At 32.0% G+C, this 288,358-nt stretch overlaps 1 protein-coding gene across 1 annotated transcript; it reads left to right on the forward strand.

Moving 5' to 3' along the window:
- The first annotated feature begins 3,770 nt into the window (after nucleotides 1–3,770).
- Nucleotides 3,771–222,098, forward strand: LOC113397070 (hemicentin-2). The gene is made up of 16 exons (XM_026635220.2): nucleotides 3,771–4,071; nucleotides 191,786–191,918; nucleotides 195,597–195,805; nucleotides 203,275–203,385; nucleotides 206,654–206,857; nucleotides 208,264–208,415; nucleotides 212,410–212,557; nucleotides 212,860–212,990; nucleotides 213,649–213,808; nucleotides 213,944–214,047; nucleotides 215,915–216,104; nucleotides 218,498–218,631; nucleotides 218,914–219,094; nucleotides 219,181–219,428; nucleotides 220,072–220,203; nucleotides 221,703–222,098. Exons 1-16 carry the CDS (start codon nucleotides 3,981–3,983, stop codon nucleotides 221,901–221,903), a joined length of 2,529 nt encoding a protein of 842 aa, XP_026491005.1. The 5' UTR covers nucleotides 3,771–3,980; the 3' UTR covers nucleotides 221,904–222,098.
- Nucleotides 222,099–288,358: the final 66,260 nt, after the last annotated feature.

Consider the following 288,358-nt stretch of genomic DNA (forward strand, 5'->3'; position numbering starts at 1 on the left):
ACGTGTTTGCTGTGTTTGTTAATTGAGATTGTTTCTGTTTGATTTAATTAGTGGTCGTTTATTTTTTCCTGAAATCATTGGCGATTATTTATATAATAAAACGAACGAATGAAATACATAAAAAATTCGTATACTTTACAAATTAAATAATACTTACTAAAAATGTTAATATTAAGTCGTATATAAGTATTTTTGTTTTATTTTGGTCCGTAGAAATTAATTAATATTCCTTTCCGTGAATTTATTTATTAATAATAATTTTTATATGTTTAATGCATTCCAAATTTGAATTGTTTTATGGCATTTACAGCATCTGTTCTTAGGCATTTACGGTGGTCATAACTTGAATCCTCTGTCCCGACCTCAGAGATTCATTAAAACTGTACCGTTGTTATGATACTCGTTGATGCCATTATAAGAGGCTCGGTATTGTTGTTAAGTTATGTTTTCATTTATTAACAACCTTTGTCAATATATCCCAGTGATGTTACATGTAAATGGCATTAAAGATTGCAGATATTAATTACTCTGGTGACATGGAACAATCTGGAACATTGAGTTTCGACGTGCCGGCTTTTTTACTATGTTTATAAATTATAAAGGCAGTGTACACACTTGGTGGTGAAGATTATTGGTAATGAAAACAGCTCATAGTTTCCTTTTATTATTTAACTACATATGTATATCGAGACGTTTTAATGACCTACATAAATAATACAATAAAATCAGTTGCAATTTGAACTCTGGCAGTCCATTGCAGTGATTAATGTACTACATATATGACGTCACTTAAATATAATGCCAGTAAAAACGATGAGTAACCCATTACCACACAAGCGACCAATTGTATACTGATCCGTATTATATGTTACTAGCGAACTGCCCTAGCTTTGCACGGGTTTTGTATATTAATAAAGTTTATTGTTAAGTTTAGTGTTATAATATAAATATAATTTATACCCCAGAGCTTTGGGTGCTTTGGTAATGTATGTAGATTTACAGCAGTGAAAAAGAATTAGATTATTAGTTGTAGTTTCACCCCCCCCCCCCTACATACAAACAAACAAATTTTTCCTCTTTGTAACATTAGTATAAATGACGTGACACATATACACACACACATATGTACACTGTACACACAACGTTTTCTTAAGAATTTATTTAAGAATTAGAACAATAAACGTAAAAATAAAAATGACTAAGAAAACGGATGTACCGTTTATTTACTACTAACGCTATTCGAATATACTACAAAAGATTTCATGAAACACATTAAATACTTCTTAACAATATCAACATTGCTGGATCAAACTAAAAAAAGGTAGATTAAAAAAAGGTTTTACTGATATTAAGTTGCGGACTTCCCGTTTTATCACGGATCGGAGTTTTTCCCGTGATCAAGTTTTTTATGTTTTACTACAGTTTCTCGACAACTATGTCATTAATACCTTTTACTTTGTTTTCCTTTAAAGTTTATTTACTTGTAAAGATTACAATTTAATATACTCGTAAATTGGTCATTTACGACGGCAATAATATCGTTTCAGGGTGGAATAACAGGTCGGTAAAAATCGTATTTCGTCAAGAAATTGACGTTTGTTGTCTGCTGTGAATTACAAAGCCATGGTCCACCATATTTTCGAATTCCCATCACATGTTGAGAGACGAATACGATAACTATAATTACTAATCTAAGCTTCGTATGTTTGTCTTAAATATCTATTCGCCCCGAGTTCAAACGGGTGCAATATATTAATGTATTATTTTGCATATTTTAGGCATAGGTTGACGGTCGAACATGTGGGCCACTTGACGGTAAGTGGTCACCACTCCCCATAGACAATGGCGCTGTAAGATATATTAACCATACCTTACATCACCGATGCGCCACCAACCCTGGGAACTAAGATGTTATGTCCTTGTGCCTGTAGTTACTTCAAACTGGAACACAACAATACTGAGTATTGTTGTTTAGCGGTAGAATATCTGATGAGTGGATGGTATCTACCCAGACGGGTTTTCACAAAGCCCTACCACCAAGCAAAAATGTGATATTAATATAATTTATACACGGGTATAATATTGATATAATAAATGTATCATTAGCATTGAAGATTACCTCTACATACAAACAAACAAATTTCACCTCTTAATAATATAAATGTTTACACTAAGCTAAGCGTTCGCGGCGTTTTGAAATACGAACACAATCGTTATTCCAAATTTGAGGAATTAATTTATAGAAAAAGTAGATATACTTTTTATTGGTAACTGTAAAACTCGTCATATAACACAAGAAATGTCAGTTGAGAAATAGAAGTAAGAAAAAGGTACCGAACTGTTTTGTATTTGTCAATTTTTATATAGAAATGATGTAGACGAATATTACAAATGCGTAAAGTAACCCTGTTTGTTACACTTTCGTGGCCAAACCACTGTATCGAATTTGATGATATTGGATATGAAGCAAGCTTGAACCCTAAGGAAGCCCACTTAAGGAAGTCCACTTAGTCAAATGTATTTTTCTTTATAATAGACAAATTTACTTTCAAGCATTAGAACAACAGCAATATTTATTCGAAATTTGAAATCAATTCGATACATTATATTTTTTTCGAATTACCCTCTTATGAGTATGTTAAATATATACAAGAGTAAATTTGATCTTAAACTATTAATTCTTTTGAATATAATTGAACATACCAGGATCGCAGAAATCACAGTGTGTGTATTTCAATGAGCCGAGATGGTCCAGTGAGCCGAGATGGCCCAGTGATTAGAACGCGTGCATCTTAACCGATGATTTCGGGTTCAAACCCAGGCAGGCACCACTGATTTTCATGTGCTTAATTTGTATTTGTAATTCATCCTGAGCTAGGCGGTGAAGGAAAACATCGTGAGGAAACCTGCATGTGTCTAATTTCAAAGAAATTCTGCCATATGTGTATTCCACTATACCGCATTGGAGCAGCGTGGAGAAATAGGCTCCAAACCTTCTCCTCAAAGGGAGAGGAGGCCTTTAGCCCAGCAGTGGGAAATTTACAGGCTGCTAATGCTAAAAAAATCACATTTTCCAGCTTTTCTGCGATCCTGGTAATCACATTACTAGGATCGCAGAAAACACAGTATGTTTAGATAAAACGGTGATTTATAATATTCACTTTTTCACAATAAGCGTATAAAACGGGTTTTTAACCCTTATTAATTTATTGAATTAGTATCGACAAAAAGCAAATCCGTTCAGTTAACGTTATTGTCTGTTTATAGTCAAAACATTTGATATTCCTATTTCGAATTTTCAAATCGCAATTCTATCAGAACGCTTTTCATTTGACGCGTACGTTGCACGTTCGTTCAGAATTGAAATTCGAATTTTGCCCGTCTGACGTCGACAATGCACTATTTACATTCGCGCCATGTCAAATACGGAAATTCGTTGCGTAATAAATTAGGTTTATAATTACGTTTCGATGTTGCATATTCGATATTATATTTGTTTCTTCTGTACTATTTTCTTTAAATTTATTGATTTGACATTTGACGTTGCCTGAATACTCTTCAGCCGGTTATTCTTTTAAAGAGATTGCAAAGAGGATGTATAAAATGGGTGTTTTTTTTTCATTTGTCCCGTGAATGATAAAATGTATCGTACGTATAACAATTATTATGTTTTATTATATTAATTTTCTCATTTTCTTTTGTTCCAGATGCCTTGAAGTGTGAAATGACTTCTTATTAGAGATAACAGAATGAATAACAATAAATAAGAACCTTACGATATAAATTGACAAGCGTTACATAACCTGTGACGCGGGATAATAAAATCAGTGTTGGAAAACTGTAATGGCGACCGCGCTTCGAACATTACAGTGATGGCGATTTTGCTCTAACCCACGAAACACTGGCAAAATATTATGTGTGATTCTGGCACACGTGATAGCCATAAATCGAGATAGTGGTAGTGTATGTGATGTGATGTGATGATTGAGATCATCATGCCGCTGGCGTTGTGTCGGTTTATCGCGTCTGCTGCGATCCTCGGTGTTGCCGTCGCGACGACTGCTAGGAACGGTAAGATGAATTATTCATTTAATAGTTTTTAGTCTAGTGAATGAGATAATGATGATTTTCTTTTGTTTATTTTTTAGACATGCAAACAAGATTAAACCTAATTTACAAAGAAAGGCAGGCTTATTAAATATATGATAAACGTCCGTACATATAATAAGTAAGAAACATTTGAAAAAGATAGTTCATTGAAGGAACACATATATAATGTAATAATATATTAATACTAAAATTACGTTGAAAAACTTGCTGAAAAGCATCCGAAAAAGCCGTCATTCGTGACATCAAGTTAATGTCGCCGACGGCCTAAGATAAACGGGCGAAACACACTAACCCGATGTTTTGTGAGTCATTACCCACAGATCGTTCCAAGCATAAGACATTGCAAACCAAAATGGTACCAATTGCAAGTGGCTAAGTATCAAAAGTGAGAAAATTTCGCATCAATGAACCGGACTTTATTGTAAATCTCACCCGAGACAGTCACCATAAAATCTCGTAGCTTCCTTTCTAATTCAACTCATGGCTTGTGAAGTTCCACGGTCGAATCGTTATGGCTAAATGAAAATGTTTCCTTTATAAAATCCCGATAACGTTGGCTTATATGAATGTAGAGCGAATTTAACTTGGTCTTATTTTTGTATACTATTAACATAACATTTATTTCGTTCAACGATTTATTTATTTTAAATAATTTATTTTCGTAACCTATACTGAAATATATATGCAAAAGTAATTTTGTCTGTCTGTTACGCCTTCACGATCAAACCGCTGAACCGATGAAGCGCTCGATGAAATTTGGTATGCAAGAACTCCAAGGAACGACAAAGGACTTTTTTATTCCCAACACCTGACAATCGATCCCTAAAATGCGAAGCTGCGGTTAACAACTATTATTATATGTATGACTACTAAAATTTTTTGTCAATAATAGTAGCTTCGAAACGAAATACTGTTGATACTATAGAATAAATCCGTATCATAAATCTCTGTCCTCGATTCTTGATAATTCTCAGAACCACGACTTTCTACGCTGTTTAGAAAAATACTGCATCCATTAAACCTCCTTTATTCCACTTTTTGCCTCATTATTTTAATTTACTGTATAAAAAAAAACATATGAGTGTGTTTGTTTAAATTAAGAATTACGGTACAATATAATTTATTTTTACAGTTCGTTCAGAACTAGGTAAGACTATAAATCTTAAGTTACCTAATTTATTTTTATTACTTAACATAAAATGTTCCGTAAAAGGTGAATTCAAGGTCTAAGTGAAATCCACTGTTAGTTAACCTTAGGCCTACAATAAATACGCTATTGCCTAAAACCTTATTGAAGATGATGAGGGCAATGTGCTAGTTTTTTTTTTTAACTTTTGACATAAATATAGCATTTTCCTTACAATTTCAGAAGTTTGTCAAACATTTTTCTATATTTGAATTTGGTGACTTAATTTTTATAATGAAAAGACATTTACACACTTTATATTATTTTTTTTCATTTATTGGCACCGGTAACCGAGAAGCCTTCTGGAAACCGGCTGTCTTGGTATGGGCATGTTATGCGGAGGAATGAGGACCATGTTGTGAGAAAAGTTTTGAGAATGGATGTGGATGGATATAGAGGTAGGGGAAGACCCAAGAAACGATGGATGGATTGTGTGAAAGACGATATGGTTAGAAAGAATGTTACTTGTGAGATGACGTCCGACAGAGAAGTATGGAAGAAGAAGACATGCTGCGCCGACCCCAAATAAAATTGGGATAAGGGTAGCAGGATGATGATATTTATTTTGACCAACGTTTGAGATATTACGTTATGAAATTGGTGATTTATGTCGTATGTATAGTTGCAATTTTTTATAATCAATAAACCCGTCTTTGACTTGAAAATACTTTGATAGAAATTACATATAGAAACGGTGTACGAAAACTTGACCTTGAATTTTCACTCAGGGCGCCTATACAAGACATGTCCTTTGAATTAAATATTTTAGTATTATCTTATCATTCCTTGCTCAAATAGCTTTTAAGCTTCTTTAAGACAGCAATTAATTATTGTAAAATAAAAAACTTTAAATGAATACTATGAAAACGAACTTTATTCATAATGTGATTAGACGTTAATTAAATTGACTCAGTCGACGTAATCACTTGTTTTATTTCTTAAAACAATTGAATTTTGTAAACGTTAATCCATGTCTGAATATTTTAATGGTGAAAAATCAAGTAATGAAATTCCCTAAGTATGCTTGAGAACCAACTGTCCCTAAAGAAAGTACCTGGATACCAATAAACTGATCACAAGCAATCCTTGGAGACGCCAATGATTTATACAAATATTCTCAACCGAAACCACCAACAAATGTTTTACTACATCTAATTTCTTCATCTCTGAATTTAAATCTATCTTCCAATTTTAAAAAGCAAAGCGTTCCCAAGAGCGCCGTGTCGCTGATGAGCGCTTGAATCGCTGTTTTGCATGCTGCCGTCCCAGGCGACGCGCTTTCATCTCTTACGCTGATACGGTGTTGTTCCATTTGCATTGTAAATTATACGCTGTATCGAATGAAATATAATCAAGATCAAAGCGAGACTAATGAGAAATTAAAACACATTTTCTTTCTTTACAAACAAACTTTTGTTTGATTTCGTTTATCTAACGTCGAGGACTTATACTGATAAAATAAAATAAATAAATAAGTGCCTTACCATCTAGTCGGTCTTCATACAATGTCTAAAGAAAATAAACACATAATTTTCATTTATTACACTAAAGGGTATTTTTTTTTTTTTTTAAATCATAATTATATTGAAGTAGGTTCAAATATCTTACTCGTAATATTTTATAATAAGTCAAGTCGAAGTGACTTATTGAATAAATCAAGACGAAGTGTTTTTATTAATCAAAATAAAGCACTTTTGAATCGTCATTTTACAAAACTATATTAAGTGAATATACCACCGGTTTGGAATGTAGATTCTACCGAGAAAAATTGACAAGAAGCACGGTAGTTACTCTTTTCCATCATTTAAAATACAAAGTTACGTCAGTTACATACCGACTACGATTATTCACTCCAAAATTAATTTTAATTAACCAACTACTACTGTAAGTTTAAATTCTCGTTTTATTATTAAAATTCGTCAAGTAATCCTGAGCTTAATAATTTTTTTAATGAATATTAAGCGCGAAATGTTCTGATAACGTACCTTATGTGAGACAGAGAATAATGAAAAGTTATTTTACAAATACAGACGTCGTGCATTAATGACAAGCTCGGATTAAAAGTGTTCAAGCCGTCATTAATAAGACAGTATTAAATAACGTTCAATAATTGCAAGACTTTATGAATGCAGGATTTTATTTGAAATTCGAAATATCATTTATAATATAAAATTTTAATCCGCTGCATAAAAAGTTTTAAATATATGTATACGTTGAAATGTATTGTGTTTTTATATATTATATAATATTGTTTTTACTTTGTATTAAGATCATAAGTCAGATATGGTTTCGGTGACATTGAGTGGATCCTCATCCTAAGATCGCAGGTTGAAATCTGAGAAATCTTACTGAATTGAAATATACATTTAAGTTTATAATTCATCTCGCTGGGGCGATGAAAGATTGAATCGAGTATTTACAGTACTCACTTGGTGGTAGGACTTTGTGCAAGCCCGTCTGAGTGGGTACCATCCGTTTATCAGATATTCTGCCGCTAAGCAGCGATACTTGGTATTGTTGTGTTTCAGTCTGAAGGGTGAGTGAGCCAGTGTAACTATAGGCACAAAGAACATAACATCTTAGTTCCAAAGGTTGGTGGCACATTGGCGAATTAAGGGATGGAAAATATTTCTAACAGCGCTAATGTATTTGGCGGTGGTGACCACTTAACATCAAGTGGCCCATTTGCCGGTACGCCTACCTATTACATTAAAAAAAAAAATCGTTATTTGAGCGCAGACTTTAAATATGTACATATATCGATTACCACCTGAGATCAATTTAAATTTGAAATGGCAGTTGTTCTGACAGTTTACATTGTCATTTTGTAATTAGGCAATTGTTTTTTTGTTTATTATTATTTCGCAAAAAATAAATATATCTGAAGATATCGGTAAGACAGCTTCAGTCAATAACGATATGGAGGATATTAAGGTTGATTAGCGTGGATGAAAGTCATATGTGTAAATTAACGAATATTTGGTTGGGTAGAAACCGGATGTAACCGGTTATATTTCATCCTTTGTCGATTTAAGTATATTTCTGATTCATTAATCCCAGGAATCACATAACAAATATACGTATATACGCCAATATAAATATTGTAAAATCTTTAGTCTAGGTGATTTTTATTCTATTTTCTTGTCAGCGTTTGTTTATAACTGGCGTGAAATGTGCATTGATTGAACTGTAACTGTGTTCTATATTTCAAATTGACGTGATATGTATTCAACATTTCTTTAACTTGATAGGTCAGGTGTTGAGTTATTTAATATCAAGAACTTACCTTATACTGTACTGGTTAGACAACAAAAAACACTCAGGCTAAAAGAAACTCACTGATATGCATTATCTGTACTAATATTATAAATACGAAAGTATCTCGGTCTGTCTGTTGGTCTTTCAAAGCCAAAACACTGAACCGAATTAGATAATATTTTTTGGTATGAAGCTTGCACGTCATGCCTAACTACTGAAGACTAACTCCTCAAACGCAAACGAAGCTGCGGGCGACGATTATATTTTTTATAAACAATCGTTTTATTTCTTTTTATATGACTTGAACGTGATCGTTTCAACAAATATACTTAAAAGCGTAAACTTTTATAGTAACTTTTAGTATCCAATCGTTTCTTAATAACGTATTGAATTTTAAAATGAATATGTGTTTAACCTTAATGTTATAAAGATGTATGTTATAATAATAATAATAATGAATTAAGGAATAAGCGTATCTAAATAAAAAACTACTATTTTTATATTAATAAATAAAATAAAATAAAAAACGAATTAAATATTAATAATAAAAAAATAACAATTAAAAAAAAGGAAAACACAATCATAATATAGAAACTAGGTATATAAACTAGGTACCGTTGGTTGCCTGGAAGAGATCGCTATGTAGCGATAAGGTCGCCAAAATTGTACGCCTCTTTTATTAAGGCTGGATCTGTGTTGTATATATTTATTTTCTCTGTGTAGTGTACAATAAAAGATTAAAATAAATTAAAGTAAAGTAAAGTACATAAAATATGTAGATGCGAGAATACCAAGTAGCTGGAACGTGTGAAATTTCCGGGAGTGTGGACATCCTGAGGAAAAATGCATTTTTCTGCTTATAAATAGAGTGGAGTCATAGCCCATCACACATTTACAGACTCACCTTACTACAAACATTATATATCAAATAAAGTATATTTAAAGGCAGTTTTCTTTAAATTTTATTGCTCGTTATATATTTACACTGCAAGATACTGTTAAAACTGGAGTTAGTATAATCTCAAAGTAGCTTAATGTGCAGTCGGAGTTAGTTTAATGTTTTAAATTAATTTATTCATGGTACGTAAAATATTGTTTAATTTTCACTAGCTTCAATGTATTCACTATGCACATATTACACGATCAACAACTTTAACTAAGGGAAAGTCCATTAAAAATTTTAATGAGTTTTCAATCACAGTGACAGATTTCGTATCTCCGGATAAGTTTTGGAGCTTATATAACGTGACTCGTAGATATAACATATCAACTCAGTCGCCAGTGGCTTCGTCGCGTTTTTGGGGGCGATCGTCAGGTACTAGGCAAAAAAAGTAGCCTTTGGCCTCCATTGGAGTTTAAGCTTGCTTTATACCGAATGACGACCTCCGTGGTCGAGTTTTCATGGGTACGCCACTCCAAGGTCCCGGTTCGATTCCCGGCCGAGTCGATGTAGAAAAAGTTCATTAGTTTTCTATGTTGTCTTGGGTCTGGGTGTTTGTGGTACCGTTTTTCGGATTTTCCATAACACATCTGCTTTAGCTACTTACATTGGGATCAGAGTAATGTATGTGATGTTGTCCAATGTTTATTTATTTATTATTTATTAAATTGAATTTCGTTAAACTCTTTAGAGTATGCGTTACTATCGAACAATTTATTGTACATTTTATAAGTATAGCTTGTTTAGGGGTAGAAAATATGACGAGTGGGTAGTACCTACATTTTTTTATTATTTATTCTACAGCAAACCTGTACTATCTAGTAATTTTGTATTTTGGTTTAAAGGTTGAGTGAGGCATTATAACTACAGGAATTAGGAACATAACTTCTAAGCTCCTAAGGTTTGTTAAGGACACGATGTAAGACGGTGCAATGATTAATATTTTTTACAGCGCCAATTATATTGGACAGAATGTGGTCATCACATACTATCTGGTGTTGTTTTTCAATCCTTTTACTAATCTAAACTGTGAAAGTAACTCGGTCTGCCTGTCTGTTTATCTATTGCTCTTTCACGGCTTAACCACAAAACTAAATTTGACGAAATTAGATATGAAGCAATTTGCTTAATCCCTAAAATGTGAGCGATATCATCAAGTATGACCAATACATCAAATTAAAAAAAAAATTAATCATCCAATTTACTTCTAAGGTAAGAAAAATATACCAATACAGCAAAAATAAGATATGCAAAAGGGTCCGTTTTTATTTCACAAATTATAACGGATAAATGACGGGATGAAATGAAAACAACGATCGGGCTGAATTGCTATTCTGGGACCTTGGAAGCCTTCGTATATTTAATGTGAGTTCGTATTGCTATCTTATGTAATATAATATACGTTCGAGTTCTTCATTTAGCGTAATTTTTTTTTTGTGAATATAACAATCCGTGAATATTCCACAATTGGGCAGAGGCCTCTTTTTATCGGGGTTAAGACATGGAGCTTTTTCCATAACGTTGCTCCAGTTCAGCTTACGTACATTACTCGTGTAAGCCCGTCTGGTTACCACACATTCGACATATATTCTACCACCAAACAGCAATACTCATAGCAGCCAGCATAACGGGTACAAGGAATATAACATCTTATTTCCCAAGGGTGGTGGGGTTTTGGTAATATGAGGAAACAATTTCAATGAGCAGTGGTGGCAAATATGCCAGTTCGCCTACCTGAATTATATAAAAAAAAATAGTTATATTATAAAAGCGAATGTTTAAATGCTTGAAACGAATGTCCGAATTCTAATTAAACGAGGCATAGAAATCGATTATTTTGTTCAAAACAACAATGTATTTATTTTATTAATGTTCAATTGTTTTTTATTCTAAAACTGAATTTCATTGGATAGAATACGTGCATGTTAAAATCACCAAGTATAATATAAGTGAGTATGTTTCATTTTACATACAAAATGTTTCTTCTTTCCGTGAAGAAAAACATCGTGAGGAAACCTGTCTGTCGGATGAAATTCTGTCACTTGTGTTGAACAAATCATAATAAAGATTATTATATTATCGTGATATCTAAAGATAATGAATATGAATAGATATGCATTTAAAATTTCTTTCTATTTTGTATGTATTTGTCAAATTTATAATATTTATAATTGAACGCAATTAAGTTATTTTTTTTTATCTCTCTAATTTGGCCAAAAAATTACGTTATGTTGGTTCCAAAACAGCCAACACGTTTAATTCAAATACAGCAAAAACGTTGATCATATCATGGAATATTGAATACTTTTTTGGGCGAGTTATAACTAATATTATTTTGAATACGTAAATGTGTTTCATTGTTTATATCGCCAATGTTTCAATTGATTATTGCGAGCACTAATGCCGTACGGATATATTTATTTATTAAATAATAATAAGCTGGATATGTATATTTAAATATATGTACCTATGAGTTAACTCTTACGTGATTTTGAAAAATCGAAGCATATGCAACGTCACTTATAAAGCTACGGTCACACTTATGCTAATAAATAACTGTCTATTAATAATAAAGTTTTGTTTTATTATATAGGTAGGAGAATGAGCAAATGGCCATATGATGGTTAGTGGACCCACCGCCTATAGACAATGGCGCTGTAAGAAATATTTACCATTGCTTACATCACCAATGCGCCACCAACTTTGGGAACTAAGATGTTATGTCCCTTGTGCCTGTAATTACACTGACTCACTCACCCTTCAAGCTGGAACACACCAATATTGAGTGTTTAGCTGTAGAATATCTGATGTGTGGGTGGTACCTACTCAGACGGGCTTGCACAAAGCCCTATCACAAAGAACTTACTTTAACTTACTTTTCTGTTGTTAATAGTTCTGTTTTCTGTTAAACTACGGTAATATTTATTTAAGAAATCTTTAAATATTTTAAGACGTCGTCAGTTTAAATTTAGAACAACCATAATATTCAAAACATGATCGTGACGATGTAAAGTGTGGATTGTAATTATTTCACTTTTTTGTCGTTAATTCTCTCGCGTGTTCAGCTTGAAATTTCTTTACCTTAGCATGTCGCGTAAGTTTATGGTAAAGTAATTAATTCTTGCACATTTGCATTCAGACAAACGAAACGTTAGCTTAAAGAGAAATATAACGAAATGCGCTTAGTGATTAAGGTTTTTATTTGTTAATCGTAAACTTGATGGTACGGTTTTGTGCAAGTGCAATAGACCAGTAGTAATTATAAACATAAGGAATGCTTAGGATTCGTTCCAAAATCATTGGCTTCGTAACATATGGTTATTTCTTACAGTAAACCAAGCCTTTAATTCACAAAACAGGTAGTTCATTTACCTGTATGACTTTTTTTACCTAAAGAAAAAAATATTTTTATCACGTTTGCCATAATGGTTGAAAATTTTCCTTTATAAAATTCCGCTTAAAATAAAATGTTACTAATAACGGAATTTCTTCGCTACATTCAGCGTTGAATTCTAGGAAAATAGGTATGCCGTTAGACCCTAGAATAAGTCAAAGTCATTATTTAAGCGAATATCAAGACAATAACACTTTAGATAAAACAGTTTGTTTGTTTAAAACATTTCCATCGTTGGTACCTAAATACGTAATTGTGGTTATTTCTGAACGTTAAATCTAAATTAGTTTTAGTGTAAAGTAATGGGCGGTACAGGGGAATCTTGTAAATGCTCGCCTGAAAATATATTAGGGAAATGGCAATATTACTGTTAGGCGTTCTGGAACTAGAATTGTTTCATTAATTCTTTAGAATTACGTTTGTACGCCCGATTCGTAAAGCGATAATTCATTTATTAACATTTATGTTAATAATTAAAAGAAGGAGATCAATTATTAGTTAGAAATTTATTTAATTCAATAATACAACTTACAAAGCATTCATTATGAATTCAAGGTCAAATCGTTTTTATCAAATCGATTGATCTGACATGGAGACTGTCAATATAATCTATGTAGTTATACATCCAATATTGATAAGTTTATTTATTTTAAGGAAGGTGATAATTATGTGCCATGTAGATATTTACAGGTAAGTCTTAACATTACTAGTGACAAAATTATGTTTGGACTAGTGTTTTTTAACAAAACGCACCGTTACATTATTTTATAGAATTTCATGTACGTTCTATACGTATGGTTACTAGACTATCACCTAAAATCTGATCTTTTGTCTGTACGTAAGTTTATATCACCTTTTATTGTTTCGTTCAAATTATTAAATTTTAATTAATGTAGGAAAAACCATTAATGAGGAAAAATAATCATAATAACATAAAAAATAATACAGGTTTCACCTTCATAAATAGAAGATTGAAAATTTAATTCAAAGTTTGATACCGAAGTTCTTATATGAAGACAAATTGCCTACGTAGCAGTAACGACAAAAGTTTATCGCGTATCTTTGAACTGTATTCATTTCTCCATGCATGCGAGAATTCATTCAAGTGTTCCATGCACCCAAGAGACTTCGTGACTTGTTCTAACGTTGGTTTCCAATAGCCGAAGTGTCGAAATTTTATCTTGAATTGGAATTGTATTTGTGGATTTCATTTTTCGATGATCTTTTTGTAAAGTAAATCCCAATGCTTAACAGATACCTCTTTGCCCTTTGATGAGAAATTTTGGATGTTATACCACGCTGGTCAAGGTTTCGTTGTGAAGCTGCATTGCTTGATAATACAAGTAACGGAACTTCATGTTGGTCTTTTCTTCAATGCCTAGCTCAAGATCAAGTAGCCAACAATTATTTAAACGCAACTAGCTCTGTGTTATTTGCCATGGCTTGCAATTACACCGTAAACATATTACACGTAGTTTTTAGTCTCGTGGAATCCCATTTGTGAGAGCATCTTTTGAACCGTCAAACATCGAAACTACAAGTATTAGCATATTTCTGGTTCTGGTGAGCCTTTATAATCAGACGCAAAGGACAAATCATATCAGTTTCCAAGGTTACCAGCCCAATAACAGTGTTAAAAATGGTTTTTTTTCTGAATTGTGTATTAGTGTTGGTCCCATTCTATTTGACAGCACCATAGCCGGTAAAAGGGGGTTTCCCATGTTCGGCTCAGTGGGATGAGTATCCCAAGCATGAACGTCAAGAAAGAACCTTAGGTTAATATTTTATTGGAATGGTAGTTAATTATGATCACTACACATTAGCAGGAAGCAATTTTCGGTCTGGAACTGATTTGGCCGCCTACCATGTTTAAACAAATAAAAAATCGTCATAAAAAATATTTATTCTAAATAATTTATGGCGCAAAAAATTATATGTTTTTGCAGGTAACAAATAAAAGCATAATATCTCATTTATAAGATCAAAAATAGTAGCAACGCAAACAGTACTATCGTTTTTGCTAGGATAGATTTTAAAGAATCAACTTTTTTGGTCTCAGATCTTAATGATCCTTCTTAGTTTTCGATAAAATATCGGACTCGACAATGGACAAAGTCTCAGCTCAGTAAAAACGTCTTTCTCACTTTGTTCGCTTACAACTTTATACTTTAGAAGTTGAGATAGATAAGTCGGATTGCGCTTCTATTTATATATGAAAATAATTTATACCATAAGGTATAATATTTCCAATGATTAAATATAATACATAAATTTTAAATACATATATTAAACTTATGTAAATACTTTATTTTCTTCTGTACACTTAATTCTGGAAAAAAAGAACTTCGAATTATTATCTACGTATTTTCACTGTTAAACGAGTGTGGTAATTTAATAGGTTAAGACCTCATATTCAGGTCCCTATTTTCCCAACGGCCTTCTTATTTGAAATTATAAAAAATATATATATATATTTTTATCTTAAACCTAGATTGACTGGCAACAAACACGATAAAGCAGTCATTATAAGAAGGTATGACTTGGAAAACAATTTTCATTACAGTTGTGTAGGTAACTCACGCAGCTCCAACGACTCCTTTATCCTGATTCATAAATATGCAATTTCCGAAGGTAGATTCAGAAGCACCAAGTTTTATAGAAGCGATAGATTTATAAAACAGCGTATAAATCACCATCTAGAGAGTACGGCTTGATTTATCTGCAGTTTTGAAAGAAGGGACCGGGGAAGCCTATTGCAACGCAATTTTGTGGTATAAATCATGGAAGAACTGGCGTAGCTGATAATCTCGAGGCCGCGTCTCTCGCGAAAAAGACAAATTTTCGCTTGGTTGATGTAAAAACTTTTCGAGATTAGAATGATTGTTTACCTTATATATTCGAGAAGTGAGATTGGCCGATGCCTCGTGACTGTATCTATAAATATATATTCCATTATATACTTTTCTCGGGAACACCGTTCTTGTTTTTAGTTTATTACGTGATCTTGTTTATGTTGCGTTTATAGCTGTACAGAAACCTCTATGTTACCGTGTTCCGAAGTTACGATGTTCGCTTTACTGTTTCAATAATAGATGCGGTTTTCTGACGTTACTATGCTAGTAGCTCTGTCTTTGCTTCTTGATTGTTTGAATTAGGTATATTGTAATTAATGTCTTTATATATATAAATTAATCTATACATAATATCATGAAATTGGAGTGTCTGTTTGTAATATTAAAATAACCCATTTTTACTAAATGCATATGTACTCGTACGTATACACGGTACATATACCAAAATAACACGTTTTACAATTTTTGTCTGTCTGTCTGTTTGTTCGGGCTAATCTCTGGAACGGCTGAACCGATTTCGACAGGACTTTTACTAGCAGATAGCGGATGTAATAAGGAGTAACTTAGGCTACTTTTATTTTAGAATTATATATAGAATCAAAATAAAATCACGCTACAGTATCCAAATAACTTAAATTCAAACAACGCGCACGAAGACGTGGGCACAACTATTTTCTTTATATAATATATAAAGGGCGTATAGCCCTTTTCGTCTATTTTTAGGTAGTCAGCAAATATTATATGAATTTTTTACTTTTTATTCGGTTCACCGAAAATTTTATTTTAATATCACGAGATCACCCTTAAATTCAAATGATGATTCTTAAATATTTTACTCCCAAATATTTATGTACATACATTTTGTACTTTAATCATATTTTGATGAGTTACTTTTTTTTTTTAATGTTAGAGGTGGCAAACGAGCAGGAGGCATATATATGCATTACCCGATGAAATGATTTCTCCTCAAGCAGTTATGTCGTATAACAATACCTTAAAATATATCAAAGAAACATTATATGGAATTATTGTTTGTACCAGACTCATAACTGACTTTTAAAATCAAATCTAAGAGTCAGGTAAAACAGTAATTTTTCTTGAAAAATTGCACGGTTTCAAGAGAATAAAATTGGATGCCACCAGGGATGTAGCTCCGAGCGTTTTCCAGAAACAAGTTATATTAATGAAACTTCAAGTTCTTTCATAGTCACTCATAAGATATATTTAAGAGTACTTATATTGTAATACTGTTTTTATAATTACATTAAATTTATAATAAATGAAAACATATATTTTTTCATAGATTCACTTCGTTCGTATTTCATATTCGATTTTAATAACATTCACCGAATTATTTTCAACAGTAAGTCTTAATGTGAAATAAAATATTTTAAATAAAATTAATCCCTTAAAAGTACTTTTCATCATCGGCTTTCCCGTTATTTATTACAAGAAAAATTCATGAAATGCAAATTGTAAATATGAATCATTCATCAAACATTATATATAATTTCATAAAATACGATTTACACAGATAATACCATGTATAATTTTAAAATAATACTAGCAATGCCCCATATTAATTAAGAGATTACTAAGGTTCCTATTTACCCCTCCCTTTAAGCTTATCACTTGTGTTAGGAGTGAGTACGACAATAGCCCAACGGGTCAGGATCGATCCTGCGACTTCTACATCGCTAGGCGACCCGTAAACCATTGCACTATTCACGCTCTATGTATATAATGTCAATCTTAATAAAAAAATCAAATATATGTCAATTCGATTCTATAACAATGATATATGATATATTTTATAAAGTCTAATAATAAGACATATTTAAAAGCAATAGCAGTAAGGTAATGGTAGGGCTTTGTGCAAAGCCCGTTTGGGTACCACGCAGTCATCATACATTCTTCCGACAAACAGCAGAACCTGTTGGTGTTTGATAGATGAGTGAGTCGTCGTAACTCATGCACTAGGTACATTACATCGAAGAGATTGGTTATGTAAAACCAGAATATATTGAAAACGTTACTGTGCCTTATGTCGCTTAGGTACTTGAGACCTTTCAAAATCAGTCAGGGCGACATTATCAAAGTAATTATTACATTTTGTATAAATATGGTAATTATTCGAGCCGTGCCGCTTTTCTTCATTAAACCCGTCGATTAAAAATATAACAGTGCAAAACAAGCTTTTATAATTTGCTTACAGCTCAGAGACGTCAGTTAACTTTAACGCCAATTAAATATTTTTGCAAAACGATTTTTGAAACGAGATCAATCTTATTTAGACTCTTAAGCTCTAGTCCGATCTCGAGATGTCAGATTTCGAGCTTCGTTAATAATACGAGTCCGAATGACATATTTGTTTTTTTATTGATCTACACAAACTTGTGCATTTGATGATTATGATATGTTCGTTCCATATAATTTATCAAGAGTCTAGTCTAGTCTAAGTATCCATCGAAGTTTGAGTCTCAGTAACGCTCTGCATTTCAAAGAAATGCTCTATAAACAATGTCAAAGCTGGTAAGTCATTATTATATAAGTTTGGTTTAAAAATATAATAATGAAATCATTCTGACATTTGGTCATAAATTTGATCTGAATAAAGATGGTCGACATCTTTATGAGCGAAGTTTTCAGCTGACTCTTACCAACTCGATGCATGAAAATATCGGATGAATCTATATCCGACTTGGCAAATACTTGGCAAACACTCGGCAAACAGATTCCGTATTAGGTTTGAATCGAGAAAATAAAAAGGCATACCTTCTTAATGTACGAAAAATAAAGTTTTTTTATTACATTTTTGTTTCCAATGTTTAAGATTACCGTTTGTAACCCTTCCGAAGAAAAACTTTACATGTTTGTAAATATGTCTCGACTATTCATTGGTTTTTAAATTGTATCACAGAGCCAGTGTTCTATCACGCATGCATCTTAACCGATGATTGAATTTCATATGCTTAATTTGTGTAAATAATTCATCTCGTATTCTCCGGTGTAGGAAAACATCTCGAGAAAACCTGAACGTGTCTAATTTAAATCAAAGACAACCCACAAATTAATAAGGATTTAACAAATATCCATGAAATATAAGTAATTCTATCCCAATCATAGTAGGATTAAAGACAAATAAATAACTTTAGTTCAAGTGGTTTTCTTTAAAATATCGTTAAGTTGTTTTCAGAGCTTTGGAATTAACATTGAACTGCTTAAATGTATTAAGTCGTTTAGTGGAAAAGTGTGAAAATCATATGGAATATATAATTGTATGGTTTGTTCACCTTTAGTAATTATTCCATCGGGATAAGTTATCATATAACGATATGAAGTACAATAGTACTGTATTTATTGCGACAAACATCTATAATATAAGGGTATTGTTTTACTGGATATTATTCAGTAATAATCAGTGATATATTATGCTGGCCGTAACTGACTTGGAGGCAAAAACACGACCAATAAACTTTGAATCCATTTATTATTTACCATTTCCGGAAACTATATAGCGTTCCTTATTCAAATATTGCTATCTAATTGGTGTAGTGGATAGCTTATCCATATTATAACGGATTCGGGTTTGAATCTTGAGTCAAACAAATAAAATATATTTACTAAACATCAGCAGATTTTCGCTGGAATTGGAGCTCGTGACCGACGTGACCCATTCTGACTTAATTCATTTTTTTTTGTTTCATATAAGAAATTTTCAAAAACAGTACTACACTCTCGTTCTTCAGAAAGAACAGGATTTTGTGCCCTATAAAATATTTTGCGTAGGTTGTCTTCGTTAGGAGTCGGTTAGTAGGATATCACAGTCGTCGTCAAACATATTTACTATAGATATTAAACATTTATTATTGTTGATTTTTTTTTAATTTAGCATAAAGTATGATCCTTTACAATAATCCTACTAAAATCCTATTTCCTTATTTTATTAATTCTTAAGATCACGGAACAGAAATCACAATAATAAAATAACAAAGATACATAATATCAACATCATAATAATTGTATTTTTTTTATAAGTGATTACAACGAGTATCAAATATTAAATTATTTTAAATGTAAAATTATTTGAAAGGAAAAGTTTGTATGTTTGGGAAGTTTGTTATTCAATTACGCTAAAACAACTCGATGTTTTTGATGAAAAATGAAACAGAGATAGCTTATACCCTCACTAAACACATAGGTTACTAACAATCCGCACACACAAGGGCGAAGCCGCTGACGGAAGCTAGAAATAAAATACTCATAACACGCGAACGAAATCGTGGCTAAGTGCTCCTATTATTTTAATTGCATATGTTTAAAGAAATATTATAACAGGTTGCGACGATATTTCCCGTGTTCAATTACTATGATTTAATTTCTCAACCAATCTCTAACCTAACCGCACTAGCTACGTTTTTCTAAGTACATTAGCTATTAAAATCAAATAAACATTAATCAAGGAGGCTTTTGCTCTTTAACAATTAAGAAGATTAAATGAAATCAAAATATACTTTACTGAAGTAGTTCTTACGAGCTCTTGCGCAAAGATCATACTAAACGGATAGACGGTTTCGTAATATTAATTCGCCAAAGCAGAACCAGTAATAGTCATAACTCAGTCTCAGTCCTTCGACAATCAAACTTATTATTATATGAGCTATATATAATTAAATATTTATATATGTTACCGTAAAGTTGTAAATAAATCTATATTAAAATATATCTCAAGACATTGTGACCGAAGAATTGTTAATAATAATAAGGTTTTAGTTTATTTAGATAAGTGGTTTTACGATTTATATACGAACACAAATACAAACTGTTATTGACAATTCTTCGTCAGAATTTCGACTAAATTTTTATCAGCCCGCCCTGAGGTTTGAATCCAGAACCTTGGGATCTCGGACCTCATATCTAGCCACTAAATCAACGAAGCAGTCATTTGAGATAAGGCACTTTTGAGATAAGCATTAATGAAGCATGCAAATTTGTCTTGACATTTTCCTAAGGGAATGTCGTATTGTGTCTGATTGAGATCGTTAATATTATGGCCTCGTTTGTTATGGGAAGTATCTGATAAAATATATATACAGCGATGTAATTTTAATCAAACGTGTAGCTAGTTTGACTGGTATATTAGGAGCGTAAATAGCGTTATGTGTAAGCTTTAAATAAATGTACCGTCAGCTTTATAAAAAAAAAAAAGAAAAATATACATCGCTTGAAACTATTATTTGTATGTGTGTGTGTCACGCACACAGCGTGGTGTATGTGTTATTTTAAAGCTTACTATAGCTACTATTGTGTTAAGAAATTCAAGTTTAAGCTTAAATATATTGTGATAAGATAAAAGATATTTTAAAAATGCACAGACTACTGAGGGTACATTTGCCTTGAAACATTTTTACTGCTATAAATATAAACCACCTTTTATTCATCATCAAGGTACCGCCCACCATATGTAATATACCTCTACATATATGCCTATAATTACACTACCCCACACACAATACACTATGAGATAATTGGTGTGTGGGTAGTTCATACCCGCATAGATTTGCATATAGTCACCAGTACTACAATTATCCATTACACTTCAGTTTCCCTTTATGAAATATACTCATGTTGAATCTAATGAACTTCTTAGTTGCCAATGTTGGTGACGTATTGGCGATATAAGAAATAGTTAAAATTACTTTGATAATTTCTTTGAACAGTGGCGACCAATGACCAATACCTTGTAGCCAATATACCAGTCCTTCTAATGATTTTAATAAAGTTTGATGCAGTAAATATTATCATCAAAGTATACGTAATGTAACAACTTAAAGGTATTGTATTGTTATTTACAAGACTTGCCGTCTCACCTTCTCAATCTATTAACGTGGAGCCAATACACTTAAACAGAAAAACTATTCCACGCGATAAATAGATTTTAGATAAATGTAAAACATTTTACACTTGTGTACGCGAACATACTTGTGTCTTAATAAATATTGCAGAAATAAAATGCAGATTTATTATTTTAGAAATAATAACTAAATGCATTTTAATATAATGTATTAAATAAAACAAAACAATACTAAATCAAAATAAAGACTTATGTTTGTATTGAAATATCAGATATAGTAGTTTATTATAAAAAAGTTTTAAGTTACATTAAATGATCCTTGGTGATGGTGAATGATGGTGTATCAATATTATAAGAAAACATTTACGAGTAGTAAGTAGTATTAATTTGAGTGTGTAAACAAATAATATTAAGTAACATATTTCTATAAAAACAATGGAATTCCCAAAAAAAATTAAAACATTTATGAATCCAATTTCTTATACATATTTTATTGGAGATTTAATATTTTATAGTTATTTTAATCAATTTAATCGTAAAATTAGGTTTTTTTTATATTCTTTGTTTCAAATAATAGATAATAATTTAAAAAATACATAGTTTATAAAAAAGATTATTATTTTTATTATAATTTAATACCTATTATAAAAAGTCGAATAACAGATAATAACTATCTTCATTTAAGTTATTCTTATTGTTTGAGATAAATAATTAATAAACAAATCTCCAACAATACAAGTACTAAGGCTTTATTTCTTACTTTGTGTGTACTTAATACAAGCCTTTAATAAACCGAACGAGCTTTATTTTAAAAAAAGAACAATTTATCTTCTTAATTATTCAAGAAAAAAATAAAAATCCTTCTGAACGAGCTAGTAATTTATAAAACGAAATAACTAACAGACAAAGAATCAGCGTCTCTCAGAATTTTTGAATCTTTATAACTCTAAGACGGTCGCCTTTAAACACAGTTATTTATTTTTTTCAACGGACAAGTTTCCTAATGAATGCGTACATTGTATTTAATAATTCTCACTTAATGGCGTTACATTGAATAATTAATTTTAATTTAAATAAGAATTATAAATGGTTAAAATATGTAGATCGTGATGAAAATAATTGAAATCGATGGATTGTGTGACTATTCCCTGCCTATCTTAGTTAAAATATAATTTTACGTTTATATTTCTAATATTTAAATATCGGTTTGGCTCGTGATTTCGTCTAGTTAGTTAGGATCCATATAACGTTGACTTTGTGTAATAACCGTGTTCTTTTAGAGCGTCAGAGATTATAAGTTCAATTGACTATAGAGGAGTCAAATAAAACCAGGTTTCTTTTAAATGCTTTTTATAATATAAATATTTTGTTTAATTATTTTAATAATAATAACCGAATGTATGAGATACCGGTTCCATTTCCTTTAATACCTCTTACGAGTAGCTGAAGGATGTCGCTCCTACCCGTCTTTATATATTTAACTGTTTTGAAAAATATAAAAGGGGGACAAAGTTGAATTGGCCCCGCGCCCGCAATCAACTGTAGATTCCAACCATAGATCGGCGAACCTTCCTCGAACATGCGAAGTGCAATTTTATAGTGTGCCAACACTTTGTTAAATAATTTATGAACTAGAACTAAAGTCCAGCAGGTATCACAGCCGTAGCTGAGGTGTATAAAAGACTAATAGTCTTATTAATAAACTAGACCGTAGTCCAGCGGATAGCACAGTAATAACTGCGTTATTAAAATCGACGATTAGACTTATAAATAAATCAACAAACTAGGCCGTGGTCCGGTGATATAGTTAAACTTAAAACTTACGATTTTGATGTCCTTATTGTCTGAAGTTTCGACAATTTTAACATTTTCCCTAGTATCCCTGTAATGCACGATACTCTTTTATTTCAGTCAATGTTGGATCACGATATTAATATAAGTAGCGCATCACTTAATAACAATTTTTATTAGTATATTATATTCCTAATAAAACATTAGTCAAACAATAAATGATAAGATACAATTTACATACTATGATAATATTTTTGTAAGAGAAAAAAAATATTTATTATTTACAAAGAAAGTTAATAAATATTGTAATTGTCACGGATGAATAACAAATGCTCCAATTCGTAGCAGAGCTACGACAGCGTAGCAAATGTCTACGACTGCTACGACATTAATAAACGACATTTCTAAAAATTGTAAGGATATTTGCATGCATATAAAAATGATGACAAAACAATATACAGTCGTATTATATATAATATATATGTAATGTTTGATAACATTACGTTATGCAATTTCAAACCAATTGTAAAATTTTTGTTATATACTAAGTTTAAACATATATTTTCAAAATATAAATACCTGATACACGGCCAAAGTATACAACAATATAATTTTGCAATACTAGTTTTTGCCCGCGGTTTTACCTGTGTATACATTCGGCTTCAACCTTACTTCTTAATAATCTAATATTCTTCGTTTTATTTTAAGAGATATTTGTATATATGTATGTATGTCATATAGGTAGGAGGACTGGACTTGGGAACTAAGATGTTATGTCCTCACTGTAGTAACTGGCTCACTCACCCTTCAAAACTTGAACACAACAATGAGAAGTATTTCTGTTTGTTTTCTAACCTAACCTACTCAGACGGGCTTGCACAAAGCCCTAACACCAAGTTATATGATTCAATGTTTCTGTTTCATTTATTATTATAAATTAAACTATGTGCTTAACAATATTTTATTTAATATTTTATTTAAATATTAATATTAATAACATGATCAATATTAATAGTTTCCCTATTAAAATGGTCGTCAAAAAGAATGGATAATATTAATAAAGTGTGACATATTTGGTCCACGGATTATTATTACTCATTATAATTATAATACAAATATTAATGAGTAATTATTCAGCTTTAAATTTTAATATAGAACAGTACAATAGTTTTTGGAATATATTCTAATCAACATAGAAAATTTTATTTAAATATAATACTTTCAGTTCAAAAGCAACGATACACAGCTAAAAAGTAATATATCACATTTATGGTCAAAATGGTCTTTATTTTCTTCGTCGTAAAATATATAAGTATGTATGTTCGATTGTAGGCCATTACTAGGGTAAGTTATGCGAATCCTTGCTCCCATGCTCTGGCCGGACGCGTTCCAATAAATTTATAGTCGTAAATTGTCGGGTTCTATCGGAATCGCTTCTACATAACGCATTTGATTTATAAAGATGTTCGTTTAGTGCAGTGGTTAATGCAAATGAAACTGGTCTTAGATATCGAAGAATTGCTAAATATCTTGTAGTTTTATTTTGTCAATGAGAACAAGATGAACTCAATGATAAAAAAGCTGACTGTTCCGACTTTATACGGATAAAATAAGGATTCTAAAATTTCAATATGTTTTCAATATGATCGTCTACCTCCGTGGTCGAGTAGTTGGTACAACGGTTTTCATGGGTATGCCACTCTGAGGTCCCGGGTTCGATTCCCGGCCGAGTCGATGTAGAAAAAGTTCATTAGTTTTCTATGTTGTCTTGGATCTGGGTGTATGTTGTTTCCATAACATAAATGCTTTAGCTACTTACATTGGGATCAGAGTAATGTATGTGATGTTGTCCAATATTTATATTTATTTATTATAATATGTTGCGCACTTTAAAGCATTTTCATACAAAATTACCCCTTCCATGACTTAAAATTGAAATTGCCAAAAATATTTTCTTAGCGAATCTTTATAATGTAAAATAAACGTAAGTTATAAATTTCTACTAAACTCAAGACTCAGTAGTAAAGACTGTCCGTTGAAAGTCTAACGATTTTATACTTACAGGATTTTTTGATTATAGTATATCAGGCAGTACTTAACTACTCTCTTCGTATTTAATTATAATACTATTTTTATTTATTTATTTATTTGGGAAAAAAAAACAATTATAATTACAATTAATAGTAAAAAACAAATATAAAAAAAAAAGCATAAATCAATTAAGTTTCCACTTAAAACTAATGTGTCTGCATTAGTTTTAAGTGGAAACTTAGATTTTTTTTTATGGCATTGGTTGGCGGACGTGCATATGGGTCACCTGATGGTAAGTGGTCATCGCCGCCCATAGACAAAGGCGCTGTAAGGAACATTAACCATTCCTTACATCACCTATGCGCCACCAACCTTGGGAACCAAGATGTTATGTTCCTTGTGGTACCTACCCAGACGGGCTTGCACAAAGCCCTACCAAGATTAAAAATAAAAACTAAAACAGAAAGTATAAAAACTAGTACAGTTACAATTTAATAATATGACGTAAATTTAAATTCACTATGATATACAACATACAGTCTTGCTATATTGATGCGACTTGTGAATTTATAAATAGACAACATAAGTGATTGCAGATCGATATTTATTACAATACTCACCAGGGGCACTCACTCACTCACTCACTCACTCACTCACTGTTGCTAATACAATATTCAAAGGAAAATAGTCAGTTTTGAAAATGTGCACACGCGTTACATTTTTATTAGTACATTTATCGATATGCTTTCATAATATGAGTTTCTTGAATTTAAATATACAAAGAATTATCATATCAACATACCATTCCAATGTTAAACTTAAACACAGTATAGAGAGTGGAGTTTTAAGTATATACCGTGATATGAAATGGTATTCCATTTATTTGGTATAGCAGTATTTCATTAGACATAAATAATTTTATATTTATTTTATTTTGACTTACTTAAATTTTACATTTTCATAAAACTCAAATTCCTTTATTTAATATAGAAGCATTACACTTACTTATTGATAGTCAAATTAAACACTGCCACCGGTTCGGAAAAGGAAACATCCTGACCTGAGAAGAACCGATGAAAGAAACTCAGCGGGTCTTTTTTTTTTTTTGTCAAACTAATTAAATACCTATTTATATTGAATATGAAATATTCTTTTTTGTATTGTAATTCATTTATAAAAATATTAGTCAGCTATTTCCAAGAGAGGTTTACTATCTCCTCAGGACATATTTATGTGCGCATATACAAGAGCACTCTAAAATACTATATATGAAGTTATATATATATATAACTTCTGAGAACTGAGAATTTCTCAATAACATTATTTTATTGATCTGACCCTCTGAGTCTAGGACTTCAGTAATTGCGGCCAAACGGTACTAATAATAACAAAGGAGCAAAGGTTTCAATCATAGACGACCTCCGTGGTCGAGAAGTGTGTACAGCGGTTTTCATGGGTTCGCCACTCCGAGGTCCCGGGTTCGATTCCCGGCCGAGTCGACGTAGAAAAAGTTCTTTAGTGTTCTATGTTGTCTTGGGTCTAGGTGTTTGTGTTATCGTCGCTACTTCCGATAACACAAGTGATTTAGCTACTTACATTGGGAACAGAGTAATGTATGTGATGTTGTCCAATATTTATTTATTTATATACTCATAATATACTAGTTACCGCCCGCGGCTTAGCTCGCATTTTAGGGGTCATTCGACCGTTATTCGGCATAAAAGAATAGTCTTTAACCTTTCTTGGAGTTCAAGCTTGCCAATAAAATTTTATCAAGTTCGATTTAGTGGTTTTTCTGTGACAGAGCAACAGACACACGGACAGAGTTACATTCGGTTTTATAATATCAGTATACATTTCAACTTAAAATATAAGTGCGCCAAGTTACAAGAATAGCATTCACGCATGGTCGGAGTCTTACATTGCAAGTGTCTGCTGTCAGCTGATATGAACACTCGAAATTTTCAATGAAACCGAATATAAAAAATAAAAAAGCGGAGATTTGAATGCGATGCGATTTTCAAAAACTTTATAATAATATACATATACCCAAGTATATCCCAATTTTACTTGGTGTCGGCGCAGCGTGTCTTCTTCTTCCATACTTCTCTGTCGGACATCATCTCACAAGTAACATTCTTTCAGTCCATATCGTCTTTCACACAATAAGCATGAATCACAATATGTCATACACAGGACAGGAAAAGGGTTATGAAAAGTTTTTTGTTTATTTATACCAATTGTAAGCCTATAAATTATTTTATATAAAATATTTATAAATAATCATTTAAGGTTGCATAGCTTTTAGCTATTGAGTTATATTCAATCACAGAATTATATAAATGTGATGAATACTTTTTGGTTTGACATTTTTATAATAAAAGTAGAGGAAGAATATTTTTGGATTTGACATGGGATTGTTAATCTGGATTGAAAAGCGGAAATAATGGATGATTGTAACAAAAACTGGAAAAATAAATATTGTAAACTATATTAAATATTGTTAATTATTTGACGTTCCTATTTACTTGAAGCTGGGTCTTCACAATATACACAAAAGTCTAATCAAATAAATACATTTCAAAAACAATGAATGTTAAAATAAACAAAAATATCTAAAACATATATATATATATATATATATATTGTTAATTTTGACAAATGGCGCTATCTATTCTATTGTACTCGTGCAAACAACACTAGTTTCACGATATTTCATAATTTTTGTTTCATTTTTATGTACTAGTATATTGAAATATATTATTTAGTATTGTGAAATGACTGTTACAGTTGAAATTTTTATAAAATTTCACTTGTATTTTTAATTTTTCAAATATGGTATACAGCTCTAATTAACTTTTATTATGTTATTTGTTCGGTAATGGTCGGTGGTGTTGTTGATAAATTAGTTTATGTATCTTTAACAAGCGTTACAGACTAACATCACTACTAAATATGTATATCTATATATACATTGAATTATGTAGAATAAGTATTCAGTGAAACCTAAACTGATATTTACTATACGAAAGAATTCCTCATATTATTCAAAGACGATTATCCTAAAGTATTTCTAAAATCTTTATTCAAAAGATACTTGAAGTGTGTTAGCTCTTTCGTTGACTTTATTGTCTAAGAATTGGGAAGCATTGCTGTATTTTTAAATCCACCAACTGTCGCTTCTTCGTATCATACGACTAAAACTTTTTCTTTTCAAAACTTACTGCGTGACACTTTTAGAGGAGTAAGCCGAATTTACGGCCAAACTTGCCTTTTACTATCTGTCACCCTAAGTTTGGGGACCGAACAAAATAGATCAGGCGAGTTTGAGAAGTTTGGGAACTTTTGTCCATCCTTGGGACAATCGTTTTAAACGATGAATTGGAAGCTGGTTCCAATTGATATTATAATGAGCACGTCCTTTAAGATGAACTTCAGTTTTCTGGATATAGGAATAATCTGTTCTATTTGACATTACGACATCAATTTATATACGAGTATGTACACGAGTCTTATCGAATTTTCTAGAATATTTTACAAAATTTCGATAATTATTGATTACATTATTTTCATTACCGTTTCATGTTTTAATCATTAAAACTAATTGTCGACATATAAATTGGTGTATTGTACGCAATTGGCTGCAAATACAAATCGACATATCGTCCCTCATGTCGCAATCTACACTTGATTAAATTTCGTCCTTTATGTGCCTGAGAGCACGCAACTTCCTCTACAATAGGGTTGCGTGAATACAAAATTTTTCACAAACAATTTACTTCAAACTTTAAGTAATAAAAAAATATATTCCCACTTCATTGTATAATGCTCGAGAGTAATTCAATTCAAATGTGTTCTCTGGGAAACGAAACAGGTAGTTGACAACCCTATCATGTAATTGTAAGGTGCGCCCTTTTTATACGGCACGACAAAAAGTAATTTGTTCCTGACAAGGGGTATTCGTGATGGAATTTTTATCTGTTATTGGTGGCTGTAAAATTTATTGTTTACACGGGATGTCGTTTCACTCAAATTGATTAGAATAAACATGAGTGACATACATTGTTTTTTTTTTTTTGACTGTATTATAATTAAAAAAAAAAGACAAGTTATCGTTTTTGTTACCGAACTGTTAGAGTATTGCTATAAAGATATCTATCAAATCAAATCAAAATATACTTTATTCAAGTAGACTTTTACAAGCACTTTTGAATTGTCATTTAACAAACTACATTAAGTTAAGTTCCCACCGGTTCGGAATGTAGATTCTACCGAAACGAACTGGAAAGAAACTCAGTAGTTACTCTTTTTAAACATCTAAAAATACAGTCATGTTAGTTAAATACAATTATATATGTATGTAGCGTATTCTGCCTGGAAGTCAACAATCTGTACTAAGGAATATATAGACTTTTTGTAATGTCTAAGTGAAAAAAACTACTAAATGAATTGGTTTAGTGTTAATAATTTAATGTTAAATAGTAAAAAGACAAAATGTATTAAATTCACTACTCCCAATGTAAGATGTGTCAAAACGAGTGTACTTTTAAACGGGGAAGCATTAGATATTTTAGAATCAACAGAGTTCCTTGGTATGACAATATACTCTAAGCTCCAACGGGGCCCCCATATAAATAAATTGGCGAATAGAATCAGCTCTGCAGCCTATGCGGTAAAAAAAATTAGACTTTTGACTGATGTGGATACGGCTCGCCTTGTGTATTTCAGTTATTTCCACAGTATAATTTCGTATGGCATCCTACTCTGGGGTAATGCAGCTGACATTAATACCATTTTTGTACTGCAGAAGAGGGCTATTCGTGCAATTTATAACCTGGGCTCAAAAGATTCGTTAAGAGGTAAATTTAAAGAAATTAAAATAATGACTGTCGCTTCTCAATTTGTTTTTGATAATGTTATATATGTACGCAAAAACATAAATGATTTTCCCAGAAATTGTCACGTACATTCTATTAATACTAGGAACAAGAATAAACTTGTTAGTCCAAGTACCCGATTTAATAGATAGATAACCCGACATAGGGTTAGTAACTCTTTTTTGGGGCAATGTATACGTTTTTACAACAGGATCCCAGAAAACGTTCAAAATTATTCAATTATAAAATTCAAAAGAATCGTTAAAGAGTGTTTGTGTGCTAAAGGATATTACAACACTAATGACTAATGGGAATGACTAATGGGAATGAAATGATCGCCTCCAGGCTGTTTCAAATAAATAAATTTAATTATTACTGTACATGCAAAATGGAAAAAAAAAATATCCCGCTGAGTTTCTTTCGCCGGTTCTTCTCAGGTCCGAGGTGTTAAATTCCGAACTGGTGGTCGATTTTTAACTATCAATAAGCAAGTGTAAACACTTCTATATTGAATAAAGATTTTTGACTTTGACTTTGATGCGCAGTTTCAATGACATGGGTGAATGTTTAACAAAAGAGAAAAGCTAGTAAAATAAACAATGGTTTTATGTTAGCTGTTTACGAGTATAGAAAATTTATAGTGCTATATTATATTTCGTGTTACATAAAAACTTATCGACAACTCAAAACATGTATTTATAAATGCTAAATGGGAAAATTGTAGAAAAATTACTTTGTAATTTTTTTTTTTTTTTGTATATTTATTTATGAATACTACGCTTAAAATAATTTTGGATTAAGAATTAATTTTACTCATACGTTTACCAAATAAATCGTATATGCAAATTACAAAATTTCAGCCTGATTTTTTTTGTTTACAATGAATTAAAATAAGTTCTATTAAAATTTTGATCTATTTTTCATTGTAAAAAATATTTCCAAGTAAGTATCATCTAACCTAACGTAACCAAGTTTAAGCTTAATTTTCAAATACGTATATTTTTCCGGAGTAGTAGTAAAAAAAATATTTGAAACAAAAACATTATCTGCGACTCTCATTTTCACGCCCATTACAAAGTTACCTCTTGAATTTCATCACCCATTGAAATATACCCAAAATAAAACGACGCCCAGTGTTTCTCAAACTCTAAAGGATACACCGTTCTTGAGTGCTTCGAACCTTTATGAGCATGCTTATGTCATGACGACCTTTTATTGATCGTTTGCTTAAAAAGAACTTCGCGTCTCCCCTTTCATACATCCCTTTAGATAAGTTCAAACGTTCCTATCCTAAACGTAATAAGGTAGATATTTCAACAAAGACATGTTTAAGAAAGCAAAATGGCACCATTTTCAAGATGTTTCATGTTTTTTTCCTCGTCAAGTACTCTGTATAGGAAAAGAATGATGTTATACGTACTTAATCTAAGAGCGTTCGGCTGCCATAAATATTTCTTCATAAAACATGGTTTATATGATGCCAATTTTTATCATAATAAATGTATTATTTTTGTAGGACTATCTCGGTATAATTAATAATGGTTTAATCTGTGTAGGAAATATAATATTATCATGTGCAATATTCAAATAGATTCACTTTGTCTTCAATGACATGTCGAAATGTCAATTAATAAATGGACTTAATTTGTATCACTTAAAAAAAAATGCAGTTTCTAATATATAAGAAGAGCAGAATTTCAGAAGAATTTGGGCAGATTACTGTTTATTCTGGATCGATAGAACGTTAAATATTAGCGCCATGTAAACTCCGTTTTTGTATAAATTTTTAATATGCCACCAGTTTACGGTTTATGAGGGAAGGTGTTTTGTATATGCTACGTGAAGGGAACCTTCAAATCTTTATGGCTATTGTTAAAAGAAGAGAGTGATTCAGGATTGGATAGCGATGGGATAGGGAATATTAAACGCATTTACGTCAGTATTTTCATGTCGATGTTACTTGCAGAGTTTTATTCAGACATTTTATAAAACTTCTAGTTTACATTTCATTTATGTTATTCACGAATTTATATGGATTTTGTATTATTTTTTATTTTTGTACGTTTGAGTTGTATGCTATTAGCTAATAGGGAGAGATAAATTACTTGGTGGTAGGGCTTCGTGCAAGACCATCTGGGGGTAACTATAACTCACTCTTCAGATGTTCTACCGCCAATAAATAGCAAAGTTAAATATTGTTTTGCTATGTGTAACTAGACGCAAAAAGGACGTGACATCTTAGTTCCCAAGGTTGGTGGTGCATTGGCGATGTAAGGAATGGTTAGTTATAACTTACAGCGCCGATGTCTATAGATAGTGGTGACCACTTACCAACAGATGCACATTTTTTTACAGATTACTTAAAATAGTCTGTTTCGAGTAATTTTTGTCACAAAAGGTAAAACAAAATCGACTGATTTTTTTTAATTGTTAATGTTCACTTTTTTTTCTAATTGTATACCATCAAAGCACAGAGTAAACAATAAATCTAATTTGGCGGATTTATCGCTACAGAAATCTATTCACATACACGTCACATATTTGACTATAAAAAAAATAAATGCAAAGTTAGACAAAAACGAAATCAATCATAAGAAACTAACGAAACGTAAAATAGAAATGAAAATAAAATATAAATATTAAATCGATACTAAAGTTTATAAGAAAATCAGTAAAATAGTTGCAATACCGTGAAATACAATTTTTCCATCGCTTCATAAAACCAATAAAGCTATATCTTTAAAGACGATTGCTTCGAGCTCGATTAAACAGTACGTTGCGGTATCCCGCATCGTGGTTGCACAGTAACAATGTATAAAGCCCTTGTAACAGTGGATTTAATAGAACTGGCATCGAAATAGATTTCAATGAGATACTAATTAATATAAAATTCAGTTTCATTTTAGTTTAAAATTCGAACATGTTTATTTCCAGCATACTTTTATATGCCTTTTTGTATAAATTAAATTATCGTTGTTATTAAAAGTAAGTTATTATGCCAGAACTTTTCCAGGAAATAAAAATAAAAATGTACAACGTATGAGAAATACATTTACAAATTTAGATTTGGTATCTGAGTCGATATATGAAACGTTTTTCGAACAAAGTAGCTTATCGCAAATTATGAGAAATAAGCTGAAATTAGTGTAAGATTCCATAATGATATGAAATCTTGCACTAATTTCATTGACAAATTCAATTTAGTATTTGTCTCTGTGTCTTAAAAGCTTTTATGTATTTTATTATGTATGATATTTGGTCAAAATAGGACTGTAGTCGTCTTTGAACGACATCGTGTGGGCGTTCGTAGATGTCGTGTAAAATGATATTCAAATAATCACAAAACATTGCAGACCACAGAGAGAACAGTGAGAACAGTGCCTAAGCATGTGTGTCGTGGTCAAATTTCAATAAGCAAATGAACTGAAGGCATGCCGAATACACGCCACACAAAGTCTGCAAAGCGCCACCAGGTGGCGTCTGTGTTTGTCCGTATTAATGGCATTACGACATATATTTACTCGTTGTTAATTTATTCAATTGCGCCTGTTATTTAATATATAATATACTGTGAAAGGAATTTTGTCCCAATCGGTTACAGTGTGAGATCTCTCTAATTTTTAAACTAGTATATCCAGTACACCTACCTACCTACCTACCTTCTCCTCAACGGGAGAGGAGGCCTTAGCCCAGCAGTGGGAAATTTACAGGCTGATTATGTTATGTTATGTATCCAGTATACTCCAGGCCCACCCGAACAGAATCGCGGGCACTCCCAGTGAAAATTAAAGCAAGTTTTACATATCACGCAAAATCCTAACTGTTTCGTTTGTTGGTAAATTGTTCGGGCACTTAGTTTATTCCGAGTTCTATATGAAAGTCGAGAACCGCATAACCTCCGAAAATTTCAAAACTTATTAATATATTAATATTTCATATGCTTCTAATATTAGACATGAGTATTGAATTAACGGTTGTTTTTAACTTTGATGGATTTTTATTACAATATCGGGATAGTTTGTAAAGTGACTGAAATCGAGACTGCTTAGTGATTTGGGCGAGAATTTCTGAATTCTTAAGTATTTTGTTTGGATTTTTTATTAATCTTTTACCATTTTAAGGAAAATATCGGTTGGAAACGTGGACGATACTCAATTATGCATATCCAAAAACCCAGAACGATCACAAAGAACAACTCGTGTTTGGTGGAGGGGTGTGATTTAAATATTCGCCTTAAAAGGATGATTATTTTATCAATAAAAATTCTCTTGGCAGTTTCTGAGATTTGTGTGAATTACATAACGCTACAGATGACTTTAAATTTTAATATATTGAAGTTAGTATATATTTAATGGAACCTATGGTTAACTGGTTAAACTTATATAATGATGGTGATCAAAGCAGTGTTATAATTAATTACTATCTCAAAGCCCTGGAAAATGTATGTCATTTTTGAGCGCTATTTTTTTTACGGCCTTACGCATACTATTATCGAATTTTTAGTTTTACATTTATCTCTTTCTGTTATCATAGATTTGATACAGGCGAGAAGAAGACAGCACTATTTATAGGTAATGTCGTTAGCTAGCGAAGATAATAGACGGTAGTTTCAATAGACGCGTATTTTTATTAATATAGAAATTTGGATTAGCCTTTGTTGCTTCATAAATGTTCCATGCGCCCCATCTGCCTTTTGTTATATAATCTGAGATTAACGGCGTTACCCAGAAGAAGTGTTTAGGTGGTTAAATAATATTCTTGTCTTCTTCTCACGAATGTCACATTTATGATGACAAAAAGAGATAAATGTTTAGATAAAAACTCGGTAAATAACGTAGTGAGTCCGTAAATCAATAAATTATCGTTTATAAATTTCGTATATATGCCAGAGCTTTTCAAACGTTCGCCTAAAAAGCGGTATGATCGACGATTTCCTTGTCAACAGATTAATAGGGTTAGCTGTAACTCAATAAATATACTTTTTTGAGCCATCACAAAAAAAAAAATAAACGTAAATTTATTTAGCAGTTACGTTAAGCAACGATAAGGGCGCTTAGTAGTCTAAATATATATGCCATTATTTTACTATAAATTTACACCAATATTTGTAAGATGAGAACATATTATATCGTTAATGCGCCACCAAACTTGGTAGCTAAGATTTTATGCCCAGTTACACTTCAAACCTAAAATGTAATGTTGGATTTTTTTTAATGCTTAGGTAAGCACACGGCCAATAGGGTTACCTGGTGGTGAGTTGTCACCATTATCATAATTAACCATTCCTTACATCGCCAATGCATCATCAACCTTGGGAACTAAGATATTATGGTCTTTGCGTAGCCAGTTCGACAGAGTAACTCGTCCTTCAAACTGGAACACAATAATACTAAGTATTGCTATTTGCCAGTAGAAAAGGTGATTGGGTTACCTACCCAGACCAAGAAACGATGACCTCACTTATTTCTAAAACTCTTGGTCCAAATTGAATAATTATTTTTTCAGATAATCTTTAAATCGTGAAAGGTTCAAAGGGACCGATCAATAATCCTAACCAATATGTTAAACGTGCCCTGTATTTCGCTAATGAAATCATCTTGTTTGACAGAACAGAACCTACATTAATTATTTTCTTGGTGGTACGACTATGTGCAAGCCCGTCTGAGTAGGTACCACCCACTTATCAGATATGTATGTATTCCGGTTCAAATTGAGTCAGTATACACACACAGTATAAGATCTCGGTGGCTATTGCCCATGTAGGGAATGGTTAACATTTCTTATAGCACCAATGTCTATGGATAGTGGTGGCTTAATTGTCCGTACACCTACCTACAATTAAAAAAAAAAAAAAATTTCTCCAATAAACTAAATACATTTTTTATATTCAACATTTCGATTCTTATTTTTTACTCTTTTTTATTTTGTTTGCATCCAACCGTTCTTAATATAAAATAGGAGTACCGAATAATAGTATTTATTATCATTTGGACATTAATTAAATTATATTGTGCGCTTTATTTCCAGTATGACACAGACTTAGTATCAAATAAATGCATAATGCCTTATAAAATATTAATTTGATGATTCCAATGCAAAGATAAATGAAGGCTACGAATGCGGTCATCTTATTTTTTTGTTCAAGTTTTTATCGAGCTCAGTTTTTATGTGAATGGAGATGCAGCAAAGTGCAATTTTGTTTCCGAACTTTCCTCTATAAAACTGCCAACTTTAATTAAAATCTTATTAAATATTTTTCTCGCTCCACGAAACAGAATTCAAAATATAAAACAATTTTTTACTTTTGAAATATTTTTTAACAATGTTTTGAAATATATATATTTTTTCAGTTAATTATCGTTCGACATAAAAAGGTTTTAACTACAATAGCTTATTAATTAACTTGGTCATTAATTAGCGAATTCAGATAACAATCATAGCTAAATTTATTACACAACAATAATAAATAATATATTCATTTCATGTTTATGAAAAAATAATAATTGTTATATTAAATATATTTTACTTTAGCAAAGCTTGTGGCTCATGTTGCTACGCTATTGTTATTTTATTTGACGGTAAAAGTTTTATGTCGAAAAATTAGCCCGAAGTCTGGAAATCGGAAGTGTGTGCAATACCGTATCTCGGATCACGTGAACACCAAAGGACCTGACTTTGAACTCCTTCCGGTAGTGGAGGATTTTCCAGTTCGAGTAGGAAAATATAGTACATGTGTATTTGCGCACACAATGGTGCACTATAATATGACCTACGAAGTTTCCTGGTCTCTCTTAAGATTGATCGCCGTGCCCTTAATCCGACAGGATGACATCATCATTCTTATTTTACTTCTTGAAACATTAATTTAGAGCAAAATAAATTCGTTTCCGGAAAAATATCTTCCTCTAGAAAATCCTGAATCACAGAATAACCGGTTCTAATCCAGTACCACGCAGGTACAATCAAACACAAATTAAATATGCGAAAAGGAAAATCCGGCGCGGAAATAATTTCACGAGTGACAAGTTAATCCATTGGACTTGATTTCACGAATGTACCTAGCAAAATGAAGCGAAACTCCACCTCTGAACAAGCGTCGACGAACTTCGAATTACTTTTCCTCGTCGAAAGACGAATAATGAATTGAGTCCGCTCTATATATTTGTTCCCGAACTCGACGACGAAATTTTCTAGAAAGAACGAAAGTTCGACGAAAATGATTTTCGGAGATCGGCGGTAAACAGCAGTTTGTAGTTACAGTTCGTACGCCGTTTTGATCACGAATCGTGATTGGTGTTCTATGACGCGATGTTCCGATTCGAGATTGTGCTTTCGATTATAGAGATATTACGCTGATGAGTTACGAGAAATCATAGATGAAAAGAGTTTATAATCGACTTTTTTAAAATAACGATGGAATATAAATATGTATATTCGCGCGGAAATGGCCGATTAACCGATGATTGCGGGTTCAAACCCGGGCAAGCACCACTGAATTTTCATGTACTTAATTTGTATTTTTAATTCATCTCGTGCTCGGCGGTGAAGGAAAACATTGTGAGTGAAAACCTGCCTGTGTCTTATTTCTGAAACGAAATTCTGACACATGTTTATTCCACCAACCCGCATTGGAGCAGCGTGGTGGAATATGCTCCAAACCATATCCTCAAAGGGAGAGGAGGCCTTTACCCAGCAGTGGGAAATTTAGAGGCTGTTAATGTTGTTGTTGTATGATGGTATATAATGGTAATAAATAAGTTAAGAAGTTCAATCAATAGCACCCCATCTCGTCTTCCAACGCGTGTTATTTAAACAAAAGAAAACATAGAAAATTATAATATGAATATGATATAAATATGATTTATACTCATTTGAAATTGGATCATTGGTTCCAGAGTATAACCCTCACATACAAAGAGAATAATTTTACCTCTTTATAATATTACCATACATATAGAACTGACTGCCATACGCTTTTTTTTTTAATAAGTAATATAAATACACTGGCTGTTCAGTTTAAGTGATATGGGCGAAGCTATCACCGGGCACCTGGTACGTGATACTTATGTTATTGTAATATTCTTTTTGTATATTTAGTATATTGTTCCGGTTAAAATGAATGACTTGATGGTAGGTCACCACTGTCCGTAGACATTGATACTCTAAGAAATATTAATCATTCCTCAGAAAAATACTTAAATTTGCTTTTTGTCTGTGGGTGGTACCCACATAGAGCCTTGTAGGGGCTTACTACTCATTAATTGTTCAGAGTAGTATCTGTTGCCGTACCTTAGGTACTTGGATAATATATATATGATGATGATTAATTGAGTGTGAACATTATTTATGGATTATATTATATGATACCGATGATTCAGAGTTCATACCAAAGCAAGCACCACTGAATTTTAATAGGCTTTATTTTTGTTTATAATTCATATCGTGACGGTGATGGATACCATCGTGAGGAAACCTGCATTTGTTGGGTTAAAATCAACCCGCATTGAAGAAGAGTGTTGAGCTAAGTCCAAATCTTCTTTTCAAAAAATTCCCTTAACAGTGGGATATTAACAGACTGTTGGACATTTAATTTAAGTAAGTTTTATATTTTCGATAGATACATACATAATGTAGTAATTCATAACTTGATTAAATATTTAATTGAATACAATTCAATATCTGAAATTAATAAGGCACACTTAATAAGCGTTCGAAATTAGGTCGGGAATAATAGCATCCAAGCGATTTTAATACTGCGAAGGAACTACGTAATACGACCTCTGTAAGCTGAGAAATGTATAATACCTTAATACTTAGACATAAGGACCAATTTCCAACTACCGCTGTGTCGTCGACGTTAAACATCCTATCTTCGGTATCCTGATTTCGATTTTAGTGATTAACCTTTTAACATGATTCTCAAATTCGCTTGAAAATTGATACGGTTTAATTTAATTAAAACTAAATTAATATAACCCGTTTAACGAAATTTAATAGAAATTTTATACTTTTTAATTTGCTACAACTCATTTTTTAATAAATTTTCGGTGGCAGCGGAGATGTATACACTGCCATTTTTTGGAAAGATAGTACCTCCGATGGTTCTGAACTTGAAGTCTTACCGGTCGTGTCGTATTTACCATCTTATTGGATTACGAAAGTGAGGGAATTGAGAGGTCAACTGTGTTCATACACACACTTGCGCATACTTTCCTGCGAAGTTGGTTAATCCTATTAAGCAGAGGATTAGGAGGATATTATCATCATATACTTGGTTTTGGTGGTAAGGCTTTGTGCCAGCCCGTATGGGTAGGTACTACCCACTCATCAGATATTCTACTGCCGAACAGCAGTACTTAGTATTGTTGTGTTCCTGTTTGGAAGGTGAGCGAGCCAGTGTAACTACAGGCACAAGGGAAATAACATCTTAGTTCCCAAGGTCACTAAAACCATCATAAAAAAACATTATTATCATGCTGATGTCCGTTAATGGTTAAATAATATATAATGGTTAAATATATATATATATATATGAAAATCAAAGAATGCTGTAATTAACGTCTTTTGACATATTATTTCATGTCCTATTCCTGAAAATTAACCAAGATTTCTTAGCACTAGGATTGTATACCGTTGACTACCCTGGATTTATAGGATATAATTACGCGTGTTTTCTTTGAACTTAATTTACTATGAAATTGTGTTACATAAGCACCATTTATGGAGGCATAATTAAGGAGAATTTGCGAACATTTTGTATAATTTATGAAAATTCGACTACATAATACAAGTCTGTTTTCAACGTGGCCCTCTGGGGGGAGACGCAAAACTCTGCGATATAGGCCCCTTGCAATAAATTTAGCAACTTCCAGCTTTCTAGGTCAATGAAGGGATGGAAAAAATGTGTATAAATAAACATATAAGCTCTTATGAAATTATAGAAAAACTTTTTGTCGATTCTTTGTAATATTTAGGTTTTTGCTTGTTTTGGAGAAAACATAAGTTACGTTACTATTTTGTCTTGGCATCGTGCTTGGGTCATTCACCCGTTCACATATTCCATGAATCTTTCGTATATAATATATTATATTTTCATGACAAATTATTGGAAAATATTTTACGTCACCGGCGTTTTTGTCAACTTCGTAAATATTGTTCGTCCGTCTACGTTTGTTTATGCAACATTATAAAAAACAGGGCGAAACGATCATAACGTAAATTGCGTTGCATCACCAACATACACCAACAGTAGTTAATCAATTTCGACAACATATTTACATATGTATGTTATTTCCATTTTTTTTATTCAAAGACTTGACCTTTATTTGGCTAGCTAAGCAATCTAAGTAACGCTTTAATCTAGGCTTCAAAGCTTAGATCACAAAATAAGATCACTAGATCCCAGAGACCGGCAACAGTTAACCGCTAATCCGTGAAACCTTAAGTTTAAACTAAGTTCAACTTGTCTGAGATTACGTTTGAGTCTGTAACTTAACTCTCTTAATACACTGTTACAGTACTCGTATTAAGAAGCTCGAGGATAAATGAAATATAACATGAGGTATAAAGATTATTAATAGTAATTCTATAAGATGTGGATTTTTTTTTCCATATGCGGGGTTTGTTTATATTAATGATAGAATATATAAATATAGATAGAATAAGATTTTTTTTTAAATTTTTATATTTGTATAAATCTGTTCACTCATGAAGGCGCACCCCTCCACGCTAAGTAATCGGTGTGCATTAGTGTGAGTAACGCTCGTGCTTATTTAGTCTCGTCCACGTGATGTCTTAGTGTGCGTTAGAATAATGTAAGAATATGATTAGCGAAATCAAAATACAAATTAGAATATGTATTTTGATGCACGTCGATAATTTAACAAGCGTATATATTGAGTATATGCTTTATTTAGTTACTACTAACTTGCCAGCTATTACGGTAGAATCTACATCCTGAATTCGTATTAGTTATATTTAATATAATTACAAGAAAACGTGTGTGCGTGTGTGGTATGGTATGTATGTGTTTGTTTATCTGAAGATAATAATGTATATCATGTTTGAACTTGTTTAATTTCGTAAGAAAACGTCACACAGGCGTTGACACACATGATTGAATTATTTTAGCAGTTGAGACTATTTTCTTAACTCTTTAAGTGAGCTCTAATAAAATTCGTTCAGAAAGTTTGTCTTTCTTTGAAATGTAAGACATATTATTTGAAACTCGTTGTGATAAGTACAAGATAAGTCTTAAATTGTTTTCACTAAGCAAACCAATTAAATTAAAATTAGAATTATTAAAGTTATTTTACTTATATAATTTCATAATTCTGTAAATTCGTTCAATATACACAAGACGCAAATATTTGTAAGAAGTCTTTATATAATTAGTCAGCAAATGTGTAGAGCTAGCATTAGACTTACCATTCACCTTAGTTCCCGCCTGCAAAACGAAACACCTTATGATTAAATAATAAAAATGTTAAAAGCAAAACATTTCTCAATAACGTTCTGTTTTATATTTTATAGGCGAGATCTCTGTCTTTGGTGTTACTTTGAATCGTGCCTTAGCGGGCTGTTAACATCAGCTATTTAAGTTAAGCAACCACTTCATATATAGCACGATATATTTTCATTTAAAATAGATGGATCTAACTAGAGTGGTTACCACCATCAGCATTGTGCCACTAAACTTGGGAACTGAGATGGTAACTATACGCTTAGTTCATGCCCGTCTTAGTAAATACCAACCACTCATCATATTTCCTACTGCAATATAGCAATTCTTAGTATTGGTGTTATTGGTAGTAAGTGAGTCAGTGTAATAACTCAAATTTAAAACAGCGAAAATGTCTATGGGCATGGGGACCGCTTGCTCAGAGGTCCATTTGCCAGTCCGCCTACTTACGTAATAAAAATAAGTTATCGTATTCAGTGGACGTTAGAGCTTACTTATAAGATATACAGCCCCCACTAGACTTTTTATACGGCAGTGTAGCTTTTTATCTCCGTTAAATGCTGTCTTCGAGGTATTTTACCGAATATATGAACTATCCGAGCAAATTCCAGACTCGTTCAATTTTTCATGCGGCCTCCTTGTGGGATTGCTTTTTGAATAATAATATTATTTTGTTTAAAAAAAAAATTTGGAATATCGTTTTCGATATTCTCTACTTTGCTTTAGAAAATTGATATATCTCTATCGTGAGAGAGCCGTTTGACATTTTAATTCTTTTAACATAATATATATGTAGGATTTCTTTGCTTCAATTATAATATGAATTTTAAATTGTTTTTAATGACTATTGAATCACTATTTTTTTTTTAAGAAATTAATTTCGTTTGTTTCAAAACGCCACGTCTACTTCTTGTAACGAACAGATATGTCAATTTTAATTAAACTATCCGTACCTAAATAGATCTGTATGTCGACGATATTTTCTAACGTATGATCGCAATTTAAAAATGATATGAGTTTTTAATAAAAAACCTAGCCATAATGAACGTGATATGTTCTTCATTGAAGTGAAGAATTTACGCCTAACGTTATTGGTCTCATCATAAACAGAGCAGTAAAGGCGCTGCTTTTATCGATATGTTTCGGAGTAAAACATTTTACGGTTACTACGTAAGTCGAGATGAAATGGAACACCGACTTTAATCCCCGGTGCCAGTTAAAGATATTTAGAGAGCTGGTTTTATTCGAGTGAAAGAGATGACGCACCTACAATTTAATTGGTTTTACTATGTGTTTAGGTGTTTTAGAATTCGTTGATAGTACTTTAGAAGGAGCTTTGAGGAGTGTTGTTTTAAATAATAACGATTGAAAAGCAATTTCCTTATCTAATTTCCGTATTCAATTTTTTTAGATAAATCCCTTTTACTTTAAAAGTAATTAAATTTAAAAATATTAACGTGAATTTTCTAGAATATCGCGTAGTCAAATATTCGTAGTTAAAAATCCCATGAATAGTAATAACAATTTATTAGAAAGACGGTACAGATAAAATTCTCCAACGGAAGCGACCACGGTCTTACAACTACATTACAATAAAGATTTTTGGACATTTCGTAGCTATCCAGGAAATCCTCTTTGCATACTAAAAGGTTAACGTTGTCGGGTTCGTTGAACAGGTGAAAAGAAAAAAAAAAATGGTAACAGAACAGAATAAAAAGAATAGCTAGAAACGAAACGTGCTCTAAAAACAGACATCAGTCTACGTTCTTTTTCATTTGTCGAGACATTGAATAGATTACTGGGATGTGAGGACAATTCGAAAAGTATTTTCGCACCAACATAATTGATCATTTTGACGTAAATATTACATAAATAGCAATTATAATTATTATTACGTTATAAATATTTATACTTAGTTTTAGAAACAGATTTTTTGACGACTTCAGAGATTGTAATTAGCCTTATTTTTTATATGTATTTTTGTTTTTAGTATTCACTAATATATTCAATAGTCGTTCATTGATTTTGTGAATATATTTGAAAACAATATTATCACAGCGTTGTCCCAACTTAATTAAAATAAAACTTACTAAAGGTGGAATACCTATAACCTATTTATTTAAATAGCACATCATCTTTAGATGTTTAATTTTATTATCAAAAATCTAATTTGATTTATTACACGTATTGATATAATATTTATTAAATAAAGTTCGTAACAAAACTTTCAGATCGGCGTAATGTTTAATAACACTGGAAGTTAGTAACATATCTTCCCATCATAAAATAACTAACTAATCAAATGTTTACGACGTATATAAAGTAAGAAACATTTCAGTATGAGGATAATGGATTTTGTGGAGATTTCAGAAAAGGAACGTATATATAGCTGACTTCAATGACAGGAGGCGTCATTATTAATGAACAATTTTGACCTTGAATTTATCATGATTTATAATATCTACGTTTCATAGTGTTGTATTATAAATAAAGTAATGTTAATCCAGAACTGTTTGCAGTTCATAATGAAGCAGAATCACATGGAATATTTAAATCTAAGGTTTGTTTATCTTTATCCTTCCTGTTATTCGAATACAGTATAATATATTAATATATACTACTAAACTGAAAATAGATTTTAAAATGCGTTTCCAAGCGTGCTTTGTTTTTGAAGTTTTTAAAATAAAAATAATATATTTTATGTATAAATGAATATTTCGTTCATTCATTCAACCGATTGTCTGAAATTTGTTGTTTATATTTCCGTGAAGATATATTAGACATCAAGTTGCATTGGTTATTTTTTTTATAATATTAATGTAAATTAGACGAATGGCGTTTATGAACTAGTTATTAATGTGTAATAATTTAGGTATATCTGGGTGATTGAATATATAATCATAATACAATACTAGTTACGTCGTATTTATTTTAGTTAGTTTATGATATTATTATAAACATTTGTACTACTTCCTGCTAATTACCTTCCTTGGAAATGAAACATTTCCACAGTATTTGACAAAACATATTTGTATCGTACTTAATTACGTTATAAATCAATCGCTGGGCTGAACAACATTGTTAGTTAATTAAGTTTATAACATTATGAGGTTTTTCATGCAACTAACAAAACTCCACAGAAGATTTGTTTGTGCTTTTTGTCTATCCATAAATCGTTCTGATTAAAGTTTTAAAAAAGGAATCATGTAAGAAAAATATTCTTAATTACGATAAAGCAGTTTATAAATTCAAAGCTATCGATACCTAAGTATTTAGTACTTGGTGGTAGAGCTTTGTGCAAGCCCGTCTGGGTAGGTACCACCCACTCATCAAATATTCTACCGCCAAATAACAGTACTCTGTATTGTTGTGTTCCGGTTAGAAGGGTGAGTGAGCCAGTGTAATCACAGGCACAAGGGACATAACATCTTAATTCCCAAGGTCAGTGGCGCATAGGTGATGTAAGGAATGGTTAATATTTCTTACAGCGCCTTTGTCTATGGGCAGTGGTGACCACTTACCATCAGGTGGCCCATACGCCCGTCCGCCAACCAATGCCATAAAAAAAAAATCAACGAAACACATTTGATTGTAGCAATTGAGATTTCCGATGGTAATAATTTACGTTTTTTCGTGTGTATGTAACAAATTAAATCAATGGATAATATTTCGTGTTCGACAATTACCCAGGACCAATTTTACGATCTAAAATAAAACTCGTTTCAATGTAAGTTTTTTTTTTATTCAGAATGGCCGATGGAATCATTTGATCGCACAAAAGCATGCAATGCAGTCTTTTATTCATTTGCAATTTAATTCGAAAATATCGAGTTGGATTTAATTTGGGCTGAAAAAGTGCATCCTACACTGCATTTATGATGAAGAATGCACTTTGAAGTGTCAGTCAGTGTTGAAAAGAATTAATGTTTGTATAGTAAAATTCCCGATACTAACATCTTGATTTTTTGAACCAAAAAATATTTCACATAATATAACGTTAGCTAAATATCGCGGGTTATATACTAGTATTAAAATCGTTCAAAGTAAAAATCCAATATGAAAATCTGAATACAAAAATTTGACTGATTAATTTTATACGCTTCAATTAAAAAATTAACGTCCAATACCAATTATGATTCAACACATTGAACCTATATTCAAATGAACGCAATAATAATTATCGAAATTGTTTAATAGATAAAAATATATAACTCTGTCTGCCTGTGCCTCTATGCTTTCACGGCCGATACTGTACCGAATATAATAAAATTTGGTATCAAGCTTTCTACTTTTTTTTACCTAATATATGACGACCCCAAAAGTATGATGACAATTTAAAAATATACATTTTATATTATAAAAATTCTCACATGTACATGAAGGTTGTTATCCTCAAGTTATATCAAAACAATGACATCGATTAAAATTGTGGAAAGTATATCACAAAGGCACGAAAAGTTTATGGAAAATATGAGAATTTGGAGAAAAGTCTTGTCAACATTTTCAAGTTTTTTTTTGAATGCGTGGAGATAAAATATCCTTCATTTTGAGATCATCACGTATTTTCCCGTTTATGGCCAGTATTCGGTTGAGTCTGTTAGAACATGCGATCTTATATTTTATTTCTTGGGTTCGGGAACAAAGGCCGTAAGGGTAATCTTTATACCCGGCCCTTCGAAGCACGTATATTGTTGTATAGGTACGTAATTAAGCCACTGAATCTATTTATTCGTAGTTTAGTTTTTAGATAGAAAATAATGTTTTGGCTTCTGCAGTATTTCAAAAAATATGAATCTTAGGGTTAATTGTTTTTATGCCAGCCAAATATAACATCGATTACAGTATACAAGTTTATAATATAATTAACAAACACACTTTCACATACAAAATTGTTGCCATATAAATTTACAATTTAATTTTTTCGACTGAAATTAAAACCTTTTTATAGTCTTTTATTTTTTAAATTACATTTACATTTCGCCATGCTTCCTTATACAAAACAAAAACACTTACATTACGACCAACTTTCTTATGACGAATTTAAGGATCGAAATACTTGCGAACAGTTTTAAACAGCGTTCCTCATTAGAGCCATTCCTTGTTTTAACGTCTCGAGGGTACAGTCAACTCAGCTAAATATCATTTTACGTGAAAATAGAAATTATTTGTTCCCTACGGTGAAGTTTACTGTGAAACGGTCCTTATAATTAATGACAATTCGTTGTTACTAAGCAAAAAGTACTAGTCACAGTGCTCCGGTTCTTGTATAGAGTAAGTTATATAAAGGACACATAACTTAAAACAATTTAAATGAAAAGTAATTAAAGATATCTTGTTATTATAGTAGTGTATAACGTATGTTGTTCGTTTGGATGCCGAAATCTGTCCGATCCATTTTGATGACGGATTTTGTGGAGATTCTAGTGGGTAAGAATCCCACGTAATCCGGCTCCCCACGGATCCGTACCCGGGCATCATTAGGAGATGTCCCTTGCGGTAGCTTGTACAGCTACATCATTTGAGATTTTGAATATTTGGTCGAGTTAATAATATTATTATTTTTAAATATACATTTAATTCTGAACAAAGAAAATCCGAATTTGTTGATTATAGTTTTGGGTGCATTATCGTTGTTTTTGTAACTTAGTGTTTTTTTTTTAATTTTCAAATATTTTGTTGGTTTTTACCTAAATATGGTAACTTAATAAATATGAAAAGCTTGAAATTTTACCTAAAAGTTCTAAACATGATGAGTGCGCGAGTGCGTAATTTTGAATGTATCCCCTAAGGGATCCTAATGGAGGTTTATAGTTTTAATGAAAGAAAAAATATTTTCAGTTACCCTATAAATTCAAAACTTCGTTGAAGTAAGTTTCTACTTTGCCGACATATTTATATATAAAACTTAATTATTAACCACATTGAAAATTGATTTCTATTTTGATTTATAATTGAGTTTATTATCATATTATATATTTAAAAACAAAAGTAAGTAATGTATTAGTCTATAAAGATCCCACTACTGGATTAAGACATATTCTCCCTTCAGGGAGAAGGTTCGAAGCTTATTCCACCACGCTTCTCCAATGCGGTTTGATGGTTTTTTCTTCCCCGCCACGCACGACATCATTATAAACATACATTAATCACATGAAAAGTTCAGTGGTGGAACGGCTTGAACCCGTCATCATCGGTTAAGACAATTATATCGAGAGTGAATTTTTAATTTTAATGAGCTTTATTATATCAATGTATATATTATGATTCTTTTAATCTGGTATCATTTAATATGAAAATAATTTTGTATTTATTATTAGACTTTGATGGTTGCTATTCAGCTCTTGTGTCTGTCAATACTGGTGTTTTTCAGGGATTAATTCTCAATGCAATTTTGTTCTCAGTGCATATAAATAATGCCTGGTAATCTAGAATTTAAATATGATTGAATAATACGTTACCTTGAATAATAAATATTAAATATACTTTATATAGTACGAATGAATATTTTAGAAGATGTCGCCGATTCCAAATTATATATTGTTATATCATCGACCAAAATGAAAATGTTAGGAAAGAACTGACCTAATAACAATAATTTTTAACCTCGGCAATTAAATTAACCCGAATTTGAACATATAAACCGTGGACAAATTCCGATCTATGTTTCTTAATGAAAAACGACTTAAACCAATTTTAACATTATTCATTTTTCTCATTTATGACATACCCACCTACCTACCTGTATATACCTACCTATATAAACTAATAACTAAATTAATGCTATAAAATAAATAATATATAAAATAATATAAGTCTTCTTCGTTGTATTAGTTTTTTAGCCCTTATACATAATCGATGTACCAACCGTTGAAATAAAGCTTTATTTGTACACACAGATAATATGTCTTCCTATGTTTGTGTTTCCTGTATATTGAAATATTTTAGGTAAGCGCAGTTCATATTATACTGCACCATACCTTGCTATCGTTCATCTGTAATCGTAATTTACTTGGTGGTAGGGCTTTGTGCAAGCCCGTCTGGGTAGGTACCACCCACTCATCAGATATTCTACCGCCAAATAACAGTACTCTGTATTGTTGTGTTCCGGTTAGAAGGGTGAGTGAGCCAGTGTAATCACAGGCACAAGGGACATAACATCTTAGTTCCCGAGGTTGGTGGCGCATAGGTGATGTAAGGAATGGTTAATATTTCTTACAGCGCCTTTGTCTATGGGCCGTGGTGACCACTTACCATCAGGTGGCCCATATGCTCGTCCGCCAATCAATGCCATAAAAAAAAAATTACAGTACAAAAATATATCAACATAAAAAATTATATCCATATTATTTAACTCAACACAAAATTCAAAACACAAATCGAAACGATATCAATTAAAAATCGTTAATAGGAGTTTCTTCACCGCTGTTCATACTGTATGGCATCATCGAGATAATATTGCCAACAATAAATAAATTCATTTCCAGGACGTAATCCAAACCTATTAATTAAATAGATTTAAAACATTTAAGGGGATACATTTCCATGTTTGAAGCTTTAATGGAATCGATTTCATTGTTTAAATGTTATCTTCATCAGTTTGGGCACTTTAATTGTACTGTAATTGATATAAGTTACAGATTAACGAAAATTCTATAGTTCTCTGATAAATTAATTGAATCCCTGGTGGGTGATCAAAGTTACCAGAGTATTTGTAACTCCGCTTTCTACCGATACTTATACTCCTGAGTAAAATATTGTCATTAAAAAAGTTTTTAACTATAAAACTTTATATTAAACGAGGAAATATTTAAACGGATAGAACATTTGAATTTGAGATTTAAATCTAGAATTACAGAGTTATCGCGTACTATATTTGTATGTTTAACAAATTTCGTGATTCAAAATGAGTGAATAGGTGAATGAGAATCAGAAAGAAACTGCTCATAGGGTTGAAAAAAATCTGATAGCACCTGTAAGAATAATCTTTAATCATTATCCTTAATAGGATAAGAGTTCGTTGTCCAGTAGGAAGTAATTGTAGTGCCATTAAAAGGATGGTAATCATGATAACATTATACATGAGAAAGTTTGGATAGATGGATGTTACTCAATCACGCAAGAACGGCTACACAGATCCGAATGGTAATTAGTACGGAAATATAAATGGAGTATGTTTTGTAAATTGTCCTAGATAATAAAAATAAAAATAAATTTATGGAAATAAATATAAATATATGTATATTATTGTATAGGTAGGTGAACAGGCTAAATGGGTTACGGGATGGCCAGTCATCACCGCCCTTAGACATTCTCGATGTTAGAAATATTAACCTTTCCTTACATCTGAAATGCGTTACCGATATTGGGAGCTAAGATGTTATGTCCCTTCTGCTTGTAATTACACGGGCTCACACACCCTTCAAACTGAAACACAGCAATACTCAATATTTCGGTAGAATATCTGATGAGCGGTGGTACTCAGAAGGACACAAAAACCCTACCAATAAAGTTGTAAATATAATTTACATACTGTATTCGTGATATTAGTATTTATAATTTGAAACGTTTGCAATTCTAAGATAAAATATTTGTGACTAACAATATATGGACATACTATATCAGAAATAAATTATTAAAAAATAAAATGAAACAAGAAAAGAAGAAATACCGAAGAAAGAAAAATAATTATTATTCTGTTCGTCGTTAATTTTCAAATTAAAGTTTTAACTACGCTTAAATATCACGTGACTATACGAGCAAATAAACGTGCGAAGACGTAATTTCGTTGAAAATCATATTTGCCTTGACAACTTAAATTACTCGATGTAATTATTTTACTGTTTACTGAATTCATTTCATTTGATTTAAGTATCTGATTATTTTTATTTTAAATTAAGTTTAGACTTTTAATTACATTTTAATTAGTTTATTAGATATAGGTAATTATTTAACGTATTCACCGATTACATTACTGACGTGCCCTGCTAACAAACTTTGTCTACCTGATGTTTAGTTAAACAGAGATCTACAGATTTCCGTCATCATTGAGTTTATATTCCAGAGAAAAAATATTAATAAGTCCCCAAAACAACATTGTACGTAAAAAAATACAATGTATGCTTGATTATATCAACGCACAGCCTAAATTATATAACGATATTAAATAATTGCAATTACGATATCTTATATATATATCGACGACCTCCGTGGTCGAGTAGTGTGTACACCGGTTTTCAAGGGTACGCCACTCCGAGGTCCCGGGTTCGATCCCCGGCCGAGTCGATGTAGAAAAAGTTCATTAGTTTTCTATGTTGTCTTGGGTCTGGGTGTTTGTGGTACCGTCGTTACTTCTGATTTCCATAACACAAGTGCTTTAGCTACTTACATAGGGATCCAGAGTAATGTATGTGATGTTGTCCAATATTTATATTTATTTATATTTATTTATGATCACTTAGCACTTGTTTTTTTATTTTTTATTAATTTCATTTGTTAATTTGTAGACGCCCCGTCCAAGCATTTATGAATTTTGTTTTAAAAAAGGTTTTACTAGGTTGACCGGTTTGTATCTGTGTGAAGGGAACTTTCAACGTTAATTTTGACATATTCACGATAGTACACAATGGCACACATTATAATGACCGGTATCCTGGCCAGAACTTCCAGGATAACAAAATCCTGGTATTACTGGACGTAACGTACCTACGTAAAATATTCATAGTTTCGATAAATGTTATTAATTCCAGTGAATTTTTTATACCATTAAAATTTTTTTTTTTTGAAAATTTGTTTAGAAGATTTGCGAAATATCTTACTATATGAGATTTGATAACTTTTTCATAGGACGAGTCATATAGATATATATCGTCTTGGCATAATTTTATATGAAAATGTTTTTGTGGGTATATATCATTTATGAAACAATTATTACAAGTACCCGACTCTTAACAGTATTTTTATGACATAGAATTTTTCACAAATATATAAATGTCAAACCTTCATTAATGGCCATTAGGAAGAAGGAATACTCACACATATCATATTTGAACGACGAGCGTACTTAATTTTTAAAGTTATTAAAATTAAAATAAATAAAAAGTCGAATTCAAATAAAATCATCGTCGTCAAAACGTATCAAAAATAAAAACAAAGAAAAAGAATAAACAAGGAAAATATTGAGGAATTCCTACGATTTGTATAAAAGTATTCCATTATAACGCGAGCCAAGACGACTTTTTACTTTTTACGTATGTCGAAATACCACAAGACCGAAATCCAAGCCAAGACAACATCAAGACGTCCAACAACTTCGTTTGTACCTACGCTTAGTAAAATGAAAATAAATCAATCCCTACAAACGTGTCCATACGACCTGACAAAGTTGTCTCAAAGAAAACTGCTCGCGTGTGCTCAGAAACTTCAGTCGAAGTCACAAATTCCGATTCGGCCAATGCTCGAGCAATTGAAACTGCAACTGAATTTATAGCGACACATTTGAGTTATTTTGGCAAGCTCTGCGATATTTCAACGGTAAGACGAGCTGGTATAATTGAGAGGAAAAGTTGCAATGGTACGCTAGCTGTTTGACGGAACTGAACGGAGCGAAGCGGATTTGGACTGTATTTTGCTTAACATTGACCATACTCATTTTATATTCATTTTATAAATTGAAAAGGCAGGCGTACGAAGTAGTATACTATATAGTAGTATTTATATTAAATAAAAATGAATAGTGAGTCACGTTGTTTTTATAGATAATATATTATGTATTGTTATAAATGAAAAACTTACATCGACAGCAAGGCTTTGTGCCCGTGCTGGTAGATACCACCCACTCATCAGATGTTCTACTGCCAAACAGCAATACTTAGTATTGTTGTGTTCCGGTTTGAAGGGTGACTGAGCCAGTGTAACTACAGGCACAAGGGACATCAGAGCGTCCAAGGTTGGTGTCGCATTGGTGTAATGTAAGGAATGGTTATTATTTCTTACAGCGTCAATGTTTATGGACGGTGGTGACCACTTTCCATCAGCTGGCTTACCTACCTACCTATTACACAAATAAAATAGAACTTTAACAAATCCCTTTTTTAGTAAATTTATGCGAATTACTTACAAAATAGTGTATAGTATAACTCACCATAAACTAAACAGTCACAGCATATTGTATGGTAAGTTAATGTATGATTTAATCACACAAGTAGGAAGAGATAACAAAAATAAACTAAGGTCGCTAACCGCAAAACGACCGAAACTCAGCGCGGCCTACGTTCTGTTTTGTAATGCGAGGTTCTGGACTAGGTCATAAAAGATAGCGAGTAATAAAAAACATAAGTATGCAGTACGAAATTTATGTAGAAAACGGCCTGAAAACATAACGGCTAAGTTTTACCATAAATTATAAATATAACGATAATCTTTTAGATAACATTTTTTAAGATGTTCGTATTTTATAAATTAATATCATGATTCGATTAAAAATAAAGTAGCAACACTGCCAACTGCTGCGTTTTTTCTTTAGAGAAGTATTATTCCGGCACGTTGCTCCAATTTGCTGTTGCAGAAATTTTGGATACACATGTGGCAATTTTTCATCTGTTGTAATTTAAGTTTTATCGCGACGTTTTTCTTCATTGCCGAGTACGAGATACATTATAAACACATATTGGGCACATAAAAATTGGTCATAGGGTCGTGACTTCGTTTTCGTGCGACGTCTCTATCACCTTTAGTTGGAACTTTAGTTACTAATTATTTGCACATTTCATCATTCACGAACTTCATCATCTTCTTTGGTATTCTTATAAAAAATGGTTCCTAATGGTTAAGCTTTTTTGATTCAGATTAACATTAATTTCAATTAATTTATCTTTGTCTTATAAGAAACTGTCTGTCTGTGATATCCATCGCGTGCAATTTATTTTCCCATGAATCTCGTATCTCATCACATGTCCTTATCCAGGACCCAGGATACCTCTATGGATAATTTAATTACGACCAGTTCAGTGGTTCAGTCATGATGAGATAACAAAGAGACTCACCTCAACGAAGTCACTCAAAGAACTCAGTCTCATTTATAAGTATTAAAAAAAATTACTAAAATATGCATTACTTATAAAATTACATTTGATTTGTCTGTCAAAATTTATTTCATTACTTCGAGTAACGAGTAAATGAAAACAAACAAAAAAATTAAAAATAGGAAATTACAAACTTTTTTTAAATCTCTTTTCTTCAACCTTAATAGTACTGACACTAAAAAATATTAACGAAATGAAATGTATATTTCGACGTTGCGAGCTCAGTTTTATATAAAATCATTTTTTCAACACGAATGCACCAAACACCATGTATATAGGTCACAGGGTGTTCTCTAAATGAGCGCTGACTAATGAACGCGAATCTTAGAGTGGCCTCTTTCTACATGGCGTGCTTCGTGTTGCCAGTTTAATTGCTTTTTCCAGAGCTGTTGGAAAACGCTGTAAAAGTTTGCCTTGCTCATCACTTTGATTAACCGCGCTCTATTGTGTACAACGTTTGTTAAAATTTTGCGTTTTTTTTATTCAAACATTGCCGAAAAGATGATACATACGTGTCCTTTTGAAAGTAAATGTTCATATAACTTATGGTTTAATGAGAACAGGTATCCATATCTATTCGTTTTTCTTTAAGCAAATTATTTGGGCCGAGAACCTAACTACAAGCCCCCCGGTATTGCAGATATCCATGGGCGGTGGTAGTCACTTTTCATCCCGTGAGTCTCTTCGTTTGCCACCTATATCGTAAGAAAGTGCACATTTACAGTGACACGTTGGTAGTTCCAAAACTGTGTTCCAAAACAAAATTTACTTGCCTTGATGTGCAGAAATTCTTTATTTCTGATGTCCTTGGATTTCTTTCGTATAGTTTATAGTTGTCGTTGATTACTCAGTATATATTTTTCTATTGATGTAGGCATAAAACGTATCGCTACCCAGAGTTTTAATATTATATTATATTATATATATTTTGACGAGTTTTAATTCCCAAACGTTATCCTGCAGTGAAAAATATATAAACGTCATATTTTTTTACACTTTTCATTGCAGCACCAGAGACATATTAAAGATTTTTCACTTTGCTTTCCTTTTCCAGCCCCACCCCCTCCTCCTTTCTGACTACCGCAGGACTGTAATAAGAGGTACAGATAAGATAAAACTAGTTAAATAACCAGCAGTGGGTAAAGTCTATTATTATAATAATGAGGTTTACCGTCACAACATACAAGTCAGACATACCCCCAAAGCGCGCAAAACGATTTGCATTGCAGGTCAAAAAATATCTGTACACCAAGGAAAGCTTAAATTCTTCACGATAACGATATTATCTCAATAGCTGCACGTGTTTCTTTTTCAACGTTTAATTTTTCCCCATTCGTGATATATTGGCGTTGCTAAGCGCCTTTTAGAGGGAAGATGAGGTTGGCCCGCGGCCAGTGTTACGAACACAAACTTGAAATAGCAAGGAATATTATATTTCAAATATTCTTTTTATTTTTTAAAGTAAGTATAGTCTGTAAATTAAATTTTAAAAATGTTTTATTAAAATAATTTGCTTAATTGAAGTAAAACGTGTGATATTTTAAAGTATAAGTATATTTTTATTATATATTTTTTCTTTTATATGCGTTTTTATGCTTTTAAATGAAGTATGATATTTATTTTGTCATCGAAATAAACAAACAAACATAAACAGAGACAGCAATAAAGAAAATACAAATACGTTACATCGAAACGTCCTACACTACGTTTGCCGAGACGCGGTCTCCACTCATGTGGCAGTGGGCTGGCCACATTTGTCGTAGAACGGATAACCGTTGGGGAAAATGATGGAATGGCTAATTCAAATTAGAATTCATTTTTTTTTACTTATTTTTCTAAAAAGAGTTATACTAGCTAAAGAGACCCCAACCACTAACCAAAGAGACCTCAACCAAAAGGACCCCCGTTCGTAAGAATTGCTTAACAATGATCTTTAATAAGGATTTTTGTAATGGATATTTGTAGCAGTTACTCCCTGTTATTCGCGTCCCTACCGTCCGACCGATGTAACATTATACAAGCGTCTATTATTTTCAGTGTTTCTATTTAAATTTTACTTTGAAGCAATAATATATAATAGAAAATGTCTTAATATTATCGGATAACGCTTGAATCTTTAGGAACTATTGTATTATATGTATTTTTTTAAATATTTTTACAATTTTTAAAATCATTTAATTAAGAAAATAATATGTTCGTCATTGCAAAGTTATGTCGATCAGAAAAAATTACATCTGTCAAAAAGATCAAGCTATCTTGTATAGTGACGAAGTATATATTTTATGCGTTACGAACACAAGGGAGTGGAAACCGTCGGTGGAGAGGAGGCATAACGGAATGCCGTTTACCGTGACGGCCTACGAGACGGTTTTACGGAGTGTAAGAATAGATGTATTACATAAATGTTTATTTGTGTCACTTCGTTTTATTTCTAACGGAAAATTTGATAGAGGGACGGATTCAAATGGTCTTGTCTTATAGTATAAATTTTGTAAATAATTCGTTCGATGCTCTACCAGGTACTATGAATGTCCATGTGCAATAACAGTAAGGTTGTATAAGACTTTCTCGCTCACCTTTTCAAACTGGATCCCAACTTTTAAGAGGATAGATGAATTAGGTCGCGCACACGACAATTCCTACACAACAAAGGTCCATGTTAAATTAGAGTATATTTATCCTTTTAGTGCCAACATGGTGCAGTCGTTAAAATTAGAGACATTTTGTGTGTTCCAGTCTTAGTTGCTAAGTTTACAAAGGAAGTTAGAGAGTTACAGTCAAGATCTACATAGAAATTGGTATTTCAAAACAAAAGCTGAATAAGATATTAATTTCAAAATTTCAGCCACGACACAGGGTAACTATAAAATACGTAATCATTTTAAACTACAATTATTTTTTATTCTGTAATATTTATTTATTTCCTTTATTATATAACTAATTCTATAGTGTTTTTGTAGATGACGCTGTAGGCCCGTTCAATCACGATAACAAGTTTACTTAATTACATTTTATAAATGTTTAAATAATGTGTTGAGGGTTCTACATTATTTGTTTAAACTAAGCTATTTAAAATATCCTTTACTCTTACTTGAGATCATATTGATCCTATGATCTCAATGTTGTTTACACACTTAAAGACGTATCACTTTGAATGTTACCCACATCATTTCTTATTTTAAGTGCTTAATGATAAGTTGACGGTGTTACTTTATCAACAAGTAAATCAATAAAACCCCATCATTTTGAGCAATTATTTTTACTGCAAGGGTGTACATTGAACTATTGAGTGTAATTCTTGTTATTCTCTCGAAAATAGGACCACAATTAGGCTCTATCGACTTAAAGTTTTCTGAATTTCTCCTGGTCCATCCTAGGGCTTAAATCCAAGATCTCAGAATCTACTTACTACTAGCAACATGATTAGCGAGGTAGTTAAAAAACATAATATTTGGTATAAATAGTTCTACGAATTTGCCAATCATTGGGTGACTTTGGCAATAAATGTCGGTGCCAACGTAATTGAATCACCCATAAAAATAAACTCTTTTACGATTAATCAACCAATTTCTTTCCCCCCCAAAATCATATCTATCCCTACTACAAACGACCTTGGATGTCTTACAAATTCTTCTCACCGTTGGTGCGACTATGTATCCCCGAATTTTACAAGCGATTTATACGAAGCTTGTAGGCGATGTTACACAATCTAAGGCTTAGTCCGTTACTTTTTAAAAGAAATAAAAAAAAAACACATTTAACGGCAATTGCCATCGTCTTCAATAAGAAGTCAAACATAAACTTTCGATCTAACATCCCGAAGCTAAACTGTATGTCCGTCTTATTTCCGGACAGTAAATTCAGAGGCTATTACCTTTTATAGCTCCGTTTGCTGACCGAATGCAAGACCCCGTTTACATTGCTACACGCTGACATTTAAAAAAGTATTTTATTGAGCAATCATGTTTTTATTTAGAACGAGGTCGTATGGAAATGATGTACTTTTAAGTGTCACTATTATTTTTTAATTGCGTTATTTTATGAATATTGTATTTATTTTAAGTCAACATACTGCTAGTGTATATGGTCCTTAAAAATTTTTTTTTTCATTTTGGTTTATTTGACAAGGAAATAAAATTGTTCAGCTTTAAACTAGCAGTAGATGGTTAATAATGTTTTGTTGTTATATTTATTATGACCTTAGTACAATTAAATAATAATAATAATAATGAATATTTAAAAGCGATTTTTATACATAAATGTCCAGAGCAGGAACGGGGTGAAATGCTCGATAAGAATAAACTGAAAAGCTATTATTTTGGCTTTAACTACTTAATGTATCTTATGGACAATCTAAGCGAACCACTTCTTGATAGCTTTCAGCTATTATCAGCGAAGACCACATCATCAACTCGAAACAATAAAATTCAAGCGTCCTCGGCTACCCTTGAGCTCATTTGTATGTAGCGTTGAAATATCTCATCATAATCTGGAATGGGATCTTAAGACGAACGCTAGCAGTTGTTACATAATCATACCAGTTATTTCCAATGTATGTAAAATAACTTTAAAAAAAAGTTGCAAAATATAATAAAAAAAAACTGCAAACAAAATTGAAACAGTAGTATTTAAGCCTCGGACATTGCATCCTACGCTATGTGTCACGTGAGCTATGCAGCTAAGCTTACGCAGTTTCACGTCTTGTTGTGATGAATCTATTTAATCTGAACAGTTTGGATTCTCTTTGATAGATAGGTTTTCTCAAAACTTCTTCAACAGTGAAAACGAAGATGAATTTTCAAAAGCAAGTTTGTCTTATAGAAACAAAACAGCGTTTGCCCGAAATTGAACCAGCATGTAACTAATTTAAAATTAAGTCAATCTCCGCGCAAATTATACCTTCCTCTCTAGTATGCCGAGTATGACTATGCTGCAAAACTATGTTAAAATAAATGCGTATATAATATAGCAGAATTAACATAATTAAATGTCGGCATTGGGGATAAAAATATTAACCTTTATTTGCGAAGACAATTATGTTATCTAAATGGAACTTATGTAAAAAAGTACGCAGGTTATCAAGTACATATGCTTTTTTTTTAAATTAAAGATAGTAATGCTATAAAAAACAATAAACAAATTACAATAACAAAATGAAACATGAATTGTATTAATCGCGACAAAATTATACCTCACGAAGAAATATCGAACAAACTAAACATAATTATAGTATTTCTTCGTCGATACAATTGTCCTAAGTGCCAACAAGTAAGTACCCCAAATTACTGATGAATTGATGTTTTTTAGATTGATGAGATTATAGGTTATGGTGCCTTTTACCGTTGTTGTTTGTCATTGGCTCAGAATTTTTTATTTGTGTCTGAAACTAATTTAAAAATGGAATATGGATTTAATTAACTTAAAAGAAATAGAAATAATTTTATCGATATGTAAAGTCGTAGTCGATTTATGTTTATATGTAAGTTATATAAGATAAAAACTTCAATATAATGACGCATTGCAGATATATGTAATTGCAGATATATATTGTCTTTATATGATCATTATTAAATAATAACTGATTTGATTCTTGGTGTTAGTGCTTTGTGCAAGCCCGTCTGGGTAGCTACCACCCAATCATCAGATATTCTACCGCCAAACAACAATACTCAGTATTGTTGTGTTCCGGTTTAAAAGGTGAGTGAGCCAGTGTAGCTACAGGCACTAGGGACGTAACATCTTAGTTCCCAAGGTTGGTGGCGAATTGGTGATATAAGGAATGGTTAATATTTCTTACAACGCCATTGTCTACGGGCTGTGGTGACCACTTACCATAAGTTGGCCCAATTGCTAGTTAGCCTACGATATCATAAAAAAAAAAAATTGAGAAAGTGTAAACAATATATCGGAAACCTTTGCTTAAACTCATATACTGTTAATTGTTCTTCATTTTTCTATTGAATAGACTGTAGGGCTGCAGACTGAAGACCTAGCTAGACTGTTCTAGGTTTAAAATACGAGTTGGACCAGTTAAAAGCTAAAAGTCTTCTCAATTAAGACGATTTGCAAAATCATAGAAAGAGATTTTTTTTTAGAATTGTAATCCTCGGAATATAGTATATATAATTATTGATTGGAGTACGGGCAAATGAGACACCTGATCTGGTCCCAACTATTTCTTACGTCTCCAATGCCCCTTGTGCCTGTAGTTATACTAGCTTACTTAGCATTCAAACCGGAAAATAACAATGCTCGTTATTAATACTTGGTAGATTATGTAGGGGTGCGATGAGTGGGTTGTACTTATCTAGATAGGCAATCAAGTTAGGTGAAATCAAATTTAGTAATAAGTTCAAAGTACGAAATATAATGTATCATATCATCAATCATCAAACTATATATAAACTTAAGTTCGTAATCATATATAATGAAGTTTTAATTCATACAATCAAAAGTAAATAACCAAGATTTGAGATTGAGAGCAAACAATGAATTTCCCTTTATACGCGTTATACGTCCCTCAACGTCGATAAAAAAAGTCATTGATACTTCCAAGAGTCCCGTTAGACGAAAGAAGACATCAGTTGGTTGTTTTAATTCGGAAAGCCATTTTCGTCGAAATACAAATTGTTGCCGGAATAAATTTTGGAGAAATGGATCTGTGAATGGATCATGTAGGAATAAAAAGTGAATTACTGAAACCAGATACACGGTTGGAAACTATACCGACAAATAGTCATATTTAATGCCAGAGTTGAAGTCAGAAAAAGATTACTCAGTATTCAGAAGACGGGGAATTAAATTAAATCTTAGATTTTAGGTTCAAGCCCGGACAAAAAGATTTCACAATATATTTTTCATGATTAGTAATAAAATAAATATGCAAGTGAGAGATGAAATTCGGGTATATGCTGCAAGCCTTTGTCCATATGATATTCAAAGATCTAGACTGCCTCAATGGGCTGGTTGCATATTTCTTACTCAAGTAAAGCAAGTTATAAGTTATATAAAATTCGAATAAAAATTGTAATTAATAAGAATTACAAATTAAAAATTTTGCAGAAATTAATTTCGTATCAATCATTATTATTATTTATTTTAATTTCAGCAACGAAACTGTTATAATGTACGAAAGAGTTTCAATTATCTTGACTAAATAATATGCATTTTTTTCATTAAAAATTGTATCCATTTCTTGCTTTACTCGTATTCCTGAAATTTCAACTACCAAAATTCCAGTTGAAATTAGGGCTTCACATCAAGCGCTCTTCAGTCGAGTAATATGTGGAACGCTAATGAGTCTCTTCACTGCTAATAGTGAAAATTATTATTTCTGATTAGTCTTTCATTATGACCTCTTTGTAAAATTAAACTTTATATTCTAGTCTCTTAAATAGTGGGATATAATTCTAATAACAATGTGTAAAAGGATCTTTATAAATATATTTAGTTAAGATTGTGTTGGCTAATTTTCATACATGATATAGAGAGACTACAGAGTTTCTCGCCAGTTTTTCCCTGCAGAATATTCATTCCGAACTGGTGAAAATGAGGATTCAAAATTATTTCTAAGAGTCAACTTATTATATATAAGTAGATGTAGTATAAGATAATTATTATTCTATACTACAGGATCAATACAGTCGGGCAGAGATAAAGTCAATATAAATATCCATAGTGATCGAATTTCAATCATTGATAACAACGCGGTAAATATTTCGTTTTTTATTAACAGAAATCATTTTATCATAAGAAATCAGAAAACGTTCATAGAGAGTAATTTTGACGATTAGTTCAATAAGTTCCTTTAATATATTGTAACGTCAACGATTTAGATAATTCGCTTTCAAAATTTCGAAATATCAAACGTGAAATTAGGGCATCGTATCTAGTTCTCGCAAGCCGAGTCACGTAGTATGTGGGGCACTAATGAGTCACTTCACTGTTCGGAGTGAGCGTGATTGTCTCTGATTGGCCTCTCATTGTGATGGACTTGATATGATTCCACTCCCGTTACTTGCATGATTTCTTGTTGATCACATTGTTCGGAATATGACATTTTTGAAGGGATATTAATATATATTATTTAGGTATTGTTTTATAATGAGTTAATAATTCTACTTGTATTTATGATTCTGATCTCTTCCTTCTCTAAGTTCATAAGAGGAAGTTTGAAAGTGGCACCGGTAACCGAGAAGCTATGTGGAAACCGGCTGCCATGGTATGGGCATGTTATGCGGAGGAATGAGGGCCATGTTGTGAGGAAGGTCGGAGCATGGAGAAAGACGATATGGTTAGAAAGAATGTTACTTGTGAGATAACGTTCGACAGAGAAGTATGGAAGAAGAATAAATGCTGCGCCGACCTCAAGTAAAATTGGAATAAGGGCAGGGGGATGATGATGATGTCTTCCTTCTCTATCTAGTACCAAAGTTTCTACTAAGACCCAAGAGACGTGCAAGCTTGTTTTGGGTAAGTAGTTATGATGCGCAGTACACAGTTTCTGCCGACTAAGGAAACTCTGGCAACCAGACCTCCCGTGAGTTTCCAGTAAACTTGCTGATACCTTCAAAATGAATATTGTATAATTTTAAGCTTAATCATTCATTGTATTATTGGCATTTAATTCTGCCACATGTCTTAATTTTAGAATTAAATTATGGTTTTTGTTTAATTGAATTAAATTTTCAAGAAATTATATTATTTTTAAAAAAGTATATTTGAAGCTCCCGAATCTTGACTAAGTACCTATAGCTTGCTAATATCGTGTGTCGGAATAAAACTCTTAACGAACTATATAATTATTATATATTCTTCAAGTTAAACAATATTAATTGAAAAAGAAAGTCGCGAATAAGAAATAAGAAGTTGGTACACGAGAAAAATAGAAGAGAAGATATTGAAAGCGTAAGAAAGTTTAAAGAAATACTATAAGGCGAAATAAAAGCGTATTAAGCGGGCACGATAACAGCGGACACAGGTTCGACGCGGGGAAGCAATAGCGGTCTTCTGTGGCGGCCGTGGATCGACTGGTGCTCCGCGGTCCGTTGGCTCTGCCCACTTTTGCGCGTCACAAACTGGATATAATACTGGGATCGAGACGGCCAGTTTGCATCGCTCGCAGCCCGTCGATAGTGGTCACCACATACCAAACAGTGACTGAGCCATTATATAAATTTTATTATGCTTATGCTTTTTGGTAAACTGCTAACTTCAAATAAAAGATCGTCTCAATTAAATTAACGTTATTCTATTTTATGTTTTATTTTATTTAGGGACAGAACATAAAGCAAAACTCCAACGTAACTTGTACTATTTGCCGTACACACCAAAAAAATAAAAAAATACGCACGCGATACTCGCTACAAAACCTAAATTATTTCTGTTCATAACTGTTACATTTCTAAAATATCACCAATAAAAAAATTGTACCGAAATCACGTGATAAATTGACCAATTGTAAATACTCAAGATCGTTAATAATAATTGACGTCTTCTCATATAAATTTAGTAACAATTTAATTTAGTAACTTAATTTACATTTGAATGCGTTGTAGCGGAAGAGGTCACGTACGAATGCACACGTGGCTTTCATAAAGATAATATATAATAGTGATAAGACCTATATAACTCTGTAACCAAAGATTTAGATTCCATTCACGAAGATAAACTGTACTTCCATTTAATATTTACATATAATTATTAACAGCTAGACAAAAGCCTGTCGAGGAAAATGATTGACACTTACCACCAGTTTATCACATCGGATTGGACGTTATACATTGATGAGTTTATTAGATTACATGTTTGACTGATCTCCTTAATGGAACGAGATAAATTACAAACACTTATTAAGCACGTGAAAGCGTAATAAGTAATCTAGTATCTTGGAAGTTTTTTTTCAATTATATTGACTATGTTAACTTTGAGTATTAACTCTATATAACTCCTTTGGATAGAACCCCAGATCTACTGGGAGGAAAATTTATGGATCTTTTATACAGTTATTTTTAATGAAGAATACTGTTTATTTGCAAATTTATAACTATGTTGTCGGTCATCAATCCTCCTTATAAATAAAGCGTGCTTTAATAATAAGAATAGAAATACTCATCCATTTAAACTTTTGGGTCCCTAATGATTCGGGGACTTATTTTATCAATGAAGATGTTAGTTAATTAGCAGAGAAATTTATTAAACAATGAATAAGTTAAAACTTTAGATTCTATGATTTATATTAATCAAAATGTAATTAATTATGAATTAAGTTCAGCCTAAGACTGTATAAACAAAACATTTGTAAACCATTTATCTGACACTTCAATCTGAATCCAAAACGATTTCACAGTAGAAAAAGACGAATTGAGGCATTGGAAATCACTCCATAGGATCGGAGTTTGAAATCCCCTGGCGTTGAACACGAAAAAAAAAAAAATGGAAAAGTTTCTCCCATCCATCACAGATTCAAAGAGTTTTTTGGGACAACGAGTGATTTTAATAGGCGTCGGCCGTTTATCAAGTTAGAGAGATTTAAATGTTGATGATTTAATGGGTGCCAATCAAGAAATGGATCGGATGGCAGGTGCTCTTTTGTTCGTGTATTGTGGCCATCAATCCAGATGATTAAGAATGACAGCTTTCGTATGATGGATATGAAACGATGTTTTTGAACGATGGTTACAAAAGCCAGAATTGAGTGCGTAAACAACAACAATTTCTAAAAATAAATCCATTTTTTTAAAAATGAGATTTGACTGATTTCCCCAAAACTTATTTAAAGTTCAGTTAGTTAATATGCGTTTACAGTTTTTCAATCTAATGGTCTTAGCGGTGATTCCTCTAAATATCGGTTGATGAGTTTTGCCTTTCACTAGAATTGAAATACACGAAAATATCTTTGTAAAAAAACCAGGTGTAATACTAGAAAAAAAAACACGTAATAATTCATTGATTTGTGTGGACTTTGACATAATTATTAAGTTGTATGAGAAGATAGTATGACTGCTGGCACTCAGCTTATGATTTCAACTCAAAGTATTCTACTAGAAGTAAAATAAAATTTGCTTTATAATTCTCGAGAACTATCAACTTTGTTTCATTAAAAATAATTTCGAAATGCAAATTTTAAAAGTAGTCACGAAACTAAGAACTCTGTAGACAATCTGTGAGATCTCATTACAGTCTTTTACAAAATGTACTCAACAAGTTCATAATTAAATTTTTACATATAAATTGCGCTCTATAATATAACTAGTATAATACTTCTTATCACAAAAATTTCAATACATTTGGTTGTAAAACAAATTCAATCCTCGATTCATACATACATATATAACTATATATAAACTGAGTACGAAATATCAAATAATTTTTCTCAAACAACTTACGAACATGCCTTTGATAAATGCGCAGTACATCGAGGCGTAATGTCTATAAGGCGCTCGTTGATTTGTTGCGACGTCGCCCCAGAATTGATTGAAAACCGACTCGACGCTTCACTCGGGCGTGTCGAGGATGGTATTCGAACCGTTCACACGGCACAGGATCAAAATTATTGACGCAGCGTTTTATTAAAAATTAATTGAATTATAAAAGTTTCACTTAATAATTTATATTTAAAAAATAAATTGTTAAACGTTTATATAGCCGAAAACAATGTTGTTTTTTTTTTTTTAGTTGAATGATAAGTGGATATATACAGTGCTAAATACATAAGTATGAAGTGTCTTATAAATTTTATAAAATAATCAATTTGAAAAAAAAAAACACTCACCAACGAAATCATTTATGTCATTCTTTTCTATTCGTACTTTACAAGTCGCTCTCTACGAGTCATTTAATGGGATAGATAAGTAAAAAAAGTTTCATTTTATCTTTCAAGTAATACCACATTATGTGACGTTACAAGATACGATTTGGGAATAAAACGATCGCCTCCTAGCTATTTCTTTGTTATATGATACAAAATGACGAAAAAACGAAAAAAAAAACCGCTGAGTTTCTTTATCTGGATTTTTCATTTCCGAACCGGTGTTTACTTTGACAATATATAAGTAAGTGCTATGCTACTATATTGATTAAAGGATTTGGATTTGATTTGATTAAAGATAAAATTAATATGAAATCTACGTACGTGCAATGAACACGTATTTCGTATTATCCATACTCAGAGCAGTAATTATCTATAACGTATACATAATCGGACAGCGAAATATATTTGCATCGCTGCGTTTTATGTATGCAATTTGGTATCGCCTTTAGAACTCTTACTTCCGGTATAGTACAGCACCGCGGTAAAAGCAATTCTAAGCTCCTATCCGAGATGGACTGCGAAATTGACGGATCGTGCCGAGATGGCGCCAGAGTTTGTTTTAGAATCGAGTCAAATGAATTCAATTTGGTCCTCTCCGGTTCCTGAATTCGAAATTTGAATGCCGTTCGAATTTCGTATTTTTGATTTCATGAGTTCATGAAGGTTATATTTTTAAATTTGTAAGCCAATTGTTTAATTTAATTTAGTACTAGGTTTTTCACTTTGTTCTAAATATAACTTTTTAGTTTATATCTGTCAAAAATTGAAACGTTTACCGGAGTTAATACTATTTTACGCTAGTTTAGTTCAAATAGCATAAACAGAATAGGACCATTATCTGTTTTGTTTTGTGTAATACAGTTTACACAAGTTACGTTAAATACGAGCTGTGACTAAGTTTAAATAAACAGAGAATTTATAAATACGATTGTCATCCCTCTCTGAGAAACTATTCAGCTTCTCATTCCGCGAGCTCGACAATTTCAAAATCATAATATTTTTCTATGTAATATATTTATCGTATAATATATTTTATTAATTAATACATTTTAGAAAATCCACAAGTAACTATAACGATGGAAGCATTGTTAAATTATTTTGAATTTAAATTCAAATAGCACGAGTTATTTCAAAACGAAAACCCGCTAAGTTCGGAGCAAAAACTTTTCAGTTTATGAGCGCGCAGCTGTAATATAGGGATCAACTTTAAGACATTATAGGTAAGAATTCATAATTGGCAATTTTGATGAAAATAAAACATGAACAATTTTAGGCACCAAATAGCAATAGATAATATACAAAAACTCAAACTAGAAGTGTATGTAGTCATTGAACAGTTCCGTAATGGATTTATTCGCACACTAAAGCGTGTCCTCCAACGGTAAATTATCGTCGTGCTTTAAAAAAAAATTGTATTTTTTGTTGTCTTTGTTCTAACATTATACTATAACACTAAGCGTGACTCTAAGACAACTTGTCAGCGTGAGCGTCACTCACACTAACGCACACCTATAATTTAGAGGGGGGGGGGGGATGCTTCAATAGCTATGAACACATCTATTTTAAGAATTTTGTATGTATTTACAAGTCCAATACAAACCCAACAAATTAGTATTTTTCAATGTAGGTAGGCAGCAACTGACGGTAAGTGGTCACCACCGCCCATAGACAATTGCACTGTAACAAATATTAACCATTCTTTACATCAACCTTGGGAGTATTTTATGTCCCGTGTGCCTTTAGTTACACTGGTTCACTCACCCTTCAAACCCTTCAATCACGGCAATACTGAGTTTTGCTGTTTCACATGGAATATCTGATGAGAGACGGGCTTACACAAAGCCCTACCGCCAATTGAATTTTATTATTATAAAGTTTTTCTATACGTTATAAAGTATATGTGTATGTAGTCTAATCTATGTAATTTGTATTTATTAGTTTTCTATTTGACTTGAAAATGTCACTTGGAGGTCACTCGTTTGAGCTCCTCTGAATTTCATTTACCTGAAGGGCACGAACACCCTAATCCAATATACAATTTAAATTTCAAATACTTTATAAATATAGAGTTTAGTATCGAGTCAATTAATTCTAATTTGTTTCAAAATAGGTTTTATTAGATTATCGATGTATAGGTTATTTTTTATTAAATTTTCATCTGTTACTTAAACTTCGATGATTCAACAATTTCTATAACAAATATGCCAACGGCCACCGGTCTTACGACTTTGGTAAATGTATTTTCATCAAACTAATTTAACTAAGTAATTTCCAATAAATTCGATTCAATAGATTCTTTTTAGAAAATGCAAAAAGCGATGTGTATTGGCGCCCCACCACGACATATGTGGTACGATACTCTCGGATTAAGATATTATACTCTAATTATTGGATTTCGCTTTGCACCATGGAGCTGGTTGTCCGAATTGTTCAATATCTTTGCATTATGTAGCATATTTATTATAAATATTTATAGACGATATAAAATCTAGAGTATATTTCCCGAGGTTCTCAACTCAAACACCAGGTCGGACTGACAAACAGGAGTCTAGAAGTTGGAAGTGTGTAAAGCCGTTGTTCCTGCGTATGAACTCTCCGGTCGTGTCGTGTTTGCCGTCTCATGCCGAGAGTGTGGGAATAGAAAGTGTATTTGCGCACACGCTTGTGGAGAAGAATATGTCCTTCATAGTTCTCTGGTCTTGCTTGAAATTAGACGCATTGACCGGAAACAGTTCTGGTGAGATCATTAACATTACACTACATACATCAGGGTTGGAGCATTAACGTTCAACGCGAGTAAAACTGCGCTGAACATTCTTAAAAAGCTTTTTAATATAATAAATCTTATCTTATATATTAGTAGCGTAAGCCGATTTTTGTCCCAGTGATTATGAGACGATAGCTGCACATTCAAAATCGGTTATGGTCTCATTTCGAAGATCTCCAGTCGAACATGTGCAGAAAAATAAAAAGGTTTTTGATTGTGATATATTAAATTGTTACATATAGTAGAAAAAAAAATACTAGCCGGTTATAGAGTCCAATGTATTTGACATTAAAAATGTCATTTAAAAAGGTTTCATCAGTTTACGATGAAATGAAATCAAAACAAAACCCGTCATATGTTTTGAAATACCTAAAAAATCTTTTGAATAAACGCGAAGTTTCCCGGGCGACTCACTATTTATTAATTGACTACTACAATAAAATATATCATATTTATGTTCCGTATATTTTATTTCGAAATACATTTTATATATCTGGGATGTCATGTTCTAATAAAACTTAATCACGATAACAAGACACGGTACTTTATAGTAACAGTATCAGTAACAAAGCTGGTATTATACATTTGTGAACAATTTCACTAAATCCTGTTTCCAGTATACAATCGGATTTATTTCAAGAACTAATAGCTCTTACGGACTGTCAAGTTGCACAATATGTTATGGACGTCGTTGAACACGAACGAAACAAATTGAAAGAGTATATAGTAATGTAGAATTATAGATATAAATTATATAATTTGTGTTTGCTTAATAGTTATAAAAACGAATGTTTTTAAATTCGATTTCAAATGATTAAGTTAATAATAAAAAGTAGTTCTCTATTTACAAATATTTGTTTTATTTTTCAAATATTTATGTACTGTAATTTTTGGAGTTCTCTTTTTAAATGATATCATTTTATTGAAAATTTTATTGTTATCTATATTCTTATTGTCATATTAAATCTATAGAGTCTTATATGTACCTATATAGTCCAGTCATTAGAGCCAAATTCACCGAGAAGGCTGATTTTTGGATTGATTTGATGTTCTAGAAGGGGGGGGGGGGACTTAGAAAAGCCTAACTTGATATTGCCGCCGTTTTGAATAAAGGGTTGAATTTATTTTTTTGCGTTAGCTCGGCTGTGCGTCGTGATACAAATATTATGTTAAAAAGCTTTTTGTTGCTTCATTTGCGTTCTACAATTTAGGTCCTAACATTTCTCGCCCTGTTTTTTGTATATAATGACTGGACTTATAGTGTAATGACTGATACGGGTGACATAAAATCTAAGATCCCAAAGTTGGTAGTGCGTTGGCGATGTAAGGAGTTGTTTTATTTTTTACGGCGCCAATGTCTGTAAGTAGTGCTGGCACTAATCATTAGGTGGCCTACATACTCGTCCGCCTAATTATGCCTTAACAATATATGTAACTATATCTAAAAATTAATGTCGCTTTGTTCGGTCGTATCAGATTCGAAGCTATTCATACGATTATATTGGAACTTTCTACTGTATTGTCGGCACTTTCGTGAAGGTTTTTGATTTGTTACTACCGACGAACAATAACAAGCACGCGAGGGAGTATCGGATAATTGCTTACAAAAAATTCAAAAGGAATACCAGGAATTCGTTTATTAGCTGCTTCGTATTTATTATATATACACACACATATAAAAATTATGAAAGTTATTATCTATACTAATAATATTATAAACGCGAAAGTAACTCTGTATGTTGTTTTCATTGTCATACCACTGAACCGAATTTGATGAACTTTGGTATGACGCAAACTTGAACTTCAAGGACATGGGTTACTTTTTTATATCTAACATATAAACGAAGCCGCAGTCATCTAGATCACATATGTAAAAAAAAAAACGTAACTGATACTCTTATAATTTAATAGGCAAAGGCGTACCGTAATATCTCTCGAATTCTCTGTGTGTCTGTGTGCGGTGTCCGTGTTTTGTATAACAACTCCAAACGCAACAACACTATGTACAATTTAACGAATATAATTAAAAAAATAAAAAAGTTCCATTTTTAAAATATATATTAAAAAAGTAAAACTATTCACATAATTATAACTGAAAATATAACAATAGCGGAAAAACTCTTTCCAGAACAAACTGGATAAAGGGAAAACTAAACGAAACTTTTTATAATAGCAATGTGCTCTCAAAGAACTAGTTAGGCAGTAATTAATCGAAGAGGGCTGAACTTTTTTAAAAACATCTCTGAATCTAACCGTGGTTATTATTTTTATACATCCCTTTGTACGGTTTCTTTATTGACATATGAATTGAATAAAGATGGCGCACGTTGCGTTGTATAATGTTATGTTTGCCGGAGCTCTGTTTATCCGGTGCATTACTGGTAACAAAGTTTATTTAGAATGCTGTGTTCACATGATGGAATATAAAAGAGTCGTGAATTTATTATTAATAAAAAGGATTACAGTATAGTGTTACTTCTAGTAAGAATTGTATGCATTTCTCTTTTAGAATGTATGATATAGATAAAGATGAACTTTGGTGTTGTGGCTTATTTAGGAAAAAGCGGATCTCGATGTTTTGTGTTCAAACCCCTGTGGGGACCAAAGAGTACAAAAGAGAGTGGACTTTTTGAATATACGTTTTAAATAACCGCCCGGAATTTGGTTATTATTCCGAAATATAAGTAAAGTCGTTAACCTTAACCCCACTATGAGAAAGTTTATAGAAGATACACCTGCGTTTACGCATATACTGATGTACTACTTATTCGGTTGTACACAGTGACGAAAAGGGTTAACAGATTTTTTTTTATGGCATTGGTTGGCGGACGATCATATGGGCAACCTGATGGTAAGTGGTCACCGCCGCCCATAGACAAAGGCGCTGTAAGAAATATTAACCTTTCCATACATCACCTATGCGCCACCAACCTCGGTAACTAAGATGTTACGTCCCTTGTGCCTGTGATTACACTGGCTCACTCACCCTTCTAACCGGAACACAACAATACAGTGTATTGTTATTTGGCGGTAGAATATCTGATGAGTGGGTGGTACCTACCCAGACGGGCTTGCACAAAGCCCTACCACCAAGTTAACACTTATATATTTCTGTCACTATGGTCTATAAATCTTTTGGTATTAATTTATTCCCAAAACCTTTATCAACGACGTACGAATACATGTTTCGTTTTAACCTTTTTGGCACTGGATCCGAAAATGTAATTAATTAAGAAAGTCGTATAGAGAGAGCCGGTCGACGTGTGGGGAGAAGCTGATGAATGAGACGCATGTTCCGAAAGATAAAAACGCTATTTATTTCACAAAGATTAATATTATTTCTACGTCGCTTATAACTGACAAGCATATCTTGATCCGAGTTACCCAAAAACATTCAGAGTTTAGAAAAAGTTTTATTTGTGAATTGTAGACGGAAAGTTATATAGCTAGTGTTAGAGACTAGCCCTAGCCTCCATACGGTGCTACGTCATAGGATATCATGATTAATTATATCATTAATAATATCACATTATTATTGTTATTACATATTATAAATATATACAATTATTATTGTAATTAATTGATCAATAATTTGTACAACTTTACTTAATATTATTTTATGGGATTATTGACATTTAATACTGGCATGTAACACTATTTCTTATTTTAAAAATGATTGAGCTGTCATAAGGAAAACAATTGGATGATTGTGAGGGATTGTAAAGAAATATAGAGATTGGAGCATCAATGTAAAACATAATTTTATTTTGCCATCCCGAACTACTGAAATTCCAATTAGCTAAGCTGTGGAATATCAATCATTTACTTGGTGATAGGACTTTGTACAAGACTATCTAGGCTAGAGACACTCACTCATCAGATATTCTACCGCCAAACAGAAATACTTAGAAATAACATAATCATAAACATAATCAGCCTGTAAATTTCCCACTGCTGGGCTAAGGCCTCCTCTCCCGTTGAGGAGAAGGTATGGAGCATATTCCACCACGCTGCTCCAATGCGGGTTGGTGGAATACACATGTGGCAGAATTTCGTTGAAATTAGACACATGCAGGATTCCTCACGATGTTTTCCTTCACCGCCGAGCACGAGATGAATTATAAACACAAATTAAGCACATGAAAATTCAGTGGTGCCTGCCTGGGTTTGAACCCGAGATCATCGGTTAAGATGCACGCGTTCTAACCACTGGGCCATCTCGGCTCTCGAAATACTTAATGTTATTGGCTTCTGGGCACAATGGGCATTCACCACTCTCCAACGTTTGTGGTGCATTGGCAATATGTAAGTACTACACGTACCTAATTGTTTTATGTAATTAAAAATAGTCCTTTTGACGTCTGTATATCTCGAGCATTAAAATCAAGTACCTTCTATTATAATAGGAAATATCAAGCTCGTTTCATCTGTTTCACTCCTTACCATCAGATATAATTGTGGTCAAACGTCTACACAAATATACTCAATATTTTCTTTATTACTCAGTTATTTCATGAGCCAAACTGAACATTAATAATAATTCTGTAACCTAGTGCTAAAAGGACCAAAGTAGTTTTTGGCGTAAAACGTAAACCACATTTTTTCATACGTCAAAATTGCGAATTCAATACCGATAAGAACCAATGCTTACACTTATTTTATATTTATAATTGTGTTAGACGATGAAGGTAAATATAGAGAAAACATGAATGATACCAAATATTCCCACTAAACCGCATTGGATCAACTTAGCGAAATAATCTCTTAACATTGTCAAAGTGAGATCCCAGTTCACCAGTGGAACATTAAACGGCTAATAACTTAACTTTTTTATTAAAATAAAATAGCTGTCATTATTATCATTTCGGTTATATAAGTAAACAAATATTTTCCGCTCTCATCGCAGTTCGTAGTTCGCAAGTAGGACGAGAGACATCATTTCGCAGCCTCTTGCACGGCTCTTTGTTTCCTAGGACTATGTCTTTATGTTCATATCTATTGTGCAGTTGGTTATATCCGAACATTTTGCCTTAAAATACAGAAGCAGCGTATTATCTTTCGCACATAAGACGTTAAGACAGTAAATATTCATCACACGTATAGTTTTTGTTTGATTCGTATCTCATTCTAGTGTTCACGTAACTTTCCTATCTTTAGTGCTCAATCATTGATTGCTAGCAACGATTTTGGTGACGTTTGTGAATTTTATGTTTTTCTTTTTTTAAATTATAATAACATGTGAACAAAAAGTTTCATGATTACAGATCTTATGTTTTGAGTACTATTCTTTATTTGTTAAATAGTACTTTTTAATTTATTCAAAGAGCCGAGATGGCCCAGTGGTTAGAACGCGTAAATCTTAACCGATGATTTCAGGTTCAAACCCAGGCAAGCACCACTGAATTTTCATGTACTTAATTTGTGTTTATAATTCATCTCGTGCTCGACGGTGAAGGAAAACATCGTGAGGAAACCTGCATGTGTCTAATTTCAAGATAATTTTGCCACATGTTTATTCCACCAACTATGAATATGCTCCAAACCTTCTCGTCAAAGGGAGAGAAGGAGGCTTTAGCCCAGCAGTGGAAAATTTAAAGACTGCTAATGTAAAGGAAATAAAAAAAAAATTAAAATATTAAATACGACGTAGTTTCTTATTTGAGTTAGAGCTGATGTGAACGGGCTTTAAGCGAGTCCGTCTGAGTGAGTACCAATATGAATACTAGTTAGTATTTTTTGTGTTTTCTTTTGAAGGGTGAGTGTTCACTGAATGTCCAGAGTGACTACAGGAACGTCAAATCTTAGTTCCCAAGGTTAGTGTCGCAATTATAATTAACTGGCATAAACTATACTATACTTTATACATTATGTCGGCTGATATTTTCGATCGCAGTATAAAATTATATTTGTGTTAATTATGAGCAACATTTAAAAATATTATATTTAATCCTACTAAGTCTAGGTCAGCTATATGAATGTTAAGGCCCTCTTTCCTTTTGAGGAGAAGGTATGGATCTATCACCATCACGCATCTCCAATACGGATTGGTAGATAAACACGTGGCTGAATTTCATTGCGATTAGACAGATGCATGTTTCAAATAAAAACAAAAAATTATGCATATGGAAATTCAGTAAGGCTTAGACCCGCAATCATCGGTTCAGATGCACGCGTTCTTACTAAAGTAAATAAAGTCATTAACGTAGATCAAAAAGTAATTAAAAAAGTAGGTAATCATCTTTCATTTTTAGTTCATTAATACTACAATATGACTTAAGTTCGATTGTACATAGAAAATTTGAACCGAATCAGAAACAGTGATTTCACTAAAGAGTTTGAAAGTTAATTACTCAAATTCTCTTTAGTTATTATTTCAATATAAACAATTTATTGAAATTATCTTAATTATTCTCGGCTTATAAAATTATTCTTAATCAAAAATATATATTTTATACATTATAATTTATAAAACATAATTCACCATTCGCGATTCATCCATCGAAATTTATTCCAATAGTCCAGAAACTGAAGGTGAAGAGCTATAAAATCTTAAAACGGAAAAGATGTTTCAAATCAGCTGTTACCGGCAGCGTCCGTTCGGGTGTTTCCGCCACGAACCGACTAACGTCCGGAACTCGCACAGGCGAAGATTGGTCAGATTTTCTTGGCGATAGTCGTGATTCGTGGCCTGAAAGTCAAAGCCAAATTTTTAAAATATGAACATTGTTCGGAATTCAAAATTTCCTTTTGATAACATTTTTATTGAGACGCTGAGTGTGGAATTTGAAATTATATTGTGTTCCATTTTTGAAATGAAGTCTCTTTAATAGGCCAAGAATATTTGTTGTACTTAGGAATTCATTTAAATAAAACAACCGTAAATTTGAATTAAGGATTAATTATAAAATATGTACAAAATTAAGCTTTCATATATCTGTTCTGATTGTTACATTTTTTTTAAAAATTATTCGAATGTGTATATTTTCAAAAAACGAATAAATCGTCCAATAAACCGTTAGGTCCGACTTTGTACTGTTTAAATTATTCCTGTTTCGTGTATTAAATATTTTCACGTAACACGCACACATTACGCGAATATAAAATATTTTTTATTATGTTTATATTTCGAATGCAGAACTCGGGATTCATTCGATACGTATTAAACAAAAAAGTAATATTGTTTTAGTAGTACATAATACCTATGTATATACGTAAATACATATAATTATTATTACAATAAATATCAATAAGTCTTGTATTACCTGTGACAATATACTACGAGAAAAAACTAAATTATATTGAATTAAATATAAATTAACTTTTAATAATTATTTTATGTAAACAGACATAATGAGAGCTACCGTTAGGAATGTAGATTATATTAAGATGAAAATCTTGTGTTTGTTACCTTTTGTTTCCTTTGATCGTTTAAGAAGTGAACTGTTTTCAAAACGATTACTTATTGATATAGCTTCGTCCTTGCACGAAAGATTGAATAATAATTTTGTCTGGTAAGACACCATCCACTCATCATATAGTCAACCGCCTAGCAATGAGGTGAGCGAGCCAGTGAACTATACGCATAAAGAAAATTAAGTTTCACTGGATGGTGGCGCATAGGCGATGTAACGATCTATGGACAGTGGTGACCACTTACCACTAGAGGGCCCATTTTCTCGTCCACATATTCAGGATAGTCAGAGTTCTAAGAATGTAATATTTGATATATGTCTTCCGCAGTTAATTTAATGAGCAATAAATATTAATATAAAAACTGAAAAAATATTGTATTGGTACAAATGAACCAACCAATCAAAGTCACACACACATCCAAAGCATAAAGTATAGTTTAGCTGGAAATCAGTGATTTACGAGTGTACAAATTTCTCACATCGACAGGCGAATAGCTTCGTTAAGCTACGATTGGTTTAATGTCTGACCTAGACAGTATTACGCTAGATAGTGCTTACTTAAATGGATTTTCATTACCAGACAATTTGTAGCTTTGAAATTCACTGAAACATAGTAATAGTAGATTGGAAGTATATATGTTTATTATTTGTTTTGACTTGTATCTTCAACTTATTATTAATTATTTTTCCGCTGTACTTGTGATTATTCGCATAAAACATTGATAGATTATTTTATATATATGGGCCACGGTTTTTTTTTCACATTAAATCTCGAAATTAATTTGACAAAGATTAACACATAAAATCTCGAAATCTAACTACTGTTTTTTTTTTATTATTGAAATAACGATTTGTTGCTATTCATGATGTTCCTTGAATTATCGTTAAACAATATCGCAATTTTTTCATCACAGATATAATATCTAAAATAATTATATAATATAAATATATAATTTTGGTATTTAATGTAAATGATTACACTTGTATTAAATAATAAAAAGCTTTATTAAATTCCTTTAGATGTGAAGTATGTCTTATTACAGTATGTCTTAATACGTAGTGTGTCACAGAAGTGTGTCCTTTAATACAGCTTAATGGAAGGGGAAAATAAGGGGTGACGGAAAACAAATGCTCCGGCGGAATATGGGCTGGTTATGTGTGGTATCAAAAAATGCGTTATTTCTTAAGATATAGTTTTTGTGGATATTTGAAATTCGAACGAAATAAATTTAAGAAGGAAGTTTTTGAAGTGTTGCTGGTTTGGCTAAAGTTTGATAAAATAAATGAATTCCGATTTATTTAAGTTAACTTTTAGATATTTTATATGAAATCTATTTTTTATAATTAAATGATCTTGCGGTTGATATTTAAAATGTCATAACTATAATTATGTCTGCCGATTGAATTCGTTTTTATAGTTCATCCTGGACTAAAAATAGTCTCACATACTCACGTCACTTCCCAATCTATTCACTATATCTATGAAAGATAATATTACAATATCGCATTGTTATTAAATTCAAAAATAGAACACGAGAAATGGTTATTGGATATTAACAGCAGTAAATTTAGTGGCCACAAGCGTGGAACAATATTATACCCTCGACGCTCCTAGATCGCTAGATCTGCTTGAAATATCTCTCAGTGGCGTAGACCATTCTTGTCCCTTTATATCGTGTCGTCTTTATTTTTGCAATATTGTTAGAGAGAGACAAATACAACGTAGCGCTTGCTTCATATAACTTCTTTATAGACGTTAGAAATAGCAGCAATTTGTTAGTTTTAAGTGCACGTTGAAGTTTGAACTTTACGAGACAACAAAATTATGACTTTAATAACATAAAAAAAGAAACTTTGCTCGCTGTCTCTATTCGTTATTTAAGACAAAGCAAATGTAATTATTGAAAATATTAAATATCTCCACGATAAATACAATTTTAGGGCTAAGTAATAGAAGATTACGTTCAAAAACACTTGTGATTCTTTTGTCTTAATTGTATCGCAGGTTTTTTTTTTCAAAATTATTATGTAGCAGTTAAAAAAGTTGAAACAGTTTGTTTAAGATATAAATCAAAATACTTCATACTTGTAAGCGTTTTTTTATTAATTTTTAAACACAAAAAATAATTTAGAACAATTAACATACCTAATTAAAAATAAACAAATTACGAAATCTATTTATGCTGCAATTCTGGCAACCTTGACGTGTCACCAATATGGGTAGCATACAGTATCAGTTGGGTTAAACTAATACTCTCTATAGAGCTGTAATTTCAGTTTTTCTTGTGAATACAGTTCAGCAAAAAGCCTATATTTATTTAAAACGTCTTAAGTCTCAAAGTCAATCGGTATGAAAATAGAATCGCATTTAAAAATACTTGAGCCTTTTTTATCATCAATAGACCGAAATTCACGCTTACAAGCGTCAAATCAATGGTCTACATCTTAAGCGGGCAAAACTGCGAAGCGCACTTATTTATATTAAATCCGTTGTGTCTGGTATAAAATGTATGAACATATATTTGGGTAGTATTTGATTCCGATAGACATTATATGAAATTTGTCTATACAGATAATGTGATACTATTTTATGATGTGAGCAATTATTTTCCTAGGAAACAACAATTATGAGCTTTGAAAATAGTATTTAGTCGTTCCATAATCGTGGATTAGACTTGTGTATAAATCGTAACCCAAATACCGCCAGTCAAATTGAGAAAATTATTATTAATGTTTTCCTTTATCAAGTAGGATATGTTGGAATATATATCTATGTCCTATTTTGAAGATTAAAATATAAAATTCACTGTAAACATTCGTTATAAATTGTTCATTATTAGGTATACCTTTAAAAACAATAAAGAAAATCCACAGTTGTACCACCGCAAGGGGTTGCGCGCGCCCCCTCATTAAAATGGAGTAATCTATTGTTCGTTGAAACATAGGTAGGGAATACTTTACAACGGAGCAGTTTGTGTGTTACTAGAAGCGTATGATCTTAAAGAACGTAGAATATACAAAGGTTATGCGTATCATCAAGCCTTTTTCTTCATGTCTTTGAACATATCGTAATTAACCGTTGGAGAATAATAATATTATATATATTGGATAACATCACATACATTACTCTGATCCCAATGTAAGTAGCTAATGCACTTGTAATTTACTTGGTGGTAGGGCTTTGTGCAAGCCCGTCTGGGTAGGTACCACCCACTCATCAGATATTCTACCGCCAAATAACAGTACTCTGTATTGTTGTGTTCCGGTTAGAAGGGTGAGTGAGCCAGTGTAATCACAGGCACAAGGGACATAACATCTTAGTTCCCAATGTTGGTGGCGCATAGGTGATGTAAGGAATGGTTAATATTTCTTACAGCGCCTTTGTGTATGGGTGGTGGTGACCACTTACCATCAGGTGGCCCATATGCTCGTCCGCCAATCAATGCCATAAAAAAAAAACTTGTGTTATGGAAAATCAGAAGTAACGACGGTACCACAAACATCGTACAAGAGCGTACTCATTCCTTAAAGGCCGGCAACGCACCTGCAAGCCCCCGGGTGTTGCAGATGTCCGTGGGCGGTAGTAGTCACTTTCCATCAGATGAGCCTTCTGTTCGTTTCCACCTATGACATAAAAAAAAACCCAGACCCAAGACAACATGGAAAACTAATGAACTTTTTCTGCATCGATTCGGCCAGGAATCAAACCCGGGACCTCGGAGTGGCGTACCCATGAAAACCGGTGTACACACTACTCGATCACGGAGGTCTTCAAAGAATAATGGTTATTAATAAGTGGCTTAGCTATTGTTTCGCTTCAAGCATAATGATCACATAATTGAAGCAGAGAAGGAAGTTTTTATTTAATACTTGTATGCACTCGTGATTAATTTATGACCAACTTAAATTGCATGTGTTATACACACATACACAAATATATGCAATTATTATGTCGTATTAATTTGAACTCAAGTAACCTTAATGATACTCGCTTACTAATGACCGTTGAAATCATTTTAAATTACACGTTTAGCTCTCTGGTTACATTTATTTGTCGTTTCTTTATTATATAAGGTTATTGACCTTAATTATTGAATATAGGCGAGGCAATACGGAATAAAAACGCCCAGTTACACCGAGATTAATCAATCATATATCAGCTGTAATAAATGTATCTCTACACACATCATAATTTTCTCACTGGGGAACTAATTTCGGAGCTATTCGGGCAAAATTGTTAGGAATACAAGACTTATTTGGTAACTCATCGTCCGGTCAAAGTTTACAAGTACTTTGTGGAAACTGTTATATAAAACTTTGTATGGTATGTATTGTATATACATACAAGTAATTTTGTTGCTTGGTTAAATATTTAAGACTTAATAAATAAAAACATATCGAAGAAAAAAGACTTGAAAGTGTTACGGGTAGTTTAGTCCGTGACGAAATTCTTTAAGTATTCGACAATAACACTATTCGATATTCGAATTTTAAATTCCTTTTTTTATATATATATTTTTCGATTTTTTTCGAGCATAGGAAAACTCTGATTTAAGTAAAAGGGCAAAAAAAAAATATTATTTTAAACATGGGAAATCTAAAAGTAATGATATTATTTTTAATTCACTTATATATTATAATATTATGTAATTCCATTCGATATATTTTTAATTATTTTTTCAAATTTAATTAAGTAGCTTCATATTAATAGCGAAATAAAATGCTTATGCTGATTTAAAAAGAGACGATCAATAATGTATTTTTAAAATTACGTAATGTACTATAAATCACGTCTGTTCAATGTGTATTGATCGGTTGTCGTTGAGTTCACCACAATGTTTAGAGGGAAATGTGGACTGATTTATGATATTATTTGCTTAGAGGGTAAGTGATTAAATATTTAAAACAAATCGTTAATTTCATAAATTTAATATGATGCTCGTCTACCCAAATGACTTAGATAGAACACGTGTCTCGTAACTGAAGATTGCAGGTTCATTTTATTATTAATAATTTGGATAAAAATTTACCACGTCTGGTGGAACAGTGTGGTGAAATATACAGACTGTTATTGGAACGAATAATTCTCGAATATCGATTATTTAATACAATATTATATATAGCGAGAGTAACTTCGTTCTAAGGGTGTTACACATCTTTCGTTAGGAGCGATAACTGCTTATGGGAGGGTAAACCGCTTCGTTACGTAACGCGTTACAGCGCCAGGTTAGGCTTCCCTTTCCCTTATGCATTCTTAGTTATAATTCTTGAATATGTACATACACAATATTCTAATGTAACTCCATATTCAAGAATTGTATCTAAGAATAAAATATATTTTATAATCAATGAAATATTTTATTATTAAATAATCATTCCTTACATTATCATATTAATATACGTCAAATTTAAGTAATAACCTATTAAATTAGTTACTTACAAATATTGAATAGTTTAACTTATATTAAGTTATCAAATTAGTTTAAGTTATCACTTCTGTCTGGCGTCCCGAGATGAACACGTATTCTTTTCAAATTTGTTGAATTATTATGATTTTGTTTTATGAAATATGGATTTTTTCTCGACAATGTGGTTAATTATCAAGGGACTAAGATTATTAAATGTTGACTCACTGCAGATTTAAAGCAAGAATTACCAAAAACACTGATGAGTATAGTAAATTCCAGAAGTTAGTTGCACACATTATGAAACTGTTTACAAATAGCTTGGTCCTGGTTTTAGGGATTTGCACTAAATGTGAATAATATCCTGCAGTACTACTTGTATTAAGATTATAGAACGGAGATGGCGGGATTAGCTCATAGAGCTCTTATGCATACTATCCGAAGAACAACCTGTATTCCGACCGACAAACAGGCAACTGTGCGTCTATGGGCTAAGCTTTGTAGCTTAGATTTAATTAACAATCTGTTGTCTATTGAGCTCTCAACGTAGAGTTGAATAGAAACGATCTTAATTGAATTATAAAGCAATGTTGAAAAAAAAAAAATTAATCTCGTATCCGTGTATCATGATTTTCATCTCTAATACAAAGATAGTCGTATACATATTAAGGTGGACAATTCTAGTCGTAACTCATTTACTTCCTGGAATATATTAATAAAATTACAAAAAAGTTGCCTGACCAGCTAATGGAAATGCTTAAGTTTGTTTTTATTTTTATAGCTGAATCGGCCAAATGATCGTTAGTGGTCACCACTACTCATAGACTTTATTGCCGTAAATTTCACCATTCTTTATATCAGTTTACATTAGTAACTGAGATGTTATGTCCCTTGGGTCTATGGTTACACTGGCTGATTCACCATTTAAGCTAGAAAACAACAATACTAAGTGTTGCTGCTTGGCGGTAGCATATATGATAAGTAGATGGTACCCAGAACGGCCACCACTAATGCAAAAAAAATCCTTAAATCTTTACGATATGTTGTTGACTGGTGAAAATAATTGTATTTTTTTCCTTTGTCAAGAACTAGATAGACGAGTATGAATTATATTTATAATTCCTATTTTAAAGATCAAAATATAACATACACAGTAAACATTAGTAATAAATAGTTTATTATTAAGTATACTTAAAAATAAGGAATATCATTTGTTGTACTACCGTCAGTACCATCGTACTAATTACAAGCAAGTTACACTATACATTGCGATTACTATTCAAATAAAAATAACAGTCCTCTTACACAAGAAACCATGCTAGAACGTATTATAAAATAAATAACAAAAGTCATGTTTTTTCATTTTGAAAACTTCTGAAGTCATTATTATTATGACCGATGTAGTTAACGTAGATGTCAGCTTGGATCAGCTAATTCATTTAAGTATTAGCGTATTATAAACAAATACTTTATTTTTAATGTTGTAGAAAAATGGACCAAAAAAAAAACAAAAGCATTGTTACCCTTTCTTTAACCTATACGTATTTCAATGTTCGAATATCTGTTATTAGTTGTGCACGGAAGTTGTGGGTGACGAAATTGATGCCGTTAGGGGCTGAATAATAGATTAGATTACACGAACGTTTGTATGTGTGAATTTAATTAATGTAACTTGGTTTCGATACTATTTGTCATTAGATATAGATATATAAAACTTAGTTATACACTGTATTTGGTTATACTGGATAACATTTACGGTTGTATCCTTGTTTTGAAAAGAAAAAGCTTATCGATTGTCTGAACATTTTGAATATATAATGAGTCACGTCACATATTAAATGAGGTCGTCTAATTTAAATAGAGCTCCTTTAAAAGCTTACGAATTTTATTCATTAAGCAAGTTATACATACGTATATCCAGAAAGCTTTCGAAATGCTTATCTTGACAAGAAAACTTGTGTGCGAAAAATGTTTATATAATTAGTGACTTCATCGGACATACCTTGGAAATGAAACGATTGCTTACTGGCTTTTTCTTTTTGATGTTAAATATATGTACATAATCACAAACTATCAAAATAAAGTCGCCGCTTCTTCTCAGGTGAAGGTATTTTCTTTTCCAAACCGCTGTGTTAGAAGTTAAATGCTTCTTTAAATGAAGGAATTAACTATACTTAATAACTTACTTAGTATTTCCTTATTTAATAAACAACGACAGTTTAAAGTTAAAATTCATCTTTTATGTTAAAAACAAAAATAAAAAATTTCAAAATGACCTGATTTCTGATATCAATTGAATGCCTTTCTAAGAAAAATAATTTACAATAATAATAATCAATACTTTTTTTGTTACAGGTATGTCAAGAGTTATGCAATTCGAAAAACATTCAGTGAATTTGGTAATAATTACTTTACTTGATGACTACTCATCACTACCACCTAACATCAATCATATATTTGTATTGTTGTATTCTGGTTTTGAAGGGTTCAATTAAGCCAGTGAAACAACAAAACACACTATCTCATGTCCCGAGGACAGTGATGATGCGAGGGTTAGTTATCATTTGTTGAGGTATCAACGTCTATGGATAACGGGCGCCTACCGTCTGGTGACGCATTTATCAGTTTAATTATATGAATAAAAAAAATGATATGGCTTTATTATTTTAATTTTGGATGGATTGTGTCCATGAAAATACCATTTAAATATATTTTCAAGCATAACAAGTGACGATAAGTGTGATGACTTGGAAGATCACTGAGAAAAAAATCACAGTAGAAACACGATCGTTTAATCGGATCGCATGAACAGTTAGTGTTATTATGAAATTATTTATTTATTTATCGATATGAGTTTATAACATTTTTGGGACTGATTACCGTTAAGTTAGACTAGAATATTCGTTTGTTCGGATATTGCACATTCCTCTTAAATAATTACAACTTTAGTTAGAACAGAGTACGAATAAATTAATTAAATATATCGAATTGTGTAAGCATTTAACGATGAGTCTATCTGGTGAGTTTAAATTATGTTATATACTTATAGGTTTATTTTGAGCTTAGAACAATTATTTGTCAGCAAAACAAGTATAAATTTTCATGCTTTCCACACATGTCCTTTATGGCAGGAGCTTACATCGTAAAAGAAAGTTCCCATCTATATTTCACACCCCTAACTTCAGCAGTTATGGTTCGGCGATGATGTTTCAGTCAATATGATATAATATGTTATTGGGTAATTTTAAACACAGAAAGTTGACAATAATCTCAAATTATGGAGCTTAATGTTGTTTTTAATATAACATACCTAAACAACCTGTAACATTGTCAACTTGTCAATTGTAACAAAATAATAACTGTATGCGTTTTATTGGAAATCAAATTCTCCACACACTATTTTCACAGTCGACAGTTGTTAATCTGTCTAGATTTATTATAAATTAACTGTTTTAAATATTGCACGGTGACATACCTATATGTAGTTTAGAAATTCTAACTATAATTATTTATTATATGTAATGTCAGATTACGAACCGTTAGATATATTATATTATATTATATTATATTATATTATATTATATTATATTATATTATATTATATTATATTATATTATATTATATTATATTATATTATATTATATTATATTATATTATATTATATTATATTATATTATATTATATTATATTATATTATATTATATTATATTATATTATATTATATTATATTATATTATATTATATGAGAGAGGGAATATTGAGAGTTAGAAGTTAACTCTATGCTTGTGAACACAATTACACTATCACCTATGTAGATAGTTCTTTGAAAGAAAATTATAAAATCAAACATAGAAAGTACATTAATTGGTTGCTCAATAAGATTATTAATCAATCTTGTTCAAACAAACCTTTCTTAAATGACACAAATACCTGAAACCGCTCTAAAGGGTTCGAAACTTAAAACGATTTTCAACATTGTGATCGTTACAAAATGTAATCTTGTAGAATTACGAAGTTTCTTTTAGTGACGGATGAGGGTCTCACGAAGTGTTTGGCGAGAGAGAATATAATCCATTTATAACTTTAATCTTGAATAAACTAAATATATGTTGTTATTGTTCAGGTTCTAGGCTTAAGCGATTTGTATTTGATAAATATATGGACAGAATTTAGTACAAAGGATTGTTATTCTTGGCGTATTTAGAGCTTGTTGTAGCTTCTTTAATATACAGTTAACATTTCGAATAAAATGTTTTTTTTTTTATTGAAATATGTAGGGAAACCTGACCTAAGAGTCACTGTTATTGGCGTCGTCAATTTTAACTATTCCTTACATCGCCAATACGCCACAAACCTTGGGAATTAAGATGTTAAGGAGGCCCTTGTAACTGTACTTACACTGGTTCACTCACCCTTTAAACTGAAACATAATGTTTGGCGTTAGAATATATGTGAAAAAGGTGTTAACTACCATGACGGGCTTGCAGAAAGCCCTTCCACTATGTAAATATTTTGTTTTATTTGATACTTAATTAAATGTTACGGAAAAAAAAAACATGATATATATCTCTCTATCTCTGATATAAGTTCTTTACCGCAGATAAAACACATATAAAAACAAAATCTATGAAAATGTTATTGATTAGGTATGTGTTTGTTAATTTTAAGGGATGATAAAAACTATTCAATAAAAATATTCTGAAACCGACGATAAAAAAACGAAGATAACCTTAGCTGTCAATTATATTTAATTTAAAGGAAATATTTATTCAAGACTGGCAACCCTCATCCGTATAGCATGTGAACAAAGTGGATGCTTAATTAATTCATAACATATATCAGAAGCTCGTGACTGATATATATCTACGAAATAATATTATGAAGGAATGCTTCGCCGTCTCTGGGCATTAGCATGAGAATATGAGATCGCGTCATTTTTCTCGCGGTTTCTTAGAATAATCATTCAATGTCTGAGAGATGGGAGAATATCAAGCGAATCCATACTTAATGTTCGTATCTAAGTAGTTTGTTTGGAGCTTGTTCAAGAATTTATTTTATGCATTAGTAATTTTCAATGTATTATTACAGACAATATATACGAATATGTAGACACGATTATACATATATAAACTGTATTTTAGGTTATACACGTTTTGTGAAATTAGTGTTCTTAGTATCCAGGTCCGTTTAAATTGTTTCCAGCTGTTCATTCGTTACACTAATGGTAGGGTCACTCCTTACTTCTTGCAGTGCACCTTAAAGTACAAATGTATACTTTTCCATAAAGCTTGATAATATGCCTACTCAAAAGAAAAAAATCATACAATGTTTTGAAATACATTACAATGACCTCAGAATCTGATGACTTTAAGAATTAATCCATTGTTACTAATGAACGTTAAAACATTCTATTTTTTAGAATAAAACTAAGATTAATTTTTGAAATATAATATAAATATCAGACACTTTTAACAATTAAAACAAAGGAACTAGTAAAGATTCCGCTGCGGAGCAAAATTCTCCTGTTAATGAGAGGATATGGGTCTTATTTCATCACTCTGCTCAACTGAGGAACATATTATTTAATTAGATTTATTTCATCACGGGTCTTCACAATGTTTTCATTCAGTATCAAGCATGAGATGAAAAATATAAAATACTAATAAAATATAAAAATATAATATACAATATTTCTTAAACTGAAGACTGTGGAGTTTAAACATGGGCAGACAACACATAATTTTTAACTGCTTAATTTATGCGTATGGTTCATCTCATGCTCCGCCTTGAAGGAAACCTAAATATGTCAGAAAATTTGCCTTTAGAACCATTGGAATATTTAGAGGCTGATCATCTGGTCCTCTGAACAAGCTGCCCGTTCCGACTTTGTTCGGGTCGAATTGATATAAAGCTAAATTCTTCTCCCATTAACAATAGTACAACACAAAAACATTATGAGATTTAATTGCTATGCCCTTTGTTTCAAGACGTGAGTTGTGTGAAAAGAATACATTCATAAGTATAATATTGATTTGTGTTTAAAATTCCACATCAAAGAGATATTTGAGTGACTGTATGAATAGAACATATCAGTTGTATCATTTTATATTAACATATTTCTAAAAACAGAACCAAAGAGTTTTTATGTTTTTTTTTTTTGTGTAAATTCTTCTTTATTGCTTTTATTAAATGTATCTTTCTTTTATTCTTTATTTACGAGATTTTAATTTATTGTCTTGTAAACTTTTATTTAATTTTTAATATGAATAAAATAAAACGTAATAGTATTTGTTGTGGTTTTTTATGATATAGGTGGGGGAGGACGGGTGACCACTACCCATTGTCCATATTAACCATTCCTTACATTGTCAGTGCCCCACGAACTTTGGGAACAAGGCCTCACCAGAAACACAATAATATTAAGTATTGCTGTTTGGTGGTAGACTATATGATAAGTTGCTGGTACCTACCCAGACGAGTTTGCCAGTCAAGCCAAACGCTTCCACCAAGTTTTGTCTTCGGTTAAGTTTTTATTTCAATATATCTTTTGTTACCTTAATGTTTCTGGTACCTTAATTTGTACTTTCCGATGGCAATTAGGAATCTATCATTATTAATATAACGTCTATCGTATAAAGGTTCCTAATTCTTTACGGGAATAATTCGTTTTAAATTAAATCTATTAGCTAATTTGACAGACTCGAATTATATTTAATGATCTGACTTATCTCGACTTAATACAATATATGTATATATTAGTATATTTCATTTATTTACAAAAAATAATGTACGAGATTATTTTAAAAAACTATGTTTATAAAACTAAAATGTCCAAATAAAACAAAATTGAAATTGATGTAAGTATACTTTCAAAACGCCATTCGTTTTAGTTACGCTGAGATTAACGCCATGCAACGCTTTTGTTTGACCAGGAATATCCCGAGCAAGTCCATTAAGCCAGCACTTGGCTGACATAATCGCTTTAGTCAACCGAGTGGGTCCACTAATTATAATTCGCCAGTCGACATCATTGATTGATAGCAATGACCGATATTCGAATTCGAATTACGTTACTTAAAAATCAAACGAACTTTCTTAAATACTACGCTAGAAAACTTTATTATTGTAATCAGTTCGTTAGTTCATTAGAGTGGCACTTGATGAAGATGTTCGTATACAGAGCAGAAGAGCTCTTTTGCCGATAATTTCTAAGCCTATTGATATCACTTGGTTTATCATTTCAAACACCGCGTTCATTATGCTCATAATAGTAAAAAACAATGAAGATGATCTAGAAAGCACTTGAGCTCATTTTGTAACAATCTCTAAACCAATTACGACTTCTTCTATGTTATATGTAATAAATATTGGACAACATCAAATACATCACTCTGATCTCAATGTAAGTAGCTCAAGCACTTGTGTTATGGAAAATCAGAAGTAACGACGGTACCACAAACACCCAGACCCAAGACAACATAGAAAACTAATATACTTTTTCTACATCGACTCGGCCGGGAATCGAACCCGGGACCTCGGAGTAGCGTACCCATGAAAACCGGTGTACACACTACTCAAACACGGAAGTCGTCATGATGATTGATTTTGAGAATTATTGCATATTTAATAAATCAACCAATACGTTTAATAGCACAAGATGAAAACTCGAAAGGACATACGCTCTTTTTCCACACGTCTTAACCCATCGATGTCAATGTCTTAATAATTTCAAATGTAATAAAACAATACATCACTTCTTGATCCTTTCACCAGTTTAATAATAATAAATAAAATAAATAAAAGTATTTATTATTCATAATTTTTGGATACCTTATACTCTGACATTACATAGTTCAATACATAGTTCAATTCCTTTAATAATAATAATATAATATAATATGTAGGTGGTACAATGCTATACATTATTGAGTCAGAGTGAACGTCTGTGTCCGTGCTACTATAAACTGTGTTACAGACACAGGCGCCTTCCTCTTACAGTTCATTCACAATTCTCAGCACCATGTAAAGGTTTTGGTAAGTATCAAAACTTAATTTACCATAGGTACTTATCACTAATTATAATTTATATTTGCATGAAATGGGTACGTGTTGTGTGAGTGTGTGTGTGAGTGTGTGTGTAAGTGTGTGTGTGAGTGTGTGAGGTGTGTGCGAGAATGCGTGTAGTGCGGAGCCTTTAAATTTAATTAAAGCCTTATTAACCCTTCAGACGTTCAATAGCCCATAAGTGTGAAACACTATAAAGATATCGTAAAGAGTATGAGCTCTTTCTTCGACAGCCTCTAAAGCCTCCGATGTCGAGTTTCCATTCTCCGTACAGTTTTTAGGTCAATTCGTTGAGTTACTTTTGACCCACAAAGCGATGCCTTGCTAATGACGCGCTCGTCATATATTTTAAAGTCACAAAGTGAGTTGAAATGATTCTGTTACGAATATTTATGTACATGAATACGATGATTTTATATAAAGTACGTTTTAAATAAAATCTGTTTAGACCTGAATGTTTTCTATGATATTTATGAAAAGCGTAATTAATTTTAATGTTAATGAGCTAGTTTTGAAAGATAATTGCGTTGGTAGGCGCTTTTTAAATGAATATAAATTTAAATTGGATAGAAGTTTACAATTTTATTACGTAAGTACATTGGATATTTTGTATTGAAAATTTAATTTTTCATATTTGTACAATATGGATAACCAAAATAATTAATATTAAAATATTTACCTAAATTTATCTAGACTGTATACAACCTTTTGACTCAGTATATCTAAAATGAAACTAAAGAGAATAAATAATTATATAAATCTTAAGCTTCGTCGAAGCCTTTATCGACATAAATTTGTTAGAGATAGCGTGTAGCTGAGTTCTTCGTACGCTCTTGTTTAATAATTCCCTCTGAAATGTTTTTAAATGGACTGTAAACCATCTGACATTTAAGGTAATAGTATTTTAATATAAAGACAATTTTGAATATGTAAGAACTCCGATATAAAAAGCACTGTTATAATATCATCTGCCTTGATGATATGGCTGTGCCAGCCCGCCTAGGTAGGTAGCCCACTCATCACATATTCTACATCCAAACAGTAATATTTATTGTTTTTGTGTTCCAGCTTAAAACAGCTAATCTATAAGCACAAGTCATAGAATCTTAGTTGCCGAGATTGATAGTATATTGACGATGTAAGGGCTGGTTAATACATCTTACTGTTCTAATGTCTACGTACGGTGATAACTACTTGCCAGTCCAGGTGGTACATTTGTCATTCTGATAACTTAAGTTTTATACTATATAGGACATATTTAGGCGGACGGGTAAATGTACCATTGATGGTAAGTCTTCATAGACACATGAAATTTTGATCACTTCTTACATAGCCAATGCGACACCTACCTTAGGAACGTGAATGTGATGTTATGTCCCCTGTGCTCACTCTCCCTTCAAATCGGAATACCTGATGAGTTCTTGGTATACACCCAGACGAGCTTGCGCAAAGCCCTACCATTAAGTAATATATGAAATAAATATCCTGTGATATCGAATACAAAGTCTCAATCATTGTCGAAATAAGAACATGTCCAATTTCTTCGTGTTCACCAAAATATACCCCAGAAGTTTAATAGGGGCTGACGGATACGAAACGCACTTTACCAAGATTGATGATGCGAGGCGCTACCCCATCCATTAGTTACATTCGGTATGTAAACCCGCCGAACTTTTATACTAAACAATTAATATTACATTTCATCGAGTCATCATACTGTGATTTCTTTATCAGCTACTCATCGACTGGCTGCACACTGTGAATTTAATGTGCGTCATACATATCCATGTGTCCGTGTATATGTATGTGAGATATGCATGTGTGTGAGATCGATTGATTTGCATCAATTTAATTGCATTTCAATATGCGATTATTGCTGCTTTGGTGGTAGTGATTGGTTGTATTTATATATTTTTTTCTTTTAGGACTTGTATTGACTAGGATTTTTATATAGAAGTTTTATATGAGATTTGTTTGACAGATTGTACGATAGAAAAAATAGGTAACCTAAAAATGCATCATCAGAATTTCATATTTTGACAAATTTAGAACTAATTTTTTATTCGCAAAATTACTAAACCAAATGAGTTATATTCATCTCTTTTAATTGCTTACTGAATTGAGCTATTCAAAGGTCCAATATACCGGTCAGTTGCCCGCGATGCTTTGTCAAAAACACACCTCGCATTCGATCAGAGACTATATTGCTATACTTTTATATTTGTGTTGAATATAAGTAAACAGTTTCAGTAAAATTATATTTTTTTATGAAATAATTAGATAGACCAACAGATAGGGCCTGATGGTAAAAGGTCATAGCACCGCATTAACATTGACGCTGTAAGAAATTTTAATCATTCCTTACATCTCCAATGCGCCACCAACCTTGGGAACTAAGTTGTTATGTCCCTTGTGTCTATAGTTAGACTAGCTCACTCATCAAACCGGAACACAACAAGACAAAGTATTGCTGCTTGGCGGTAGAGTATATGATGAGTGGCTGGTATCTACTACGACGGGTTTGCACAATGCCCTACCACAAAGTACCATTCATTTTTCTTTTGAACTTCTACAAATATATTTCCGGAACTTCGCAAGGTTACCTAGTAAAGAATTCTGTATATTTCGTTTAATGCTTTTGCCGCAAAACAAAAAATAAACACACGGACGTAATTCCACAGTGCAACAGTTGGAAGAAATAAACCTAAAATATTTAATAGCATAACATTAGCTTAACAGTGGAACATTTACGAACTATAACAATACTGTTTTCTAGACAAGGATCTGTCTATCAGACATTTTCAACTAAACGACTTAAAGTAGTAATAAAGTTTTAAAGGCGATCGAAAAATATCTAGAACATGGTTACATGGTTGATAAAAGAACTCCGGGTGCATTTAACTGGTTACGTTTTAACCGACAAGTGATAAGGTGTAACGACTCCTAGTTTTACGAGATTGGATGGTTTCTATCGTCGTAAAACGGTACATTATGTCTTGTTACTTAGTGAGGAGATTATTTATTTTTTGTTAACGATTTTCTTGAAACGTGCTTCGAAGATAGCAGACTGGTTAAAATGTTATATTTTACTAATGAACGCAATGTCTATAATTCTCAATTCCTAGAGTTGGTGGTGAATTGGCGATTCAGATTAATATTTCTTACATTGCCTATGTCTATGGGCGGTGGTGACCACTTATCATCGGATGGCCCATTTGCTCATCCACCTTTTTATATTACAAAAAAAAAACCGTAAAACTCGCGTAGGATTTTCCTTGTAAATACATCAATAATCATCTTAGGAAGCAACAATTTTTATCAACACGTTCAATAATAGATAACAGTACACTGCTACACACACACACATATTAAATATTTACAGATTGGTTAAATAGCAATAATTAAAAAGAAATATGGTAATATACTATGTAGATATTTGTATGTGTGCGTATTGTACACTTATTCGAAAATCGAATATCAATCAATTGATTAAAATAAATTCCATAACAAAGATAAATTCAGAATATTCAAGTCGAAATAAACAGAGTGGAAATTTGTTCGTTACTTTAAACATTAAAATAAAGAGCATTTCATTCACAGATTTTAAAAATTAAAGAAAACGTTTACTCTACGTTGCGGCTAACGAACGAAATTATTACAAATTACGGCCAACAAAGCAAGAACAAGACGGCAAAAACTCGCCCCGTTAAATACAAAGTTTTGCTGAACAACAAAATAGCGTTGTTTGCGTAACCCGAATTTGTTTAAGTGATTGCCTTAAAAAACAAAGCCTCCAGATTTGCATAGAAATGTTCATATCATAAAACTGAGTACTTGCACCCAGAGACAGATTCGAGGCTCGAAGGTTAATCATTTATATCGTGTCGTTTCATTTTCGACCTTATCTTTATTGATATAAGTACTAGACCAACCTTGGTATAGTTTGTTATCAAGTCGGTTCAGCCTCTCTCAAATTTGACATTACGAATGTAATTTTCAAACAGAAAATTTAATTTCCTTTTTATTTACAATATTATAATTAATACATAAATTAACTTTTTACAGTAGAAACTAGATTAATTTTTAACATTGGTCATACTTCGAATCAAATCAAATCTAAAAATCAACTCATTATTCTATTTGCAATATTTATAAGACATTATACTACATTCATAAGTTATCGTTTATTTATTTGTCAATTGTATTGATCTTTATTAAATGCACAATGTATTTAAGGTACTTAACTGGATAAGGAGTAATGCTGTTTTGCTTAAAATCGCTTCTAATAAGCCATTATTTCGTAAAAAGTAAAGAATAAAAATATTTATTGTGAGTTATCCCTAAGAGATAGACATATACCATCGCGGAATTTTTGAAGACCTTTTAGGGTGTACAATACTGTATATTTTGATCTACCTCGTAGGGTTCAGCCAGCGTTTGCAATGTAAGCGCAAAAAATGTGTTTATTTACGACATGGGAAATCTCTCAAATTATCAGTGTTTGTTTACCATATTGTGCATGTATTATACATAAACCTTCCTCTTAAATCAATCTATCTATTAAAAAAAACACATCAAAATCCGTTATGTAATTTTTGATTTTAAAGATCTAAGCATACACAGGGACAGACAGCGGTAAGCGACTTTGTTTTATACTATGTTATAATGTTAATGCACTGCATTCAAAATGGATAAATAATTATGCATTTTAAATGATTCAAATATATTTCTAATTCGAGAAATGGCGTTTTCATCTCATTCCATTTATAAAATAGCAATTTCATTTAATTGAATTGAAATTAAAACTTTGATATACATAATAACATTATGATTTTTAATGGAGGCTTAAATTAAGAAAATTAAATTTTCTGTTTGATAACTACGTTCGTTATGACGAATTTGATTATTTGAAAAATAGGCCATTTTGTAAGGCGTTTCACCATAAGTGGCAATAGCATAGAATCCAATATCACATTGAATCCACAAAGGAAAATATGTTCACGTTATTTGCTAAATGGCAACAATTCTAAATGATATATTTAGATTATTGTTAGTACGTGAGGTCTAATACAAGTACAGTCCGAGTGAGAAAACCTTCGTCAGTTTTCAAATTCATTCCTTTATGAAGTCGTAGACTCTTAGTACCTTTTGAATCTAAAGCAATAAACAGACAACTGCATATAAAATTAAACCAACATAGTATGATAACTTGGTTCAAAATAGTGTAACATCTTTGGGTTAAGTCTAGTGTCATATCAACATAAAAACTTTTTTATGGCCTAATTAGTCATTACAAGATTTAAATTAGATTTGATATCTTCTACTGAATTGTCAAAGTCTGTCAGTGTCATATATTTTCTTGCAATTTCTTGCAATCTTAGAATAAAAACGCTTGTAATATTATTCGGTCGTTATTTTAAGTGACGGTTGATGTAATGACGTGACGTGTGAGGAGTGGTTCCATCGGCACCGGGAAGTGGTGGTGATTCCTTGGCCTGCAAAAGCGGCGGGTATACCCTATCGAAAATCTATGGGGTTTGATGGTGCAGCGGTGGATAAATAATAACGATAGAACCAAAGCAGCTGTCGCAGAACACTGCCGAAATGTCTGCAGAGGAGCCGTCATATGGTCTCGCCTTGTTGGATCAATTCAATTCAAAACCTTCTCCTCAAAGGGAGAGGAGGCCTTAGCCCAGCAGTGGGAAATTTACAGGCTGCTAATGTAATGTATGATGTATATTGATCAAAAACACGTACTTTGTAGATTTGATCTGTTCTTTATTGATGTGTAACCTCTTTTCTCTTGATTTTTTGCAATATTTGGGAGTTATTTCGTGAAATAAGCAGATGTGTATAACAGCAAAATTAGTTAAGCGCGCGTGACTTGACCAATGAGCGAGTGCGGTGCTGGAGTTGCTGTAAAATAACACCGGCACCTTTTTCTGACAGAACATAATGTTAATGTTGCTTATTTACAATAACATAGGCGCTGTAACGTTCGCTCGTTTTATTAATTAATTCTCAAAAGTCATATTTCAACTTATCCTATATACGTTTGTTTTTATTTATTTATTTATTTTTTATGGCATTGGTTGGCGGACGAGCTTATGGGCCACCTGATAGTAAGTGGTCACCACCGCCAATAGACAAAGGCGCTGTAAGAAATATTAACCATTCCTTACATGCAACAATGCGCCACCAACCTTGGGAACTAAGATGTTATGTCCCTTGTGCCTGTGATTACACTGGCTCACTCACCCTTCTAACCGGAACACAACAATACAGACTACTGTTATTTGGCGGTAGAATATCTGATGAGTGGGTGGTACCTACCCAGGCGGGCTTGCACAAAAAATATAAATATAAATCGTTTTTGACAAAGGTGTATTATTTCAATTAGTAGAATTGTATTAAAGTAACATATTGAAAAACTTATCAGTTAAATCTTACTCTTCCATTAAATATACGAAATATGGCTGAGTTTATTTACGACTGAGTCGATCTAACTAGTAGACTAACTAAACTAGTGTTACAGCAAGGAATGTACGTCATGCATCTCATGGTTGGCAAACCATAGATAATACAAAACGTGATTAATACTTCTTGCACTACCAACGTCTGTGGGCAGAGGCACTTATCGTCAGGGGGTCCATATTCTCGTCTATCTATCGAAAATTAATGTAGAAAAATCTCATATTGAAAGCAATAAGATAATGTTAAGAACTAAATGGTAGTTCCACTTCAATCACACAATCACATTTTTCTAAATAAAGTATCGATAGATTTGGTGACTTATTACTAATTGCTACAGGAATTTATTAGTAATTTTTGGGTTTGTAAAATAAAAATATAAAGTAACAGCCTGTATATGCGCAACTACTACTGGGCTTACGCGCTTAAGATAGATATATACTTGGTGGTAGGGCTTTGTGCAAGACTGTCTAGGTAGGTACCAACCACTCATTAGATATTCTACCGCCAAACAGCAGTATTCAGTATTGTTGTGTTTCGGTTTGAAAGGTGAGTGAGTAATTAATTACAGGCATAAGGGACGAAACATCTTAGTTGCCAAGGTTGGAGGCGTATTCGCGATGTAAGGAATGATTAATATTTCTCAAAATGCTATTGTCTATAGGTAATAGTGACCACTTACCATCAGGAGGCCCATTTGATAGATCGCCTACCTGTATCATAAAAAGATAGATATGCTTAAGAAAATTCCCTGGTGATTTTTCGGATTCGAATACAAAATTTTAGGTAAGTCTGACCTGTTCTAACTCCTGCATCGTCTTACTTCTTTGATATATTTAATATATCACAATAATATTTTGATTGAACAACAAAATTGGGTGTAAAATGCGAAGCGACGCGGGAAAATTACAAATTGTGACGCTTTACAACAACCAGATCAAGAGCGATGAAAAACAAACAAGTGACGGCCGAAACTAATTTCAAACAACCCGAAAAGAAATACGAGATTCCAACGAAAGTAGATGTAAAACGATTCAACCCTCTCCACAATAAATTCTGAATTAATTAAACCGGTCAACATCTTGCGATGACGAATTGATGCGTCGTAACTTTTGTCTTACTATTGAGAATATCGAAACCAATATCTGTACCTCGTCAATATAAAATGTATTGCAAATTATGAATCACGAGGTTTTAAATGGGTAACGGGAGAACCAAAAATGTAATTATCGTAAATATGGAATATTTATGTTTGCGTTGAAAACGTACAACTGTGGATGAAGATGAGGATGAAGATGGGATGATAGTTGATTATATAATGATAACATAATAATTAAAGTATCGTTACGAGCATGTGATAAATGCCGTACGTAATTTGTTTACGCAAAATACCAAATGGCAATATACTAAATCGCTCGAGTCGCAGGTATCTTCCCAATTCTTATCGCATGGATGTATTCAGTGTCGCTTCCGAAAGTAAACTGACTACTCCGCTACGGATCGCGCTATTCGATATCGCTACTGGACGAACATACCTGGAACACGTCGAAACGTGAGGCATATATCAATAAAACAAAATAAATAGCAATGACCTTCTGCGATTTCGAAGTATATAACGCCCTTTTTGTAAACAACTTAATAAAACAAACAGACCACGACTTTATGATTTGCGAAACAAGGCTTATTTTAGTTTGAATATCCAACGGTCATTGATCTTTCTCGAACTACCTAATTTTGATTATTTGAGATTTATCCTAGACCTTTCTTGATCGATCGATAGAACACAAACTTAACTATTTATTCGTATTTATAAAATAACGTGGTCGTAATTGTATGTTTTTATTTATTAAATTAAATAACACCAACAGATTGAAAAATACGAACAACATTGACTGCCTGCTGCAGATACTAAATATATTCAAATAAATTGACCTATACCCTGTACAAGATAGCTTGATCTTTTTGACAGATGTAAATTTTTCTGATCTACATAACTTTGCAATGACGAACATATCATTTTCTTAATTTATTGATTTAAAAAATTGTAAAAATATTTTAAAAAATACATATAATACAAAAGTTCCTAAATATAATAGACGCTTGTACAATGTTACATCGGTCGGACAGTAGGGACGCTAATAACAGGCAGTAACTACTACAAATATCGATTAGAAAAATCCTTATAAAAGATCATTGTTAAGTTATTGTTACGAACGGGGGTCCTTTTGGTTGGAGTCTCTTCGGCTAGTGGTTGGGGTCTCTTTAGCTGGTATAACACTTTTTAGAAAAATAAGTAAAAAAAAAAAATTGAATTCTAGTTTGAATTATGCATTCCATCGACTGTTATATACGTTATATTTTCTGTTTCTCATCACTAGCCCGTCTGTCAAAAAGATCAAGCTAATTTGAACAGGGTATAATAAAATGTTACTGGATTTGTATGTAAAAGAACACGACCAATAAAAATATAAAGGCACTAAAACTACATCAGAATACGGGAATCAATTTTCGACTATTTTATAACCAGTATCGTCTATAATACAAATCGCAATAGCCTCAACGATGATAGCATCCCAACAATTAGTTTTGACTCGCCAATGTAGCGTTTGTCAAAGTCGAGGCGCTGATTAAATTTGAAACCAAGTCGTTACGCACTGTCTGCCTAGTTATATTATAGGTTGTGATTTAAAGGAATAGGGTTACAAGTAAACTCGTAACTGTATTCCATTGTAGATTTAAGACGTTTGCGTTTAAACTATTACATATACAAAATGATTTACATATTTATTGCAGAACAAAATGATATTACATAAAAAGTTAGCTTAAACGTTATTTATAAATTATCTACGAAACTTTCAAAATGTCGAAATATCGAGCTCCACCAAGTAAAAATAGAAAACATAAAAATAACCATGTTCATTTAAAATTAATATATTTTATCATGTTCAAACTTAAAATCTTAGTTAACGTATAATCCCACAATTCTCTTCTAGAGTGTAATTCTTTCTTATCAAAATTACTTCTGACAGGCAATACGGTTAAAAGTATTTTCGACATACATTCATATTTATCTTCCAACTAAGAGCTAGGCTAGGAGTCAAAATACTCAAAGAGGTAAGGATTGAAGCTATGACGTAATCCATCAACCCAGTGTGCGATTCAATATCAAAATAAAATTAATGCTTTCAAGATATTCAAATTATTTAATTAGATTTATATTCGATTGCAAAAATTCTCGTTTAAATATCCGTTTAATCTGCAAAAAGCCGATTACGCTACGCTACGTGGTTTCACGTGACTTTATTCATATGAGGTTTTGATCCGACAATAATTGTGAAGTGCATTCGAATGTCATGGAGTCAGCGCATTCGAGTTGTAAATTGGTTCGCAAATAGGGAAATGTCTGATGTAATTATTAATGAATATTATCATAACGAAGCATTAATTAGTTTGCATGAAATTTTTAATTCCGATGATGACGTCAAATGATTATGTGGCCATATTATTTTATTATTATTGATAATTAATTGAATCACGAATATTTTTTAACAATTTTTATTTTATAATTCTTAATTTAAATTTGATTTAAGCGATTACAATATGCTTGCTCATAATTCAGTAGGTATTAAGAATGCCATAAATAACCATAACCTAAATGATAGTACATATGAACGTGTCAAGTATTAGGATTAACTTGAAACATTTATACTGAAACACAACGGAACGCCTATTATAAAACATCACACCAAGAAATCATAACGCGGTTTGAATTGCGAAGCGCCAAACATTCCCAAGCCGTAGGCTTTACAATGGGGATAAATCCGACCGCCTTCCGCTTTTTTTCTTTAAGCATTATGCGGAGAACATTACTCATGTCGGCTGTTAATTGGCCTCATCATATATGACTCTCGTGCTTTGAATCTGGAGCTTTGCTTGGATTTTCTTTCACAATTTTTATGGTCTTTGCTGGTTTTGGTAATTACCACGTTATGAATTCTGCTTTTTCTTTTTGTAGTTTTTCGATTTATATACATAATATGTTCTTATTTTGAAATTTATTGTAATACTAGCGACCCGCCCCGGCTTCGCACGGGTGCAATGCTGATACTTAATATACTACAGAATGTCTTTATATACAACGTTCAGAGCCTTTTCAGTCAAATTTAGGACCATATTGATCTATATTAATGCACACTTAAGGTACTTAATTGGATAAGGATTAAAGCTGTATTGCTCAAAATCGCTTTGTGAATAAGCCATTATTTCTCGTGAAAAGTAATGGATAAAAAATGGTTAGTGTAGGTTATCTCTAAGAGATAGACATATATTATCGTGGAGTTTTTGTAAGTCTTTTTAATGTGTACAATACTGTAGTCCATTATTTTGATCTGTCATGTAGGGTTCAGTAAGCGTTTGCAATGTAAGCGCAAAAAAGGTATTTATTTACGAAATCACATTAGGAACCTCTAAAATGATCAGTGTTTCTTTAGTATATTAGACATGTATTATAAATATAAACCTTCCTCTTGAATCATTCTATCTATTAAATAAAACCGGATCAAAATCCGTTGTGGGGTTTTAAAGATCTAAGCATACATACGGACAGACAGGGTATTTAGTTGTATACTATGTAGTGATAATGCTAATATATTTACATTCAATATATGTTGCCATAAAATCAATTATTTTTACAAGAAATCGTTGCATTGTACGATGTTTGGATATTTTATCTTCGCTGAATTCTTAGTGCTTAATTTTCATAAAATATATTCGTCTTTATAATATCTATATTCTAATAAAACAAAGCATATTTAAAAAATGTTGTGTTCATTTTAATTTAAAAGGAACCGTAAAAGAATAACTTGTATTACGCTCGAGGAATTAAAACACATTTTCGCTTAATTTATGCTCAGGGTGCTTCCTTCGGTACGGACCAAACTTTATAATAACATCAGTTGAATACAGTACAATGCAAATGTGTGTATTTAATTAGGGAGCGTGGAGTTCCAAACAATTTATGGGGCCACGTTAAAAGTTCCATAAGCGTGACGTTTTATGCCTTATGAAAGTAAAATGAGCGAATCCTCGGGAAGTGCTAAACGGACGCTGGAGGGAGAACGCCGAGTCTGAAACGCCTGTTTAGGCTTTTACTTAAGCCCTGTATAATTTCGTTTTCTCCCAACCGTAAACGCTATGTAAAGGGTTACGGGTGTTCTTTATCTTCAAGCCGACCGGATTTATTTTGCAGAAACAAATTTTCTATGCAGATAAGGAGATTTTGATGTAACGGCTGGATAAATTTGTGGCGTCTTATTTAAAATTTCATATTTTCTCTTTACAAAATTTAATCCTGTCGCTCTTTGGTGACGCAGTCTTGATAAAATAAACATTATAAAAATACCTATCTGTAAGTCGAATTTGAATTTCGTACGTTCATCACTGTATGTATATTTTGTCAAGTCCAACGATTACATTATTAAGTTGGTTCAAAGGCTAGAGTAATAAATGCTCCGTACAGCTATTTGAATCCACAAAGCTTTCGGCTTTCGCGAGAACCGCCGTCGCATATTCATTAGTTCATTATTATTGCTGGCCAGCGCCCTTGCCCAGCTTGAAATATTCAATGCGGTGAATGATTTTGTTTATTAGATTAACGAACGGACGGAACCAAAAAATACGATGTTATATTTATAGCATATTTACTCTTCGTTAAGTAAGTTCATTATTGTTTCATCAATTTAACAAGGACGACTTTTTAATTAACGTTATTGTAAATACGGAAGGTCTAAAATAAGAAAGGGGTTTTCATCCATCCGGCTTATAAAAAAAAAACGTATATTTTTCAAATAAATGTTACATACACACACTGAAACGAGAAACCAATATCAAAGCTATTCTATAAAACTCTAAATTGCAATTATTGGTTCCTTATACTAATAAAAAATAATAAAGATGTTGGTCAGTATACACAGTAATGATTTTATTGTGGATTTGAGTCGTGCAATATTTATCTATTGGCCTTATTTATTGAGTTCAGTACTAATTTCTAATGTAAAGTCATCGATTCAATGATCGAACTCATGATCTTGAATTTATTAATCTATAATGAAACCATTGTATAAGCCCGTCTGGGTAGATACCACCTACTCATCACATATTCTACTGCCAAACTATAATTCAGTAGTGTTGTGTTCCGGTTTGTTGTGATTGAGTGAGCCTGCCGTCTGGCTAGGTTACCTACTCAACATACTACTTTGAAGAGCGAATGTGTCTGTGTAACCAGAGGCACAAGGGACATAAACCCCCTCTTCCCATGGTTGGTGGCGCATTAATGCTGTAAGGAATAGTTAATTATTCTTATCAGGTAATGTCTATGGTTGATTGTGACCACTTGCCGTCAGATAACTGATTTGCTCGTCTATCCTATCTATTTTATCTAATCTAAAAAATAACCATCTCTCTTTGACTCTCATTTGTTGTGGTTGACACAATTCAATGTTAGATTTTGATATTTTATTGACATATATATTTAAAAATCAAACATCGGATAAGTAAAGTATATGAGTTCCATTCAATATGGTCCTAATGGTTTTGTAGAGAGAGAAATATTTTGCCACCTTTTTGTATCAGCGAAAAATCATCCGTAAAATCAAAAAGACTTTACATCTTTTGCATGCAACGTCATTAACAAATATCGCCCAGAGCGTAGAATCGTCAAGAGAAAACAACTTGCAAACAAATGTTTAAGCAAATCAAACTTCCACGCTTCGCGAGCATATGTATGTCCCGAAGTTATGCTTAATTTATGCATATTGAATATGCTAGACGCCTTGAGGGCACGTAATCTCCTTGTAGCAAGGTAGTCACGTGACACCTTCGAACGCTTTGAAGTAATAAAATAATTGTCTTGGATGGATTTATGAATACACAAACGAACGACAATTATACTACAAACTGATATGATATAATAATTTAAGGAAACGCTTCCTTTACATTTTAATAAAAATAAGAGCTAATATCTCAGAGTTGTTAAACAAGATCTGATGTGACTTTCACTAAACTTTGAATTGGAATATGAAATGTTTATGTCAAAATGTCAACTTGGAAATTTGCTAAGTTGAAGACATTAAGATTTAGAGAGTGGTCAAAGGATAACAATGAAGTGGAAGTCGGAGTAACGGGGCAAGAGGAAGACCTTTGAAACTAGAACTATTTTGCGAGGTAATTTGTGTAATTACAGCACAATTTCTCCTTCGGGGATTCTCTGAGAACAATGACTAATTTGGCAAGATATTGTCCTCAACTTACAAGTCTATTATTTTATTAAATGTAGAATAATTTAAGATTAATTAACCTAAGAACGATAAATGTTAATGTAAATAAAAGTTAATTTTTATATGATGGTTATGATGAGTTTCTCCTGTCCAATTCAGGTAACAGTGGCTTTTTCTCCTGGAAGAATAACCAACTGTGCATTGAATATGATAATACTGATCTGTGTGCACATATACAGATGCTCTCTCTTTTAATTCACTCTCATAATCTGACAAAACGGTAACCCTTTATAATGGGAGAGTTCAGTTTGACTTTAGGTCAAGCCATATGAAGCAAGGAGTCTTAATACTGACCACTTTTAAACTTCGAAAGTAAATCTTAAAATCCAATGAATTTTTACTTTTAGCCCGGATCGAGGTCTAAGCCCTGAACCTCGGGTGCTGCAGTAACTTCCAGCCTCAACACTTCCCGCCTCCTCCCACCTAACGCGCAGACTAGTAGATGTAGGCGAGACTAGTTTGATTATACAGATATTCGTTTACGTGATCAAATCGTTTTTCTTAATACAAATATCTCTATTCATTAGCAGCCTGTAAATTTTCCACTGCTGGGCTAAGGCCTCCTCTCCCTTTGAGGAGAAGGTTTGGAGCATATTCCACCACGCTGCTCCAATGCGGGTTGGTGGAATACACATGTGGCAGAATTTCGTTGAAATTAGACACGTGCTCACGATGTTTTTCTTCACCGCCGAGCACGAGATGAATTATAAATACAAATTAAGCACATGAAAGTTCAGTGGTGCTTGGGTTTGAACCCGAAATCATCGGTTAAGATGCACGTGTTCTAACCACTGGGCCATCTCGGCTCATACATCATACTTACGTTTGCGAATTTACCTACCAACGTAGAAAAGCACGTAAATGTACTTGTTTTAGACAATACAAGATAGTACAATATTCCCTTTTTTAATCTAATATATTACTTGTTCACCCATAAAATATTGTAAATTATATTACGACGACCTCCGTGGTCGAGTAGTGTGTACACCGGTTTTCATGGGTACGCCACTCCGAGGTCCCGGGTTCGATTCCCGGTCGAGTCGATGTAGAAAAAGTTCATTAGTTTTCTATGTTGTCTCGGGTCTGGATGTTTGTGGTACCGTCGTTACTTCTGATTTTCCATAACACAAGTGCTTTAGCTACTTACATTGGGATCAGAGTAATGTATGTGATGTTGTCCAATATTTATAAATATTTGTTTAGTTTTGTATAGTTTTAAAATAATTATCTGGATTACAGAAATCCCCTCGGTATAATGAGAAGAAGGTATTATAGATTAGGAGCAATTAATATCTTGTTTTATATTCGATACCTAATTGGGTTTTATTAAAAATGAACTTAATGAATGTTTCGTTAACATGGAAATTGCAATCAATTTCCAGAAAATAATAATAATAAGAAGGACCTTACGATCAGTAAAGTTAAACCAGTAACTGTATTAGTGCCTTCGTATGTATTCATATAGTTATATTGTTTCGTTGGTTTAGTGACTGGCATTAATAGACTCTAAATTCGAATCCAAAATCGCAGCAATAAAATGTTTTCGGTTGCTACTATCGCGAAATTTTTTGGCAGTGTCACTTATATAATAAAGCATGTTTAGTCGTTTGTCTTGATCACTGTCTGTGTGTGAGTGACCTGTATTTGTACACACAATGCACTTTAATATATCCTGCACTGAACTTGCAGTGATAGGCAACCGTGTAGTCGTGCAAGTCGTGGTAGATAATCGGCTAGCGAGTTCATCACTATCATAGTATATTAAGCACGATCCCCTTCATGTTTTATTTAACTGAAATAATGTACACTGTTAAGTTTTGTTAAAGTATACACTGAGAAGGTAAGATGTGAATCTTATCTAAGTTTTAATGCAAAAACTTTTAATGTTTACCGACATAATAAATTTAAGGATGTACCGTGCCTACATTAAGGGTTTTTGTAAGACTATTTCTGGGTCGGGTTAACAAGGTAACGACATTAGGATTGTTAATCATGCATTTGTATAATTTAAATCATTAACACAATCCAACAACACATATTTGACAGGCGAGGCAGAACACGTTTTAAATCTTATTTTTAAAAGGAGAGGAGACCTTTGCCTGAGCCGAGATGACCCAGTGGTTAGAACGCGTGCACCTTAACCGATGATTTCGGGTTCAAACCCAGGCAGACACTACTGAATTTTCATGTACTTAATTTGTGTTTATAATTCATCTCGTGCTCGGCGGTGAAGGAAAACATCGTGAGGAAACCTGCATGTGTCTAATTTCAACAAAATTCTGCCACATGTGTATTCCACCAACCCGCATTGGAGCAGCGTGGTGGAATATGCTCCAAACCTTCTCCTCAAAGGGAGAGGAGGCCTTAGCCCAGCAGTGGGAAACTCCTTTTTTATGTTTTGATTATACTCTGTATTTGCCTATTATTTGAAAAGTTTCAGAGAACAACGGCTACATATTTTTTACCACTAAATAACCAACCCACATTTGAGCAGCGTGATGGAGTGAACTCCATGAATTCCATTCCACTCCTCAAAAGAAAGCCTTAATACACCGGGACATAACAGGCTCTTACTTTAGTTGTAAACCAGTAAAAGATCACAACATACGATTTTTTATCTTTTCATAGTCACTAATGGTGAAATATAAAATTATTTTTGTTTATGAGTATAAACACAATCCTTTAATGCAACTGTGCAAATTAAATAAATATTACTCCCAGAGAGTTTTAAACTGGTAGTTGTCTATTATAAAAACTGTTTTATTTCCACTGCAGCAAACTGTCATCGAGTTTGTTTTAAAAATATATTGATGTTTACAAATTATGAGAAATTGAAAAATTTTAAATTTGAGGTTTCCATCTATCGGGGGCATTATTCAGTCTTGTGGTTACTGAGTTATAAATTGTTTAAGATAATTTTGTTTTATTAGCTTGTGTGTTGTTGACTCCATAATTCTATAAATGTCCTATTGTTGGGAACATGTCTTTTGCCCTATTCAGGTCAGAAGGAGAAGTTTTAGAAATTATTTATACACATACTATAGGTTGGTTTCTCGGTAGACTAGTCGATAGACTGCAGATCTCGAGAACCTGGGTTCAAACCCCTGATCAAACCAATAAAACGTTATTGGTTTTTTTGTCGAAAAATTCTTAGTACCAGCCAGGAGTATCAAAGTGTTTACACTCCAGAGCCGCGTGAAATACGATAAGTTATGGATTTTGTGCCTGACCTCTTTCCGACAGCGCCGGATTTGACATATGTGCATGTGTGCTTGAACACACACTTGTTCAATATACTATCCAGCACAGATGTTCTCCCATTAGAGTATTTTGCCCTCCGTGACAGATATTGGTCAGGACCATAACATTTGTTGGTGAATGTTACAGATATATCATTTTTTCCCGGATAAAATAAGGTTTGAATCGCCAGCGGGCACATGATGACTTATAATACATTTAGCAAATAAAAATTCCTATTTTTTTAATATTATTGATTGAAATATTATTTTGTTTTTAGTATGGTGATAAAGAAGAAGTGTAATTTTGTTAGTTTCTTTTTTTTGCGATAACTTTTAAACGACTGAACAGTTTTGAGGTGTCATCATTACACCGTCCCGAGTGACTCTGGCTATTTATTCATTTGTTTATTTTTATTCCAGTCGTGTTTATTATTTTTGAAGGAAAAAATTGATAATTTTAATATGTTCGTTTTATCAGCCTGTTAATGTATTGAGTTTAAAAGTTTACTTCAAAGAAAAGTTTTCGTATAAGATTTCTCTTTAGATTAGGATTAGAAAAATATTTACTTTACATTGTATTTTTAATTTCATTTAAATTAATATTCAAATGGGCCACTTGAATAAATAAAATTAAAAAAATACTAGAAAACCTTAACTTAAAATTAACGACATAAAAAACAACATATTGTCAAACTTATTAACATTAATTAATCACAAGCACTCTAATACCGAACAGAACAAAAAAGCAACCTCGGGAAATTAGTTACAGAAAAAACGTAAATGACGTTAATACGACACGAAAATACACGTAATAGCATTATTCAAACTAGCATTCTGTATCACAAAAGTGAAATCGTAAATGAAGTACTAGATATTTTATCACAAGCACTTATCAAAGTTTTTTTTTATAATAATTGTTATTAGGCACGATACGTTCTGTTAGAACGAATTGATAGCGAACACGCGATACGCGAGCTCGTTGTAAATAGCTCAAAAATTATACGTCTAAAATTACAATATGTAAGTTAGCATTGTTTGATATTGGACTGTTTTTTTTTTTTTTTGAAATTTTGCGCCACCATCTTTGGGTAATTTTGTGTTCCTATTTTTATAGAGAAAATTTGTTTTCTAGAATTAGAAATGTGTTCCTTTGTTTGTGTTTTGTGTAGTTCTAACCCATTCATCCTGTGAGTTGAAACTATATTTTTTTTTTATTACACAACTTTCTCTCTTGCTTGATGTTAGGACTATGTCCAATTCGTCTGGATAGATACCAACCACTGTTCGTATATAATATATACACCACCAAGCGTCCATGATTAGCCCGTTTGAAAGGATAAGCCTATGAAACATTCACAAGAGAAGTAACGTCTTAATTCTCAGATTTGGTGACGCAATAATGATATTAGGAATGGACAATATATTTCACAGCGCCAATGTCCAGGGCGGTGGTGACAACTCGTCAACAGGTGACCTATCTGGCCCTCCAACTACCATATACACTACACATATGTTATACAACTATAATTATTATGAAGTAACAATATATTTAATCATTGTCGTTTCGGAGTAGAGCGGTAAGCAGTTAATAAGTGATGTCACTCTACAGGGAATAAAGCTAATTCCGAACAATTGAAGCCTTAAAAATAACGACTCATTTATAAATTGTCAAACCATTTTCCTCCTCTCTGTCTTATTTGATACCAAATACGGTATTTATGTCTCCTTGTCCACAATGAGAATTTAATGAATAATATTCATCAAACATTACTTTAGTTTTAATGAAATGACATTAAGCGTCATCATCATGTCGATGACCTAATCGTAATGTTGCGATTTTTGACGTGTATCATCTTTCCTCTTGATTACTTGCAATATCCCAAATTTTGTGTGGTTTCGTGAATAGAGACGGAAATGTGAAGCAGGCAGTCGGAAGCGCGCGTTTTTTAATTGACTAGAGTTGCTAAAGTTGGTCGTCAGATGGTATCAACTCACTTTCCGAGAGGATAAAATAATTTTAATATTACTTATTGTTAAATTTTAGAAATGATAAAGGTGTGTTAAATATTAATGATAAAAATTTGAACATGCTCATGTATATTTATATTAATTATCAATTCAAATCAAAATATACTTTATTCAAGTAGGCTTTTACTAGCACTTTTGAATCGTCATTTAACAAACTATTTAAAGTAAAGCTACCACCGGTTCGGAATGTAGATTCTACCGAGAAGAGCCGGCAAGCAACTCAGTAGTACTCTTTTTCAACATATAAAAATACAGTAATGTTAAATTCAGAAGATGTATCTGTCCGTATATATGTGTATGTTACTCTTTCAAAGACAAACCACTGAATCGAATTTGATGAAATTTGGTACGAAACGAGCATGAACTGTTATTTTTTTAGGCCTACACCAGACGATTAATCTCTAACACGCGAGTGAAGACCCGGGACACATCTAGTAACTAATATATTGTATCTCAAAGAGGTAACACATACATCTATATATTGTACAGGTTGCCCTAAAATTCACTATGAAATCTAGCACGCGGATCCTTTGCATTTGTTAAAAATATAATAAAGTTAGTTGATAAAACAATAAACATTTAAAAATATATGTATATATTTTAGGACTTTATCTCAATAATTCTTAAGTTAATAAAAGTTTTAAAAAAAATGTATTAAGTGCATATAAAAAAATAAAATCACATGTTTGTATTAAAACAGTTATGTTTTTATTCGTCATGATATTCCATTCGAAAAAACAAAAGATCACGTTATATCTCCAATCTTAAGATACGTAATTTGACTAGCTTTTCATCATCAAGATAAATTTACAATGCCATAACTCCCGGCATTATAATAAAAAGAAATGAAAGCATTAAATTATAATATCAAAGAAGCGAAATTTCATTTTAAATAAACAACAGGAATAAGGCGAACAATGTTCCATTCAGTTTTATGCAAATACAAACATTACAAATCTGCTACGTTTCTTTGAGTGAAAGCGAATAGATGTCCTTTAAAAATCTCATGTAACACAAATCAAGCGAACGCATTTACAATTCAAGTATATACGACTAATACGAAATTTTCCCTATTTAATGTGTGCATTTAAAACTCGTGTAAAATGTCTCATTGACCGAATCCCAGCTTTGATTCGTAGATCTTCCCGTCTGTTATTAAATGATTGTAAAGTTAAATTATTATGAAGGTTCCGGAAATTCAAGCAAAAAGGAATGCGGAGTGTTTCAAATATTTTTAAATTAAATTCTTGATCTCAATGTGCTACAAATTATTCGACTCTGTATATTATCAACCTTTCTAAATCTGTCACATTACTGTCGATTTAATTTTGTTTCTTTATGTTTTCATTTTAATTTGTACAATTTCTATAAATCCAGCTTCAAGTCGCTACGGACTTAAATGTGCGTCATAAGTGTGCTTAATATGCGTGAACTGTAACAGCTTATTTATGTGGAATTTGAAATAAATATAATGTCACTACAGAATTACAATTTATCCGAACATACAGTAAAATTCAAGACGGATTAAAAATGTACGGTACGATTAATCGAACTAAAATTATATGATTTTTTTATAATTGGGGAGCTTACAATATAGTTGACGAAATTTGATAAATGTGTATCCACCGACCTGCATTGAAGCAGTGTGATGGAATAAGCTAATTTCTTCTCATAAGGGAGAGGAAGCCTGAGCTCAGCAATGGGCCGTTACTGGCCGTTACTTTACTTTTTACTTTACGTATATTTATAAATTGTTTAAAATGAAGTCTTTCTTATTCTGTGTGTATCTCCGCTTACTTCTTCTAAACTACTCAACGGATGTTGATACGGTTTTGACTAATAAAAAGAGCGTTAAACGAGGAACCTTTATATATATTATTACACTGAACGATGACAATGTTTCAGCTAAAAACTGTTTTCGTACGCTTACATGGCGAACGCTAGCTGTAATATACGAAATACATCAAAACAATGTACTAAAAAACTTTAGGTCTTAAGAAGGCTTAAAGCAAAATCTATGATAGCATGTTTCTATCTTCCAACGGGTAATAACTATTTTATCTATTACAATATATTCAAACTCGAGATTTGTATATATTTGTATATATAGGCGGTATTTGTATATGTTTAATGTGGTAGTTACCGTGGGTATTTAATACATTTACACACAAAAAAAAATAGTGAAAAGACACAACAGTTATGTTCAGAACAAACATTTATTAATGAGCAAAGAAATAAATTATATTTCTCACAATGCCAAAACAGGAAAAACAGAAAATTACAAAACAAAAAAATGTAAAAAGTTTTTAAACTCTACGCTTACTTATAAATATACGTGTAGAAATTTTAAGTTCAGTTCATCCTCAATAAATAATTCAGAATCAGTGTCAGTGATCAAAATTATTACATAGAATTGTATAATAATATTTTTGTATATTTTTAATATTGCCCTGACCGATATAGTGGAAACCGTGCATCAGAAGTCAGTCCTTTAACATATAAACATAATTTGATTTTTTTTTTGTGTTTGTATGAGTGTGCGTAACATTGTTGTATAATATCTATGTGTAGGTTATTTTTAAGATCTAATATCCGAAGCAGAATGACTCATACAATTTACACAGAAGCGATATCAATACCACGTGATTCATATTAATTGCTAGAAAATTATATAAATATTGTCGTAACAAGGAATGTATTATTTTGTAAGTTGATGTTATATAATTATATTATTATTTCTTAGACAGAACTCCTCTCATCAAATCTCTTTGAAAGATATTCTTGGAAGTAATAAGATCGCTTTTGATCTGACTTATTGACTTATTTATAATATACCCTAATTTTAAGCTGAATTCTGTAATATAAATTTAAAAGAACTCGTCAAATAAATGTTTCCTTTTCTATTTTATTACGTTAAGATATATATCATGTCCACATACTTCCAATAGACACATGGAACGGTTTAAATACATATCAATAATAGCCACAGACCAAACTTCGTTGGCACTTTAAGTGGCTAAGCTCCGCCTGTTCCTTGTTCTCGGCCGTAGGGAAATTGGACTTGAAACATTTGAGCACGGCATGCGTGACACGGCCGGCTACTTAGCGCTACTGCTTTTTGGGCAGTTTCAACGGTTTTATCGGGTAAATTAATTTAAAATTAATGACATTTTTAAATTTTTTAATGTCTAAATCCATAGGGTTGATCCGCCCGATAAGATTACGGGTTTTAAGTAAGTATAAGTAAGTATTATAAAAAGTATGATATAGTTAATTGTTGACATGCAAACTCTAACTTAATTTACAAAATAATTTATGCGTTTGGTGAACAGTAGTATTTAAAAATGATTGAGCGTTTATGGTTTCTTTTTACACATTTCATTTATTCTATTCGTTTAGTTGAATTATTTTTTTAATAGGAAAATAAAAAAGTGATTAGCGAAACAGAAGGATCAATAAGTAACAGCTAGAGAGTAATAAACAAAGTATTTGTTTCTGCTGGTCTTGCTTTTTTTTACATTTGTACAATATACTACACATATATACAGGCTTATTGGTAATTCGACGTATTCCCGTTAGGAGGTGACAGGAGTGATTATTTGCGATAATTTTAATTCCCATATGCATGATGCAAAAGTTAACCATTTTTGAGTTATCACGTTTTTTAGATTTTTTCAAAATAAGTCAAAAATGCAACTTCATAAATTTATTTAAAAAAAAGTATCAATTAAAATATTTTTTTTTATTCTGATTTATAAAAATGAATAAACACTGGTTATTTGTCAATATTAAAACAATAATTATCGGTTCAAATTTAAAAATTCGAGACGGATAAAGATATTATTTTGATTTTTTTTTAATTTTTTTTCCACAAGAATGCCTTAAAAACAAAAAAAAATCGTTATGAAACTTGTCCTGCAGATTATTTTAAAAACATAACCGTTTTATCAGCTCTCAAAAATGTATAACAACTAGGAACTTATTTCAAAATAACCGAAATAAAATTACCACAAAAGACGCTGGCAGAAATTTGTATTCGAACATGAACGAATTCGAGTCGTTTTGGAGTGTTTACATACATAAGTACATACATATATAGAGTCATAAAAACATGCATTCATATATATATATAGAAACATAAAAACATACATACAAATAAATTCATGAGATTGCATAGTAAATGTATACATACACATGGAATAATAAAGGATATTAAAAGGAATGACATTATATTAAACATACTTTTTTTTCATACGATTTTGGTGAAATCGTTCGAATTCAAGGATATGTTCATGTATTGGCGAAGAAAATGACGTGCCACTTTTTGAGGAAAAATCTCGGCGCCAGCTTTTTTCCATACAAAATTCTATAGATTTTAGGTTGACCCGTGCCGAATGTCATACTCTCAGCGAAGCATATATAGGGGCATGTTGCTTGACAGCTCGGTTCAAATTGGACGCGAGGAGCGATGCGCTCGCCACACCGGCCCCGTGCAATAATGCATATCAAATTACATAATTAGAAATGATACTAGGCGGTGCAGCTCTGCGGGTTATACTGCGAGGCTGCTAGCTATGGTTGATTATTCTGAAATATGGGAGTGGCGCAGATCCGTGTGTCGGGGTAGTGCCTACTCATATATCAATGGTGGATGCATGGCAAAATATAATTATAATGAGAATGTGCTTCGTGCCCTTTACCTATAAATAATACAAATTATTATTACAAATGACGGTATGGCAGGCCGTCATATGAATGAGTGTTCTCAATGAGACATCATATTTATTATATAAAAGTGATATAAAGAAGGCTATATATGTATATCTCTTTGAATTTGATTATCACATGCAAATAATGATCTGAGTTCTAAGCTGGTTTAGGTAATCGACTATCGGGTGTGTGCCTGTTGTAGGCTAGAGTTAAGTATATCCACTGTATAGTTATAGATTTAAGTAAAACGTAATACGCGAAGCGTTTATAAGGTTTATAAGCTAATTAAGAAGACTTTCGATTTAGTTATAAGTCTTAGTTATAAGAAGAATACGATTATACGTTTATAATATATATTCATACTTTATAACCTACTACGGTAGAAAATATAACAAATTATGTTAAATCCACTTAAATGATTCCTACGCGGTAATCTATGAGTTTCATTGAATATTATTCCACTATGGTTGAAATTATTACTTATTATCTTACGATAAAACGACACTCTGCGACAGTCGATATAGCAACGAAAAACGTTTTGCTTGCATTAAGCCGCCTGACGGTCGTGCACTTGAACTGGTATGAGAAACAGTGATTTAATGCAATGACAATCCAGGGTTTAACACATTTACTACAGATTTCCTCAGTTATGACAGATGGACTATTTATGGGACTTTGATTCTTATTTTTATTATTATTGTTGTGGCATTGGTTACTTTATAAACACAGTTATGACTGTGAAACCCACTGGACCACGGTCTAGTTTATTAATCGTCGATTAAAATAACGTAGTTATTACTGTGCTATCCGCTGGACTCCAGTCTAGTTTAATTATAAGACTATTAGTCTTTTATACACCTTAGCTACGGCTGTGATACCTGCTGGACTTTAGTTGTAGTTCATATATTATTTAACAAAGTGTTGGCACACTATAAAATTGCACTTCCCATGTTCGAGGAAGGTTCGCCGATCTATGGTTGGAATCTACAGTTGATGGCGGGCGTGGGGCCATTTCAACCTCCTCCCCCTTTTATATTTTTCAAAACAGTTAAATATATTAAGAAGGGTAGGAGCGACATCCTTCAGCTACTCGTAAGAGGTGTTAAAGGAAATGGGACCGGTATCTCATACATTCGATTATTATTATTCAAATTAATTAAACAAAATATTTATATTAATAACGCATTTAAAGGATAACCCTGGTTTTATTTGACTCCTCTATAATCGATTGAACTTATAATCTCTGTCGCTCTAAAAGAACACGTTTATTACACAAAGTCAACGTTATATGGATCCTAATTAACTAGACGAAATCACGTGCCAAACCGATATTTAAATATAAGAAATATAAAAGTAAAATTATATTTTAACTAAGATAGGCAGGGAATAGTCACAAGTTAATTAAAATTAATTAGCTAATTCTACGGAACAAAATAAGGAATGGAAAAATATGTAATTACAGCAATAATAAAGGAAAAAAATAACCATGTCCGAGGGCTATTATGAAATAAATTGATAACGGCTGTGGGAGGCAATTTTTCTCTATCTATTGTGCGAATGATAGGAGACAAAGGTACTGAGAACAAAGCCTTTATAAGCACAATGCAGACCGAATGAAATGCTTTGAATGTTATTTTAACTGCTCTTTTGGATAATCGCTTCAATGCACATGTTTATACAACACGCGTCTTTCATATTTAATATTTAAGACTGAGATTTCCGTAATGCATTTGACACAAATGTCATTTTAATGAAATCGCAATAATCAACATGAGAAATCAATTGGAGCCAATTCTAGGTTTCATTTTTCAATATAAAATACCATGTTCGTTTACTGAATGATTTTAGCTAGCCTTTGTTTCAGGACAGTTTATTATGGTTCCTACAAGCATCAGTACAGTAGTAGTAGCAATTCATATTGCCGTATTCTACTTGATAAAGGATAAGATTTTAGATCTTGTGTTTGGTTATATTTACAATACAAGGAATTGTTTACATGTCTTACTGTGAATTAGCATTGTAAGACGAGTGTAACGTGTATGTCTGTAAGCAAAGACATGTTTGTAAGCAAAGGTTACGATATAGCCATTTCCATAGTAGCTATACCTAAAGGGGTCTTAGTTTTATTATAAATTTTTCCCTCAGAGGAAAAGAAGACCTTAGCCCTACAGTTGGACATTTAAAGGCTGTTGAACTTTACTTTTATTCAGTCAATATTTTAAATAATTAAATTATTCAGTTCTACACACTATGGAAATATACAATAATGTTACTTATGCTAGATATGTATAAAGTCACTTAAGTATAACAGAAAAAATGGGGGCAATAACAATTATTACGTATGAAATGGCTACCCCTTAACATTTACAGTGCCATTTGTCAACGTCAACAGAACGAGAAATATAAACCGGTACGCTTAATTCCTATACCACAACGTATAGAGGTGAAAATGCAATAAGGTGCACGGAACACTAGCATATAAAAATTTCAGCTTTCAGCTTGACCCAGAAAATACGTAAATAATTCGCAAAACGAGGAGGTTACAGGTAGGCATTATTCGAGCTAACATTGCCTTGAAATATGTGTCGGCTTCATTAGTTTTTTATAATAACTGGCATGGCTTCATTTTTAATAGTAAAAATAATTTAAAGGTTGTCGTTAAGTAAAAAGATGTAATATATATTTTAATTTCAATGTCGATTGGTGAAAACATCAGAGGCAAGTTTTTATGAAACATGTATGCCGTAGGAGATGAATTATAAACACAAATTAAGCACTGCATAGTAACTCAGTGCTGCTTTTCGGGTTTCATTATGGAAAGTTCAGACAGAAATCTAAAAATGTAACATATTTAAATGATGACCATGTATATTGATAATGTGATCATAGCCTTATATAACGAAAAAATAAAACTTTTTAAAAACATTAATGTAGTTCTGTAGTTGAGTAAAATTTTATATCCACCATTCAACAGAAATAAAATGTCTATTTTAATTTTATTTTCTAGTCGGTTGTAGGAAATCGCAAATGGATGTTTGGAAAAAAAATTGTATCTCTGTCTATTGTTAGCGGACACAGTTGTCTGGCTCCCGGCGGTGTGGTCGTCAATGCCCATAATAATCGAAACATTTTATAACCAGATACTCAATTTTTCTTGCATGTTTCGTATCGAAATTTTAAGCGATTTTCGACGTACTGAAACGGAATAAAACATTTAGTTTACCTTATATTATTGACGTGTGCGAATCCTTCCTCAAAGGCCGGAAACGCATCTGTAAGCCCCCGGTGTTGCAAATCTTCATGGGCGGTGGTATTCACTTTACATCAGGTGAGCCTCCTGCTCGTTTGCCACCTCATATGCCACATCATATAAAATAAAAACAATAGAATGGCAAATAGTTCTGGAAAGAGTTTTCTTTCTTGTTGGTAGTCTTATTGTTAGTGATTTTTAGTTGCCTAGAAAAATAAAAAGTAATTTGCCAGTCTGTAGATGTCCCACGTCTGGGTTGGAGCTTATCCCATCACGCTATTCCAATTCGGGTTGGTGAAATACTCATGTGGCAGATTTTCATCCGACACTTTTGCATGTTCGGTGGTCACGATGTTTTTACAACCAAGCACACAATTAATAATTATAAATACTCATGAAGGTAAAGTGATGCTTGCCTGCGTTTAAACCCATAATCTTCGATTGAGATTCAAGTGTTCTAACCCTTAGGTCATCTGAGCCATCAACCTCTACTAAGCATACTAACATTTGATATACGAAACGATGCGTATTTGAATCTTCAAAACGTTATGAGTGCCTAGTGAAGGAGGTACATTTCTAGGTCCTAGATTCAGACTCAAGGTTCGTATGTCAAATAATCCTAGTAGAAGCCAGAAATTTGGTAGTGGTCAGTGCTTACATAACCAGTTGGTTGGTCTTCATTAAGATTGTCCACTGTGACCAAAATCATTGGCGAGATATCATCATTAATCAATCACGACCAAACGTTAACAGAATCTATTAAGGTCATTGAATAAAATATGGGTTATGATTTTATCTTTCTATGTATTTTAAAAATGAATTGTTTTATTTTTAATTAAAATATTTTGGAATCTAACTTGGATGCTGAATGTTATACTTATTTATTTCCACTGGTGACAGGACGGTCGGTTCGTTTTTAGCCCAGAGGATCGGAATTGCGATTCAACGGAGAAACGCTGCAAGCATTCTTGCACGCGGTCAAGATTTATACAGTAACTAACCTATTAAATTCATGTTTGTATATATTTAAGCACTTAATGTTATTAATTCTTATGTTAATAAATAATATTGTTCTCTAAATAGTGATATATACAGTTTAAATTTGTACAATTGACCTTATATTTCAATAAAGAAGGACTTTCCTAGCCCACCAGGGGAGGTACCTCTAGAAACAGCAATAGTCGGTATATTCGTATTCCGTTTTAAAGGATGAATAAGTCAGTGTAACAAAATGGACGTAAAATCTTAGTTCCTGTTGTTGGATTCGCATTGACGTTATAAAAATTGGTTAATGTGTCTCATAGTGTCGCTGTTGATGGATGTGAACACTTATCAGCAGATGTTCTAACTACCTATTCTAAAAATAATAATCGAAACACTCAAATTGTACTGTACTAAGATTGTAAATGTTTGGATTCGTCATCGACCCAAGTTTGTTACAATCACACAGAACGGCTGAACAGATATAAATGAAATTCGTCACATATATATAGATTGGAATAGCATATAGGTTCCCTTTATACCAGAAAAAGTGCCTAACACCTGCATCCCCCACCCTCCTCAGACTCGAATGAAACCGTGGGCAAGAATTAGCCCAAAATACTTTCACCGAATTATTTTGGCAAACATTTCCCAAAATAAATACGTTAGCCGCGATACAGAATTTTGTTAATTCAACGAGGAACAGCAAATTGCTTTACTATCCATCAATTTGTCAATTATTCTGGACTTTTTATACCTTTCTTTGTTTTACGACACTATGTTTTTTGTTTTAATTTACTATAAGGAAGACAGATGAGCGAACGGACCATTAGATGGTAAATGGTCAACTTCTCTCATAAACTTAAGTAATTTGTTCCCCATTTCTCATATTAGACGCTACCAATTTTTTAGTACGTAGTAGTATTTGCTTGGTGGTAGGTCTCTGTGCAAGCCCCTCTGGGTAGGTACCACTCGCTCATTATATATTCTACGGCCAAATAGCAATACTTATTATTCTTGTAATCCAGCTCGAAGGAACCAGTGATACGATAAGGTATATAAAACCTTAGTTTTCAAGGTTAGTGACGCAAGGGTGATGTAAAGAATCGTTAAAATTGTTGCGGCACCAATGTCTATGGGTATAAATGATATAAAAAATCACGTGTACTTGAAATTTAGTCTACTTGTTAAAATGATGAAAGAATAAATGTTTAATATTCAAAGAACAATAATTATTAGTTAGCGTTATATATTCAAGAAACGTTATATAACATAACGAATGTTACATTGTGTACATTTTAAAAAGATTATCCATATATTTTATGACGTCACACATTTTTCCAAATACATTCAATAGAATTTTTCCATTACGACGTTTCTATGTGTTAATCGAGCAAAGTTAACATCAACAATTGTTGAAAATATGCAGCCGTCACGGGACGCTCGCCAGACGTAAAATATCAAAATGTAAGGGTAAAGAACGAATTTATAATTAACTAGCTACGCGTCCCGGCTTCACACGGGTACAATTAGGAGCTATATACAACTTTTATATTTAATAACAAACATAAAAAAAAAAATTAAACTTTTTTTTCCGGCTGGGAAAGTTGAGATTTTCGTGCTCTTAAATACACGTATTATACATGTAATCCTTCCTTTTTAATCGCTCTGTTTGATGATGAAATCCGCATTAAAATGCTTCGCGTTGTTTAAAAGATATAAACGACGGCGGGAATCGACTTTGTTTTCTATACTAATATTATAAAGAGGAAAACTTTGTTCGTTTGGTTGTAATGAATAGGCTCAAAAACTACTGGACCGATTTAAAAAAATCTTTCACCATTCGAAAGCTACATTATTCACGAGGAACATAGGCTAAATTTTATTTTGAAAAAAAATAGGGTCCCGTATCATATTTGGGTTTTTCGGATTCAAGGTGTAAAAAATCAACCAAAAAAGTTACTTATTTTTCGTACGCTGCCTAAACTATAAAAGATAGAACCATAAAATGTTCAAATTAATTGTAGATCTTATAAATATCTACAAAAAAGTCCGCGACACACATATACCTATCTTTGTCGAGTGAAGCACAACAACCATTTTTTTATTTAAAAATCTTGAATATTTTTGGACTACATTTAAATGCATTTATTTTACTAATGCTATTAATCCTTATCAAAATAATTTCTCCCAGAAACAGTCAACGAAATAAACAATTTAATTATGCAGAAAGTACCGGGTGAAGTTAAGTGCCATAAATCCATAGACACCGTCACTAACATCGAGAACACAGTGCACCATCCCCAGGAATTTTTAAATTCTCTTAACCCCGCTAGGCTGCCACCTCATGAACTGTCGTTAAAAGTTGGCACGCCGATAATGCTTCTCAGAAATTTAAGCCCCCCCAACATGTGTAGTACAACACGAGACTTCTTATAAAGGAGCTAAAAGATAATTTAATAGTAGCGAAGATTATTATCACCGGCCCTGCAGCTGGTGAATTAGCTCATATACCAAGAATACCCATGATTCCTACTGATTTGCCTACCCTTCAAAAGGCTCCAATTTCCAGTAAAAATTTCTTTCACACTAACGATAAAATCCCAGGGCCAAACATTCAAATTCTTACTTTTATTTATTTAAAAAATATATATTTTGTATCTTTATGGGTTATTTTGATTTCCGTTTGAGATACGCAATCCTGTCACAAATCCGAAATCTACGCGGACGAAGGGCAGAAGCTAGTATATTATATGGAGAAGACAACCAATAAACAAATATAGTAAAATAAATACATTTTCTAATTATTATGTTATAATAATCCTATTATTATTTTATATTTATTTAATGTATTAATATTATATTGTTATTTTATGTTAATTATGAGTGTTTATATTAAATATTAACATATACATTGTCACAGTGCGTCAGCTCACATAATGGTACCCACCATTGAAAATACAGCGTTGGGTTTTGGAAACCAACTTGGATGTTGAATTACACTTATTTAGGATACGATTACTAACATTTTTTATAAAATTTCGTTTCTCTTTGTTTTGTTTTTTATTTTAGTTGACAGGATTTTCTTTTTATATACTTTTTTTAATCGTGCCAAGTCCTGAATAAACATTTTCTTTCTTTCTTATTATTATATTATATAACAATAATAAATAAACTCAGTTTATTCAGTCAAGAATCCAGAAAAGAAATGACGAAAATGTTGCACCAGATGTAATAAAAATAGAACACAAATTGTAAAAAAACGTCACCGTCCCACGAGGCAGACACTTTCTAACCTATTGGCTCTCAATCTATGTTAGTCTTCCTAGCAGTATTATATTTTGTGTATTTATACTGGGTAATTAAATAATAGTGATTTATTTCTGATATTCCGCCATTATCACGCCCACCATGGAGGATAACAGCCAAGAACATTTTAAAGGCCCTTCTGATGATGCGACACATAAAATTTAGTGTTTGGTAGTAAAATAATTGTGTACACAAGAGTACCGAGTAATAACCTAAAAATATGTTTGCTTATAACAATTTTATAATAAAAATAAAAGCAATTTATAATTATATCTATATCATATTACGTATACCTACGATTGTAATCACGAGGAAAATGTATAAACGCAACATAATTAAAAATAATCCATCCTCTACTTTATCCTATCATATTCCAGCTCGCTTTGAAACATACTAAACATATGCCCTTTAGTAATTGAATAGCTATAATTGGCAACATTAACGAACAACACATTTTGATACCACCCTTTCGACGTAATGGAAACCATTATTTTTAACTTAGCCGCTATTCTCTTAACTCGTTTTTTACGTAACGACCTATTTTTTTGTTTTGAATTAACTGCTATTTGTTATTTTCGTACTCAGAATGATGAATTGCGGTAAGTTCTTTAAGGCCATAATTCCTAATAGTGAAGTAATGAAGATGCTCACATTAATTATATCGACGCTAGTTGATTTAATAGATGTGAAATGACAATTTAATTATAATTTAAATGTGATTTTAAATTTAGAACGTAATTATTTTTCTCGTTTAGTTCTTAGCGATATCTAAAAACATGAAACAGCTGAGTTCATTTGGTTGATAGTACGTGTGAATCTCACCTGAAGATCCCACGATCTGGATCCGTATAAAATCCGGAAGAGCACCACTTAATGAGTATAATCGCATTTTCTTTTTTTTTCTGATAAATGTAGGCGGACAGGCAAATGGCTGTTGGTAAGTTGTCACCGCCGGTCTAGACATTGGAACTGTAAGAAATATTAACCATTCCTTGCATCACCAATACGTCACCAATATTGGGAACTAAGAAGTCCCTTGTGCCTGTAGTTACACTAGCTCAATCATCCTTCAAATTGGAACACAACCCCACTAAGTATCCTTTGGTGTTTGTCGGCATAGTATCTGATGATAGGTTGATACCCAACCAGAAGGGCTTGCACAAAGCCCTTCGAGTTTTTTTCGCCGGTGCTTTCAGCTCCGACGTGTTTGATTCCAAACTATTAGTGATGTTTGAAAATGCATAAGCGAATGTAATACTTCTATATTAAATAAAAATTATGACTTTGATTTTCATTCTGCTCCATTTCCGATATCCCATACAAGTGAGCAAACAAATATAGCCAATGAATTAATATCACAGTCACATTTTGCGACAAAAACATATCTTTGTAAAACTGTATAAAACGAAATTCAGCTTTATTAATATTTACTAACTCGTTGTAATAAAAATAACTCCATATAATTATTAATTTAACCAAATTCAATTCGTTCTGTCTGAGTAGCGTCGTAAGATGGCGAGGTGCTTCAGATTGTTTAATTTCCGGCTTGCTGCCTCGAAACGTCGGTTTGCTTTAATCTCAAGAGACGCCATCTTGAAAATTACATTTGTTTATATTGTAACTATAGGGTGTGTAGAGAAAGCTCGAATAATCTGAATCGAATGATATTTAAAATGGATTTGCCAAAAAATTGCATTTCGAACGTCGACGAACCTATTATCGGAAATTTGGAAGTATAATGAAAATTGATACAAGTACATAAGTGAAATTATATATAAAGACGACCTCCGTAGTCGAGTAGTGTGTACACCGGTTTTCATGGGTACGCCACTCCGAGGTCCCGGGTTCGATCCCGAGTCGATGTAGAAAAAGTTCATTAATTTTCTACATTGTCTTGGGTCTGGGTGTTTGTGGTACCGTCGTTATTTCTGATTTTTAATAACACAAGTGCTTTAGCTACTTACATTGAGATCAGAGTAATGTATGTGATGTTGTCCAATATTTATTTATTATTATTATTATATTAAAGATACATATATTAATACAGCATAGTTAGTAGTGTATAATAAATCAAAGAAACGATGGATGGATTGTGTGAAAGTCGATATGGTTAGAAAGAATGTTACTTGTGAGATGACGTCCGACAGAGAAGCATGGAAGAAGAAGACATGCTGCGCCGACCCCAAGTAAAATTGGGATAAGGGCAGGAGGATGATGGTTCGTAGTGTATTATTATACATAGCTGAGCTATTAACAAATTGCATTAAATACATACATCTAAGGTTTGTTTATCTTTATCGTTGCTTCGATTGAAATAGGCAACGCACCTGCAAGCCCCCCGGTGTTGCAGATGTCCATGGGCGGTGATAGTCACTTTCCATCAGGTGAGCCTCCTACTCGTTCAAACTCAAACTCAAACTCAAATTCCTTTATTCAACATAGAAGCATTACACTTTCTTATTGATGGTCAAATTAAACACTACCACCGGTTCGGAAAAAGGAACACCCTGACCTGAGAAGAACCGGCGAAAGAAATTCAGCGGGTAAAATTGTAAGTGTTGTTGTAAAACGTTTGTCACCTATAACATAAAAAAGGCTATTTATAGATATAGATACTATTACATAAGCTGAAGTATGGTTAATTTTTTATATACATTCATAAGATAGATTCAAAATTACTAATGCTAAGTCATTTACTTAAATTAGTTAATCTTAGAATTACAAATAACTCAGTATGGAAGTCTACCAAATAACAACGATTTATAAAAAATAGAGAGACAATTATTTTTTACAATTTTAATATAATAAATGATTGTAAAAAACAAGACCAGAAATTTAATGTAAAATATAATAAACATAGTAATATAATGTTTAAGAAATCAGTAAAACAAGGTCGAGTTGTTAAAATAAACGATTATACAATATTTGAAATAATCCACCAAGGACTCCCGAATAATTCAAGCTCGTAATATCTAAATAATTCGATTAATTTCATCAACCTAAATAAATTACATCTACATTTCTGAAGTAGAAATATTTGCCGTAAAATAACTGAGTCTAATATAATTATGGAAATAAAACATTGAAAGATTCTAACTCGCAATCCTTGCTCTATCGCAAAAACTCATGATATAGCTGAGGACTATTTTAATTAACTTTCAAGTCACCATCTTACCGCTGCAAACGTTATACAAACTGTGAAATGAGTGCAATGGTCAACTGAAAAAGCAATCTATTCTTTGGATTGCATCTCTGTTACCAACTGGCAATCGTACAGCAAATACATTACGGCTTGTACAGACTATTAATAAAGAGTCACAAACGGAGGGACAAGTTCTCCTGCCTCGTCTCATTACATTATTTGTACTGTCAGATCGTTTGGATGCATTCTCGTCAATTGATTCACTATGAGATTATATATTGAAGGTCTCTTTACTAGTGGATAGTTTATACGGGTGCAGATCTCAAGATAAAGGATTGCAATTCAGGTCTGGACATTTAATTTGACTTAAGATATTTTCCAACACAGCAAGCATTTAGCAAGTAGGTCGTATACTTTCTTGCCAGTTTTTTTATTGGCAAATAGCAATAATTGGAATACTTTGTATTGTTTTGAATATTGAATATCTAGTAGAATTAATTTTAATAATAAGAAATATTAATATCTTCATAGCATCAATGGTTACGGGTCGACTAGCGATGTAAGAAGTCACAGGATCGATTCTGACCCTTTAGCACTGGAACAAGCTTTAAGTTTAATTGGAGGGGTAAATAGGAATATTAGTAATTCCTTAACTTGAAGTATTGCTACTATTATTAAAAAAATAAAATAATGAAAGAACCAATGACACCATTTACACCAGTCACAGGCGACAATGGATGTAATAACTTTGGTTTCATGCTTGGTAGCGCAGTGATGGCAATTTTGAGGGTAGAAGCTAAATATATTTTGCCATAACGTGATTAATTTGCGAGTCTCATGATATACTACAGATAATTCTTCAGAGAGGTTGGGAATTAGATGATTTAACATTTTCTTCACCATTTTATCTTCGGAGTGCCAGATGTCACGAGGCTGTGTCATTGACATCAAATTTATCGGCACAAGGCGCTTTTATTCCTCATTCCTGATATGAATAGCCAAGGTGCAAGTAATATTCTTGCATATTTTACGCGATTGATATAAAATAGGTAACCTAGAAAAGGGCATACGATTCGAAACAAAGCAATTTTTATCGTCTTATTTTCGTACAAATTTGGTTAGCTGTCATAACAAAAGTAATTAATAAAAAATTAAAAGACTTGTCTTTTTTAACATATTTTGTACAAGCAAAATCGTCTAGTCTAGGTCTACCATTATCTCTAAGCTAAGAGTAGATAGGCTCCCTTTGAGTAATCCTCATTTCTCAATAGACGACCATTCTATTCTTTTTGTTTTTATCTATTCGATGTTGATACAAAAAAAAACTTAAACTGTGTCGTAAAGTTTTGGGGAGAAACTGACTCAAGGCGAACAGCTAACGCTTGTTTGGGATTCAGGGCTACTATAAAATTGTGATTACTGGTTATTTCAATAAAACATTTATTTTATTAAATACTATAGACTACTCTATCATTTTTCATCAGGATTAATTGCGATCAAGTTACACAATGAAAATACATTTGTTAAAATCCTTCGTACAATCAATAACTAAGGAAATTTTGCACTTGACGCTAAAGTTTCCATTGGAAGAGTTAAAATGTGCATCTTCAGAAAATAACGAAGACAACTACGTCGGAATGGCGATTTTTTTAACGTTGTATAATTTGAAAGTTTCAACGAAGTCAAGTGAAGCGTCACCTTTTTCAATAAACTTTTATATCTACCTTTTTATGTCGCATCTCAAAAACTATTCCAATTTTTCTACATTGACTTCAAGTTTATCGTACTTTTCATTGATATTAAACGAAGTTTCAGTATCGTTGAATTCATATTTGCTACTGCTCTTACCTAATTTTGTTATTGTATGTTCAACAATTCAATAATTTAAAAAAAATGAATCTATAAAACTTGTAGTATCATAAAGCACCAAATTATTTGATTATGTCTGTCTATTTGTCTATATGTAACGCTTTATGGGCCAAACCACTGAACTGAACTGAACTTTTATAGGCTAGTTTTTATCTGTTGACCAACCCCTAAAGAATAAGCGAAGCCGCGGCCGACAAGTACTTATATACGAATATAATAAATTACATAGTTAGATAATAGATGGCATTACTAGGAAATTTAATCGCGTTTTGTTTCATAAAATATTTTAAGCTTAACAAGAAAGTATATATAAATCCACTAAAAAAATCAAGACTGTGTTTATTTATATTCAAAGTAATACGGCTTGCAATAAGTGAATATTAAAGTTCTAGAATAATACAATCTAGAATATTTTTCCTCCTAGGTCTTTCTCTTTTGTCAAAAGCAATTCCTTTGCTACATATTTTTTACATTTATTTTGGAAATAAACTATTATTGAAATGAGAAATATTAATAAAACTCAACAATAAAAGTTTTCTAATATTACGTTAATAAATGATTATAAAAATAATCGAAGTTTAAATACAGTGTACCCTCCAGAATAGAAGTGCATTGCTTTGAAATTAAAACGAACCCTACAGAGGAGCCACATGCAATACTGGAGGTTACTATAAAAGCAAGTGGCACGGTAGGCAAGCTATGTGGACGTACAGACATAGCTATATTTGCGTCAAAATTCAAAGGCTTCACATGTAAAATTAGCTAGCCGGATTTTTAATTAAACACGCGACTAACTCGCCGCCTTATGAAGGTTTAATTAAAGTAAAATTCCTCTTCACAAGACCAGAGATTTATAATGTCGTTCATATTTGAATCTGCGTTCGTACTGAGATGAAAATTCTGCAGCGTTTGATGTAACGATTATAAAAATTCGTTTAAAATTTTTCATATATTTCCATACCAATCTGTACACAGCTTCATAATATTTTTAGTTGACGTCAAAAAATAAAGGTTTCGTACCAGTTACAGTTCTTATTAATTGTGTGTCATGTTCGTTTAATATAATAACATATACGAACGAAGAACTGTTGATGTAATAAAGAAAAAAATAATCTCGAGAAATTCCATTTCAATAAGCGTGTCGTGTTAATTGTTAATAAACTTTGTTTGTGCACTACAAATAAAAATACAGAAATCTTAGGAATAAACACAAAAAAAAAATAGAACTAATGGTCAAAACAAAAATATAAACAATTATTTTTTGTTGTACAATGGGTGGACTTATGGCTAATTAGCCATTTCTCTCAGACAACTCAATCTGAGTGAGATTTTTTAAAACCATCGCGGTAGGCCGTGCATTTATAAACTTACATACAAATATTTACAAACAAATGCTTATACTTAATCGGTTGTGCTTCAAAATGTTTTAAATTAAAAATGACGGACTTTCATACAAATTTTTAGACCCTATGAAGTAGGGTCTAAAAATTACCCCCCTACCTACTACCCCCTTAGGGGTAGCCGAAATTCCTTCCTTAGTGGGTGTCTACTCAATAAAACGATCCTACTCGGCGCGTCATTATTACTTTTAAGTATAGATATAATACATTTATATACGAACATTTTAGGTAATTATTACTTATGTACTTTGTACGCCAGGTAGTCTTAGCATTTATTACAGTGCTTCTTGAATAGGTTCAGTGTTCCAGAGCGCTATAAAGGTCTATTTTCGCTATTAAGATAAATCGTTTCACGAATTAGGCCGGTTGAGAACGCTACGAGCGTTCAAATGAGGTGATTTTAACGTTAATAAACTTCGCCATTTTTATAAGTATAACGAAGAAGTATTCTTAAAAGAATTCGATTCGAAAATCGAAATAAATGAATTCGTGTTTGAAAGTTATGGCGATCCGTTCCATTTTTTAATTCCAACCTTAAATATCCGCTTTAGAAACTCTAGAGTTCACATATATTCTATTGTACAAACAGCAGGATTTATCACATATATAGATATAATATATATGTACTAGTGGCACTTTATAACCTTAACTAACTGATCCCAGTTGACACACTAAGCTGTTTTATGTATTTTCCCGCTAAAGCTAATACCTCATAAACGTTACGCCACCATAAAGGGTCCAGCCACGGTTTAAGCCATTAATTAATATAATATGATTTTATAATGGTATCCGAATATTATGTTCGAAATTTACTTTTTATCTTAATTAACTTTTAAGATATTAATGTTGTTACTTAGCACGAGAGGAATTATTACAAGTTACATAAAAGAAAAAAAAAATTAAAAACGTAATGTTTTTATTGAGAATAGATAGGCACGCTCCCAAATAATCAGATCAGATTATAAGTGGTCACCATCATCCTTAAGCATTGGCACTGTAAGAAGTGTTCACCATCCATCCAATCATCAGTACTTTACCGATCTTGTGAATTAAGAAGCTTATCATTTGTGCATGTTACACCGGCTCACTCACACTCCAAACCAAAACACAACATTGTTACGTATATTTGTTGCTCCTTACCAGACGGGCAATCAAACGAAGTTAGAAGCAAGGTTCATTAGCACCTTATGTAGTCTTCACGGTGCATTAAACACGAACACCGAAATTCCCGGACCAGTCGTAAAAGTGACGTGGGAATTTTTAATTAAAATTAAATGCGTGCTATTTAAAACGAGGCTTAAGATGGAATTAAAGGCGGATTAACTTCATCGTCTTTGTACTTAATTAGTTCCAACAAACGTCCAGTCAATGTTTTTCGGCATATATACGTCATAATTAAACCGTTGTTACCGTAATTGTAATCAGAGTTATGAAAAATGTTTTCAAGAACATTAAGATTGACACTGTAAAAATATTTGCCTGCTTTTTTAAATTGTAGATATTTCATATGATTGTCTTTACATAGCCACAAATATATATCTATTCATATATAATAAACATTACACTGAGGACTGAAAGCAATTGCTGGAGTTAGTTGAAACACATTTCCAAACCGCTGTTAGTTTTGTAATTATTCACTTTGGCTTTAAATTTTGAAAAGATAGATTTAATATATCTAATAAATTTCAAACACATATAAATAATGTTTTCATATTAACAAAGTCTTCTATAAACTTAGGTTGATCAATAGTTTTTAATCAATATTGCATAATACTAAACTTAGATTACAGACTTTTAAGAAGAGTTCAACGTGAGTTTTGACTGTTGTTACAGAATACCTTTTTTAATATAAGCATAGATTTATCGTCAAATAAGCGTAAAAATAATGATCAAACTTATCATTAGATACCTATTTTGCCAGAGCTATTAATAGATATAAAAATAGCCCACAAAATAAAAAAATATTTTTTGGAATTGTTTCTTTTATTTTTTTACTAATTATTTCTTTATTTTGTTTCAGGTATGTCAAACTGAAATACTGGTAACATTCGTCCTAGAATGGATCTGGTTTAAAATGTTGTCACCTGGCTGCCGAGAGTTCACAACGAGCTAAATACGAACCAATGGCGATGCGCATATGTGTGGATTTTGACTAGTCACTCACTTACGTGACCACAGGATTGATATATAAAAGGATTTTTCAAATATTTTTCAAACTAAAATGAAGTTAAATCAATTGAACGAAAAATATGACATAAAAGTTATTAAGTTAGTTATAATTGTTTTTTTTTTTTATAATTTAATCCTACTGGCTTTAATAATTAAAAACAAAATCGTCGACAGGACTTCGTAACAAAGTTGGTTACGTTCCATCAGCTCGAGTCCTCTATGGCAGACATTTTGTGTGATTAAAAAAGTTTTGTTTTTATTTCTCGCAATAATTCGCTCGAAGCGCTGTGGATTTTTTCTGTAATTATGTTTAATGGATCGCTAAATCGCTGTTTTATTAATGTTAGAACTTGTGAAGATATTTCGTGTGTAAAGTTAAAAAAGATTTATGATTTAAGAACTCAAAGCGGGTTTTTTTCATCACGAAATCGAATAACCATTTTTCCTTATTTTTTTGTTTGATATTATATGATTAAACATGATACCGTCGAATCGTTTTTCAAAGCGAGAAGAATAAAATTAAATGCTGCCTTTTGTTTAATTAAACATGAACATATTGTTTATATTATATGTTCTTCGTTTATGTTTTAGACATTATAGAATTATTGCGTTTAATCATACACAAGGAAACTTCACCAAAGCGTAAATGCTAAAATGCTTTCAATTGATACTAATGATAAAATGTAAAAAAGAACAATTGAGCAATTCATTACACGTGGTCCTTATATATTTGTAAACTCACGAAGCAGCGAGCTTTCATGTTAATTTATCGACTTTCATTAATGACGCTCGTGCTTACAAAATATGTTAGTGTGCGTGAGATGAACAATGAAAATCGTATTATGTTTGTTAATGCATGCCGATGATAATTTAACGTGAAACCTCGCGATTTGTAAGTAAACAGATGTAATATATGTATGTCGCAGAGAAAGCAACCGTAGCATGTTTTTTTCATTACACTCAAAAGAAATTTTCTTATTGGATTTAGGTCTTTGTAAACACTTGAGAATACTACAATACTATTGTGGCGGTTAAACATGACGATACCATCGCTTAGAAACTGAAATTCCATTTAGAAGAACTGATTTTTTAATAGAAATAGTAATTGAAAAACCTTCTCCATTCTAAACTGGTCTATTCTAAACTATATATAGCTCCAAAACATAGCTTACACAATACACGCAAAATCCAAGTTCAGATATAAAATATTAAAGTTAGTGCCTTGCATCTGTGACTCAATCCTCAACAGCTAGGTTGTGAACATCCCATCTGATGTTCACAAACTAGCTATACAATGAACTAAAAATATCACAATGAAACTAGCTATAAGCTCTTCTCAAATCAAAGATAAGCTCGGAAAACAGTGAACTAAGTTTTAAATAACTTGGAAACAAACTCGCTAAAGACAAACGAGTTTAAATCTTAAAACAGCAACAACTTTGTAAATCACGGACTGAATGATTTTTAGGTTATTATTACCACTTCTATAATTTATTAAGATAATATTTAGCTTCTAAAATACATTGTAAGTATTGCATATGGACTTGAAATTACAAATACTGCTGGGACTACTGATTCGAAGACTTAAACATTCTGTTATTAAAGCTCACTTGCGAGAATGTCGTATTGCTTTTTATTACATAACATAACATTGACAGCCTGAAAATTTTCCGCTGCTGGGATAAGACCTCCTCACCCTTTGAGGAGAAGGTTTTGGAGCATATTTCACCACGCTGCTCTAATGCGGGTTGGTGAAATACACATGTGGCAGAATTTCGTTTGGAATGACACATGCAGGTTTCCTCACGAAGTTTTCCTTCCGCCGAGTACGAGGTGAATTATAAACACAAATTAAGCACATGAAAATTCAGTGGGTTGCCTGGGTTTGAACCCGATATCATCGGCTTAGATGCATGCATACAAACCACTGGGCCATCTCGGCTCGACTTTTTATTAAACCACCTCAAATTTACTAATTGTATGATTTTGATACGATGATGTTAATAAACTTAATATCAAAACAACTGTTCAGGAATCAAAATCAGTTGTTCAGGATAATGTCAAATTTGGTGAAGTTAAGATGACAACCTTGTTATCGAAATTGTTTCATTAATTTTTTTCTATTTGGAAACAAGTAAAAGTCGCTCGAGGTTAAATCTGGACTAGGTAGGTGAATAGGCAATTCGAACTTTTACTTGTCTTGAGCAAACATGGAAACATTACAAAGGCCTTTTAATAATAATAATTTTCCTCCTGCTTTTATCCTTGATCTTTTTTTAGTCTTCCCGCTTCTTTGAAACTCGCTTATATGGAAGCGTAGCATTCTCCGCCTACGGCATGGCGCGCATGAGGGAGGGGGAGATGTTTGTGTTTATATGACGTATGATTGTGTTTGTTGATAAAAAATAACACGTATGCTATTCCAGACTTTAACCCATCTATGTGCTAAATTTCATGCAGACCGGTCAAGCTGTTTTGGCGTGATCGAGTCATAAACATTCATCTAGAAAAAAATGTGTGGAAATCTGCAAAAGTTAGATAACATTTTGGTAAACTTTGCTTAGTAAAAAGATACGATGATGCTCAACAATGCTACACAGGTTTTTATTACATTTTTTAAAATATAATCGGATTTTGTTTTTTTATCAATTTCGATGCAATGTTGCTACAATTAGTTAAATTTATTCATACTAATAACATGAGCCTAATTTAACTAATTCCTACAAATACCGAGCCAATACCGATTACGGTACTAATAAAGGTTATTCGAGTGTCAGCTGTTGAAAATTGCTGAAATGCAATAATTTAGTATTATAATTAGATATAGGTCAACCAATCAAACAAATTACAGTTTTATGTAAACAGTAAAAAAGGTTTTATTACAAATTAAAATATACTTTATTCAAGTAGGCTCTTGCAATCAATTTTGAATAATTATTTTACAAGAAGATTTTACTTTATTTTAATTTTGATTCGTATTAAGAACTGGCAAGACGCTCAGTGGTTTTTTCCGAGATTTTTTTTTTATGTGATATTTGGCAAACGTGCAGGAGGCTCACCCGATGGAAAGCGACTACCACATCTGCAAAAACGGGGGGTTTGCAGATGCGTTGCCGGTCTTTAAGGAAGGACTCTTTTCTTGAAGCTTCCCAAATCTTACGATTCGGAAAAACCGCATCCGCCAACCAATTCTTGGCGCGAACACGTCTTATACAGTCTTATATAATGATCGTTTGTGTTTATAATTCATCTCGGAAACCTGCCTGTGTCTAATTGCAATGATATTCCGCCACATATGTATCCACCAATCAATCGGCCGCGTGGTGAAATAATCTCCATACTTTCTCCACAAAGGGAGGCATTAGACCAGCAGTGCGACATTTACAACCTGTTAGAAAGACCTTGCCTGTGCGATGCGATAACTCGACATTTTCCTTAGCTCCATCTATTATTACTGGGTTGTAACATATTATACTCTTTAATACGGCGATACATTTATCTCTTATAAATATTATATTTGCAGATTTTAATATATTTTTTACAACGTTTCGACAGAGTTGCACCTGTTGTATATCAACTGACTACTGAATAGCAATAAAGTTTTTATATTTTCCCGTAACAAAGATTTTTAATTAAAAAAGTGTCTTAAGATCAAATGCGTAGCGTTTTTTGGGATACACCTTAAATAAATAAAGAAACCAGAAATAAATACAGAAATAATAATATCAACAAAATTATATAATATGATTCCACTGTTATTTTTAACTTAGTCTATTAAAAAATTTAAAGCGTATGACAAAAAACAATGATACATAAGACATAGTACTCAATACAAGCTTGTATTATTGATAAAATACTTCGGCTTAGTATTTGTTGATTTCCTGGCCAGAATATAACTATATAAATTAATTATACATTATTGACGTAGTACGTTATTAAAATGGTGGAAAATACTACTTTTCTTCTTCTTTTGTTCTTCCCAGTAGAATCTACTTTCCGACCCGGTGGTGGCTTTCCATTTAATTCTACTGTAACATAACTATTCAAAAGTGATTTATGAGCCTACTTGAATAAAAAATATTTTGTTTTTTTTTAAAAAAAAAAGGTATCGAAACACGTAGAATATCAGGGAAAAACGATATCTTTGTCGATGTCCAGCATTGGATTGCCATTGGCTCATGAATTTAACAATAATTATTAAAAAAAATGTCTTCTTAATTTTCTGATAAGATTGTTCTGTAATGGTAAATTATATCAATTTCAGTACATGGCAAGTATTGTTCAATAAATCCAAAAAATGTTATAGCAAATATATATAGTGACTTCATGTCCCAATAAAATTGCCAATCACTGTTCAAGTAACTAATTTATAGAAATCCTTGGAGCTTGCCGGGAATCATTACAAATATATTCCTTGTTCCTAGATTTTGAACGGGGAAATATTATTTTTCTTACTTATTTTTATGATATCAATAAAATATAATAGCTATCACAAATAGCCCAGTGTTCATCTAGTGCTTAAGGACTCTGCATAATTTGCGGATAGTTTAAATTGAGTTATATTTGTTAAAAACACTTTTACTTATTTTGAATAGTTTTTTTTCACAATTAATGTAATTTAAATGAAAATTAATACTACTTATCATGAATAAACATTGTATTCACAAATCAAGTGATCAATTTAAATTCGTCGCATTATACCTCACTAAAAGTAACAGTAGGGCATGGGGAGATTGCATAAAATGATAATAAAATTATACAACAATTTTGGAGAGTAGCCTAATTGCCTCGGCACGGTCAATATTAATATTATCATCATCATCATCATCGATCGATATTTTAATTAGTGTCTTTTATAATATTCGTACACTAGAATATATACAGATTTACTAATAAGAAATAATATACATATATAATAATATACAGGGATTGTGCTAGCCCGTCTGGGTAGGTACCACCGACTCATCAGATATTCTAACGCCAAACAACAGTACTCAGTATTATTGTGTTCCGGTTTGAAGGGTGACTGAGCCAGTGTAACTACAGGCACAAGGGACATAATATCTTAGTTCCTAAGGTTGGTAGCGCATTGGCGATGTAAGGAATGGTTAATATTTCTTACAGCACCATTGTCTATGGGCAGTGGTGACCGCTTACCTATATCATAAAAAAAGGTTAAAATTTTAGTTTAATAGCGTTTCATATAAATGTTCAGTCGAAGGAATCTAGTAAAAATTACCTAGTACGTAATTGCTCATATGTTATACATATTTCCACTAAACCTGAAATTATTCACACTTGACATTTGCCATTCCAAGCACAGGCAACATTTAAGAAGTAAATGACTTAACTAAAATTATCAAATAGTATGTTTCGTTTCGTATATGTATTTCATTTTCATATTGAAAATATTGAAGAGATTTTTTTTTTAACAATAGTTTAAAACTGGAGGATAAGCCGTTACACGTTTGAAGTGATCTTTTTTTTTTTCGACGATTACTCGATAACGATCGGTTTGGATGTTTTGAGCTTTATTTTACTGAAGAACATGATCCTCATATAGTCTATACTAATATTATAAATGCGAAAGTAACTCTGCCTGTCTGTCTATTGCTTAACACCACTGAAACGAATAAAATGAAATTTGATATCAGGCAAGTTTGACATAGGTTACTTTTTACGCCTGATACCTAAAACTCAAGCGAAACCGCGAGCGACAACTCGTCCTATATATGTTATATATATCTTTCTATATATTAAACTTACTGTTTTTCAGAAGTATAGCATTAAAATCACGTTCACAGCCAATGTATGATTTTTGTGCATTTAGTTCCAGCAATGACAATACCAATTTTTATTATAACCCTTAATCGGTCAGAAGCAAAAATCTATTTTTCATTTTTTTTTTTTTGGCATTAGCAGCCTGTATATTTCCCACTGCTGGGCTAAAGGCCTCCTCTCCCTTTGAGGAGAAGGTTTTGAAGCATATTCCACCACGCTGCTCCAATGCGGGTTGGCGGAATACACATGTGGCTGAATTTCGTTGAAATTAGACACATGCAGGTTTCCTCACGATGTTTTCCTTCACCGCCGAGCACGAGATGAATTATAAACACAAATTAAGCACATGAAAATTCAGTGGTTTTTCATTGCTTACCAATATATACTTGGGTGATGTTGGATATCAGTGTATATAAAATCATATATAAACTATTGACATTGAAAGTAATGAAATGTATTTATATGAGATTATCTTTGTGTAAAAAATACAACGACAAATGTTGCCATTTCTAAAACATTTGGTAATTCAGCTAGCTTGGGAGGGTGGGAAAATAGTTCCCTGTGCGTTAAGGGATAACGATGGAGATTTGGATAAAATCACGTATTTTTGTAAAGGAAATTATTTATTTATATATAATAATATACTTTACATAACAACACTTACCTTAGTTACGTAATCAAATCGGATCACAAGCATTTGAGAATCATATAATTGAACTCAATACACACATAAAATAATACACACGCTTGCTCTTGAGCCCTTATATTAGTATTAAGTGGATATCGTACATTCATTTAACGCAGATGTTTCCGCAATAGATTTTGTTTTCCAAAATATGTAATGATAAATTAAATATTGATTATTAATAATATGTTTGCGATTGGCCTTTGAATGTACTGTTTCGATTCAAGCTCTTATGTCTTGTTTACCTAAATAATTTTCGATAAAATCGTATTTGAATTTTGTATGAATAGTTAAAGTGTCAATCAAACCGGGAGGATCGTCAAAATCATATAAGAACCCATTTTTGGAAGGTTATTGATCTTAATGATTACTGGTAGCTGTGTATTCCTTTTGGAATGAAGATCTTTTACGGTTTACAGAAGAATAAACTGGCAGATATCATCACCTAAGGAGAAAGCGTTATGCCTCACCACGCGATCTTTCGCTCTCCTTCCTTCGTGTCTTTATTTCAGTAGGACAACCAACAGTAGATACAATAACAAATAAAAAAAAAACATTTCAAAATTATATTGGCAAATGCTGTACTATTTACATGCAGTCTCATCATACACTATAAATAAATAAATAAATATTGGACAACATCACATACATTACTCTGATCCCAATGTAAGTAGCTAAAGCACTTGTGTTATGGAAAATCAGAAGTAACGACGGTACCACATTCACCATACCATACCAGACCCAAGACAATATAGAAAATGAATGAACTTTTTTTCTACATCGACTCGGCCAGGAATCGAACCCGGGACCTCGGAGTGGCGTACCCATGAAAACCGTACACGCTACTCGACCACGCAGGTCGTCATCACACTATCACATTACACAATATGTATTAAAGATATAAATTAAACACAATGAATGATCACAGCTGAGAATTATTATACATTTTTTAACTATAACAAATAATAATTAATAAAACCAATAAGATATACCATGAAATTAGAATAGAAATAAAATTCTTTATTATTCGATTGAACTGAGGGCTATTGTGACATATGTCTAAATCTGTTACTTTATTACTAAAGGTGAAGTATAACAATCATAATAATGATGGTATTTTTTTCATAATTGCGTTCTATATAATCTGGTATAAAAGAAAATTACTCGTATTACGGGAATGAATACGAGGGAAAATTCCGGACAGTGAATGTTATTGTTAAATAATTTTTATTTATTTTTTTATTGTTTTTATTTTTTATCCACTGTGTCTTAATTATTCGTGCCTACAACGTATATCTCTCTCTCCATGACAACTCTCTTTTGTTCTGCTTCCGTCTTCAAATTTCTGCTTGAATGGTTCTAATAAGTAATTTATAAAGTTTATTTGGTGCTATTATATCTGATATTATGATGCTATTGCGCAAACGTCGTATAAATAATTCATTTGCCTCTTATAGCAGAGAATCTATGAGCCACATGGAAAAACTGGGAGCTTCTCGAAAAATTGACAATATTAATTTTGAACACGTCAAACGCTTATTTGCTTTTTGTACTAGCATAATTTCAAGCTGATATGCCCTTACATTGGACAGTTTCTCTTTTGTTGGAAATATAGTATGTAAATATATGTAGTCATAATATGTTGTCGTAATCATTACTTCTTGTAAACATTTCGCAGTTAAAAATGTCGATTAACTTCTGTCTCTCTGTCTATCTAACGTATCTGGTCAATTTAACATAAGGGAGTCATATAACCCATTGTGTGTACGAATCTGATACAAAACATATCGGTCGTATAATTTTTTTTAAACCTCTGGTTCACAATCCTTATTTTCATAAAATTGCCCTATCACCATTTATTAAAGATGCTAAGTGCATTGTATCTGAAATTAAACTAACCGACTCCTGAAACCGCAAAATATTGTATTCCATTCTGATCTCTTTCAAAACAAAAGATTTCATAAATAGAATATTCTAATAAGTTGACTATATTAATCATTCTTGAGCCTTTAATTACATTAATAATGAAAATGATATAAAATCTCCGAAGATTTGAAATTCTGTATTATTATTCTACATATTCTATAAATCCTATGTTCCACATTATTCATATAAAAATCAATGGAATGGACGAAGCTGAGGGCATGTTTAGTAATAAATAAGAAATATGACTATAGCCACATTATTCAATTTTACTAGCGGCAGTAAAGGTGGCTCGTATATTTACTTTAAACCAACCATCTGATTCCATACACTTAAGCAGTATCCATAAAACAGCAATAAAATTATACATTGGCATCGCAATCTTGCCTTCCTGCCTTTTGAAATCGCTACGTGGCTAAGTTACTATGGATCTGGTTATTATGTAGGTGATATACGCTTCTCACGTCAAACGCTATATTTCTTTGTAAATAATATATTTATAATACTATACATTTAATGGAATAACAATGTTACTGTATGAGGTACGTCTATGATGTCATCGTTAAGTTTTAGACTTTACGTTCTTAGAAATAAAGATCAAAATAATAGTTTTCTCAAGTCGATAGTTTCAAGGGGTTGTGTAGAAATTTTCTATTTTATTAAAGTTCTACGTTTATTTACTTTTTCGATCAAAGCAACTTTTCAAGTTTTCTTTTAATAATAATAACACACTGACTTTTCGTCTGTTTTTCATGCAATAAATACGGTTGTAAAAATATTACGACCGTAACATTCTCGCCCTTCCGGACCCATTTTGGCAAGGGCACCGTAAAATGTCCTAGTCATATGTTTACATAATTCCAAAACAACGAACATAGGTTACTTTAGAAATAAACGAGGGACGCTCGATTTTGGTTCAGACAACATTATTAATAAAAACACAGACATAGAGACGATACTACACGAATCTGAAAATGAGGTTACGGCTAAAATCTGGGCAAGCGTTATCATAATAAATGTATTTTTTCTAGATTCCATGATGAATAAAACTGCCAGAGCATACACCATGCTTAACTTAAATCACGAGTACAATATATATATATAAATATATTCGTTTTTATTATTAAAAAGTAAAATTATAAGAATCCAAACAGGCCTTATTATTTCTGATTGTCAAAACTTTGCCGATCGTTCGTTTAGTCTGTAACTTCATTCACCATTTACATAGACACTTATATGCGAATGGACCCAGAAAGGCCTGCAGTAAGCCCTACTACTTAATATCTATCTATTAACATACAAATGAAATCAAATTCTAGAATATATTATTTTATATAGCAATTCGTTAGCTGATTTTGACGGTCTTTAATTAACCGTTGTTTGTGCAAAGTTAATCAAAGCCGTGTTGATTTAAATAGTTGGTGGTTTGTTTCGATGCAATTATTATGCTCTTAATTTCGTAGATGTTATAAATATTCATAGAATCACAAACGAATGCCCTATAGTTGTTTAACTTAATAAGCATTAATTTCAAGCAAAGGCCGCGTTTGTTAAGACTTGGTACAAAAAAAATTTTTGAATGTTATTTTTGTTTTTGAATTTTAATTCTAATGAGGTTGGGTTTCTAGTTAGAGACACAGATATTTCTTATTCTTATCTTTGTTTTTATTTTCTTTTTCCTTTGTTACTAATTATGATTGATAATTAATTTATTTATTTTAACTGAACGCTGAACTATTTGTTTTATGAACTTGTATTTTGTTATGTGATATAGATATTCAATAAACTTAAATATATATATATAATTAAAGCAGAATTCTCACAAGATACTGTAACATATTTTATGTCAATAAATCTATACTAATACTAACTATTACTTTATAAAGAGGTAAAATATGTTTGTTGTCTATGGGCGGTGGTGACCCCTTACCATCAGGTGGCTCATATGCTCGTCCGCCAACCTATACCATTAAATAAAGAAAAACAACGTAGGGTCCAAACCACTAGACAATCACGGTCAGAGCCGAGATGGCCTAGTGGTTAGAACGCGTGCATCTTAACCGATGATTGCGGGTTCAAAACCAAGCAAACACCACTGAATTTTCATATGCTTAATTTGTATTCATAATTCATCTCGTATTCGGCGGTGAAGAAAAACATCGTAAGGAAACCTGCATGTGCCTAATTTCAATTAAATTCTGCCACATGTGTATCCACCAACCCGCATTCAAGCAGCGTGTTGGAATATGCTACAAACCTTCTCCCTAAGGGGAAAAGAGGCCTTAGCCCAGCTGTGGGAAATTTACTGGCTGGTACTGTTGCTTACTGTTAATTAAACACACTTCTGTACATATTACGTATATATTTTTTCTATTACACTAATAAGACAGAATACAATAAAATACAGACAGATTATATAGTGTTTATATATGTTGTCTACTTTGTAAATGCATTTTCTGGCAAAATATACATTGAACATATTATTAAGTGATGTGGTTCCTTTATACGGTTAACAAAAAAAAAAAACTTTCAGAGTAGCCTCAGCTTTATAACCGTTTACATACGAAAATGCATTTAACCCTGGAAAGTTTTACGACGGTTTGAATGTGACGAAAAGCATTACTCTAAAATTGTATGTGTAAATTTACTTAAATAAACTTTGTAAAAACGTGTCGGGCGCACTTTTACGTGAAGAGAAACGGTTATATCAAATGGCCTTCGAATCGGAGTTGTATTCAGAACGTTTCGCTTTGTTGAAGGATTCTTTTTAACGCGGATTTTTACTATTTTTTTCCTTTCGACCTTTCAGAATTACTTCATGGCAGTTCGACACGGGCAAAATAATAGAATGTAAATGTCACACTACTGGGCAAACGGTTTTACTCCTTTTGACGAGTAATTGGAACTCTATTGTCGTAATTTATATTATTTTTAACTATACACATTATTTATAACTTTTTACTTCGTAGTAGGGCTTTGTGCTATCTGGGTAGGTACACCCGACTTATCAGATATTCTCCCACCAAACAACAGTACCCAATACTGTTGTGTGTGTTTGAACTACAGGCACAAAATTTCATCTTAGTTCCCAAGGTTGGTGGCACTTTGGCGATGTAGGGAATTATTATTTCCTACAGCACTATTGTCTATGGGCGGTGGTCACCACTTACCTTCAGATGGCCCGCCTCCACCTTAAATAAATATATATATTTATATATAGTAATGATCATATTTTTTTACATTCGTTCATAACTGACATTACAAAAAAATTGAGTTTGTCCTTAATGCTATGATAGTCATCCTTCTTGTTACTAATATTAGCAGGAAGAAAAGTGTACAACTATGAATCATTCATGTTTTAGTTACTCATTTTTCTTCTTATCACTATACGAATACGAAATAGGAACAGCATAAATCAAAACGAATTAATATACGACTTTTTTTAAATTGGATTATTTGTTTCAGAGATTATAAACAGAGACATACAAACAAATTTTGCCCCTGTATAATATTAGTAAAGATTTATGTCAATGATTTTTCGTTGTATTATTTTTTAAATATAAGTAGATAGTAAACCCATTTAAACCTTCATATTTTGATCTGAATATAAACCAGCTTCAATGCTAAAATGTTATTTTAACACTCATTTCTCGATCAACAAATATTACGTAGAAAATATTTCAATAAAAAGAAACCTACAGAAAATAATATGAAATCGTACACGTATCTAAAAGGTTCTCGTATTTTGAAAACATTTCGAAATTCTGACGTTAATTTTTAAACAATTTTTCTTTTTCTCACAAAGTGTTCGGTAAAAAAGAAATTCTATATTCTAAAGCCGTCTCCGAATCAAATTTCAGAGGGGAGACGACATTCGACGGAAAAACTAACAAAAATATTTTCGTTCCATTTACAGGCCTCTAGAAGGTTCTAACGTTGAAGCAAGTTGCGTAATCAGTCGATTCCTCGACCAAATCGACTGATAAACGTATATTTGATCATTGACCCTGCCATCTTTCACTTTATTACTACAAAAAATGGATGGGCAACGTCTTGGATTACATTTGTGCATGTGCACACACATTAGAGGACTTTAAAATAAAGTTCATAAACCCGATTTTTTTTTGTGTATGTTCCGTGAATTCGTAGCCTATTGTGTGCATATTTTAATGAATACTTTTTCATTCAACGGGTTATATTTCGAGATATCTTTTAAAGTTAAACAAGGATAGAAAACTTGTGGCTTTGTAAATCATTTTATTGTGATTATATTTCGATAGTCTCTACAACTGTTTTCTTAGAGGCACTATTTCATTCACAAAATTCCGCAGACATTTAACTTTGCCGTTTCATAAATTCAAATCATTTGTAAAAAATACATCGGTAAAGAAGGCATATTATTCGATACAATATTATATAATAATAATAATATTATATGATGATAAAAAATCGTGGAATTAATGCTTGTTGACTTCCAGGCAGGATATATAACATAAATATATAATTGTATTTAACTAACATGACTGTATTTTTTGATGTTGAAAGAGAGTAACTACTGATAATTCAGCCTGTAAATTTCCCACTGCTGGGCTAAGGTCTCCTCTCCCTTGAGGAGAAGGTTTTGGAGCATATTCCACCACGCTGCTCCAATGCGGGTTGGTGGAATACACATGTGGCAGAATTTCGTTGAAATTAGACACATGCAGGTTTCCTCACGATGTTTTCCTTCACCGCCGAGCACGAAAAGAATTATAAACACAAATTAAGCACATGAAAATTCAGTGGTGCCTGCCTGGGTTTGAACCCGAAATCATCGGTTAAGATGCACGCGTTCTGACCACTGGGCCATCTCGGCTCTAAAAAAAAAGTACTTATAAGAGTATATTTTAGTATATTACAATACATTAATGGAATCGGTGGCCGAGCCAACACAGCTTGCTTGCTTGCAGCTTTTTAACTTTGCTTTGTCCAAGACTGACTTGGTAGTGTCGTAAGCGTGCTCGCAATTTGCAGCAAAACTAACCTTTTTACGCTTATAATACGATTTTTACATAATCGTATAAGCCCATTTTAATAATAACTTGAAAGCATTTCATTAAATCTTAACTAAATTCGTAAAGGTTTCCTTAAAAGCCTAACTCTGATTACTTTAAAATGCTTTTTGATATTAGGAATTTAATAAGCAAAGGTTGAAGAAAAAAACATTTTTTCTTAAAAACATTTTAAGAGTCTGTCCGTCCTTTTTCAGGAGGAAATATTGAGTATGTTTCATTAAAACGCGCTTTACTTAAATGTCGCTTGAAGTCGACTTATGGTCATTACTGCATTATATTTATTAGACATTTACTTAGTGGTAGTGCTTTGAAAGTCAGTCTGGGTAAGTAGGACCTACTCATCAGATATTTCGCTGCCGAACATCAATACATTTGAGGGGGGGCAAATAATCATCTAATTCATCACCAATACGCCAATTAGGAAATAAGACGTTATGTTCTCTATTTAAACTGGCTCACTAGCCCTTCCAGCCCTAGAACAGTACAACACTATATATTACTGCTTGGCGGTAGACAACAAGAAAGTATAATTTATCATCATCCTCCTGCCCTTATCCCAATTTTACTTGAGGTCGGCATAGCACGTCTTCTTCTTCCATACTTCTCTAGAAAGTATAATTTATACTCGTACTAAATATATTTTAAAATAAAAAAAAAACATAAATCATTTTGTAAGAAGAAGATACGAGCATCAAGTTATCTCTTAGACATTTTCAGTACCTTAAATCACAATACTCGTTCAGATCAAAGATAAAACTTTGATATAGACACAGAAAAAGATTTCTTTTTCAAAAGTTCGCTCTCTGCTTTGATTATAAAACAAAATAAGCAAAGAATTGGAATCGCTTTCGTTTCTCTGTGCCCGGACAATCCAATCGGCGTAAAACTCACGAACTGCCCAGGGGACGTTGCTATGACAGGCTGTCCAGCTTACCGCACTAACAGAAGTCTGAAAAGATATAACTAATACTGACTGTAGTTGACGCTTTGAATACATTATATTATTATTATATTATTTATAAAGCTTTTGAATAATGTAGTACATTAATTATTCAAAATATAACAATCTATACTAATATTATAAAGGCAAAAGTAACTCTATCTGTCTGGTGTGCACGGTCAAGCCTCTAAAACGAAATTGATGAAATTTAGTGAGAACCAAGCTTGAACCCTACACCCACCCTAATGACATCTACTCTACTCTAATGACATATGTGTGGTACTTTTTAACTGAAAACCTAGCGCCCCCCAAAAACGCGGATCTGGACCTAAATAGATCTACGAGATTATTTTATTAAAATGACAAATATAAATATATATTAAAAAAAAAAACAAAAACAAGTTAGGTTCTTTTTTATCGATATTGATATTTGCATAAAAAAACATTTAGAAAAAATTATCTACAAATTTGACGACGCGATACAGTATCGAACACACATCGCAACGCGCTGGTTATATATCATTTATAAATAAAACGTTACAAATAAAAACCATGTGACATATCACATAAAACAAAACTGCCCGATCGATATCTCGCTTGACAACCCTACGCTACGAAGCCTATCGTATTTTTTTTATCAAATCGTTTTGCAAGTGTCAAAGGCAGATTAAACAAGCTTTGTTTATCTGCAAATGACGTATGTATTACGTTAAATATTTTCACGAGTAAAGTAAAACCTAGCATGACAAAAAAAAGTATGTCACTAGCGACCTGACCGGCTTCGCACGTGCGCAATTTATTAATAAGGAAAATGAGATGATATAATATGATTCACTCAGGAATAATGTAGCTTTATACCAGCGATACATTTCAGATTTAGATCTTCAGTTCCGGAGATTACACCAATATACAAACAAACAAAAAAAGAAAATGTGACAGACAGACAGATTCTCCTATCTCTTTCTTTAAAATTATAATCTAGACCTACTATGATACGAGCTATTCATGTACCAAAACGAATAGTCCAATGAGTTGATACCCGACCAAAACAAATAGTTATTTTTCAAAAAAAGAATAAGCCATTTACATTAACCCTCCAGTTCACATTACGACTTAAAAATAAATTCTCGAATATGTGCAGCATCCGTTTCCGCTCAGCACTTCATAGGAACTCAGCTCCGAGAGCCCGAGTTATGATTTTGTTATTAAATACAGTTCTATAGAGAAAGGAACAGAAGTTCCTTTGTCTGGAATCACATGTTTCTTGTTTTTATACGAAAATAAACTCTTTACTTCGCTGGCTATATTTGCGATGAAAATAATTGAACACTACAGTTAAGTCTAGAATTAAGTGCCTTTTATCAAAATGAAGACGGAACAATGAAAATGAATTATTTTGAACTAAATGTTACTTACCCTTTGTAGTTCCTCGTACTACGTAGTGACGTAAATGATATTTTTATTTGCTAAAATAGGTCCTTTTCCTTTATTACAGTTGAGTTTTAGTTGTTACTGTTTATAATTCGTAATATATCTTAAATTAATAATTTATTTTAAATAACGTTTACGAGCAATGTTAAACTTAAAGGTTCGATTTTAATCCCCTGAGCTAGTGTCGTCCCCATTCCTAGCACAAGCTTTAAGCTTATTTAGAGGGGTAAATGGGGCTAATAGTATTTTTTGTAATATTATATTTATATAACATTTAATATATATATAAAATTAAAACTATAAAATAATTTAATAACTATTTAAATCTCTTAAGCAGAAATGAGCGTTTCTTATTTCGTATCGTATGAGTTCGTAAGCTTTTCATACGATTGAGAAGAAACCTTATACGGTTATTGATGAATTGCGTAAAGGTTTCTAACATTTTTATAATCCAGTTGAATTTATTATAGTTTATAATCCAATTAATAAGTACCAGGTGGTAAGGGAGTCATTTGAATTCAGTGACCAGTTCTAGCCGATGAGTCATCTCGACTTTTCACTTGGGTGCCTTTAACTCATATCTCCGACAAAAATAATTAATTTTTATCGTTTTGAAGCTAATTTTTACATAAAAAGAGAAATTTAAAAAAAAATGAAAAATAATAGACGCAATGAAATAAAATTGTTAAAAATCCGTGTAAATTAAAACAATACCAAAAAAATTAAATTATATAAGATTAGTAAGGTAGCTTAGCATAATGTTTTATCCTCACTTTGTGACAGTTCACTCTAATGTAAGCTGCGTAAAAGTACTTCGTACCTAAAAAGATTTTAGTACAGTTTATAATTTCACAGTTTTCCATTTTCTCGGTTTATAATTGTGGTAGACGTCGTTGAGTGAGGACACCCTTTGGCTATACCCTTTCCCTAGAACTCGATATTAGAATCCTGGTTATTCAGGCAGGTGATTCGAAGATAAGGACAGATATTGAAACACATAATTGACTGGAGATATACAGACCATTTAGACGTAGAGACGTTTGATGATCGATTCGTTACATCTTGCATGAAAGCCAACGCTAATATTACGCAGAACCAAATATTAGTGCGATTGTAAATTTGCTTATTCATGCAAAATTTTGTACGAAACTAAAAAGTCGCAGACATTTTTAACTTTGCCGTTTCATAGATTCAAGTCATTTGTAAAAAAAACATTGGTAGAGAAGGTATATTATTCGATACAAGATTATATATTTGATAAAAAAGCGCGGAGTTAATGCATGTTGACTTCCAGGCAGGAGATATAATATACATATATAATTGTATTTAACTAACATGACTGTATTTTTAGATGTTGAAAAAGAGTAACTATTGAGTTTCTTGCCGGTTCTTCTCGGTAGAATCTACATTCCGAACCGATGGTAGCTTTTGTTTTAATAGTTTGTTAAATAACGATTCAAAATTGCTTGTAAAAGCCTACTTGAATAAAGTAGATTTTGATTTCATATTCATTTTTTTTATATTCAAACATTTTCTTTTTTTATGATATAATTGGGCGAGCCACCTGATGGTAAGATCACCACCGCCCATTGGCAATGGTGCTGTAGCAAATAGTAACCACTCCTTACATCGCATTGCAATACCAATGAAGTCCCTTGTGCTTGTACACTAACTCTCATCCTTCAAACCGAAAAACAATCATATTCATTTTAAATGTTTCTGTTTGCCCTACCACTTCTTTAAATATTACTGGGGTTTAGGGTAATATTTCAGGGACCTCTCTTAAATATGATTATGAAAATGTATGTGTATTTTTCTTGAAATCTTTCTACATTTAGCTAGATATACTAATTCGGATCCAAATTACGATCTACTGAACCAAGAAACGAGGATCATATATAACTGGCCTTCATATTTTGATTTCGATTTTACTAAACGAAACCTGGAACATGTATTTTAGTACTTTATTAACAATTATTTCTAAGCAGACTTTAACGCTTTGAGACTAAAATCAAGGTTCTCGAGTGTCACGAACAATGGCCCGTATTTTTTTTTTTTTATGACATAGATAGGCGGACAGACAAACGAGCCATCCGATAGGAAGTGGTCACCACTGCCCGCGTGATATATGTTTGGTCGTAAAAAACTATTCCTTACATTGTTATATAATATTTGTATTTATATTTTGCTTATAATACTGTTTATTACAATTATACGTCTTTAATAAGTTTATAGTTATATTAAATTTAGTTACAGTGGTTAATTCGTTCTATAACTAAAAAATTATGCCAGCTAGACTCAGCGTCACTTGGAATAAAAGTGATTCACGTCCAGGGTCCAATGCCCTAACAACCTCAGGAACTGAGATACTGTGTCCCTGGTTATACTGACTCACCTATAACACAACAATACTAAGTATTGCTGTTTAACAGTAGAACACAAAATGTGTGTTTGTACCTACTCAACTGGTTTGCACAAAGCCCTGCCACCAAGTAAATTTAATTTTTATTTCGTAATTGTAATTTTTACGTTACTATTAATCCAATAAGACTTAATGTATGGGCATATTAAAAATATTGTTCACATATTATTTTACTTAATATAATATGAACAAATATAATACAATCTCGATCTAGCTTGAAAGCAATATTGTCATCCTAAATGACTTGGCTGTAAATCAACAACATTTCGTCAAAATATTTGATTCACTTATGTAACGCTATATGCTAAGCCGAGCCGAGCCAAGCCAAGCCAAGCCAAGCCAAGCCAAGCCTTGGAATTGAATAGCCGACCCATTCTTTTCCGAATGTTACTCATTAGTTATTCAAAAGAGACTGTCGCCCATGGCAACCGATGTAACAAAGAGAAAGAAAAGACGGAGTCGCAATAGCAACAAGACGGTAAAATATAACGGAGTTGAAAAGATATAAAATATATACAACATAGTTGTTGTTATTGCCTTTCGTTTCACTTATCCTGCGAAAGAAATAACCAGAAATATGATAAAAACTGCCTCAAAATGTATATAGCATATGTATTAATGGAAATCGAACAGTAATGAAATTAATTTGTATTAATTTCAAAAGAGAACTAGTAGTTTGATATCGTATCTAGTGGAAACTGTAGCTGATGTTTGTACATTTTTTTTCGATTTAAATAACGTGGTGGGAAAATTTTGATTAAAAGGTGGATACGTCGTTGACCTTGCTCGATTGGACCTGAGCGATCGATATGCCGCACGGAACTCTCGCACACCCTGTGTCCTCTGATAGGTATTTACGGAGCAAATTGTCACAGGTCCGTCCCGCACAACGTCGCGTTCCGATCTGATTTATTAGGCGATCGAGAGGTTGCACCACGATTACGTAAAAAATATTCAAAAATATATTCTGTAAAAATAAGGCAATGGTTCGTTTAGAATTAGGTCACTTATTATTTAAACGTAAAAAACTCTTGTGTTAGACAGTTTTGGACAAATGGACTTTTCATATTTATTTCTTTTAATACTAATTTATAATAACAATTCTATGCATTATTTTCATATAATCGTATCGATTTATACGTAGCATACACCATCCTTTGTAAATCGAGAGGATAATTTAGATGCTCTCAGGAGGCATGATTATACCGTCTCAAAATAGATAACATAATAGCGCTAACAATTTGTTCAATATATTCAGAAAATAACTATACCTACACTTTAATCTATTCGTGAAAACAGAACGAAAATCTACGCAGGATTTTTTGAGATGTGCACAAATATTCTGACAGATGGACAGGCTTTAATATATCATAAGTAAACGATTAGTTGAAATTTGCTTTATAATACCTCCATTACAATTTCAATTTAAGTTTATTTATAGCAAATATTATGATTTGCTATAAATAAAACTGTAAACATAATTCAATAAATCAAAACCAGGATATTCAGATGAGTCTCATGATTCCACACGAAGGTAAACTTTGACAGCTGCCACAGGAGATATTCATTCGGTTATAAATTGCAAGGGCTCTTCTAGACGTCAACACACTAAGATTCGGGCGGGTTTACATGAAGCCGCACGAGAAATGGCTTACAGACAGATATTAGTTGATTTTAACATATTCAAACTTCGATTTAATTAAGGATGCAATCGCATGCATGATATAATTGAAATTCAATAAAAGCCTAGATAACCCAGTGAAATATTGTAAATACTTATTCACGTGAATCCCTCAAGAAAGATATCAAAAACTGTAAATGTCGTAGTGCTGCATAAATGCTTTCTCTGTTATTAAGAACGCTTGTAACTAATTTTATTACAGAAGTTACATAGTATGTAGATGTTGATTCACGAGATGAATTATTAAAAACATATGATTTCCATGATATTAAATTCTTACCTGGTGTTGTCTCGAACAACTATTGTTCATTATGCCATCGACGCTCATTAATTTAGATCTCGAAGAGATTTATCTAATAATTTTCCTTTGCACTAGTATAAATTTCTAGACGAAAAATGAATTTATAATAATTATTTTCGAATTTGTTTGAATATATTCGATATTTTTTTAGTTTCGATTCGATTTTATTTAAAAAATGAAGTATCGATTCAAAATTTAAATATAAAATATAAGTGCCATGTAACCGCTGATTAAATGAAAATTTGAGTTGGGGTGAGCGCAGGTGCGCCCTACGCCGGATTACAGGTGACAAATGACATAATATACGTTGTTGTAATTAGACGTGTGGATCTTGTGGAGTTGACTCAGTTTTTGCTCCATTTCACATTGTAGTTCGTGCAATCTTGATACTTGCTTAATACTATGTTGGTGGTCTGTTTATCTGAGGTACGATGTTTTTCTTATTCATATATATGGTAAATTTTTTGGTTGCATATCTCAGGAGTCAATTCCTTTGTTAATATGTCCGTCACAAGGCGTAATTAGTTAAAATTTAAAACGAATATAGTATGGGCAAAAATTAAATAACCTTTGTCACGCTAGGATAAATTTAAAGCAGTTGAAACTGTGAAGTGCAACTTTGTATATCATGATATTATATGCTAAAACCTTCTAACGTGTAGTACGTTTCGTAGAAGGTGGGTACAGTATAGGATATGGGTTAATTAAGTTTAGTCAAAGCCATTGGAAGAAACACTCAACTGTATTCCAGCTTCGTCATTGGATCATCCCGATAATATATTTTTTTCAAAATGTCGGTAGGCGGACGAGCAAATGAGCCACCTGATGGTAAGTGGTCACCATCGCCCAAAGACAATGACGCTGTAAGAAATATTAACCATTCCTAACATCACCGATGCACCACCAACCTTGGGAACTAAGATTTTATGTCCCTTGTGCCTGTAGTTACACTGGCTCACTCACCCTTCAAACCGGAACACAACAATATTGAGTACTGGTATTTGGCGCTATAATATTTGATGAGTGGGTGGTACCTACTCAGACGGGCTCGTACAAATTATTATACTGTAATCAGAATCACATATATATTTGTAAAGTTTTAATTATAAATCGGTTAATACATTTTGATTTTACAGAACTCAGTTTTTAATATGTTTAAAAAAATGTTTGATTTCCTTATATATGTAGCACCATATATATATACCACCAGACCAAAGATCTTATTATCCGGTGTTAAGTTCAGAGAAAAAGAGTCTTGACGGACATAAAAACAGATTCTATAAGGGTTTTTCTTTCAGATTTACGGAACCCTAAAAAACATATATTTACGTAAATTGAGTCACTTTGAAGCTTTGAAAATAAATCCCTCAAAAAGATCAAATATAAAGGAAGTAAAAATAAATCCGTGACAAATTAAGTAACAATATTTCTTTTCGGAAAGCTCTAAGCGGAGATGGAAGGTGGTGTGTCGCAAGGCTTATGTCGGAGTCTGACATTTACCCACATCATTGTGAATGCTTCTCCGAGCATTGTTTGCACAGCAATATGGCACCAGACACTAGCTGTACATACAGGACAAACGATAAAACGTTAAGCAACTTTGAACGTGCTATTTTAGTGTTTTCAGACATAACAGAGTCCGTAATGTTAGTCTTACATGTGAGGATTGTGTGATAGGGAATATATACTCGTATATGTTTCCATGTGTGTGTGGTCTCATAAAGTAAAGTGTGCCGACCAATAACTTGAAATCTTATTTAAAAAAAATATTAATAGATAAATCTTATAACAGGATACAATAATACATTAATGATAAAAAAGCGTTCGCTTTCATTTATTTACTTTTGTCATATATTTTGTACGCATATCTATCAATTATATATAAGAGACTAATATAAGGTATTTTAGAAACGATATCTATAAAGAATCTTATTTAATTCCCTGGGAATTTTAAACGCTAGTTTGTCTTTTTATACATCGCACGTAACACTTCAATCTATTTAGGAGTCCAGACACATTTTGAATTGAATACTGTTAGCACTTTTAGGCCATCACGAAGCAGACGAGTCATTGAACTTTAGTGTAACTTCAAAAGTGAATTAATTTTATAAGCCTCGTTGAAATCGTCATAAAACTGAATAAAATAATATATATAACTTTATTTGGAAGTTATTAAAATATTTATTTATAAAATAAACAAATATTAAAATATTTTATATGAGTTACATAATATGTATAAATGAAGGGCAAGACTCACGTGTTTTGGCGCGCCTTAGGAGAGGTCTATACATACGACAACGATGGGCTGCTTAAGATGTCTATTATCATAGTACTAAAATATTTATCATAGCTAGAAGCCTAAAACCACAAGCAAAAATACAAAACATTTTTATTCTCCTTACATTAATATCTTTACCAATATCGTAACCAGCCATGTAATATTTGTTTAAAAATCAGAGTTTTGTCAAAGGAATCCGCTGCGCTTATTTTCCGTATGAGAAATTTTCCTTTAGCTAGACAGGCTTTGAAATTGTTCTTTCGTATAGAGCATACGCCCCAATGTTTCATACATACCTCTTAAAACTTACCATAATCCGTCATATCTACGATTATTGCGCAAACAAATAGAGCTCTTAATCCCTATACGATAAAGTTCAAAATGCTATGAAAAGATAATTGTATATCGTAGACAACTTTGCGTAGGATTATGAAACGATATAACGTTTAATAAGTTAATAATCAAGTATTGATTCTGTTCTATTTTCTATAAAATACGACAAAATATAAACGAAATGGTTCAGTGAATAGAGCACGTGGATTTCAATTAAAGATCGCTAGTTCAAAACCCGCGTAAGCAATGCTACACTTTCATAATAAGTTTAAAAATAAATTCACGTTTGGAGATGAAGGGATACAAACACTAAGAAAACCTGTTTGTAGAGGATGGAATATTGCCACGTGTTTATCGATTAAAACACACACGAGTTGAAACACTCATAGTGAAATATCAATAATATCAAAAGCTTAAAATAAAATGGTCAAAAAAAAAGGTCCGCCCAACTAATTTAAATTACATAAATTATATGTTGGGATTGTTGGGGATTTATATAAGTTTTTTTAGGACATCAATACATGATTAAAGAAACTTTGTACAATTGAAAAAAAAATTTAGGAACTTTTATAAAAAATAATTAGATATTAAAATTTTGACCACTTAAGATGACAAGTTTCATAGGAATTACGTGTTTACTAAAAAAAAACAAAGAAAACTAAAGTATAAGCTTATTAATATGATTTTTGTTTGATAATAACAAACTCGGTTGAATATTTTCATTGTTTCGAAATCATCATCATCCTCCTGCCCTTATCCCAACTCTACTTGGGGTCGGCGCAGCATGTCTTCTTCTTCCATACTTCTCTGTCGGACGTCATCTCACTAGTAACATTCTTTCTAACCATATCGTCTTTCACACAATCCATCCATCGTTTCTTGGGTCTTCCCCTACCTCTATATCCATCCACATCCATTTTCAAAACCTTTCTCACAACATGGTCCTCATTCCTCCGCATAACATGCCCATACCAAGACAGCCGGTTTCCGGATAGCTTCTCGGTTACCGGTGCCACTTTCAAACTTTATATGGTTCCTAAATCTACTAGCACATTCATCATCATGTTTCGAAATCACTGATTATAAAATATCAATATTCAATTAAATCAGCGAGTAATCGACTTTTTTATTAACTCGCTTATATCTAAGTCGATTCACAATAATGTCATTTATAGAACGCTGTTTCACTATAATAAATGTTGTCAACAATTCAAAAATATTATATAGCATTTGATAAAACAATACAACGAAAAATTTGCTAATTTTCTTTTCGTTGAGAGCATTTAGAATTAAACATATATTTTAATTTATTTATGTAAAAATTCCATCCCTTTATTATTCATTACAAGTATAAGTGGAATTTCATTTAAATACGAAACACAATCGCACAATTGAAGGGACGAATTCAATAAAACGTATCGATCTACCTTTTAATAAATATTTATGTATACATTAATATGTATGTAGCTTTTAAACGCACTCCTCCCGTATAATATTATGTTTCACGAAATTAATACACAGCTTCATACTCAGAATTGGGGAATTTCGAATAATTTCGCGAAGATTAAATCGTTTCGTATCATTTTGGTGGCATATTGTAATGCAATAATGATAAGCTAAATATTCTTTTATTTTATTTAAATTTCAACGCTTGTTAGTAAATGGATTTTGCAACTGAAATCGTTGCAAATCTTGCAACGATGATCTCATATTTAAGTCGCCCGCAACCTGGTAGTGAAACATGCAAAAAGAGGCCCAGAAAGAGTACACAGCTAGCCAGAACAGAGCTCTCTGGTACAGAGTATAAATAGACCGATTTCTAGCTGAACTGTAATTGTATTTAACTAACATGACTGTATTTTTAGATGTTGAAAACGAGTAACTTCTGATAGCTTTACTGAATATAGTTTGTTAAATGGCGATTCAAAAGTGTTTGTAAAAGCCTAGTTGAATAAAGTATATCTTGATTTTGATGTGATTTGATTTGTAGTTAACTACGTGTGGAACCCTGCATGAGAATTCACCAAACAGCATTGGAGCAGCTTGGTGGAACATGCTCCTAACCTTCTCCTCAAATGGGAGAGGAAGTCTTAGCCCAGCAGTGGGAAATTTACAGTCTGTTTTTATATTAGTGAGATATGTATATTATTACACAGTGACAGAGCTGATATTAACAAGCAGAATAAATTAAAAGGGACATATACGAGTACTGATTTTAATGCAATGCAAAACTATCACGTTTGCGTTTACGAAAAATTTGTATACAGAAATCCCATTTCATAAGCTATGCCAGGAGCGCTCTCACTTTTCAATATAAATTTTTGCAAATGCAATATTCTATTTTAATTTAAAACTTGCACTGGGGACAGTTATGTGTCCGCAATTTCATTCGCGTTGATATATTATAATGAAGTTATATTCTATTAATATTTATATTAAAAGTTGAAATCCTACAAAGGTAGGTTCTCGGTAGGACAAGATACTGAAAATTTCACATCGCTTAACCCATATTATGAGGTGCTGTTTTGATGATTTGCCGTGGTTATCATTTTAGATGTGGCTCGCTTGACTATCTTTGTTCAATCCACCAAATCTTCTTGCACAGTCATGCAATACGACGGCCTATATCGTTACTAAGATTATAATAATATTATTTATTTAAGTTGCCTCTCGTTGACTTTTAAATCTTTATGTTCTACCGCGAAATACCAACATCTTTACTCAGTGGGGCTTCGTGCAAGTCCAGCACGATATTTTCTACCGCCAAGCAGCAATACTTTGTATCATTGTGTTCCAGTTTGGAAGGTGAGCAAGTGCAACTAGATGCACAAGGAACATAATAACTTAGTTCCCAAGATTGGTGGCGCATTGGAGACGTAATGAATGATTAAATTTTTATTTTTATAGTATCTGACGAATATTTTTAAGTTCTATAATAAACCTTATCTTATAATCTTTTTTTTTTAATTATTTTTTCTTAAAATTTATTAATATGCAAAGTTACCTGTTTCACTCAGTTCCATCAATGCGTGAAACGTACCTCTGCCCCCGTGTCTTATAGAATACTGTTATGTACATACTGTTATGTACAAACCTTTCTCAATAAATGGGCTACCTAACGAATTTTTAGATTTGACTTGTTTCCTGAGATTCAAACAAACAAGCAATCTCTTCAACATTATATTATAATATAACATGAAATATTATATTTTCATATACGAATGTTGAGCGCAAACGAATTCTAAGACAAGCCTGTTATAAAATAAAACGAGATATTTTCCAAAACAGAAGACAAAGGACGCCTCTATTACTCTTGTATTTACCCGCGCGTAGCTTTTCAATTATTTTCCTACATTGTGTGCACAATGATCCCACTATGGCCCTTATACCCGGATTTTTATTGTCCCCAAGATAAAGCCTGAGGAAGGGTAAGACAAAATTGACTATTATGGTATTTATAAGCTTAGGCTAGTTATGACGACGAATAAGTGCTTCGGTTTTGACGAAAAATGATCAGGCTATTGTTTGGACATCCACAATTCCAAATATTGTTGTATTTTTTTTTTGCGTAATAATAAGAAAAAATAGAAGGGCTCATTTCTCTTAAAGTAATCATATAAGAACACATTTTGTTTTGCCTGAATTAATAAGTTACGAGCAGTGTGAGCATGGATAATGTAAGGTGAGAAATGATAAGGTACGGATCAAATGATATCAAATCTATTAATCTCAAATAGATTCACATACCAAAGGCAGAGGGAGTGAGCACAACATGACAGTGCAACAAAAGTAAATACAAAATGAAAAGAGAATATAGATTCCCAGTAGTGTCATATAAACATCCATTTTATATATATAAATTACGAGGGCGTACATTTCTAAGGTAAAAAGCGTTTTCCAACTATATAACTATAAGAATTTGATCTAGCTCAACCAAAGCGAGTTACAAAGCTAACAACCGTTGAAGAATTCCAGTCAAAGTACACAATAAACTCTTTGTTTATAGTTTCAATTGGTGTAAAGATTACGGAGGATGTAGCAGTGGCATTTGCGGTTGGAGACCTTAGAATAATATTTTATTTATACTTCTTTGATCGTCTAATACCAGTGGAAGAAGAAACTATTTATTTCCCATTTATCCGTTAGATAACTGGTCTTTGGAAAACCAGTACTTATTTATTAAAACATAAATAGAGTATAATATTAAGATGAACTCTAGTTGGTCTAGTGGCTAAGAAAGCGGCAGTACCTGAGATCCTAGATCCAAACCCCGAGTGAGGCCAGTAAAAATTTACTGTGGTATTATGTCAAAAAAAGCATTAGTGTCCCGAAGCCTGGAAGTTGAAAGTGTGGGCATTCCAACGTAAAGCCCACACTTTCAACGTAAAGCCGTTGCTCTTGTGCCTGAACTCCTTCCGGTCGTATTGGATTTGCCGTTCCATCGGAGAATGAGAGTGAGACTTTCTGACAGAAACACTTATTAATTATTTCATCAACCCTACTAAGACTTTGATCGCAGTACCTCGGCATCCTTAGCTAGTCATAATATAATTTGTACCATTATTTCCATACACTGTCTCCATCTTTAATTAAACTCTAAATACTCATATCAATGAAAATCTCATTACTCGGTCTGCATGTTATCTTTGGATGGACCATCTGTTCAATTCGCACAATCAACGCTTATTAATTTTATATCTGAAATTACTGTTGAATAATTTAAATAAAATAAAATGAGGTCTGCGTGATTTTAATATTGTAATAATATTGCAGATTTTTTTTATTTACAGTGCTTAAACAATTTAAAAGCTTATGATTGGTTAAAATGTTTGTGGTTGCAATATTTTATATGATTAAATTTAAAATAAACGAATTGCTTCTTTCAAATTATAATTTTAAAACAATGCTTTTTGATTAACCTTATGTCCATTTTAGTAGAGGATATAATGTCACCGCAAAATTATAAGTACTTGGTTGAATCTAGACAGTTAGTAAACTGAGCTAAAAAGCGGCCCAAAAGTTGAAGTTAGGCCTCATGAAAACTTGTCCGAATTGGTCCCAAAAAGTTCGTAAGTGGTGAGTGATTTTTGGTAATTGATCAAAACTTTGAAACTAACAGAAAATAATAATTTATGTGATATAATTATTCTATTTTATAGCTGAAATAATTATTGATTTTAGAAAAGACTTCACTTTCAGGAAAAAGATAAATCTTGGAATGAAAACAGCATGTTGAGAAATGATTCCATTTTATTTGCAATGAAATAGCGCATAATAAGAGGAAACTACTTCAAAGCGTCTGTTTCACGTTTACTCACGAAAGAAATCAATGGATCGGAAAATGAATCGCAATGCAAAAATTCTAGAATATACATGAAATAAAATGGAATTGTTATAAAAAATATAATTGGAATCACATTTAATGAGTTCAAACTTCTAATAAATTGCTTAATATATAAAAATGATACCGTATAATGATGATGAAATGTATTGTTTTGCCCGACTCAGGATTCAGGTTTAGTCATATTTTTTATTTAATGAGTCAAGTCTTAATGTTTTTAATTTTTTTTTTAAATGTAAAAAGTTGAGTTTTTTTTTACTTGATATTTCCAAATACAAAAGAGGCTGGTAAAAATAAATCTAGGTTTCGGTACAACTAGAACTAAAACATATCCAGGTGATCCTATATTTTGTTCACACGCCTACCTTAAATAAATAAATAAAGGGGGAACATAGGGCAGCCGCTAGAACAGGTAAACCTTAACCATAGACGGATTCAAGTCCATGCAAACACTAGATTTATTTTGTCTCGTCCTCAGTAATAATAAAAAAACAGCGTGCTGGAATAATCTTCACAATTTTTTTTCAAGAGGAGGCTTTTATAAAAAAAAAATAGAACTCCTATAAAAATATATCAAGTCATGATTTATTAAATTTAAATCTAACTTAATAATTCTAGCACGGTCTACTATAAAAAGAAATAGCAATTGTAAACGGTTTGAAATAAAATAAATATACGAATGGTATCAAACGATTTGTATTTTTGGTATTTTTACGTTTGTCAAATATTTAAATTTTACGAAAGTTTTTGATAAAAAAATAACGCTTATATATTTTTAGTGACTGCCGAAATATTTATGAACAATGCAACATTAACAGAGTAATATAATACATTCAGTAATTATAACGATCAAAATATAAGAATTAAGATCGCGCAAAATGCATGATTCTGTGCCACAAACGACTGGTCACCAGTACTCATAGATGTCGGTACTGTAAGAAATCTAGAGACGCGGTAGCGTGTCAGCCAAGTTCAAGTAAAAGAACTGGCGAGCAGCACTGTGTGTAATATTATCTAGACACGCGGTAGCATGTCAGCCAAGTTCAAGTAACAGAACTGGCGAGCAGCACCGTGTGTAATATTACACGAACCAATTGGGACCACTTTTGACCTCCTCATAACTCAAAAACTATTTGACATAAACGTGTCAAATTTGGCTCATATATTAAGACTCGGGAAATATGTATTCCAAATTTCATAAACGCGTCTCAAACGGTTATTTATATATTAAAGTCTAAAAATCGTCATTTTTATCACTGACTGACCTATAGATCAAAATTATAACCTACTTCCAAGTGACTTCTAGGTCACCTGGAAGTAGGTTAACTAGCTAGTTAAGTAACTAACTAGCCAAGATTGACCTTAAACTACAATATATCCTAAGTTATAAGAAGAAATGATATTTTATGTAGTTATAAATACATTTCAGAAAGGACCATTGAACTTGGCACCCATTTAGATCTCACTTCTTTTGTCGTTGAAGTCAACAACCAAGGTATGTATCATAATATTGGACTTGGCTCTCATTTTTACATTTTTGTTTTTGATGGGATAAAGTTATACTAGAAAAAGAAGCGTCAATCGCGTTAGGTTTTACGGTCTGCCTAGCCATGACATAGTCGTAGATTTTATCCTAACACCTTGAACTATGATCGTACGCTCACCTAGCACAGCTAGTGCTATCTTTTCTTTTTTGTTTTTTTTTTATTTTAAATTAAGCAGTGTACCTATACTTTGCTTATATTTGTTTTTTGCCTGTTTTGTTTATACTTTTGTAAATAGTGCCATGTCCTAAATAAACATTTCTTTCTATTTTTCTATATGCTTAACCGAAGGGGCAAACAGAAATATGAATAATTACTTAAAATATCGGTTGCTTTTAAAATGGAGCGCCAGACAACAACGATATCGTTAACGTTAAACTAGATGTTATAACCCAAAGCCCCCAAAATTTACAAGATAAGAGTCCAAATAAAATTATATCCAAAATTTAGCTTATAATGCTTCCTGGAAAATCAAACATGGCATCGATTAAAGATAAAACACGAATAAAACGTCTATGGAAACATAAAGATTCTAGAACGCAGAAATGAAACTACTATCCAATGCATAAGATTATGTAAATTAAAGTTTAAAAAATGACTCTTCTAAAAGCATTTAACTGGAAAATCGATACAAATTTAACATAACGCGAGATAAACTATAAGAACAAAGGGAAAACTAAAAGGCTCGCTTCTGAAAGTTTCCGAATAGTTCGGACGCAATCGCCTGCTTCAGGTTCGAGCCAATTTATTCACGTTTCCCGAATTCCAGTGCCAATAAATTGTTTTGTGGCGTATCGGGACAGGGATCTCGATTGAAATTGTTGTACAGGTGCGCAAACTTATCTAGATGAGTAAGCCAAACTTAAATATGCGAAATATATGAAGACTTAGCTTCAAGGCATCCAATAAGTTCGATAATATTGTGTCGCTTCGAAAGCAAGTTTATAAATGGAAAGTTGAGATATGCAAATTATGCTTCATCTTTAAAGCATTTTTTTATATAATCCAATATTATACGACCATAAATACCATTTGATAAAACAACGAATAAATCTATGTTATTGCAAAATATATCTAGAAAAATCTCCTTCGTTCATATGAAAATATTGAATAATGTTATTTAGCACACGACAATACCTTTTAATTGGTAGGTAGATGAAAACAAAATAGAAAGCAGGACCCAGATCACAGGGTCGCGTGTCCGTCGGGTGTTGAGAAATCAAAATCAAAACATTCTTTATTCAAACAGGCTCATAAAAGTACTTTTGAATCGTCATATTACACTGTTGAATTAAATATAAAACTGGAGAAGTTATAATGGTTTTAAATATAACTATCCCTGTGAGCCTCTTTTGAAGTCCGGTGGTATTGGCCTGCTTCCATAGCTTATCTGATGGCTGAGAGATCTTGACCGGTCAGAGATAGCTCTTATAGCACAGTGAAACATTATATATTATAAATTGTTGTATATAGTATCAAGTGAGAGGAATCATGTGAAGCCAAATTACAAAAAAAATCTAGTCTGCTTTCGCACAGTGACTCCAATATTGACGAGGAAGTTAGAGATTATGTGATTATATTGAATTTGATTGGAGCATGATTGTATAGATAAATGATGAAGCACTTATATATTATGGTTATAAATAAAACTGAAATAATACACGAATAATACATACTATTATTAACTATTTATTATTACTCATATTTACGGCTTAAGACGATGAGCTGCGAAAAGATCACGGATAACATATAACCAAATATATATTTGTAAATTTTAATATGTTAAACAGACACGACCACGTCTGTCGTTTTTGCTAGAACTATTTATGAGCCTTGTTATACGATATTTTATTCATCTAAATGTATAGTGAAATATATATCTATAAACGTTATAAGTCTATACTTTTGCGGTTTACAAATATAAAGTTAACTGAAGTGGTTCGGGTAACTGGTCGGAACAAAACCGTGATTCTATCCGGGTTTATACGAATTTGCATTCAGGTTTTGTGCACAGTCCCTTGCCCGCATCTGCCTGCGTATTGACACATGAATTAGAATGTTTACTATAGAAACTTCTGTTTATTTAAGTAAGCTACAACGCGGAGCAAATAGTGGATAGATTAAACGAAATTCCGTTGTTTTGTGACAAAATTTGCTAGTTGTAATATTTATATTATGCTCAATATTTGCTCTGGTTGCAGCTGACAGAAGAACATTTTTAGAGGAGATTGTGGACTCTAACGCCGTCAATCCGGATAAGTACAACTGACTTCTCATTAGAGAAATCCTTAAATTGTTATTAATATTTGATATTTTTATTTATTATTTTTCATAGATTTACCTAATATTGATTTCCATTTCAAGCTTCCTCAAATTACTGTCTTCTGATATCTCGTGCTAAAGTCCAGCGTTGAGGCAGTTTTATGGATTTTTCTGTTAATAAATTCTCAGTAGACGTCCGGAGATTGAAAGTAGTGTTTACTTTCACACCTTGGAAAGCATATAATGTTATATCAGATGACCTTCACATCTGATTGGATTGAAGAAATAGAATCCTATGCAGTGTGTTAAGTTATAATGTCACCTAGGCCCCAGCGATAAGGTTTATTTCGTAACGTAAGGCATATGTACGTCACGATGTTTTGTTATTGACAAGGACGAGATGGAATATAAAAACAACTGATTTAAAACCACTACCGTGGGCTGCCGCCTAGTGTGGCACTACAAGTCAGCAGATTGGGATGGGATGCGGTCCTTCTTTGCATCCTACCCATGGGGGCAGGTTTGTTTCTCGCCGGATAATCCGAGCGTTGTTGCTGACTCTGTCGCCGATGTGGTACTTCAGGGTATGGAACTGTTCATTCCGTATTCTGCGGTCCCCATCGGTGGCAAGTCCCAGCCCTGATTTGGCCGTTTCTGCAAAACGGCTTCACGCCGAAAATGGGGCTACCAAGACTGAGCTAACGCATCGGCGTCTCGTGATGTAAATACCAGCGCATTCAGAAAGGAATATAACTCTGCCTCTAGATCCTTCAAAAACGTGATTGCTGAGGCGAAGACGGAGTACATTGGCAGAATTGGCGAGAGACTGGTGCGCCTCCCTTCAGGAACACGTGCGTTACCTAGAGGAGTAACCAGCTGATTAGCGACCGCCAGTACGGTTTCCGTCAGGGTCGCTCAGCCGGTGATCTTCTAGTTTACCTTACTCATAGGTGGGCGGAAGCAGTTGAGAGCAAGGGGGAGGCATTAGCAGCCAGTCTGGACATAGCGAAGGCCTTCGATCGCGTGTGGCACAAAGCGCTTCTTTCGAAGCTTCCTTCCTATGGGCTTCCCGGTTTTTTGGCAGATCGGAGCATCAAGGTCGTTGTCAACGGTGCATGCTCCGACTTAAAATTCGTCAATGCTGGGGTTCCACAAGGCTGCGTTCTATCACCCACTCTGTTTCTTCTGCATATCAATGACTTGTTGCAAATCAGTAACATTCACTGCTATGCGGACGACAGCTCCGTGGACACCTCATACACCGGCCGTGCTAATATTTCTCGGGAAAACGTCGAAGAAAACCGGAACAGACTTGTGTCTGAAATCGAGTTTTCGTTAAACAAAGTCTCGAACTGGGGTCGGCTAAACCTAGTCCATTTCAACCCCAAAAAGACGCAAGTTTGCGCGTTAACTGCTAAAAAAACACCATTTCTCGTATCTCCACGATTCGAGAACATTCCGTTAGCCGTCACAGTTAGTATCGGAATACTTGGCGTCCATATTTCGAGTCTCGTTCAGTTCCGCGGTCAATTGGAAGGCAAAGCCAAATTGGCATCACATGGAATACTGCTCTCACCTCTGGGCGGGTGCTCTCCAGTACCAGCTCCTTCCATTTGACCGTATCCAACGTAGAGCGGCTCGAATTATCGACGATCAAGCCCTTTCCGATCTGCTTGATCCTTTGGCTTTGCGTAGAGATGTTGGATCGCTCTACATCTTCTACAGAATTTATCATGGGGAATGTTCCGAATGTTCCGTTCGAATTAATCCCGGCTGCTGAATTTCACCTTCGAACATCTCGTCAAAATTTAAAATATCACCCACACCACCTAGATGTCCGAAAATCCACAACAGCGCGATTTTTAAGACATTTTCTGCCTCGCACAACCACTCTGTGGAACCAGCTTTCGCCGGCGGTTTTTCCGAACCGATACGACTTGGGAACCTTCAAGAAAAGAGCGTATTCCTTCCTGAAAGGCCGGCAACGCACCTGCAAACCCCCCGGTGTTGCAGATGTCCAAGGGCGGTGGTAGTCACTTTCCATCAGGTGAGCCCCCTGCTCGTTTGCCACCTCTAACATAAAAAAAAAACCTTCAGTCAAGATTATTATAATCAAAACGTATTTTATCCTCTGAACAACTTCAGCTCTAACGTTTTAAAAATCATACTATTAATATTGAGGTTTTATCACCAAATACACTAAATACCTTCTCAAAATAACGTTCACATAAAATGTATATGAGATGGATAGTTAAAAAGCCTTATATGTAACATTAATGTACAGAGGTGGTCTCCGGAAATTCATTCACATTGTAATAGCCTTGATGGTATAAGCTCAATGATTTATAGTAGGAATATGAAAGTGGAGTAGGCCCTTTGTGGTTTTAACACGTATCCAGCGATTTTAATAATGGCTCTAATAATTCATACCGATTTTCTAAGAGAATATATACATAGTATTATACATTATATTATCGGTTATTGTTCCGTGTTTTATATTCAATATTGCGACCCGAAGGTATAATGTTATTTAGATTTATGATAAAATACAAAAAATATGCGTAATAAATTTACTTATAATATCCGATACGATCCGTTGTAATCTCATAAGGATTCGAAAATTATTATTTAATGAAGATACTTTGAAATTTTTGTACATGAATTGAATTTCCAAAAAATATTAGACGAAATAAAATTCCTCGATTGGCTGCCAATTAAGGGCTGATGTAGTCAATTAAATTAAGCCCACATTTCGTTGATACATTATATCCGTAAATATCCAGTCTCCGTCTAGATATCGCGGCGAGATAATCCCTGCTCGAAACGGGAACAAAAGCCTTGAATGACACTACACGTCAGGAGATAGGGGTACATGTATTTATATTTTTACACGTTCCAAAACCCGTTGACCCAGTTGAAGGAATACGAAGACTTACTCGAAAAGGAGGTCGTAAGATAGTTTTTGGTTTCCTTTTTCTATGTGTCCAATAATAAAATTGCGATGTGCTTGTTTATTGACACAAATATTATAGCTCAGAAAAAAACATGGGCATTAAATTTAAATTTAAGTCCCACAACATACATATATGCTACTATTATACCCGTATTCAATAATGTACAAACAATTAAAATCTGAATCTAATACATTGAAGTAGGCTATTTTAAGTATTTTAGATGAATCATTAAAAATAATGAATTAAATGTTAAATGTATAACGTCTACTAACTTTTCGGAAAGTCGATTTTTTACTTATTTCTATGTAATAGGTAGGCAAATGGGCCATCCAATGTTAAGTGATCACCACCGCCCATACACTCTTTTCCTTACATTGCCAATGCGCCACCAACTTTGGTGGTGGTGGGTGGTTAAATTTTGCCTGCAGTTACCCTACCTCAATCACCCTTTAAACCAGAACACAATAAGTAACTAAGTATTACTGTCAGGCAACAGAATATCTGATGAGTGTATGGTATCTACCCAGACGGGCACAATGCCCCAAGTAAAGTTATTAAATTATACCCAAACAAATTTAAAGAAAACACAAACATTAATTACCTACATTAACCCTGAAGATAGCTAACACAATCTCAACGTTTTTTTATATACAAGTACGTACGAGTCCTAATAATAAAATCTTTATACGTATATCGTCTACCAAAAACCAATTATGCAACAGAGAATGCTAATAGCTTAATCATTATCAGAATATGCAGCTTAATCTTTTATACTAGGTCAAAGAAATTCTGTAATAGGGAAGCAGGCATCGTAACTTGTTAGTCTTCCCTTGCGGATTGAATGAATGGCGTAACTGAGGATTTTCCCCCCAGGTTACTATGCATAATCTTTTCACCTAGATTTTCTTTTATCCCCTAAGTAGCTTTGAGAGTCTGGAGTAAATGTAGTACCAACAAAGGAATGAGATAAATCAGACCTTCCCTGGATATCATCTTTTTGTTTCCTATAAACTTCTATGTTTAGTGAAATAATATATGTTTTAGTTTTATTTGGTCGTCTTATGTTTTGAATAAGCTTGATATAATAATTATGATATATATCATTAACAAATTGGCTATAAATAAATATATTTTGAAGTAACAGTAAATTTCCCACAGTTGGACTAAAGCCTCTTCCTTTGAGGCTTCACACATTTAAATACATTTGACAAAAATTCATTGAAATCAAACACATACATGTTTCCTGACGGTGTTTTCTTTCAACGCAGAGTACGAAATGATTTATAAAAAAAATTAAGCACATGAAAATTCGCTTCTAACCATTTAGCCATCTCGGCTCATAATATAATTTTATAATTGAACATTAATTAGATGATTCTACATATTGAATACGTTCATTGAAACACTACAAATATAAATTTATCAGTAATTCGCATTGTATTTTATTTAATTACTATAGATTACTATAAATTATTTCCTTATACAAATAGCAACGTTAGAAAAACAAACCCGAAAAGGTCAATGAACTAACAGGTACAGTATCGAAAGATGATCTTATTCTCATATGATGTAGTGACACTGCAAGAATTTTATGAAATTAAAATAAAACTATTAACATGACTCCACCATCATCTCATATGTCTATAAGCTAGGATGTTACCTCTTGTGCCAGTAGTCACTTACTTAATCTTCAAGCTGTTCCTCGCTCAGCAATACAGAATAACCGATAAGATTAATCTGATAGTGAAACCCACGTATAGTTAAACAATAATCTTGATACTTTATAGTAAATTGTTATATTCTATTGTTTTTTCCGTTCACAAATTCAATAACAAGATAGGCGCCGAAGCCCATAATATACTTGTGATACAAAATCTACATAATACCATCGATCAATGCTGACCGCTTCCCGGATTTTGTACGCAGCAATAAATATGGGGAACGGTCACGGTGTACCGATGTTAGATGGATGGGTTTCGTGTGTGCGGAATAGAGATATATCATGTTGATTGTGTGCGAATTATTTGGATGCGGCATCCGATAATCGCCTTTATGAGAAATGGTTATGGCCGCCGCAGCTGAGTTGCTTTTGGGTTGATTTGTGGTTATCCGATTTTATTTTTTTTTAATAATTTTCTTTACTTTATTAACTTTAGAGAAGTGACGATTTATGTATAAATAATATGATCAAGTCTTATACGATTATTTTCAGTAAAGTAAATTCTAAAATTTGACATTTTAATAATAGTCATAAGTCATTGAAAATAAGTTTATGTTCAACCTTGAACGATTTTCTTTCTTTAAACTTGTATAAAACCTTTCGTGGTTTATCGCTCATAAAATATCAAATTTTCTTAGTGTAAAGTTTGATTTAACGAGTAATTGCTTCTGGTGTTCTTGCACTACTTTTGGTTTTGTTTAACTTTACCTGTTTGCTCAGGTTAAATTTAGCGATTTAATTTGAAGCGAATTTCGCTCAACCATAGAGATAAACTTTGAACACCATTTTTATCCTGGTGACCATGTATGTGAAGATAAACATCGTAATTTAGTCGACATTGAAGGAAAGAAGAGCTGTTTTATATAAAAATTACGAGTATAATTTGTATATTATTAAAATCGTGAATTGTCAAAAAGCCATTATACGAAATTGATTATAATTGTAACCATTTAAAGGGTGGACATAATAAAATATCGTATCAGCTTAAACTGGTTTCCAATTGTATATTTAGATTTTTGTTTGTCATGTCACGTAATGAGGGTTAAACTATATAAATGTAATCTTTAGTTACATTATAAAGAATTAAAATTTGTTTGTTGTATGCAGGAGGTAATCTCTGGAAGTAAAGACCAATACAATAGAATAGAATAGAATTTAAGCTACATTATATCTGAGTGGATGTAGATTACAATTTCCTTTATTAATAAGATGCGTGCGAAGCCGGGCGGGTCGCTAGTTTTTACTATATTCGTAAAGTTACAAACATGTAATTTGTTACTATGCAAAAACCTATTGTACAATAAAGTATATAGTATCAGTGATTAATTAATTTACATTAATTTATCATTCAGTCTCTCTATACTAAATACAAAATGAATTATAAATCTATACTTATATGTTATGAATTATTATTATATATATATATATATATATATATAGTTATAATAATAAAAAATTCCACAATATACATTTCATTGTTAGATTTAAAAAAAAGTTACATCATAAAAATATTTAAAACCATGAAATAAACTCGTTTATTGGAACAGAAAACAAATAGCTTAACCCACCATTAAGTTTATGGGTACATCACGCTGGCAACTACATATACCCATGAAAATCTATGGAATTCGGGCGGCTGTCCAAACCGAGTCAGATGATGAGCACAGAATGGTGTCCATGAAATTAAATGGCTTAATATTATAACCAAAATTAATAATATGGCGTGAACAGAATTATTTTTCTACTAGATTCATAATAATTTAATGAGTGAAATATCTTATTTTATAACAATATAACGAAATTATATAAATATGAGAGATCATTAAACATCACTACGAAGACAAATGACAGTTAATATCTTTTGGTGGTAGAACGCTGTTCAAGGTCGTCTGGGTAGGTATCACCCACTCTTCAGATATTCTACCGTAGTACTTAGTATTGCTGTGTTCCAGTTTCAACATTGAGTGAGCCAGCGTAAGCCCTCTGAGCACCCAGGGTTGGTATGCATTGGTGTGATGGTTAATATCTCTTACAGCACCGATGTCTATGAACGGTAATGGCAACATTCCATTTGTTGGTCAATATGTTCGAGCGCCAAGAAAAAAGAGGACTTGAATCGCATGCATTTATAAATAAATTTAACTCAAACACTTACAATAGGTAAATGTTTCAAAAAAGTTTAAGAAAATTAATTATATAGGCGTCAAATCGAGAAAATCGTGAAAAGGATAGAATATCTAAGTAATAATTAAAAAACCTTAAAAATTTGAAACAATTTTTTAAATCTACTATGTTTACAATAAATTATATGAATGAAATAAAGGAATAATGTGAATTGATTATTAAGGTATGATATATGATACTGAAGGACATATTTAATATTCCTTATGCCATAAGAACGATGGGAACCAAAACGCTGAGTTACTTGCGGTTAAAATTACTAACTCATCAATCCTTCAAACCGAAACACAACAATTATTTGAATGAATATGTCTATATTTTCTAATATAAAACTAAAATTCCATTCTAGCGACTAGTAGGGCATGGAAATTGTCATAGAATATGTATTATGAATCGTGATTTATTAATACGAACACAGACGATTGAGAGCGAAAATAGATATTATTCGCAATACATTCCCAATAAATAACAATAAAAATAATGTTTTCCTCATATTTTTATCTGTGGCAATAGCTGACAACTTTAGTAGATAAATCCTGGTGCATACATTAACTGTGTATACGTGAAACGCTTAAAATAATAACAAAACTCCGTCTCAGGTGTGGAAGCCGTTAATAGTACCGTCAGCATACACATGTTTGAAATGGTCTTGCTTTTCGCCTGTCGAAATTTTTGAGCTATTATCTTAATTCTTTGAAAGATTTCCCAGAGATGTTTGTAAATTATTACGTTTAGTTTTAGTTTAATATAAAAATGTTTTAAAATATTAATGTGATTTTTATACTATAATCACGTTTTACGACAATTAGTTTATGTTAATACATTCTTAACAACATTTGTGCTAACTGTACCAAACTGGCAAAATTAAATAGAATCTCAGTCATAGAAAATACTACGAAAACTACACACAAAAGTTTTAAATTTTTTTGAATACCGACTCATATTGATTAGGTCACAACTATAATATATTATGCTTGAGTTCGATTTTGAGTTTGGAGTTCAAACCCTAGATCGAGCTAGTAAAAAGTGATTGTGTTTTCAGTCAAAAAATACATAGAGCAGCCCAGAGTTTTAGTCCTGTGTCCGAGCTCTTTCCGATCGTGTCAAATCTGACTTCCCAACAGTTTATTAAGTTAGGGAATAGATACCTACATTTGCGCACATACTTGTGCATTTCTGCGTGTATAATATGTTCTGTGTAGTTGGCTGATCTCCCTTGAGATTAGCCGCAGTGGCCGAAATTAGCCAGGAGTATATCATCGTCATAAATTTTGCACACAATGTTCAATACCGTATTATTCGTATTTTGTATCTCTAGTAAGCATTCTATTTCTGGGGACGAAAAATTCACAACATACGTTAAGACGTCGTAGCTTTTATAATTAATAGAATGTGATATAAAAAGGTGAATTCCACACAGTTTAACTAGGTGGTAGGATTTTTCTCAAGAGTAGGTACTACTAACTTATAACATATTTAACCGCCAAATAGGAAGGGTGAGTGAGCTAGTGTAACTTCAATCACAAGATTACCTACCTATTTTATTTATAAAATATATGGTACAGATAATATGAAATTTGTAAATAAATAAAAATACAAAAGTATATTCCAAAAAAATATTGTACAAAAATGATAGAAGCAGTAGTTCCAATATTTTGGATATAAAGCCCAAAATAGTCTATTTAACTTTTAATTTTCATTGTTAATTGTAATAACAATCATCTAATTTGGTTTGAAAAGTATAAGCATTAGAAAACCAACTTTATTTCTTATTCAAACCAAGTCATTTTTTTCCAAATACAATCTTAAACCGATGGACATAAGGTTCAATTTGTTTTAACAAAAATGTCGCATATCAAATAGATTTATGCTCTCGGAAATATTCAAATCCCTTTCCAACTAAACTAAATCTATTCCTCAAAAAATACAGAGGAAACCAGGAATACCGGAGATATGCCTTATCTTATATCGAAGTAACCGACGTAGCAATTCCGAAGTCGATTTTAACCGGGCCTTTTTCCGTATACTTCCAGCTCTGGCCTTGGGCGTTAAATTTATTTCCTATATCTTGAAAACAAAGCGCCCTTTACCCAATCGAGACTTCCTAAGTCTATATTATTGAAAGAAGGAAGATTCCTCGAGTTACGACGGTTGAGAAGTTTTACATATTTAAAATAATGAAAACGGTGAAAGTTTCTTTTAGCTTTCATTGTGTTATATCATCGTAATTAAATGCCCAGTGGTTAGAACGCGTGCATTTTAACCGATGAATGCGGGTTCAAACTCAGTCAAGCACAACTGATATTTCATTTGCTTAATCTCGTGCTTGGCGGCGAAGGAAAACATCGTGAGGAAACCTGCACGTGTCTAATTTCAATGAAATTCTACCACAGGTGTATCCACCAACCCGCATTAGAGCAGCGTGGTGGAATACGATCCAAACATTCTCCTCAAAAAAAAAAAAGAGAGGAGGCCTTAGCCCAGCAGTGGGAAATTTACAGACTGTTAATGCAATCGTAATTAAATAATATAACTTTGCAATAAATATTTTATACAAAGGAAGGAGACACATTACATTAAGGGTAAGAAACTAGGGATGTATGCAGACTTACTTACTTGAATACTTTGTCGTGTATCATGTGCGATTTCAAGTTTGAATAAGTGTATAATGTGTTGTTTACAGTTTTTGTTGTATTAAATTATAGGGGTGGTAGTGATACCAGGTGGCTCGTCCGCTTAACTGTCTTACAAATACAAAAAAAAAGGAGTGGCTTTAAAAGCAAATATTTGAACACGATAATAAAACAAACAAAAATTAATAACACATCAATCGAGAAACCTTTGAAAATATTCTTCCATAAAGATACTATTAAATTATATGAAACTTATAAAAACGGGATATTGTCAAAGATCAAACTGTCGCCATTTATCAAAGACGCGCCTTTATTGAACATTGAGTAAGTATTTCTTATGGTACCTGACAGTTTTAAATTAAGATCCATATTTTTCAACAAATCGCAGTGAAATGCAGTTCCTTTACATTATTATATAAGATTTAATAAAGAGTACGTCGTTGTTTTAGTGGTATATAAGCCTCAGATTGGACCAATAACAAAATTATTGGGTTATTATGCTTGAAAATTTACAGTAGCAGTCCTAAGCTTGGAAATTAAGACAGTGTTTACGTATTATGTCTCGGCAAGTACGTGAAGCCTTTGTTGCTATTCTTGCACGGGATTGTGTGTTACATCTCACTTGTGTTTGAATACATACTTGAACACTATTATAGGTGGTTGGTCTCTTTTGAGAATGTCCATCACGATATAAATTGATCTAGAGAACATCACCAAATATATAAAAATAAAATAATTATAAACTAATAAGATAGATTAAAATCTAATCAAATGAAAAGGAATTTGAGAAAATTGAGACTTCAAAAATGACGTTCTTATATTGTATATTTATTTACAATAATTATATAAGCATCAAAAAAGACACCGTAACGGACAAATTGTACATAAAATTTACAAATTTTTCCAAGCGCTCTCATTTAAATATTTGTTTTTTCTCAATATCATTATTTCCAAGCTGCTTCATCTGTGTAAACATTACTGCGCTTCTTTTATGCATACTAGATATGTTAATAATAAATATTATAATAATAATAGTAAATATAGTTAAACTACAACCAAAAGTCAGAAAAAACTAAAATTGTAGAACTCTTCTATTTCAAGAAACATTAACAACAAATGTAGCGTATTTAGGTTTATGCGTACATTGAAACGTCAATATTTGTCTATGGAATGATTTGAGGTATGACGTACTTCTTTTTTTCTCTTCCCTTCTCGTGTGAGCCGCGGTAACGTGTGTTATGTGAGTGCGCCGCGCTTTTGAAATTAGCTTCTGTAACGGACTTATCCTTCTCCTGTAATATCACCCATCCCTTTGGTGTGTTCTTCGAGTGTATGAAGACCAAGGGAGCGCTCCCAAGAAGAACGTGTCTTCATAAGTCAGAGCCCAGTTTTGAGGTAACAACTTCCCTTTTTTCCTTAACTACTGTCCACTTTTCTCTCGCGCGTACAACAAATAATTTTCGAATACATAATTTAACAAAATAATTTCACGTTCTTGATTAAACGATAATTCTAAATTAATTTTATTATAGCATTAATCTCGTAAATTAATAGATATACAATTCAGCTATATTAGACAAAACTAATCAGGCCAATAACTATCTATAACGTTACTTAATTACAAGCCTCGCTGTGCCAAATTATTATTAATATTATAGAATTGCTGATACGTAATTATGAGAAATATGACTCTAAAATATCAATTATTACATTTAAATGCAAACGTACGATTTATGTAGTATTCATTAAATTCAATATAAAAAATATTCGAAAAGTTAACGTACAAAATTCGAATTTCAATCAAGTAACATAAAAATATGACGCGAAGAGAAGTCAAGTCATTTTATACATTAGGAAATGCAAATGTACCTGTATGAGGTAAAGTTAAACTTTTCTAGGCCCCCTCCGCGTAATGACTGGACTACACACAGTCCTTCTTTTTCTGTGATTTCAATAATTATAAACATAAATTAAACATTATATATTCATGAAATCAAGCAGTGCTCATTCTTTATTTAAACCTGCAATTTTTGATTAAGATTGATGTATCTAATCTATGTATTTTGTACCCCTTTCATGGCGCTTACAAAGTAATTTTAGTCGAATTAATGATATTTAAAAAATAAAAACATTTTTTTTGACTTAATTGAGGCCTAATTTAGATTGGAAATTATTCATCTAAATGTTCTGAACTAATAACTATCCTTGATCGAGATAGGATCGCTTCCACGCGTCATATTTGAAACGCGGTTGATTGGAAAACGGCAAATGAAAATCTGTTTCGTAAATCTGACCGTCCAGAAGTGGAATTATTTTCGATCTTTGATTTTCAGTAATGAATCCTGATTAGTGAAAATCGATCTATTTAAAATGCTTTAAAGTTTGGGGAATCCCTAACATTTGTGACTTACATGTTTGCTTATTTCTATAAGTATGTAGCGTTTATGTAATAAATTATATATACTAAACGTTATATTATCAATGATTCGTGGTATATTATATGCAGGTATAAACACCTGATATCACATAGCTATATAATATGTGATTAAAATGAGTTTGTTGGCTAATAAAAGTAGCCTTAAAACCAAAAACATTAGATAACAGTGTTTATTAGTATTGAGCTATTTAACAATACAAAATTAACTTAATAATTGTTATTATGGTCATTGTAGTTTCTTTTTTTTAACACTACAATCCACTCATTCATAATAAACATTCCAAATTTAAAATTGTAACAAAATAAACATTGAATATTAACATAACGTGTAAAGTTGTCTATTTCGAACGACTTGACATTAAATCGATCATTTAGTGATCAACTTCAGTTCACTTCTAAAGTAGTATAACTTCAAACTACTTCAACAATACTACTTCTAATAAAAGACTTCAACATGCTATGGTTTTTATATTGGTTTGTTTAGATATAGACGATTGTTAATTGGCCAACTTCATCGTGTAGTTTTCATGTTTTCATAAAAAAAAATCTCATCATCTTTTCATAACGCGTCTAAAGTAGTATAACTTCAAAATACTGATAAAACACTTCGACATGCTTTGGTATGTTTCGATCCAAAAAAACCGAATATATCTTATCTGCTAATAAACACTTAAATAATTTCGACAACGTTAAGGCATTACGTAACATAATCCCGTGTAAACAAAACATAGTGATGACAAATACTTTTGTCTGCTTATTCAACACAAACACTCTCCTCACATAAAACCATTACATATGTGTAACTAGGATGACTTCTATTATTCAATGTCACAACATCCGTTGACTTACTTATGTTTACTTATGTTTCGCGGTGTTACTGTCATTATCAAATAATTAATTCTCATCATATGTATTGCTTACGCGTGTCCCTTTCGTTCAAACTTCCTTGCTGTTGAAATTATTTTTATTTACATTCGAATGATTTGCAGCGAGGCCTTAAAATCAAAAATCTAAATATACTTTATTCATTTTGAATCGTCATGTTATATCGTTGGATTAAATGTAAGCTCTACTTTGCCGCGTCTCGGCAGACGTAGTGTAGGACGTCCTCAGGCACGGTGGAGTGACGATTTGCGCAAGACGGCTGGCAGGAGCTGGATGCGAGTTGCCGAAGAAAGACCACAGTGGCGTGCATTTGGAGAGGCCTATGTCCAGTAGCGGACAAATATGGGCTGATGATGATGATGATGAAATGTAAGCTAAGAGCGGTTCGTAAAGTAGATTCTACCGAGAAGAACCGGTAAGAAACTCAGTAGTTACTCTTTTGCACCATTTTAATTATGGAGTACGTCAATTAAAGTACAATTACATTTATATAAATCCTGTCTAGAAATGTTGTATTGACTAATATGACTTATTTAACAATGTTTTTTGACATTAGTATTAAATTGAAACTAGATGTGTACGGAACCGCGTGGTATGGTGATATAGATCTGTTCATTCACGAAGACGCGCTTTTCGACGTTGAATTATTATCGGCGTTCTTTAATTCATTCAGTAATTACCCTCAAAGTAACAAGATATCTCAGTTAGCGTGAAACGATTGACATAAGAGTAAGGAGGACAAAAAATACTAATTAGATTATGTTATGATTACCTTTGTTTTTAAGTTTTACGTGTAGTTTGACATAGAGAGGCTCCTTCGTGAGTAAATAGATTTATGATTCATCTTGGCATAATGCCAATGAATCTCACAAACACAAATTAAGGGCTTCAAAGTTTAAGGATATCTTGATTTTTAACCGCAATCGTCATATAATATCTACGTATTATATCTACAGGTCCATCTTCGTTAATGTTATTTTAGTCTATTCTATCCATCCTGAGATTACAAAAAACAAAGGGAAGATGGCATGTAAAAAACGTTTAAATAAAGCAATAACAACCAATACAAAATGAAAATCGAATACTAATTCTCAATAATGTGAGAAATTAAAGATTTCAGCGCGAAAAAGAAACTCGAAATTCAAGGCAAAACATGAGCGTGAAATTTCAGGATGTGATATGACTATAAATAGTAATTATATGGATATACGTCATATAAAAATGGAGTATCACCAAAAGTCGTTTGTTAACATTTTAACGTGAGATACGAAGTGAATTCTTACAGAATCGAACTACTTCATTCGAATTTTAACAATTAAAGTGACAAACATCGATGTATTAACAAAAAGATGCCTCGGTTCACAGTACCGAAAATTGGTATTCTCTGTGTTGAATCACCTTAACGTTCCATGGGCTCCATCTTTTATTTTATAATCTGAGTATTCATCCATGTCAAGTTTACGATAAGTTTAGCGTTTAATTGTGATTTGTGTCGGTGATAAATAGATTTATTTCCGCATTTACAATATTAATCTTGTGTCCCTGTCTTAACCTTTCTCAATCTTTATGTTCACCAAATATTTATCAAAGAGATGGAATCTTTTTATTGGCTGTTATCGTTTCCATAATAATTGGCAATAAAGGTATTCTTAAAGGTATCTTTATGGAATTCTTGTTTACTACTAAGAAGGTAATTTGATATTCATATTATAGTTAATAATATGAGGTATATTACTTTTATTTTATTTAAATTTACATTATTGATTTGATTTGATTATATACTGAAATAGACATTAAATAATTATTTTTTTTTTACTTTCGTTATTATTTATGTTCATGTTCAAAATTTCTCTGAAATTCTTCCAATATAATCATGACTACACCTTTAGATATTTTGAAATCAATTCACTTTTATTTGGTCTTTACTAATTTGAATCGTTTATTGGCTAGTCTATAAAGCCCCTAACCTAAGGTTCTAAACGAAAAAACAGCGTTGTTTAATAAATGTCATTTGGCTTTTCCGGCAAGGTTTTCTCAAGTGGCAAGGCTGCAAAGGTGCTGGGAAGTTACAATTCCGGGCCTCGGATAGCACGTGATATGAATGTGATATCGTCATGAAGGATTATAATTCGAGCGATATTCATCATCATTGTCATCAAGTTAAGCTTTTTTCAAAACTTTTTTTTTGATTAGTAGTAAATAATTTTTTTATATACCTATTTATTATTTATTATATGAAATATTGAAATCAAATTATCTGATAGAAACTCGATTCTTATTCGACTTAAATACAAAATCTAATTCAGAAAATACAATTTTATTATTTTTGAGATCGTTCACCTTAGTGAGATAAAAATCCAATATATATTAACTTCTATCATAAATAATATTGATTTGTTCAACATAATATTTTAAGTTGAAAACTTTTTTCAGGAATAAGGGGCATTATTATAAGTATATTAATAACACTTAAGGACAATTATTAAGGACACATTTAACCCCAATCATGATGAACAACATTATTTTACATTTTAAAATATCAAAACGTCTATTAACATTCCATAGAGAAACATATTCACCTGCTTTTTGTTTAGTTTACACTCTATTTGTATAATGCGCTAAATGTTACTTAACATTCTAATTTAGTACACCATTTGCACACCACTTTGAATTCAAGAGAAGCTAATGTCAGAGTTAATTAGAACCGAGCGTTGTCATTGGCTAAATGGATATATTAATGTTTGATGTTTAAATAAATAATATATTGTATACTGAATCCTACTCCCCTTTTAGGCTATGTGCGTTCGAAATTTAGTATTAGGTGAAATTAGTGCGCGAGTTTTCCTCATTTCAACAGAATTACAACACGTGACTCACACTGAATCGGTTGTCTACAGAATTAATATTTACACATTTTGAATACTGTGATTGCGGGAATTTTGACATAACCATACCAACCATAAGTTTCACAAAAACCAATACAATCTTGATTGTCAATTTTACGAGAATCTATATTATCTTCAACAACTGAAACTGACATCGAGGCTTAGCTTTAAAATCATTAAACACCGACAAAGGTCGCACGAATTCAGAACAATTTGAAAAATATTTATCGTCTGTGATGAAGAAATATGGAAGAAGGCCACCGGAATACGTAATGTGGTCTCCGTGTATCCATTCACAAGTAAACAACAATAACAGCGCGGTAACGTGTTTAGGATTATGATTTGTTTTTATAGGGTGTCATATAATGTTCTAACCGATGTATTTATTATATTTTATTAACTTCAGGTACATGTGTGTGTGAATGTTTTTGCGCTAGTGTGTAAATGGTGTTGATGTGTTTGTAACTTTCTTGTATGTAATTGTTATCTTTTAATTTTAAGGCAGGTTCGGGGTTATTATACTTACATTGATGACTTCACCTTTTCGAACTCTAAACATACAGCTGTGGTGTGATAGTATGTGAAGGAAACTTTACTATTTTTTTTTATATTTTTTGCCGACGTAAATATTTTTTTTGTTTGGTTCAATTATAAGAAATAGTCACAACTTTTCATAAAATTGTAAATGCTCTATAAATTAGGCATACCTACTCGTATCAGTATTGAAAACGAAAAATTATTTGTGATCTTACCTTTAAGAAGATAAATTTGAGAAAGTACGAAATAAGACAATTTTATTATCGAATCTAAAAAGCATTCCCAAATAAATCTATCCGCATACAAGATTCCCATTATTGCCATATTAACATCGCCCTATAAAACTTTTTCCTTCACACCAATAAGAAAACGGGTAGGAATACCCGTGTTTCCAACTTCACGGCTATTTTCATCTGAATATATGGCATACGTATAAAACTGGTTTTATCTGGCTTAACTTGGATTGAATCGTTACTTAACAGTAATTAGAAAAGCAATTGATTTTTTTAAGACGTTAAGGCATAACAATTGTCTTATTATATTTGAGTCAAGATCGCCTAGTAATCATCATTGCAGGTTCAAAGCCGTGCTAGCACCACTTTAAGTGTGTTTATAATTCATCTTGTACTTGTCATCGTGAGAATATCTGCGTGTGTCGGACAAAAATTTGCCACATGGTTTACGCCAGATGGCATGAGATAGAGTAATGAAATAAGATTACTTCTCCTCAAAAAGAGAGGACCCTTTGGCTTTCCAGCATTAGTTTAGCGTAGTGAAATATTATTCCTTCTCCTCAAAAGGAGAAGACGCTTCAAATCCATAATAGAACACTTGGTTTATTATGTTTTTAAGATACCAATATGATTCAAACCGCCAATCAGACATTTATTACCGATTTAACTATTTCGAAGTTCCAATTGGAAACGTTTCGATACATTCAAACATTAGTTGTACAAAACGAAATGTATCAATATGCGAACTATATGAGCAAACATACAGCTGGGTCTACATGTTTTTATTTTTATTTTCAAATGGTCTGTTTTGTCTAAAATTTCGATCGATCGATATCATAAAAGTTTACAAAATTTGCATCTGATTGGCTTTGAATAAGCCAGCCTTCAATTAAATTGAAGGCACAAGGAACATAGCATCTCATGTTCCCGAGGATGGTGTCTCTTTGCTAATGTAAGAAATGGTTTAAATTTCTTATGGTGCCAATGTCTATGGACAGTGATGATTACTTCCCATTGACAACCTGTAAGTTTCCCACTGCTGGGCTAAGGCCTTCTCTCCCTTTTTGAGGAGAAACTTAGGAGCATATTCCACCACGCTGCTCCAATGCGGTTTGGTGGATTCACATGCAGGTTTCCTCATGATGTTTTCCTTCACCGCCGAGCACGAGATGAATTATAAACACAAATTAAGCACAAGAAAATTCAGTGGTGCTTGCCTGGTTTGGAACCCGCAATCATTGGTTAAAATACACGCGTTCTAACCACTGGACCATCTCGGCTCACCCGTGGCCCATTTGCCAAGGCATTAAAAAAAAACACTCATCAGCTTAAGACTTCAGACAGCAAACTTCAGACCAGCAAACTTAGGCCATAGCTTACCAATCCACAATATTTATTAATGGGCATAAAAAAATACACTCAATTAAATATAATATTACATTAAATAATGACAATATACTTTAATCTGAGAACTGAAATTCAAACGATTTCGAACAGTATAAGTCGAGTACCATCCTATTTTGTCCGTATTATTTCAATTAGAACCTCCTTCCCTCGTAACAGGATGTGATTGCAAGTGTGTTTAACAATTAGTCTGCTTTCCAACACACGTTCATGTATTATGTAGGTCATTAACATTGTATTCATGAAGCTCTAAGTACCGTAACTCGATAGATTTGACTTCGTAAAGCATTTGACTTTCAAATAACCTTTCTGCAATAAGATGGTACCGATGTTGATGAAATTAAATTAAGCCAGTCATTAACGTACTTACTCTAATTGGTTTCCTGTTGTCGCACTCTCTTATTTTCCTAATTTCATTAAAACGTAATTCAGTTTTAATTAGCGACTGAATTTGAAAAAATTCACGTGCACGTCTTGTGAAGTGCCTTAATGATTTATCGTACGAATGTCTTATTCGGGGCTGGTACTTACTTGAAATCAACGAAATAGTTATTAAATCATATTTTCTAAGTGAGTAGTGAACCGAGATGGCCCAGTGGAGTGGTGGATGGACTTAATACATTATGTCAGGATATTTTAAGAATAATATCTAATTCTTTGTATATATAATAGTTACTTTGTATATTGATAATTGCAAAAACACAATTAATTTATTCATCAATAATTTAACAACCAATAACAGTTATACTATATCACAAAATTATATCGTACCTTAAATGTAGCAGCAACCTGCTGGTCCAGGATCAAAGTGAAAAGTAAAAGTAAAAAGTAAAGTGTTCTGTACCGAGCTTCCATCACTTATATAAGCCTCACTACAAATCACGTGACTCACAATAATGAACAGAAAAGCCAAAGTACCCTCTTATTTAATATCAATGTTATCAACACAATTCAAAGATAAATTAAATTATTGTTATTACAAAACTGATTAAAACATACAATACATAGTGTAAGCCTTGTTTGTAATCGTCTTATTATTTATTTATTACTTACTTAATCTGACACGTGCATCTTAACCGATGATTACGGGTTCAAAACCCAGGCAAACACCGCTGAATTTTCATGTGCTTAAATTGTGTTTGTAATTCATCTCGTGCTCGACGGTGAAGAAAAACATCACGAGGAAACCTGCATGTGTCTAATTTCAACGAAATTCTGCCACATGTAAATCCACCAACCCGCATTGGAGCAGCGTGGTGAAATATGCTCCAAACCTTCTCCTCAAAGGGAGAGGAGGCCTTAGCCCAGCAGTGGGAAATTTATAGGCTGTTAATGTAAGTGAGTAGTCTTTGGAGCAGTACAAAAAGCTTCATTAAAAGTATAAAGCTCGCTTGATTGCCGCCATCGGTGACAGGAGCGCTGGTACGTTTTTTGCCCAGATAATCGGAACTGCGATTCAGCGAAGAAATGCTGGTAGCATTTTTGCCACCATTCACGCGGTCATGATTTATACAATTGTATATATTTAATATTGATAATTCTTATGTATTTTTTTTTCTGAGTACTTCAGTTTGGTATCTTTGCCTATTAAAATAGATTATCGATTATTATTTAGAAGCTTAACCGCCGATCCTTTATAAGGATATTGAAAGAGTAACATATTTTTTTACTAAAACTTAATAATCTCTCTTTGTAACTTGGATTTTTAAGTAATCACTCCACCTATTCCAATGGAAAGAGTAAAGAAACAAACCTTAGATTTACATAATACTCTACACGATTTGCAAATAACTTATCCTCAAACATACATATAATATTATCTTTATTTATGATAATAACACAACACTATATGACTTAACGTCTTATCCACATAAATTTGATTTCCAGATTTCCGGTAACTTCACCATTCAAAACGCCATTTTATTTTTATAACATAGATTATTCAAGATGTCGGGCAATGATATCGCGTCAAATTATTATCAAAGTTGTTTTGTCGTTACTTTGAAAATTTTAAGGTTTTTCATTGTTATTCGTGGTCAATTAATCCCGGCCACAATTTTAATTAAAATCAACGATAAAACAAAGTTATATGAAATTTAATTTATTTCATTACGATAATCCACAGCCTGGGCGCCAATTCTCTTTTATTATGGTACAGGAGGCAAACGGCCTGTAGTCTCCGTGCTCGTTGCCGTTCAGCCGTCTCCCTATTCTATTAACACGACGAGCCAGTTGCGGTTTCGCTCGAAGTTGGATCGGAATACAATCGGGATCACATCACTAGCGATATAAATAAGTTGAATCGCCCTTCAGTTACGATTAAGCTCAGTTTTATTTGTGCGAATAGAACCGGAAAAATTTTATATGTATTATATATTGGTAGAATTGCCTCCCTGATCAAACCTTCCTTAGTTTGAACTATTTAGTATGGTAGTGTTATTATAATTGACGACGACCTCCGTGGTCGAGTAGTGTGTACACCGGTTTTCATGGGTACGCTACTCCGAGGTCCCGGGTTCGATTCCCGGACGATGTAGAAAAAGTTCATTAGTTTTCTATCTTGTCTTGGGTCTGGGTGTTTGTGGTACCTTCGTAACTTAATATAATAATTTTCCATAACACAAGTGTTTAAGCTACTTACATTGGGATCAGAGTAATGTATGTGATGTTAACCAATATTTATTTATTTATTTATAGGTGTATCATATTCTTACTACGCAGTATAAGAAATAATAATAATTAGTTTCCATTTCATAGTTATTAATTCCGTAGTTAATAATGAATAGAATCATAGATATCAAAAACTACATTAGAAAATGAAAACAATAATAATTTAAAGTAAGTATAAAATACAGCTATGTATGACAACGTCAGAAGATTAAAAACTTGAATAATAATAAAACACCTAAATAAATGTAATTTCACGCACTGTTGCACCCAATATAGATCCTCAACTATAGAATGAAATAGAATTAGTTCTGCATCTCATTCTTTGCCAGAATAAAGTTGTATTCGCTTTGGAAGTCGCGAAGAACTCTAGGGTTCTCGCGGTAGCAAGTAAGCACGGCAGAAATGTGACTGCTTCATTAGAAAACGAAAAGCAGTGAATTGTATTTGCTACTGTATTGTAGACAACAATGTCATGTAATATCACGTAACTGCAGGATGACGTATAATGTTGACATACGATATTTTCACGTAAAATGCTATTTGCTTCGGCTCGGAATCGCGTTTAAATCTTTAGGTGAGATCAAATCTCGTGTGCTGTTGTTATTACGGAACGAAGTTCTATATTGTTATGTAGTATATTCTCTACGCAGCTAACATTATGGTGAACTGATCAAAACCATCACGTAAGGAAAACAGCGTTATGCCTCCTCTTTCTCTTTTTCTCTCTTTCTCTATTTCATTTTTCTATTATATATGGTTTGATATAATATTATTTAAATTTAATTCTTGTTATTGTTTTAAAAATTTTCAAATGTTGTTAATTTATTTCATTGTTATTTAATACATAATACCCGTATATGGCGAAAGCAACTTCGGTCCAACCGGCTGTCTCACGACAAATGTTTAAAGGAGTTACTTATTCGTCAGCTCATCTCGACAGAATTCACATCGATGAGCCCGTACAAACTGGTTACAGCAAACAAAACCGTCATGACAGACTTGTAAATTGACGATTCAAAAGTGCTTGTAAAAGCCAACTAGAATAAAGAACGATTTGAATATGAATGAATCAGAATAAAATTTATGATTCATACAATTTTTTTTAGTTTGAAAAGTAAATCTTTAATATTAACAAGTAACATTATCATTGCCTACGTCTTGCAATATTACACAATCAGCGAAAGTACATTAAGATTGAAAATTTATAAGTCATGTAATGTCGTTTATAACATTTTTACTAACTACCTGAATTATATTAAAACATAAATGCTGGCTAAATGCTTTTATATTCGTATAATAATTTTGAACGTAATTGTTATTCAATAAATAATTATAAACATACTTTTTATTGAATAATTTAACTATACGGTAACTACACAAGGGATACTTAACGTCTTAGCTCGCAAGTTTGGCGATGCAAGGAACAGATCGTCAGCCTTCCTTTAGTAACAAATACAATAAATTTAACATGTATTCATATATTAATGGACTCATAAATAAAAGTATTGCGCTGACTACTTCTTCTCGTCTCACTATAATGGTATTATTTAAACATACATTGTACAAAGTTATATATGATTAAGTATTGAATATTGATTTCGTTCTTTATTCAGACACATAACAGTTAACGACCGATAACCAAACACTCACCAGCATAAATTTAGTTGGTAACAAAAACATGCGTGTTCATCGAGACAAATTTATGAGCTGCTATTTCCAAAGCTAAACTCGAACTATTGAAAAATACAGTATTAAATTCTATCAATAGCGAAAAGTCTGAACATGTATATGAATTTTACTTGGTGGTAGGGTTTGGTGCAAGCCTGTCCGGGCTACCACTCATAAGAAATTCTACCGCTATTTACTTTTACTACTTAGTAATTTGTGTTCTGATTTAAAAGGTAATTTGTGTTCTATCACCCAGTGTAACTACAGGCACAAGAGATATAAAATCTTGTGTCCAAAGCGTAATTCGATAGCGAATTGCCAATGTTAAAAGAATGCAATTTGCCTTACATCGTTAGAATTTTCTTTATGGTTCCAATGTCTAAGGGCATTGGTAACGTAACGCGTTTGACGTTTGACTAACATAAAAAAAATATTACGTATATTATAATAAGTCTTAGTTTACAACGTGCATAATCATAAAAAATATATTATATCATTGCGTTTCATACAAGTCATTAAGCGACGGGAAGCTGTGACTCGGGTATAATTAGCTCTGTCTTGAAACTGAAAACTTTATCGTAACAGAAGATTATTACGTTGAAGTTTCGAAAATTTCAAGTTAATTTCGAAATGAACCTGCGTGAAATACGAAGCAAGTGACAAAATACGTGAAATTGAATTATATCAATGTTATTAATATGAGTTCCTGATTGTAACATCAGTTTTACATTTCTCATCGCTTCCGCGTCAATTTTGTATAGTTTAACTTTATTTGTTTAGTAACCTCATTTGCAAATCACATTCGCTTTTGTAAGCTATCAACTGTATGTGTTCGTTAATATTATGTGGTTATATCATACCTTGCAACTAAATTTTACATAACAACCACTTTGAACTGATTGAATTGAAATTTGGAATATTTATGTATGTAATCCCTTTGATAATGCAATAATAGAACTGCTCATATACGCATCACATTTCATCACATTTTGGCAATTCTATAAATTTTAGTACGTTGTAAAGTTTTTTATATTTATTATATGTAATATATTATTCATAAATAAATTAAAACCTAAAAAGACGGCGTGTCTAAATCAAATTATTCATTACTAGCGACCCGCCCCGGCTTCGCACGGGTGCAATGGTTATCTCTAAGAGATAGACGTATACCATCACGGACTTTTTTGAAGACCGTTTTAAGGTGTACAACACTGTAGAACATTATTTTGATCTATCTCGTAGGGTTCAGCCAGCGTTTGCAATCTAAGCGCAAAAAATGTGCTTCGGAAAAAATGTGCATTGGAAACCTCTAAAATTATCAGTATTTCTAATCTATGTATATAATGTACGTGTTATACATTTAAACCTTCCTCTCGAATCACTCTATCAATAAAAAAAAAATCGCATTAAAATCCGTTGCGTAATTTTTAAGATCTAAGCATACATAAGGACAGACAGCGGGAAACGACTTTGTTTTATACTATGTAATGACAATCATAATATAATTAATGTCAATATTTAATATATTTTCAATATTTAACGAAACTTTATCATATATCAGTAACCGATAATATAAATTTTGACCAGACTTCATACAAACACATAACTACGGCGTGTGTTTATTCGAATTTGACAGATTTAAATAAAAGCCACAATATGTTATGGCCTGTATAAATTTAATGACGATAAAACACAATTTCATAATAATATAGCAGATTTAAACGTAGTTAATACTAAAAATCCTAGAATTTGCACAACCGCAAACGTCATTAACAATAGACACATCCACATCTCTCTAATTATTTTCAACGAGCAATGTTAAGAGCTTTCAATAATCCAATATAATTGTTTGTGTATTCTATCAATAATATTATTCGTTGAGTAATATTTATTTAAATAAAAATAAAATAGAAATATAATCTAACTAGTATTATATAACATATATAACAGATGTTATATATGACTTAAAGTTGAACGAACTTCCTAAAGCGTTTAACATAGTATTTCATAAGAATATTGCCCTTAAATTACTGGACTATATAATCTGTACAGCAGTCCTGGAATAGTTTTCTCAATTTATTTTGGGTCAAAAGTTCTGTAGATCGATCGAAAATTTTTATTTTTGAATAGCATGAACATTTCACTGGCGTACCGCAAGGTCGTATTTTATTTCCTCTTTTTCTTTTTCTTTTTATTACATTATACACTACCCACATTCACTTTTACGCCAACGACTTGCAGATACATGCATTAAACATTCAAATAGAAATATTCAAAATATCGAACACTAGTTCTCATCTCGGCTTCGCTCGCGTTTTAGTGATTGGTCGTCAAGAATTTGGCATAAATAGCTCTTAAAGTTAAAGTTTGCTTTATACCAAATTTCATCAAATGCGATTCAGTGGTTTGACCCTGAAAGAAAAACATACAGAGTTACTTTCGCATTTAAAATATTTGTATAGATAACACTGTTATATTATAATAGGGTGCCTGCCTATTTCGACAAACATTTCACTAAAGTAATTGTGTTTGGAATGGTTATCGATTATATGTTATGTTCTGTAATCATAATATTTTACTAATATCACACAATGCAAAATACTAACTGATATAATGTAATTAGATAAGTCGATCATGTTAACTGGTGACGTCCGAAACTTCACAATATATCTAAAGACAATGCTAATCAGTTTTGACTATTAGATTATATAAATAATACAATCAGTTTTCCTTCATTTATGCGCAGCCGAGTAAAAACAAGTCCTTTATCTACATTTTATATAAGTTAGGGTCACCAAACATGGCTCGCTGGACAAGTCCTGGTTATAACAGAATTGATAAGTATGATCAGATTTCAAGATAATATAATTTTACCCTTAATTTATATTCATAAACTTCGAGATCTATCTTCTTTTTCTATTGACTTTACATATTTCTTAATTAGATTTTGAAAATCGACTGAGCTGATTTATTGTATGAATCAAGAAATATATAAGTTAATAATTGTCAAAAATAAATTTAATTTCGATATTATTTTGACATTTATTTCAAGCGATGTGAAATTTTTACAATATTTTTTTTTTGTATCAAACGCTTTTGTTTTGAGTGAAGCCGTTTTTATTGAGTCAAATAATTGTATATTGTGTTCAGTTTTTTTTCTGTCCTGGCTTGCAAAACTTTATATGGTCACCCTAACACATTCCACGTCATATCTCACAGCGAGACAAGTGAGATTTCCCAAAGGATATACAAGGTCATGTGGTATTTCTGAGTCTCAGATAATGTTACGAGCACTGTATGAATTATATTTGGGTCGGGTTGACTAAACCTGTTTGTTAGATGATCTCTCAATGTTTACGTTTTAACAGTATATTCCGCGCATTTTTTTTGCTACATAATGTGTCACGTCATCTCATATACATAGTTGTTAACCGCTGGTCCTTACTAGAGCAAGCACCACAATGTTTTCATGCTTTTTATTTATTTTCATAATGCACTTCGTGCTAAATCTTAGAGCGTAGTCGAACCAATTATTAGAACATATAGATATTAGCCGCTGGTCATGACTAGACCAAGCACCATGTTTTCTCATTCGTTATTTTCTTCAAGCTGTAAACGCATCGCGAGAATACCAGCATCTAATGGATGAAATTCAGCCACACTTTTATCTAGAAACCTGCAATGAAACAGCGTAGTAGAATAAGCCCTAAATCTTCCCTTTACAGGGATGCCTTTCTCATGCTGCAGGTAATTTACTGTCTGTTAAATTTAAAATGTTATATGTAAAACCTCGAAAGCTGAAATAAACTGTTTATAGTTTTTATGTTTGCATACAAAAACATTAAAGATTGTGATTGATTTATTAGGAGCACAAATTCTATCCAATATAGTTGCAGTTATTTATTACATTATATACATAATAAATACATAATAATGGATTGTTATCCAAAAAATCTGAACAAAACATATTATATACCATAAATTGAAAATTATTTGAATCAGTCTGACAATTGGTTGCAGAGAACCTTCAGTTCATCGTTAAAAACCCTTCAACGGTAAACTAAAAATTCAGTACTCAGCCAAAAGCTGGCAAGGGCTCTCAGACATTCCGCCGTAGAATTGGCACAAGTGCAACTGTGTCGCACTGAACTAATAGGTACAACAGTGCTTTGAAATAAAATTGTCCATAGAAAATTTAGCCCAGCGCTTACATGTTTAACTAATCTGAGAAGTGTGAAAATTACAATATCGCAAAATATACGGAAAAAAAACATATAAATTGGTACATTTTGATGAAAGTGGAAAACTGCTGCAACACAGTTATTTGTCATTCAGTGATGCACACTAGCATACATACACTCACACACATAAAATATGCCATCTATTTTAGGGGAGCTATTTCGTCTAAATTATATTATACCTAGCTCAGGAACAGTAGGTTAAATTACATCTCTATTTCGTGTACATATAATATTATATTGTCTATATATTTCATCCTTTGCATTAATTTATTTTAAAGCATTTAGTTATTAATGTTAAAGTTACGCTTGATGATCACTTCAAGTTAGCTTTGTAAGAATGGCCAGTATCGGATGAAAACATCTGGTCTCTTGAAGTAAACACTTGCTTCTGTCTCTTTTATTATAAATAACTTTTTATTCAAATAAAAACTCTGTATCTGTCATGAACTTACCCAACGTCACTTATATTGGAGATGACATCACTCTTTATTCTAATATTATCAATGCCGGTAGAAAGTAACTGTCTGTTACGTCTTCCCACTTAAGACGCTAAACTGATTCAACTTGGAGATAGTTTGTTACCCAGGATATTAAATGAGCTATTTTTTTTAATTCAATGGGTAAAATATAAGTGACGGTTTATATGCTATAGGTGAAGCCGCAGGTTCAGCAAATATTGTATAAATATATAACTTTGATACAATAGTGTGATAGTAGATACCGACATAATCGTGCTCTATTGGTTGGTGAACTTTAAATCTTTCCTTTTCATTCGTATGATAAATCCGAAATTTGAAGAGATATTGTCGATTTGTCACAAATTTCATACTCAAGCCCCACCCCCACGCTGTGCTATCCAATCTTTATTACTTTCCGCCCATTCGGATTTGCAGTTTGAGGATAATAACGCTTTTAAACAATTTGGTGTTACGACGAATGGCTCGCTTGATAATAGCGTTATTAACATAATATTTAAGAGAGACCATCGGAACTTCGGGCGACTATTGCACGCTTTGTTGGGATTATGCTAATTTTATGTTAGAACTTTATCTAAAATATATCTGGTTTTCGTTTAAATTAATAATAATATATATAGCTGTTTTAATGTTAATTTATTTGTTGTGAACAGGAATTTATTTGTGTATATCTGGTTGTTTTCAAATATGGTTTAGCAGACAATTCTACACAGAGCCATAAGAAACAACTAGAGCTATTATAATGATTAGTTAAACGTGATTTAGTATTGAAATGATTATGAAATTGAGTGATGTCCTTGTAGGCGATTTCGATCACGGCGATTGTTCTCCAGGGAGACTTAGCTACGTAGGACACAGTATAGTGTTCACGTGTGCGCAAACATAGATGTGATTTTAATTGAATCACTCTAATTATGGCAAATGCTACTCGACCGAAAAATGTCAAGTTGTTTCCAATAAAAAAACTCAACTACCTTAATAGAACCAAACTGAGATTCAATAGTATACCTAAGATACGAAGTTTTAACACGCTATTTGCTACTAAACGTGTCAAGTATTAACTACTATCGTTACTAAATATTCTGGTTACATTTACGTCATTTCTGGATAAATGACGTAAATGTAACCAGAATATTTAGTTTTAGCGTTACTGGTAACGCTCGACATATTTTGGCAAGAATAGGGATATCACTATCAAAATATTGCACAGATGCGTCAAAAGGATTCTGTAATTAATTATAATGAAGGCGGAAGAGGCTTTGGGCTACTATTAGACAACTTTAACAATATTTTCCAATAAATACAATATTTAATGTTTACAAAATAATTAGAATTAAATATTAGAACTTGACGTGGCGTGATCGTGCAACTATATCAAATCTCCAAATTTATAAAACACTAGCTTCTATGCAAGGTTCATCCGCGTTAAGCATCAAGTATTACTCTACTCAATCCACGTAGGGATTTTTTTAAGATATAGTTATGTGGACGGACAAATGAGCCACTGGATGGTAAGTGGTCACCACCATCCATAAATCGTTTCTTACATTGCCAATGCGCCACCAACCTTGGAAACTAAGATGTTATGTTCCTTGTTCCTATAGTTACATTGGCTCACTCACCCTTTATACCGGAACACGATAATACTAAGTATTGCTGTTTGGCGTTAGAATATGTCATTAGTAGTCGGTACCTAGATGGGCTTGCACAAAGCCCTACCACCAAGTAGAGGATTGCAGCATGATGTTATATTATAACCCCTTTTAAATAATTTGCTTACTAATCTAAAAGGGGGTTAGTAATCTCTCAGGGAAATTAAATGGAGAATGTAAATTTTTCGTAAATTCTTCATTTCTGTAAGTCAATTTATTGAAGACGTTTTTTTACACGAATCGTGCGTGTGATCGAGGTTAAATATATAAAATTAATAAATTATGTTTAACCGACGGGATATTCCATCGGGTAAACGGCTAATAAATAATGTTTTTTTCTTTTTTTTAAGTCGAATTTGTAGAATCTGACCAACCAAACAAACGCATCACCTTCATAATATTAGTATAGATATAATATTGTTATATATCGTCGTTTAGTAAGGTGAAGCCGAAGAACAAACATAAAAAAAAAAATAAGAAACGAATGTTTGAGTTTCTTCGAAGTTGGTCAACAAATTGTAAGACCATTACGAGTGAAAACTACATCTTGAAATACACTCAGGATATGGACAGTACACTCGACGTCCGGAAATTAATAGCGTTTCCTGCAGCATCGTGTACCAATAGCAAGGGAATATACGTCGAAAATGTTATCCCAGTTCTACAAATGGTCAGTTGGATTGAATTTTGGATGTTTGGCTGTTAACAGAGATCTCTTGTTAAATATTGGTTGAGCGTTGATAATTTCGACTATTTTTTTCGCAATTTCTTTGATTAATGATCAATTGTGGCTGATTGTGATATACTTTATACAAGTTATTTTGAGTATTACCACCCAATAATCATATATTCTGCTGCTATACCTAGTAATGTTCTCTGTTGAAGGGCAAATGAGCCAGTGCAGCTACGGGCACAAGGGATCAGTTTACATGAGTTGATATTTCTCACAGTGCTAATATTTATGAGCGATTGTGACCACTTACCTTCTGTCTGTCTACTAATTAGATATGAAAACAAACTATTCTTACGAAACTTGTTTTTATTTGTGCTTCTATAGAGTTTTTATATAATATTTATGCAATTTTTTAATTGTAATTGCCACTGAAACTCAGCGTAAGAAGTTTTTCTATTCAAGTACTCAGTGGTTCTTGCGCATCTCAAATTTTATTATTTTTGTTTTTTGCTCTGAAACAAATTTGTCTTTTTATTTCTGACAAACATTTTTTTTCTATAAGCCAAATAACTTTTTAGTCCGTTTTTAAGACTTAATTACTTAATTTAAAGTAATGCAGTGAATATTTTGAGGTTACAGTGCTGACAAAAATCTAAAGTTTTCAATAATCTGACTGGAGCTGATATTAAACAACGTCAAAGTCAGAAGTTAGTCAGAGTAAACAAAACTTTTGACGACGTTTTCTTACTCTTTTAAAACCTTATAATTAATAGCCTGGTCGAGTAATGCCCTTCAAACTTGACGCAAAAGATACATGTTTTTTTTTCTATCCGAGTTATTCAACTAAAACTTAAACAATAGATTTTCAAAGGTAACCAAAATTTTTGTCGATATTTTTCGAACATTTTTAAAGACATCATTTAATTAATAGCCTGGACATGCAATTAATTCTAAAATCTAACCCAAAAGAAACAACAAATTTCCATTACGTGAATTCACTGTTGCATAAATTAAAGGGATCCCAGTAACAGATACTCCAGCTTTCCACTATATTTTCTCATCCTATCCGGGCCGGGTAACGGGACAGATAACCGGACAGCAAGAAGCGGATATCCGTTACCACCGGCTTTACTTAACCCGAGTATTTGTTTTTTAGTTGCATTGCAATCGTTATATTTTAATAAAATATTATTACTAGTGGATTCTAGTGTAACTGGATCTCAATCGCCATTTTTAATTTCATTGATTGGTTTACTTGTGTACTTGTTTTCTGTGTCATTGTTTTTCACAATAAAGAAAAACCATAGAATAGAGATATTATTCGCTTAAAATTTCGTCAATTTTTATTTCTTTTTTCTTTCCAGCGCCGTTGACGCAAGTGGTAGCGGTGGCAGGGGAGCCGGTCTACTTACCTTGTGATGTGGCCACGCAGGACGAAGATGACGCAGTACTGCTAGTTCTCTGGTACAGAGAAGATTTAGGCACGCCTATTTACAGGTATGTATTGATCACAACAATGATCGCAGCTCATGCAACAGAGACGACAAATTATGCCTGGAAAGCAGTTTATAATCGTACCTCTTAGCTATAAGATAGATAGAACACAAATTTGTTTAAAAAATATGGCCTTGAAACTATGACTATAGTTCATTCCAAGAGTCGAACTACTAGAGAACAAAATATTTACACCCCATTGGTCAATGCAAACAGCTAGAGACGAGCGAGGTGAATCCAGCATGTAAGACGATCCTAAGAAATTATTTGCCCAGTGGAAATCATTCACATTAACCAATGAGCAAACAAGAGCAATTTCCCCTCGGAGCTCGTTTCTTGGAATGGACTTTAGTATTATCTCTTGTAATTGTTTCCTTATATTTTACACGATTTCTGACATCCTTAATTCGTACTATATTGTCGTAATTGTCACTATATATTTTAAATAAGAATGGCAAATAAAAATGTCCTTATGTTAAATTTCAACCATGTTTACTTCGCATGTATACTCCACATGCGTATTTGCATTAATTATAATTATATAATAATTATTATTATTCGAAAATGTCAATGTGTAGAACACGTGTTTCCTACCTGAATTCGCACAAATAACAACGCAAATAAAATACGTATCGTCTCTCACTTGCTGGTTATTTTACACGTCAAAGAAGTGAAATATGGAAAATGTTTTCTTTGACCTTCCACACTGGGTTAATAATGGCTTTTCACCGCTCGAAGCCGGTTGTTCTATAAACAAACGAAATTTTATGTATGAATGACCTGTTAATTATATTTCCGTCTGTTTGGTATTTGGTCAAATGAAACAATATCGAGTTAAATGTTATCTTATGTCTCAGTTCTACAAAGCCAGGGGATATATATAATATATAAGATGTCCCCCGGCTTTGGGTAAGCCGATTTTTTTATCATTGATTATGGGACGATGGATGCGTATAAAAAATCGGTTATGGTCTCATTTTGAAAAGTTCCATGTATGTGCAGAAAAATTAAAAGGATTCTTGTTTGCATTTTACGAAATTGTTACGATTTAACAAATAATTAATTTAAGAGAGCGGAAAAAAGTTACTGGTCGGTTAGAGGGCTGTACTACGGTTGTATAATTAAAAAAAAAGGAAAACGTAAACAAAATTATAGTAAATTGTCATCGACAAACTCCAATTCTAACTGAACTAATGTATACTATTTGATATTAAATATTTCATTTAAAAAGGTTTCATTACTTTGGCGCCTAATTTAGATGAGTGACTTTCAGCTTACAATGAAATTAAATCAAAACAAAACCCGCCATAGGTTTCGAAATTCCCAACAAAATCTTTTGAATAAACGTGAAGTTTCGCCGGGAACCACTATTGAAAGAATAAACCCCGACCGCATGAGGATTTATTAAAATATTCACATGACCAATAAGATTCTTAAAATAAAAACGATAGCGCGATTCAATCAACTACTAACGCCATCTAGTTCTACATTCAGCAATTAACAGATTTTAACAATAAAAACTATGTTAGTTATTAAACACAACCATATTATTAATACAACAAAGTTAACAAATCGTCAGTCGACCCAGGAAAAACACTTTCGCAGGGTTTGCCCTAACATTTAAAAGGAATTAAGTAGTATGTTATTTCATATCACGCTTTACGTGGCAGATGAAATTTTGTTATTATTTAATTTGTCACGAGTTTTTCGAGTATTGTGTTACTCGAAGACATAAGTCGCGTTTATTTTGGGACACTTTTGTAATAATTTCATTGACATATATACATATTCCTTACTTGGATATGCTTAGATTCACGTTCCAAACACATTTATAGAAATTGCAATGTACAGTTTTCGAAAAATTGAGAAACTCAGAAATTAAAAGGCAAAGAACGCTCTTTCTTTGCGTAAATACGTAAACTGCAGCGGAGGATCCTACTTAGTAAATAGCTCTAAAACTCCGGTGGACCGACAGTACGTAGCCGTCAGTTGCTTGGCAACCTCTTATCAACTTGGTCAGATGAGGCGAGGTTGTGATAATATGTTTTCTTTGGCTTCCATTAGTTTGCCATTTTTTGAGGACGAAAGTTGAAGTAATATCACCTAGTTTTCGACTTCGCAGAGTTATTACATGACATGGTATTCGTTACTATAATAAGTTACCACAGTTGATCTTAACATAGCCTATAAAAAATTGAAATCTTATATCAAATAAGACATATTCGTCAATAGAAGATTATATTCATGATAAAAAGTGTAGACTTAGTGTTTTATATTTCCAGGCAAAATAAAGGTAAATGTAATTGTACTTTATTGACATAAACACTGTGATTAGAGTGGTGGATAAGAGTGACTATTGAGTTTATTGCTGGTTTTTCTTGGTAGAACTTACTTTCCAAACCGGTAGTAGCTTTACATGTCATTCAACACCGTAACATGACGATTTAAAAGGTTTAAAAGAATAAAGAAAAAATTGATTATAATTTCGTGAGATGTTTTTTTGTTTTTACAAACATTGTAGTGTTTTTGTGTTCAATTTCGTTATATACACGATTCTATGGTTTCTTGTTTTCGTTTCGTAAATCCCACGTATTCATATCCTATAAATGAGGGGCCATCGCACCACTTACTATACCGCAGTAGAGGCAACGGAAGTGCGCAAGGTGCCACTGTGCGCCGCATACGTTCGGTTGGTCAACTTTGCCGCGCATTCTCGCGCCCCGTAGTTCCGTTGCCGCGGAATATGTTCTATCGCAAGCAACTTTATAAAAATAAATATTATTCTTACATTGCTGCAGTCGGCTCTTGTTTTGACTAACACTATTTTAATTGTTTAAAAAATATATATAATTACTATATGAAAAAACTACTTTCAAATATCTTCCTGAATATACGTTTGAAATAACAAGAAAAATCTATTTTTTTTTTTAAATGTTATTTACATATTTACAATGTCCATTCGGTTATTTTATTAGTCAAGACAAAGAGTTTTAGCCGACGAGTATATCGTGAATAGTATGCAAAATAAAAAGCCCGAATTGAGTTTACTCTCTTTTTGATTCGGTTACAACCTTTTGATTAAGGATGTATTCATTTCAACGTCGAATTTTTTTAGTGACTATGGCTCCAAAATATTGGGTGTCAAAGTTATATCAGAATTTTTACACGCTACAGGAATATAATTATATTAAAAATTATAATTTAAAAAAAAATTAAAGCGTAATATAAAATTAATAGTTCATCGACAACGTTATAAAATTTTCATAAAAATACTTCAATACTTGTTTAAAATAAGCCTAGAAAATAAAAATACTTATTTATTCGATATTACTAAGCCGATTACGGTAGCATCTCATATAAACAGCATAAGCGGCGAGACGGAGCCTCCAAATAAGATTTAGGCTAAAATAACTCTTGTGTAATATAATGTGAATTTATTCTTGATCAGTCTTCGGAAAATTGACTTACGTCTTTGTGGTTTATCTATAAATGTCGTAACATATCACGTTATACAAGTAAACCCTATGTAAATCTCTTCTGTATTTTCATAGATCCTTTTATACTTAAAGCTTATTTATAAATACTAATAAAAAGGCTAGAAATTTGATTTATTTGAAATAGGAATATTTTTCGTTACATTTGAATTTATTTAATTAAACGTTTAATTTGTTTTACTTGCAGCGTGGATGCCAGGGAAAAAGACTTCGGTGTAGCAGAGCGATGGTCAGATGAGAGCGTATTCGCGTCAAGAGCATACTTCCTACCTGAAAGAAGACCAGCAGAACTCGGTGTTGATAGAGTTAGAGCAACTGATCAAGGAATATACCGATGTAGGGTAGACTTCAAACAAGCACAAACAAGAAATTCTAGAGTGAATCTCACTGTCATAGGTAAGTTCATGTAATACCTGTTTATGTATCTATACTAATATTATAATTGTGAAAGTAACTCTGTCTGCTACGCCGAGTTTGGTGCAATTTGGTATGAAGCAAGTTTGAACCCCAAGGGAAGACACAGACTACTTTATACCTTATACTGAAGAACGACTCCTAAAACTCGAGTGAAACTTCAGGCGACAACTATATCAAAAATGTTACATTGTCATGTTATATTTTGTAATTATACATCCATCGCACCTGCAGAAACATTAAATGATTACATTGCTTGATTCGAAATGCAAAATATATCGTAGAGATATTATTACAAAAATTTAAAGATATTACAATTTTATAGAGAAAACTTTTACAATTTCATAAAAGTCCCGATCCGGATCCAATTTGTTTTAAAAATGGATGAATCCAAATTGAAGTAAAATACACACGAGGCGGTAGCATGTAGGAGAAAATCAATAGCTAACGTAATTTGGGTTCGAAACGCTCGTATATCTTTTTGCTATGGTAATAAAGTCGAAAATGGAATAATTTAATTTGCCACAAATGATAGATATATCGCGGGAAACAACGATGCGATGGAAAAATTAACATGTACCAAATCCAAAATCCGCTTTGCGCAAAAAAACGTGACTGACTCGGGGGGCTATTGACAATCTGAAACCTGACATTAATCCAGTGTTGAGGCGTGTAATGCGATAATAACTATGAGGCTATTTGTGAAGTGCTGTGGCTTCTGGAATAATGTCATATTAATAAGCCTTAATACTTGGATTAACACTTCGTGCTGTAGTTGAAATATTAAATTTTAATTTAACAACATTCGATGTAGTTAAATTTCACACTATTAAGGACAGGTTTGAAAAGGCAATTTAAAACGTATATCATGTTCCAAATAGTTCGCAATTAATGTAAAGCTTTAATTAACTTGTAAAACAATTAAAATCCCGTGAAAATTTGTGCACATTTTGTGTACAGAATATGTTGCTGCTTTATGTGCAGTTTCAACATAACATAGAATTTTACAACATCAACCACTTCACGAGATTTTAAGTTTTAGTGAAAAGATCTTAACGGTTGAAATTCGTCAACATGAATAGGTTCCGCTTTTAAGAAATACTAAAAAGGATTTCGAATCAAAGAGGCAAGACGACGTCAATTGCACGCTTCAGCCTTTGTGAAGTTCATTTTAAAGTAACAAAATTCAAGCAAAATACCAAATAATATATTCACGTATTCATACATATGGATCCCAAAAAGGCACTTCAAGAACCTCCCTTATGTATATCATCCAGAAGTGCACTCGACTCCAGCGAATAAGATTATTTAGAGCTGTCTGCACAATATTCCGACCAAGACACAAAGGCTTATAATTCAAACAGAAAATAACATAAATATATCAATGAATGTTTTTTTTTTAATTTGTGTCTTATTTTGTTCATGGAAAGTACATTATGAATTTAAAAAAAATAATGTCACCGACCATTTAACATGCAATTATACTTAATACTTATTAATTAATCTGTAATGTTGCTACCTACTTTTTCTATTTTACCTGCTTCAGACGTCTTCGACAAAAACATTTTAATAAAAAATCAAATTTATATATTTTTCACTTTATTATGTTTTCTGTTACTTAAGCCGACTGATTATTATTTAATCAAATTTTTAATAAAAATAACTATAATGACAATTAATTAGTATAAATTGTGTCATACGTTTAGATAATTGTTTGACTAAAAACAGGTTACATAGTTCGTAACTCCTTAAAGCTAATACAGGACAAACCCTAAAGCGTTTTAAAATGAACTAAAGAGAAAATGAATTTGTGGATATGTTTTTATCGCAGTACAGTTTATCTTTCTTCCCTTCTTTGGTAAAATGCCAAAAGTAGTTTCTTAGACTTCGTACCTAACAGGCGACACTTTTAGCTAGAATATTCTACGAAATTACCCTTGCCAAGCTATTTAAAACATGAGGAAAAAAAACTGAATTTACTGGGTCTGCTTTAAGCTGCATTCAGAGCCGGATTTAGACGAACCGAACTTTTGAAATATTTAAGTTAATGTAAGTTTTGCATTAAGGTTTTATGTGTTCAGCGAATATTACATGTTTTTTTTGGGTTCATTTTATACCAAAATTTAACTGACATTTAGTTATATTAGGTTTATTATTAGTGCGTGAAAACTGTCCATTGTTGTTGACTAATTCTTAAAATCTGAATATAATTTATTGAAGTTTGCTCGTACAAACATTTTAGAATCTATGAATTGTTGAATTACGATATTATATGCGTTAAAATTTTAAAATTACACAATCGTGAACTGTAATAAGGCTGTACGAACCATTGACAATATCCTAATATTTAGACACATACATCATATCACGGTTATTCGGTTGTCAATTTATTAAGAATAGCACTGTGGTTGTATGTAAATTATTATCAGACTTCAGAATCAGACAGACAAAATCGGACCGTGTTGTGCAGAAATGCACCAAACCACAGAGGAACTCATGATATGAAGTAAAAAAAGGTTGTGTCTTGTCTTTAAAATAGTATGTATGTATAAAGTATAATTTTATAGTTATATACATATATAAATGAACTAAGTTATTGTCACGATAAAAATGTTGCTTCTATAGGTCGAACATTTGTACACACCAGAAGATCGTGAACAAATAATTCAGATCAGAACAGCCACTTCTAAGCTCATTAAGTGCTCATAATTTACATGACTGTTTTTATTTACATCGTGCTCAGCGCTATCTTAAATACGACAATGAAACATTAATGCCTCTACGAAATACTCAGAGAAGTATTAAAGTAAACACGATGACAGGATTTGTTTAATAGATTTAGATCTGATCTATTTACTCGATAGAGATGCGCTTCCGGGTATACGTATTTGTTGATGATAAGGGGGAAGTCAATTTGGTTTTTATTGACATTCGATGGCTCAGTTGTGAATATCAATCTCAACCGAAAACTGCGAGATTTGTACTTGAGTAACATTTATAATATTGAAATGGTTGGAAATATATTTCCGTGAAAATCGATGTATCAGATGAAATTCCGCCACAATCGCCACCTTATCCTAATGCGGAAAAATGGATTTTGCCCAGCAGCCTGACATTTACTCGTACAGAACATTCTTTTTTTTTAAATTTTATTTGACTTAAAACTAGAGCATTTTTTTTTTAAAGAAAATATTTTAAAAAATTCATATGTATGAAAGCAACACTGCATTATATTTTCCTTAAGAGAGAATGTCTGTTCGTGACTTGCGAATAGCCTGTTCAAGAAATGCAAACAAAGATCATTGTTACCGTCTCCATTTAAAATTATCTTGACTTTATTAGAAACTAAGTTGAATTAACGGTTCAAGAATAATTATTATTTTAATTAAATTAACTATTTAAAAACACTTAAAGTTTAAACTATATTTTTAATATCTTGACAATATACATTATTAACGGTATTTTTACCATCCAAGAATAATTTTGCGCTATCTTTTCTACACAAGGCATTTAATTCAAGCTTTAAGTTCAGTTCTTTGAGCGTAGTTCTTGAAACACATTACCAAGCTATTATTTCTTAAAACTATCTTCTAATTTATATTAGTATTAAATAGAAAGAATATAGAGATATTTATTAAGAAGCCTTAATTACATACTCTGGTCTAGTCAGTCTATTAAGCGCAAAAAACTTATATAAGGAGAGTGGGTTAAAACTCTTTCATTTTCTTTGTAGTATAGTTTTGTGCAAACCAATTCCGAGGAGGTACCGCCAACTTAACACATATTCTACCGCCAAACAGCAATACTTAGTATAGCTATGTTCTGGTTTAAGGGTGAGTGATACCGAGCTACAGGGACAAGGGACATAATTATCATCTCAGTTCCCAAGGTTGAAGACGCATTAGCGATGCATAGTCCCAATGTCATATACATTGCGGGGACGACTATCATCTTGTATTTTATTTTTCAGTCTTACTTTGTCAATATAATGGAAACATAAGGCTATCTTTGAGAGAATTATTCTAAAAATATTACGATGTCCTTACAACAAAATTATCAGTATTCACCTTTAGCGTGAATCTCATAGTACATTTAGTGTACAAAAAATACCTTCACAAATAAACTAATTTATAGTTCTATATTATAAATTAAATATAAAATAAAACTGTCTTGACGTTCTGGATCTCAGTTATTGAAATTCATCTATATTATTTATATAATCTTATTTTATTATTTCGTAAGAAGATTTTTTGTGATTTAATCACCACTAGAGTCTGTTGAAACCATATCTACGTGTAATATATCGCAAGAAGCACTACAAAAATGTACTCACCTTGAATACCCGAGATCTTGGATAAGATAGCTCTAAACTTTATAACTTCAGTTTGTAATAAGAAACTACCGACTTATATTTAATACTACTGTTAATTTTAATAAAAAATTAAAGAAATTTAACTTAACTTTTTTCACTTTTAACTTGTTTCAGTGGTTTTATAATTTCATATTTGTGAATGAGCCAAAGTAACCTCAGGCAAAAGGGGCATAATATTTTAGTTCCCATCATCAGTTTAAGGAAAGATTAACATTACTTACAACGCCAATGTAATGTATGGTAACCAAATACCATCAAGTGACACACTGCCCGTCCGCCTACTTATTTAACACTCGCTGGTGCCCGCAACTCCGTTCGAGTGATTTTAAGCCTCAAAAGTAGTGGTATTATATGGTTGGCATATCTGTGTATCTTTGAATCTGTCGTGGCATTCTAGGTCCCAAATGGATTATGATTTTTTTTTTGATAGATCTTATTTGATTGCTTTGCCATCGATGAAAATCAAACTACAAATATCCGAACGTTTTAAATTTATAATTTAATCTTGTAATATTAAAAAGTGATGATGTATTTGTCTAACTGCATAGTGTTACACGATATTACACGTAGTGCCGTCGGGGGTAAAAGCATAGATTTTTTGCAGTTGCAAACATGCGACAGAGCTACATAAAGTTGTTTGAACTGGACTCGCTTAGAAGTAAATGATTTTTTTTTTGAATGAGAAGGAACCGGGGTATAAACATAAAATCATAAAACCTTCAAGAAAAGAGCGTACTCTTTCCTGAAAGGCCGGCAACGCACCTGCAAGCCCCCCGGTGTTGCAGATGTCCATGGGCGGTGGTAGTCACTTTCCATCAGGTGAGCCTCCTGCTCGTTTGCCACATCTAAAATAAAAAAAAAATAAAAAAATCTGCGCCGTACCCATTTATATTTATAGTATATTTATTTTCAAATGAAAAGGAATGATGTAACACCAATGGAACCCTTTAAAAAGATTTTAACCTCATCAGCCTTGGTTCTATAACATCATGATTTTAATAAAACAAACGCTATATGTTACTCCAAGGTTACTGCAGTATAAAACAGTAAAAACTGCTTCCAAATCGGTTAAGCTGACTCCGAGATTAGCGGTAACAAACAAATAGACAAACAAATAGCCAAATAAATAGACAAAAATTCTAAAAATCATATTAATATGATCTATTGCGTTAATAGATGCCTTGATGCTCTGATAATATTTGATAATGATATTTACTAGAACATCATTGCCCTCAGTACTATTTTTTCTCAAATATCTTATATATATATATGAGAAGAAAAATCCTATGAATATTTTTTTATGAAATATAACGTTAAAACTAGTACAGAGAACTTCAAGCAACAAACCTAATTAAATCTTTATTCTTCTCTTCCTTTCCTTTAAAACTTGCGACTTGTTAAATTTTTCTTTTCTTAAACCATTTCACCTAGATCATTACCTACTTACTTTTACTTTTAACTATTTATATTTTTACTTTGAATCTTAATGGTAATTGAATTCAATTTATGGTTAGTTTGTTGTTATGAGAATACCTCGTAACACTAATATATACTTAAACATCGAAGAAAATTATACTCGTTTATTTGTACAATAAATTTTTTTTTGAGGTTTTTGAGGTTTTTGAGGTTAGTAAATAATATATGAGCAGGTTACATTTTTTTCATATCTGTTTTTGAATAATTGTAAATTTGTCCTTTTTGGGGCAGAATTTGTCCTTATTGAGTAGTGTTGTTGTATTAGTTTCGTGGTATTTGGTTTCCTCAGCTAGTCTGGATGGTATTTTTCAAGTTTGTTTATAATAGTCGTCTCTATTTTTGCTCTCTTCACGAGTATTTCTTGTGTATGGTATTGAGCAGTTGATTGAAGATTTCTTATGGCACATTTGAAAACCGTTGTCGTACCCTTGGTCCTGGAGAGATTTTTCTCTGACTGTGTATATGTTAAGTACCGTATTTTAGGCTGGAACTTTGGAATCGCAATACTACTAGGCTTAAAGGAAAAAAGGTCCCTTTCTGAGGAAAAGGTTTAATGCTTATAAAAAAAAACTAACTCCACTATACTGCTCCAAAAAAGGTTATATATGTGGAAGATCTTTATTCAACACGTACAAATTTTGTTTCAATGATTGGCTCTCAAGATAAATTATCAACGCGAAATCAAGCACATGAATATGCTCGCCTGCGTTTGAACCTCCAATCTTCGGCTTAGATTCACTTGACATAGCCCCATGGCAATCCCAGCTCCATATCACCTAGTGATAAATTCTAAATCGATCACCTGAGTTTTCCTATGCTTAAAAGAAAAACATTGGAATAAGTCTTAAGTGTATCAATTAGTCATTTTATACACCTGCACAAAAATGTCAAAACAACTGGATCTAATATTCTGCAAACGTTACTAAGAGGCGTGGGATATCCACAGGTTATACTTTGGTTTTGAACAAGTCCTAATATTTTTAAATGATATAATACAAATTAATTATAAGCCTATTGAAGAAATAAAAAAATATCGTCAAATAATTGTAGCAAATTATTATCCGATGTATATTGTAATATTAGTAAAAGGCGAAAATAATATCCTATTATACAAAAACTCTTTTCAAAAGAGAAGCCAGACGAGTTAGTTATTCTTTACAAGTATAATAGCTTTCAAATTCTAAATCCCTTTAAATGGGTGATTGAATTCACATTTAGCCAATTCCCCAAACTAATATGGCAACTTTCCAACTTAAGCGATGTAGGCTCCATACATAAACATACTTTAATATAATACTCGTTATGTAGTTCGCGCACCTTTTTATATGAAAAAAATAATAAATCTCTCCAAAAAGACAGCAATATCGCTATTGTTGTATTTCTTTTAATACTTTCATCGTCCTTGGTCGTTATTGCTGAAAGACGTAAGTTCGTTCGATTACAATTCAATAGTTATTATCTTATTTTTATATCTATCTAAATATCCAGATTAATGCTTCTAAATTATATAACCAAAAATTAAGTACGAAATCTTTTGACCATAATACCCATTTATTTAGTCGAATTTTAATTGAGAAATGTAATGTATACTTTTTTTCAACAGTACCACCGAACAAAATGGTTATCACTGATGACAAAGGCGACACAAAACAAGCAATCGTTGGACCTTACGTCGAAGGAGACACGTTTACGCTCAAATGCGACGTTTCTGGAGGTGAGTTTATATTAAAAGTAAGTATTAGAATAACGCCCAGGGCCCTGATTCTGTACGCCACCGAAAACACAAACGAGCTTGTAACGCGCTCACGACGCGTTTTTGGCTAAAAACGGTATTCCGAATGCCAATGTCAAAATTCCACGCTTTCATTCCTCGTGTTTTGAAAACGTGGATGTAATTTAACATAAAAATTTAAATAAATATAGTGTTTTTAATGTGATTTATAAATTGTTTTGATGCTTTTTAGAGTTATATTTAGTTCAAAAATTGTTCGGATTAATATTATGTTACAACAATTTTGAGATGCTTAAAAAAAATTTACTACACGTATATGCGATTAAAAGTCTTAAAAATCCCAAATTCACTTTAAAAATGAAGTGTGCATTAATATGCGAGATATAACAATACTTGTTAACTGTTTTATTATCTAAATTGAGTGATCAAAAGAAGAAAAATATCAAAACATTAAGAACCTTAAGCAATTTACTATCCATACAAGAATATTAAACTTGCCTAACTAAAACTAGAAATATTTCCAAAAATTATTATATGACTGCCTATCGGAGACAGTATAGGAGGCATTGGACAAGCAATGGGCAGTGTGTTAAACTTAAACTGTTTTTATACGAAAATATTTAAAATATTTATTTGATTATTTCATTTGGTGATCCAGAGAAAAAAGGAATGCCAGTAACTTTGAAATAACTGTGTTAATGTGATTAAATAATTTAACATTAAACCCATAAAAACGTTACTAGTTTTACAAAAAAATATATCTGTATTTACTTAGACGCAAAAGTTCTATCATAATGAAACTAAATAAATTGATAAGGTTTTGATCTTTTGAAATTCAATAAAAAGATGAAAACAGGAGAATCAGTGTAGACTTATACTCCTTAATAAACAAAAATTAATGTTTACAAGATATTAAGATTAAATTATGTTAAAACTCCAAATGTTTTCATTTTTCAAACAATTATAATTGCCTTTTTATATGTTTAAAATGAGAATAATATTTTAAATGTTTGTTATGTAGAAATAATTTTAATATATAAATATAAATACTACTTATCATTTTAAATTACTGCATAAAAATATTCTAAATAATACAGTCAATTTAAATGAATGTAAAATCAGCCCGTGCAAATATTATGATTTAACAGATACTGTGTAATATAGTATTTTAGTTAGACATGTTTGTTAGATATATGTTTTATAATTCTGCATTTCTAAAAAAATATTTATTTCTATCATGTATAGTACATGATAGAAATAAATATTTTTCAAATAAATAATATTTTGACAAAATAGAATTATGCAAAATGTATAAAACAAAGCAATCCTTTATGTTACATTATATGATTTTATAAATTTCAATAGATATGTGGTAGATGTCTTATGATTGTCTTTGCTTAATAAAATACTAATTAAGTTTCTGTTTTAAATTATGTAACTGCATTTATTCATTGCAATTTATCTATTTACCTGTTTATTACCATGAGGGGTAGTAAATTAATTCCAAAAAGCTGTTACTTTTATTTTACTTTGGTATAATATAAATCTTTAAAATATATTAATGAAACACAGAAAAAATGTATTTGACTCAAAGTATATTTATTTGTTCAAACACATTTTTCACATAAATATAACTAAATTCCATTTTATTTTCATCCTCAGTTGATTCCATACTATGGTATGGGTAAGGTTGTATGAGCATGGAACACTTTAAAGTGTTAGATATTTGTCCTTCCCTTCTTCAACATATTATTTAATGCTAGTTTGGCCAAGGGAAGCTAACCTTCAGCGTCCGATCCTTTGATAACTGTTCTTATCCAGATAAAAATGGTGTATGGTATGTAAAAGAAATGAGCGATATATTAAAGTTAGATTTAAGATAGGTACTTCATAAATTAAATTCTAGTTAAAATATCACTTACCTTTATAGATAACTATGTTTCGGTTGGTATAGTGCTGCTTTTAAACAATATACTGAAATATTTTAAGTTCGTACTGCAGTATACCTAATGTACGAAGAAAAAATTAAAAATATCCAATACGTTGACGAAAAGACTGCGCATCCATTTCATTTGAATATATCTTATTGCTCTGGTCAATTCGATCGTTTTCTAAGGCGAATTTAATGAAGGTTTTAAATAAAAAATCTTTAAGTAAATAAATATGATTATTATGACATGTTTACGTTTAATTTGTCAATTATTGTTAATGGTGACGTCTGTCTTCATAGCAATACGTTCCGAACAACTTAAAAAAAAAATGTTTTAATTTTTTAAAATATTTGTATCAATTCGAGTACATTTTGTTGTTATAGTTAGCATTTATAAATATACAAGTTTTAGTAATATTTTCTGTTGAAATATTTGGTTTTAGTCAAGGAAAATTAAATAAATTTACATAGAAAAAAAAAACCGGTGTTAATATTAAAATACAGGAAATGAATCCGATTGTACATCGTGAAATCTCTCAAAAAAGCATAGACAACATGTCTTAGGGCATACAGGATACCATTTTAAGAAAACATAACTCGGCGTGTTACGGAAACACGTTTGTGTTTCTTAGCTTGTTAATACGTCACTCGTTTAGGCTCGTTACGAATTGTGGCATACAGAATCAGGGCCCAGTTACTGTAACGCTATTCAAAGTATGTATGTTGATACTGAAAGCTAATTGGTCCCTTATATCGTCATGGGGTCCAATTAACTTACCATACTTTGATACGTGGTTCAGAAACTGAAGGTAAAAATTGCTGTGAAAATTCTTGGGTGTTATATATTAATATCGTCAAATGTTGAACTAAAATGAAAATCGATTAATTAATATAGTTTATTTTAATTAAAATAATTGATGTTGACTCTTTATGTTTTCATTATAATTTATAAAAACTGATAGTTAATCAGTAGTTTGTCTTACTAATATTATAAATGCGAATGTTGAGATGGATGCAATTTTATTACTCAATCACGCCACAACGATTGAATGGATCTGAATGAAATTTGGCACAAAGATAGATTATAGTATGGAATAGCACTTAAAACGTACCTAATACCTGTGCGACCCCATAATCACACGGGGGTAAAGCCGCGGTAACTTTTATATTATAATTTTGTCTTTTTATATAATTATTATATGCTTTTAAAAGATGATAATGTAGTAGAATCCAAAACATAGATTATAAATATATTTTATAGAGAGTATGGCCGTAAGTACTAAAATGTCAATACACACCAAATTCAATATTATTATTCAGGTCGACCTCGGCCTTGGGTCAAGTGGTTCAGGAATGAATTGGAAACAGACACACCAGTGACGACGTTACAAGGGACCAGTGTTAGAGGTGTACTTCGAGTTGGACCTTTGACCCGAGCCGATGTCAGAGCAACCCTGACATGTCGAGCGTCAAACCATTTGAGAGCACATCCCATCGAAACAACTCTAACCTTAGATATGAACTGTGAGTGCATATTCAGTTGCTTGGAATAATGATTTTTTAGTCCAACATTTGTTTGTAATATAGATTAAAAATATAATATGCTTAGATGGTTATTTAACAATTTCATACAAATTTCGTTAAGTTTCGATGTCAGTTTTAAAAAATTAATCGTATCTTTTATAGTTTGTTTATGTTTTTAAATACTTTAATTGTATATCAAGCGAAAATGGATTTAATATAACATGATTAATTCGAAACATCTCAAAATTTATATATTTAGTAGAAATGAAAATCAAATTAAATATTTTTCTTTCCATACAAATTATATTTACGTACATTATATTTTTTTTCTTAAATATATTATATATGCAATAATAGAAAAAGTGATTATAGATTCAGATCGTTTTGAAATTTCTAAGGATTTTCAAGTTTGTTTTTGATTTAGTTTCTGATAGAGTTTACTAAATATCGTTCGGAAAATTTGAAGCATAATTAAGTTTGATAGTTATCGAAGTACTATGTGAACTTTAAATTCTTTGATATTAAAATCACTAAAATTAACATATCAAATACACTTGAATACTAAACACATGCTTGAAAACTGATTTTGAAATTCAGAAATTGATATAAAAACAATTTTAATCAATGCTTTTATTTTAGTAAATCACATTCAATTTGATTGTTAAAATTGAACTTCTAGCTGATGTTTTAGACATTTAAAAGTTTTCTCAGTCTAGGATGACCTAAATATCCGACAGAGTTTCTTGAATCCTTTCCGTTCTGAGAGTGAAGACACCTGTCAACTTTACTCGTTAGAAAAGTAGGAAATGCTTTACCCGAGCAAGCATTGCAAGTTAGGTTGAAAATTATTTTATGCTGTTTAAATATCACTATAGGCTAATATTGTTTATTTCTAAATCTTCGACTTTTGCTCTGACGACTTCAAATTCTATTTGTATTTAGGCTTCTGTTGTTATTAAACTTTATTACGGATTGTTAGATAAATACAAATTTGGTTCTTGTTTGGACGTTGGGAATTTTATTTTATTAAAATTAACCAACTAATTTATTACTATTATAACATTCTATTAATTTATAATCACTTAAAAAGTACTTAAAATGCAAACTGAAGTTTAAGTATCGTTTACAATTTCAAATATTCAACATCACAACATACAACAAATCATTAACTATCTATTTTAGAAAGATATTCAAATTCAAATTCATTAATAGGTTTTACGAACTCAAACTATTTAAATAACATCACCGTACGTTAGTTCGATAACGGCAACTAATTCGATAGTGACATCATAATAAAAATATTGGACAAACGATGCCCTATAATAAATCTATCATGTTATCTATTCAAACAATTCAATTGATCTTCGATAAACTGCGTTAGATTATCAGAAAAAAAATCCTTTCAGTCCCGCCTTTAAACGTTCACATACTTGGATCAAATCAGCCTCTATCAGCGAGTAGGAGATATGATCTACTCTGCCAAAGCTCTGGGTCACGTCCGCCCGCATCCATCACCTGGTGGAAGAATGGACACAGGATAAACAACGCTAAAGAAACGGTAAGAAGGTTGAATTTAATTTAAGCAATCACTTCAATGTTTTCAAAAGCAAGGTTAGTTTGGTTGGATGTAGAATAACATTTGGAAATGTTTACAATTTTAGATCCATCGACAAATATTATTACTCTCTGAACTACTATATATGTACTTACTATTATTCTATCAATCTATTCATACAACACGAAGCAGTTCTAAATTCAAAAAATACTTCTGGTTGGTCTTACGTAAATAATTTTACGTGACAAATTGAATTTTCGGTAATATTGCTTTCATTAAGTCTAAATCGTCCGATTTATCTATCACCTTATTGGTCGATTAGTTTCATATTTTCTATATATAAATTAATTTAATAATTATTATTGATCGTAATATTTATTTATTAATTAAACTAATTTCTTTAATTATTCCTTTATTTGCATTTAGAATTCTTATCAAAATCGTTTTGTTTATAATTCCCAGTATCGATACTGGCTTTATCGCTTGAACTATTATTTAAATTGAATTTTAAAGGAGGCCTTATGTTTCCTAATCTCAATTGTCTGTTCTACCCTTCCAAGTTCAGATAAGAGATGGAATAAGTTCTGTGTTTATTATTACTTTTTAAATTACTTTGGATTGGGGCAATTCACTTTGAAATAATAAGCTATCGAATCTTTTGATTGTAGATTAAGTAAATATAAGTTTTTTATGTACTGTTTTTCAATCTAGCAACGTTTATATTTCAAAGTGATGTCTCTAGGGATGAGTTGAAATTTAGATATATTAGAAGGACATTTTTAAGATATCTCATAACTAACTTTCGAGTTAAGAAGAAAATATTTAGCAACGTCTCAGTTTCCATTTAATGTTCAATGTATTTTGATCTGAATGATGAAATCTTAAAGGTTTAATTTTTATTTGGAAATATCGTAAATTATATAAATTAGTTATTTTTAAAGTAAATTATAATATATAAGAACAATTATGTCAATATTATTTTAAAGCTTTTGACTCCTAAGCAGGTTATCTCGTGATATGATTCTTTATCAAATGGTACAAGATTAATTATTTACTCAAATTACACACAAGAAAATTCAGTGGTTGCCCGGATATGAACTCGAAATCTTTGGTTTGGACTTAACGCTTTATTTTGGTTTACAGCATTGAGATATCTTAGTTCGTAATATTTAAGCATTTCATTTTTTTTTTATCTTAATTAATAATCTTTGTTATATTTCATTTCATTCTCAGGCTCCTGGTAATTTATTAACTCAATACCAACTCCCCAATTTCGATCAAACTGATAACTTTTCTAATAAGTGGTTTCAAGAAAAGGGATAACTCCTTACCAAAAAAATATGAGTATTATTATTTTTTTAAATAGCAATAATTTCCACCCTAAATGTTTCTTATATTTCTTAGTATGATTTGATTTTGTCATTGAGTTAAAGCTCTAGGAAATTTAATTTAGATGCGGGTACTAGATTATTCTTTAACCGGTAATAAAAGACTCCAGTTATGTCTAATCAATTCTAAACTTTCAAAGGAGCTAATTTTGCGCCAGCAGAATTTATCGAAGTGCGCCGTAATCTTTATTACCATGAGAAACAACATCGCGAAGTCAACTTAAAATAAGGGCACGTAGATGTAATAAATGTAGATTGAATGGGACAAGCAGCGCTTCGGGCGTACTCAAATCGGTCGTAAGGGAGGCCCAAGCTATGAGAGTGCAGGCTATGGAAAATTTGGGGACTTTATCTTAGAAAGTGTGCAATTATATCTTATTAGAAACTAACTATGTTAATCAAAACTGATTAATCTTCACTACGATTCTACACGATGTGTTGGCATTGTAATAATCTTCATTTTATAAGATTCCATTGTGCATTTTTGTCCCTATATATTAGCAGCCTCTAAATTTTCCACTGCTGGGCTAAGGCCTCCTCTCCCTTTGAGGAGAAGGTTTGGAGCATATTCCACCACGCTGCTCCAATGCGGCTTGGTGAAATACACATTTGGCAGAATTTCGTTGAAATTAGATACATGCAGGTTTCCTCAAGATGTTTTCCTTCACCGAGCACAAGATGAATTATAAACACAAATTAAGCATATAAAATTTAGTGGTGCTTGCCTGGGTTTGAACCCGAAACCATCGGTTAAGATGCACGCGGTTAAGATGTAATACCCACTTGTTTACACTCATCATAATTATGTTATGAAATACACATAATAAAAAATATTTTTATAACTGTTTAATTGCAAGGCAATGAATGAAAAGTTCTAAATTCGCGTGCACTTCTGAATTTAGGTCCACAATCATGCGCCTCAAAGTCCAGTTTGGTTTGATAAAAATAAAACAATCAAGTCAGTGCATCCAACTATACTTTTGCTATTTACTTAATATATATAAATAAAATATATACTTGGTCAAAATATAAAGATTAACGCAATGCTTTACCATTAAATCTTTTGATACTGATCGTGTATAATAGTAACATTACATCGCACAGCGCCATCTCTTGACTATAAAATTGAACACAATTATTATAACGAATTCCTTTTCACGGAAACATTTTGTACATAGCTTTGAAATTATTGCATCACTGTTAACAAATTATTTTCTGGCATCAAACGAAATGCATTGACTCGTTTTGTAGACGGTTAAACGATTTAAATAAACTGCTTTCATGAACGGAATTAATTTTAATGAGGACAGCTGATGAACTTCACAGCTTAATGAGATGTCACAGATTTATTATTTCGCTCATCTAAAACGAGGGATATTTCATTTGTTAGATGAAGTAGGAAGTTTCATTGTTACGCCTTCTTAATTTTAGTATTGTTTAATTTTATTACTATTTAACCAAATCGATTAAAACAAATGATTTTATTGTCTGTCGTTAATTAAATGTATTAATCGTTTCATTTAAACATTCATTCATATATAAACGAGCTCATTTTTAATTCTTAAAATTAAAAATCCTTTTGACTCCTTACGTTCCATTTCCTCTTTTGGTTTATAGGGAAAAAAATTGGCTAATTTCAGTTATGAAGTAAGTAGTTCATCTTGTCAATTTGTACATGTGATAAATCTTCTTCCGAAATAGGTAAACTACTCTATTTCCATTGTTTTTTGTTACTGACACAGTCAGATCCACCTTTGATATCATCTGAGCGATCTGGTATCAATTATTGAGCGCTTTAATCATTTTCTGGATTAAGAAATCAAGCTCACGACGCGATCGAAATGTGATATCTTCAAATTTGTTGGAGCATCTCAAATGACTTTGAGAAAACGCCTAACTATGACATCAATATTATAATGTTTATTTTTATACATTTGTGTTCTGATAGTAAGTTCGATGTTTTCAAAGCTATCACTTATTCTAAGAATATAGTTTACAAAGTATCTATTCAAAACCTTCTAGCATAAGATATCCACGATCTTGATCTCAGCGCAGATGTCATAAATATTAAATAAGACTTGGAATAAGACGGCTCGTAAATAACTTTGCGAAGTGTTAAGGATAAGTATCTGACGTCACGGTTGTAGTGACGTAATCCAGATCTTGAGTCATTCCATTTGGTATTCCATTCCAACTCCTTTAAAACAATGGAACATGTGCATGTTATAAAACATACCTTTAAGAATTTAGTACCTCACTCCTTTGGGACTTTGTTTCCGCTGCTATCTTCTAAATTCAAATATTTTTCGCTCGCCTTTCATTTTAGGAAACATGTATGTATCTAAATAAATATTAGTATAATATCAGTGTTATTTCGGATAACGTAAATTCCAAAATGTAATTATTATATGTTGTAGGTTTGTTTTTAAATTGTAAGCCGAATTTGAAATTAATTTGATTAAAATATTAAGTTTACTTGCTACCAATATATTTATACTGTTTTAAAAAATATCATTTTCATATCATTATGGATACATTTTAATGAACTATTATTATTTTTTAGGGTAGACAGAAGTGTTGTATTAATATAAGTAATGTATCACCTACAGCTATCAACGGACGGCAATACCACGACATCAACGGTATCCATACAGTTGAATAAAGCTGATGCCGGAGCCAAGCTCGCATGTCGCGCTTCTAATCCTCAGATGGCATCTGTACCAGCTATGGAAGATGATTGGTTACTAGATATTCAGTGTACGTAAATTACGTTTAAATACAATTTATAACTTTAGAGTGTCATTTAAGATCAATTAAAATAATCATAAATCATGATGACTAGATCGGAAAGCAAATTTTTTCCTAATAGTTCGAAAACAACAATTAAAAATAACTAACTGCTGAAAACAACACGAGTTGCTTACAATTACGTACTGTTTCAATATTAACATGAATATCAATTTACAGCATAAACTATATTACAAATATAATCTACGAAATGTCGTAAATTTTATATGTAACTATTATAACATGACGATAAAATTTAACTTTCCCTCCAGATGTTCCAGAGACAGTGGTGCGGTTGGGCACTAATTTAGACCCGAGTAATATCAGAGAGGGCTCGGACGTGTACTTCGACTGCATCATCAAAGCACATCCCTACGTATACAAAGTCGAATGGAGACACAACGTGAGTTCTTATATTCAAATGAACCTCATTAAATTCCCTTTGAACGTGATACTTTATTTTTATAACATGTTCAACATTGAATAAATAAAAGTCGAGATCATGTCAAAAGTATAATTATGATACAAGTGGACTTCAAAAGCGATAGGAAATTCAGATTTATTAAAGATATAATAAGCTGAAGATTAATTTTCTTTGATGAAACGTTATTGAAACGTGATATTTTTTGTTGATTTTGGTAAATATTGTCTCGAAGTACCTTGTTGCTAATGACTCTCGAACAGGATGGAAGTAGCCGAAATATAATATATATAGAGACTTGTAATTATAATTCAGGTAATAAATCATTGTTTCAGTCGTTCATTTATTGGTTGCTATGCGGAAATTAGTTAGGAAATCTATTAAATAATCATAATAAAATTAAAATGTGTTATATAGGTATAACCTATGATTTATTTTAAACTTTATAAAATATGTGATTTAGGCATCTTAAATCGCTTTTGACTGTAATACCGTAATCATAAAATTTAAATTTCATCAACTTAAACATTTTGTTATTTAACTAAACCTATATATCATAAAATTTACTAAGATAATTTAGCAGCACAATATTTACATCCAGATTCAATCAAAATGCTTAATAATGACTTCTATTTCATAGGGTAAGACCCTCCATCACAATGTGGGACAAGGTATAATAATTAGTAATCAGTCGTTGGTGCTGCAAGGCGTGGGGCGGAAAACAGCCGGTAACTACACCTGTGTCGGTTTCAACGCCGAAGGAGACGGGGAAAGCAAAGCATTCTCTTTGGATGTATTATGTGAGTATTACAAACACAATAATGAATATTTATAAAGACTAGATTCCGTTCATATATTTTGTTCCAGGCCATTAAATTTACATTATTTTAATTAAGAAAAAATGTTGAGTGATTTTTTTTTTTTTACGATGTCAGATGCTCCGACATGCAGAAGTTCTCAACAAAGGGTGCACGGCGTCGCTAAACAAGAACGAGCTCACATCACGTGTCATGTTGACGCAAACCCGCCGGAAGTCAGTGTGAGTATAAAAATCATATTTAAAAAAATATTAAAAGCAAAGTGGACACTGTTAAAAGATAGTCTAAGCCTACCTGAAAAAAACAACACGAGTCCCGTGTATAAACTAAAATTGACCGAGACATCAGCATAAAAGTGAAATCAAATAAATCTTGCCATAAATCCTTCTTTATTTGATAAAGGTGACGTAGAACTGATTGATGGATGCCAAATAGTTTTCGAATCGTTTTTCCAATAGATGGTAAAAGTACATGACGCGGAAATATTTGCTAAACTATCGTTAACTTCAGTTTAACAATTTCGATTTTGATTCAATATTCTATCAGCTGAAATTTGTGTGACATCTAAAATCGAAATTCAAATCAATTTTACTTTTACTTTTAATATTTTTTTCAATTAATATATCGATTTTCACTTTGAGATAAAATATTTATCTATCTTTTGAGGTCAAGTAATGTGTTATGATTATTATAATAATGTACTGGTCATATGAAATAAAAAAAATAAACGGAGCGTAATTAATTCGAGTATTATTAAGTAAATAACAAACAACACAATGTTCTAATATTACATTTATAATTTAGCAAGATGTAAAAGCAAACATATTTACGTCTGATGTCAAAATATATAAGAATGTTACGATGTACAAAAATAGTGTTAAGCTGTTCTTAGAATCAATTTGTGTTAAACAGGTTTGGTTTTTTTTTTGATCATAGGTTTTTAGTTGTATATGTATAATGTTATTTACATTATATTAAATGTCTCAGCTTCATTTCTGAACTTATTAGGACAATATCTATTAATCAAACATTTAACACCGCATAAAATATTGAATTGATGTTTTTGAATAAACGTAACTTATTCCATGATGCAGATTCCGACTCGTCTCAATTTTAACATCTGATAACAATAAGTTACGTTTTCCAGTAAAGATAGAAGAAAATAAAGAAACTAAACTCGACAGCGAATGTCCGCCAAAAAGTAATCCTCGAAGCGAACTCTTTGTAAATGGGGAAATAACATGACGCGGAATAACACTAACCAACTAAGCTAAAGAAAATAAAGATACAGTTCTCTGAGATGCGAAACGTCGAGATGTCTTGAATTTACCATAATTTTGTTCTACTTGTTATACGATTCCACCGTGCTCTGTTACCCAGCGCCACTATGGACTTTTCAACTGTAATCGGTGACTAGTTCTCTCTCTTTTTCAAATTCATATTACGGAACTTATTAACGAGTTATGAATTTTAGCGCTACATCTAAATATTTTGTGAGCTTCGCAGTGAGCTAAATATCGTTTATTGCGAAATGAATCGAGACTGGCATCACTCCAGTAAACAATCTACTTGTCTTTGTGAATTTATTATTAATTTGATAGCAAATATTTTTGTTTTGAAAGAACTTTATTAAAATCTTATAACGTTTTTGTTGTGATGCTGATATTCGAAGATAATTACGAATTGAAGACGATTGTTGTGAAATTATCCTCGTGGGTTTTTATTTATTTTCATCCATAAATAAAATAATTTAATTGACTAACTTAAACTTACAAGTCGGCCATTATTTATGGAATTAGTATACAATATACAAATTCCATACAAAAAAAAATTATTATTATAAATATTATAATTTTTTTATAAGGTTTAAAAATAAGTCAATGTACCAATAAAATATTTAAGCTATAAATCGCCACAAGTATTATTACAAGTATATTTACTCTTCAACAATTCGTTTGATTGATTATGTCAATCTAATTATAAATTTAGTAAAAACGTCATAATTTAAATCGCCCATCGAAACACTCAGGATGTGATCACTGAATTAAATTATTATAGCCCTAATAAATAATGGAAAATGTTACACAGTTTCGATGGACATTCAACAACACAGCGAACAGTAACGAAGTTAGCGATACCTACGTTTCAAGATCCGGCACAAGTTCTACAGTGACTTACACGCCGCACACTGAGATGGACTACGGAACGCTCCTTTGTTGGGCACACAATAGAATTGGAAAACAAAGAGTACCGTGCGTGTACCACATAATTGCTGCAGGTAAGTAAAATATAAGACGATTCTTTAAAATTTACTTAACTTAAACTAGCATTCGATATAGACATGAAAAATGACTTATGTAGCTAATGTGTTTTTATTTTTTGTTGTTTTAGTTGTTTTTATTAGTTGAATAAAAAGTAGACCAACGAACACCATCGACATCTAATGGGCGTCATATTTTTATAATATTTCCATATTTTTGTGTTAAAATGTCATATTTCGTCTTCAAATCATTGTAAGCTATCAAAAATCTATCTAGTATCTTAATTTTATATAATTTAATAGAGTCTGCAATTAAACAAGAACACTAAAAATACTTCGATAATAATTTGCAATCGTTAAACGAAATCTAGATTAAATTTGCAATTTAAATTGTGTATTTAAGTGTGATAATACTTTTTCTTCTATTGGATATTTTGACATAGTTTACTGGTATTACTGGTATGGTAATACATAACATAGATAAGTATATACTAGGCTCGCACGCGAAACTTCGTGTTTATTCAACAGATTCTTTAGAAATTTCGAAATCTATGGCAGCTTAAAGTTATTAAATATTTAAAAAAAAAACATAGAACAACGTATGTCGTATACCCTCTTCAAGTTAGCTTGATCCTTTTTACAGACGGGCTAGTGATGGGAAACAGAAAATATAATATATATAACAGTCGATGGAACGATGGAATTCGTAATTCAAATTTGAGTTCAATTTTTTTTTACCTTATTTTTCTAAAAAGAGTTTTACCAGCTAAATAGACCCCAACCACTAGCCAAAGAAACCCCAACCAAAAGGACGCTCCGTTCGTAACAATAACTTAACAATGATCTTTAATATTGATTTTTGTAGTCGATATTTGTAACAGTTACTGCCTGTCATTCGTGTTCCTGCCGTCCGACCGATATAAAATTATACAAACGTCTATTATTTTCAGTGTTTCTATTTAAATTTTACTTTGAAGCAATAAAAAGTCTTAAAATTTTCGGATAACGCTTGAATCTTTAGAGACTTTCGTATTATATGTACTTTTTTAAATATTTTTACAATTTTTAAAATCATAAAATTAAGAAAATAATATAATCGTCATTGCAAAGTTATGTAGATCAGAAAAATTTACATGTATCAAAAAGATCAAGCTAACATGTACAGGTGTAGTAATTTCATAGGATTTTTATTTGACTTTTTTCCGCTCTCTAAATTAATAATTTGTTAAATCGTAACAATTTTGTTAATTCTAATCAAAAATCTTCTTTAATTTTCTGCACATCTGCGGTTGGGTCTCTTCGAAATGAGACCATAGTCGATTTTTATGTGCAGCTATCGTCCCATAATCACTGGGACAAAAATGGGCTTACGCTATAAATATATAAGGTAATCATAACAGAAAACTAGTGTAACATCAGTGTAAAGAATTAGGTTAATATTATTCTCAGATCATCACCAACCTTCGTAGATCCCCCCACAAAAGTGTGATAAATGTGTTCATCTCATTAGATATGCCATATTTTCGCTTGATTTAATGTTAATGGTCAGATCTGGAGCCAAATGTGTATTATACCAAAAGAACGGTTTCGTCCCGAAATGAATCAGAAAATATCAATAGGATGATAAATTAAAAATAGATTAGACAGACTGTTTTGACAGTTTAATTAAAAAAAAAAAAATGCCAACTACCTTTTCAATGTTTTTGATATTCATTATGATTTTTAAAGTCATATTATTTGTAAGAATAAAAAAAAATACTTGTCTTTAAAAAAAAAATGTGCAAGTACAAAAACCTATGAATTTTCTAGAAATTTGACTCATGGGTTAGTTTATAGTTTAAATATAACATAGATATAGCTTATAATATATATTGAGCTTCTTAGATAGGTCCTGACGAATATGTTTTAAAGTTTAACAATAGCAGTATTATTACTAACTTGACCTACGTTACACTATCTACTTTAAAAGCAATTTTCTTCCATATTTTAATGCAAAAAATGGTTTCAGATTTAATTATTTCTTCATTTACATTACTTTAAGTCCACTTTAGTTCCTTCTTAATAGAATAACTGCTAATGCATATGCTTAAAATTAAAATACAATTTAGTCCAATAATTTAAACTAAAATAACTCTGCAAATTCTTTATACAGTTTTTTTATTGTTTATTTTTTTGTATCATCATTTTATTAATCACCTCTATAATTGTCTTTCTGATTACGTTTTAAACTATGAACATACTGCAGCTCAAGCTTAAATTGTATATATCTTGATTAAGGATCATTTAATTACGTATTAGTCAATAGAAAATCATTCAACAAAAATTCAGTTGAATCCAAAATTTTTTTTTGTTGTATTTAACTGAAGAAATGAATTAAACTGAACTTATTTTTTTTTTTTTAATTGTTTTAGGTCGACCAGATCAAGTTCACAACTGCACGGTAGTAAATGCGTCTCTCACTTCTTTTGGGGTTCGTTGTTCTGAAGGTTTTAATGGAGGAATGCCTCAATCGTTCTTATTGGAAGTTAGAGAAATTGTTACTCAGGTAAGCAATATTACGTAGATGATAGTAACCATTGTATAAATGTATACACGTCTTAAGTATAAACAAACATAATACATAATATGATTTTGCGATCGTCATTGTCACTTGAATTCTTAACGATTTTAAATTGTGAATGTAATATTTCTTAACTATTCATTTGTACACAATAACAATTGTCACAGTGCTCATATATTTTAAGGAAAATGACTTAGATAGAAGATATTATTGTTATTATCGAATTCGAATTTTGATGCAATTAGTAAATTTATTTAATTTCAACAGGAGATTGTAGCTAACGTCTCAAGTGCCGTGCCTCGATTCACGGCAGTTGGTCTCGTACCAGGGCGTACTTATGCAGCGGCTGTCTTAGCATACAATGCTAAAGGCAGAGGAGACCCTTATCCTTTAAGAGCCAGCACTTTGCGGCCTCCAGAGAAACACCATGTCCATGATAAGAGTCTAGGTGAATATTTGACAGATATATATATATATATATATATTCGTAAATTTATTTATTATACTAATAAATATTCACTAAACTTCTAACAGATTTACCAAGAACAGCCTTCCAAATGTCAGGAGCGATGTCAGCCGCGGTTGGAGGTGGTGGTGTTTTAATGGTCGTACTGGTGTTATTCATGATTGCTGTCAGACAAAGGTGTGCTAAAAGGAAGCCAAGATCAGCTCCACCACCGTCACAGCCAGCGTCCCCGGATAAACTACGAGAAAAAGACGACAGCGAAAGCGATGACAGAAACCCTGATATAATACCATCAGACACTGACCATAATATGCAGGTAAGTGATATGCCATATAAACTGATACATACTGTTTCGTACGCACTCATTACTGGTATTATGTGCAGTGGAAACAAACATATAAACTGTTCTCAAGAGTTATCACAGTCTCGACAGACAGACAGAATTCCGTGTTTCACACACACACACACACACACACACACATTACTAGTATTATGTGCAGTGGAAACAAACATATAAACTGTTCTCAAGAGTTATCACAGTCTCGACAGGCAGACAGAATTCCGGTGAAAAATGTATATATACCAATGCTATTACATAACGGAATTAAACAAAATATATACTTACTAATATTATAAATGCGAATGTTATTCTCTCTGTTACCTCTTCATGTTTAAACCGATGAACGATTTAAAAGTAATTTAGAAATTGGACATTGTTTGAGTATTGCCGAGGGAGTAAAATTGGGGGTGATAGTTTGTGTGTTTGATACATTTTACGCGGGTAAAACCGCAATTTCAGTTAGCATAGTGTAAATGAAACGAATACCTTGATGAATTTCCAATTTTGGTAGTCAATTAAAAACATCATTTTTTTTTTAAATTAAAGTAATACTGAGATCATTATAAATATTTTCAAACGACTTGTGAGTGACAAGAAATCATCGTAATATTTGGAATAGATGGATTACTACCGACAGCAGCAAGTATCGACAATCTCCCCGCCCAGCAGCAGGGCGCGAGGTAGTATCGCAGGTGTGCGCGGAGGTCTGCCCGCGTACTGCGCGCTCCGCACTGCGCCGCCCTCCGAGTCTGTAAGTATGGATGTAACCATGTGAGTGGATATATTAATGCTCAACAGGGATTGGAATAAAGTCTCCTCAATTTGGTTGTCTTAAGATCCAACTAAGGGATTTTTTACTAAGCGCATCTATGAATCGAGCATTTTGTCTCAACGGCTCGAAATGCTGTAGCGTGGAAATAAGAAACAAGCAAAGTCATTTCCAAGAAGTGTTGACATCTGACAAGCGTCTGTTAAGTCTTCTTTAAAATAGTAACACACTGCGATATCTTTAAATAAATGAAAAAATCGCAATCCAATGATGATTAATAAGTACATATAATTATAATCTCTATAACTACAAAATGTATTAATCAGTGGACATTAAAATCAAATAATTTATTTTATTCCTGAATTCAAATAATAGAGGATCACCTCAGATAATTGGTTTTTTAATCTCCATATAACAAATTGTAATTATATATATATATATTTTAGGAAAATAATAGTAGCAACGTAAATTAATGAAGGAGTTAATTACTAATATTCCTATTTAAGCTTATAACTTGTGTTACGAATGGGACCGACCAAAGTCCAAGAGGTCAGGGTCGGTCCTGCGACTTTTTACATCACTATGCGGCCTGTAAACCATCGCGCTATCGACGCTTGAATATAACAAAATAATGATAAAATATATCATCATATATTGCCATACAAAAGGTTTTTAGTCGTTAAAATATTCACTATAAGTTCAGTTTTTTTAATAACCTTACAAAATCATATTGATTATATAGAAGTAGCTATACGTTGAAGATTTCTTTGTTTAAACTGTATTTGGTTTTGACATAAGTAACGACGACAGTAATTCCAGAACCGTATGTGGTTATTATCATAACATAATTTGCATAAGATCTGACTATGAAATCCAAATATTTTCCTTTAGTTTGGCTTAAGTCCCAATTCACGATGCGGGTTTAAGGAACTTCGCGAATAAAAATAATATGCTAATTATAACTGATATTATTACTGGTGTTAATTATAATTATATTACACGTTCGTGTTTACATCTTCAAGTTGCCATTTATCGACCGAAATAATATCCAAATTTATAAATCTCTTTATATATACATACATACATAAATATGTAAGATAAGATTTTTGTCGTCAAAAGATATATAGCTGTTATATAAATCAGTTTTTCTGAATCACTTAAAAATTGTAAAGTCCAACGTATAATAACGCTCATGGCAAAGAGGAGTTAATGCTTGTTGAATTCCAGGCAGGAGACATAACATACATATGTATATAATTGTATTTAACTAACATGACTGTATTTTTATATGTTGAAAAAGAGTAACTACTGAGTTTCTTGCCGGTTCTTCTCGGTAGAATCTACATTCCGAACCGGTGGTAGCTTTACTTTAAATAGTTTGTTAAATGACGATTCAAAAGTGCTTGTAAAAGCCTCCTTGAATAAAGTATATTTCGATTTGATTTGGTTGCCTTGAAATGTACATTTGAGTAAAATTGTAGACACCGCCATCGGGTATACCACCGCCTGCGGGTTTCGCGAGTGGTTCCTGCACGCTGCCCCGTAACGCGGGCACCGCTAACGAGCGCTGCATCCCGATGCAGCACCTGCGCACCTTGCCCCGTGCGCACCCGCACCCGCACCCGCACCCGCACGTGCACGCGCACGGGCACCCTCACCCGCCGCGCGATACGCCGCTCTGACAGACCACGCAGCTCTAGGACATGTAAATAATGCTCAATTTTAACGGACTAAGGTGAGTGGTTTCGGCTCTTTCGGTTGACATTTCGCGTACGGTTAAATCATTGTTTGCAACGAAGTAGCGATAATCTTGTTATTATTGTGAAACATATTAAATATTATTATTGTAAATATATTGTAAATTTTTTAAATTTAAGTGTTTTTGGTAGAATTTTTATGTTCATTTATTAAATATTAAATTTTAATACATTTAAGATAAATTATTTGATTTTTAATTTAACTAATTTTCTAAGTTTCTATAATCATTTTCAATCGTGACATTTAGTTATAATACTATGACAAGTAAGTAGATATCATTGTTGAAGCTGCTATTATATATGTATATATATATATAAAGATCCCGCTTATATTATTTTGTGAAGGGATCCAAATGAGATTCTGAAATAAAACAGCCGAGACCATCTTACCCGATATTAATTTCCTAAATAGTTAGGTTAAACAAAATATTGGACTTTGTTAAAATTTGTTTGTAAATTTACTGTAAATATCATCTATTCCACGATCTAGAGTATAATGTAATTATTGATAATTTGTAATACGTAATAGTTTCATAGGTTATGAAAACATTAAAAATACTTTATGTTAAATTCGAAATTTCCTTTATATTCTTATTTGAAAATTAATTTTCAAAGGTTGTGAAATTTGTAAGTCATTTAAAGATTACGCATAATCAACTGATAACGTTTTTAATTCATTAAATATGATTAGAAATTAAAATATATGTATTTAAATATCGAATTAAAACACACTTTGTTAAATAAAATGTTGAAGGATAAGTCGAAATGGAATCAAATTACGTTTCATACTTTTTCCAACGATTTGTACAGTCGAAGACGAAGTTAATATAATCATAATCACGAAATTGTGATAATATGTTAAACTTATTATGCATTATAGATGTCTCAAATTACATTTATTATTATTATTAAACGATTTTTTAATTATATAACGATGAATGGTTTCTTTAAAAACCTTTTTTACTGACATAGGTGTAGTGTCAATTGATTTACCTCGTACTTCAATTATGTTTTATACATTTGGTTACAGCACGTCCTTTCTTAAATAAGCCACATACAGAACTATCATTTGAAAAAATTGTTTTTCCTGTTTAATTTGATTTGACGGTAAGGGAACATAAGATTTTTTTAATTCATTTGTATCTACTTACTACTAGTGTCAGATATATTTCATTTTAGTAATTCACTCTTGACTGACGTTGACGAAATAATCTGATCCCAGCTGGCACAACTACAAGCCTAAATTAAAAGAAAAATCAGTAAAAATAATTTCCAAAAATTAAAATGAACTTAGACTAACAAATCACTGATTGCTTTCTTGTGTCGAGTATGTATTCGTAATAAAATTTACCAAAGTTACGTAAAAATAACTTAAATAAAGAATGTACTTTCTCTTAATTAACTTTTCATCTTTTATTTCGTATAATATGAATGTAAACTAAGGCACCTATAATATTAGTTTGTATAAATTTGTCCGTTACGGAAGACTTTGTATATATGACGTTAATATTGTAAAAGTTTTGTATAATACAATTTGATATAATCTAATATGTTTTAATACTCGTTTTGATATATAATTAATAATATCATTAATTTTGAACATATTATCATTATAAATAAATAATGATTCGTTAGTATGAGTTAATTTAGTTGATATTGTTGTTAAATTAAAATAATTAAATATTATACGCACGCAGTGTCAGAGTTTATAAAATTCATCGAAAGTAATTATTTATTTATAAAATTGTTTCAATTTTTTAAATGATAATTTTGAAATGATATACAATATCTAATTATGTTAATAGTTAATTGTTTCGTTATAAATAAATATTTATAGAGAATTTAAATTAATTCTGTTATTGAATTGATGAAGTGTAAATAGTTTGAACGAAGTCTTTCTAACTGTCGAAATGTCGGTTTTCAATGAAATATTGAGGAGCGAAAATAAACGAAAAATATTCTAAAATGTTATCTGATGTTTTATTTAATATACCCACTAGATATGAAATCAGTATATCAATTTGTATCTTACCAAATACATTAAACACTAACAAGAACAAAATCATACACCTATTTAACGTTACATGGAAAAATTACATATATACTCAGACAAGTTAAAGTCTGATAGTTTAGGGATTAATAGTGATTTATTTTAGAAAACCTGAACAGAGATTTGAAATAATTAATAATATATATAACGGAGCGCGGTTAGTTTGACTGTTGATTTGGATAATTAATGAATCGAGTAGTTGGCAATAATGTTTGATGGCTGATTTACTTTTAAGAGCGGGTCACCCCGAATGGAGTTGTAAGTGCCATGGCAACGCGAGTCGTTATGTTTTGACAAGCGACTCGAATGCGATGGTTGCTTGCAAACCAATTTCCTCTTAATCGAGTTGAATTATTATAATCCTTTGATATTTTTGTGGTGTACGATTATTGAATCAATTAATACAGTGATTAGACGATATTAAATACGTTTTATTTTGTGAATATCTCCATTACACGCCCACATAGTCTTCCAAATGTCGGATCAATCCCCGAACCCAACTGTTTGGCATCCTGATCCTCCGACATATATATAAATAAGTTGTACATTAAAAATGCTTTACAAATGCATTATGGCAAAAAATCTGCTTCAATTACCAATTACGTTATAAAATTCGTTTCGCTACGACGAAACGATTATGTTTATCTAAAGTATAATTTGAATCCACTATTGCCCGCATATTGGTGTAGGTACATAATATTTTACGTCTCTGGTATTTCCAATAACCAAAAAGGTAAACCGTGTAAGATATTTTCTACATTTCTCTGCCTTATTTATTCTTGGACAAATAATTTCTTAACTTTTCAAAGCGACTATATTTAGTCTTCGAATAATGTATCTTCAATTTTTGAGATACATTAATTGGCAGTGTAGATATCTATTCGCTAGCAAGGCGCTACTTTTCCAAAGTTCGTTTCCGAGAAATACCATTTAATAAGTCCTCCTTTTACACTTAGAATAACTTAACTGTCCAGGGCGTTACGTTGGTTAATAAATTAACGTCGTTTTATTTTAATATGATATACATACATATTTACAACGAAATCATTAAATTTTAGATTAGTACTTGTTATTTATAAAACAATATATTTAGTAAACTTTACTTGACAATGTGTGTTTTGGGTAGGTGCCACTCACTCATGTATTTTAACGCCAAACAGAAATACTTAGCATTCTTGTGTTCAAGTTTAAAGGTTTAGTGAGCCAGTGTAACTTCGAAAACGACCGACATTTTAGTTCCCAAGGTGACGCATTTGTGGCGTAGTATGAGGAATCATTAATATTTTTCCAGTACCTATATCTACAGCAGTAGTAACCATCGGGTGGTCCATATACCAATCCACCTCTATGACACAAAAAATCATGCTCCCCATTGCACAAGCACAATAAAGATCTATATAGAATATTTTTATTGGACAAAAATGGAAAGAAAAAGAACTGTTTTTATGGAACCATTTACAGTATCATCACAATGATACGTACAGGGATCAAACATACAAAATTCAATTTTATTTATTAAGAAGAACAGGATCGAAATTATACATTGAAAGTACTCAAAAGATAATGTGATCTATACTTGTAATATTAACACGTGCATCTTCGAGAACTATTCAGCGATACGTTAAGAAACTGATTATCAATATCATAGTTGTTTAGTCAAGTTGTGTACTGAAACACAGTGGTAGTCAACTTTTATCTCTTACCCAACTTTGTTGAATCGATAGACATTGACAATTTAATTTGAAACTTTAGATACCGGGAATAAATAAACTAGCATCGCTATTAACGTTTTCTGTTTAATTAATAAGATAGTTACTTAATAAGTGTAATTAAATACTATACTTATTTAATTGTAAAGTATGTTCAAATGTATAAAGTCAATATACCTAATAAAGATACACAATGTCGCAAATTATGTTTGTAAGAAACACAATAATGATTATGTGCAGTTGAAACACTTGAACCTTGTAGTAATGCAAAAACCTTTATTAAAAGTATAACACCTTGTCTTAGTACAACCACTGGTGACAGAAGAGCTGGTTAATTTTCTGCCCAGAGGACACTAAACCACGCCGTCATAATTTGTATAGTAACTATTTTTAATTCTTATTTGTTTATATTTCATTCTTTAATGTTATCAATCTTTTGTTTTTCAGTATTATTATTAATATAATGACAAGTTAATTCAAGGCTACTTCAAAATGCAGTAACCTAGAGATTCGTAAACAGGTACACAAAATATTATACGTCTATATGAATTTTAAAATAGCGAATTTCATTGTCTACCCATTATACAGTCTCCGGTGTGGGGTTTGAAACGCGCTCGCTGCAGCTGACTTAGTTCTGCCATTTAACAGAACCAATAAAAAACAGTTAGCTGCCAAATCCAGATTGTCAAAGAAACATATTACATTTAAATTGACAAGATGATAGTTCCTATAGTGACAAGTTTCAAGAGTTTTGTTATGACAAGGGTTTGTACTATTTCTTATGTTTTTTCAAATTGATTTTTCAGAATTTTGTGTAGATTTAATAGAAATATAACAATTGCTGGCTGTTCTCCTAATAAGTAAATAGTTGATATTATTCCGGTTAAAAGACATTTTCTTTAAAAATGTTTTATGAATTTTCTTTGCTGAATAACAATAGGTACTACAAAAGTACAGCATGGTTAGGTCGGACGAAAAGTTAGAAAAGTTACAGGTCAGTTGTTAGTATACTAAACGTCTTTCCATAATCAGATGAAACAGTTGTTCAAAACAGGTGATGGAAATTGAGTTGTATACATTTTGTAAATTGCAAAGTTCATGTTTCGTAATTCGTTTGATTTTAAAGTGTGAGCTATGTTTATTTAAAAAATTTAAGTCCGGTCGCGGAATTATCTCGTAAGTTTCGAATTATTATGTACGTGACTTATAGGAATTACTTTAATGTCTCGTTAATTGTAATAAATCGTTACTGATGCACACTAAAGATTCGTTAAATATAGCTACCGTGTAATATAAATACGTTTAATTTAAATGTATAACAACATTTTATAGCACTAAAACAGAGCCGAGATCGCTTATTGCCTGGAACGTGAATTTTAATCGACGTTTTAAAGTTCAAACCCAAATGCCACTGAATTTTCATGTCAATTAAAATGTTTTTATAAATCATCTCGTCTTTAATGATGAAGATGTCTATCATGAGGAAACATTCATGGGTTGGATGAAAATCTTCAACATGTGTATCTACCAAATCACAGCTTGTACTAAACTTCAGACCTTCTCCGAGAAGGAGACAAGGAACAGCATTAACATTTAGAGGCTGTTAATTTGACAATAAATACGGAGGTTATGAATGAAAAGAGATAGTTATATCTGTAAATAGTTTCTCTGTCAACAAACCATATCCTCTCAAATAAATTCTACTTTAATAAAACAAGGCAAGATATCCGTAACTAAGCCAGGAAAACCGACTTTTTTTCCCCATACCTCCTAAACCGGAGTAATCCGATGAAACGTATTCCGTGTGATTTTTTTCAATACGGAACGTATGCGGTTTTTCGGCTTCTGAGATACGACATAAATGGATGAATCGTCACATCTCTGGATGAAATTATGATGGACTTTTATTTATACACTGAATATACTATAGAATACTTAAAAAAAATGTATTTTTTTTATCGTCATAATATTTTTCTATTATTTAAACACATTTGTTTCTATTTCTGAAATCATTGCTTTTTAGTTCCGAATTCAATAAATTCAATCTCAGTTTATTCATAATTATCATATAAAGTTACATTTCATTAGTTCTAGTAAAAGGCAATTTCAATAAATGTTTATGTTTTATGTGAAATAATTATAGCTATTATTTTTATTTAATATATTTTTTAAATAAATTTACAATATACAGGTCCATATCATGTTTATTTTGACGTCGTAAATGTTAAATTATTAGAAAATTAATAATACGAATAAAAGATAGATAAAGAAAAAAAGGATAAATAAGATAGATAAAGCTAATAATACGAATTTAGTTCTAATGATTACCAAGTTAATAAAAGCCGAGTGAGACCAGTGGAGAGACTTGATGAGTTATAACCGAAGATGTGGCTTCAAATCCGAACAAGCATAACTGAGTTCACTTGCCTAATTACCACTCAAAATTCGATTAATCTCAAGCTCTACAGTGAAGGAAGACATCTTGAGACTCTTGTTTGTATCGGATTAAATTATGCTGCATTAACAAGCTTCCAAACCTTCTAGAAATATTTAGAGGATAAGAGACCGATCCCCATTAAATGACTTTCACTAATTGTAACTATTATTTTGTTGAAGCAATGTTTTCTTTTTTTAAGTAAACAAAAAAAATAGTTTAATTAATTCATATATCTCTTGGCATATTCAAGATCGTTTTGTTTCTCTTAATTACAGCTTTTGGAATGCTGATCAAAATCAAATGAAATTATTTGAATTTTATCTGAGTGGTCATTGGTTGTGGTAGCCGATGACGTAATAAGCGACTATTGAGCTTACTTTAATCGAGTGATTAATTTTTAAATTAAGAAGATGACACTGGCAATCTAGTAAAATTTAGTTATTACTTTATAAATACACTGAATAATCTATACAAAAAAAAATTAAGGATCTGTGTGTGAATTCAAAATAATTATCTTTTTTAATACCATGAGCAAAGTTAATATATCCTCACTGGGGCATGGCATTCGTTACTATAAGATAAAACAGTTATTTTTAACTTCGCCTATTAAAAAAATTAAAGCTAATATTATATAATATTTCCATTTATTATAAAATGTCAATAAAACATTGATAAATAAAAAAATATAAAGTGTGGACTTATTATTTATTGATTTATCGGCAGGATATTATAATAAAAAAAAAAATTGTAATTGCTTAATAGCAAGAAATTACTGAGTTGCTTGCCGGTTCTTCTCAGTAGAATCTACTTTTCGAACCGGCGATGGCTTAACAATTAATTAAAGAATTAAGAAGCCGCTGGTTGCGGGCTGCACAAGACCGGTCGTTGTGGCGATCTTTGGGGGAGGCCTATGCCCAGCAGTGGACGTCCTTCGGCTGACATGAATGAATGAATGAATGTGCCTCGGAAAACACTTTCAGTCGTTGGTTCCATCCAATTGCATTGAATCAGGTATCCTAACACATTTTTTTTCAAATCTTGGCTAGGCTAATTGATAAATGGGCCATCTGATGGTATTGGTCAGTACTGGCCAAAGGCGCTGGTACTGTATTCGCTTTTGTTGCTTCACCATAACATTCTGCGCGCTCCATCTTCCTTTATCGAAGTCCTTAATGCAAATTATTCTTATATACATAACTAAATCTTTTTATAAATTCATATAAAAAATTATATACATATGTTAACGAAAAAATAATGTTGTTCTATGGAATTAATATATGAACATAAACTAGAAGATGGCTAGTTATAAACAATATCGTACTTTGCACTTAACAAACTAGTTTCAGCTTTGCGGAATTCATAAGTTCTATGAGAACATTAACTTAAAGCATTTCTTGCTTACAGAAAATGTACTCCCAAAACTTGGATACCGACGATTATTCTAGGCTGAACTGTCTGCAAGTAATTACTTAATTACTTACAAAACACTTAATGTTAAGTTTTATTTTTATCTGTCTGCAGCAGCCAAGGGTAATGTGTTTTAGTTTTTTTTTTCACTTGGCTTCTAAAAACGGACACAGATAACAAATATTTTAACAAATGCAGTGTATATTAATTTTATTGCGGTAATTAATACTTATATTATAATTACAAAAATAGAGTTATATTATTAATATTAAGTCCTCAAGTACATATATACAAATATGAATTAAAAATTGTAACTGTATAAATCTTGATCGCGACGAATGTTGGCAAGAATACTAGCAGCATTTCACTATTCCGATCCTCTCGGCAAAAAACGAACCAGCCTTCCTGTCACCAGCGGAGGCAATAAGGCGAGGTGTAATCATTTTAATGAAGCTTTTTGCACTACTACGCCATGTGCTTCAACAGCAATTGGGACAAAAAGTAATTAGACATAAGACACAAATATTTGGATCGTTTTTTTGCTTCAGCTTTGTCCGTAGCGGCACCGGCTCTCAACATTGTTTCTCGTATATGAGACGGGGTCAGCGTGTCAACGCATGTAGCGTCCCACACAAGGGCCCGTCCTCGTTCCCAGAGAACCAATGTCGGTCCATCAGGTCTCTTGCCTTGCACTTGCACGACTAATTCCACGAGACTCAGTAAGAGCAGAAACGTCGATGGTGGCAAGAGCCCTTTTTATTGTGTCATTAAGTTAACCGTGGCGGAAAAGCCTACCTGAACTCCTTGGACAAGAGAAACCATGTACTGAAAGAGTCCACCTCCTTCCCACACGGGCATCTGTGCTCAAAGCACATCGGTGTTCCCAGTCGAAGACCAATTGATATGCGGAAACATTGAGTATCTAAAAGTGTCCCAAGATTTTTAGAGGGCAATGAATTCAACCAGTGACCTGACTCTTTAGTTGATAATGCTAGAAACCTGGCACGGTTCATTTTAAGGTTAATGTTAATATTAATATAAAAAACCGCCATTTTTGTAGTATCATCTTAATTATTTCGAAAGTATACTTGCATTAACTAGAACTCATTGAACTTATTGAATAGCTCACCCTTGCTTTCGTTCCTATAACAAAAGCCATGGCAATCTTTATTAATTTTTAATGAAACCATTATTTGATTTTATTATAGGCATTTGTAGGCATACGAAGAAATTTACTAATGAAACCTCCTGGTAAGTGATCACCACTACTAGACATTAGCGCCTTAAGAAATGTTAACCATTCCTTACATCGTCGATGTGCTACCAACCATGGGAACTGAGATTTTATGTTTTTGTCTGGTTACATTAACTCACTCACCCTTCAAACCAGTACACAACATTACTAAGTATTGCTGCTTGGCAGAAAAATATATGATGAGTGGGTGGTACCTACCCAGACACGCTCGTGCAAAGTCCTACCACCAAGAGCTAAGTAGTTCATTCTTGATCCTCATATTAATAAAATTATCCAAAACAGATAAGGTGATACTTATAAATATTTCTCAGGGGATGATCAGTTAAACAATGTTGCATCCTTTTCTTTGCATATCAAACAGATAAAGACAGAAAGCGATAAACCAGTATTTAATTGGACACTCCTTAAGTAATATTTATAATTAAGGCCTTAATTTTCAAACAAGGGCATTTCCGTTATATTTTTATTACATGGGAAGATAAAAAAACATATTAATTTCCACGTAAGCAAAGGCTATGCCACGTAAATGCCCGTCTATTAACACAATGACCATGCCAACGTGGTTCAGGACACAAAATTTATGACCTCACGCCGACACCAGCTGAAAAGCTGCTCTCTAAGTAACAACACTGAATTGGATACTAAGATAATTTATAAAAAAATCGCTCCTTTACTCAGTATTTAAAAAACATCAATGTTTCAAATGATGTAAGTTTTATTCTTTCTTTCTTATGTTTTTTTTTGTAATAAATACAAAAAAACTATGTTTAACGAAAGAACTAAAAAAATATTGTATTGGTAATAAATTGATAACAACTATTATTATTTTTTTATATTTGAATTCAAAATAAATTTATCAAAGTTTCTATTGCTTATATTTAAGATCAATATAATTGCTTATTTTTATCACATTGATGTATAATTCTATCAAAATTTCTTACGTCCACCGAATTATATTTACGACAACTTTATTGTATATGCGAATGCCTGAATAAAGTTTGTCTGTAAGACTTTAAATAATATAAATTTCTAACTTAATTGTGATTTGAGTCGCCGTGATCTTATTGTTGCTTTAAGACTCCGTTCCGGCCACCTTCTAATAAACTGTTTTGCTTTCTTAATGAAGAAAGTGAATTCCCCAAATTGCACCGAATGCGGTGTAATCGAAGATATTTACCATATTCTATTGGAATGCGGCCGGAGCGAGTCCCTAAGACAGGATATTAATGTTGATTTGGGCATTACTTTGACTATTGCGCACTGTATAAGCTTTTTAGCATTTCCTACATCATATGAAGCAAAAAAATTGTATAAATTAGCTATTAATATTCTAAAATTAAGGAAATAAATTAATGTAAACTGCTTACAGTACAGAGCGATATAGTCAAATTGATGACTAAGCTCTATAATAAAAAAAAAAAAAATTCTAACTTATTGACTATTATACCGAGTAAGTTTACTTGAAGATGCGACATGCGATTTATCCTTCCTCTTTTATATATTATAGCTTACTACACGTTAAGTTTAAAATATTAATTTTCATAAAAGTGTAGTAGTATCTAATGCGTTGTGCTTAATACAAATTCGTACTAGACAACGTTTGATAGCTACCTTGGGCGACTTGTATAAATAAACTACCCAGTTCAAAGTATCAAAAGCAAGGCTTAACGGGAGTGTCCCCTCGATGCTTTAAGAGGAGGTGTGGGGGGTACGGCCCAGAGAGAGTGCTCCAAACAATTTGCATTTATTTACTGGTTTTCGCAGGTAAAGCATGTGCAAAACAAAGGGCCGAGGAAATTTAGAAGCAAATATTCGCCATACTAAAATTTATTCGTTCATTCATTTTCTTTTTTATTGCTGAAGTGGTTTAGCTAACGTATGTTGGAGAAAATGATTGATATTTTTTTAATAGTAGTTAATTATTTAATTGAAATATAAATCGTTCGCTTGCTTTAAACAATAGTGGTTGTTAAAAAACGTCCCCTTACAACCTTTGTAGTGTAGTACGTGTGTTTAACTTAAGTTAAATTATTTGTTACCTTTCCATAGAAAATTTCTTTTTCAATAATATAATATCAAGAAATAAAAAGCATAGTAATATTCTTTTTATATAATTTAATCTGTCTGTGTCGAAATTAAGAAGTGTATATATATTTATATTTTTTACATCGGAATTAAACGCACGTATTTTTTTAAATATATTTTTGTATATTTTTTAATTAAATATCAGACAACACAATCCATTTGGTGGTAGGTGGTAGTAAGTAATAAATATGTAAAAACTAAAAGTTATTCAGATCTCTGTGCTACTTAACACACCAGAGGACTCCTTACCTGCTCTATTTTTGTTGCTCATTGTTTTTTTTTTAAATTGTAATTAGACGGATGGGTATATGGACTATCTGTTTTTATATGGTCACTGCCGCCCATAAACATTGATGATGACATAAATATTAACCATTCCATACACTGGGTCACTCACCTTTAAAGCTTGAACACATGTATTGCTATTTGGCGGTAGAGTATATGAGGTAGGTGGTACTTATCCAGGCCTGCACTTAGCCCTACCACCAAATTAATTATGACAATAACGGTGCTTCTGCTTTCAAAAATACCATATAACAGCGATGACGCACTAAACAAAATCAAATCAATCCGTTCTCGTTTTTAGCAACAAAATTACTTTTAAAATAAATGAAAATATATCTAAAGTGAACTCCTCTACACTCTTCGCATTCTTTCTCAATAAAGGTTCCTTAAGATTAAATTTGTTGAGAATTTTACGCTCTATAACTTTTTAATGACCTTAAATGTCATTAAGAATATGATAAAATATATTTACAAAATTATATGTTTTTGCGATCCAGAATATCTTTTATAGCATATGTACTGATATTATAAATGCGAAAGTAACTCCGTCTGTCTGTCTATCTGTTACTCTTTCACGTCCAATCCACTGAACTGAATTTGATGAAATTTGCTGTGAAGCAAAATTGTACTTCAAATAAGGACGCTTATACACTTTTTTTGCATAAATCCTGACGACCAGTCCCTAAAGTGCGGGCAAAACCGCGAGCGACCTCTGATACTTTATATATAATGTAACAAAGGAAACAACAGACAATCAATCAAAACAAAGATTTATATAACTTCAGTTGGATTCCGTGACTTTGAGTGGAGGAAGAAGGTGAAGTGAACGCCAGAGGTGTTTGTACTCCTGACACTTGAAAGGTCAACGATTGATTTGATTAAACAAACACACTTACTCCCGAGGTTATATCCATTTAACTGTAAAATGCACTATGTAAAACTGACTAGGAAGATGTTGCTTAAATCTGTAACTAAACTGGCTGCTTCAATTATAAAAAGCAGTTATTTTGGTGATATCTAAGTTGTAGCAGCAAATAAACCTTATCGTTTCAAAAACATGAGCAAAATTGAAGAAAAAGAATGCGAGTTGAAATTGCTGTTTAATGTTGACACAGCTTTGGAATGATCGTAACGCGTTATGGACAGAACGTGCGATAGAACATCATACCAATCCTGACTCACTCTCGTTAAGGAAACCGTATTAGTTACTACCGTAAGACAATAATTATATTCATGTACATAAGTGATACTTAAACATAAAAGTATTATTATATGTTTATTGTCCTCAAATTATCGAATCGTTTAATGTTTCGAAATGTATATTTCTGACAAACAATTAAAGTTAATAATTGTAAAAATACTTATTTAAATTGTGTGTTTATATTAAAAATGACATCGCCCACATGCTGTGAAAAGAGGTTATGATAAAGTGATATTCCCGTTAATGATTTCACATTAAGTACTTATAATTTAATTTACAACTCATAAAATAGTTTTTTTTTTGGTATGAAAATTTACTAGTCTCACTAATACATCAATTACTAGAATTTTCAAACACATCACGTTCTTGAATTTACTGTATCATAGTCAGGTCGGTTCCGGTTGCCATCATGAATATATGGGTAAGCTTTTGAATGTGGTTTCGCTCGCATGGAATTTATACGACTTGTTCCAGCAAGATAAAATCAATTTATGTGGGTCAGTTACATTCAACGGACATACAGAGATTTACGCATTTTGTATAATAACAAGTGTAGAATATTTTCAGGGCTATTGTAGCGCTGTGATGTGTCAGAAATACGAGTAGGATAAGCATTGACAGTTTCGATGTAACTTTAAAACCATTATATATATAGCCCTAAAATAAATCAAAATTTACAGAATTATAATAGCAATCGAACCAAATGTGCAATATTTCAGCTAAATCTGGTGGGACTTGTCTAAAATCTAATTACAAAATTTAACTCATACGATGCCTAAGAAGTTGAAATTAAAGGTTGTACAAAATCTTACAGAATTAATCTAATTTATTATTAAGTAAAAAATAATTATTATCTAACACTTGTTTCGAATAAATTATCATAGTAATATTTTAATGTATATTTTTTATTTAGCGTGATTTATATTTATCGTTTAAATCACGAAAGATCTTCTGTAAAGACCAAAGGTAAGCGAATATTCAGTTCAAGTGGCAATAGGCAATACACGTCATTAGACACTGATAACCGATGAGTTAACGATGAAAACAGCACGCCTCTAAGTTCACTGACAATCCGAAAATCACAGCTACGAACCGCTGGATTCAAAGGCAAAAGACCAATCGGAGTCACTGTGATCGGCCAATTAGGGAAGGATGATTCCATTCATTCCTTCATTAGTATTTAAAGCTCTATGAATAGAGCTTTAAATACTGATGAAGGAATGAATGGCTGTGAAAACTATGTATGTATGTGAAATTGAGTCAAATATAATTCAGTGAATTTATCGTCTAATTACTCGGACTGACCCGTATGAAGCTGAAGCGGTAAACTGGTTGAAAATAAAATAACATATTTCAATAATGAAATTAATTAAATATTTTGCAATCACTGATTGATTGCAAAATATTTAATTTAATGGATACGATTTACTCATAACAATGAAAGCATGCTATAAATTAAAAGATGTCCTACAAAATTATACAGCGTGGTTGATGTATTATGTTGAAAATAATATGATGAAACATTAATTACGAATCATGTCATCGTATTAAATTATGAACTTTTGCATGAACTATTAAACCGGTAAAATTTTGTTTATTAATTTATGATTACGAGCGCGATGAGGTAGCCTTAAAAGTTTTCAAGGTCATATCTCTATACAACATCTCTGAAGCAAAAACATTTTATTGTTATTTATATTTACCCAAATTCACCTGCCTTATTAGCCTAAATAGAGACGACTAGTCGGAAGAAGAAACGAGGATATCTGGGACGCCTTGAACTTGGGAACTTACAACCTAAGGAAAAAAGGTAGCTGTTGGTTACAGTAAGAGTGGCGTCTATTAGTAAAAGCCTAAATCCGTCAATCGGCTGTAGGTAAATGCTGATGGATGGTTACAAACATATATAAATAAATAGTATGTTATTATCTCTACAATCTTGTATTTATTAACAAACCAAAAATTTTCTTTATTCTTTAAGTGAAACAATGATAAAATGACGTCACAAATTTTCCTGTAATAACATTACATTAATCGTATAAAAAAATTGAGGTCAGTCGTTTAGCTTCGAACGAGTTCGCAAAATAATATCAACATCAAATAGGAACGGATAATATCACTGGAGTTTGTTCCGTTCCGATTTATTTTTACACTCTTGATGTTGCCTTCATTAGGTTCAGTTCACTAACAAGCTCGGCGTGTAATCAAATCTTGGAAGTCGATTTTAACTTACTTCTAATAGAAATATAAATTTGATGTTTTGTAACGTGTGATACGATGTTTAAGTACCATCGACTTGATCTAATGACGGAGCCGAGTGCTGGAGAGTGACACTCTTCAATGTCTACTAGTAGAACCCTCGACTCTGGCCTCATTATGTTTGTCAACGAGTCTCATACATTACACTGAATATACGTGTTATTTACTTTTGTTCTATAAATCACTAGCCATCCGCTTGAACCCGACTTCACATAAGGTTCTGTAGCGTATTTCGGAATCATTACTTGGTATAAAACAAAGTCGCTTACCGCTGTCTGTCTCTGTGTATGCTTAGATCATTAAAATTACACAACGAATTTTGATGCGGTTTTTTTGAATCAATCTGATTCAAGAGAAAGGTTTATATGTATAATACATACACAATATAGTAGAGAAACACTGATAATTTTAGAGGTTTCTCTAAAATTATCAGATGAAGTGATGTCGTAAATAAATACATTTTTTGCGCTTACATTGCAAACGCTGGCTGAACCCTACGAGATATATCAAAATATGGTATATATCTATCTCTTAGGGATAACCCACAATAACCATTTTTTATTCTTTACTTTTTACGAGAAATAATGGCTTTTAAGCGTTATCTAAATTACCTTAAATACATTGGGCATTTAATAAAGATCAATATGGCCTTTTACAGTAAGTAATTTAAATGAATATTTTTGAAGATATTACAGAAACCGAGGCGGGTCGCTAGTAAAGCATAAATTAACAACGTTGATAAAATTGTCCATGGTATGGTTTTGACGTACGACGTACTTCCCTTCTCGTCTGGGCCGCGGCAACGTGAGCGGTGTGCATGGTTAGTGCGCCGCGTTTAAAGTTCGCTAGTGTAACGAACTATTATCGTTCCCCTATCCTACTAAAAACATCATCCATCCCTTGGCTTGTGTTCTTCAAGTATGTGAAGACAAAGGGAGCGCTCCCAAGAAGTGTCTTCTAAAGTAAGAGTCCAGATTTCGAGGTAACAACTTTCTTTTTACTCATATTAATACAGTCCACTTATCTCTCGCGCGTACAGGGTCTATACATCTTATATTGAAGAACGTCAAAAGTTGAAATTCTTGGATTTTCTCTACTATAATTTGCATGTTTGTAAACCTTCCTCTCGAATCACTCTGTTTATTTGAGGAATTCACATTACAACAGTTTCGTAATTTTAAAGATCCAAGCGTACAGACGGTGGAAAGGGACTTTGTTTTGTCCTATATATATTTAACTGAATTAGATCAATGTAAGGTTAATCAGGATCAGATTAAATAATTCTAAGAATTAATTTGCTACGAATTAATTGTATGATTTAACTATATTTAATTAATAAACCTTTTAATTACAGAATACTGTTATTAATTTAAGGAATAAACTCGGTATATCGGTTACTGCATTTGCCTTAATGACATTAAATTTAATTTTATCTTGTAAAATTGCGATTCAAATTTTTATTGTAGGAACCGATCTCTGTAAGGAATAGTATTCTTTACTATATTGAAATTTTAATAATAATAAAATTAATTTGTAAATTAAAAATATATATTAATTTATATCTTTACGAAACGAAAGTTATCATGATATTTATTTTCATACGTTTAATTTTCTAATTTATGGAGTAAGATTTAACTTTTTTGAACACACAGATTGATTGATTTTTACATAAACGGCACATTTTTAGGATTGAAACGAATCCTGTGATTATTTTAAATTAGTCAATTATCTTGTAACTTTTAACTTTCTAAGCTAATTTTATTGAAATGGAAATGAAAGATAGTTCTTAAATCATTAGTCATATTGTGCTATATATTAATGTACCTATATATTTACTTAAAACATTTTTATTATTACACGTATTCGATTACTTAAATAAAATCAATTTATACTTTATTCAAGTAGGCTTCTACGAGCCCCATTAAAACGTCATTCTACAGAACTATATTTAGTAAAGCTACCACCGGTTAGGAATGTAGATTCGATCGAGACGAACCGGCGAGAGACTCCGTAGTTACTCTCTTCATTTAAAATACAAATATTAGTTAAATACATTTACATTAAAAAAAAAAATACTTTTGTAAAAACGCTCTTCAGAGTTGCATCCGGGTATACTATGATTTATAAAAAATCTACCAGTTGGCTCAAATTCGATTTAAATACTAGTTTCAATGAACTTAACGGAGAATGCATTTAAATCTTATGTTGTATAGCATATAGACTGATATAAGAAAATAATATCCAATATCTCACACTGATCTTGCATTTGGCTGTGAAAGAATAATATTACCAGATAACAAATATATGTCCAACTGCAGAGAAGCGTGGTCGAATGAGCCCCAAACGTTCTCCTTAAGTGCAGACGAGGACTTCGCCCAACAGCCGGACATTAACGGATTGTTATTTTATTATTTATTCCAGTCTTGCTTTCTGCTTATTTTTTTTTTTTTATTATCTTAAAAATTGCGTTTCACTTACCATATTATCACCAGTCTTAATAATATGTAATTCATCTATATTCGTTTGACATTTATTTACATAATCAGCCTGTAAATTTCCCACTGCTGGGCTAAGGCCTCCTCTGCCGTTGAGGAGAAGGTATGGAGCATATTCCACCACGCTGCTCCAATGCGGGTTGGTGGAATACACATGTGGCAGAATTTCGTTGAAATTAGACACATGCAGGTTTCCTCACGATGTTTTCCTTCACCGCCGAGCACGAGATGAATTATAAACAAATTAAGCACATGAAAATTCAGTGGTGCCTGCCTGGGTTTGAACCCGAAATCATCGGTTAAGATGCACGCGTTCTAACCACTGGGCCATCTCGGCTTATTTATTTACACATAGTATATTAAAAGAGTTTAATTGAGTATAGGTATATTGACATTTTGTTTAATAATAGTATAATTATTTTTATTCCTTTTTGATACTGTGATAACAGATAACCGTTCTAGTATCATGCTTTCACAGACTATTTTTATCGAATCTGCTATACAACGAAAGTATATAGCTAGTCTTAGTTCATATAAGATTATATTATGACCCAATCATGGATTATAATATCTTCAAACTACTTAATAAAACATCACTGGGTAGGTTACTAATAACCCAAAGTCAACTCAAACGAGTTTTCACAAGGTTCTGTATAAAAATAGTTATATATTTAAATTTTTTATTTAAATATTTTCCGCTGTACCTAATACAACGTCATTACCCCGATTAACCTTATTAACAGTGATTAAAACAGCCTCCCGTTGCGCGTGATAACGACTAATGATCATTACCAGGCTTTGTTTGTTTCGGATTATTGTTCGTGCTTACTATTGTGACGCCTCGAATATGTTAAAATTATCGTCAGTCGTATTTGCTCTGGTAATGACAATAATTATGTGTGTGAAAAAAGAATCCTTTGTCCTTTTGTCGTATCGTGTGAATTCGTATATACATTATTGATTTTATTGAGGTTCAATTTATATTTGCTTCTTTGAAATTATAATAAATTTTCTTATTATTTAAATATGTTTTAGGGAAATATTTTGGACAGCGTGAGACTATAATTTGAATATTGTGTCTGTTTGAGTTAATAACACTCAAACAGACACACATTTAAGTTATTTATTTTTTTCGGTGTTTATTCTTTATATGGTAAAGGGTGCGTTTAGGCAAGATCGGCAATGGAGTAAGGTACCGATCGAATTTGCGACTGATTTGACCACTTTTTGTATGTCGTACACCAACGCACTATACCTAGAAAATATATTATTAGACGTCATATTAAAATATAATTTGATAAATTTCTTTAATTTTCTGCCCATTTATAGAAAGCCTAAAACTGAAAGTATGTTTTATCTCACATAATTACTCAACCCATACACTGCTTTATTGAGCGTATCTTGGTGTCACCAGCATATAATTATTTGATGGCGCCCGTCTTTGTGCAAGCCCGTCTGGGTTCGTACAACCAACTCATCATATAACCTACCACAAAACAGCAATACTTACTTTGTTGTGTAGCGGTTTGAAGGATGAGTGAGACAGTGTAGCAGGCACAAGGGACATAACATGACTCTCAAAGTTTTTGGCGCATTGGCTATGTAAGAAATGGTTAATATTTACAGCGCCAATGTATGTGGACAGTGGTGGCTACTGACCATCATGTGGTCCATTAGCCCGTCTGCCTACAGATGTTATAAAAATTGTTATAATATTAGTAATAATATTATAATTATAATTGTTATAATATAACATTAGTAATCCAGTAAAAGATTTAGACATATGTCACGATAGTCGCCCTCAGTTCAATCGAAAAATAATTTAATTTGTGCTCATTTCTAATTTTATGGTGTATCTTATTTGTTTTAATAATTATTACTTATTATATAATAGTTAAAAAATGTATTACAATTTTTATTTCTAATCATTGATTATGTTTCATTTATATTTTTAATACATATTGTGCAATGAGGTAGTGCATGGTGAGACTGCCTCTAAATAGTAGAACATTTGCCAAGATAATCTTGAAATGTATTTTATTTTTATTTTGATGTAACAATGTATGTACTGTTGGTTTTCCTGTTGAAAATAACATAAAAATGAAACTAAAGGATTATACCGCCCGTTTCGTATATTTAATCAATATAGTTTACGTTTGTTAAAAGTTATTCAATTCCTAATCCCCAACAAATATTATATTTTTAGGATAGTCACATTATGATACTATGTTACATGTTACGGCTGCCCCATATGGCTGGGTTTTTCTGTCAATCAGCCTTGACACATCGGATTCTGAGAGCTAGGAAATAGAGTGCACCTTTGTTTACGATGCACTAGAGCTCTGCAGCATTTCCTGCACTCTATTCAATAGGTATTCTGCCTTGACGAAGTGACCAACATTGGCCAGAGAAACGCCCATGTCATCAATCTACACTATATAAATAATAATAATAATTATTATTATTTGTATTTTTGTGTGTGTGTGTGTGTATGTTTGTAATGAATAAACTCAAAAACTACTGTGCCGATTTCAAAAGTTCTTTCACAATTGGAAACCTGCTTTATTTATTGCTAGAAAAGATTGGGGATCTTTACTAAAACTTAAAAGTATGTTCTACAATATTAAAGAACATATTAACAAAAAAAAAATTCGCGATACACGAGCATATGTCCGACTATTATGGTTATGTTACAATAACACTTTTTACATTTTAAAATGTAATATTAATACCGACAAAAATTAGATCATGTTATTCATACTTCTGTTTAAATACGTATTCAAATCAATCATATTGTTTTCAAGAATGTTTCAATTCATATAGATTACTTTTTGAAGTGTTCAAATATTCCATTCAATAGAAATTACGAATTTAATAAGTCATAGAAATAGAAAAAAAAATCAATCTCTATGAAGATTAAATACGTTACTTAAATAAAAATCGATAAACAAATTCGGATTGTAAGGATAAATAGATAACGCTGTATTTCGTTTAAAAAAATATAAAATTTAAACAAAAAAAAAATTAAATAAAACAAAAAAATCTTATGTCCACCCGTGCGAAGCCGGGACGGACCTCTAGTACTATATAACTTGTGATAGTAAAAAGACTAACGTAATTACTTTAAATAAAACCTTATACAAACAAAGTAAACGAAATATATCAGTTCCTCGCTAAATAGTCCCATTATCCCCCACACCGAAATGATACACGCAATTATTTCTGCAATATATCTTCGAACTGAACAATACGTAGAACTGATAAAATGAACGAAAATACCTGGCGAACGAGCGTGGCATAAAAGGATGTTAGGGTATGTTTTCATTGTACTAGACAATGTCGGTACTGACGTCATATTCTTGTTAATAAAATGCTAGTTGAATTTTAGCTAATAAAAATTTAGTATAAAAATAATGCACGTGTTAACGTTTTACTATTATTTTTATATTCAGATAAAACAGAACACATATCATACAGTACATTTATTTTACATTTAAACATTAATACATTTTAACTTAATACAATGAACATTATAATCATCACAATAATCTTACCTTAAATTACTTTCGCCATTTAAAGTTCCAAACGAACTGAGAGCTAATCTATTTACACGGTGCTTTTAACAGCTGTACATAACCCTTCTTATATTTACAATTTATTTGACTACCCGCCTTGCTGATTTTCTCACATTTTAATAAATATAGTCAAATCATGTCCATATTGATGTACAACATATATTACTTATTTTTTAATAGCTTACACATGGTATTATTTAACTTTAATGATCTGACTAAACATATATATATATATTATATGTTATGTATCGATCGTATTTATATTAGTGATTGTAAAAAAAATATTTAAGAAAATAGTTTATTGTTTTTGTTTTCCGAATTACTGGCCATTTTTGTTTCAATGAATTGTATCACTTATTATTTTAAAATTAAGCCTTACTAGTAGTATCTACTTTGATTGTCTGTGCACGCATTGTATAATATTTATTGTTTTTGTTTAATTAGTATCTGGAATTAGTTGTGTGTGCTTAATAAATAATATTAAATAAGCGAAGCGATCTTAACATTTTGTAAGTGTTTTGGTTGAAACATTTATGTAGAGAATGGTTCTATTGCAAAGTTGAAACCAGTGGCAACGTTTCTACATCTAGAGTATCGTATTAAACCTGACGGAGACAAATTTTAATGGGAATAAATATGTATTAATTATAATAATTCTGTAAAAAAAAATAACTACTAAAATGGTTCGTATCATTAAAAAATAATATACATTTAATATATATAATATAAAATGAAATTCAAAAATACAAGTAAAAGCCTACTTGAATGAAGTATACTTTGACTGATCGGGTAATTTGAGAATATCGAAATTGTTCAAGAACAAGAAGTGGAAACAATGGCGAACTTTACGCAGTATCGGGAGGCTCACCCAATTTGCATTTATTACCTACACGTGCTGTTGTCTGTGGACCGACTGCCTATTTAGGAAAACCTGTATTGTCCGGCGTTAGATAATTGGCTAGCGATACGAAAAGAATTCGACAGATCGAAAGATCTCGACAAATGCCCATAAAAATATACATTATCGTTAGGGAGTATTTTTTCTGATAAATATACTTATTAATGTTCATATTATAAAATATTTTTATTATTAGGATTTTTTTACTGAGAATATATATAATTTAAACGATATCATGTTCTTAAAATTATTCATAATTATTTAAAATTGGTAAGTCACATCAATCTGCTCGATGTCCGAAAGTCCACAACAGCGCGATTTTTAAGGCGTTGTCTGCCTCGCACAACTAACTCTGAAACAAGCATTTGCTGGTGATTTTTCCAAGCCGATACGACTTGAGAACCTTTAATCAGCCTACTCATTTGTTAAAGGAAAAAACTTTTAGAAACTCCACCCCTAAGGAATTACATGGGGGTCGGAAGTTAGTTTTCTATGAATTTCGGGCGGGTAAAGTCGCAGGTTCAGCTGGTTATTAATAAAGTTTATATTCGATACTAATTTTAAACAACAATACTAAATTAAGTTAGTGCTAATTAGCTACCGCTAAAATATAACGTTTTAGTTTAAATATATTTTTTTAATTCCATTTTATTTACCCTATCTCTCCGTATCTCTAGCGAATACATTTAAATGTTTTTTAAATAAATTTAGTAGTATTAATAAACTGAACCATTACGTGGAACATTTTCATATCGAGACATTATAAAATTCAGGGGTATGGGTATCTAGACTTCGAACTAAGTGGACTGGCTTCATTTGGGCGCTTGTGCTGAAGACAGAACTAATAGACATTATGTCTTTATAAGAAATATTACTGAATACGTGTGTGGAAATATTGTATGGAAACATGTACATGTCGGATAAAAATCACATGTAGGTATGTCCACCGCCACCATTAGGATTGTACCAGCATGGTGGAATAACTTTCCAAGCCTTCTTCTAAAGGCGAACTGGCCAATAGGCCACCTGATTGTAGGTTATCACCACTACCCATAGACATTTATGCTGTTAGAAATATTAACCATTCCTTGCATTTCTCTTGGTGGTAGGGCATTGGGCAAGCCCGTCTGGGTAGGTACCACCCACTCATCTGATATTCTACCGCCAAACAGCAGTACTCAGTATTGTTGTGTTCCGGTTTGAACGGTGAGTGAGCCAGTGTAACTACAGGCACAAGGGACGTAACATCTTAGTTCTCAAGGTTGGTGGCGCATTGGTGATGTAAGGAATGAATAATATTTCTTAAAACGCCATTGTCTATGGGCGGTGGTGACCACTTACCATCAGGTGCTTACCCCATTTGTTCGTCCGCCTACCGATATCATAAAAAAAGATGCACCACCATCCTTGGAAACTAAAATTTTAGGTCCATCGTGTCGTTACACTGGTAGACATAGTTACACTGTTCAAACACCGTTCAAACCACAGCACACACAAAAAAAATACGGTAGAAAACCTGGTGAGTGGATGGTACTTACCCAGATCGGCTTGCACAAAGCGTTTCCACTAAGTAAAACATAAAATTTTGACACAAAAACACGTGCTTAGAAATATTCGCATTTACGAATAGTCCATAACAAAGGGCCGGACGTTTCTCAACGTGGCTTTTATTAAACGTCTGATGTAGTTTGTCACTGGCACAATAAAGGATCGTGGTTTGTGCAGGTATGAGAAGCTTTGAGGTAAGTAGCTGTTTACTTTGGGTTGTTTATTTTAATATGAAATATATACATTAGTATGGATTTAAAATAAGACAAAGTGATTTCATTATATCTACCGATATCAAGTTTGATTTGCATTTGGATTACTAAATTTAAATTTGAGAAATATAAGTGTATTTACAGAAAATATATAATTTATTATTGTAATTATAAGATCACGATTAATTGAAAATACGAGATTTTTTTTTTATTTTGTTAATAATATTTAAGGTTGTATAAATTAATTATTTTACTTATAATTTTTTTAACATTTTTTTTTACATAAATTATAGATATAATTATGAAAAAATATAATATAAATATTTAAATACATGATTTAAATGTATGTGTATGTGTAGCAAAAATATTTTTTTTAAATGGTTTAAATTGAATACTATTACGATTTTTGATTTTTTATTAATAAATTATACGTATTGATAACGACTACATACCACACAGGAAAGGTCAGAGAGATAAAGCGCTTTTCAGCTGGTTCCCGTCTTTGAAGTTTATAGCAAAGAGGTTATATGTTTAGTTCCTGTCACTAAAGGTTTGGCTTTAAAAATATTTTTTATAAGACTACTATAATCTGTTTGAAATGTTCAAAAAATAAAAACTTAAATTAATTAAACCACGTAATATTGATATAAGATAATAAAATATAACGATACCTCATTTGCCGTACTATGGTTCTGTCATTAAGAAGATCTACGGGAAGACACGGGACTCTTTCCAGATTTGATAGTCTCGTAATTCGAGACTAAAGTGAAGATTTGAGGCTTGATTCATGCTTGTCAAAATCCTATCATTATGATAGGATGTAATTACATGATTTTTTTTTACAAAAGGTTATATTAAGTTTTCATACTTGAAACTTAACGATTTTTATACAAATAAAATTATACTATCAAAATAAAAAAAAAACATCTTGAGAATGGGACAAGTGAATTACTTATATCACAATTAAAGACTGTAAATTTTCCACTGATGGGCTAAGGCCTCCTATCTCTTAGAGGAGAAGGTAAGGAGCATATTCCTCCACGCTGCTCCAATTTGGGTTGGTGGATACACATTTGGCAGATGTTCATTAAAAACAGATGCAGGTTTCTTCATGATGTGTTCCTTAACCGCCGAGCACGAGATGAATAATAAACACAAATAAAGCACATGAAAATAAGCGATGCTTGCCTGAGTTTGAACCTGCAATCATCGGTTAAGATACACGCGTTCTAACCACTGGGCCATCTCGACTCAATTGGCCAAAACCAAAAATGGTTATTTAGATAAGTCTCGAAATCTCTGGTCGTCTCAAGACCCGACACTTTGGAAAATCTAAAGTAAAACATCGTTTAGGCTTAACCGTAGTTAATACATGAAAGCCATAACTTGAAACCTAAGTACGTAATTGGATAGTATTTTCATTTTACGAGCGTTAATTTTTTATAGCAAGACCTTGTTACTAAGCCATGGTAGTTCAGCAATTTCCTTCTAGCCTAAGTACAAAAACCTTGAAACAACTTAAAACATTTTCCACCGAGTGCACCCAGCGACTGGCATTATGGAATAATTTTCTTGGTAGAGATAAGAAACTCTATTTTAATTAAGTTCGTACAAGGCACGTATAATTCTAGTACATTCGATGTACTACGAGTAAGTTTGTGCACGATTAAGATAAGATCGAATTTTATTTACCAAACAACCAAACGCTACATAAATTTCTATGGTCTACTTTTAAAAGTACCAAAGTCTATTTTATGGCATCGTCAAAGGGACTGCTAAATGGCCTACCTGATAGTAAGTGGTCACAACTGCTCACAGACACTGGCCCCGTATGAAATTTTAACCATTTCTTACATGACCAATGGTACACCAACCTTAGGAGTTGAGGTGTCATGTCCCTTGTGTCTGTAGGATCACTGATTCAGGCTCACTCACCTTTCAATCCAGAACACAAAAATACTTAGTATTTCTTTTTAACGGATGTGTGTGATGATATTTGTTGCGTGGGTGGTACTCAGTTTCTGCAGATTCGCCCACTTTTAAATGAACGGAGGGTGCAAGCTTAGGAAAAAAATTATGCGTTGTATATTTCCATACTCCTTTTAAAGGTCTCCAAATAAATTTTCAGATAAACATGAACGGTGCTTAATGTGTATCCATTAGTAGAAAACGATGGCTTCCCTCATTGTTATACGAACAATATCGGACATTGTTGTTCTACTGAGTAACGGCTGCAAATCAGTTGCAAATTAGTTCTGCTCCGAAACAACATTCGAAAGAATTGTTAATTATGAAAGCAATATTTAACAAAATTATAATTAGCTACTAACATAATTATTTATGTATAAAATTCTCCATCCATTGCTTTATTCTAAAAAATTTATTTTTTGGAGATGTGGTAATTAATAATGTTTACTTACTAAAATTATATTATTTTAATTAATAAAAATACTGTATACATTTTATTGGTTCGTTTCATTCATCATAATTATTGCTATTTTCTAATTACTTAAAACCAAAAATAGATAATTTTTGTTAATCCAAAGTCTAGGTTACGATATTTGTTTAATATCTCACCCTTACAAATAATTAATTCAACATTATTACATTATTAATAATAATAATAATATACTTTGTAGGCAAAAATCATATTTAAAAGGATTTTATTTTTTTGTAAAAAAATAAGCATAAAATTACTAAATAAAATGTATCCGATGTTTATTTCTTTAATTACTTAGATAAAATTATATAAGAAAAAAAAAACGCGTTGCGGTTTACCGTGGACTACTTTTGTCGAATTAAATTCTGTGACAGCTGTATAATTATGCACGAACTACTGAACGGATTCTAATTAGGTATGTGAAATCGATTATGTTGTAGAATAAAACGGATATTTTTTTAAATTTACTTTGATTGAAACGGGTAATGCCTTATTTATTAATAATATTGACTTTAGTTTCTTAGTGAGTGTCACCCAACAGCTTACCCTCTCATTTCCTGACCCAGTCGTTTCCACTCTTGTTATAGCCCTCTCTCTCCCTCTTGTTATAAACAGCGCAAGGAACATACTAGTACCTGCCAAGTTTCAAGAGTTTTAAGAGCTCTTTTGAGCGGGTTGTGTTTCGCTTGCTTATATAAAGGTCATTTTATTAACTTATACATTAGCAATATACCAAATACCAAGGATAATTAAGAAGTAAAAAAAAAACATCTTGAGAATGGGACAAGTGAATTACTTATATCACAATTAAAGACTGTAAATTTTCCACTGATGGGCTAAGGCCTCCTATCTCTTAGAGGAGAAGGTAAGGAGCATATTCCTCCACGCTGCTCCAATTTGGGTTGGTGGATACACATTTGGCAGATGTTCATTAAAAACAGATGCAGGTTTCTTCATGATGTGTTCCTTAACCGCCGAGCACGAGATGAATAATAAACACAAATAAAGCACATGAAAATAAGCGATGCTTGCCTGAGTTTGAACCTGCAATCATCGGTTAAGATACACGCGTTCTAACCACTGGGCCATCTCGACTCAATTGGCCAAAACCAAAAATGGTTATTTAGATAAGTCTCGAAATCTCTGGTCGTCTCAAGACCCGACACTTTGGAAAATCTAAAGTAAAACATCGTTTAGGCTTAACCGTAGTTAATACATGAAAGCCATAACTTGAAACCTAAGTACGTAATTGGATAGTATTTTCATTTTACGAGCGTTAATTTTTTATAGCAAGACCTTGTTACTAAGCCATGGTAGTTCAGCAATTTCCTTCTAGCCTAAGTACAAAAACCTTGAAACAACTTAAAACATTTTCCACCGAGTGCACCCAGCGACTGGCATTATGGAATAATTTTCTTGGTAGAGATAAGAAACTCTATTTTAATTAAGTTCGTACAAGGCACGTATAATTCTAGTACATTCGATGTACTACGAGTAAGTTTGTGCACGATTAAGATAAGATCGAATTTTATTTACCAAACAACCAAACGCTACATAAATTTCTATGGTCTACTTTTAAAAGTACCAAAGTCTATTTTATGGCATCGTCAAAGGGACTGCTAAATGGCCTACCTGATAGTAAGTGGTCACAACTGCTCACAGACACTGGCCCCGTATGAAATTTTAACCATTTCTTACATGACCAATGGTACACCAACCTTAGGAGTTGAGGTGTCATGTCCCTTGTGTCTGTAGGATCACTGATTCAGGCTCACTCACCTTTCAATCCAGAACACAAAAATACTTAGTATTTCTTTTTAACGGATGTGTGTGATGATATTTGTTGCGTGGGTGGTACTCAGTTTCTGCAGATTCGCCCACTTTTAAATGAACGGAGGGTGCAAGCTTAGGAAAAAAATTATGCGTTGTATATTTCCATACTCCTTTTAAAGGTCTCCAAATAAATTTTCAGATAAACATGAACGGTGCTTAATGTGTATCCATTAGTAGAAAACGATGGCTTCCCTCATTGTTATACGAACAATATCGGACATTGTTGTTCTACTGAGTAACGGCTGCAAATCAGTTGCAAATTAGTTCTGCTCCGAAACAACATTCGAAAGAATTGTTAATTATGAAAGCAATATTTAACAAAATTATAATTAGCTACTAACATAATTATTTATGTATAAAATTCTCCATCCATTGCTTTATTCTAAAAAATTTATTTTTTGGAGATGTGGTAATTAATAATGTTTACTTACTAAAATTATATTATTTTAATTAATAAAAATACTGTATACATTTTATTGGTTCGTTTCATTCATCATAATTATTGCTATTTTCTAATTACTTAAAACCAAAAATAGATAATTTTTGTTAATCCAAAGTCTAGGTTACGATATTTGTTTAATATCTCACCCTTACAAATAATTAATTCAACATTATTACATTATTAATAATAATAATAATATACTTTGTAGGCAAAAATCATATTTAAAAGGATTTTATTTTTTTGTAAAAAAATAAGCATAAAATTACTAAATAAAATGTATCCGATGTTTATTTCTTTAATTACTTAGATAAAATTATATAAGAAAAAAAAAACGCGTTGCGGTTTACCGTGGACTACTTTTGTCGAATTAAATTCTGTGACAGCTGTATAATTATGCACGAACTACTGAACGGATTCTAATTAGGTATGTGAAATCGATTATGTTGTAGAATAAAACGGATATTTTTTTAAATTTACTTTGATTGAAACGGGTAATGCCTTATTTATTAATAATATTGACTTTAGTTTCTTAGTGAGTGTCACCCAACAGCTTACCCTCTCATTTCCTGACCCAGTCGTTTCCACTCTTGTTATAGCCCTCTCTCTCCCTCTTGTTATAAACAGCGCAAGGAACATACTAGTACCTGCCAAGTTTCAAGAGTTTTAAGAGCTCTTTTGAGCGGGTTGTGTTTCGCTTGCTTATATAAAGGTCATTTTATTAACTTATACATTAGCAATATACCAAATACCAAGGATAATTAAGAAGTAAATTGTAAACAAAGATTTAATCATATCATGATGTTAAAATAATTTGATATTTTTATACAGAGGAATTAAATAAATATGTATATACTGTAAAAATCATGACTGCGTAAATTGGCGGCATTTCTCCGAATTGTTTTTTTTTATAGTTTAAAGGTCAAATAAATAAATGGTAAGTGGTCACCATCGCTCACAAGCACTGCTATTTTTAAGAAGTGTTAGCACGCAATGGATCAAATATACTGACACTAAGAAAAGCACTTGGAAAATGGCAAAAACGGCTCACTTAAATTGGCTATTATATCTTAGACCGCAAGGCAGAGTACAATTATTTCTTACAGTGTCAATATTATGTCAATATGTGGTTAAATATTTGACGCTATCAACAAATCGCTGCATCGAGATTTTAATGTTTGAGTGACTGTTTATTCCGATAAATGTAAGGAGCCCTACATTGGTTAACTTTAACATTTAGTAATTAAACTATAAATAACTTAAGTAACTTTGAGAGTAAATAAATTGCTTTTCCGTCTGTTTTCGTTGTCTTCTCGTATTGAAGATAGTTTTCTAATTTAGTTCTTGGGAGAGAGAAAATTATCAAAGACGAATGAGTATAACGCTTACGTGAAACGTTTGACGCAAATGGGACATTTTGATTTGTATGATAATATTGGACAAGTTCAATTTTACTGATGATTATCTTTCTTTTAAAGGTCACGTGATCGTATTTCACCCTCCCCAACATTAGACACTGGTTCTGTAAGAAATAATAACCATGTTTTGCATCAAAGGGCTAACCTTCGTAAATCAGATGTTATGACACACACAAATGTTTATACACTGGCTGACTGACAGTAACAGCATGTAAATTTCCCACTGCTGAGCTAAGGCCTCTTCTCCCTTTGAGAAGAAGACTTGGAGCATATTCCACCACGCTTCTCCAATGCGGGTAGATGGAAATGGGACAGAATATGGCAAATGTGGCTCATTTCGTTGAAATTAGACGAAAGCAGGTTTCCTTCACCGCCGAGCACGATATGAATACATTAAATAAACACAAATCAATGCATATGAAAATTCAGTGATGCTTGCCTGGGTTGTAACCGGCAATCATCGGTTAATATGCACGCGTTGAACACCACTGGGCCATCTAGGCTATGTGACACTGGCTCACTCACCCTTTAATCCGAAACTCAACAACATCAATTCCTGTTTTAGGTACCACTGAACAAATCATACCTTCAAAAGCAAAATTACTATTTATGTAAAAAATAAACTTAAGGTTAGTTAATATTATTTAGTATGACATTTATGTTAGTCCCAAAGGTGTATTTAAATTTAATAATAATTAGAGATGCTTGAATCTTAACTATTGATAATTAACACTTACAAACACGCCACCCTAAATCATAACAGCATAATTGAATTATTTACCAGAAATTGACTTTAGATATATAATTGTTGTTTGCGAATTGCTATTGTCAAATACATATTTATTTACATATTTGAGCTATGCAAAAATATATATATTATTGCATAGCTTAAATATGTAAATATGTGTGTATAATAATGGCCCAGTGGTTAGAACACGTGCATCTTAACCAATGATTTCGGGTTCAAACCCAGGCAGGCACTACTGAATTTTCATGTGCTTAATTTATGTTTATAATTCATCTAGCGCTCGGCGGTGAAGGGTGTCTAATTTCAACTAAATTCTGCCACATGTGTATTCCACCAACCCGCATTGGAGTAGCGTGGTGGAATATGCTCCAAACCTTCTCCTCAAAGGGAGAGGAGGCCTTAGCCCAGCAGTGGGAAATTTACAGGCTGTTAATGTAAAAATGTAATGTTAATGTAATAATATATAACTTTTTAAAATGGCTAAATAAATGCTTGGTTTGCTAGCTGACCTTGAAATTTGTGAAAACTGCTGTAACGTTTCTAAGGACGTCCCTTCCTTTCTCTTGTTAAGCCTTGAACCTTTGTAGGTTAACGTTTTTTTCAAGGCCGCTATGATAGCGATATATACTTGACTAATCTCAAAAATACTTTTGAGTAATATGTTTTTTATAATTTTATATCCCTTACACGTGTCATAAAAAAGAACAGCTAATCCGGATTCTATCAAAATTACAAACTTTCAAAGGGTTCTTACAGCGAATAACATTAAAATTGATCAAATAGTTTCCAAATTAGAAGCTTCTGCGATCTTCCGTAATGAGGGACGGTAAACAAATACCTTTTCGAACTAACGAATAAAGCTGATCATCCATTGGATGTGTATTACTATAGCAGTGATGTAAAAACTTCATTAAACTCATGGATATTAATATAATTTATGAATATAATGTTTTTGCTGACGTCGATCCAGAAGTAAAATTAAAGTTTTACTTCGATTTTTTTAATTACAGAAGTTTAATTAGCGCACGCATTACGCATTTTAATATTATTATCATTCATATACTGTCTGATATCTTGATATGATAATTAAATTACATAAATTAAATGGCAGTTTACATTTTAAGGGAAATGGTAAAGACGTTAAAAATCTGCTCATAATAAAAATGGAAAGTTTTAAGCCTTTTTATTAAAGGGTCTTTGATTAGGAATTATAGATATGCCGCTGATTGAAAGTGTTCCAAATAGAACGTGATGTTTTACATATTATCACCATAGATCTCAGATTTTTTTTTCATTTTTATAATCTTAATACGTCAGTTTTGATAAAAGTTCTAAAGTTTAGAAGTTATGATAAGATGATATCTATAAATCATCAATTGGATGAGCAATTATCCCAGTTATCCTCACATTTTGTAATCTGCATGCAAAGCCCTTGATAGACTTTTGCCTGATGCCAACCCTCTTTGGGTAATGCTTCTTGTAATGGGTATATAACTCGCTACCTTATAGATATAATTTTCTCTATAAATATCTTCGTTAAGTATTAATTCTCTTTAAATACTCTAACTGCACCACAACCAATGAAACAGCATGTAATTGAAATATTATTAGACTAAGTAACAAACCATTTGGCGATAATTCTCAACATAATGGGTTGGAAATTGAAATCACTTGGTTACAATTTTCCAGGCGAATTGTATTTGTAATAAGACGGCTGAGAGTAATGAAAAGTAACTGGCATGGAATTAATTTATTTGTTTCAATTACACGCGAACAATACAACAACAGTACCTAAACTGGGTCAAACGATTACAAGAATAGACAATAAAGTAAAGTAAACGAGAAATGTTATACAAAAAACGTAGCCGTAACGGGACGCTGTGTGCCTAAAATGATTGTGATGTAAAAGACAGAAATCTATTATACGATCCATCTATTGTACATAAATCTACATATATTTAAAATTTAAAATTGAATATAATTCTATTTTTGAAAAAAATAATTAATAAATATTTTTATGTTGACGCTTCATAGCGCTATAAATCAACTGGACACTTAATCCAATCAGGTACAAAATGCGTCTCTAGTCTAATTAACACCTTTGTCCCAAACGAAATGAAGACATGACTGTAGCATCAGTTATAATTTTAGAGGAAATTAGACTCTATTGCATTGTATTAAGGGCAATTGTAAATACTGAAATAGCCACACATAACATGGGGTTTAAATTAATTACCCGACTTGTTCGGAATCGCTTGTGATTATTATTAAATTGAATTATAAATGTCTTGCTTGGTAACATGATTTCTCTTGGCGTAAATATAATAATTTACTTAAATTTTATAATTATGTTTTTACTATGTTTAGTTGTTATTTTTTCCTTCTTCTTTGTTTCGCAGTAGCCTCTTAACGTTCACAAAGTTAATAAATATTAATTTCGAACAATCTCAATACATATCGCCACATACATCCACCACCCAAAATATCAATATGATCATAACCATCACCAACGTCAGCTCATTGCAATCAGCTGTTAAATATAAACTACAGAACAGTACTAAGCCCAGTTGATAATTCTATACTGTAAGAAGATTTAAGCGTTTTATAAGAAATACAATAAAACCTCTGCCTTAAGGAATAATAACTAACCCAGTAAAAAAATCAGTATAAATTACATCGAACCAAATAAAAATATTTGATTTAAAGGTTTAAAATCATCGTATCAAGTCACAAATCTATTTTGTAATTTAATGTAGGCAAAGGCGGTTAAAGAATATCCGGTGTTACTCTTTTCATTCTTCATTTATTGCACACACAGATGGACAGTCACATGGGCCATCTGATAGTAGGTGGTCAGCAGTGCTGATAAACATTAGTGCCGTATGAAATGCCTACGCGCCACCAATCTTGGGAACATGTTAGATTATATCAGTAATATCGCTGGTTGACCATATACTAAGTATTTCTGTTTGCCGGTAGAATATATAATAAGGTGATACCTACGCAGGGGGGCACAAAGACCCACCATCAAGTATTAAATAATTATTACTTGTACTTAAGATATTGTGCGTACAGAAAAATATATGGTTATTATTTTATTTAAATATGATCACATTTTAAGGCTTCGTCCGTCTGGCCCTACCACTAATAAATGAATTTACCGGTTAACTGTATCACTCTGTATTGTTATATTACAGGGTGTCTGAGCCAGTGCTAATACAGGCAAGGTTATCTCATGGTTTGAAGCGTACTAGTGAAAATTAGTGTATAGAAAATTTTTTTTTTTACTTGAATCTCCCCACCTTTTATTTATCTCGGACTCGGCAGTGGATAAAAACGTGAGGAAGCCTACATGTGTCTAATTTTAATGCAATTGTGCCACATGTGTAACCAACCTGCATTGACTCAGCTATGTTCTTTGTTTTGGAATTTGTATGTTTCGAACATTTTATTACCATTATTTTTTTAATGATAACACTAACGTTCTTCATGGTTAACCAAATAAACACAATACAAGAAAATCGATTGACAAACAGAAGAAAAAAAACTACTGGACTGTTTTGCTGTTTATATATAGATAATTGAATATTTTGTCCCAATCGACAACTGTATTTACTCAGTGATGTTAGAAACTTCGTGTTATGGTTTACCTTTACTGTTTCATGTTCAAACAATGTCTGTCACCGCGGCTATGAAATTCTTATTTCTTTTTTATTGTGTATTATACTGTTACTAAATCCGAGTCATAATTCACAAATCGGATACTAAAGAAATTTTGTTGTGAAAAACACAATTTTCTTAATTTAGTTTATTTTTGTTACAAATAAAAAACACGCAAAAACTTTTCACTTTTAACTTGCATGTGCCGAAATGTCTCTCATGTGCAAATTTTCATGTCAACGGACACGTCATTTGATGAGCCCCTGGGACTCATTAATTCCCTATTGTCTCCTTAAACGTACGAGAAGCCCTTTCGCAACGTCAGCACATTTGGGGACGGTCACTTTTTAAATATCACTAATTATATTTTTTATTTAAACGTAGCAAGAAAAGGTGGTAACATCTATTTATTAACATTTTTGTTAATGTACGAATGTACTTCTATGCTGTTGATATTGTCGTTTTTTTTTGCTGCCACAGTAAAACAGGGATATGCGCATTGTGTAGGACTTTACTGAAGATTTTTTGTGTTAAGCACATCATCTCTACCTAATAGAATTAAGCACCTTACCCAGACCTTTAGTAAATATATATATATATATATATCTGAAATGACAGCACAGAAATATTCCAAGGAATTATCACCAGGCAGAAGTCTGACCGTAAAAGTCTCTTACAGCGATTGAAAGGAAAAGAAAGCAAACCTTGTCAGGTCTAAGACGTATTGATTTATTCAGTGAATAATTATTGTACACAAATTGAAATCATTTATTTATTAAAATTATGCGGCAAATGGCAATCACCACCAATAGGCATGAACTGGCACTGTAATAAATATGAACCATTCCTTACATCGCCTATTCGCCAGCAACCTTCTAAATAGAGATGTTATGCCATTGGCTCGTAGTTATATAATAAGGCAGTTCCGTGGTAGTATAAGTGGTGAGTTTTAATCGTACGGGACGACACAAAACCCTGCCACCAAGTATTAAATAAATAAATTAAAATGTGTCAAAACAAAACAAATTACTAAAAATCAGCTCAAATAAATTAAAAAAAAGTTACAAAATAATCTCTTTTGAGGCATCGTAATGACGTCGGATAAACACAAATTACTTAAAAAACAAAACTTAAATACGATGTGAACCAGCTTAAAATTGACATTTCCTATCAGCTGAGTCACCTGCCAATAAATTTAACATACATATATTTTAATAGGTTTATTAAGATATTGACCAATACCATAAAATATAAAGCAAATTACACGAAATGTTTAATCAAACCGATTTCCCACTGAAACAATAGAGACCAGTCACCCTTTCATTTGCAATAATTCTGTGTTATAGAAAACGAATGTCATGCATATATAAATCTTATACCGTTACAATAATGCCTATATTCACGTGTTTAAAATACCAAACGTGAAAGGTTCAATTAATCATGTTTACAAGGCAAATAATTGTCTTTCGCCGTCATTTGTATATTTGAAGAGACAATGACTTGTATAGATAAAGCAGGATTGGCCTCTCGTCCGGTCCCACAATGGGATCGCAGGAGGTACCATTGTCCAACGATAGTATTTCACCTCTCAAAGCTTTGATCTTGTAATGAATTAAACACATTTACAGAATACAACATAAAGTCACGACGCATCAAAGAAATGAATGTTTTCTCAGGTCTGATAATAGTAGTAACCCGTTGACTACTGAGCAAGAACGCCATTGTCAGGGAACTTTTTTAATGCTGATTCCACGCTCCAACCTTATTGGTTGCCTGGAAGAGATCGCTACGTAGCGATACGGTCGCCAAAATTGTACGCGTCTTTTATTAAGGTTGGATCTATGTTGTATTTATTTATTTTCTATCTGTGTGGTGTAAAATAAAAGTATAATAATAAGGTTCTATACTAAAGATGACATGATACAACATCGTATTTATTTATGACCAATACCACCGAGACGAGTCTAGGAATTCAGAATTAAGAGCAATCACAACAATTGGTGGCAGGGCTTTGTGCTAGCCCGTCTGGGTAGGTACCAGACATTCTACCGCCAAACAGCAATAGTGTGATAGCCAGTGTAACTACAGGCACAGGGTACATAACATAATAAATAATAAATATTGGACAACATCACATACATTACTCTGATCCCAATTTAAGTAGCTAAAGCACTTGTGTTATGGAAATCAGAAGTAACGACGGTACCACAAACACCCAGACCCAAGACAACATAGAAAACTAATGAACTTTTTCTACATCGACTCGGCCGGGAATCGAACCCGGGACCTCGGAGTGGCGTACCCATGAAAACCGGTGTACACACTACTCGACCACGGAGGTCGTCAATAGAATCTTAGTTCCCAAGGTTGGTGGCACATTGGCGATATCAGGAATGGTTAATGTTTCGTACAGCGCCACTGTGTATGGGAGGTGGTAACCACTTACAATCAGATGGCCCATTTGCTCGTCCACCTACCGATATAAAAATATATATATAAATATACAAGGTACACAGCATGAGCGTAGGGAGGGGAAGAGGACGACCTAAGAAGACCTAAGATGATGGATGGAGTGTGTGAGGAGGGATATGGGATAGATGGATGTGAACGATCAGATGACGAATAATAGAGAAGAATGGGGGAAAGAGACATGCTGCGCCGACCCAGAACAGATGGGGATACGGGCAGGAAAAGAACAGAATATAAAAGGTACATAGAAAAATATATCAGTTGTCAAACTACAGATTCAATTTGTGATATTAGATAAGATAAAAAGATAACATTTTTGAAGATTGAATAATAACAGCAAAGAGTTACTTCGTCCAGTAAATTCTAACAATATGTAAAGCTTAATTTTAAAAATAGTAACATAAATCCAAGCGTTCATACAAATATAAAGACATCGCATGCAAACATCAAATATGTTATAAATAAAAATGATATACGATGATAATAAAACGTTATCATAGTTGACAATGTTTTGGCACTGAATATTTACGAGGAACATTCGGACGTTAACCTCATTGAAGGAATATTAAAATGAATGCGTTTTATTTTTGCATTGAATTTTTTTTTATTAATATTTGCACACGGATTCAATCTGCAAATAACTCATTTTATTTCAAAAGATTTGCTTTTATACGAAACAATGGACCCGTGGACGGTGTGATGCTAAAACGAATTGAGTGCGGGCAACCAACGCAAATATTTACTATATTACACTCCTTTGACGCGGTTTTTAATTTAACATATTTGTGCAAATGAAGTATATGTAATTAAATAGGTGCTACATTGCCGTGTTCGGACAATTAACGCAAACGCGACAGCAACCATGAGACGATAACTGAAATGACGCCGGTTAAATTCCATTAATTCAACAAATACGCTAGTTTGCGTCGGAAATCTAAAAAAATGCTTCCTAGTATTTAGTGATTAATTTTTTTTCGGCACATTTTTGTTTTTTAATTTTGCTTGATGGTATGACATTGCATGCCCGTCTGGTTAAGTACCACCCACTTTTCAGATATTCTGCTGGCAAAGAGCAATACTTAGTATTATTGTGTTCCGATTTGAGTTGGTGTAACTATAAGTACAGGCAATCAAAAATCACAATATCTTAACTCCCAGGTTGTTGGTGCAGTACAAGTGTGTTTAATATTTCTTATAGCGATGATTTATATGGGCGGTGGTAATCAGTTATCTTCTGGTGGTCTATTAATACGTCCTACCCACATTATATCTTGATAATATTATGCAATAAAACTGTTACAATTCGAATGCTGGACTGCGCTGGAACGAGCGTTTGGATTCATTTAAAGAGAAGGTTTTTTGGAGATCATTACACTATGATACTACTCCAATACAGGATAGTGGTTATACGTATGTTTATCCTACACAGGCAGATTTATTTAAGATGTTTTCCTTTACCACCTTGCTCGAGATCAATAATGAGCTAAATCAAAACGCGCCTCCCTGCTCAAAAATCACATAATCCACTTTCAAATATGTTACAACCTCAATTTTCTCTATTAATATACAAAATAATATTAAAAAAAATTACGATTCTAAATTTTAAATATATATATCAATGAAATTAAAAATAATTGCTTTAAAATTTCGCCGGCAATAATCACATTAATAAAGTAAAATATTGAGGTACGTGAAATATTAAATTGAACGCATTTCGTTTCGGTAATGATACTCAATTTTCAGACCATCGAGAGTTTGTAAAACTATTATTTTAATATAGAAGTCGAAGCACACTTTTTATGTTACCTATATCTATTAAATAGTAAATTTAACAATTTATATTCAACATTTTATATGATATCCATCCATTTTATTTGATAAAAATAAAAACTTCTCATTCATTTTCGTAAAGACTGATGACGCCATTGTGATATCATTTTTTTTTTTAATCCATTCAACTGATTGTTCTTGATCGAGTGTCAAAGATCTTAATATTTTCCTGTCTTACATTCGTGAAATACAATTAATTTAATTTTATATTGTTGTCTGCATAGTTGAGCGAGCTTATCTCAGAACTAATATTCCATTTAAATAATATTTATTTTAAGTATGTTATAGTTCGTTTATACAAAAAAAACTATACAGACGTCCTATGTTAAAATAAGTAATTGCAAAACGCAACTCTTAGATAACTCATTCTCTCAAAGTCCAGCTTATATTACAATATAAATTTTGATACTATATGTTCCTTGTTTTGTTTTATGGGACATACATAGGTACTTTTATTTTTAATATTCGGTAAAAAAAAATCTTCAAAAACTTGCCTGCTTGTACACATACTTAAACCTTAAAAACTTATGTATTAAGCGTGTCACTTGGTTGTTAATATATTTCAATTTGAAGTTATAGTTTTAATGAACATGAGAACAAATTCTTATAAATTCACTACAAGTCATTCCAAAAAAAAAATGGTGACCGTTTAAGAAAAATAACAGTTCATATCAACTAACAGTAAAAACTAACGACTCTTTTCGTAATATAAAAATTAATCTAAAGATCGTTGGACAGGTAAGTTAAATGAATACCAGAGGCCGAACCTTGCATTAACCTGAACCCTTGATAGGGTTATTATGAACCGCAAACAACAATCTTCTCTCATTAATGCGGCCACACATGCAGAGACTGCTCTAAAAAAATCATTATCCAACACAAAGGCAAGTTCAGACGTGCCCCGCCTTTGAAAGAAACCTTTTCAGACAGCTTTTCTTTAAAAAGGAAGCCTCGAAATGCTCAACATTTTCGTTTCTTAATTCTTGTTGCTTATTTTTTTAATTTTAATTACATTGTGAATTAGCCTTAACTGAAATTGTTACTATTGTAACGGAATTCGCTGTTGCGAGATAACTTATTCTAATATATATGATTCGAAATATTAAGTGTTGAAATACAGTTGAATTGTATATGTTATGTAAATCTATATGCTAAATATAACTGACTACATGACGATATCATTTATATTTAAAAACAATGACATTTTTGGGCTCTGGACCTTAATCGTTAATAGCAATCCAGAGTATTGCTACGTTCCGTGTGATCAAGGGTGATTAAAAAAAAATATTACTCTATAAAACATCATATAGACAGACAAACATCTATTAGACAACACATCATAACATCTTAGTTTTCATGGTTGGTCATGCATCGTTATTGTTACGAGTGTAGATATACTATATTACGGTAAATGTTTTGCTGTACAGACTAGAAAGCTCCCATGCAAAAAATATTATTACTTATTTGTTGCTTTTTGGTCCATATAAATAAATTTAATGACACTGTATTGACATACTCTGTAAATAAAATTGTTGAAAAGAGTACTGAAACTACTGAGCGTCTTGCCGGTTTTCGATAGAATGTATTTTTTTATATTAATTCAACACTATAATATGATAATTCAAAGACTTTGATGAGATTTTTACCTACTTGAATAAATAATATTTTGATTTTGATTTAATAGCGTAAAATTGCTATTGGAGTATCTGAAGTCTCTCCAGCTACATTGAATTGCCATACATAGTATTTTAGACAAAGCATAAAAAATCTGCTATAACAAAATCACTGGGTACTTATAAAATACTACAACTATAACACAAAAAAATCGGATTGGGATAGAGCGCACTTGTGTGCATAAATCCCATACGCAGTTTGATAATTAATAGTGGATCTATAAAATGTATGTTTATGACCTAGTGGTTAGAACGTGTGCATCTTAACCAATGAGTTATTTTTTTTATATTGACGATCGTCAATGCTGATAAGTCATAATTTTTCTGGTATGAGGTGATTGTAAGAATTTTATAATTAAATATATTATAAGAATTACCAATCGAACGTAATAGCTTCAATCAAATTTAATATTTCAACCTTTCTCAGTAATTTGTCTTCATTATTGTTAAAACGTGACTAAAATACGCTTTTGTGCTTCGAGAATTCCTCAAATTACTTTGTTACGTAGTTAACTTCGACTAAATATAAATGTAATTCTTGGAACACAAACAATAATTTTATGAACTATTTAACCCGTCCGATTGAGCACGGGGGAAATAAGGATGTTCTTTAACAAATGAGACATAAATATTCGCCGACGATCTGTTTGCCCGTACTGTGCTTATTGTACAACACGCCCTGCATATTTTTTACGCGTATTTTGAAATTTTTCGTAATATATCTAAAATTAAACGAATGTTTGAACGAGGCTCGTATTTTAATTTTTAAGGGCGCTATTTATCTACATAAATGTTTAAAATAATTATGTTATTATATAAATATATATAACATATAGAGAGCCGAGATGGCCCAGTGGGTAGAACGCATGCATCTTAACCGATAATTTCGGGTTCAAACCCAGGCAGGCACCACTGAATTTTGTTGTGTTTATAATTCATCTCGTGCTCGGCGGTGAAGGAAAACATCGTGAAGAAACCTGCATGTGTCTAATTTCAAATTCTGCCACATGTGTATTCCGCCAACCCGCATTGGATCAGCGTGGTGGAATATGCTCCAAATCTTCTCCTCAAAGGAGAGGAGGCCTCTACCTCAGCAGTGGGAAATTTACAGGCTGCTAATGCTAAAAAAAAATTATATATATAGTTTATGAAACTAAAGTTAAACTAAAGTTTTCCCAATTTTGCTTAACATAAGAATTGCTCTTAGCTATTAAATTGTTTTTTAAATTGTTGGTAGCACTTTCTCCAAGCCCACCTTTGTATTGACCATACACTGATCAGAACAAACAGCAATATTTTGAATTGGGTTCCGGTTTGTAAGGTGAGTTAGCCAGTGTAACTACAGATACAAGGGAAATAACTTTATCCTCGTAGTTCAAGGTTGGTATTTACAACACTAATTTCTAATGTCGTGGTGACCACTTAATATAAGGTGGCCCATTTGATCGTCCGCCTAACTAATAAATAATAAAAAAATGATTCATGACCAAAATTTAGGATGTAGGCCAAATTAAATGATTAGTTATTCCAATGATGATAATAAGTACGTTGCTCTATGTAAATATTTTTTTAATTTTCAAGACTTCATCAGAGTGGAGAGATCACAGTCATCTTTTGTAATTTTATAAGCTAAAAGACACATTAGTGCCAAAGAAAGAAAACAAGAAAATTATATTGTCAAAGTATTTTTCCTTGTGTCTTTGTTTCGATATGATACCTTTGATGATGATATTTCTGAAATATATACTACAACAATGCACGTCACCATAAAGTAGACAGCCTATAGTTATACAGCTGTAGACAATAGTCTCGTGTAAATCTGAGTAAAGGCAGAATTCACAGAAACAATCTATAATGTATCTGTGGCAAAATATTTTTAACGTCAGTATTAAACATATTCATTTTATTAAAATATTTTGTTTTTGTTGGAAGTAGGTCATCAATAATAAATAACGACGACCTCCGTGGTCGAGTAGTGTGTACACCGGTTTTCATGGGTACGCTACTGAGGTCCCGGGTTCGATTCCCGGCCGAGTCGATGTAGAAAAAGTACATTAATTTTCTATGCGTGTGTGTGTGTGTATTAGTGCTTTAGCTACTAACATTGGGATCAGAGTAATGTATGTGATGTTGTCCAATATTTATTTAAAAAAAATAAAATAAAGTAAAGAATTAATGGATGCTATGAATAATGGTCAAAGTTAAAAACTTTATAGTACAGGATCCTGTAAAATTAAACACACTACCACACGTCGCAGACTTTCATCCGACTCACGCTGGTTAACTAACGATGTATTTTCGAGATGTACTATAAACACAAATTGAGTTCATGATAATTTATCGAGGATTGCCCGAATTCGAATCATTTGGTTGAGATTGATTCTAACGAAATAAAATTTTGGTATCTAAATACGATAAAGTGTTATAGCATTGGTACAATCTGACCGCGCGTAGTGAAACATGCCAGTTACATAATAATATGAATGCTAGCTGTCTGTTCCAACTTCGTACGAAAAAAAATCCATACACATCCCCCCTTTTCTCCCTCTTAAAGTTGAATTGAACATCCTTTCCCAAAATGACTGACGATGAATGAATGAGTAACAATAAATTTTAAGTTTATCGGACCTATTGTTTCTTAGATCTCGTGATGAGTCAGTCAGTCAGTCAGTTATATATACATATCTATATAGAGATTATAATCGTCTTATATATTGTAATTTTTTTTTATAATAATGAAAAAATCCTCAAATATAATAATAATATTTTAATATTACCAGTAATTAAAAAACCATTGTTAATCTTATTATTATTATTTTTTTTTTATGTTTTTGGTTGGCGGACGAGCATATGGGCCACCTGATGGTAAGTGGTCACCACCGCCCATAGACAAAGGCGTAAGAAATATTAACCATTCCTTACATCACCTATGCGCCACCAACCCTGGGAACTAAGATATTATGTCCCTTGTGCCTGTGATTACACTGGCTCACTCACCCTTCTAACCGGAACACAACAATACAGAGTACTGTTATTTGGCGGTAGAATATCTTCGTTCTAATCTATCAATATATGTTCTATGTGGATCTATAGTAAGATATAGCTGCTTTTTTTTAACTCACATCGTGCAAAGACCGCTCTTTATTTTGTCACAAAATTTATACTGACATTTCAGCGTGTTTCAGAGGTTATTGGCTAAACATTATCATACAGTATCATTCAACGTATAACGCAACCACAGTAATGAGTGCCCCGGGTTTGGTTTTGGTTTTTTGACAATATTTTTCGATATAATTTATATTTGAACAGAACCTTAAATAATACATACTTGTGCATATACATAGCCTTCTCTTTATGGACATGTATACGTTTATATACAAACATGTTTCTTTACGTCATTCAATTGTAGGTCTGTTCGATTCCTTATAGTCGAAGTACTGAATCTTAGTATTATGTCCCAATAAATTTGTATCGACAAATCCACCTTTAAATGAACATGTCCATTGTACTATCAGATGCTATACATTTCAAGCTGGGGACGAGGGTCGAAACATAAATCGTTACAGGACCAGCAATCGATGCGGTTGAATTTATTACTACGATTTCTTCGTTGTGTTTACTTTCAATTGTATCTGAATTATTATTTATTTGGAACAGGATAAAATCATTCTATTTCACATAGATTTTTGTCCTTTTCGTTTTCATAGGAAAAGAAAGGAATATATTATATCGTTGGTAAATAAGCCTCTGTTACTGACGACGACGATTCGATGAAGTATTTTATTTCTTATCTGCGCTCACAGTATTTACGTTTCGTATATTTATTGGAATGTAAAAGAAAAGAGAAATTTATAAAGAAAATATCGAACAACTTACATGCGTAACGTTGATTTATTATTTTAAAATATTTGAAATTTTATTCAGTTTGCAAAAATAATATTTCAGTCTTTAATTCTTGAAACTAACTTTAATTATAACTAACTAACTGATTTCGTAGCTCAAAATACTTACGAAGTAAAATTGACATGGAAAATTTTTATTTCAATATTTTTTTTTACATAACTTCTCTCACTGAAATTCAAATGAAGTTTAACACAAGATTTAATTGTTTACTGATATCTTAAATGTATTGAGAGTTTTAATAAATAAAGACTTTTTTTATATCTTTATATAAGTAAAAATAATGATTACTGATTAATGATAGGAATTTGTAGAAACTGCACTGCACTAACCTGCAATAGTAGACTAAACTGAACATCAGGCACATTTGTGTTCCTTCATAAATATCCACTAACTGACCACTCTTCCACTCTTCAAAAGTGAATGTCTCATTACAAAGTTATGCTTGAACAATGGCCACTGAATTAACATGTCCTAAGTTTGTGTTTGCAATTCATTTCGTTCTCAATCGTGAAGTATATGATTATATTAATAATCATTTTATACATATATATTTACAATTTACATACTAGTAGTAGGGTAGTGGCTGGGCCAAGTATGTACCACTTACTTATCAGATATTCTACCGCCAAACTGAAATACTATTTATTCTAGTATTGTTGTGTTCCGGTTTGAGTGAGCCAGTATTATTGCAGCCAAGGCACACAACACCGTAATTCCCAGGTTTGGTAGCAATTTGGCGATATAGGTAATGGTGAGTACTACTTACAACGCCCACGACAATTGTTATATTAAAACATATATCAGGTCGTAGACATTGGAATGCAATAATATAAATTACTGTTATTTGACGAGAAAAAAAAACTTGAGTGAATAATTTACCAATCATTTTTAATGAAAAATATACCGTTGCGGAATTCGGATTGGCTATGATATGTTTGTGATTTCGATATGAAAAGCATATCAATGTTATTTATTATTTACTCGTATATAACTGTGCAATTATATACGAGTTAATAGAGCCGTGACTTATTGGTTACTGGTGCACAATTGATGTGCTTAATTTGTGTTTATAATCACGTACTTGGCAGTGAAGGATAACATCATGAACCTGCACGTGACAATGATTTGCTACGTGTAATCCTCATTTTAGCTTGGTGGAGTAAGCTCCAAACCTTCTCCTCAAACGGAAGAGGAGCCTTTCCTCATCAACGGAACGTTAACAGGCTATAATTTTTTCTTTAAATAAGTATCCTCCTAATATTGATTGCAACGTATTATATTAATATAAATTTCACAATATTCACCTATTTTAAGATATCAGCCGTATGCACAAACGAATATATTATAGTTTTTGGAGTCAATTTTAGATGGAACGTAAAAGTCAAGATAGCCAACTGGTGCATGCACGCGTGCATCTTAACCGATTATAGCGGATTCAACGACGGTGACGGAAAACATCGTGGAGAAAATCCATCCTCTAATCTATATTGCAAAAGCGTAGTTGAAAAAATTCCCAAGCTTTCTCCTCAAAGGAGAAGAGTCGTTAGCCCAGCCCAGTGGGACAGTTACAAATTATAGTCGTGACCACAGTCATTAGTATCATTTTTAACACACACTAAGCACGAGCTTATTTTATTTAATATCAACTAACACTTCGAACAATTCTGTTAGCAATAATCGTTTTTTAAATATCAAAACAGTAAAGTATGTCTGTTCTTTCAAAGAGCTCTCATAGAATCTCGAATGTTCTTAAAGTGCACTTGTAATGTATTTGTTTAATAGTTGGAAAACTGAAAAGGTCGAACTGGTGGTGTGTAAAGGCAACATTTTTCTTGTAGCAGGTGCACCAGATTAGTTTGCTCGATACCTCTTGAGATTGTAGCTTTTCTTAATGTGACCAGTAATTGTGGTGGGATATTCATAATTTACACATTCGCTGGAAAATTATCGAAAGGAATGTTAATGATTTTTTTTTTTTAAATAGAGTTGTTTGTCTTAAAGAATAATCGTAAAAAAATTTAATTTCATCAATAATGATTAGATGTTATAGAACAAAGAACTGATATTTATGAAACATATTATTAAAAAATTAAAAATTAAACTATTAATTTATTTATTTATTTCTATCTTTATTTATTAATATATGAAGTGGAACCGTAGTTTTTCAAAATAAAATTATTTGTTTCAAGTTTTAAGTAAAATTTTATTTAGCTAATTAGCATGTGATCATGAACGCTTTATTCAACCTCGTCTTCTAACTAAAGGTCGTCTGGAATAGTTCTCTTTTGATGACAAAACTTTTTGTATATATATTAGTAACATATGTGATATTTCAGTATCTTATTAAATTTGCTGGTGCACCACAAAGCGCTAAGCATATTTGTACATAAAATATATTTGGGCTTGTCCTCTCTTCAAAAGAAGCCATGGTTACCCTACAGTTGGAACTATAAATTCAGTTTCCTAGTTTTCGGACCTAATTCCTTTTCCTTTATTCGATTCAGTGTTAGCACTTTATTGGTTTTTTATAGACAAAGTGGACAATTCAATTCTACTATCGACGTCAAGATATTAAATCTTTTAAAGAAAAAGTAAAAGTTACGCACGACGTATTGAAATTTATGTCGTTAAGAGAATTATTGAGGATAAGAATAATTTGTTTGAAATACGAATAGATTAAAATTTAAAAGAAAGTGTACACATTGCCAAAAAAAATAATTGAATTATACATATATTACTTAATCTGAACAAAAAAAAAGATTATGAAGAATGAATCGTGTCACAAATAGGTACCATAGGTACCATTCAGCTTCCAAGTTGAGTCTTTTTTATATGGTATATATATGGTATGGTAGGCAGATGGGCAAATGGGCCACCTGATGGTAAGCTAAGATGTTATGTATCTTGTGCCTTTAATTGCACTGACTCACTCCCTCCTTCAACCGGAACACAACAATACAGTATTGCTGTTTGACGGTAGAATATCTGACGAGTGGTTAACTACCATCCTAACCATTAGGATATAATACAATGAATACACAAAGACGGTCTTATTGTTTCCAGAAATATCTTCTAAACAAACTTTGATAAGAGGATTTTTGGACAACAGACACGCTTGTAATAAAATTCATACGTAAACAATGAATTATAAATATCATATCCACATTTTTATTGATTTTTGCCTACAAATTCATATTCCAAAATTGTCTGTGTACTAACACCAATTAATATCGTGTCAGTGCGAGATTACTTACTTAATTAGATTTATGACATCGAGACAGCTTTATATTGACGATAGATGGCACTGGTTAGAGAAGCGTCAAGCGTTGTTTCGTCTTGAAATAACGATTGAGCGTAGCCTGTGCTTGATTTGATTATTAATGGCAGTGTACTATCAATGCTGGAACGACATTCGTAGTTACCAAGGAAAGATTTGCGAAAAAATCGTAGTTGCCATGAAAATAACAGTTAAAATAAATTTTATTTTATTCCTTACAAGAAAACCTGGTTGATTCGAAAACGACACAGAATTAATTACGCTTTCTAATTAATAAAACGTCGTCAGGGAAGACGTGTACGTGATTATTTCTAAGAAATTCACATCTAAGGGTGTAATGTCTGATGACGGGTATGAAAACGAGAATGATCGCTCGGTTGGACGCCATCTTACCGATACCCCGCCATGAATATATAAGATATATTTTGTGACTTTGAATTCACATTATCTCCTCAGAATCCTCACTCTCGACCAACTAATCATATCGCCACAACAAAATACGTTTGTCGTAAAAAAAAAAAACATTAAAAATCGCTGGTAGAGAATATTCGGTAAATTAAAGTAGTAATCACTGCAATTGGCTTTTGTAGTGCTCTAGTTCTACTTCAATTCCACCTGACATTTATTGCTAATACTAGATATAGTGTTTTATTTTGTTAAAACTCACTTTGTATCTTACAGACGTGAATCTAGGTGTGGTGTTACGCCATTTTGACACGTATAGCCTTTAAATATTTTACTTGTTAAGTTCAATATTGCATGTCGTTATCTGTCATTTTATGATCATATCGTTATTATATTATTTTATTTTGTCTGTGGTGCTTTGATATTGAGCTTATTCGTTCAAAATAACTCGACGCATTTTTTTTCGTATGTAAGTTTTTCCAATATATGGTGTCTTAATAAGAGCTGTTATGATTTAAATATTTTATAGATGCAATAGAAATTTGTTCCATATATACTACAAAAAAAATCGAAACTTTCTAATACAAATTAAGGTCAAGGAACAAAATATTCATCCTCAGTAAATATTCAGTAATAATTGTTATTAAATTACAAATATTAGCAAGACTTATAGTTATTGACTATAAGCACTTAATTAAGTTCTGTGGTCGCACTCCAGTAATAAGTAAAGCAATAACACTACTTGTATAGTCTAGGAGCTAACTTCCAAAACTATATATCTTATTCAATAAAACACGTGTTTACATTTACAAAAAGATTACGCATATTAACAATAATATAGTTCATTTTAATAGCATCAGCGACAGTCGCAAACATCAAGTCGCAACATCGTAAACCTATTTACATTTTTTTTTACTTTGCTTATCAATAAATTTTAATGTAAATATGATATATAAATACATATACAAATATATACATATACAAATATATACATATACAAATATATAAAAACATGACTAGATAAAACATATTACGAAATTATTCGTAGTATTAAAATAAATTCTGACTCCTACACTACACAAACCGCCGTACCGTTCATTACTAGAGCAAATGGAAATGTTCATTTAACTTACCCGCTTGAAGCACGTGAATCGATTGCAACTTCGCGTATATGTCGGAAAATTTGTTTTAAACGTCAAAAACATTCGATTTTCAAAAAGGTTTTTTTTTTTAAATTTAATTTGTATGTTCAAGGTAAACCTATAAGGTAAGAAATTATCGTAAGGCCCATATTGATAATATGAGTTTATTTTTTTTTATTATCGAAATAAAACAACAATATATAAAATCTTATATATATAAATAAAAAAAATAGATCAGAACACAGAAATATAATGAACGGAAAAAAAGTTTATGATATTTCATAATTAAAAATTCACGAAAATATTACTATAGAAATACTTGTTACTCGTATTTGTATAAGCCCATCAGTACCAACCACTCACCTTCATTTTACACTCACCTTAATTCTACTATTAACAATGTCAAATTATAAAAAAAAAATGCTAATTCAATTCAAGATGCACGCACACACACAAATAGGAGTTAAATAAAAGCTTGCAAAACAACCTCAATCATGTCTGAACATTAAAATAATCGTAGCAGTTAAATTAATTCACCTTCTTTATTTCAGATCATATACCGCCTTAGCGAGGGCAATAACCTCTCCCATTTTTTTGCTTTTATAAATAATTAGTAACATTTACATTACATACATTAAGCAGCCTGTAAATTTCCCACTGCTAGGCTAAAGGCCTCCTCTCCCTTTGAGGAGAAGGTTTGGAGCATATTCCACCATGCTGCTCCAATGCGGTTTGGTGGAAGACACATGTGGCAGAATTTCGTTGAAATTAGACACACGCAGGTTTCCTCACGATGTTTTCCTTCACCGCCGAGCACGAGATGAATTATACACACAAATTAAGCACATGAAAATTCAGTGGTGCCTGCCTGGGTTTGAACCCGAAATCATCGGTTAAGATGCGTTCTAACGACTGGGCCATCTCGGCTCCATTAGTAACAAGTAATGACTATTTTTATATATTGTAATCTGTATATCAATACAGACGTGTGGTCTGTGCCCCTTAGTGTTTTAGCTATCCTTTTGATTGGGTATTTTAACTATGCTTTATTATTTTTTCATTACCTACTTAATATAATATTTTTTATATATTTTATCTACAAATCGTCTTTACGCGTGTATGTAACTGAACTTCTAGACCGATTTCGATTTTTACGGATCCTGGACGGTTTTAATTGGCCCAGGTAGAGGGCGATAATATCGGTACGTAAATAAGGTTCTCATTTCCAGACAAAGTTGGAACGGGAAGCTAGTATATGCATATATTTTTACAATATCACATTTTATCAAAATAAAAATTTATGGACCAAGTGCTGTTGGATAATTAAAAATAAAATTCTCAGTGAAACTTTCCTAGTATATATGTCTGTATGTGTGTATATCAAAAGCTCAAGCAATATAACTATATTAAAAAATATATAAAGTTATATATAATATATTCCAGAAACATATATAATAAATCTCAGAGCGAAGTTCTACAATGGCGGTCAATCTCAAATAGGATATTTACGTCGAAAATATGGATGTATTCATTTAAGCCGTCACTCTCACAGCCCGGTGCCGATGCGTAGGGACACCAAGCACGAGAAGAACGTGTTTTTCAAGACACAAAAATGTACACTAACTACTAACCTATAGATTGTTTTCCTTGATACGACAAATATTATTTTGTGGCCTGAACCAGTACTCAAACTTGAGTCTTCGAAATCAGTAACCCTACTAACTAGCCGCTAGACGAACAAAATATCTTTAAATATAAAAAAGTCATTTTCGAAACAGCTCTTTGTATAAAATACATTCGCGGTCAGACCGAGTCAAGACTTACTTTCATGTTAATTCTTATCAGACGTTAGTATACAGCGATCCGTTTAGCAACAATTAATGTACAGTCGGCATCACGATAATTTACACACTAAGAAAACTTTCATTAACATCTCTATCAATTTAAATATTATTCTTAGTACAAGAACATATACGTACAAAACAAATTTGTCTTATGGGTAAATTGTCTGTACATGCCAAATACCATTCCAAACTTCCAAACTGGAATTAATTTATTATGATTTATTTTATTTATTATTATTATGATATATTTTATTTATTATTATTGTTATTATGTTTAAAAGTAGATCTTGACTTGATTGACTATTGTATAATGTTGATATAATAAACAAAACTTAATGAACTAGTAGGTTTTTTTTGTTGTCGACTGTACCTCGACGAAAAGTCGCCTAAATTTCAAGAAACAAATGTAAGTAGGCAATACTACTGCGTGTTCAAAATCAACTTCCATAAAGTAGTCCTACACAACTACCGCGGTCCATAACTTACGTTCATGGTGCAGTGCTTGAATAAATGGATAACAACCATTAACCTAATTTAAACTGGCGTATAACCTAGCCGATTTATCGGCCGGCTAATTTATAGCCAATTCGCAAACGAAACTCTTAAGCCGTATTATCTTTTTGTATTTCTTAACTATCGTGTATGTATGAGTCTCGTACTCATATTGCTGTTTTAGTCCGATCATTATATACGGAAAAATTGGCCGAAATTCAAATGAACTGAGATAGCTGATTTTTGTATATGTTGCTGGGAGGGCTTATGATAGAATACTTTCTTGTTGCTTAATTTGCACTCTACAATTTAGTTTGTATAATTTTTTAACCTACCGTCTAAGGTTATTGAGATATCTACACAGATACAATATACAAAAGTCAGCCTTTTCAGTTTATTTGCATTTCCAAATGTACATAATGACTGGACTATTTTGAATTTATTTACATTAATCGCCAGTAACATTGTTCCATTCGAGTTCTTAATTTAAAAGTTAATAAAACTAAGTATCATATCTCCTCTTTCAATATTATATTACGTTTTCCCCTCCTCTTATAACCTGGGTGCCTTCAAACGAGGCGTGAAGAGGCAGGGTGACTAGTGCAGCTAGTTTTAGCTGACTAGTACTAGTCGTCTTGGCAATTGGACTCCACTTCTACTTACCATCAGGTGGAGTGGAGTCTGTCTGTCTGTCCGGACAATAAAAAAAAAATGTAAGAAGAAATTTGAAACTCATGGTAGAACACGAGCGGTTTCATCAGAATATAATATGCATTGACTATTATAATTATAAAATGTATAGGATACACAAAACATATTCTACCGAAAGGCCTCAAATGCCAATAGGGCCAAAAATGGCTAACTATATAAAATTAGTTTTATATGTCCTGTATAGAATTGATTGATTACGATTTCCATTCTTCTCCTATCTGAATATTCTTATCGTGTACAGTAAGCCTTACCCAATAAATTTTATTAATATTAAATTTGAATTTATTTATAGGCAAAGTTAAGAACTTAAGTTAATCAACTTTAATGAGCTGACAATATTTCACGTATTAACGTTTTGCTGATATATTGGATACTGTAGAAAATATTTTCACTAACTTAGTATACTTCGAATAAGATAATTAATAAAAACTTTTTATGAAAATCACTGAGCACATACATCTTTAATTTCTAGCCATAATGCTAGTATAGTATACATGTTAATGTATTAGGTTCTGTCGTGACTTTATTAATATAACTTTGTAATTTGAATCTGGAATGTTCTATAAAATCTGATGTTCTTGGAATTCTGGATTATGTACATAGTTCAATGATTAAAGTCAGCTGTTATGGGTAGTTCTAACTAATGTTATAAATGCAAAAGTTTGACGACCTCCGTTTTCATGGGTACGCCACTGCCAGGGTCCCGGATTCGATTCCCGGCCGAGCCGAAGTAGAAAAAGTTCATTAGTTTTCTATGTTGTCTTGGGTCTGGGTGTTTGTAGTACCGTCGTTACTTCTGATTTTCCATAACACAAGTGCTTTAGCTACTTACATTGGGATCAGAGTAATGTATGTGATGTTGTCCAATATTTGTGTATTATTATTTATATTTAACAGCTTCAACGTTTTTAAAATATTACCGTAATATTATTAGAAAGGTATATCTTTAACTATTAAATATATTTCTTTACTTCTCATAATATTGATCGAAACATTTATTTGTATATTTTGTTTAGCTTCAAATTCAATACAATATTTCTAATATGCATTCAAGTAAAGTTTCAATTGTTTTATTTGGTTTGTCTATTTTTATTACAATGAAATAGAATGTTTTAATAAAAGCAGATTGACAATTAATTGCTTCGAGCTTATAGCAACCAGTAAACCTTCTGAGGTTATAAGCTTATCTCACCCAATTATCCTCCCGTCAATATATACCTAAATAATATAATATTATACATACTATAAAATAAAGTCGCTTCCCGCTGTCTGTCTATCCATATGTATGCTCAGATCTGTAAAACTTCTCAACGAATTTTGATGAGATATTTTTTTAAATAGATATAGTAATATATCTATAACACGTCCATAATATAGTAGAGAAACACTGATAATTTTCGAGGTTACTAATGTGATGTCGTAAATAAACATGTTTTTTTTGTGCTGACTTTGTAGTATATTAAGCGTATCTAACTTCTACGGCTAACGGCCGAGATGGCCCAGTGGTTAGAACGCGTGCATCTTAACCGATGATTTCGGGTTCAAACCCAGGCAGGCACCACTGAATTTTCATGTGCTTAATTTGTGTTTATAATTCATCTCGTGCTCGGCGGTGAAGGAAAACATCGTGAGGAAACCTGCATGTGTCTAATTTCAACGAAATTCTGCCACATGTGTATTCCACCAACCCGCATTGGAGCAGCGTGGTGGAATATGCTCCATACCTTCTCATCAACGGGAGAGGAGGCCTTAGCCCAGCAGTGGGAAATTTACAGGCTGATTATGTAACTTCTAATATTACTCGTAAATTTATAATATATATGTGTGGACTTAAGATGTAAATTATACGCATCGCTTTTTATTATAAAATATAAAACATTGCTTTTTATTTTCTTCGATTAAAAAACAGAATTTTATATGGCTCACTATGATCACTTTTTAATTATGTCGAATATAATATGTTAATGTGTGTAAACACACGCACAAATAAATGTATACACGCATACACGTGTGTTTTTTGAATGTAGTAGAATTGCAATCCGAGTAAAACTTACGAGTCTGTATATTTTATGTGTGTGAGTGTATTTGATTGCGTAGGTAAATGTATACTTCCTTAATGCGTATTAAAGTAGCCGTTTCATTAAAATGGGTAGCGTTATAATCGCCATAAATATTTGACTTTTAATGAATTGATACATTAACTCAATTACTCTTCCGAACGCGTAATGAGGTGGATAAATATTGCAAATTGGAATTGAACTTTGTCATAAATTTCAATTCCAATTTGCACCATCCACCATTTGTTTTGTTATTATTTTTTTATGATATCGAGCAATATTACCATTCCTTACATCACCAATGCGCCACCGACCTTGGGAACTAAGATGTTATATCCCTTGTGCCTGTAATTACACTGGCTCACTCACCCTTCAAACTGGAACACAATAATCTTGAGTACTGCTGTTTGGCGGACGTTAAATTGCAATCATATTTCACAGTTCACAATATTTCGACAGATTACAATCTGTCTCGTCAGATTGTAATCTAACGATCTTTGTAATCTTACGGTGACATATAAGTACATAAATCCAGTTGACTAGTAAATGAGTTCATCATAGTCGAAGTTTGTCAGTAGGACTGTCTAGTCTTAAATACTAAACATTTAGTGTCATACAGTTATTAAGAAGAATTAAATATTATGATAAGCTCTGTAAGATATTTAGTATTATTAAAAGAAAAACAAACCATTTACATAACAAAAATAATCTTAATATTATTTGCAATATATACTAATCTATTTCAATGCAAGATTACAATATTCTTATGAGGAAAGCAATTTTAATATTATCTAATACAAATCAAAGAACGCCCACTAAAGAAAAGTGTACAGATGTGAACGCTATTATTAATTTTAATACATCCAAGGAATAATAACATTAGTGTCATGGCCATAAGGGATATTATCCTTTGGATTAATAAATGTTAGTCCTGCGGTTGTAATGGGTAGATCAATAATATTTGCCCGTATCTCAAGTTTATTGCTCCAATATCTATGTGGTTGCACAAACAAGCTATGCATTACGCATGTATGGGTTACATAAAATTTTATTCATTTATATTAATATAGTTTATGGAATATTATTTATACCTTTTTCTTAATAAAGTCTATGAGAGAAATATTACGTTACAGAATTGAAGATGTTTCCTAAAAAATACGTTCATATGAAATACCGTATACGTTCTGAAATTTAAAAACAAATTATAATTTTACAGGTTACCGATTTGTATTTGTATTTGACGAGTATTTTTTTAAATGTATATTTTGTTTATTTTTTTTTTATTTATATATTATGTTTGAAATTTTCCAAATATTGGTAAATGGTCGACATTGCCCTAGATATTGGCAGAAATATTAAAAATTCCTGACATGCCATTGCGACACCAACCTTGGTGAAATAGTATGACCCTCGTGCCTACAGTTACACTGGCTCACTTACTCTTCAAACTGGAACACAATTGTTATTTGGTGGTAGAATCTATGATGAGCGGCTGGTGGGCTTGCATCAAACACCAAGTAAAAACTGTCAAAAATTACATTAAATATTCTTGAAAAATATGCGGTAAACCTTAAGACGTAGGAGCTTAAATCGTGGCGGATGCTCATGGATTATATTGTTATAATAAAATTATAGTGTTTATATTAATGTTTGTAGTGGTCTAAGAATTTTATATTTGTATTTAGCCTGTCATTACACTCCCTTAAAAGAGGTTTTCAATCGAGCTGTGAGTCTGAAGTGCTTCTATATTCAATATATAAATATATAAGCGTCTAGCAGTGCGATTGTTTAGGAGTTCACTTTGTTACTCACTTGTAAAATGTTACAACAGCCTCACGTTGACACGCCATTTTGATACGTATATCCTATATATTTTATGATTATTATAGTCAATATCACGTATCATATTCTGACATTTCACACTCGTATTATGCATATTTCGCTTTTTGTCCCTACAGAATAAAAACCTCTACAGGTCTAAAAATACAGTCACTTGGACTGGTTTGTTTGTGCAATCAATACATGAAATCAAATCACGACTTTACAAGAAAACTCCAATAACGATCAGTGTAATATTATATCTTAGCTGTACTAATAAATGTCTCCTTTTTTCTAATATGAAATCGGCGATGTTAGAAAGAGATAATGTAATATTTATCAAAACACCCGCTAATCAAAGGTTATAAGAAACGTCAGTTATTAGAATATGATAAATTTCAAGAGTACTTTATAGCGATCGTAAAATGTAATATTAACATCAAATTAATGAGACTTTACGAAGTTCTTGAAGTCAATATTTTTTGTTTATGATGAAATGATTATATGGTGATGCCATATTAATGAGCTTCTTCTATGTTTTTATTATAACTTGATAATATTACTTTAATAAATAGTATTATGTACTAAATGACGTTTGGCTATTAGGGTTTCTGCTTCTGAATACAAGAAATGCAAAAGGTAAGGTTATCTATCTTTAATTTAAAAAATAATTCCAAACATATTTTCCAGTTTTGTGTCTTTATATTTTTTTAACCTTGACTGTTACCGAAGTTACAACAGATTTAGAGAATAAACAATAAAATCAAAGGCTTTTATATATTGAATAAATATTTCGACTCGACTTTTTTCCCATCGGATAATGTGTAACACAATTTATCATAAAAGAAACTTCACTCGAATAACCCAACTAGCGCTGTAAATCCAGCCACTTGATCGCTCATACGCTAACGCTTCAGCGTATCATTTCACCACAAAGCGGCTGATGGATCTAACAGAGTGGAATATTGTATAACAAAATCTACCCTTAGAAAGCTATCCGCAACCAAACCAAATTTGCATATGACTTGACGCGTAACCCTTCTATCGGGTGAAATGAACTAGACGATTTGGCGCGTGTCTACTTTTTATTTAAATATATAAAATTTTGAAGACATTATAACTTGGATGGATGTTTTTAATAGTATTATAATAAAACAAGCATCGGATATAGGTTTAATTTTATTCTATAAATCAGTATTAATAATTATAAAAATATTACAGATATTAGATAAACAATTTAGCAAAGAAACACTAAAAGTCCCAAACTATAGTTTTCCTCTATATGATTTGTTTGGATACATCTATTTGAAAAGCATTACTTTCCGTGAATCCATTCGATATAACGCACAGACATTCTGCAGTTGATTCTACTATGAGATCCGTATACAACCCTCGATACAGTCTCCATTGTATCAATGTAAAGCGCGTAAAATCGTTCACGCGAAAAGCAATCTTCTTATGCAGAGTGTAGAGGCAGTAATACATTGAACTGGTTTTCAATATTTGGTGTTATCGTGGTTGAGGGTTCATGGTATTCATGGGCAAATGTGAGCGGACACAATAGGTTCTCAGCTGCTTCATATCTATCGATTGTTTAGACAATCTCTGGGCGTGGTGTTCAAACTAGTTTATAGTTCGGCTTACGATATGCGGGAGGAGTCGTTCGATGTGTACACAATTTGTATGATTCTTTCGCTGGAAATATGTTTTGTCGCATTTAAGTTGATGGATTCACAAAATTGTTTTTTTTTTTTGTTCAATTATAATGGTTGATAAAATGAAGTACAAGATTATATCACAATTATGTTCTCTGATAAAAGGGAATATCTAAAATACATATATTGGAGTACTGGTTATTAATGTTTGTATTTTTGATTTTAACTATAAATACAGGATTTGAGTTGTTTTATGTCATCTAGGAACCTCACTAAATGATTATGTTAATTATAAACATTATAAAGACGACCCATGACAATAGACTCGACAAAAAATAATATTATATTTCAATTAAAATAATACCTTTTGAACCTAACTACCTATCTACTCAGTATTGATCTGTACTTATATTGCAACGCGCTTATCTCAAGAATCATCAGTCAGATTTGAAAAATATATTTTTGCGTCAGATTTTGATTATAAATATTCAGCATCACGTGATCTAAGGAGTAGAGAATGGTTATCATAAACTAATCTGGTATGGTCTAAGAAATGGTAACAAATGGAATCAGGATATATTTATTACATGTAGCCATTGTTAAGTATACTATATCCATATATAAATCTCATTGTCTCTGATTAGATGCATCACGCCAGATCGCTATATTGGAGTAAGATCTATGCCGGAGGACTTTATAGTGTTAATTAGTATGTAATATTTAATAATAATAAATAATAAATATTGGACAACATCACATACATTACTCTGATCCCAATGTAAGTAGCTAAAGCACTTGTTTTATGGAAAATCAGAAGTGAATGTGAAACTTGGGTATGACGGTACCACAAACACCCAGACCCAAGACAACATAGAAAATTAATGAACTTTTTCTACATCGACTCGGCCAGGAATCGAACCCGGGACCTCAGAGTAGCGTACCCATGAAAACCGGTGTACACACTACTCGAGCACGGAGGTCGTCAATTATTATTAATTATTATTTATTATATTAATTACTAAGCAATACTGAGAACTGAATAGTGATAAAATTATACAGTCATCAGACTCGGACGCTTTCTGTTAAGCCAGTCATTTTACAATACTTGGGTATCTCAATTTTTATTACAATATCTATATTATTAAGTCTATGTATAACATATTTATAGTCTATAAATAACATGTCTATAAGTAACACTAAATATTATCTTAATAAAATTCAAATAAAACTTTAAAGAAAATATGTTTTTGATATCCCGTATATGTTTTGTCCCGGCTTCGCACACGTGTAATTTATTAATAAATAAAATATAAATATAATTTTTAACCAATTGCACTCGGGAATAACACAACTATCTAACAGTGGAAAAAAAATGGAAATGGAACTTGATAGAATTAGTTCATTATTTCCGAAGATTACCCCACCATAGAAACAAACACATTCTACCTCTTTATAATATTTGTATGACTGATTGTATTTAAACAAGTTACAGAGCGAAAGTTGCTCTGTCTAACTTCTACTCTATGGTCGTGCACCGTGTTTACTGAAGTAACCTACGATATACGACCGCCGTAAGTTTTATGGTGTTATTTGTCCTGTATCCTGTGGTTTATGATTATACTAATATTGCACCCGCATTATATTTATTTATTTATTTATAATATTTATGTATTAGACGAATGCAGCATCCAGACAATTTGACCAGGCTCAGGAATCAGTGTAAAAGCAAAACTAGTTATATTAATTAATAAAATAAAATAAGTATTTATTATTAATGATGATGATGAATGATCTTCCAGACGTTTCTGGAACCTTTTGTAAACTGAAAAATAAATCAAAATTACGTGAAACACATAAACTAATATAAATATTTTGTCTATTTTCTAATAAGCACCTGAAGAATTACTTAAATAGAATAAAACTTATAACCACATTAGTCCTGTGGATCTCTTCATGAAGTGAACCAAAAAACAAGTATAAATAACAGAACATAAGGTGAAATACACATTTACCTCTTTTTAAAATCGGTTAAAAGTACAGATACAATAGCCCACACGTGAATTGTATGGACGATTCAAAACATCCAATGCACAGTCTTGTTATGCGAACGGATCCTGTATGTGACATCTTCAGCGTAATAGAAAGTATTAGTGCTTCCAATTTCGACCTTACTCATATACATTTAAAGAACATTTTGTAATTTCTCGTCCAAACAGCAATAATGATGGTGCAAGTGAAAAAGTTGTAAAGAATTTTGAAATTCAATGAATTTTATTTTATAAATATATTTTACTTTTAAAGTTGTGTTCGAAATGAAAATGTTTAACGAAATAGTAAAATATATAGTTCTTTGTTTTAGAGACGTTTTGTGCCTTGATATTAATGTCAAATATGTGAATAAGGAATGAATAAAATAAATTTAATGTACTTATAATAAATGTTTTTAAAGAGAATCTCCCTCATTTTAAATAACAGTTGGACAGATTAAATGATGCTCAATGCTATTTTAAAATTTTAAAAAGATGGTAATTATTTCGTTTCAATATGTAGCGAAATAATATAATTCAATAAGAGTAGATATTTATTAACCTTATGAAGCGCTTGGCTGTAAGACCAAAATTTGATCATTATCAGCGAGGTGGGTTTATGCATCTCCGTCTCAAACCAGGGTGCAAAATTTCATTCGAAACAATTTCTCTCGTTGTCAAGGAAGATATAAACATGAGTATATTATAATCATCAGTTTAAAACCTAAAAACTTATCACGTGGTGCTTGTTTGGAGTTTAAATCGTGATCTTCATTTATGATCAACGTTTCCAATCGACTGCGTCACCTTCTGGAACTTAATACAACGAATATTAATAATAATAAAACGTAATCACATAGTTTCGAGATTTTCTCATTAAAAATTAAAAACAAAATTCAATAAACATTTTCTAATGGTTCGATAGAATTTGATTTAACATAGGTAACCAAGGAGAAATAATAATCGCAACGATTACATGAAAAATATTTTTTGCCAATAAATTAACTTCTTCGGTAAAATTTTATGATAAAAACTTTGAATCTTTGAACATTCTTGTTGATCGTTGAAGTACGATTTGATTTAAAATGTAGACATGATGTAGTCAGTCCACAATTTTCAAATATTTTTAAATTTATAAGAAAATCTTTGGCTTTTCGTCTTTTACTGGTCCGTAATTAAGTAATTTTTAAGTCCAGCATGCCAATATAAAAAGTATAAGTGACATATATCATTATTAAAATCCCTTTTCAATAATTTCGGAAACCCGTTTATTTCATAAATAATTCATATTATTATTTCGCTCCAATATGTGCACATTCAAAATTAATTAATTAATTTTCCTTCCAATTTGCAATCCTCTTTTTTAGTCCGAGTACTGAATGGGACGCATGTGAGGGAAACGCTTAAAAGAATATAAAGAAAATGTATAAATATACGACCCTTTTTTTTTATATTAGAGGTGGCAAACGAGCAGGAGGCTCATCTGATGGAAAGTGACTACCACCGCCCATGGACATCTGCAACACCGGGGGGCTTGCAGGTGCGTTGCCGGCCTTTCAGGAAAGAGTACGCGCTTTTCTTGAAGGTTCCCAAGTCGTATCGGTTCGGAAAAACCACCGGCGAAAGCTGGTTCCACAGAATGGTTGTGCGAGGCAGAAAATGTCTTAAAAATCGCGCTGCTGTGGATTTTCGGACATCTAGGTGGTGTGGGTGATATTTTGAATTTTGGCGAGATGTCCGAAGGTGAAATTCAGCAGCCGGGATTAATCCGAACAATTCATCGGAACATTCCCCGTGATAAATTCTGTAGAAGATGCAGAGCGATCCAACATCTCTACGCAAAGCCAAAGGATCAAGCAGATCGGAAAGGGCTTGATCGTCGATAATTCGAGCCGCTCTACGTTTGATGATCTATTTTTGATCTTCGATTTCCAGATGTGTGTTAAGTCCTACAGTTAATCCGGTTTGGCCATTTATGGGCTAATCTTAATGTAACTTTGGGCTGTTACCGATAATTTATTGATAAAAATTTTACTAATGATTTTTTTAATGTACTGATTATGAATTCGTAGAGTAAGCTAAAAAATAAATAACTAGTATGGCTTTCTTGGCATAATTTTTACAAGTACAAAACTGATGTGAATAACTTTAGAACAATTCCATATGTCTGAAAAATGCCTTCATGTTCTTTTTTGGTTAATGTCACAGTCCTGCGAAGGTCGATCAACAAGTATTATTAAGCTGATGTATCATAATATTTTAAAGGAGAGGACAACAAGGAAATACTCATACTGATAACAAAAGCCATCACTCAGAGGAATCGCATGTCATCGTCAAAAAAATAGATAAAATTCTCGAATACAATAGCACATTCTTGTCAAGTGACGTTACATAATGCCCGTGGAGTGAAAATAAACGCAAGCTATACATGCGTGAAAAATTGCCCCCTTCAGTCCATTGTCCTGGACCACTCTATTGGGATTTTTATTTTTCTGTTTTACGGTCGGCTTTTAGAGGCTTTCGGGGAAAACGGTCAAGTTTCAGTCGAGAATAGTTTTACTACCGAGTTTAGACGTATTTAAAATAACATTTTACGATCCGATCACCTGACAATGCAGATTGTAGTTATAGGACATTCGTTTTTATATATTAAACGTTAAAGAACCATAGTGACAGATAAATATACAATAACTTGAAAGTATTTTTGGTATGATTGTCATATAATCCAAAGAGTAAGCACTTACGTTTAATCACTCATTCGGAAATCAATTCTGAAATCCACTGTGACTAACCTGATGCAGTTTTTCGGTAGAAATTTGAAGATCTACAATTTTTTCAGACAATTTTCTCACTTCTCCTAAGAAAGGGCAAGTAACGGCAATAAAGTTTTCAAACCCGTCCTTTTTATAAACTATATCTACTCGAGTGCCTATAAAACTATGTCTATCCTAAAATATTAACTAAAAAAGTATGATTGTACTATCAGTTAGTTTTAGTATGTATGAGGAAAAGAGACATCATTATAAACAAAATATTTAAAAAAATCGTCCGACATCATTAAATAATGGGTGCCTATTCATTGTCAAAAATCCAACACTTGGACAGCTTTGGAAATAAAACACTTCGGACCTGAGAAGAACCGACTTTTCTAATGTCATATTTTGCGATTATAGTTTTTATACAATAATAAAAATTGCATTTTCGTTATTTGAAATAGCCTGGAAGTGTTCTTATTCGCGAGGTATGCAATCAATTGAAAAGTCGTTAGTTTTGTAATATTCTTTGGTGATTCACATGCTTTCCGCTGCACTGCACCACTATGAAGTGCGTAAAGAGCAACAATAACTGGGTTTTATCATTTATATTCTCTTCGAATTATAATTAAACTTATATAAATATTTAATTCATCTGTACTTCTAAGTGGCACTTTTTTATGAGTGTGTTTGAGTGGGTCACTATACAGTTCAGATTAGACTCCATAGGTGGCACTGAAATTTGTATATTTAGATTTTACTACATAAAGATTTATTAATCTGTTAGAATAAAAGTTTTATGTCTAATAGTTTTGTCTTCATAGTATGTAGAACATAATATCGAATATCAGTAAGTAGTGCGTGTTGTTAGTGGTATTTGGGGAATCGAATAAACGTCAGACATCAGGAAAGCGATACCAAAATAGAGATTACCATCCGACAGACCCTCTGAGTCCGTCAAAGCTTGTTACTAGATAACAGTTGCATCCGAATACGATAAAACCGTTTGCTGGTCCAAAACAAAATATTACCATTCATTCCTGATAATGTTTGAATGTGAACTTTGATGTTATTTTTATATATTTGTTAGTGTGATTGAAGCAAGATTAAATTGAGTTCTAACTAATATTGATTGGAAACAAGCTTTATGAAAACTGATATCAAATTTATTCAATCTGTTTATACATTGACTGTATGAATTGATGAATTGAAAACAGATATAAGATATCGAGATGCGTGAAATTAAACACAATAAATATATTCTTTGGGCTTCTTTCGATTGTACTAGGTTTGTACCGGATTATACATTTATAATAGTTTGTACCTGAAAGGGACGAGAGATACAGGGTGCGAAAATATGGTCACCAAATCTTAAATAAATCAATATTATATTAATGATTAATTTTTATGGCTTTCGATTGTGTTAGATTTGTACCGTAATTTTCCAAATTTAGAATCGTGTGTATCTTAAGGGCGTGATCGTAAGGGTGTTTTACCTTTTGGTGCCCAAATTATTATTATTTTGTATATTCTTCCATTCGATAGTACTAGGGCTGCACCGCATCGTAACGCATTTAAATCGTTTCTTCCTTAAAGGGATACGGGATATGAGGGCAAGAGTACTCTGAAATCCCGTGGTTGGGGACGCATTGACGTTTGTGTAATTTATTTTTGTTTTTATTTTCTTTTAGGGAAACAAACAATGAGATGACTTATGGTATAACCATATACAATATTACATACATCAGCTAAGTTTCCATTGATGCTTATTATACAATTATTAAAATTAAACAAAGACGTAACATACATAAAATCAAATAGTTAACATTACACAATTAATGAGATCAATAAACGTATACTAACGGAAAGCTTATACAATTATGAATAAAATTATATATATATATATTCCTCAAGGATCTATTCTCCATCCTTTTCTATTTCTCATATACATAAATGATCTCTTGCTCTCTCTTGTAGGGAACAAATAATAAAAAAAATAATTCAAATCCAAATTTACTTTTTGTTTTTCAATACAAAGAATATTAGTGATGAATATATATATATTCATATTACGAGTATAATTAATTTTTTTTTATCCAATAATATATTAACAGCAAAAACTTCAACTAATAAAAAAAGTGTATTTTCTGACTTCCTGCTATTTCTATGCACACAGAGAACCGCAAACTTACTTATAGATCCGGACAGGATGCTAGTATGGACCAACGATGGGAAACGTTAGATCGTTAGGTGGAACAACGACCTTTACGAGTTTCCCGGTAAAAGTATTTTATAAATATTACATAGAAAGTATACCCGTTTATAAAAAAAATTTCATATGTAGTATTTATGTATCTATAGGATCATAATAGCCTTATTTTTTTTCATACACGAAAACTTATCTTTTTCAGCAATTTCCTATTTACGAAAAGAAAACAAGACTTGACTAGGTAAATGATCAACTTCAAAAATAATTATGTCAATATTTCTTCATTTAAATGATATAGTCTATCTGACGCTACCAAACATGGGATTGGTCTTTTGGGCATGTGATTATTCTAGTCGACTTACCGCAATACAGCAATACTTCGTACTGATGTAAACGAGTAAATAAAATAAGGATGAAAGTTTGATACAGATGGGCATTCATAAAGCCCTACCGTAGAATAGTCGATTGTACGTAAATAAAAATTACAAATCTACGACAACGCATCCCATTCAGTAATTGCAATAAAGCATCACACGTCCCACGTTGGTAGGTACTTATTCTGCCGCCAAGCAGCAATACTTCCTATTATTCTATTCCGGTTTGAGGGGCGAGTGAGCCAGTGTAAGTGGAGGCACAAGGGACATAACATCTTAGTTCCCAAGTTTCGTGGCGCATTGGCGATGTAAGGAGTAGTTAATAACAGTGCCAGTGTCTATGGACGGTGGAGTCCACTCAGATGGCCCATTTGCCCGTCTGCCAACGTATAACATAAAAAAAAACGAAAATTTACTCTGACGACAGTGACGACGCGGCGACAAAACTTTTTTTTAATATTATTTTATTCTACATTTTGTAAAGTTTTTGTTAACTTCACATAAATTAAAAATAATTTGCATGTTATTTTTGACAGATTGATTTCTAAAAGTTTGGTATAAAAATTATGTACCTTTATTTATCAAGACACGAAGTAAATACACAAGCAAACTATATTACGATGGCAACGTCTGAGAGCTTCCGGATATCCGGTCGGCCATCTTGGAGCCGGATGTAGCGAGATCCCCGATCCCAGGGGAGAGGCTAATTGTTGTTAATGACTTGTATATTGGTGTTGCAAATGTTACATTTCTGAGAATTTATTGGAGTAATATAAGCTAGGATACATGGTACGATGTTAAAGTACATGATTTATCTGAAGGAGTCTCATATTTTACTCAATTATCCTCTTCCCTTTTTTTTCCTTTTTTTGGGTTAATTTTCAGAAAGGTACTTCCAGAAAGGCTATTCGAAATCCTATTTGGCACGAATCACATAGGGTATGAGTTCATTTTTATATAAATCGACGCATTTCTAACTATCTCTTTTCCTGTTTTCGTGAAGCGGAGTTCTCCTCGGAAGCAATACAGTAATCTCTTCCCCCCCTGACATCTTCCATTTGACATTTTTCCATCAATTTCGCGTTGTCAATCTCTTCCACGAGAAAATCGACTTATTTTCTAACAAGTACATAGTGCGACAAGAATGTTTTTTTTGTGTCTGTTTGTAGTCGTGCTGTTGGCCCTACTGGCCTTTACAGCGTCACCGGGTATAAGATATTTGAAAGATTTCTTCTATTTATACTGAATTATACAAAAAGCAGGAACTATTGCCATTATGATTTCGTTCATGTAGACCAATCATTACCTTTACTATTCCAAACAGTTACGTGTAGTCCTGCTGTGTTACATGATATGTGATCAGCAATTAAGTATCTCATGGTTGGCAATGTATTCGTAACAAAAAAACAATTACCTGATGTAATCCTATTATTTATCTCTCTGATTTTAATATAAAAAGTCTAACGAAGTCAACTTGTATATGAAATGTTATATCGATATGGTCCATAATTTTAATTAAACTATTGATATTTCATAGTTATTACTTGAATACTTTATTCAAGGAATACTCTTATATATAAAAATAAACGATATTTTTGTTCGGATTTTGTGCAGTCATATATCGTTCATCCGATCGAGTTTAAAACTTTGTACAGATGTTGTTGGCAATATTGTTCGGTTTTTGGCATAATACCATCACCATACAATAGGCGACGCAGGGGTTGAGTCGGACATTTTACAAAAGAATTAAAGGGGGCTCGCATTCCGTGGTATATATTCGTTAGTAA

This window comes from Vanessa tameamea, chromosome 19, assembly GCF_037043105.1.
Source record: "Vanessa tameamea isolate UH-Manoa-2023 chromosome 19, ilVanTame1 primary haplotype, whole genome shotgun sequence".
Lineage (NCBI taxonomy): Eukaryota > Metazoa > Arthropoda > Insecta > Lepidoptera > Nymphalidae > Vanessa > Vanessa tameamea.

Bases quoted from the DNA above. Each gene is read 5' to 3' on its own strand.
- LOC113397070 (XM_026635220.2), top strand. From the start codon at position 3,981: ATGATTGAGATCATCATGCCGCTGGCGTTGTGTCGGTTTATCGCGTCT. The intron at 206,858-208,263 runs GTGAGTGCATAT...AAATCCTTTCAG, and splicing joins TCTAACCTTAGATATGAACT to TCCCGCCTTTAAACGTTCAC. The intron at 220,204-221,702 runs GTAAGTATGGAT...GTAAAATTGTAG, and splicing joins CTGCGCCGCCCTCCGAGTCT to ACACCGCCATCGGGTATACC.